Source organism: Gymnodraco acuticeps, unplaced genomic scaffold (genome assembly GCF_902827175.1).
Source record: "Gymnodraco acuticeps unplaced genomic scaffold, fGymAcu1.1, whole genome shotgun sequence".
Lineage (NCBI taxonomy): Eukaryota > Metazoa > Chordata > Actinopteri > Perciformes > Bathydraconidae > Gymnodraco > Gymnodraco acuticeps.
Window position 1 is genome coordinate 333,578 of NW_022992284.1, and position 237,998 is coordinate 571,575.

General features: G+C 41.1%; 9 protein-coding genes across 20 annotated transcripts; 4 read left to right on the forward strand and 5 right to left on the reverse strand.

The window, feature by feature from the left end:
- Positions 1 to 8,626: 8,626 nt before the first annotated feature.
- kcnd3 (potassium voltage-gated channel, Shal-related subfamily, member 3) lies at positions 8,627 to 125,795 on the forward strand. 2 transcript variants are annotated; one of them, XM_034207493.1, is made up of 9 exons: positions 8,627 to 8,719; positions 8,826 to 8,915; positions 9,906 to 11,085; positions 103,890 to 104,058; positions 114,575 to 114,676; positions 117,795 to 117,827; positions 117,931 to 118,023; positions 121,070 to 121,329; positions 122,476 to 125,795. In XM_034207493.1, exons 3-9 carry the CDS (start codon positions 9,983 to 9,985, stop codon positions 122,630 to 122,632), a joined length of 1,917 nt encoding a protein of 638 aa, XP_034063384.1. In that variant the 5' UTR covers positions 8,627 to 8,719; positions 8,826 to 8,915; positions 9,906 to 9,982; the 3' UTR covers positions 122,633 to 125,795. The 2 variants fall into 2 exon arrangements, with proteins under 2 accessions (XP_034063384.1, XP_034063385.1); XM_034207494.1 differs by having other exon boundaries at positions 8,646 to 8,915.
- A 101-nt stretch (positions 125,796 to 125,896) lies between these two features.
- Positions 125,897 to 128,954, reverse strand: LOC117540707 (D(2) dopamine receptor-like). Its single transcript, XM_034207495.1, has 2 exons — positions 127,920 to 128,954; positions 125,897 to 126,094 (listed from the first exon to the last, which is right to left on the reverse strand). The coding sequence occupies exons 1-2, from the start codon at positions 128,952 to 128,954 to the stop codon at positions 125,939 to 125,941; spliced, it is 1,191 nt and encodes a 396-aa protein (XP_034063386.1). The 3' UTR covers positions 125,897 to 125,938.
- Positions 128,955 to 129,421: 467 nt separating this feature from the next.
- ddx20 (DEAD (Asp-Glu-Ala-Asp) box polypeptide 20) lies at positions 129,422 to 140,727 on the reverse strand. The gene is made up of 11 exons (XM_034207492.1): positions 140,448 to 140,727; positions 135,218 to 135,312; positions 134,659 to 134,827; positions 134,457 to 134,571; positions 134,196 to 134,338; positions 132,310 to 132,448; positions 132,125 to 132,183; positions 131,833 to 131,915; positions 131,591 to 131,696; positions 130,892 to 130,993; positions 129,422 to 130,783 (listed from the first exon to the last, which is right to left on the reverse strand). Exons 1-11 carry the CDS (start codon positions 140,641 to 140,643, stop codon positions 129,642 to 129,644), a joined length of 2,349 nt encoding a protein of 782 aa, XP_034063383.1. The 5' UTR covers positions 140,644 to 140,727; the 3' UTR covers positions 129,422 to 129,641.
- A 2,196-nt stretch (positions 140,728 to 142,923) lies between these two features.
- On the forward strand, positions 142,924 to 146,243 carry parapinopsina (parapinopsin a). Of its 3 annotated transcripts, XM_034207511.1 has the most exons (6): positions 142,924 to 143,880; positions 143,998 to 144,358; positions 145,141 to 145,231; positions 145,329 to 145,566; positions 145,668 to 145,910; positions 146,006 to 146,243. In XM_034207511.1, exons 2-6 carry the CDS (start codon positions 144,034 to 144,036, stop codon positions 146,141 to 146,143), a joined length of 1,035 nt encoding a protein of 344 aa, XP_034063402.1. In that variant the 5' UTR covers positions 142,924 to 143,880; positions 143,998 to 144,033; the 3' UTR covers positions 146,144 to 146,243. The 3 variants fall into 3 exon arrangements, with proteins under 3 accessions (XP_034063402.1, XP_034063400.1, XP_034063401.1); XM_034207509.1 differs by having other exon boundaries at positions 145,668 to 146,243; XM_034207510.1 differs by lacking the exon at positions 142,924 to 143,880 and having other exon boundaries at positions 143,933 to 144,358; positions 145,668 to 146,243.
- Positions 146,244 to 147,072: 829 nt separating this feature from the next.
- On the reverse strand, positions 147,073 to 190,527 carry LOC117540721 (cyclin-dependent kinase 17-like). 9 transcript variants are annotated; one of them, XM_034207515.1, is made up of 18 exons: positions 190,070 to 190,527; positions 179,688 to 179,874; positions 176,147 to 176,311; positions 165,414 to 165,547; positions 162,132 to 162,257; positions 155,547 to 155,603; positions 155,341 to 155,455; positions 155,073 to 155,167; positions 154,903 to 154,965; positions 154,296 to 154,419; positions 153,715 to 153,835; positions 153,445 to 153,542; positions 153,225 to 153,330; positions 151,889 to 151,931; positions 151,680 to 151,770; positions 151,523 to 151,600; positions 150,737 to 150,858; positions 147,073 to 149,758 (listed from the first exon to the last, which is right to left on the reverse strand). In XM_034207515.1, exons 2-17 carry the CDS (start codon positions 179,842 to 179,844, stop codon positions 150,755 to 150,757), a joined length of 1,677 nt encoding a protein of 558 aa, XP_034063406.1. In that variant the 5' UTR covers positions 179,845 to 179,874; positions 190,070 to 190,527; the 3' UTR covers positions 147,073 to 149,758; positions 150,737 to 150,754. The 9 variants fall into 9 exon arrangements, with proteins under 9 accessions (XP_034063406.1, XP_034063405.1, XP_034063407.1 ...); XM_034207514.1 differs by lacking the exon at positions 190,070 to 190,527 and adding an exon at positions 186,421 to 186,812; XM_034207516.1 differs by lacking the exon at positions 190,070 to 190,527 and adding an exon at positions 186,421 to 186,811 and having other exon boundaries at positions 179,715 to 179,874.
- On the forward strand, positions 189,764 to 201,005 carry LOC117540722 (transmembrane prolyl 4-hydroxylase-like). Its single transcript, XM_034207524.1, is given in 10 exon segments — positions 189,764 to 190,472; positions 191,273 to 191,354; positions 196,169 to 196,326; positions 196,328 to 196,366; positions 196,513 to 196,603; positions 198,116 to 198,278; positions 198,378 to 198,563; positions 198,937 to 199,027; positions 199,233 to 199,356; positions 199,798 to 201,005. Coding segments are annotated over 10 exon segments (1,518 nt in total). The 5' UTR covers positions 189,764 to 190,103; the 3' UTR covers positions 200,013 to 201,005.
- On the reverse strand, positions 191,411 to 193,647 carry LOC117540723 (secreted frizzled-related protein 5). Its single transcript, XM_034207525.1, has 4 exons — positions 193,022 to 193,647; positions 192,401 to 192,576; positions 192,232 to 192,318; positions 191,411 to 192,104 (listed from the first exon to the last, which is right to left on the reverse strand). The coding sequence occupies exons 1-4, from the start codon at positions 193,579 to 193,581 to the stop codon at positions 191,785 to 191,787; spliced, it is 1,143 nt and encodes a 380-aa protein (XP_034063416.1). The 5' UTR covers positions 193,582 to 193,647; the 3' UTR covers positions 191,411 to 191,784.
- A 3,180-nt stretch (positions 201,006 to 204,185) lies between the features above and the next one.
- si:ch211-117c9.5 (sodium- and chloride-dependent creatine transporter 1) lies at positions 204,186 to 218,257 on the forward strand. The gene is made up of 14 exons (XM_034207459.1): positions 204,186 to 204,728; positions 205,977 to 206,273; positions 209,556 to 209,687; positions 209,794 to 210,121; positions 210,423 to 210,555; positions 211,850 to 211,984; positions 212,105 to 212,208; positions 214,930 to 215,054; positions 215,178 to 215,290; positions 215,983 to 216,123; positions 216,490 to 216,592; positions 216,681 to 216,781; positions 216,865 to 217,035; positions 217,250 to 218,257. Exons 1-14 carry the CDS (start codon positions 204,698 to 204,700, stop codon positions 217,376 to 217,378), a joined length of 2,043 nt encoding a protein of 680 aa, XP_034063350.1. The 5' UTR covers positions 204,186 to 204,697; the 3' UTR covers positions 217,379 to 218,257.
- Positions 218,251 to 231,286, reverse strand: si:ch211-117c9.2 (solute carrier family 26 member 6). The gene is made up of 19 exons (XM_034207458.1): positions 231,073 to 231,286; positions 230,148 to 230,287; positions 229,396 to 229,506; positions 229,145 to 229,308; positions 228,855 to 229,019; positions 225,184 to 225,336; positions 224,876 to 224,958; positions 224,134 to 224,281; positions 222,542 to 222,655; positions 222,355 to 222,432; positions 222,159 to 222,254; positions 221,948 to 222,054; positions 221,766 to 221,835; positions 220,823 to 220,915; positions 220,555 to 220,665; positions 220,103 to 220,453; positions 219,906 to 219,960; positions 219,562 to 219,692; positions 218,251 to 219,464 (listed from the first exon to the last, which is right to left on the reverse strand). Exons 1-19 carry the CDS (start codon positions 231,216 to 231,218, stop codon positions 219,438 to 219,440), a joined length of 2,343 nt encoding a protein of 780 aa, XP_034063349.1. The 5' UTR covers positions 231,219 to 231,286; the 3' UTR covers positions 218,251 to 219,437.
- Between the last annotated feature and the right edge of the window lie 6,712 nt (positions 231,287 to 237,998).

The following is a 237,998-nucleotide window of genomic DNA, read 5'->3' on the forward strand; positions in this document are numbered from 1 at the left end:
ATGGATGTGTGTGTGTGTTTGTGTGTTGCCTGAAATTGATACACTCGGGTGTGTGTCCCTTGGCTCTGTTTTCAACACTGACTCTGTCTAATTAATGCAATAGTGTGTCTGTTCAATGTAAATGCTGTGTTAGAGCTCTGACAGGTAAATTGCTTCTTGGTCTGATGACTATAATTCTCTGTCAGAAAGTTAGGATATCAGCTCCTAAGAAATATAGGGTTGAATTATTCAAAATTTGTGTTTCTGCAATAGCATACAGTATCCACGCATTTTTATTGTCATGACTAATTCTATCCCGCTGTCAATCATGCATCCTTTGATATCTTTAATTTCAAAGATCAGGAAATTCCTCTTAACAGAGTAGGTACTGGAATTAACAAAAAGTGCTCACAAGGAGGACAAACTATGCATAACAAAAAGAGAACTTAAGAAAGAAACTTAAGCCTACAAAATTAACACAATAAAACAGGAAATGACAGACAAAATACATAAACATAACTAACACATTTGACGAGTCACAACAAACTGGCTTATCGGGTAAATGGTTGCCTATTGGTTCGATCACCAGTACTGTCCTTGAGCAACCTTGAATTCCTCCAGACAGTCAGTACCCTTCATAGCTGTATTTGTGTATGCATGCGAGTGTTTGAATGTAATGTAAACTGTGCAAATGTGTGGATTAATAAAGATATTTACCCTTCTGCCGCATTTCTTCTGAGAGCACAGTTCTTCAGACACACTGATGACTTTTTAAATCCAGTTGATATGTGAACACCAAATATTTCTGGTATTTTATCTGCACCATATCGCATTTATGCAGTCAGTCTATGAGTTGTAAAAGTTGAGCCAAGGGTCCTTAGGAGGTCTTCACACCTTGGCATATTGCATGTGTGTGCCTTCCCTTTCATGGTCTATCAATCACAACTAAATGGGAAGAAACACTATTTAGACTTGGACATGCTGAGGGACCTATCTCCCGTTACAGGTCCCTCAGCAATTGAGGTCTGTTGAAAACAGACCTCAATTGTACTACTTGGCTTGTTGCCAATGCGGTCCTGATCAGAATTGGACAATTGATGGATTAAATAACTTTGTATAAGCTGATTAGTATTTGTAATTCATGATATAGGGATCAATCTCTTGCTTATGATTTTTAGTAAAAAATATGTGCGAGAAGAATTTTAGCCTGCAGACATAAGCTTAAGCCATGATTATAATGTATTTTAAATCATATTCTGATTTCATTATAATGCACTCATCACAACGTAATTGGATGGCAGATGATGTGAGTCAACGATGCGCTTCTGTTTCACAATGTCAGCAGTTATACACTACATTACAAAGTGTAAGACCTAGTGGAGATAAAATTAGCCCTTACAAGGAAGTATTATGCTACCGTTTAATCTTCTGCTCTGTTTATTAGAACTTGTTGTTTTAGGCCCAATTCATTGTACTGCATAACAGAACTTTTAAAGGTTATTAGATAGTCTGTTTAAATAGAGTCTCCTTGCCAGAAGGCCAGTTCATCAACATAACTTGCAAAATGTGATGCTTAAATGAATATGCAGCAATATAAGGTGCCATAAGCATTGAAAAGCTGTAGTTCTTTTTTTTACATTTTCCTAAGTGCCTTTGGAAGATGCTAGCACACAATACAACACCCATTCTGTGTAGAAAGAACTCAGACATTCTTTATTCAAAATAAAACAACAAGCTCTTGTCTGCATGTTTACAGGGAAGTCAGGCATGTGTTGGTGATACTTTTTCTGTGAGAGTCAGTATATGTCCAGAATATCAATGACCTCTTTACACCTCTGCTTGCTCTTCCCCAGGGTGCAGAGTGATGAAAGAGAAAATTGAGAGTCAGAGGTGAATTTCAGGGTTTTTCCCCCATCAGCATCCTGTCTGGGGGTTAAAATTATCCTCCAGCCTATTTGCTCATAGCAAGTGTATTGTTGGCTCTCGCATTACCTAAACATGAGCCCGGTGGAAATCAATCAATCAATCAATCAATCAATCAATCAATCAATCAATCAATCAATCAATCAATCAATCAATCAATCAATCAATGTTTATTTATATAGCCCAATATCACACATTTGCCTCAGTGGACTTCACAGTTTTTACAGAATATCAGTATGACAATACGACACCCTCTGTCCTTAAATCAGCCTTTATTGTTAGTTTCAGACATTCCTTACATTGGCAAAATCATATATTTTTCATTCGGTTTAGCCCTGTACCTTTGAGAAACAAACGTCCAACTCTGAGCCTTTTTATTTGATTGACAAGTGAAAATTCAACAGTGTTTTATTGCAACTTTCCAGCAAAGACCACAGGGATATAGTCATATCAAAAGTTGATTTGTGGTAATACGTAGAGTCTGCTCTGGCAACACTGCTCCCCAGGTCCTTTCGTAAGAGCCAACTCAGTTTGGCCAGCAGTACACAAAGCGTGACATTTTACAGGGTTGGAATGGGTGCAGGATCTGCTGTCTTAGTCTCTTTGTGTGCTGGAAGGTGACCAAGAGCACATCTATAACCCCCCCTGTGCTACTGCCTGCCTCCCTGAACAGTAGACAGAGGGGCTGCCAAGTCAGTGTTTGGCACACCAAGGATAAACTCTGCCACAGTCAGAGAGTAAATCCCCAAAGGAAGATTTCAGATACCTAATGGGGATTAGACAAACTAAGAAGGCAGGTTGTGGGAATTTATAAATAATTGAAAGCCAAGGAAGGCTAGCAAACAAACAAATGTACAAGAGAAATGTCAAAACAAAAGCCTTCGAGTTTATTCATGTGAAGAAAGTGCATACGGGGGAAATATGGGTTTTACATCTAAAGTTGTGTTTACTAAACTGTGTGTGTGTGTGTGTGTGTGTGTGTGTGTGTGTGTGTGTGTGTGTGTGTGTGTGTGTGTGTGTGTGTGTGTGTGTGTGTGTGTGTGTGTCAGCCTTGAGTTGTCCATCCGCCTTCTGCTGCAGAGGTATCAAGGTAACAGCAGTGAGCGTGCTAGAAGAGGGAAATTAGGTGTCACCCTTACTTCAGCATTTCTATCAGTAAACTGCTCATTACAACAGAGCTGTTTACTCTTTGGAGGTCACAAAAGAGCATTTAAGTTGCTTCTCTCACAGAGTAGTTTAAACGTTGCTAAAAGACAAATTCACACAAATCACATCACCTTGGGATCAGTATATTTCTTGGATTCCACAAGCATAACAGAGCAAGAGTAGGACTTCCCACTTCAAGATGTATGTCCAGTTTACATATATTCATTCTAAACAATCATTTAAAAACAGGCAGGTCACCATGGCCTGATATATGTAAAGATGAATGTATAATTCTCACTAAAGATTGCGAAATAAAACCGTAATCTATAACCAATAATTTAATATTTGTAAATCCCTTAGTCTCAAATTGCTTGTCAAAGCATTATTCAAACCCACAGAATTTGAAGTTGTTAGGTAAAACTTCTGAAAAGATGCACAAGCATTGGTTTTAAAGGGGACCTATCAGTGTCAGAAAACAAAACCCTCTCTTTTTCTCCGTACCCAAATCTCTAAAAACGGGGATACAACGGAGCTGATCCAGATTTGCCATCCAATATGACGTAAATTACGCCACCCACGGCCCTATCAGAAACGTTGCTATCAGAATCAATGCCTGACGTGTTTTGGACATAATATGGTCTTTGTTTACATTAGCAAGCATCGCTAACACTCGGAGCTAACTTGTACTGGAGAGAGTATGTGTAAGAAGCAGGATATAAAAAGGAACTCACCTTGTGGTAAACCCGCAAGAGAAAAAGCATTTGAGCTCCATACTGTTTCAGAAATAATCCTTGATGTGGTTTTGAACATGATATGGCGTTTCATCACCGCAGCATTTAGACAGTATCTGACGAATCAGCACTTTAGTAACAGGGCTGAAACGGAGGGATATGAGGCATGTCTAGAATGGGTGATCTGTTTGGTATTTTGAGCAAAACACTACATAGACATGTTTTTTATATATTTGTATATATATGAGACCTATGCTATTGCCTAAAAATAGCATGATAGGTGACCTTTGAAGTGGACCTATCATGCTATATTTGAATAATATATTGTAGGGCCATACCTATATAAAACGTTTTTTTTTCAAAATACCAAACAGATCATGCATTTTAGCCATGCCTCATTTCGCTCTATTTGCTATTTTCCAGCCCTGTTTTTGCAAGGGCTGATTCTGTGAGAAGTCTTCTTCGCTGCTTTTGTGGCAGACTACAGCGCCACTTACAGGCCTGGCATATGTACTACAGCGTCTCCAGCGCTTTCGAGCAGCAATGGCCAGCGGTGGCCCAATCCCCCATTCCCCTGATAGGTGGAGAGTTGCCCATATAGGCGGAGCACCACTTTTCTGACGTCAGAAAAATTCAAATCTGTATCAGCTCCGTTGCAGCCCCGTTTTTAGAGATTTGGGTATGGAGGAAAAGAGAGAGGGTTGTGTTTTCTGACACTTGGTGAGTTCCCTGACACACCGGGGACACATATTCATGTATTAAAGACATACAAAAGTGCATTTTGCATGATAGGTCCCCTTTAAATCTTGATTCAGTTTGACATATCTTACAGCTCAGTGAAGAGGTGAAACAACATTTTCACAACATAAACTGAGGGACATAAACTTGAATTTACAATCTCAAATATCTACATTTGGTGGCATCTATGGTGAAAAGCGATAATTGCAGGTGTGTCTTTAGGGCTCACTTGCCAGAGACAAACAGTGCTTGTGGTTTTTCCAGGAAATTATCCCACAGTCACATGGTTCATTATATTGCAAAAGGTATGGCTTTTATTAGTGGGGGATAGTGACCTCAGCATTTTGGCAAACTCACTCCAAGTGTTAGATGGACATCTCTATCATATCTGTACGATACCACACACATCATACATAATAGGCATACTATTTTTTAAGGTGATGGGCTCAGTGAGGATTCACTGCCGGATGATTTTCCACTAATATTGGCACTTGTCTCCCTCAGGACCACCGTTAAATAGACCTACTCACTCAACTAATCATCCAAGTTTTGTCACTGAAACTTAACTAGCTTTTGTTTCTCGAGGCACTGCAGGACAAAGAGGATTTAGAATGTTAATGTCAGTGAAGTGTCTTCAGGTAATTACGGAGGGCAGTTGACCATGAAATTCAACCCACCTTGTTGTTCAGTGACATTTAAATTATCGGAACCGCTCACAGACTCATCCTTTGAAAAGGTCTCTGTGCAGTTTGTGTCTCTTTGTTGTGTGTGTGTGTGTGTGTGTGTGTGTGTGTGTGTGTGTGTGTGTGTGTGTGTGTGTGTGTGTGTGTGTGTGTGTGTGTGTGTGTGTGTGTGTGTGTACATGTGTTATTCCATCTTCGTGACAGCACGTCCAGGTTTTAGAGCAGGGACATTTTTCACAAGGTGAGGTCAGTTTACAGTAAGGGAATTCATTAAGTGAAAGGTGCTTCTAAGGGTAGCTTTTCAAGGGTATAGAGGCGTAAATAAATATGTGTTTGTATGCGTGTAAATGTGTGTGGCTGAATGTCTAAATAACAATCACTACCAAGTTGACATTTTCAACCCATACTGTGAGTGAATTTATGGTAAGTAATATGGTGTGTGCAAAAGGGTTAATGGTTCACATTATGCACATACATATCCATAAAACCATAATGAGCTAGCCATATGTATTGTAGTGTGTGTGAGCTGTGTTCCCTGACCCTATTGATATTCCAACGGAATGTAAGTATTGTCGGAGTAGGATCCCTGTTGACTCAATTAGGGCTGCATATTGTCCTGCAAATCATTGAATAATGTGGGGACCGAGACATTGACACTGTCTGAGTTTGAATATAAATGACTGACTATACAATAATTATTCACCCCATAGTTATGAGCTTTATTATTGATGACCATGTCACATAATTCAAGCTTGAGTGACATGTTGGAGATCACTGACAAATTCAAACTGGATCATTTCCTGTATGTCCATCAGAATATTAACTAACCCAGCACTGTGTGTGCATACACTGCCTACCCAAAGGAATTATATAGTATATACACTAACTTATTTTGTCTTACGAGGTATAGTATTGGACATATGTAAGAGTGTTATATTTGTACCTATACTATACGTGCTGCATCTGCTATTTTTCAGTGCAGACATTGATTGCTCTGAGAGCTTTTCCACTGGAAGCCTATTGTTTTGTTTTGCTTTCACGAGTAAACTTACATGTAGTCTCCCAGGTCCAAGGAAAATAATGCAAACAGAAAATATCAAGGGCTGAAATGTACTGTTGCTGAGACTCAGCCAGCTAAAGAGACACAATACATAAAAAAAGCTTCCCTATTTTATTGTAGCTTTCTGTCTGTTCAGAAATATAGAAATATTGTCAGATGTGGTGAGGTTCATGCCCTCCATTAATGTTTTATGTTGGCTCTATACTATATAGTATTTCTTTGAAAGGTAGTGTCTCTAGACTAGAGCAGTGCTTCTCAAACTTTTTTCAGTAATGTACCCCCTTTGAAACATTTTCTCAGCCAAGTACCCCCTGACCGACCCCGAATATTGTTGATAGAAAAGGCCTATAAATAATTATAATATAGTGATGTTCCATCAGTGTGTGATGTATTAACTCTTTCATGCATGAATTACAACAAACTAAGCATATTTTCATCTTGATGCATGAGAACGAAAACAAATTAAAACAGATTTTTCAATTGAAGTAATATATGTTTAACAAACCAATGAACAAATTGATTATGCAAAAACTATAAAATACAATACACACATTTGACATGTTTATATGAGGACCCCCTTGGTGGTTCTAGGAATGTTTGATATACAATTGTGTTTTCTATTTAACTTATTGTACTAAGATTATTTTTGTAATCATGCGTGGTGTTTTTTAATTAACCTTTTTCTTTGGAATCTCACGTACCCCCTGCAGTACCCCCTGCAGTACCCCAACGTACCCCTAGGGGTCCGCGTACCCCCATTTGAGAATCACTGGACTAGAGTATAGAGATCCACTGGACCCTGACTGTGCAGCACATGGTTCTAAGAAACTGAGAGCAAGCAAGATCTGGTCGTATCGGGTGCAAAATTATACTAAGTCTAATGCGGTCAGGTAGGTTCTGCCTCTGATCACTTTGTGCATCATAATCAATTTCAAAATCAGAAGATCTATCGCAAAAAAATGACAATTATTACCATATTTTAGAATTTGCCAAACAAAAACTTAATTGGTTTAAAAATGACAATCTTGTATCTATCTTTCCCAGATGGCCACAGCATGTTTTATTGTTGGAGTAAGTGCTGAAAATACACTTTTTATTATTTCTATTATCCTCCAGAGCATAAAAACTAATTGATTTTGGAAATAGTTTCGCTCTTAGTAAATTATTATCAAACTGCAGATGTAGCCAGTATTCTCTCTTTGTTAGGACTGTTCGGGTCTAATTATCTTCGTCACTGTTTGGACTCGGTCTCTTTGATGAAAAATGATGTATCTAAGGAAACCTGACAGATATCCACATGTAAAGAGGATTCACAAAAAGCCTGCTCTAATAAAATGAATAATATCAAATGACAATGAAAGAATATGACAATGTTAAAGGGGAGTAAGGAACCTACGATAAAGAAAAACTGAACCCTCAGCTCTTCTTGGCTTTACAATTTTACCCTTTTTGTTCTCTCACTGCTCACAGCATTTTGGCCTCTTTTTTTAAACAAAAGCTCTAAAAACATACTGAACCTGCTCAACACCAAACAGCAGACAGACAATGAGCAACTTGTGGGTAAATAAAGTGAACCATGTAGCTCCCAACAGCCAATATTTTCCACACGAACCTAAAGGGTAAAAGAAAAAATAATTATGTTGTATATTACAATCTCTAAATGTATAATGTTGTTTCATAACTGCTGGATTTGGAAATCAGCAATGTTTGCTAACAAGTTTGCAATATCTAAAAGGTAATTGCAGTCGTTGTTCATAACTTATTTTTGCTGCCGCAGAGTGGCCCAAAACAATTAATCTGTTTTTACTACAATAGTTAAAGGTAAAGGTTCCAAGGTGATCCAGTTTCAGCCCTCTTGAATGATCAGCTACGCCCCTGCTGAGATGTATCCTGTTGTTAATTAACTCAGCTGGCAGTAATTGCCTTTGATAGGTGAATTGGAAATAAAATATGGTATGAAACAAACTGTATGAGTTGTTGAAGACGACAAAATTATGTTGTATATTTCTTTTAACTATTTCTGACCGACGACGAATGGGTACATCGTTTTTCAATCATTAGTGCACTTTCTGCGCATCGTTCTGTTCGAGTTTTCCCATAAATGCAGATTTGGTCCACAGTCCGCCCTGCAGGGAGAGAGAGGGATATAGAGAGAGCGAGGGAGAGTGAAAGAGAGAGAAAACAGAGAGAGAGAGAGAGAAAACAGAGAGAGAGAGAGAGAAAACAGAGAGAGAGAGAGAGAGAGAGAGAGAGAGAGAGAGAGAGAGAGAGAGAGAGAGAGAGAGAGAGAGAGAGAGAGAGAGAGAGAGAGAGAGAGAGAGCGAGCGAGCGCGCGCGCTCCTACTCCTCCTCCATTCTCTTCCCACCACTCATCCCGCAAAAGGCAAGACGGTCTGTACGGCGGAGTCCTCTCATCAAATCTCCTCTCGCATAATGGAAACTGAATTAAAACATCTGTGGTACGTCCGTCTCCGGTACTTTTCCGCTTTCACCTCAGCAGTAGCCCAATGTCGCTCTCCTGTTTGCTAAAATAACTTCTTCTTTCCTGGTTATGTTTTCTCCCAGACACGCTTTCAGAAAGACCAAAGCTACGATTTGTTACTAAACTGCTCTGGAACAAGGTCGTTTTTCTTTGGATGGATAATTTTTCAATCGGTGAGTTGTAATCGAAGATAAAGCTGTTGATACCTGCAGCTGTATTAAGTCATCAACCTGTTAGGCAAATCGGTTTTGCTTTTTCCGGGTTGAGGGGTAACATAAAAGCCAAAATGTCCTCAAGGGTCGTCAAAAACGCTGTTTTAGATTCGGCTCCATGCAACTAATTTCCATCGTGGATCAACTGCTTTCATACATTTAGAGGGAAATCAGTTTTGTAGTTGGAACTCAACAGGTTTTAAATCTCGTGCTGGTATCTCTATCAGGGATACTACAACCTTGAAAATGTGCCTGCTAATATATATTTTAAGCAAAAATGACCTATACATTAAGTACAATTATACCCAACGTTGTAATATTTACCATTTCACACATGCAACACAATGTGCTTTACATCAAGATGAAATGTGCAAAATAAAATGTAATGCATACACTCTTTCCCCTCCACAAACTGTACACACACATGCTATGAATATAGACAATGTTATGTAGCCTTGCTTGCTTGCCTAGTTTTTTTAACTACAAGATGCAGTGAGCTTTCATCCTCAGAAAGCTGCTTCCAAACTCTAACCTAATAGAGTTTCTTAGATTCTCAGAGAATCTAAGAAATATAGCCTGGAAATAGTTATTAGGATGATGATGCTTGGTGGAAAATGCATCGTATCCCTGTAATCGCAAAGGTTTTTCAGCTTGAATGTGATATTGAATATGCCATTGAATATAGTTTTTGCTGTCTCAGTAGATTGCCATTTAGGATAGTTTAGGATATAAGTTGCATTGTTTGTGTGTATCTTCATTATTACGTCCATTCCCTTTTTTTTACCGGCCTCACTAAATCTGTTCTTCAACAACATGTTCCTTTCTCTCACATCTGTAACATTAATTTATCTTTAGCTTTTTTCTAATAGTTTACTACCTCTCTCCTGTGATAATCAAACAGCTCTCCTGTCCTTCCTGGCCATACAAACTATCTTGCTCTCATCCCTTTAGATGGTGAATGAGCTGAAGTCAAGCTGGTTGTGAAGGTGCTGGACTTGTTCCCCTCTAAGCCCCAAGCCAGACACAGCATGGCGGCAGGAGTAGCGGCATGGCTTCCCTTTGCCAGGGCGGCAGCGATCGGCTGGATGCCTGTTGCCAATTTGCCCATGCCAGTCGCGCCCGCCGAGAAGAACAGGCGGCAGGATGAGCTCATCATTCTGAATGTCAGTGGACGCCGCTTTGAGACTTGGAAGAACACGCTGGACCGCTATCCAGACACCCTTCTGGGGAGCTCGGAGAAGGAGTTCTTCTACAACGAGGAGACCAAAGAGTACTTCTTCGACCGGGACCCTGATGTGTTTCGCAGCGTGCTCAACTTCTACCGCACAGGCAAGCTCCACTATCCACGCTACGAGTGCATATGCTCCTATGATGAGGAGCTGGCTTTCTTTGGCATCATCTCAGAGATCATCGGTGACTGCTGCTACGAAGAGTACAAGGATAGGAAGAGGGAGAATGCAGAACGTCTCATGGATGACCAGGAGGACAAGAAGGACGCTAAACTACCCAACATGACCTTCAGGGAGACCATGTGGAGGGCTTTTGAGAACCCCCACACCTCTACCATGGCTCTGGTCTTCTACTACGTCACTGGCTTCTTCATTGCTATTTCCGTCATTACCAACGTGGTAGAGACGGTGCCCTGCGGTACGGTGCCCAACCAAAAGGAAGTGCCGTGTGGTGAGCGCTACACTGTGGCCTTTTTCTGCATGGACACGGCCTGCGTCATGATCTTTACCGTGGAGTACCTGATGCGCTTGTTTGCTGCTCCGAGTCGCTACCGCTTCATGAGGTCAGTCATGAGCATCATCGATGTGGTGGCCATCTTGCCCTACTACATTGGCCTGGTGATGACTGACAATGAGGACGTGAGTGGTGCTTTCGTGACTCTCCGTGTTTTCCGCGTGTTCCGCATCTTTAAGTTCTCCCGTCACTCGCAGGGCCTGCGCATCCTGGGCTACACTTTGAAGAGCTGTGCCTCGGAGCTGGGCTTCCTGCTTTTCTCCCTCACTATGGCGATAATTATCTTTGCTACCGTCATGTTCTACGCAGAGAAGGGTTCAAGCTCCAGCAAATTCACCAGCATCCCAGCCTCCTTCTGGTACACCATCGTTACTATGACAACACTCGGGTAAGAGCAAAGCAGACACCTCTTTTATCTTTTGTGTGTGTGTGAGTGTGCACATGTGTATTGCAATTGGGCCTGTTATGTGTGAGTAAATGTTAGATTCGACTTGAAATCTGTTTCTGACAGCGTGGCCCAAAAACTGAACTGCTTAAAAAGTCAGCGCCACCCTTTGGAAGACATACTTTATAAACTTTTTGCATAATGATAACTGACTACAGAGAAATTGAACTTTTCTGTATTCACTGTTTTTGTAGCTGACGGTAATCTTCTGGGGAAAGAGAGGCCTTCAGGATATTTCCTTCTAGTAATGGCTGTGCCAATGCATGCCCTTTTCACTGACAAGAGGGATAGGGAGAAAAGAGAGATTGTAGAGGAAAGTGGAACGTGAAAGGAATGTTATTGAAACAAAAACATTGGATAGACGATGGAGGAATAGCTATTATACTATTACTTTGCTCTCCACCATTTACTTTGGTTAGCAGACATGCTCTCCCATTTCAGGATGAAAAGCCTTCCTTCTCCACCACTCACATTTCATGAGTGACACTAGTTGCTGGCCTTGAGGCTTTGATGCAGAATATCGAAATTCTCTCCATTTTAATAGTACAATGAGTGGTTTGCATTCGGGGTAAGGATCAGGGATCATCATTGTGATTTATTGTTAATCTGAAGCTTAGGTCTGTTGATATATTTTGGGTTTACAATGTCATTGGTTTGGGAGAGTTTTACAAGAAGAACATGAGGAGCATTTTGATGAATTGATTCCCAACCTGTTTATCTTCATTTTTATGTCATTTCCACAAGTTGTTTTATAGCAGTGAGGGGAACCACACATGCATCATTAGTTTTACACTGCATGCACGCACACAGAAACACACACATACATACTCCCGGTTCTGTGATGCAGCACTATTAGGCTTAATGGTAATGTTTCATAAGCATCCCCTGTTGTGGATGTGTGAGTCAGACTGAGAGGCTGACAAATTGCAGCTTCCTGCTAAATGTCAGACTCACGGAGCAGCTCATTGCTGTGACACACTTGGCCCCTGTCATTGTGCCCCCCCCCCCATTCACAACCTGCCCAAAATATCTGGTGTTGAGCAGGTGTTCATCTATGGATTGATTGTTTGCTATTTAAGGTAAGATAAGCAACTAAATTGTGGAGCATGGCATTCTCTGCACTGTTGTTCATTTCGTGAACTTGCAGCAACTTGCTTTGCTAGCTTTTAATCTCTAAATGTGACCCTAAAACAGTCTCATATTGCTTTACAGTAGGACTTTGAAAGAGGAGGGTGTGTGTGCGCATAACATGTAGGGGGGGGGGGGGGGGGGGGGGGGTGTTGATCTTGGCCTCATCAATAAAACTGAGTCCAGAAGTGGGTGTCAGAGTGACTAACGATGTGGCCCTCTGCATCTGCTGACTAATGTAAACCTGTCTGACATAATGGTCTCTGCTCTATGTTTACGTCATAAACACACACAATCTCAGCATACACACAGAGAAAGTGCTTGTCTTAGTGCATGTTTCAAGACATAAAGCATTGTGTGCATGTTAAAATACATTGTATGTGATTCTTTCTGGACATGGTGTAAGCATGTTTCCGTCTTACAGTGATTTCAAAGTAATATCTTTGTTTAAAGTTTTCCTGGCCTTTCCTTTTTTAACTTGAATTTATATAACAATCTTGAATGTCTGCTCTGTAGCAATTCTACTTATCTTACTAAAAAAGATGAAAGACAGTTCCCACAGACAGACAATGTTTTCTTGACTTCTTGTCATCATGTCTAGGTGCCTCAGGGTTTAGGGTTACGCTGTTGAGAGTGTCTTCTGCTTTGTTCTCCTTGTGGATTTACTCAAATCATCTGCACTTTAATACTTAATTTACTGCTGCCTTGTGAGCCTAAGCTTGAGGTGTTTCTGCTGCACTATGAGAAATGCAATCAGGAGAGACGGTTTTGATGTAAGAAATAATAAAAGGGATCCACAATTAATGTAATGGTGAGTTTGGCGATTAGGCCCCGTTGTGCAGGAGTATCATTCGGGAGGGGAGGACCGATCCGATGAAACCCCCCTGGGGTCTAGACACTGGTGGTGGTGAATGGATAGTTGGGTCGGTCTGAAGAGGAGTGGCTAAGCTTGACCCTGTATTCAGAGGGACAGGAGGTGAAAAGGGGTGGAGGATGATTGCGTCGAATCACCTGAAATGACAGCTGTCGGAGGGAGAGAGTAGATTTAAAAGGTTCAGCAGAGCGCTATGATAGGCTTGTGGGAATAGAGCAAAGTGATTGGTTAAGCTGGGGAGTGACGCCCCCGATCACTTATTGAGAGGAGAGAGAGTAGTAACATGGAAATAGTAAATGAAGAGTAAAGACGGTCTTCCTGGTTGAATTTACGCTGAGCTTCATTAGTGTGCTTCCATTTTCTCTAATGTTCCTGTAAATGTATGTGCGATTTGGTGTTGTTCACATGCAAACACATACTGTATTTCACACAGCAAGGGTGCCCTGTCTTTGCCTTATTTATGTGGCTTTTTCTTTATGTTTTGTTTATTCGACAATAATCCGGACTCAACTAGAATCCATAATCCCTTTTTCAACAACAAAAGACCAGGTGGAAAGCTTTTGGAATTGCAGCTCTTCTTTTTGTGATGGAAGTTGCTTCAATGGCAGCAGCATGTCAGAAAGGAAGGAAAATGGAGTAAGTGCTAAGAGGAGAGGGAGAACATTGAGGAAAGTGAGGCAAGGCAAGTTTATTTATATAGCACCTTTCAACACAAGGCAATTCAAGGTGCTTCACAAAAATGAAAGACATTCAGACAAAGGCATTTAAAAACAGTCATTAAAAAGAAAAGATAATAAAAGAAACATTAAAAGAAAAAATACATGAATAAAAAGTACATGAATAAAAAGTTACAGTGCAGTTTAAGATATGAATAGTTCACACAGAAGTTCCACTTTACTGATGAACACAACGGCTCAGTTTAAATTAAAAGCAGCAACAAAAAGAAAAGTCTTCAGCCTGGATTTAAAAGTAGTCAGAGTTGCAGCGGACCTGCAGGTTTCTGGGAGTTTGTTCCAGATATTTGGAGCATAATAACTGAACGCTGCTTTACCGTGTTTAGTTCTGACTCTGGGGACAGAAAGCTGACCAGTCCCTGAAGACCTGAGAGATCTGGATGGTTCATAATTTAGCAGGAGGTCAGAAATGTATTTTGGGCCTAAACCATTCAGTGCTTGTAGGCTTGTATGTATTGCTTCTTGTAGTCTTGTATTTATTGTGTCTATCTTATTCGTTATATTAGCTGCAATACTGAATTGCAGAGGACATGTAAATTAGTTTTGTTACAAACAAGAAGTCTAAAATCTTCAAAGGCAGAGCCTCGAGGCCATGCTGCTCCTTATGACCAACTGGACAAAAATAGGTTTAACCACCCTTGCAAGATGGCGAGCCACCAACAAACACTGCCATCCTTGGGGCCCTGTGCTCACTCTATTGCAGAGCTAAAAAGCTTAGCTTAAATCCGGCAAATGAGGGGCAGGGAGGCACACAGTGGTGAGGCTTTAGTTAAATCAGAGACATTAAGGCAAAAGGACCTGTGAGGGATTGTGTTCTCGAGGTTGTTAAACAAATTGATTTTGACCTTTTTTGAGTGATAATAACTTTTTGCATTTGTCATAATTGGTTGGTTTGTATTATAAACTGCTGTGTAGCATGGGAGGAGAGAGAGGGTTTATGTTCGTGAGAGATATGCTGCAACTAAACCTCAGTTTTTCATTATTTGTCCTTCTAGAATTCATGAGGTCCAGATCTTTATTTACACTAATGAGAGACAACTGTACATAATCCCAGTTTAGCACTTACGTTTGTGATGGTTACTAATAAGACTCTCAATGTTTTGTTCTTATTACCTTTATTCATCATGATCTGTTTAGAGATCATTTGTTTACACTTAGCACTGGGACCGAATTGCTTTAATGGCTTACATTTTAATGATATAATGTAAGTCTAAAACAATGTTCACAGTGGAACCACTAAATGCTGTATGAATGCAATATAGTAATATTCAAGAAGTGTACCATCTTACATATAATATAGTTTGCCTCTATCAATGAATCCTAATTAGTCATATGGAAAAAACATGTGCGTTTTGTAATAACATTATGCTCATTGAAATGCTAATTCTGCACTTTTGATATACTCCTTTACCTGTTTCTTATCAAACTTTTTCACTGACTGCACCATTTGAGAAACTCATTTACTCTATAGATAAATGACAAAGCGTCATCTTAATGATGGAAGGAAATAAACGGTCTCTTTCATTTGTCTTTTCAACTATAAATCTTATAGTTCTTTTTGCCAGTCTGTAAACAATGCAGTACAGAACAAAATATTGTATACAGTTTAATAGTATAATAATTTGAGCAATAACAAAACCTCTAGTTCTAGCACTGCAGTTAACATACCCAAACATGCATCCTGCTGTCTAGTTCATCTAAATTAATTTAAAACACCTTCGCAGACTCATCAGGCTGTTCCAATGGGCTGTAGCCTTTGGTTGTGTTGTAATCATTAGCATAGCCATGTCTTAGTATGATGAATGCCCCTATCAAAGGCCAGCTTCTTTTCATGACTGCTCCTCTGAGATCAATGCACTGCTCTCTGTCTCCCAGACAACCGCACAAGACCTTTCACGTACACTGACGCTGCCGTGGTGCAGGTAATACTCGTGCATTTGTCTGCTCCTGCTCACTTGTGCCCACAATGTGTTTGTATGTGTAGACATCTGTGTTTTCACCCTCTTTTACAACTCGTTGTCACCAAGATTTATAGAGCATTTATCCTGGAGCCCACAGCTTGTGAGAAACGATGATCAATGCAGATGAACGAATATTGATTTGGGCAGTAGAGAGAAATATGACTGCCATTGTTAGTGCTACTAATTAGATTGTGTGATGAGGGTATGAGTCAAAGATAGCACCCACATGTGATGTTACTGACCCCTTATCTTGGATTTATGAGAGTGGTTACGGAGATACTGTGTTCATTGTGAATTAAGTCTAGGTCTGTTTGCAATCTTACCTTTTTCAAGGGTCAGGGTAAGCAGTCGGTTGACCTGTAGTCACATTAATTTAAACGTATTTGTAATAATGACCGAGGATGAGGTCATGACACCCATACATTACATTGGAGTGTGAATTATTAATGGATGTTTTATCGCTACTGTATTTGCCATGTACTGTAGTTCACTTTTCCCATTTGTTTATCATCACATGACGACTAAAACCCTTTGGATTGAAGAAGTTACATTTGTAATACTAAAGTTTTCACATAAGTCTTTAGAGACAGATCTTTACAGCTTGCCGTGACTTTGTGCAACAACACCTGTTTAATGACTTGGGCTATGATTTGAGTTGTATTATTGTGTTTTTTGTGCATGTGGTTATAAGAAAATGGCAAACTAAAGGAATATTTGAGTAGAAACAGAAGGTCATTCATATTTGAAGACTAACCTACCTACCCATCATCTACTCGGACGTCTGCTGTTGCTCAACTGATCCTGGGCACTAACTACTCTGCGCCGTGAAAGATGGCCGCATTGTCTTTTGGCTCCTCTCCAACTTTGCCCTTTTTCGTATTTTGTTTGTGTTTATTTACTTTTTGCCGTTTGCTTTTAACATGCAAGCCGACCGCACCAACTCTGCTATACAATATAACAGAGAGGAACTTCTTCACATCTGAAACTTTGTTGACAATAACCCACCGACAGACAATGGAGATCCGCCATGGCTACCTGTTGCTGTCCTACCTGAGAGACGCAGGAGGAAGACAAAGCAGGGGTCCCGCGCCGGGCTGCTGGTCAGACTGAGGAAATGACAAAACAGACCCCCTCTTCCGAGTATTCTTCTGGCTAATGTTCAATCAATTGAACATAAGCTAGATGAACTCAGAAGTCGGATTGCTTTTCAACGGGACATTAAGAACTGTAACGTGTTAATTCTCACTGAGACTTGGCTCAACCCCGCTATCCCGGACTCCGCCTTTGTTCCTGACGGATTCACTATTTTTCGCCAGGACAGGACAGTTAACTCGGGGCAAAGTAAAGGTGGCGGTGTGTGTGTAATGACTAATAACAACTGGTGCACAGATGTGAGGATTATTTCTTCGGACTGTTCCGCTCATTTAGAGCAGCACTATTTCACTTTTTTAAACTATTTTTCTTTTGTATTTACTATATTACTATTTACTTGCACTATATGTTTCTGTTTATCTGTGTTATTGTGTTGCACAGTTGAGGAAGCCTGTGACCTAAGAATTTCATCGGCATAACTACACTGTAGCTATGCTCGTATGACAAAATAAAGAACCTTGAACCTTGAACCTAACTATGTTCGGGGTATGTAAAGAAGTGTCTATCTTAAAACATTTGAAAAAAAACTGAGTGATTGAACTCTGACAGAATGTCCCTGTGTATAGTCACAGCACTCCAGTGCAATTCTTAACAAAATGATTTATTTTCTTTCCCTTGTATAGTCTATATTAAATTGAGATACATTTTTAATGACTATAGTAAGAGTTGTTATTATCATGGGTTTTGAACGGATTTACTCATTGGGGTTGATATAACGCATGAGATACATTGTATACCTAAAGAACAAAGAGGTCATTGTTCTATAACTTGAAAATGTTGCATTACCAACCAATAACAGTCAAAAGTATGGGTCAAAGATTACACTTCTTACAATATTGTCCAGAGGCTTTTTTCTCTGTGGTTTGTATGCGTGCACAGCTTTTTTTCCACCTTTTTGTTTGTCTTCTTTTTCTTCTCTATGCAACATACATCTGCCAATAAAAGCTGTGCTACAATAGGCATTTGGCAGGATTCCAGCCAAGTCTGCAAACTGTAAATAACAGTTGGACTGGAAAGGCTTTGTAACCTAATGTTAATATATCAGGACTGGTCATGAATTATGGATGCATTTATTCTCCACACTGACAGTGGTGGGTGGAACAGCACATAGCAAAATTATAGAAATCCAAATTCATAATAAATCGTGGACTAAATAAGATCTCTTTACTCTACTCAAAATAAAAGCCACATTTATGTGAAAATATGTGTATACACACACACACACACACACACACACACACACACACACACACACACATTATATTTATATTGTTGTCCCCTCTTTGTCCCCTCTCTCTCTGACTGTAGTGAAACGTGTGGGAGTGCATTCAAAAGCTTCATTCATATCTACAGTCACCTTTGGCCTCACAATGGTTTCTATACATCACTGACCTCTAGCTGAACTAATACAGCAATTCATTGTGATGAAGATATACAATCACATACACATAAACAAAGCATGTACATAAAAACATCAATGTCAACCTTGACCTCCCAGCTGTTACTCTCCTTCAGTTTGTCTTTCACAACTATACTCTTCATTCTTCCTTTCAGAGTAAAGAGACATTAAGGCGATATTGTGCTCTGTGCTGCTGCCTTCCACCATCCTACTGAACACTATTCCACTTTCTTGCAGTCTGCTGTGCTCCAGACTTAACATTTGGTGCAGAATTTTTTTGTGGGGGCAATTCTATAATAAAGTGCATCTTAATCAAGGCAAGACAAGTTTATTTCTATAGCACCTTTCAAGACAAGGCAATTCAAAGTGCTTTACAAAAATGAAAGACATAAAGAAATAGTGAAGCAGAAACATATTATAAAATGGCATTTAAAAACACAGATTTAAACATGAATAAAAGTTACAGTGCAGTGTGAGATATGAATATATCAATTAAAAGCAGCGGCAAAAAGAAAAGTATTCAGCCTGGATTTGAAAGTAGTAAGAGTTGCAGCGGACCTGCAGGTTTCTGGGAGTTTGTTCCAGATATCTGGAGCATAATAACTGCTTCTCCATGTTTAGTTCTGACTCTGGGAACAGAAAGCAGACCAGTCCCAGAAGACCTGAGAGATCTGGACGGTTCATCAAATGTTATGCTAATATTGGTGGGTAATATAAGATCAAATCTTCCACTAGATTACGTAAGTCATTTTGAGTCATACTGTACATTTTCTGGAAGTGCAGTGAATTTTACATTCTGTTATTGTATCTATATATACAGTTGCAAGAAAAAGTATGTGAACCCTTTGGAATTACCTGGATTTCTGCATAAGTTGGTCATATTTGCTCCTGTGGGTAATGTCCGCAGTAATGACTCTTACATGTCTAATATGTGTAATGTGTACTTGTAAAGCGCTTTGAGCACCTGTAAAAGCGCTCTAATAAAAAATGTAATGCATTATTATTATTATTATTATAAAATGTGTTCTGATCTTCATCTAAATCACAACAATAGACAAACACAGTCTGCTTAAACTAATACCACACAAACAATTATATGTTTTCATGTTTTTATTGAACACACCATGTAAACATTCACAGTGCAGGGTGAACCCCTAGGCTAAAGACTTCTTCAAGAGCTAATTGGAGTCAGGAGTCAGCCAACCTGGAGTCCAATCAATGAGACGAGATTGGAGGTGTTGGTTAAAGCTGCCCTGCCCTATAAAAAATACACACCAGTTTTGAATTTGCTATTCTTAAGAAGCATTGCCAGATGTGAACCATGCCTCGCACAAAATAGCTCTCAGAAGACCTACGATTAAGAATTGTTGACTTGCATAAAGCTGGAAAGGGTTACAAAAGTATCTCTGAAAGCCTTGATGTTCATCAGTCCACGGTAAGACAAGTTGTCTCTAAATGGAGAAAGTTCAGCACTGTTGCTACTCTCCCTAGGAGTGGCCGTCCTGTAAAGATGACTGCAAGAGCACAGCGCAGAATGCTCAATGAGGTGAAGAAGAATCCTAGAGTGTCAGCTAGAGACTTAAAGAAATCTCTGGCACATGCTAACATCTCTGTTGACGAATCTACGATACGTAAAACACTGAACAAGAATGGAGTTCATGGGAGGACACCACGGAGGAAGCCACTGCTGTCCAGAAAAAACATTGCTGCACGTTTGAAGTTTGCAAAAGAGCACCTGGATGTTCCACAGCACTACTGGCAACATATTCTGTGGACAGATGAAACCAAAGTTGAGTTGTTTGGAAGGAACACACAACGCTATGTGTGGAGAATCCAAAGGGTTCACATACTTGTTCTTGCAACTGTATACATGTATATAGACTTCTTGCACTATTTTTTTATTTATTTTCAGATTTATTTGTATTGTTTATGTCTTATATAACGATGTTGCATTGTTGTAGGGGCTCGGGCATAAGACATACGATTTTCATTGCCATTTCTACACTGTAGCTTATGTGCATATGACATTGCTGCAAAACCTTTGAATCTTGAATCTTGAAAGAAGCATAAACAAATACAATCATTTCTTCTTCTGTATTTTTTAAAGCCCGACACAAATATGTTAATAGTGTTATCACTTACACTTCTAACAATGCAAGTGTAACCCACATTTCTTGGAAAAGACAACATGTGACCTATTGGATAAATACAGATCTGTGTCTAAGATCGCACAATCGCATTGATTTAAGAAAACCATCATTTTCTTCTTTCATCCGTCTACAAAATGTTGATGAATTACACATTAGAGACAAAAGGGGCTGGATGGTACTCGACTTTCATTGCTTTTTTTCTTTGACATTTTATTCCTGTGTCTGTACATTCTCTGCTTTTTTCGTGGTTGTTACTTAAAGTGGACCTATCATGCTATATTTGAATAATATATTGTTGGGCCATACCTATATAAAACATATCTGTGAAGTTTTTTTTTCTAAATACCAAACAGATCATGCATTGTAGCCATGCCTCATTTTGCTCTATTTGCTCTTTTTTAGCCCTGTTTTTGCAAGGGCTGAATCTGAGAAGTCTTCTTCGCTGCTTTTGTGGCAGACTACAGCGCCACCTACAGGCCTGGCATATGTACTACATCGTCTCCAGCGCTTTCGAACGGCAATGGCCGTGGCTGTCTCCTCCTGATAGGTGGAGAGTTGCCCATATAGGCGGAGATCCTCGTTTCTGACGTCAGATATAATTCAAATCTGTATCAGTCTATCAGATCAGTTGCAGCCCCGTTTTTAGAGATTTGGGTATGGAGGAAAAGAGAGAGGGTTGTGTTTTCTGACACTTGGTGAGTTCCCTGACACACCGGGGACACATATTCATGTATAAAAGACATACAAAAGTGCATTTTGCATGATAGGTCCCCTTTAACTAATGTGTTCCCTGTGTGTTCATCACTAAGTTCTAGTATTATTATTCAATGTGTCTGTGTCCCACTGCGAAGATATATGTTAGGATTTATTACATTATGTTCTGTCACTCAGTGTACCTTTCTCAAGTAATTATGTTCCCTCACATTTAGTTTGATTTCTGCTGCTGAATTGAGACTATGTAGGTTGGTATGAAGGCAGAAACATAGGTAATTTTCCTGGTCTGCGGTTTCTAGGTATACAGGAATCACTCACAGTCCCCTCATGCGTCTGCTCATACAGGTAACTTAGCACTGAATTTGTTACAGACTAGGACACTGGGTCTCAAGAAAGAAAATGGGCAGTTGTCACAAATCTAAACTGTATGCTTTTTTAATGCAGACTACACTGCCTCCCGAGGGGCACATGAATGTTCAAATTCAATGGCAGGCTTCCAAACAGCTGTCAAGATATTTCACTAAAAACCAGAGATGTTTTTCTCATCATAGTGGTTGAGGAAACGTGAAGTCAAGAGGACTCATTGATGACGATAGTACATAATGTCAATCCATCGCACTGAAATTAAGCGCTGGACCGACAGACTGACATTCTCCTCCACATTTTTGATATTGTCATCAGGTTGAATTGTTGGTCATATTTGGTTTTGTAGCAATCTCACAATATTAAAATATGATAATAAAATAATATGTATCACTTCTTAGTTAAAGCTCCTGCATTTTTATTTCTCAGCTGTTGCGAATTTATCAAAGAACCTCAAAAGAAATCAGCATTCATAACCCCTATATAAAGAATGAATAAGACCACATTACACATGTCAAAAGGAAGGTGCTATCTAGCTGTTACCTGCTGCTTTTGTTTTGTGTTTGAGGTCACATAAGTCAATACTGCAGCCCAGTCTGCCTTGCAAAATCTTCCACTGAAATAACTATTTTCAGCTTTGTTAGATGCTCGCTCAGCCCCCTCCGTGTTGTTGTTGGTATATATTTTACCCTCTTTTCATGCAGAATTCTGGATGATTGCCCAATTTTTGAAATAAAAGTGTCCTACATCTTTCAAGCTTTTGCAAAATGCATTTACCTGGCCACCTGTCAGCCAAGGGGAGGGTTTGTTGTTGCCAATGTGACTGTGAAGGGTAATTGACAGGGAGGGTCTTTCAGTGAGGTATTTTAAGCATGTGCTTTGTTTTGCCATCCCTTTTTTTCCTCATTGACGTGCCATGCATGAAAATGCTGCCCTGTCAAAGGACACTTTGTCCTGGCTAACTTCATTGCAACTGACTGAGCAAAAGTGATTGAAGTGATGCTCAAGATGCTGAAGCACAAAAACAAAACAGTACGTCAGACTTGTGAACATTTCATTATAAAAACTGTCTCTCTCTTCTTATCTCCTCCCTCCCTCGATGTCTCTCTCACACTGTCACAGCTGATTGCTTTCAGCTATGGTCCTTACTAGACCACTATACTTGTTCCCCCCCTCCAATTAAATTACTAGCAGGCTCTCAGCAAGGACCCTGAAAATGAGTCGGTGATTTTCAGCTTCCAGTGTTTTAAGCAGCATCCGGGATATGGTTAGACACTTGGTAAAACCAAATCCACCACACCAAACCCAGATCCCCTTCTTATCAGTTTATGCAGAATTCAGACTTTCATTGACGGGGCTTATTTGACTTTTTTCAAAAAGAAGCAATGATAGTGCGGTTAAGGAATGCAGTGTCGGTCTCTTTGTCATTCGTCTGCCACTTAGTCTAGATGGAAATATCTCAATGATTTTAGGATGAAGCCTACTGACCTGTCAAATACGTTGTTAATGACTTTCCTATCAGTCTCAGCTGTTTACTGCCAATAGTACTCATTAGCAAATGTTGGCTTGTAACATAGTAAACTCACATGGTGAACAAGCATGAATTTTCTTTGTGAGAAGGCCAGTTTGTTGACGGGTTTTAGTGCACAGCCTAAGGTGATGCTAGCATGGCTGTAGAGTCTTGGTCATGTTTAGTCGTGTTTCCTGTTGCAAAGAGACACTTTTCATTCCTGTAATCATAATTTACCCAGTTCAGTTCCAGCTGGGAACCATAGTTGCATAGGAGCCCTCTTGCTCCCATAAGATATCTCTAGTTTGTCACCTGTCGCTTTGCGAGTATCTCAGGATATGCTTTCAATTAAGTGCCTTTAGAGTGCTGAACATCACACATATACCTCAAAGTAATTACCTAAAACAACAAACATTAGATGAAGTTTAACTTTTCTTTTGATTAAAAAAGATAAATCAACAGTTTGAGCAGTACAAATGATAACTCCTCCTTGGTTTATTTTCACTGTATTGCTAAGAAAAGGCTGATTGATTGAAGAAGACAACCACTCCATCACTTTGTAATGTGTTGTTGGAGTCTTCTTATTGGAGTTGGCCCTTGATTGAGTTGGCTGAGCAAACACCACAATGTAAACAATTATGGATTAGACACTATTGTGTTCACTGGGCAGAAGCGCTCATTACAGAGTGGATAATGGGGGCTGAAGTAAATATGAATAATAGCTCCATATATGTAGGCCAAGTTATAGAAATAAATCGCCTCTCATTTCCCTGTAGAGAATGTGATAAACGCTGTTTGAATGACTCTGATTAATCTTTCCAGACTCACAGCCAAGGCTTTTGAACAGGTAGACGTCATTGTTCCATTTCTTTGTGCTCTCACTTTTCCACTGACATACATGCATTTTCTCTAACACACACACACACACACACACACACACACACACACACACACACACACACACACACACACACACACACACACACACACACACACACACACACACACACACACACACACACACACACACACACACACACACACACACACACACACACACACACACACACACACACACACTCTCTCTGCGTATGCATGTTTCTCAGTCTACCGTATTTATAAACTGTGTTCTGTACTGATTACCTAGGGTGACAAAAGCAATTGTTCTGCTACACTAAATCTGTGGGGATTAATGCTTGTCTCTGGAGCTGTTCCATCTTCTCTGCTCTTTAACACCCTGACAGGCTTCATTAAGGAGGATCGTTCTGTATTATTTTATGACATTTGATTTGCTTTAGTTAAAAAATTACTAATTTAACTGTAAAACATTCTGCCCAGTTCTTCATTATATTAGAGTTCCCTACTTTCAAATTTGTGTCAGGGAATGGAAATATCATATGACTTGTTCATCAGTCACAAAGCTAGGAATCAACTTTTTGTGATCCAGATGTCTTTGAGGGATTACTCACGCTGAGGGATTAATCCTGCCATGTGCCATCTGACAGCACCAAGCACTCGGAAGAGCATAAAAGTCAAGTCATGGACTAACACCATTAATAGATTTCAGTAAGCTCTTTTTCACTTCGAAGGTTGAATAGTGGCAATATAAATTATATTTCTAAACCCCTCTTGTTAGTAACCCGTCTTACCCCTGCGCCTTGTTAGGAGCGAGGGCATGGTCCATTGCCGCTCAATATGAAGTCTCCTCAAAGGATTTTCTTCTGCCTCATTTCACACGGGACAATATGTATTATGTTTTAATCTTATTAGCATGGAATTAACACCACATCAATGACCCCGCTCAACACAGAGAGCTTATAAATCCATCCAGTTTTCAGTTGATATGCAAAACAGATTTAGTAGCACATCTCAAAGCAAAGAAATCATTGAAGCCATCAGTTTACCTTGGGCAGCAAATCATGCTGAACCTACCATAAGGAAACCACTTTAGCTTTTGAAGGGAGACGGTCCATAACCTTGGTATAGTATACATGAGGAATCCACTTCAATCTTACACGTGATGGAAGATTGAGCAAATGGGCAGCATGAGCAAATTGATTTTGTTTCTCTGCGGAGCACTGGTGGATAGGACATAACCTCAATGTCCAGATGCAGTGTGGAATATAGAGTAGGTCCATCCATTAAATATGGTGCTGTCAAATGGACGTATCGCGCGAAGTTTGAGTAGGAGGAAAGAAATGGTGTTGTATAACATTCAGTCTCCATTTAAAAGTTGTATTTATTGGCTTCATTTTTGTTAAATGCTTTATTAAGTCATGGCATAAAATAAATCTGCCGTTTTTTGGAGAATCTAATATAGAAACTCATCACTGGATTTCTTTATTTTAGTATCTTTGAGAACAGAGTTGTTCGTTGTGTACATATTTAACTTTACTTTATAAGTAAGTAGGTAAGTAATTTTTGCAGGGAAATGCTAATTAGCTAATTTGCATATCTCAACTGCAATCTCTCTTTATCGGCCATCTCTCTTATCTCTTTCATTTCTCTGTTACCCTTAATAACACATTAAGTCTGATACTCAACCCATTACTCTTTCTGCATCTCATTTCTCTCCACCTGTAAGTTTTTGTTGTAGTGATACATTAAAAACAATGCTTTATTATCCAAGTTCAGTTTTGCAATGCGTCCACAAGTAAACATGTTTTTTCTCTCTCTCTCTCTCTCTCTCTCTCTCTCTCTCTCTCTCTCTCTCTCTCTCTCTCTCTCTCTCTCTCTCTCTCTCTCTCTCTCTCTCTCTCTCTCTCACTCACTCACTCACTCACTCACTCACTCACTCACTCACTCACTCACTCACTCACTCACTCACTCACTCACTCACTCACAAACAATGACTTTGAACCTGCGTAGCTGGCGGACACAGTCCCAACCCTCAAAGCGGGCTCTATTACAATTCATTTATCTCTACGTTCAATAGCCTTCAGCATGTGCAGACACACAGCGGGGGAATCTCATCTCGCAGCATGTTTGTGAGGTAAAAGAGAAACATGTCTGCTGTTCATTATTGAAATTGCAAAAGCAAGGAATACAGAGGAGAGGAATGAAGCGTAAGAACATTTAAAGCCAATTGGTCTGATGTTGGCTTCTATGAAATACATACAAAAATAAAAAGGAAAAACAGGTGCACAAACTAATTGCATTTCAGAGGATTGTCACATTTCAATGAGTGTTTTTGGTAATGAGTTGAAAAACACTCAGCAGAGCCTGCACCGCTGTAAAGTTAATTTAGAAATTCCCTGCTGCTTCTTTGGTAGAATGGTGTGTCTTTCTAAAAGCATTCACTGCTTCTTTAACGATCTGATGAGGAAAAGAAGACTTAAACTAGAGGTGTCAGAATTGGCTCTCTCAAATAATGTTCCCGAGACACACCAGAATGGAATGGGGTAATAGTATCCATGATAAAAATAAAAGCACAAATAACATTAGCGTATGATAGGAAAGATAGCCTTGGGAATATGGGAATACATATTGGGCATTATAACAAGCTGCCTTTTCTTCATGCAGATGACACTGCTTCTTTGAAATTACAGCAAGCAAAGTATTGACAATTCCTTGTTTTTGTTATTGTCGATAAAAACCTGCAAGCGATGTGGCTCATGATTTGAGATTTGAGAACCTGTTTGCATAGTTTCCTAACTTCTGAGAGACATTTAATCAGACATACACAAAACCTGTTGACCAATATAAAAAAATGTGCAATCCATTATCCCTTTTACTTTACTGCACTTCAATTTCCTCCTCTACAAACAGCACTTTGCATGCTGAGTGAGTTGCATGCATGACTAAAACACCAGCACCATCCTTGGGGATTTATCTATGCGATCCAGGCTCCTATCCACTCACCGAGGTGGCTAATCAGGGTTGGATGGAGATGATGGCAGCCTAATGGGTTGATATAGATCAGACAGCTGTGATTGATGATGTGGTCAAGTGCTTTGGACCACAATGAATGTTCCCATGCCAGGTGGAGCAGGTCAGCAGCAGGTTGCTGTAAGTGGAGCACCAGCTTTCCAACAGTTCCTCTTGGCAGGACGCACCTTAGCCACTCACCTCCATGGTCACTGAGCTGAACACTGTGTTCATACATGATTTTTTTATTTTTTTATTCCACACATGGCAGTTATTTTAAAACAAAACATGTACACTTTACAAACCATGTACGCTTATACTGGTTGTTGTTTTTATAGCACATGGTGGAAAGCTGCAGGGAGAAAAAAATCTTATTTTACCCGCCCCTTTAAAAAAAATTATAATAATAATAACAACCATAAAAAAGTAAAATAAAAGCTATATATATATAATATATTCTTTCAGTCACAGTTGCTTACAAATACTAAAACATAAAACCAGAATACAATCAAAAGTCAACTTTATACTGTCTAATTATGCTTTCTTTATACATTTTCTTAAACATAAACATTTTCTTACAGCCCTTTAAATCATTCGGCAAATAATTCCACTTCTTTACGCCAACTAGAGACACACATCTGCTTTAAAGTAGCAAACTGATGCTTGAAATTGTATTTCCTCCTATGATGATTTGATGAGTTGCATGTATGAATGAGAAGGAAAGTCATAAGCAGGGAGATCTCCACTCACTTGACATCACTTGACACAACTTATCAAGAGAGAGAAGCAGCTTAGAGACTGAGTGATGGACATAGCAAGACAACACACTTCTCCATAAGTGAGTTCAAACGGTCTTTCTGTTGTGGTTATGTTCTAGCTGTACCGCAGGGGAGCTGTGACTTTTAAACAGATGCAGGAGAGGCCAGGGCTGCAGAGGTTGGATATGTTACCTGTTTCACTCCCACATAACTTTCAAATAGCTTTAGCAGAGCTTATACTTTCCTCCAATACGTGTTTTAGATGTTAAATGTTAGATTTCTTGGACCTTCACATTGCTGTTCATCATTAGTGAGTTTGACCAATGTGCCAGGTTCTTTCATGACAGTTCAGAAACAAAAAAAAGCTGAGCTGAGGTTGACAAGTGCAGTCTGAGGCCATGAATGGAGAAAGAGATAAATGAGGAAGGAGAAAGAGGGTCAGGGACTACACTAACGTTTTTAGGGAAGACAGAGCAGGGATAGAAAAGCGGATGCCTTTGTGTTTATTTTTCCTCTTGCCATAGATCATTGGCCTGTGCTCCAGTCCCCAGCCGTGAGGTCATTGATGTGTGTTCTATACAGAAGGCATGCTGGGAAACAGCCATGGACAAGCAGACTGATACCAAAAACTTGGCCAAATGCTTTTAGAAATTCACAGATGGCTGCTATTGAGGGCTTTACAGTTCCAAATGTGTGTCCTGTATGTGCACGTTTGTGTATGTGTACCTGGACATTCGTATGTGTGTGTGTGCAAGCAAGATAAAGTGAGAGAAGCAGATTCAAAGACTCTACAGTAGGCTTTTGCCTAAAAGTGTTTGCAGACGATCAAAATAATAGTGTTTATTTTTTTTGCTTTACAGAACAGCTCACTTTTATTGTATTTGCTAACATCTTACCTTTACTCATAACTACAAGTAGTAAAGCAGTTTCTTATTCCTCCTTTCTTTTACCTGTGCTAGGTGTTAGTATAATTTGTTAAATATGCTAAACATGAGCATGCTGATCTACAGCCTCGCAGACCCAGTAGCCTGCTGAGGACCACTAGTGTTGTTTATTGATAATGTGCTTTGAGTATAGACAATTGCATTCGCTCATCACTTACAATGCATGGTGATATTTATTCTGAATGTTTCTATCCCTGCCAGTCAGGCTCTTGTTGTCTATAAATACCCCTCCAGAGAGACACAAAGGGACAAGAGACAGTCTCCAGTGGAGACGGATGCAATTACGATTAGACCAAAGTCAGAGGACAGTGCAATTCATCAGGCAATTTATGAGAGGATGATCAGATAAATGCTTTAGTAAGTGAAGGCCAGTCACAGCTCAGGGTGATTGATGGGATAGCCAGATAATCCAATAAGTGATTGTAGCCCTGCACTGCAGCGCTACAAACAAAGATGTATGGCAGAAAGGAAAGTCACATGTCAAATTGTGTGGTAATTTGCCCGCAGTTTATCTGATGATCACTGAGCTATCACTCATGGTAGGGACTGATTTATTGTGTTTAGCATGGCGTTTGAGAAATTGTCTGAATCTGTTACTGTTGGGATGTTTTGATATTGCTCCAAAACGATGTGATGTGACATTGTGTGTGTGTGCATATGTGTGTGTGTGCGCGTGCGTGCGGCTCTGCGTCTTTTTCTTCCAAAGCCCAATCATTTTGGGATTAACGAGTGATTGAATGGCTTTATGGATATAATCCTGATTTGATTTCATTGTGATACGATTTTTTTCTTTCTGCTGCTTCCATAATGCACTCAATTTAATTTCAGCACATTCAATTTAGTTGGTTTTATGGAGGCTTTTGGTGACTTTGCCTCCTAGCAGGGAAAGAACATATTGGGGGCAACAGTTATCTTAAATCACTCATCTGAAAACAGACTGTAAATATTTAAGTTATAGTAGTTTTATCTCTAAAGAAAAGCGATTTAATAATACAAGATAAAGTAAGTATTTCAATATGAGAATGCAAAGAATCATAGCCTGCCGAAGCCTCTCTTTACTCGGTGGTTTGAGCACCTATTGGCACATATCACACATGCAGGCTAAAAATAGAAACCATCCACACTTCCATCATCAGCCCCTCCTTCTCTACCACCTCCCCTCCCTTCTATTATCTCCCTTTTCTCAACACATCCCTCTCCTTCTGTCTCTTCCCCACCCCCTTCAAATGTATACTGCGATGCTCTCACACAACATCGTGCAGAAAATACACTGTGTACATGTTTAAATGCTTTGGCGCCGTACTAGTCGAAATAGCACATACTTAGGTGAAGTATGAACGTTTATTTTTTATCATGCGTTATATATTTAGATGTGTCGTCTGTTGCTTTGACGTTGTCTCTGTGTTAACTTTAAGCTGTACATGAGAACAATGTGTGGAGTTTATAATTAAAGCACAAACACAGACACACAAACATACATTCAGAGCTGCAGCAGGGTCTCACTTAAGAGGATCCTGTGATGCATTGTTAAGATTCTGTTTGAAAAATATCACTCGTCACCGGCTTGATCTTCAATATCAGGATACATGTATTTATTATCCTTGCAAGAATGGAAGTAGTCATCACATACAGAGCATATGGGACAATGAGTTCCTGAACAGTGTCCTTCACATGCCTTAAATACAAGAGTATCACAGTGACAAGATGGAAGAATACCGGTTCAAAGCAGTATTCTTTGCTTAGTTCAGATTACCTAAGGCCTGCATAAGCAATACACATGACAGTCATATGTCTATCTCCATAGAGGCTGAATCGTCATGTTAATCGTTGTCACATAGCTATCATATGCCTAAAACAGTGTGTCCTGACGCTCTTCTAGGTAATCATACTTCCTGTTATATACACAGCTACGTAGGGCCTTTGTTATCATGTGTACTCTGATATTAGAAGAGTACATTCAGTATTTTCCCAACAGATTCCTAACCTCAATTTTCAATGAATCTTTATCCCAATCTTGTTGAAAACTTTGTCTTACTTTCTTCTCTGCAGCCACAGTAGGCCTATGTGTTTAATCCAACCCGGTATCACGGCAAGACGTGAACATGTGACGATTTACCATGCTGGGAGACGTGAAGATGTCACGATTTCGTCCCTTCAAACGTGACAGTTACACGGTATTGTTAACCCATGTTAACCAGTGGAGAAATAACCGGAAATGCCAAGCAAATGCTACCCCGACGGTCGGTTGTTATTGTCAATATTAATATAATAATGATTTATTTCGTAATAGTCACACTCGATTACGCTGATTTTCTTGTTGCCCCAGCTGGTCGACATCTCTTTTAGCAGAAACAAAGGCTACATTAATGTATTAAATCGATGTTAATCCATGCGTGTGGATGTGGAATTAACGGACGTGACGTTGTGCGATTGCGTTGCAGGCAACAGCTTCGGTTCATGTTAATTTACAAACTCTTCAACTACAACCGTAGTTATATTTAAAAACATGTTAGAAGGCCTCACGAAAAACTTTAATGCAAATTAAAATGGAAATGTGAAGGAATGTGTGTATAACAAAATACATCCGTCATAAACAATACCGGAAACAGACGCAAGATCCTCAGCTCGATGATTGGATGGTTTAGCCGCAATGCATGCTGGGATTTGGTGTTTATGTGATGTGAAATCTGAAAACGTTTTTTAAAAAATAAAATAATTCTTTATTCCGAGTGTGCTTGCTTTACTCTTTGAAAGTCATCACATAACGGCATTGTAATACACGGTTCGGCTGCATTAAATATTACATATCTGCCGTAATTCTCTATAGAGCCCTGCTGAGAAGACTTCTAGACCAGTGGTTCTCAACCTTTTTACACCAAGTACCACCTGAGAAAATAGTTGTCTCTCCAAGTACCACCATATGACCAATGTTAAAATACAGTCTATGCACAGTTCATGCAGGACTCGGAGGCTAATGTATTCATAATAACATTATATATTGTCAGCCACAGTTACATGTACAAAGGGCAGTCTCTCTCTCTCTCTCTCTCTCTCTCTCTCTCTCCTCTCTCTCTCTCTCTCTCTCTCTCTCTCTCTCTCTCTCTCTCTCTCTCTCTCTCTCTCTCACACACACCACACACACACACACACACACACACACACACCCACACACACCACACACACACACCACACACCACACACACACACACACACACACACACACACACACACACCACAAGTGAGAATATAAAGAACAAAATAATAACTTATTCTCACAACAAATGACAACTGCATACATGTACCAAATACCAAAGTGTGAATGTCCTATTGGGAATTCAGTTCCACAATAATAATGAAAGCCTCCAGGAGCAGATGAGCCTAAGGGCTAATAGCTAATCTTCAGTCTGCTGATGTTTGCTATTGCTATTTCTGTGGTGGCAAAGTGAAAAAGAAAAGAAAAAAGATAACAATTAAGGACAAGTGTGTGTTTTTTCAGCGTATGACCTCGATCACAGCCTTCTCTCCATTCTTTGCGCAAATGCCTTCTTCCTGAGTCACTTCTCTCCTCCATCACAGCGTTGTGACTTTTGCGTTGCTGGCAGAGCCTGCGCTTGTGATCGGTTGATGACTGTCCTCCTCCTCATTCACTTGTTCACTTTCACTGGTAATATTCTCCTCAGTACCTCTCTTCTGAATACCTCCCGTTTTGAGCCACGTTTTTAACATCATTCAGCTTTCTTCTTTCTTTAGCTTGCTTGCAACGTTTGCTAATCGTTCGCGGGTAGTATGGTCGTCATTAGCAACGCCAGAAAAAAAAAGAAAATAATCAAATTCAATAATGTGCTTTAACCACCAAAGGTGTCCCTTTCTATCAGCTCTGCACCGTTATGGTGTAAATACAGCCTATCTACCAATTGGATCAAATATAAAAGTCAGCCGAATTAGTGTTGATACTGCAAGGAGACGTATTGTGTGAAAATAAATGTAAGATGTTGTTTAATTGCTTATATATTTATGATCCACGTCACGTTTTCAGTTTTCCTTTCAGTTCCTGTTTGTCTAGAAGTCTTCTCAGCAGGGCTCTATAAATAGAGACCTACAGCAGATATGTAATATTTAATGCAGCCGAACCGTGTATTACATGACTTTCAAAGAGTAAAGCAAACACACTCGGAATAAAGTATTATTTTATTTAAAAAAAACGTTTTCAGATTTCACATCACATAAACACCAAATCCCAGCATGCATTGCGGCTAAACCATCCAATCATCGAGCTGAGGATCTTGCGTCTGTTTCCGGTATCGTTTATGACGGATGTATTTTGTTATACACACATTCCTTCACATTTACATTTTAATTTACATTAAAGTATTTCGTGAGGCCTTCTAACATGTTTTTAAATATAACTACGGTTGTAGTTGAAGAGTTTGTAAATTAACATGAACCGAAGCTGTTGCCTGGCAACGCAATCGCACAATGTCACGTCCGTTAATTCCACATCCACACGCATGGATTAACATCGATTTAATACATTAATGTAGCCTTTGTTTTTGCTAAAAGAGGTGTCGACCAGCTGGGGCAACAAGAAAATCGGCGTAATCGAGTGTGACTATTAAAAAATAAATCATTATTATATTAATATTGACAATAACAACCGACCGTCGGGGTAGCATTTGTTTGGCATTTCCGGTTATTCCTCCACTGGTTAACATGGGTTAACAATACCGTGTAGCTGTCACGTTTGAAGGGACGAAATCGTGACATCTTCACGTCTCCCAGCATGGTAAATCGTCACATGTTCACGTCTTGCCGTGATACCGGGTTGGATTAATCACTGAGGTGACCTGATAAAACAATGATGCAAGTGTTTTTCTTTATTCTTCCTTTTCTTTTCTCTTCTAAAGCAGAGAAGAGAAAACATCGAACTCTTCACTCTGTACATAACATCTTTAGTTAATACACAGTGACTAACTTGGTAACACTGTCTACATCAGACACCTGTTGTGGCTTTAATTGAACAATGTGACTGTTTATCACGATCAGATTGTCACGCACATGGCTATATATATATATGAGGGTGTTATTGTGAAAAACCAGCTGTTACCTCAAATAGCTCTTGGCTTTCACAAGGTTTGGGTTGGTGTATATAAGACTCTTTGGGCCATTAGTTATTGTCTTTCTATTAGATTTTGTCATGTCTTTGTCTTGCACATCCTCTTCTCTGTGTCTTTATAAAGCGTATGTGTGTATTTGTGTGTGAATGCCTCCCTGCAGGCTCCTCTGCTGATTATTGCACTGGCCATTTCCCTCTGAGGCTCTCCCTGGATGACGAATTCACACTTTCGTTATCAGCGTCCTCTTTTCCACAAAATCAATAGTCTGTCCTTAGTTTTCGCTGCATATATAGGATAGTGATGCTGCAGTTTCTTCTGGTACATGCACAATGTTATGGATACACACTCCTTTCCGCACACACATATAGTTACATGTTAGGCTTGAATAGAGCTTACTTGAACACATGCCACTGTTGTGACATTGTGACAATATATTGTTCCCTTGTTGTCACAAGAAAGACTATTTTGAAGGCAAACGGACTCAGTAATGCCAGTAATGCAACAATATCTAACCCCTGTATGTTTGGAATCTAGGACTGGCTTGATTGCTTATGAATGCAACCTTTCTTCTTTGAGAAGCTACATCATCTTGCTTTAATGATAGCAACCATAAAGGTGATAGCGATTCAGCTGTCAGGGGTTGAGGAGTTCTTTACAGCATCTGTGTCAAGGACGTAGAGGCCAATATCTGACCATCACAACAGCTTAATAAAACACAATTTAGCATCATTATATTTATGCACTTTTATTATGAAGGTGTGGAGTGAAGGAGGGAGATTAGGATAAAGGCAAGGCTGGAAAAAGATACGTAGCTGGGTAAGGGGTAAGGTACAAGAACATGAAAGATGCACATGACGTTGACGGAGTGCCATTGTTGCTTAAAGCAATAGCCAGGCATGTTGATACCTCCTCCATTGATGGAAAAATGAATGGCAGCATGAAACATTCATCCATCATTACTGTCTTTGATTCGTACTGTACCTCCAGCATTTATTATTTATCAGCACAGAAGAAGGGGACTGACAGACGTGATGAGTTGACTGTTAGTGAGGAAAAGGATGCAATTTTCACACACACACACACACACACACACACACACACACACACACACACACACACACACACACACACACACACACACACACACACACACACACACACACACACACACACACGCACACACACACACACTGAAGTTGAAATAGGACTGATTAAACTGCATGAAAGAAAATATGTCTGATAGCTGGATATAGGTCTCCATGTGGCGAAATAGCTTGCCAACATTGATGTGTCAGATTTAGGTCTGTGAAATAGGCTCCATGTGAGTTTTGCTGTAGTTTTTTATTTATTATTTGCATATGATTGCTTGGCAGATGGTTGGGCTGTATGGGATATGATAACTTTCTGATCAGCTATCTTTCCATTTTTCAATTGTATTAAATGTAGCGCAGAATGCATTTTCTTCCTTTTCTGTAATGGCTATGAAGGCAAAGCATTCTTTTTGTTGAATTTCTTAAAATCTTGCGTGTAGAATTTCGTTTTCTTTTATAAATAAAAGAATGTCAATAAACATGCATACAGTAGGCCTATATATACCTGGCCCTTGATGTCAATCTCATTTCCCAGTGTGGCCCTTTGAGGGTAGAGTTTGACACATCACCATAGAGCATGAGCATATACAGTGAATAAGTATGTAAATAAATACATTATTGATATTTGTCTCACACTAACACAATGGATGTTTATTCTTTGATTTCCGCACTGCAGCGAATAATAGAACAAAGCACCATCATGAATAAAAACATTGCTACGTCTCATTAAATATGAGTCCAATTAAACTTTTCAACAGAATAAAGAAAAACTGCTGTTTTATTTTGATGTGTGTATTGTTGGTTGTGTGTGTGTGCATGCATGATGTTTCGTTGCCTTGAAAAAAATCAGCCCCTTGATCATTTTGCTTTGTCACCCTACTCTCACAGCAGGAGTTATTAATTTAACACCACTGTTCTTCAGGAAAATGGGGATAATGTTCCAAAGCTGACATTCTCAGTGTGAACATTCACTACATGGGACCAAACACTAATCTAATAATATTTACTAACTTTCCAGCAGATATAGTAACTGAAAGCCACACTGATCTCAGCAGTGTGCCACTGTGTGAAGCAATTACCCTCTGCCTTGATGTTGGCAAAGAATCTTAAAATAATAGAAAATAATGATCATGTGTGTATTTCACAGTATGTGTGCAGAATTCCAGGTCAGGGGCGACTATGTTCTAACAGCGGTAGATGGATAGATGGAGAAAGATACTGAGGAGAGCTCTCAAACTTCACCCACCCGATGCCACTACCAGTGCTGCTGCAACCTCATTACATATGTTTATATGCACTGGTGCCTCATTTTCCAATTCAAGGATACTCCATTTGCTTATCCTGAGGACCACTTTTGCAAATTGGCAGGAAGTGTTAGGGACCAAGCAGTAGGGCAGCAGGACACGAAACAAGGAACATATATAAAGTGGCTTCGCTAAACCAAATAGAAAAAACAAGGGGTAATTATGACGCAACCCAAATCCCCCCTTTTTGACATGGAAGCATGTGGTCCTCCGCCACACCTTTTGCTGAACCAGGAAGTAACCCCCCCCAACGACCACGGTAACTTAAAGACAACAAAAGTTAATGATACAGACAAATACTTGTGTTAGCTGTGCTGGCAAAATGTTTACCTTTTAAATCAAATGTATGGTGTTAATCGTTGGTGTGGTTTACTGCGACTGAAATTAGGTCAAACTAGTTGAGGTGAGGGTGCAGTGTAATTGCTTTACCCTGTGTGACTGTGGCCATCACTGGAGGCCAGTTAATAAACAAACATTAAAGGTGGGGTAGGTCATTTTGGAGAAACCAGCTCGAGTGCGCTAGAATTTGAAAATACACAGCCGGAAAAAATCTGCCACTTCCTTACAGAGCCCCTCCTCCAACACACACGAACGCGCACATGACCAATGAGGGCACAAGATAAGTTTGTGCACAGATGGAAGGCTGACAGGCAGGTAGGCCATCCAGATACTTTAGCCGGGCCGGCTAAAATGATTGTTCGTGCTTTTTACAGCGCTACGGCTTCCAGAGATGACATTTTTTTTATGGATTTTTTGTCAAAGCACTTAAGATATTCATTGCTATCGGGATGTTAAGAGCATTCCATGGAATATAACAAAAAGTGTATCTCGAGCCGGTTTCTCAAACTTACCTACCCCACCTTTAATAGTATTTATCAGATTATATGAATTAAAGTTAAAAGGCCAATAACTCATTTGACTTATTCAGTTTAACTGACTAATCAACTAAACATAAAAATACACTTATTTGGCATATGGATTGACATGTGCTAAATCTTTTTCTTGCATTTAATAGCTGCAACTGTATTTTAGGCGGGAATACATTTGTTGGATTAAAAAGCGTTTTTACAAGATTAAGCTGTTAACTCTTCCATCATGTAATCACTCCAATGTTGCTTTTATTCATAAACATAAACATATTACGAGTTAATTGCATATTTAAGCTCCTAAGTATGAAAAACAAATTCATTGATCAGAATTATCTTCTTCCCACCTAACTCTTGTTCCTTTTAAGCTACTAGTTGTTTTCACCTGCATATTTGATCATCTGGTCTTTTTGAATTTATTTATACTTTTCATTGAGAATTTGAAAATGTTTGTTGGGCAACCTGACACCAGGTGAGACCCATGGGCTTTCAGTTTACCAATCTCCTCCGTTAAATCCACCTGTCTGTTTTCTGCCACTCCATTCAGCCTTTGAGAGCATCTCTGTTAACTTCACACAACCCTTTTTTCCCTCAACACACTTTCATCCCTCTCTGCAATCACACATCTTTTCAAAGGGCTCCTGTGTTATTCACCAAAAATGTAATGGGGGTCGAAGGCCTTTCGGACAGGAAGGGGGTAAAGGAACAGACGAGCAGGAGAAAGATTAAGGGGTAGACAGGGTTAGACAAGGCTGTATAATGACATGGAGACAGGCTGTGTAATCAGTCTGTCTGTCTCATACCTTCTCTGGTGCTCCGGTGGCTTGTGGGGTCACAAGAACAGTGCTTTTGATTGGTACAGGGTTTTCATGTAGAGTCATTTGGAGGGTCTGTGCTGGCGGAGGTGTGGCTGCAGGCAACCCGCTGACAGAATCTTCCGGGTTGACGGAGGATGACTTTCACCCCCATGACCCCTCTCTATGAGCCCTTTTCGCCAAAGAACCAGATGGGAGGTGGAAATAACTATTTTTGGTATCCAGTTCCTCTTCATTGTTGGAAGTGAGGGAAAAAAAGAAGAATGGTCTGGCTTTTAATACTTCAGGAGAGCATTACAGTTCCAAATTTTTTCAGATTTGTTATGATATTTCCCACCTTACCACATTAATGGTATATTGCACTTTCCTCAGTGTGTAGTGTTTTACCTCAACAAACTGTTATGAACAGGCATGTGCATTTTTTACCTCAGTGAATTACTCATAAGCTCTGTACTTATTACTCATGAGTAGCAGACAGATATATATATATATTGGTCGCTAGAGTATTATAGCTCTGTTTCTCTCTCTTCTCTCTCTCGGCTCCATGACTCTTGGACATGAAAGATGCAGAGTGGTGTAGGTGGGAGAGTTGCGTATGTGAGGAGGCGCAGAAAGAAATGGGAGGTCAAGTAGCCGTGATTATGTAAAAAAAAAGAGTCATAGAGGGTTGGAAACACATGCTGCTGTACCTTTGGAGAGATTAGATTATGGGAAGATCACAAAGCGTGTGATACTTTTAATGATCGAGTAACTCAGACATGTCATTTGTATTACCTTCACTTAATATAATTTTTATAATTATGTCTCCAGCTACCTGAGTTCAAGTCCTCAACTTCTTTTTTTATTTTTTCAAAGCCATCCCACTCTGTAGGACTCCCAGCGCTTTCCACTTAACACACTCACACTTTTTCCAAAGCTCTGCTCCCATTTAATAAGCTCCAACATTAAGTTTCTCTTTTAGATGAGTTCAAGTGAATAAGATGGGGTCCTGAGGTGCAGTACTGACAGCAGTTCACCCCTCAGGGACCAGAAGACAGACATACAGACAAGCTGTCCTGCACACACACAGATACACTGCAGTTCTTCACCCTTTATCATTTCATCTTCCTTTTGACAATGACATATAGATTCATAGTTTGATTTAATTGACCCACATATCAATCACTGCCTCTGAAGATAAGGGTTCTAGCCAAGTCCAAAGAGACTCAAATTAACACATTATCCCAATAAAATGGAATGCAACCCACCTAGCCTTTCATACAGTAGAGACTGCAGTGAACTGAATTTTGGTTTCCATTCATTTTTAGGATGACTGACTACCTCGCTTCAGTGACAAATGAATGTTCCGGGTCTGCTGAAGTTAAACTGAGTCAGTAAACAGATGGACAGTGGCTTTTGGAACGACCTACTTAGGACGACAACTTTGGCCAAGACCTATACCAATTAATATCAAAGATGTTAATTGTAATACAAATTGTTTCTTTACTAAACACTTAACTCAACCATACCAATATGTGTATTTGTTGTGAAACAAGGCCATATTCACAGCCCACCGAGAGGTTGTGAATTTAGACATCTGTACTGTACAGAGTTTCCTTGGTCTAAGTGTGGATGCGGGGTTCCGGCACATATGTAGCTGCCACTTGTCATGACTACTTCCTTTTATTTATCGTTCCCCTGTGCTGTTCGGCCCTGCTGAGAGCACAGATATGGAGTATGAAGGAAATTGAATTACCACACTCACAAATCTGTGCTTTTATTTTCCTCCCACATCAATGAACACCAGACATCTGATCTGAGTGGGGAATTAGCCTATATAGGAAAATGGGGTTCTGTTTACAATAGGTGTGTGTGTGTGTGTGTGTGTGTGTGTGTGTGTGTGTGTGTGTGTGTGTGTGTGTGTGTGTGTGTGTGTGTGTGTGTGTGTGTGTGTGTGTGTGTGTGTGTGTGTGTGTGTGTGTGTGTGTGTGTGTGTGTGTGTGTGTGTGTGTGTGTGTGTGTGTGTGTGTGTGTGTGTGTGTGTGTGTGTGTGAGTAGGGGGCGGTGGGAGGAGAGTATAAGCCGTCAGCTTACATGCCTGTGGCTAACCCACATTATTCATGACTTTGATCCAGTGCTCCCTGGAATGGACAGAGGGAACTTAACAGAAGTCATTGGAGGAAAGACGGAATGAGAAACAAACTTTATAAATGTGGAAAAGATAAAGAGGGAGGGATGTAGAGAAGGACGAAATATTGAGAAATTTGCAGGAAAGGGAGCAGGTGGCTAGGACTGATCAGCAAAGACACATATGTTGATGGATACGTTTCTGATTGATTGTAAATGCTCCAGTCTCCCTCAGAAGGATAACGGGAATGGACAAATGGGGGAGCAGAGGAAAAGTGCGGGGATGTGATGAAAGAAGGGATCAAGTGTGATTTCCCAGAAGGGATAGAGATAGATGAATGAAGAATAGCTTGTGGGTGGAGCAGACGGTAGAGTCAAAGTGAGAGGACTTTATTAAATGCTTTTTGGTTGAAAGTATTATAGCTGGTTGCCTGGGGTGTAGCTAGTATAGAGTTTGTGTGGCTTTCGCCCCATTTAGAATGGCAATGAACCCATTACCCCACATTCTGACCTCTAAAATGTACATGTTGAATGGTTTCACAACACCACTAAAGTATGCTCTACACATTATATCTCAGTGTTTTTTTCGGCCAGAGAACAAAAAGACAAGTTTGGGTTTTACGGTGGGTTATGTGCCACAAAGATTTATTATTTTGTAATCCTTAGACAGAGCCCGGCTAGCTGTTTCCCTCTAAAGTCGTTGTGCTAAGCCACGGCTCTATATTCATATTGGTCTGCGTATGTCTCTTTCACAACACCTATTTACCTATTCTTGTAAATTGTGTTGGTGTTGTTGCTGAACCAACATTCTCAAATGTATTTAATTCACACCGATAGAAAACTGAGAAAATCTGCTCGAACCAGCAAATGTGTGCTATTTTGCTTATTTAATTCAGTGGTAAATCGCTTAACACAAACATTTAACTGACTAAATGTATCAGCGCTTATTAAAAATAATGTAAGACATAGATTAATGAATGCATCTCAGATAACCATTGACACAGTATTAAAATATCAAGAGTGATAACAGATGCGGAGAATCAATTAATATTGCAAGGATGCAGTAAAAAATAAGAAAAAGCCTTAAGCCTGATGCCACGCTTCAAAACAGTAATCACTGTGTCCTTTCCTCCCTGCCCTCTTGTCTCCAGATGGATGAATGGCATGCCTTGGGTTGAGAGTAGCAAGTTAGCTAGCAGCTGGGGCTTGTAATGATGATAGAAATAAGTTAGCCCCTGGAGCACGTTTGCCGAGGTCTGGCTAACCTTGAAGCAACTAGAAAATAGCCTCATTCATCTGCTAGGACCTCCAGCTTATCCCGACCCGCTGTGAATCTTTAATGGCAACTCATCTGACTCGCGTACCATCAACAGGAACTAAACATGTTCTTAAGGCTCCGCCAGGCGGATGTAGAATACCAAATACACTTACTTGGACTTGTATGAAGGCTGACACATCTGCAGTTCTCCAGGTACGCATCATAAGATTTAGTATTTCCTTTTGTGTTAGCTTGCTACATGTTCATAATGTCAATATAACGACTTTAGCCATATTTAAATTCATAGGTCTGTAATTCAGTGAGGTTCTAAAAGTGATGCCATTGATGATTTCATGTTGAGTCTTTCTACTGAAAAGGAGAACTAACAAGTACTGAAGTGATACGGTGGAAGTAGACGTGAGAGACAAGTGTTAGGAGGGAGGAAGGATACAACGAGCGATGTGGATGGATGGATTTGAGGTCCAGACTTGCATCCTGTTCCCAGTGGAAACAAGTGAGGAGGTATCCAAGGCTGCTTGATCTTAGATTAAATGACTGTGCTCTCTCAGTGGGCTTCCTGGCATAGCACGGCACTACACACATGCCGCCAACCCACTTTCTTTGATCACAAAAATACAAATGAACTGTTATTGAAGAAAATAACAGTTATTCTTTTAGCCACAAAATGGCACCTTTCTATTTCATTTCTTCTTTGGTACAGTAATAGTGTGGAAGGATTTAACACTTTGAATCATTTCAGAAGCTCATTTAATAAACTGCAATCCAGTAGCTTTTCTCTTGGTTATTAGAATACTTTCCAGGCACTAAAGTTGAGCAAATTCTCTTTCATCTGTTCTGTTTTTCAGTAGCATAGACTTGGTTGGTGTATTAGAGTCATGTATAAGAAGTTGGTTCAGTGGTCATTTGAGTCATCATAGTGTGATTCTGGCAAGCTTATCCATGACAGATGGACAGCAGACCTTATATTCTCCTGGGAGGCCTGAACCACTGACTGTTAGCGGTGAGGTGCAAAAGAGTGGAGGATTGGATCACCCCAGGAGGAAGTCAGAGCAAATCAGGAGAGGCTAGTCTCACGCTAAGACACAAAATGAACCGGGTGGAGGTGATTGTGTCTCATGTCAGAGGGATCAGAATGGGAGAAAGAGTATCTGTAGGGAGGGAAATGGAAAGGTGAAAAAAACAGGAGGAGGTTGAAGAGAAGTGATGAAAAGTAAAGGTGAAAACCAACATGGTTCATGATGTCATGAATAGAGATGACGGGGCAGAAGAGGATAAACTTGGTTGTAGCCCATATTAGCTGCATTTGTGTGACCCCATGTAACTGCTTTAGTCTCATCTGTTTACCCTCCTTTCATCATGTGCTATTGTTTCTAACTTAGGTGTGTCTAAAGGCTCTTGTGTTTGTGTCTTTTTTGTATGTAGGCAAGGGTGAAAACCGTATAAAAACAAAAGCTTTGACTCAGTGATATTTATAATGTTGTGCCCTAGGTGATGCTTCATCAACATATTTTATTTTATTTGAAAAGGCAGAGTACATCAGTTAGCCTGACATCACGTTGGATCCCTGTTGTTTACTGTTTACTTATTTATAGCTTGTAGCAGAGATGGAAAGGTTGTGTAAATCAAGACCTTTTCCATCATTGCACAATGCTTCACAACGTCTCTTTTCATCTTCAATAACTGTTTTCTTGTGTTCCCTGTCAAACCTGATGTTAAATCCTCCAGATTTAAATTTTGATGGAAAAATGAAACTGTTTGGATTCCCAGGGCGCCATTTAAAAAGGGAGAGAGGAAAGGGAGGGAGGGTTAAGCAGTGCGAAGCGCAGGCCGTCTGAGACTAATGTTGGGCCCAGTGATGTGGGGTAATCTGTCAGTGCTAACAGATTGTGTGATAGGGTAAATAGGGCTTGTTGTGATGGCTGGCTGGCCGTCTTCATCTTTCTCTCTCTCTTCTCCCTTTTTGGTATTCATGGCCCGAAGAATAATGAATATGACACATTATCCACAATCAGTTGCTTGTGGGACGGAGAGTAGCGGCCGGACAGGGACATCTCCTTCACTAGCTCTCTCTTGCACACAGACATAAGACAAATGTCCACACACATATTTGAAATAATTGAAACCTGCAGACACAGGCTTCCAGAGAGAGCTTTTGATCCATTTGGGAAGTTTTTTTCCTTTTGTCCAATGGTATGCACAATTGTGCCTCTGTGTGCATGTATGCACTCCTCCACTCATTTCATGGCCCCTACTTTGAGATAGAGAGAAAAAGCTGTGCGTCCTATCTTGTGTTTCATCAGTTGGGGATGTTTTGTTAAAGTGAGGAAAATGAATGAACATTAATAAGCTCATTTATTCGGCTCTGCGTGTCCTTGGCCTCCGATCTGTGATGTACAAATGTCATTTTAAACAGAATCATTTCCATTTGGAATAATTTGGTGTTCAAGCACTTTTGCACTATGCCGCAATTTGTATATGGTCATTTTGTGATGGAGAATGTCTCATCCTTTCTTTCATTATGTTGTTCACAAAGTGTTTCATGCCTGTAGAGAGAAGTCATTACTGTTCTTACTGATCAAATGGAAATGGTGGTATGTGAAGTGAAATGCTTTGGTTGCAGATAAGGTGATATTGCACAAATTGCTATTCTCATAACTCAGTGTTTTGTTGAATGAGAGGTACATTATGCGTCCTGGAAATGTGTGTTTTCATCAACTGAAAACACCCTTTTCATGTCCTAAAATAGCATATGTTTTATGAGGCAATAACCTGCTTTCAGTTTTCTTTCTGGTGTTACCATTAGCTTGTTTTCTTTATCCTAAATGAACATCATTTGTGCATTATGACATTCAAAAAAACATTTGCTGCAGGGCTTTATTCTTGCACTTTGATAGTCTATTCTGACTTTGTTCTTGTTTTTCTCAACTTTACACAAAGACTCAATGTGTAATGATATCAGAACGCCTCACAGTCAGCATTAATGATAGTGATGTGAAACTGAAAACAATGATGTCATAAACAAGTAATGGACAAAAGCTAATATAAAACATTTTTTAATACAATACCAAGTAAACTGGATCAACAAAAGTGGAAATGTGAAATGTGTTACATTGAGTGAGGGACTCAAGAGAAAGAAGAAGAAAAATGATCTCAGTGAAAGATCAACATTAACGTACACAGAAAGCAGGGAAAATATCGAGTTCAAATACACACAGGGAAAAAACGGTAAAACACAGTAACACATACAGTATAACAAATGAGTTGCCTCAAACCGCCAGTATAAGCTTGGCATTAAACTGATGGGAAAGAAAAAATAAATTACGAAAAACCGTACAATTATTATTATTATATGTTAAAAGGAGTATGTAGGTCTATGCGATAATAGTTTTTTTCTAGGAGCACATGCAAACATTTTGTTAGCCTCATAGTATAATGATAATAATAATACATTTAATTTCTATAGCGCTTTTCTTGAACCCAAAGACGCTTAGTATAATTGCCTAAGTCATTTTTTAAGGTTTTTAGAAATAGAACAAAAAAGAGACCTTTTTATTTTTTATAATTTGGCCAAAATATGACTTAGGCAATTATGCTATGAGGCTAACAATTTGCCATTTCTATCTCTATCCTATAGATACAATGACTTTTCATGATAGAATAGTTATACTCAAGTTGCCAAACAGTTCATGTTCCAGCCAGCTGAACATTAGAGAACCAGTCTGATGAACCTTATGCTCTTTGAAATGATGTATCTGTGCACTTTTACAATACACGTTATATTACTATTACTACCAAAGTAGGCCTACACTATAGAAAGACAGCTATAAACCATCGGACATTCTCACTTCCACGTGACACCTTTTTCTTATTATCTCATATAAATAAAGCTTTATTATCTTCTAATCCCTCTTCTGTACTTTTATATTTGTTCTTTGGTTTCATTTGTTGTGTTAATGTCATACAAAAAAACATATTTCTGTGCAATTTGATATCAAACGTAACTAAATCTGAATGCTCAGCTTTAGCATCTCTACTGTTATTCTGATTAAGCACTTGGTAAACTACAAATACGTTTTCAGGAAAATGTGTTTATTAAAGTGACCCACAGGTCAAACAACAAAATCATAATTGTAAATTTAAAAACAGCATCAATTTAATTTATTACCCATGCACAGACAATGATAAATGACTCTTGTTGTTGGTGCATGAGTATGAGACGGTGAAAGTATTTTTGTCTGGCTGATTTATTTACGAGCACTGAGCAGATTGCCTGTTTAATTGTGATTTAGCAGAAGTCACAGCTCAGCACTTTTAGCCAGGGAACATTGTTGGGTAAAAGTGTGTCATGTGGAGAGAATCAGGAACAGCCATCTCCCGTCATCCCAAGGCAATTTATCACTGTGTCTCCGCCTCTAATGTAAGTATAGTTAAACAGGAGGTCTTGATGGTGGCTGCACTTTTAATATTCGAGTTGATAGATAAAAAAGGCTGCTTTAGTTAATAGCTTTGGCCCTTGAGGCTGCTCGGCCTTGTTTAGGTTTCTTTCCGCTTTCCTGTGTAAACATAAATTAGCCGTAATTGAACAAACCGTCAAATTTGCATGGCTGAATGCGTGCTACTGTGTGCTGTACGCCGGTCCTCACTTGGAGATCGCTTCACTTTTTCCCCTCACTCTTAATCTCACTGTCATTTCCTCACTGAATGTCATCATTTAGCATTTCTGCCTCGTTTATTTGCACCTCTCTTTGATTGAAACTAATAAGGCATGTTAGTTAATTACCTGCCTAATGACAGCACCCCCATACAGTTGTTTTATGGAGGACAGCCGTCATTAACCTCAAGTCTCTTCTTGCATTCACTCTCTCTCTCTTTAAGTTATTCTCTTCTCACTTTCAACTCGTCATCAGCACTCTCCAGTCACCTTTAGTTTTCTTATTCAAATATTGGTTCTCTATCCCACATGACATATGTCCTAGGATCTCTTGTAACGACCATTCCTGAGCTGCTCCTCTACCAGATTCAAACCTTTAAAAATAATCCTTTGTATCGGTGCTGCTTCTCATTTACTCAAGAGGCTTATTTACATTTTATGAAGCAAATATGCTACCTCTATTATGCCTTATTAAAAGGCCTGAGAGAGATCCTGCTTCAGTGTGACCGTCACTCCAGGAACTTAAATCTGATTCTTCCAAAATACACCTTGATTGTCTGTGTATTTGTTTCTCTCTGCTTGCATCTCACTGTATGTGTCTGTTTACGTGCCCACTGTTGTCATTGTTACGCGGGGTTGGCAATACCCGGGTGTGTGTATGTGTAACTATCACTGAGCTTGTCTCCATTCATTTTTAATGAGCAATGAGGCTGTGTTGCCCCCATTAATAGAGAATTAGACCGTCCATCAGCCAGCACATAAAAGCCTTGTTCTCTGCATCTGGGGTGCAGACTGTACTGTGAGAGGCGGTTAATGATGCGGTGTGGTTCCCTGTCTGCGCTGACAATATCTCTGAGAGAGGGAGATGGACAGAAGCAAAAGAGGGAGTGGAGAATGGAGGGAAAGATAGAAGTAGGAAGACGCAAGGGAGCCACTCAGCACTCACAACACTGTCAGTGTGAGGCAATGAGGCTTAACTATAAGTGCTTGGGTTTCAGTGGGATTCATTAGCATGAGTCTTCAGTGTAGAACTTTATGATGTTTTAGTAACACATCTATGTGCGTGTGTGTCTGGTGTAAGTTTATTTTAAACCTGGATAGTTATTTTTATAGATTTGGCCGTAATTCCTTTTATTTATGAATACATTTTACTCAGTGAAATGTTGAGATCCGAAATTATGATCATACTGCTATGAGAGAGTTCAGCAGGTAAAAGGAAATGTCAGGCAATTCACACGTTGTAATGAACCCAGAGTTTGAAATATACCGCCCACCACCTCAGATAGTCTAAACATTGTTCTTCTTCTCTGAACCTCTCCTTAAACTTGTTGGAAGGGGCCAAATTAAAGTAGGTGGGTGTGCAGGGGCGTAGCACAAAACTACGAGCCCTATACATACAGTAAGCTGTCTCTGTGGGCCCCCTTCCTCTCTTGATCCATGTCTCTAATGCACCTTTTAAAATGTATTTACAAATGACTGAGCCAACAACTGTACTGAATCTGAAGGTCCTGAATCTGAAGCGGTTATTAGGGAAGTCACTAATGAACTAAAGTAGAACTAAAGTATAAATAGTAATAATATAAGTAATAATAATCTGTGCACATTTCAACCCTCTTTCCTCAACATGCTATAGTTTACAACTACTGTACTATGGTTAAATGAGGTTGCTTGGAGTATCATGCTTAAGAGAACATTCTTCATGTTTATTTAAGTATTTATCATTCCCACGGTATAAGACAAAACAAAAAAAAACACCATCTTAGTTTTCTAACCACTACATTGAGAGAGTGCTTACTATACTGCATAACAGACAACTGAACAACCCTTCACAAGTCATGATTATTTGCATAAACAATAACACACAAAAAATCAGAAAGCATATATGCCAAAAAGCTAAATAATTAAAACTTTAGAAAGCTGAAAAATCTTTACAAGTTATGCTTTGGATAATGATTGATCTTGCAGTTATTGAACAAATATGGAGGATCTAACTTCAAACTCTAATGTATCTTATGGAACTGATGATATTGGAGTTCATTCCCCAGTACATTTGACGGGTCTTCTTGTTAGCAAAATCATTAGCTGACACTCTACTTCTTCTTTGAATTACGTTTAGAGCAAGCCACTCAGGAAGTTCGCCAGGCGCTGAAGCAAATTATCATTGAATTACATTGGGACGTCCGTAAATCTTATAATGTTACTTTGAGGTAAATCCACTTTCCAGAATGAACAATTGAATAGCCCTTATTTATATCATTACATCCTAAATGTTTTAAAATGCACCTAAACCGAAAACAGGGAGTTATTTTCCCTCCTGCATTCATGTGACAGAGGCGGGGGGCTGGGAGGCGGGGTTTAAGGATAACTAGTGCGGGGAGGACTAAACCATGTTCCTTCTTTTGTGAGGGGCCAAAGGGTCCCTGGACAGCCTTCACCATTTGTTTTTGGATACAGAATTCAGTAATTCAACCAAGTGCCCTCCCCCCATTTGGGCCCTGGGTTGTCAGTCCCACTTGTCCCCCCACTACAACGCCCCTGTGTGTGTGTGTGTGTGTGTGTGTGTGTGTGTGTGTGTGTGTGTGTGTGTGTGGTGTGTGTGTGTGTGTGGTGTGTGTGTGTGTGTGTGTGTGTGTGTGTGTGTGTGTGTGGTGTGTGTGTGTGTGTGTGTGTGTGTGTGTGTGTGTGTGTGTGTGTGTGTGCGTGCGTGCGTGCGTGCGTGCGTGCGTGCGTGCGTGCGTGCGTGCGTGCGTGCGTGCGTGCGTGCGTGCGTGCGTGCGTGCGTGCGTGCGTGCGTGCGTGCGTGCGTGCGTGCGTGCGTGCGTGCGTGCGTGCGTGCGTGGGTGGGTGCGTGCGTGCGTGCGCGTGTGTCTCTGCGAGAGAGAGAGAGGCCGCGCGTGTGTGCGGCCATGGCTATTACCTGCTTGGACTATGTGGTGCTGTGGGCTGTTAAAGCTATCCAGCTCCCCTCGTTAGTGAGTGGTAAAAATGTATGAACATAATGTTGAATCATGTCACTTTCTTATGATCAGTTGTACACAATGAATCGTTTGTTCTGCATAGTGCCTGCAGGAGTTGGTGCCCCCTCAGCTGGCCATGCACTTGCAAAATTGCACACACTGTGTGTTTGCTGAGAGACTGGACCAACCTGCAGCTTGACCTCTGTTCATTTCTAAAAGAACGGAAAATCACATCAACAGACTAATTAGTCAAGCTCCCTTCTTTGTGATGATAATAATTTAACCTGCATTAACCCAACCTCGGGGCGTTCTCAATGATCAGTGTGATGAGGCTGACACCAAAGCTTTACCAGGAGCTTGCCCTGAAGTGCTTCTGTCTGTAACGGGTTCCTAGGGACCATTGAACCCTCACCTCAATTTCCAGGGAAATGACAAGGACAAAGATGGTATGTTGCTTTGGCAGGAGGAAGGAAAGCCGCTCAACACCTTTGTAATCTTCAATACTCACAATGGAACAGCTGTAGCGTGTGCCACATAGCTCTTCCTGTCATAGAAATAAACAAGGATTTATCATGAGCCGGTTGTAAGGCAGTAACACATCAGGAAGTGATTGTCCCTGTTGCCAAAGTTTCCGACTGTGCTTCGCGACATCGAGTCCCTGCCTTGTGCCCTCATGGTTCGTCTCTGGACTGTGTTTATTTGGTCTGCTTCGTCCAAATGTTTACACTCAAATGCCTCCCAAAAGACCCCTGTGTCAATACGTGACTAATATTGGCACGTGTAAGCCAGCAGGTATGCATGTTTGCATGAATGCGTGTATCTTTGTGATTGCAAGGGTCCTCTGTGTCAGTGTCATATAAGTCCCTGTGGGATCTCCATTGCTGCACTCTTTGCATACACACTAATTACAAACTGCCAGCTGAGACCTATGGGGACAAAACATGCTGATGCACTGGATTCAGATAATAAACACAAATAACACACACATACAGAAGTTACACAATAATTCGTCTTTACATAATACTTCGTATGGGACTAAAGCTTAGGGTCGAGACCTTCATCTCTGAAAACACTAAGTGACCTTCGCTTTCAAAAGCCTGTTTAAAGAATGAAAAACTCGAATTGATGTTGTGGTATTGACCTTGTGTCTTTTTCTCTTGAGGGATTTCTGGTCAAAGAAGATTTGGGGCTTAAATGTGCACAAATTCCATTTTGTTAAGTCATATTTTACATCTCATATCAGTGTGTTGCTCTTTCGTATGTTTATCATGCATGCAGGCACGATAACACTCCTGTCAACCACCCGGATATTTAGGCATTCACATGCAATCTCCTATGCTCATAGACAGATGGATCAATAACAGCTATTTCAAGAGCTCTATATAGAAACAAATCACTAACTCCAATGGCTCATTGCAGCCGCACCAAGTGCACTGCATTCAACCTAAGTACTAATGTGAATGGCATTGTGCTTCAGGATATGAATGCAACGTTTGGGTGAGTTGATGGAGTTCTGAGGCTCTGTGGTACAGAAGGAAGCATATCATGCCGGGACATCATTTCAGAATCGTCAGATAACATTGTTATACTCTTCACCCAAGGCTTCAGTGAGTACTAACGGGATAAGTTCTCAATATTTTACACTAGGTAGAGGTACTCGCCAGGGTTGCCCTCTAAGCCCGTTACTATTCGCTATGGCAATCGAACCCCTATCAATTGCGCTTAAATCGGCCAGCTTTACACAAGGAATTACCAGATATGGCTCTGAACACATACTCTCGTTATACGCTGACGATTTACTATTGTTCATTTCTAACCCTATATCTACCATTCCTCAGATAATAGATCTGTTAACCCGATTCGGAACCTTCTCAGGGTACAAGCTAAACTTTTCCAAGAGTGAGTGTTTCCCCGTAAATGACCTGGCCCTTCAGATCCCCGATAGACTCTTCACCTTCAAGATGTCTAGGAGTAATTTTAAGTATTTAGGCGTGAATATAAATGGAAAACTCTCAGACCTTTACAAAGATAACTTCCCACCACTAATTGACAAGCTCAAATATGATTTGGAAAGGTGGCATAATTTACATTTAACTATTGCTGGGAGGGTAAACTGTATCAAAATGAACGTCCTCCCTCGCTTTCTGTACCTCTTTCAATGTCTGCCAGTCTTCCTACCAAAATCACTTTTTCGTAAAATAGACAATCTAATCTCCTCTTTTTTATGGCAAGGGAAGACACCTAGAATTAGGAAAGAGCTTTTACAAAGGCATAGATCTACAGGAGGATTAGCGCTTCCAAATATAAGACACTACTATTGGGCAGCCAATATCCACAAAATAATTCTATGGACTAAGGAACCAACATTGAGTTGGTGTGAGCTTGAAGCCAAATCCTGTCCTAATACCTCACTCTTGGCTTTGCTTACATCTACATTAACCAGCCGGCCAACTCAATATTAGAATAACCCGATTGTTGTTTCCACCTTAAGAATTTGGTCCCAATTCAGAAAGGCTCATGGACTCTGTGGATCCTCTATACATAGTCCCATTCGCAACAACCATCTCTTTCTCCCCCCTTACACTGATGGGGCCTTCTCTATGTGGCAGGGATTAGGTCTTATCAGAGTAAGGGACCTTTACATTAACAATGTTTTCGGTAGCTTTAGCCAACTCTCTGACAAATGTTGCCTTCCAAGCACTCATCTATTTGGCTACTTCCAGGTCCGAAACTGGGTTAAACTAAACAACCCTTCCTTCCCCAATATCCCTCCGGATTCAATAATTGACTCAATTCTGGACACTTTAACAATCGAAAAAGGTCTGATTTCAAGAATTTACAATTCCGTCTCCCGTCTCACAGAAACATCGCTTGGTAAAATCAAACAACAATGGGAAGAGGAACTAGTCCAAGCTATAGATGATGAGGTCTGGGATGGCGCATTAGCGAGAGTGAACAACAGTACGTCCTGTGCCAGGCTCAATCTTATACAACTAAAAGTTGTCCATCGGTTGTGTGTATTACACCAACTCTAAACTCTCCAAAATATATCCAAATGTTACGGACACCTGTAACAGATGCCACATGTCACCAGCAAACATGACTCACATGTTTTGGTCTTGTCCTCGCCTACAAGGATACTGGACAAGCATTTTCAATCACCTTACTGAGGCCTTGGACGTGGTATTGACACCATGTGCAGAAACTGCAATTTTTGGAGTACTACCTGGCCACCGAATGTTGAAGAGGAAAACTAAAGACAGTATAGCCTTTGCATCAATCTTAGCACGTAGAAGAATACTCCTAGAATGGAAATCTTCTATACCACCTAAAGCATCTCTATGGCTTAAAGATTTAATGTTGTACCTGAACTTGGAGAAGATTAAATATAACCTGAGGGGCTCCTCAAAGCTATTTGAATCTGTCTGGGGCTCTACGATAGCCTACATAGCTGAACTTAAGACACTACATTAAGGAGAAAGAGGGGGAACTACGAATGTATGTGTATGTTTTTTTTCCTTGTGTCTCTTTTTATCTGTTTTTTTTTTTTTTTTTTTTTTTTAATATTAATTTTTTTTTTTTTTTTTTTTATTTGTTCTGTCTCTGTATACATGTATGTATGTAGGTACGTGTATGTATGTGCATGTGTACATGTGGGTATACATATGAGTATATGGGTACAAGTATTACTGATACTATTCTTTATTCCCTTATCTATACATTTTCTTTTAATATTATCTTCTATACTACTTTACTTTTACCTATACAGGTATCTATTTTATTTATTTTTATATAGGGAAAGGGGAAAAATAAATAAAAATATTGACTGTATAAATGTAAACTCATTGTGCCTGACTCAATAAAAAAAGTTAAAAAAAAAAAAGAATCGTCAGATGCTTTTCTGGGGGGAGTTTGGCGTATTGTATTACTCACTACTAACAATATTCTCCCTCACAGCTTTTACCCTGTCTTGGTCAATTAACTGCGTCACTCTGACCCAGAAAGTCTCTCTGCCCAAAGATGCTACGATTGCGAAAAAGTGTGTGTGTGTGTGTGTGTGTGTGTGTGTGTGTGTGTGTGTGTGTGTGTGTGTGTGTGTGTGTGTGTGTGTGTGTGTGTGTGTGTGTGTGTGTGTGTGTGTGTGTGTGTGTGTGTTGTGTGTGTGTGTGTGTGTGTGTGTGTGTGTGTGTGTGTGTGTGTGTGTGTGTGTGTGTGTGTGTGTGTGTGTGTGTGCGCGCGTTCTCCATGCTCCACTGACTTACTTTAGAGTCCAGTCTTGTTGAGTGCCTGCATTAGTGGACACAGAGAGCAATCTGGCTCTACTATAGTACCCAGTGTCTACCTGGGGGCCACAGAGGGCCCCAAGGAAGAGACCTCTGCTCTTCTATATTTTTAAAGAGAAGAGCTTGCTTTTTAATGCTCTGCCTGGAACTTGTTTATGTGTTGAGAGCTACAGAGAGGTTGAATAAGATAGAAAAAGATAAATCTGAGCCGAAGTATTACATACTGAATATATATAAGTCAAATATGTCTACACATATACCGTAGCAAATACAATAGTTGATATCCAAATGGTGTAATTGATTTCTACTTACTGTGTTGGTAGAGTAGCTTAATTGAATAACACCCCATAATGAGCAATGCTGTACAAAGGTATTGTAGTGCACTGTCCACCCACAGCCTTAATGCTGTTATTTTTCAAGAAATAATTACTCAAAGTTGATTGATTTTTTTTTTACATTTGTTTAAATCTCATCCACCTGCTTTGTTCCTGAAAGAAAACCGGTTAACATTGCTTGTGCTGGCTGCCTTCTTTGGCTGATAACAAAGGAGTAGCCGGAAAAGAACATATGTGTGTTTGAATTTGAGCTTACACAGACAGCGCGTCTTTGTAAGTAACTTATTGATCCTTTAGGTGGAAATTGACCTCTACTTGGTAAAGTAGTGCTTTCCTTCAGGGGATCTATAATCAAGTTAGTTGGTTTGAACTGTCCTTACCAGAAGATGGAAAATATCTTCTACAAAGACCCAAGGTTCACTCAGACTAGCTCTTTGGAAATGATGAGGTAAAATATCAATACATTTTATTTAGCTTCTCATGATGATGAGAAGTCTTCCATTTAGCCCCTGGTGTAGAAGGGGATGAAACCTAGAGTAAAACACAGATGTTTGCACATTCAGAGTCCTTAATGTGTAAACATTTGTTTTAAAGTGTTTATAAAGATTGCTTGCAATGTTCTGAGGAGCTTAAGTGTAGAATGCATGAAACATTATGGTGTGCTATCAGCAACAGAGTATCACATTGGTTTAAGTATACAATAGCTTAGAAAACGGTTTGTCGAGTGATGAAAAAATATTCAAATAAAATAAACTGCCTTGAAGAGGTGCAGAACACAACAAACACACAGTGTATACTTCAAAAGACATCATGTGTATGTGTATACACGCCATGTTATAAAACATAAATACACACATCATGTGAGAGTCAGTCATACCCATTTAATCTTTAGGAAATTACGACGACCTCTCCATGAAAATTCACAGTAGACGGCTCAATTTGATTTAAATAAAAAGGTCACAGGTGTCACACACACACACACACACACACACACACACACACACACACACACACACACCAGAGGACATATGACTCACACTAGGTTTATTCTGTCTCTGTTAGCTATGTATGTGCAAGTGTTCAAATACAAAAGATACATTTGCAGCTACGCAATAAAGCTTTTTTTTGTTTATCCATTTTGAGTAGGAATCTTGTTTTCCAAATAGTCTAACAAGTGTGTAAGTAAACAAGCCCAATACACACACACACACGCACGTGCACACACACACACACACACACACACACACACACACACACACACACACACACACACACACACACACACACATGCAGACATTTACACAAATTCTCTCATTCACCCGAGCCATTTCTGAAACCTGGGCTAATATTTGTATGGATTATTGGCCTTTGTGCTTATCGGCTGCACCATATTGGCAGAGTAAAACCTTATTGCCAGCCTATTGAATGAGAAAAAAGGATTTAAACAAGCACACACAGTCACGCACTCACAGGCCTGTTTCACAAAGAACCAAACATTTGTTCAACATGCAACAAAAGCACACATTTACGAGCTGAAATACACCGTGGCCTGGTAGCAAGCACCACGGTCTTAGCAGAGCTAGCCAAAAGTTTGAGTCAGGTTCCGCCTCATTCATTCTGAAGGCTGTTGCTTATTTTCTTCCTGTTCTCTAGGGAAAGTAAACAAATACTCTTATAAAATGTTAATGATTATAGATGGAAGCAGCTGTTCATTTTATTTCCCCCCTATATTTGTATGTGTAATAACCTTTATATATACAGTCTATGGTAATAACATTATGTGGAATATATTTTAAAGTTATGACACCGACAGCTTCACAACGACCTATTCCAAGTGAGGTTGCTTCCTCACTGTGTTGATCTCATCATGGTCACTGCTGCACTTCCTGTATTGATCCGCTGTCCTCTACTTTGTTGTATATCTGTCTACATGTGTCTGGGGCCGACCTCGATCCCTCACCTTTGCATGTTTTTAGCACCCTCTGCACACTCAACTGAGGGAGAGATGGATGTGTAGAAGTAGAGATGGAGGGAGGGAGGGTGGATGAAGGTGTAGAAGTGTTACCGCTGGGCTTTAGTGAGTAATAACTGGTCTTATTGCTGGCAATTCTTGCTGGCTCTCCTGAGACAGAGATGGACAACCTCTGTGTCCCTTTCTCACTTCAGCGCCTTTCTTTTTGCTGCTCTTTGTTTTTGACAGCGATGCAGAAGACTATTTTTCCTCTTCCTACTTAAACTTTAAAGCTCCCTCCTATATCCATATAATGTTGTTTCAGAGCCATCCCTCAAGTCGCAGCAGCGTGAGTCCCTAAAGCAACTATTCTAGAGATAGATGAAGGCTTCTGAGGGGACACCAGGACATGCTAAATTGCATAAAGGCATTACAATCGCCAAAGGCTAAACAACACAAGCACAGAGTGAATGAGAGAAAGAGAGATGTTTTTTTTGCATTGACCCAAAAGCCTCTGCTGGTGCAGTAATAGACCTGTCGCCGAATCTCCTGCAGTGTTTGTGTTTCAGTATCAAGTGGCAGATGTGTTTTTTGTGTGTCAGTGTGAGCTCAAAGTGTCTAGATATTGACATCATACTTGTTGCCAAGTCTGGTTTATTCCTTGTCCCGACAGCAAATAAGAAACTTGTTTGATATGTCAGTTTCACTCGCTCCTGGAACATATCCAGCAAGGATTAAAAGGAGACGTGACATACTGAGTGTATACAGGAGGGTCTGTGTGGGAGAGAGACACAATATTTGACATATGAGAGAGAGAGAGAGAGAGAGAGAGAGAGAGAGAGAGAGAGAGAGAGAGAGAGAGAGAGAGAGAGAGAGAGAGAGAGAGAGAGAACATTGGTGGCATATGTTCAAACACCAGGAACATCTAGCAGAAAACACAGAGAGACATTCACTAGGTCTCCACGTTCAAATGTCAGGCCCCGGGTTATTTATAGCCCCTCTAATTAAACCATTCAGCCTGCCTCTCTCCTGCTGTCTCTCTTTTTATTTCTCCCTCGGATTCTCACATGTGTCGGGAGCATTTTTCTCACCCTTTGGTCCTCTCTCTCTCTCTCCCTTTTCTTTCAACTAATTCTCTCTCATATACTCTCTTTCTTTTGCCCCTCTCTTTTTTTCCTATCTTGAGCTTCTTACCCCGCTATCCTCAACAGACCCGTCATTAGTGTGAAAACCCCATAAATCCTGTTTGATTGTTATTCCGCAATGCCTTTTATGGGAGTCATATGATATGATAATGACGCACTTAATCTGCTGAGATTAAACATTGTCTCGCCCCATCAACCGGATGACAGGAAAACACACGCAAACACACACGTATGCTTGATTGTCAGGTGGCTTGGGAAATGGTTACCATGGCGACTCCAGATGTAGCATCTGAGGGTCTTGCTTGTGTGTGTTTCCAGCTCCCTGCTTTCCTCCCTTGTGATACTCTTCCCCCTCTTTCCAACACGGCACATCGAGGGGCTTTAACCCAGATTTTTCATTCATACCTAATTATGCACCCATTATATTACATATTCCCTTGAAGACAATGCTTTATACAGGACGTGAAACTTCTCTTGTTTTCAAAGCCAAACTCTGCCTGACATTTTTTTTTTAATAGCCTTACAGTATTTCATTTCTGTGTAAGCATGACATGTTTTGCAGTGGATGTAGATGCATGCACCCTGTAAAAGTATATGCATGTGGAGTTCCACATTTGTCAGCACCAACAGGCCACATGAGCAGCATGTTTGTGATGATGAGGTGGTGGTCACTGGACTAATCACAGCAAGGGGTCCCAGCCTCTGGCCATAGCTGCCACCACTCACTGTTTGCCCTCCATAATCTCTTCCAGAAGCTTTGTACCAAACACCAGACTGCTCTGAGGTCAGATGTCCTTGACCTGCATGTGTTACCCCTAGTTATGAGCATCAGAATCCATTTGAATTGTAAGACCCATTCTCATCTGCTCACCACTAAATACCTTTAGGCTAGGTGTCTACGTTGTTGTTGTTTTGCTGCATAATGAATGCCCACAATAATACAAATGATGCAATATAAGATTACTCAAACTCTGGCCCTGGTTTATATTAATGAAGCCCATTATTCCTGTGCATCCAATTATAGCAAAATGTCTGCAACTAGATTTAAACTCATTTAATCAAGCAAATACAACAGGTACCTACTATATCACATCATTTACCTAACCTGATACACCTGCAGCTAAACAGTTAACGGTTTCGAGCTCTACTGATCTGATAAAAGCAAATCAAAAGCCTTCTGATTTAACTGTGAAACAGTTGAAGCATTTGGTTTACTGTACTGTACATCAAAGCTTTGTGTTATCCAGCAAATTGTGACTTGTTGCTCCGAAAATGTCAGTCTGTGTTTGGATTCGTTCATCTTTAAACACTTCTTTGTTCAGTGCATCTTATACTGCCCGTGTGATATAATAAACATCACGTTTGAATCATCATCATTAAGCTATGCTTAACAAACTGCCTGTTGACAGAGGGAACTGGCCTGCAACCAAGGCACTGTTTAAAATGACCATGTGAGTCATGGGTTGACGTAAAGAAAGCTGTGTTTTTGCCATGTTCTCCACCTCACTATCCGTATATGGCCAGTCGGTGGTAACATTGCCGTCATCCCACATTCGGCAGCTTTGTCTTATGCTTTACTTGTATATAGTAGCATCAGTTCTGCTATGCTAAATATTCATACTTCCTGTGTTTGTGTGGGCTGTTGTCTGCGTATGTCTATAATATGTGTTAACATTAAGGTGCAAATGTGTGTCTGTGTGAGTATGTGTAGCTGTGAGGCTATTTATATACTTCCTCTTCAGTAATTGGTTTGTCTTCTCCACATGGATAGACAGGAAAAGCTGTAATTAGGAAGCAGTGTGTAAAAATAGAACTGCTGACTGGAATGTGTACTACTGGCATGTGGGCTTTTGTGTGTGCATTTGTATGTATTTGTGAGCGTGCATGTGCTGTGACGGCACAGGGAGTGAGCCTGGGCATCAATGTGCTCGTCTATGTGTCTCCTGTGTCCAGTGTGTGAGTTCTTGCCCCTCAGACCAATTAAAACCTTGTTGCAGTGGCAGTTACACATCAGTCGAGGGAATTGTAAATCATATTCCTGTTGTCTTCTCATCTCTGAACTGCTCGCTGCGGCCTTGTTTGCAATGAAGTCTGTGGAGTAGCTTTCCACTCATGGTTTCTTTGTGCCTCGCTAGCACGTTACAATAACTTGATGGAACCACTGACAAATACTGCAATTAGCCCAATCCAGAGGGAGCGGCAGCACTTTATGCAGCGCCAAAAAGCCGAGTGGAGGCAGGAAATAGCCTGACTCCATTTTCTATTATTACTTTGCATACAAGGCAAGCTGGTAATGCTTTCTACAACTTGCTTCCTGTCCTAATCCAGCGTCTCATTGTACCTCATTATGGAACTCATATCCAGCAAGAGTCATGCTCTGTCATAGAGAAATGCATTTCAGTTTCACACCTTCGCAGACGTGAGCATTGCCCTCCAAGCCCCTGCTCTGGCTGTTAATAGTTGTTGCGGCTAGAGGCTGTTTGATATTCAGGGTCAGAGTCGATCAAAGGATCCGTAAATAAGTAATTATAAATGTGTGTGAATGGTTCAACACCCACTAGCAGTTATTAGCCACCAGTAGGCGGAGCGGGTCTGCTAAATTACTGGACCCTATTTGACAATACCCCTCTGAGTCAGGTTGTGCCAGCTGTGGCTTTCTTAAGGGGCATGGGAGAGGAGAGAAATTACATGAATGATGGGAAGGTGAAAAGAAATTGCTTTTTTTTGCTGAGGGGCAACATGTACTGAACTAATCCTAAATGTTCTTCTATTGAAATAGCGGATTATTTTAGAACATGGTTACCTTTTTACCCCTTAAGCAAATGTGTCTACCCGCTTACTCAGTGGAAAAAAGGCCAGTGCTGTAGCACCCTAATAACAATATGTGGACAGCCATCGTAATAGATTTCTTCAATTTGAACCCGAAACAATATATTTAATGTTCCATGTTGGCCACAATATGTTCAGCATCAATTGATACTGTTAGAAAGTACTATTATAATCTTTCTGTGTGCCTGCTTTAAGTCTCCCTCGCTTACTACAGCATTTATTGTCCTCTCTGTCCGCCTAAATTGAAGAGATGGCTGTGTTTTAATTATGTGCATGTTGACAAATAACCGTGTGAATCCAGGGCACATGGTGGAAGGCAGAAGACAGATTTATTGGGTCTCAGCCCCCACCCCAGCATTTAGGATTTATAAACTGGCATATTGGAAGATATAAAGGTAGTGGTGACGTAAGGAGCCTCCCAAGAGACACATTTAGTAAATTGGCATCAATCCGTCCCGACTATGACAATGACATTCATGGAAATTCAACGGCAGTATTAGATTCCAGATCAAGAAAGGGTGCTAAAGGAGATGGGCTGGTGACTCATGTGGGACACTACTAATCCCTATGTGGCTTTGAATACTGGTTAGGCGCCAGATTACACTTTAATGACAGCTACATCTTCTTGATGGTGATACACAGTCTTTTTACAAAGCCTAAATAGTGTTATTGCATTTCAATGTAGTACTGCATGTGTAGCAATATTGTGCAATGTTAAGCATGAAATATTTAGGTGCAAGCCCAAATGGAGCCAGCTGAGGCCTTTCTGTGCAGAGTTTGTATATTCCTAGTGGTGTCTTGTGGGTAATAACTGCCCAACCTCAGCTTCGATTGAGCGTCTATTTTCTCTTACTGCCATTATACTGATGCACAATGAAGCAGTTCACTTCCCGAGTGATATGTTTACATGTATCATTTTTACTCCACTAGTAGGTCATTTAAGGTGCATTATAGGCCATTAAAAAGCCATTGAATGCAACAAACGATCAGCTTGTTTGAAGTACTTTCATACAGCTGAGTAGAAACAACGGTCCTGCTCCTGTTTTCAGAAGGAAGCTAATCAGAGGCCATTGCTGTCTCCCCTTGTTGGTCCTGTGCATCACAGGCTAATGTATGACATGCATACACCCCCTGTAGCAGAATCTATTTTGCTGTGCCTGTGCCTTAGGCTTTTTTGCTGCCTTTCTGTGAAAAAGCATTTCCTCTTTTGAGTCAATAATGGTCTGAACCGGGAAGAACTACACTTTCAGGCACAGGCCCTGAAACCACAGTTAAACACATTGATCAACAAATAGATAAATGTAACGTCAAACACAGCCTGAATCCTGCTTTCGGCCTCAAATCCTGGATTAGATGGATTCAAGAGCTGTAGCATTTACTTTGAAACAGATCACTTTACCCTCTTCCACGCCTTCTCTTTCTGTCTTCTCCTCACCACAAGTGTTCTCATGGCGCATCACTTTATTGATTTATTGAACTGCATTTCATTTTTTAAGAATGTCCTCAGGGAAATTATTTTTGCTTTAGTAACTTTAGTACTTTTACCTTTTTGAAGTTTGTTTCTTATTTATTGTGTCTCACATAGCCATATTGCTTCGTCTTTATTATTATATTTGGATTGTATTTACCTCTTCCAATCTTTATATTCATATCCTTCACTCTTGCATTAATATAATAATAAATAAAATATATCGTGCCTTCACTTGAATAGGCATTGGCCCTGGCTAATAGCAGAGCGTGAGCAAGAGAGCAGAGACAGGGAGCGAGAGAAAGAGAAAAATAGAAGTGAGAGAAGAGAGAGAGTGGAGGAAAGCATTCACATTATACTCGGTTATGTAATCTCCAGAAGAGCACTTTTGTTTGTGTTGGTTTTGCATCCATGCAGTACCATGGATCAAACAGACAGACAGAGCCTAATTGGGTGTGTGGGGCAACTTATCCTCTCTCTCTCTTTCTCTTGCTCTCAGATTTAGCATACTCCCTAGTTGCATAATTCATGTCCTTTTCACAATCTATCATAGCATTGATTTTGATAATCAAAAGTGTCATAACAGTATATTAATCTTTTTATGTTGTTGTAAAGCATTCACAACAGATATAGTCATATTGAACTTGGAAGCTCAGATTGGTTAAACATTATTAGCCCTAGGACATCCAAAGCCACAGTGATATGAACAATGAAGGCCTGAAGATTATTTTGTAATTAACAAATGACATTTTCATCATTTATTGGACAAAGCTGGTCATTCTCTAATGCTCTAAGCTGCTCCTCTCACATTATCCCCGGCTGTTACTGCTTACAGCGGAGTTATAGATATACTGGCCTTTGTTTTTTAGAAGAAGCCATTAGTTGCCATTCATTTCTCACAGTATGACAACTTCATGAAACTGCCCAAGCCACAACATGTATCACTTAAATTGTGAGACTTTAATTAGCTAGTTGTTTTCCCCATCATTTTTTATTTGTTGGCAAACTAAATGTTGATATCAATAACTATTGTAGCCTATTGTTTGCCCTGCCTTCTGCCAGTTTGGCTTAATCCATGACTGGCAGCAGAGATGGATAAAAGGATAGATTATTCAGAATCTGAATCAGAATACTTAAAGGTGGGGTAGGTCATTTTGGAGAAACCAGCTGCGCTAGAATTTGAAAATACATCTGCTACTTCCTTACAGAGCCCCTCCTCCAACACACACGAACGCGCACATGACCAATGAGGGCACGAGATAAGTTTGTGCACAGATGGAAGACTGACAGGCAGGTAGGCCATCCAGTTACTTTAGCCGGGCCGGCTAAAATGATTGGTCGTGCTTTTTACAGTACTACGGCTTCCACAGATGACATTTTTGTATGTATTTTTTGTCAAAGCACTTAAGATATTCATTGCTATCGGGATGTTAAGAGCATGGAATATAACAAAAAGTGTATCTCGAGCCGGTTTCTCAAACTTACCTACCCCACCTTTAATTGTCATTGTACATCATAGGGTTCAGCAACAAATGCAGTTTCAGCTCCATTTTGTCACAAAGCAAAAAATCATTTTGTGATTTGTGGGGAGAATAAGTCCCATTCAACCCCAACAAACCCCCCCCCCCCCCATATCACTGATGCTCGTTGTGGGCGGTTTAATGTCCCACTGCAAAGCCCTTCCATCCTGCACCATGCACATATCCGGGCCAGTTTGTAATGGTTCCAGTCATGATGCTTTCCATGCATCTACACTTTTCATACACCACCCATTCTATTACAGTGGAAGCATTCATGAACACCTTCCCTAAAATCCACCCAAACCAAGGTTAGCTCTTCTCTTTCCCTTCTTGTGCGTGCAGTTTGGAAACATACAGTACAAACGGAATGAATTGGAGAGGAAAGGACTGACAGTGGTTCAGAGAAACAGAGTTGGGCAGCAATGTGGGACACGGAGCAGGGAGAGCAGTATGTGGCTGCAGGCTCTTGCCCTGCACGGGGCAGAATGATTGGAGGATAAAGGCAGGGCTGCGTTTGTCTTGGGAGGACACATGAATGCATTAATATACACAATTCTAACAGGAACACGACAAGCCTCTTAGCATCACTTTAATTGTTTGACGTCAAAAGTTTGTACAAGTAAATGAAACAAAAATATATAATTGAGTTGACAATAAATGAATATCAATATTTATAATTCCAGTGCAGTAATGTGCTTTGCCACAATGTATGCTCATCATACACTACTTGGCCATAATGATGTCCAAAAGTGACATTGTGGTGCTATGAACGTTTGGGGAAGACCCTCCCTGTTTCAACATATCAATGCACAAAGCAGGTTTAAGCAGGTTTAAGCAGGTACAGTATACATAGGTAAACTGTTTGACTGGCCTGCACCGAACCCTGATCTCAAACACATCAAACATCCATGGGATGAAAATGGAACGCCGAACTGTGAGCCCAGCCTTATCGCCTAACAGCAGTGTATGACCTCACTAATGCTTGTGGGACTAAATGGGAGCACAGCCAGTTTCCAAAATCTTGTGAGCAGGCATCCCAGAAGAGCAAAGGCTGTTATGGCAGCTTATGAACGCCCATGGCTTTGGAATGACACGTATTACGATCACATATTTGTTTAATGGTTGTGTTCACACTTACTTTGTGTGGATAACTGCGCACTTTTGGTCACTTATCCTTTCTATTGAGACACACACATATATACTTGTTAGCTATGTACTGTATACACAGAAACACACAGAAAGAAACACAAGTGCACAATCCATTTCCGTACATTCCTTGGCCTGAGACTGCAAACGTATCAATATTAGAGCACTATACCAACATTAAGTGTGGAACATGGCTGTGGGTTTAGCCTGAGATTAATACTGTCCCCACGCTGAAGATGTCCCACTAGGGGCAGACACAGTGTGAGATGTAAGGGCATTGTGGGTTAACTGCCTGAGGACTGAGAGGTTAAAAATAGCTCGGAGCACAGAGGTGTGACTCCACAGGCCTGAAAAGAGGTCAGTGTGTTTGCACCTTCCCTGGTGTGAGCATCTTGTGTATGCAAGGCTGTGTTAGGGCCGTTTTCTCTGCACCTGTTTGTTTTGCCGTGCGTGCACAGCATGCTACAGTATGCATCTGTGCGTTCAGGTTTGCATTTGTACAATTCAATTTGTAAGACAGACGCCATGTTTGACCTTGCTGTCTACCTGACATGTCTCAGCCTCTCGAATGAGAGAGTAACTAGAGTCAGAGCAAGTCACAAAGGAGGGATACAGTCAGACTTCCTTAGCTTCACAGTTTTGAACCCTCTCTTTACATTAGACAAGAGCTGAGTGAAATGCAAGGTGATGAGCTATGAAGTACCCTCCAGTGATTATTAGATGGCAAGTTAAAGGGAATAGGTGATTACAGGTGTTTTATTTAGGGGAAGAAAGAAAGGAAGGGCGGAGAGAACAACAAAACAAAGAACGAGAACAAAAGAGAAAGAAGAGGCATCAGCATGAGAAGGGCAGGGATTCTTTTTGTTCTTACTTCAAAGGCCACTGGCAGGCATCCAGTGCCTTTCAGTCAGGGCTCATTGGAGATATCATGCATGATATACAGTAGAGCACAGCTTTGCTCTGTGAATATAGTGTCTCGTATAGGAGCTGGGCTGTGACAGAAGATGTGAAGAAAGCAACACAGTTTAGGTGATAATGAATTATCAGCAAGGGAGAACTGAAGATGTGCGTGCGTGCGTGCGTGCGTGCATTTTTTAAATGGGTATAGGTAAAAGAGAAACACAGAGAAATGCACTGTAAATCTAAGCAGCAACCTCCTGGGAACAGAACTAATCCCCTAGGGTTTCAATTCTGCAATTCGTAAACACAAGACAATCTCCCCACCGGTAGATTCCCTTAAGTTCACATGTTATCTCATTATCTGCAGGGCCCCAGAGCTTTCCTGTGACTTTCTCAGTGGACTGTGTGGCTGTGGCTCCTAGAGAGAGAGACCTCTCCTCTCCACCTATCAGAGGCTCTCTCTCTCCTCTCTCTGTCTCATTCGTCTCTCTCTGCTCTCATGCGGGTCTCGTGTCTCCTCTCTTCTCTCTCTCTCTCTCTCTCTCTCTCTCTCTTTTAAAGTAGTTCCTACAGACCATGAAAATATAGCTGGGGCTAAAAGCAAGGCCTGTTTGGCTTTCACACTTACTATGTTTCCATTTTAAGTTCCACCTGGACTATCCACTGCTCAGTTTCCAGATAAAGCTGCTTATGTGTTATGGGTCACCTGGCACACAACACCAGACAACACAGGAGGTTTACTTTTGAGGGAGGAGATTGTTTACCGCATGAGCCCAGTAGGCTATCTTTGTTATTTCATAAACGCTGCAGAGACTTCTCTAATTGTGCCATCAGACCAAATCTCCAGCTGACTTAACGGGCTCGGTACGCACGTTTAGTTGGTTGAGGTGCATCGTGTAAGATTCTTATAATCTTGTGCATGACTTTTCTGGTTATGTAAATGCTTTTCTTTGAAGAGCTATGTTACCAGAGATCATTGTTATGTTGGCGGATTGTAATTTGTTTGGGAAAATTACTCTGGGCCCTTTTCATAAATGATGCAAACAGCTGGCAGAGCATTTATAGATTATTGTGCTGGTGTGAAAGGGGCTACACGATTGAACACTTACGCATTCAGGCAGTAAAACACAGATTTCTGCCAGCACAGTTACAACTTTTTAAAGCATTTTCCCCTTAGATTTCATCTTTTAGTTAAAGCATAAGGATAATACCCCAGACACTAAACAGGGCATAGGTCCAAGTTAAAGTTGAGCCCACATAAATGAGGGGCTTTGTTATCCTTAGCCTTTTGGAGATAAGGGACTTTCACACCATAGTGCTCCCCTTTGACTGTAAGCCACAACCCTGAGCCCTTGTTCTCAGTGGGATGAATTCAGTTTAAGGCTCTCTTTCACTTCTGTTTTATAAAATGTTAAACAATTGTTCCTAAAATCACTTGTGACCATGTTAAATTGTCCTTCTCTTCCCCTACTACTTCTTCTCCATTACTAAATACCTATGGGCATATGTACACATGCAATAATGTGTTGAAATTCATGGTGCACGATTCTGTTTCATTCAGTGCATTCCATGTTACATTCATGTTCTTCCATAACAGCTGTGAGGCAACACACAGAACTGTAGCTATAACAATAGAGAGCGGAGAGCGCCTCGGGCCATGATGTGGAGCGGTGCCACTCTTTCACCCAGGGGCGAGAAAAACTTGGATTAAATATTCAATGCATTTCATCTTTTCTGTGGCACTTCAGGGGCTACAAATGGTGTTGTAAGTGTTTAAGCCAAGGCAAGTGCATCATGTCAGATGCAGTATGATGGCATGCTGAGGAAATAGATCAGCACACAAGTTTCCTCATCCAGTCCTTTATCATTGAGATCTAGTGTCTTTTAGGAATAAGTCTTCTATAGCAAATAAGACTGCTCATGTGGAGTAAGTATTGAAATTGGGTTTTTCAAAGACAATTACTCAGGAATGTAGTAAGAAACAGAAAATATAAACATTTACAAGTTATTGTATACTGATGACTATTTGCTATTGAATAAATAGTCATTCTGACAGTTATTTTATTAGCTTGGCTTATCAAATCAAATCAGATCAAACTTTATTTGTATAGCCCAATATCACAAACACGTTTGTCTCAGTGGGCTTTACAGATTAAAAACAAACAACAACATTATACAGTATATGATGGAGTTACAGCAAAATGAGAAAACAAAATAAAATAAGATATAAAAAAAGACACTATGGCATACGCAATTCAGGAGTGTCTTAGACTAAATAAAATCTTAGCGGACTAACACTGCACATCCTGGTCCTGGCTGATCGCCTCACTCCCTCACCTGATGTGTTTTCCTTCCCTGTTAATCACCTGCCTGGCCTCAATGAGCCTCAGCTGTCCCTAATCATCCCTCCTCTCCTGTGTATTTAGTCTGTGCTGTTGCCTTGGTCAGTGCCAGTTCGTCTTGTCTGTCTTGTATGAAGTGCTCCAAGAGACTCTCCTAAAAGTAAGCTACAGACCTAGCTGTTAAGCGTTTTTACCAACTTAGTTGGTTGTTTTTTTGTTGCTCCAATAGTCTTTTTCCACCAACTTAGTTGGTTGTTTTTCATTGCTTCCAGTCTGTTCATTTTGGATCTTTGCCTGTATTTATTTTGCCTTTTTTCATTAAACGCTTGACTAAATCTTTTTGCCTGGTGTTTTTGAGTCCTATGTTTTGCTTGTGCCAGTGCTTGTGTCTGATAAACACTCAGTTTTGTCAATTTATAGATCTGTCAAACTAAGTATCCCCACAAGTGCTAAATAACCAGCTTAAGTATTGTGCTTGACATAAATGTGCTTATCTTCCTTTTGGAAATGAGACATCAGCATAAAGAATAAATCTCTCCCACGAAGACCAAAACAATTGATAAATTGATCCCTAAAGCCCTACAGCAATGAGCATATTGTGTGTATTTTTGGTTTTGCAAGCAACATAATGCAATACTGTTTTCGAGCCTAAACTGATTTTGATGTGCAAAATCAATGGTTTGGTATTATTCAACTTTTATACTCGTTATTAAACTGTATGACAGTTATGTTATTCCTACTACATTAAAAGCTCAGCCAACTAATTATCTATACAGCAGATACTTTATGTAAGGTTTGCTCATGTGTGATGTGCAAATGTGTAGCCCTCAGGGTTCCTTCTACTCGCTGTTGTACTCACAGGTGATGTCATCCTCATTAAGACGCATGCTCCTGCTCCCACACACACTACACACACCACTACGCTCTAATAGAATAATGGAAGAATACTCTCAGTTGTATTTTTAGAGGCTTTGCTCATCTAGGCACAATGACGTGCTTTATTCTCTACCTTCAATTCAAATGCCCTTAAACCAAAACTGTGTTATGGTTATGAAGATGTCTTGATGTAAAAGATTTCTGAAACAAATGTTGGCATAATACAACTATAGGTTCACTATTCAGTGTGTTCACATTCTCCTGCTGCAGTTGAGCCATCCTGCATCCCCCTCTCTTGATGTTATTGTGCTTCCTCCCCCTTAATTTCCTGCTTTGTCTGTTTATGTTCACTCTGCTACCAGCCTACATACACCCTACACACACCTCCCATCAGCCCCTTGAGCTCCACATGAAACACCACACTGTTGCTCTGCAGCCATTCAGCGCCTGCTGCTTTAGAGTCTAGCAGCGGGCCGACACTTTTGCAGAGCCTTACAAGGCTATTCTCAGCTGCTGCTGCTGCTGCCGATGACCCGGTAGCCCTGTTCCATGGCAAACTGATGTGGTTCGATATACAGCGTGGGCCGTGTAGGAGTCACAACACTTGTTTTAACACACTCTTCCTCTCTCTCCTGTCTTACTTGAGCTCAACCTGCATGCTGAATTTAGCTTCCCAGATCTGTCTTTTACTGCATTCTCTGTGCGTTACTTTTACTCCATTTCTTGCTGCGTTGCAACATTCAGTCTTGCTATGTCACCTCACTTTATCTTTTTTTGATTTATATATGACTTTGTACTTAGGCTTCTTATTTGTTCTGTACTTGTTGTCCTCTTTGCACCTTCTTCTGTAGTCCCTTGTTTATCTTAATTAGTGTATCACAAAGATTCATTATAATGTCCTTGCTAGGGTGCTTTGGCTGTCTAGACTCTTCATCCATTTGAAGGTACTTGCAATGTACATCTTGCAAAATCTGTTCTCATGTCAATGCTATTCTAGGATATGTTAACACTAGTTGAACCTGGCGTTTTGTATCTTTATAAGATTAGTAGTCACATATCCTTAATGAGTCACCTAGTAATTTCCAGAGCATTAATTAATCCTTATTTCTCATGCTTTAATATCGAGACAGCCTATGTTTAACATAGAAACATAAAGATATGTTTACAGCCACACACGGTGGTTTTAGCCGTAGACTAGATCCTTAGTGCCTTGTGTTTTTTACTCTTTTGTTTAAGTCCACAGCAAAAGATAACCTGATTATCAAAAACCCTTGTGGGGATTAATTTTGGAAAACTTATTCTCAGATGTATGTGTGTTCTCAGCCTGCAAAACACTTAACAGTTCTGAGGAGAGTTCGGCCACTGCATCCCTGAGGCCAGCCATCGCCTAAAACCATGCTGGAGGGAGATACAGGTTGAAGGCAGAACAGATTAAATGAGCCGGGAGTCATTGGAGCCCCAAGGGCAACACATTTTGCCCCAATTAATTGTGTTTGTCAGAGTGTGAAACTCCAAGGTCCTCTCACTGGCAGTAAGAAAAGATAACCGAAAGGTCTGGTTGTGACTTCTCTTCCTGAGTTGTCTCAACAGTTGGCCCGGGGCTCTAGGTACACACAGCTGGTGAGTTTTAGCTAGTTTAATTTTGCACCACTTGCTGATTTAGCGGTTAATTTAAAAACAAACTTTAATGGCCTCGGTAAGGTGATTACATTTCAGCCAATTATGAGAGTTTTGGAACGGTGCTTGAATGTTCTGTAATGCAACACAGCTTTTGGCTGCAAGCGACCTTTGGGGCTCTGGGTTATTCTGAATGTAATTGTGTGGAACTAAACAAAGGAGCATCAGCCACACAGACAGCCTGTGGTTAGCCCCACACAACCCTCACTGATGTGCTTGAGAGTCTGTGTGTGTACTTATGCCCGTTTGGCATGTTCTGATTACGTGTACATGAGGTTCGCCTTTCAGAAAAAATCACTTTCAAGGGAGTCATCAGGTTACAAGTGGGGTGGGGGGGTAGGCTCGTGCTCCTTTGCGGTCTACTGGCTGACTGACAGAAGAAGTATCTGCCATGCTTTGGCTAAGGTCAATGTTTTGAATAAGATGAACTGAAGTGTATCATTTCATGTGTTTCCTGTAAAGGTCAGTGTGCAGAATTTCACTCTGTTGACCATCTGTGCTGTGAGCTCCTGGTCTTTTTTTGGGGGACATGCTTTGCCAAACTTTGTCAAAAAGAATTTAAAGTGTGGTTAAATATCAGTCATGTCATTTCTATAATTAGCTCTTTTTCACAGTAAGTGAGTAAGTGTTTACCTTGTGTTTAGTGTATGCAAGAATGCAAATTGCAGCTATAAGGCAACCCTCCTAGATCACCCCCCAGCCACGGAGCAAAGAGGCTAATTTAGCTTAAGTAGTTGGCCGAAGGCTGTTTCTGTACTTACACACATACATTATTGCACATGCTGCAGTTATGCATGAAGTATATGCACTCTCTCTCACACATAAACACATATACACACACTCAAAAAACAACAACGCAGGAGCAGCCTTCTGCTTCAATCAAAGTAATTTATGACACTGATATGGTAATGGGATAATAGTCATGCACAGTTACACACTCACATGTTCACACTCTGCTCTCTTGTATTATTCAGTCTCTAAAATGGAAAAGCTTTCAGCTCAACTCCAAATGTTTACCAAGGAGATTGGAGTGATCATCTGTACTTTTTCCATAGCCCTGTAACTTGGTTGTTTTGAAGCTGGTGACCAAATTAATAGGTTTCATAGCACATCATTACAAACACTTGTTTGGCCTTGGCTGCTGCAGCATTTCAAAATGATTTAATAGTTTCTTCATGGAGACTGTAACAGTGATATTTGTAATATAAATGTTGCGCAAAATAAATCCAGTTTATCTGTAAAAATAAGATTTGTGTCCATGAAGGCCTTGCTTTGCCTCCTATTTTCCAAGTAAATCTATCTTAAACTGTTTTGCCTGCTCGGGAGAGAGTGACTAAAAACAGGATTTTAAATGAATATCTTTGTAGTAAGCCGAACATTCAGTAAGTGAAGGGTGAGAAATAATTTATTTGATCCGGGTCTCATTCGGTTAGCTGGAAATCTCTTCAGAACTTCTAGAGGTTCACAAGGAGGGCCCTTAGGAATGGCTGCCAGGCAAACACTGAATAGTAAGCACAGGCAGAGCAGAGAGTAAAATAAAGTAGAGTTTTTACGAGTTGGCTCGAAAGCTACAAACACACACACTTCCAGCAGCAGCATATTCGGTGTGCTTTTCAGCACCGTACGTTTTTTTTGTCTTTTGACAGGCACAATTTAGAGGCACAGATGTGTCTTGAGTTTTTGCATGTGGCTTGAGGTGTATTTAATGCAAGTGATAGACCTTTCACAGTCAGGTCTCGTTGTTGTATACTCCTTCCCCAGCACTGTTGAAATGTTTTGACAGAGGGATTGGCTGCAGCATACACAGCTCAGTGGAAGGAATGTCAGTGTTTGACTCTCTACTGCGTGTGTGTGTGTGTGTGTGTGTGTGTGTGTGTGTGTGCGTGTGTGTGTGTGTGTGTGTGGTGTGTGTGTGTGTGTGTGTGTGTGTGTGTGTGTGTGTGTGTGGTGTGTGTGTGTGTGTGTGTGTGTGTGTGTGTGTGTGTGTGTGTGTTGGACTGACTGACTGACTGACTGACTGACTGACTGACTGACTGACTGACTGACTGACTGACTGACTGAACTGACTGACTGACTGACTGACTGACTGACTGACTGACTGGAACTGCAAATATATATACAGTATGTTAGCAGCTAGTGAGTGTCACCGCCACATGCACACACTCTCTCAAGTGTGGAATGTTCTGTTTGTGCGTCTTTCTCCAGCACTGAGCATGTGCTTACACAGAGGGAGCAGGCCTGCTGCAACCATTACCAGCACTATAAATACCATGCAGATTTCCCTCTCTGCTCTCCATATTAGTGTTAATGAGGGTTTAATTTGTGCTAGAGTCTGACTCTCTCAGTCTGGAAGGGCGCTAGAGCGGATGCGGGAAACAAAGATGAAGTCTTGTTTCTGTCCAGGGTCTGGAGCATGGTCATGATTGTCTCGTTGTGGATGCTGTTGTCTCCACAAGTATACACTTTATTTATGCTCTATGTAGGCGCAGACATTAACTGCTGCATCTATAGATTCTAATGCTGCCTTTGTTTAACTTGTGTGACCTCTCTGAGGTGAAATCACACTTGTGTGGATGGATTGAAGGTATAGACATGTGTTCATTCCAAGCTGGTTAAGGGCAGAGCGGGCTGAGAAGAAGGGCATGGATTGGCTGGCAGCTGCTTCGATGCAGAGAGGGCATTCAGGGGAGCAGGAGGCTTGAACAGCCAGCTGGATAGGGCAGAGAGCAGCGCAGAATGAGCGGTAAAGTGGACCATGGCATGGCGACTGCCAGGCAATCTGGACAATCCTCAGATACAGGTGGGCTACCAGATTAAATTATTCTGGGAGAACTTGAGCTAGCGTGAGAGCACACAAGAGAGACATGGCTGAGAAGAAGCTGAGCATATCTGTGTACACATGTCGCTGTCAACATCTGTTAAGTAGTATATTGCAGGTGTAAGAGTATGTGTGCAAATGTGTATCATTTCATATTTTGATGTGAAACGGAGCAAAACGTGCATGCAGCCTTTCCAAGGCACCTGCACCATTTTATGTTTTCAATAACACGGCCTAAGGTAGATGACACAATCCCTTTCTCTTTCTTTGCTCTTCACCCTCAGCCCAAATTCCTATGTCACGTCATAGAAGCTACCCCTCTAAAAAGCGCTTGTCATGTGGAGGCAGAACAAGGTGGACCCAAATGCAAGACGATTTAATTAGGTAGGTAGGGCAAAACTGAACAGGACTTTCACAGCCGACAAACAAGGATCTGACAGACACTAACAGAAAACAACAACTCTCAAATACATGCAGAACTAATCACAAAGACAAGGCACAGCTGGGCTGGGCAGGAAAAAAACAAGGGCATCAGGTGAACAGAATCAGTCAATCAAAGAGGGAAGACACAGGAAGTTTAAACAGACCACCATAGGGGATGAAGACTTGAACAGCAAACGGGCATATCGGACATTGCTCAATGGCAAATGCCTTTAAAGAAGCTGTAAACTCTAACCTGTCCATAGATCCTACATTGTGTGTGTGCATGTTGTCTTTGTATATCTGGTCAGGAGCCAGACAGGGATCCCAGCCTGAGAAGGAAGACTTTAACACAGAGCACATCTTAAAGGCAGGGTGAAGGAGCGGCTCATTTGCCCACAGAGAGTGGCAGAGGTTAATGCAAATCCTTTAAGTGGACATATAGCCATAAGAGAGCATGAGACTTAATCTGTCCGCTACCGATGCCCTTCTTTTTGTTTATTTCTCAATAAACTGACAAATATTCTGCATTAACATTTTTTACAATCAAACATGCCCTGTTGTGGAGTGATCTAATAAGAGGTGTGATGTTAAAGTTAAATAAGTCTTTATGGCTTTTCTTCCTTTAAACCTCACAGATAAAATGCCTTTGAACACTGTGAGTCAGAGTTTCCTAACATCGTTATTTTTAGTGATCACTCAGGTTAGCCTAGAAGACATCACAGTGTACATTTTTGTTAGGATGTTATTGAACAATGCTTTTGGTTGCTTTGAAGGATAATAGTTGTTTTCTGTCTCATCACTACCCAGCTTTGAAGTGCATTTTATATGTACATGTGTGGAAGGGAGCCAGGGGGAGGGAGGTTTTGTGGAGCACAGACAGATTGGCTATATGCAGCATTAGAGATGGCTGTCTGATGGATTAGTATCAGTGGCATTAGCAGTGATGTGTGATGGAAATGATTTGTAATGCCTGGATTCCCCGATCTTCCATCCATCTTAGCTGATCCCATTACAACACAGAGGTGTGTGTGTGTGTGTGTGTGTGTGTGTGTGTGTGTGTGTGTGTGTGGGTGTGTGTGTGTGTGTGTGTGTGTGTGTGTGTGTGTGTGTGTGTGTGTGTGTGTGTGTGTGGTGTGTGTGTGTGTGTGTGTGTGTGTGTGTGTGTGTGTGTGTGTGTGTTGTGGTGTGTGTGTGTGTGTGTGTGAAGCATAGTTACCTTGACAACTCATCTGTATTCAAACATTAACTTTCAGCTTGCCATACGAGCTAAGCACCTTACATGTTTGCTAATTACTTGTCAGATGAGTTGGGTCACCAAGATTGACAGCGTTGTGTTGAGAGCAAATATTTCAATATCAGAATAAACTTGCAGACAGAGGCGTTTGTGATACTAACCATTGGTGAACTTCAGATTAATTATATTCAGGAAGTTGGAGCCTACTCTTCTTTGTGTTTCTGTATGGAGCATGCACGATTATTGGTAGACCTTTCTTGCACTAACTAACAGGTACAGGACGCTCTAAAGCCTTGGTAGTTTCTCCACTAGTTGAAGGCAGTTTCAGTCATTTTCTCGTAAGGATAAAACCATTAAAAGCCTAAATGGGTCACCAAATGTACTTTAGCATCCTTTAATTCACCAAGGTAGCACGCCTAATAGAAGTCTGTGTGTGGGAAACACAGATATGTGAGTATGTATAATGTGCTACAGAGTGCTGAAGCGTATTGCTGTTAAAGACAGCATGTGTCCTTTCTCCTTCTTTCATCACCATGGTTTATTGGCTTATACTGCATGTTAGCAAGTTGTCTTTTAAGTTTGGCCCATGCTCCCAATGTGGAATATTTGCTTTTTTCATGCTTTGAGTTAATCCCCTGCAGTCCTACAGAGAGCCACTTTTGTTGCCAGCGGCTCTTCCTTTGAATGTTATTTTTACGTTTGACCTTGAGGAAAACCTGAACCCTATGAGATTAGAATGTAATAGCGCCTCTCTATAAGCCTGCCCTCTTTTCTGCACTTTCACCCACCCACTGACCTCCTCTCTCTCTCACACTCCAAGATCAGTCAAGACAGAGTCAGAGAGAGAATCAATACATGAATTGTAAGAGTAGGTCAGTTGGAACACACTCTCTGAGCTACACTACACCTGAAGACTTCATAGAAAGGCTGGTCACCTTTTTGGACAGGCAGAAGAGTGCCGCAGGGATGATGTATTTGTGTTGACTAACCCTGAAGTTAGGATGGCACAGATTACCCCAACTAAATAGTCAAAAGGTTTTTTTTTTCATTGAATTTTGGATAATTTCAGGAAATAAACTCTGTGGCTAATAGTCATTTGTTTATCTGATATGTTATCCACACCTGAGAACATGTTTAATCTTTTCAAAAAGGAAAGTTTTTCCAGAAGTTTAAAGCTCATGTTTAGTCACTTGTGAGGAACTGTCCTTGAAACACAAAATAATGAACCACTCATTTTAATATGGAAATAACTTTAATTTGTTTTTAGACATCGAACCAGAAGGAAACAAAAAAATTCTAAAAACCCATTGACCTCAAACTATTTTTGAAAATAACTTTATTCCAAAAGATATTTAATTGTCTGGTTGGTATTTTTAAATGTGTTTCCCTGCAGAATAGCTCCTCAACAGGTGCTATAGTTCCTGCTTTGACTTTTCTTTAGTTAAGTCTGCAGTGTTCTCTTTGCTTGCGTTGCTGTAACACAAACCCAGTCCTCATTACATGTCAGATTACATAACTAACTCTCCCATTAAAACCTAACCAGGCAACATGACACTAAACCCACACCCCCCACACTGCGTGTTCTTAATGACAGTGCTGCAAGACGGCTCTGTCAAAGATCAAATAGCTTTTCAAGGAGTCATTGAAGGGTAGAGTTGTAGTGTGCGATGAACACCGCCAGGATATACTGTAGGCTTACAGAAGAGGCACTGAGCTGTAACTCGGCCTTGCACTAAAGGGCCTGCATGTCAGTTCAAAGGTTGCCCTTATTTAGGTGGAAGAAAAAGCCATGTAGTGAATCAGTGATTTGTTGGAAAGCTCAAGAGAAGTTGGGAGCAGAGACTAGTAGATCAATAATGTCATAGTACAATAAACTGTGTGTGTGTGTGTGTGTGTGTGTGTGTGTGTGTGTGTGTGTCTGTGTGTGTGTGTGTGTGTGTGTGTGTGTGTGTGTGTGTGTGTGTGGTGTGTGTGTGTGTGTGTGTGTGTGTGTGTGTGTGTGTGTGTGTGTGTGTGTGGCTTTATGCCTGAGTGGGGGTGTGGGAACACAATTGATGGTTTGCTATATAGCAGGGGTGGGGAACCTTTTTCCTCTCAAGGGCCAATTCAATTTTTACAATATCCTCAGAGGGCCGTACAAATTATTGACCTCTGCTTAAAAAAACTAAAATCACAGCCCACTCATTTCATGCTGTGCAAAGAAAAAGCAACCTCTTAATCCAGTTATCTCACCATGACTCGCGTATGCATGCACGTGCACGTTGTGGCATGAACACCAAAACAGAAAGATATGGACACAAGATGTGTGCAAATGTATTTAGTTTCCTATCCATGTGAACATGATTTAAGTGGGGGGGGGGGACCTAACCTCCTCTAGGGTGGTCCGGGGGGCATGCTCCCTAGGGAAGATTTTTTTTTAAATGTTGAAGTTAAAAGCAACAATCTGGTGCACTTTGTTAGCATATCTAGCTAACCAGATGCTAATAACAACAAAGTTATTGAATGTATGATCAGTATAGGGTTACCAACCGTCCCGTATTAGCCGGGACGTCCCGTATTTGAGCCGAAAGGGGCGTGTCCCGTACGGGACTTTGTTTGTCCCGGACTCCCGTGTAAAGGGAAAAATAAAAAATATTTTTCTGTTTGCGCGCAATGCAGTGTGTCTGGCTGCGTGCCTGTGTGTTTGTGTGCTGTATGAGAAGGGCACTAGGACCGCTCAGTTGACAGGGCAGGCACAATGCTCGCACGTATGTGTGTGAGATTTTCTCGGGTGGGCCTCGGGCGCGGCATCATTGTTTGTGTGGCATGTCAGCCTGTTCAGTCATGTGGGAAAATGAGCGCTGACGGTGGAGGAGGTGATAATGAAAGAGGAGAAGAGAGAGAGGAAGTGGTTCTGGGCCCTGGCCCTTCTAAAAAGAAAATACTTGTGTCTTACAACCAGTGGTGGGACTAACGCGTTACACAGTAACGCGTTACTGTAACGCCGTTATTTTTGACAGTAACTAGTACTCTAACGCATTACTTTTTTAATTCAGTAACTCAGTTACCGTTACTACATGGTGCGTTACTCCGTTAGTTTTTTTATATAGTCAACAGCCAGGCGAACAGAGATGAGTAGCCTACTGTACTTAAGTACAGTACTTGAGTAAATGTACTTAGATACTTCCTGTGTCGTATGCGGAGACGCGCTGTGGGCGTGTTTGTGTTGTTTACTAACAAGACTATCATGGCGGCGGCGTGTGTGTGTGTGTGTGTGTGTGTGTGTGTGTGTGTGTGTGTGTGTGTGTGTGTGTGTGTGTGTGTGTGTGTGTGTGTGTGTGTGTGTGTGTGTGTGTGTGAGTCAGTCAGTTGATTGATGGGAAAATGGTTGGTTGAAGGATAACATTAAGTCTAATAATGATGTACCGTGCATGTTCACATCATGTATACTTTGCATTACTTAATACCATTTTTCAAATATTTATTTTTTAACATTTTGGACAAAATACAGTACATCGAGGTGCCCAGATGTCCCTAGTGCCCACCTATCCGATTTGAACATGCTGATGTACAATGTGATGTAGTAGCCTAATGCAGGTGTAAGATCATTGTGTTTGTATTGTGTTATAGGTAGCATAGTTTTCTATGCATTTTGAGGGTTTTGGGGGGTTTGACCCCTCGAACCCTAGGGGGCTGGCTCCCCCAAAAGAATTAAATAACATAACCCTAACCCCGAAATAAAGTAACAAAAAAAAGTAACTAAATCCGCCAGAAACCCGAAAATCTTCGCGCGCGCGGGGGACACATGCATGTGTCCCGTTTCTCCATTTCTGGAAGTTGGCAACCCTAGATCAGTATGACAGATGAACAGATCGCCACTGGGCTTTCAACTAAAGACACAGACACGCAAAAACTGCTCCTTATGGTTACTGCAATTTCTGAAGTGCTGGAGCGACGTTCTGGTGCTCTCCGTCAGAACTACACCCCTGTCAGTCGAGACCATAGAGTCTGTATATATAAAGAAGGTCGAAGACATATACCACGTGATGACACGTTAGGCTCGTGTTGTGTTCAAGGACCCTGACCTTGGCCAGGAAAAACAGGCACTCGCTTGTTTAATTTTTTTGCGGTCTAGCTTTCTTAAATGTTTTTCTTCTTTGCGTGTGTTTATAAATTACCTCGAGGGCCGTACAAAATAGTCTCGCGGGCCGTATACGGCCCGGAGGCCGGAGGTTCCCCACCCCTGCTATATAGTGAATACTTCTAAAACTGTAGAGCATATATTTACAGTGACACTCAACAGCTTATTTCTTGCACCCACACAGCCAAACAAAAACACCTACATACACACTTCCCCCACCTGTCGTGTGCGGCCTATTCGGCTCTCGTTGCAGTAATGAGTCATCTTCCCAGTTAAAGCACACACACACACACACACACACACACACACACACACACACACACACACACACACACACACATTTGGGCAAGTGCACACATACACACACAAACACAGGTGACAAATTCCAATAAAGCTCAGAGCAGTTTTCCACCATATGTGCACCGACTGTCTGACATTTGGTCTATGCCCTGGGGCTTCTGCGCATCCATTCCAGCCCAGCAAAGAGCCCTGTCACTGGGCCGCCTCTCTCCCACAGGTAGCCTCCCTGGAGCTCACCTGTTATCTCTCGGCCTCCTGTGCTTGAAGCTTTCCCCTGACTGCCCAGGGTGCTCCCCGTTGAATCACACACACACACGCGCGCGCAACAAACATGGAAGTCTCGCCAGGCAGTAAAATAGGACAGGAGGCTGGGCTGAAGACACATCTCCTGAGTCTCGGTGATGCCCTAGTTTCTTCTTCAGCCTACTTTTCTCCACTAACACGCACATCCTGACAGCTACCTTCATTAAATAAAACTGACCCATGTTGACAGGTTGGCTGTTAACTATAAACTATTGCCAAGGTTGGTTTGTGGAAATATTGTATTAAATATGAATGACAGTATTTTCACTGCCGCCCGTACAAGCCACCATCTTTTACCCTGTCCACTTTTCATGGATGAACATGTCAACGTGATATGACATGTGTTTATCTCCGACAATGCCCAGACAGTACATTGAGCGTCCTAAAGCGGATTTAGAGGCACTAGCCAGCTCTTGTTAGCTGTATTGACTGCCTCTCCATCAGACTTGGTCATAGATCACTACAGTCGATGCTGCCGTTGTGCAGGACACTGATGAGAAGAGCCATGTTGTCCTTGCTCGCAGTCAATAAGTCAGCCAGCGTAAAACAGTGTGTGATAAGCTCAGCCTACAACAAGCCAATATTCTCGGCCACAGATAAACAATCTGACAGAGACATCTTTGATCCAAGGAGAGATGAGCAGCAAATTGTGTGTTTGAACCCATCTCCCCTAGTTTAGCTTTCAGTCACGGCATGAGATGGACCCTTGTTGGATATTCTTCTGCTTTATGTGGTGAAATAGATTTGTTTTACTATGTTTTAAACTTGATGTGTGCACAGCGCCAACAAGAAAAGTGCCTCTGAAGTTGCAGCTACAGTATGAGTAGGAATGACACTTAAACCGGATGGGCAGAGTATTTACCTTTGATTACATAGATTAGCATTAATTGCTAACAGTGCTGGCCCCGCTACCACAAATGTGTTTTGCTACCACTAATGGGTAATGTAGCCCTGCTCTAATGTAACCTGCCGCTAATGTTAATGTAACCCTTTTAACCGCAGTGACATGTCACTCTGTATGCTGCTCAGCTTTGCAGCACTCCAGAGGTCCCCATGACAACAGGCAACATCAAAGAACTGAGAATAAGAGCCGGCTTTAATGTTGAAATGCAGGATGGATAAGAGAGTACTTTATTTTTTGGATGAGGCTCCCCGAAAATGTAAAAATAATACTTGGCAGTATCTAAAAGACGATTTTACTGACACAAAAAGACAGTGAAAAAGACACAGACAAGCCCTCATATGTGCAATTTATTTATTTCCCTAACCGTCACACCGTTTAGGCTGATGGAAGTTTGTATTGATCTGTTCATCTAATAGCAAACATCAGCCGAGTCCACCTGGATCAGGATATGGGCGAAGCAAATGTCTTTACCTGTGGAGTCACAAGGGAGCGTAGACGGGAACCGTGACCCAGAGATTAATTAATTTCCATCTCCTTTTGGGAATAAGTTCAATAGTTCAATACTTGAGTCAAGTCAATCATTCTCAAGGGCCTTTGAGAGGGTTTCTTATATTGACTTTGGTATAACATTTGGTTCCTTATCGACTCACTGACATAGAGCTGTGCTGCGGAAATCCCAAATGTATCTTGCAGATGGATACTAAGAAGTATTGAAATGTCTGAAGAAAATCACTGTTGAGTTTAATGTTATTGCCTTGAGAAAAGGAGAAATGGCATCACAAAGGGACTGTAACTAAATGTGGTGACTGCAGGCACACACACTCACACAGAAGCACACAAACATGTTTCACAAACACACACGTCCAGACTCTACGACAGGAGGGAATGGTCTGGCCAAGTTATACAAATGCAATCACTGTGACCTGAATGGGAGGCAGAGTAAATCTGACGTCCTGAATTGTGCTTCACTGTTCTCTCTCCCTTTTTCTATTAATTTATCTCTCCTCCCTCCGTCTCATTTGATGTCTTTCTCTGCCGGGGTCACCCTCGAATCCCACAGCGCTACCCCTCCTCCCTTTTGTTTCCTCCTCACTACAGTCTCTTTTTCCACATTTCCATTTCTCTCTCTTCCTCTATCTTTAATGCATTTCTCTCTCTTCTTTTTTTGCCCCTTCTTCTCTTTGATCTCTCTGCGAAGTCAGTGCTGGTAACCTTGGTGTTATTTGACCGGAGGCTAGCTGGAGCATGAAGATGACCCCTGACCTCTATGACCTTCCTCTTTCTCTCTTCTCTCTCTGTTCAGCCATATCTCTCCACACAGCCTCACTTATTTTCATCTATCAACATCAGTTACTGCAAGGGTCAAGCACAGGCAGGATATCGAACGGCTGTATTGAACTATAGGAACAAAAGAACAATCTGAAAGAAACCCATATATGATACATCAAAGAAGCACACAATGCATCTATAACACTATATAATGCTTGTGTATTCTGTTTTAGACATATTATGGTTGAATAGTGTGGACCTTCTGAAAGAGGTTTGTATAAAAGTCTGTTTCTAATAGTTCTAACAAAGTACTGCGATCATAGACCTCCCGTTGAGATAGATAAAAGGCCACAGTTATAACTAAAGATTAAAGCAAGAGAAAGTAGGAACATGGGGTTGAAAGCAGCACAAAATACATCATAATGCAGCATGTAAGAATATCCTATGTCTCACCAAACATTAAGTACCGCTGATAGGAATATTTATTAGTTTTTCAGGTAATTGGCAGTCGTATTGGACACATTTAAAATGTTAACCTGATGGTGGCTGTACAAAAGTGAATAGTTCTTAAGGGTGCACTAATGTCTGCACCATATTTCACCTCATACAATATTCATGATTCATTGCCCTAGACTAAAACTCAGGGCATCACCAAATCTGTAACATTTATGATTTGGGGAGCATAAGTAATTTTACAAAATGACATGGCACCACACGATAGATCAGATATTCTAGTCTAAAATGTGAAGGTGATGGACCCACCAATGAAAACACTGACATCCTTTAAGCATCGGCACTATACTGAGAACTGTTTATGTAATTTGAGAGTTTAATTCAGTGGCAGACATTGAAATAGCTGTCTCTTTTCTCCTCTCTCCATGTGTCTTTTGCTACCGCTGACTGTAATGCAGTGGTTCTCAAACTTTTTCTGTCAGGCCCCCCCATTGGAGAAAAAAAAAAGTCGGGCCCCCCCCAACACAAATAGTCAGGCTCAGTAGCTCAGGTAGCTTGACGTTTCATAGAGGGTGCTCAAACATTTAGGGTTTCCCATTAATGTACCGGTCGCTACAGTGGAATTTTCTACTGCAACATTCCCCACGCATACACACAGTGTACCCGCGACTGTTACAATGAAGGCTCGATAATCAGCTTAGCAGGGGTAAAGTGCTATTTTTATAGGTGGTGTGTGGACCTCACATAGGGGGGTCCGGGGGCAAGCTCCCCCGGGAAGATTTCATTTTTAAATATTGAAGTTAAATGCATCAATCTGGTGCACTTTGAGAGCAAAATGAAGAGATCTATGGATACATCTCTCAACACGTAATAATACTGTACTGCATCATATTATTTTCGAATCAATAATTTTTAAAATTATGATTTTTTTTTTTTTTTTAAATCTTTTTTTTTTTTAACCATTTTTCCTCCTGGTCTCTCGCGCCCCCCCTGGCATGCCTCTGCGCCCCCCTGGGGGGGGGGGGCGCCCCCCACTTTGAGAACCACTGCTGTAATGTCACACACTATTGGAGACGAATAACACTAAAGTTGTGTAGCTTGAGTTATCCACCCAGTTAAGTTGTATTTGCTGGTGAAGGACATGTTATGTATATACCTACAGTACATGGTAACACCATTTTGTTGTTGTCTTGCATCGAACAAAAGAGATAGATCAATCTCGTTTCTCCAGGGATTCCTGTTTCAAACTGAGTGCAGTTAGTTCTCATTAGCAGTTTAATTGAACCACATGTCAAGGTTATTGTGCCAAAGCTCCTCACCCTCTCTCCTCTCATTTGCCACACAGCTCAATTCACTCAGGCTCACAGAAATAGATGGAATCCTGTTTCAATTACCAACAGCTTGATCCATACATCCACTGGTATTAGCCCTCTGAGGCTTGGAAGTACTTTAGCACTTGTTGAGATATGACTATTATCATAAGTATGCACATTACCACGGTTACACACATACAAAATGACCATTTGTACATATAAATGCACATAGGCAGATGTACTAATGTGTTAATTGCTACTATTTTTTGTGAATTAGGTAGTATGCAGGCAGTCAGTAGTGCATGCTTTGGGGACTTGTTCTATCTCAGATGTAATTCATATTTAACTGTTGTTATGCTCCTTCTCTTCTGGTAATTGTGTTTGCACTTCCTGGTTACTCTTGGAAGTGGATTCACTGGAGCGTTGTGTTGATAGCAGTCTGGTAATCGCTAATTACAGAGGCACACACCCATTCGCGGTCACACACACATGCTCTCTCACAAATGAGCAGAGCTTGTAACAGGGTCCCTGGCTATTATTCACTGACATCCTGGCAAGTAAGTGTTCTCCCACAGCTTAATGGGACTCTGGTGGAAAACAGCCTATGTATCATCCGATGTAGGTCTCTGAAAAGATGTTTAAAAGCTTGTATTTGGGTTTTCCACTCAATGCCATGGGTTGGTAGAGCATGAAAATATATATTTGAGCAAACGGCAGGTGCCTGGATGGAGCACATGGAATGAGGAAGTGATAAGCACCAGTTGATAAGTTACACAGCTACATATTTATTTTTACAAACTTTATCCCTGTATTAACACAGGAGAGGTTATTATGGCAAAAACAGTTGACTAATTACGCATCCAGTGAGTAGCTAACTTATAGCAACAGCCTGCCAGCAACAACCAGCTGTATTGCAGTTGGCGCTGGGCAGGTAGGGGGTTGGTGAGAGCTGTGAGTGGAGCAAACATTAAAGTTGTGAAGCGTAAAACTGCATTTTTGTGCGCATGGATGTACAACATGTTCCTTTGTATTCAAACATTAAAGGTCCCCTATTATACTATTTTTCATCAATATATTATAGGTCTCAGATATATACAAAACATGTCTCTTAAGTGTTTTGCTCAGATCATGCATTGTAGCATCCCATAATCCCCTCTGTTTCAGGCCTGTTTCAAAAGTGCTGATTCTCTTTAGATGAAAATAAGGAGCCCCTCCCCACACCCCTCTGAGAGATATTTGGTTAAAAAGAACACAATGGTGCTCTAGGAGGAGATTCAGATGCTAAGGTGGGGGGGGGGTACCTTGGTTGGTTATTGGCTAATGGTTACACAAGCCAAAAAAACGTTATGACATCATAAAATGGCCAAAATCTGATCAGCTGGATCAGGAGAAAAAGTGAGCAAATATTTTTCCCTGAAACTTTCAGAATCTCTTTACACAGAGAGGACACATGTTGATGTATAAAAGTGGATTTTGCATAATAGGCAGTGGCGGCGCCAGGGTATGGCTGGGGTAGGCTACAGCCATACCAAGAAATGGCTTAGCCCTACCTTAGCCCGACCATGACACATTATGTTAAAGTAAGTAAGCATGTTGAGAACACGGATTGCGAAAATCTACAGGTCGTGTCCATAACACACAAACTGATCCTGCTGTAACAACAAGTGCACGTTACTGACGCAATATGGTTGAGACCATTCGGGCTTATGCTAGAGGGGTGCAAGGAATAGTCTAAGTAGTGGGGGAGTTTTATACACTAAAGGTGTGGACATTCTCTCGCGTTATAATATCAGCGCGGCCACGGTCAGATCAAAATGCCTCCGAATGCAATTTGAACAGACCTACAGCCAATCAGAGCAACGAAACGTTGGGTCTGCTGCGTCATATATTACTGATACGTCGATACGTCACGTTCACAGTGAAAAGTCCCCAAACTCGACAGACAGCAGAACTTCTAGGATTAATTGTATATTTCGCATGGATAGATTTGTTCTTAAACACCCTCGCATTGAGGTACAAGTCGAACAGGTGCCAGAGTCACACGACCCACCTGAAGAGTGAATAGTGAGTTTTGAATATATTTTGTAATAGTCATTTGAAAAAGTGTTTTGTATGACAATAGAGATACAGGCCATCTGTGTCTCTCTCTCTGTCTATCTCTCTGTCTCTCTCCCTCTCTCTCTCCCTCTCCGTGTCAATTATATATGCCAACTTTTCTTGTTTCTGCCGCTGCGTAGCATGTTGTAACAACGTGGAATTAGCAGAATAGGCTATTGTATTGTTTAACTCACACCTGTTGCTCTCGATGTAATTTAGCTGATAAAAAGAGACTAATAAAAGCCTCACGCGTGCGTTTCACTGTCAATGGGGGCGATATAGCGTGTATGTAATTACATTACAAATACTGACTTGAGCCCCACCACTGTATGGGTTAGCCCTACCATAGATTACCCAACAAAAATACTCTGGCGCCGCCACTGATAATAGGTGACCTTTAACTTATAGCTAACCTTACCAGCTAAGCTCCCACCTGCTCGCTGACAACTTATTTTTGAAGTATTGGACTCATTTGTGCCAAGGTGTCCATGATACCTAACGGAAAGCGTGCACAGAGATGAGGCTGTAGAGGGGATTGGAAAATGAATACACTGTACGCAAATCTATTCTCGGTTAAGAATTGTGAAACACTTTAAAGCATAAAAAGCTATGAAAAATCAATGCGGGAATGAAACTCTCCAAAGTGTCCAAGTCATAATGTAGCAAACTGGATGTGTGTCACAAAGAAATGATGGCCATCCCTCAGTGTGATTCCCTGTAAGATTGGTTGTGATGTGAGTGATGGTAATGACCTTTCTTATCCATGCAGTGCGGTATAAGAGTAATGCCCTTCACTTTATCAACTTATCTGTGTGTTTCTTTCTCCCATTCCCCTCTCGACTTGACAAATGTAAATGAGAAAATATCCGTTATGCAGCGTCTCAATGCGCCCTGGGAGGCGAAGAAACTGGGTGGTGTTATAGTCTTGGAGCTGTGGTGTTTTTTGTGTGCGAATGGAAAAAAAACTAAACAATGCAGCATGTATGTATGTGAAGATGCTTTTGTAGATTGATTATTCTAATGCACAAGAGCTAGCTATATTAATGAAGTGGTTCTTGTTATTTTATAGCTTTTTACGGTGAGACACATACAGTATAGTCATTTTATACAGTATATATTTAACCCTCTGAGACCCCCGGGGCCGTATACGATCCCAAATATCACGTTGCGTTCACTGCGCCATATCTTCTCAGCTGTTTGAGCCAGAGACATGCCGTATTTTTCCTCTTAAACTACAGAAACAGCAATAAACAACTCTATTACGTTTTTCATTGAGAGGCGTTTACTTATTTCGGTGAAACGGATGTGCGTAAAGTTTTAAAATATGAGGATAGTCTCACCTTGATTCTGGCACATTGCTTATCGTTTTCTGTATGTTTTATAGGTCTATTCTCATCCACCATCTTTGTTTGTGACGCAGAGAGTGTAAGAGTCACGTTTCTGAATCGGACACTCTGAGTGGATGCAGTCACAGCCAATCGGATTCAGAGTCAGTTCCGTTACTGAAACGAGAGCCGGTATAATTCCATGCGCGAAAACAAAATAACATTTGGAATACGTTATTTTAGTGTTTTGAAAGTAGACTGAGGTATAGCAAGGAAGTTTACTACAGCTGAGGCTTTGGAGCTGATTTTTCAAGGTGACGATGTTGATGAAAATTCAGACGAATCTGCTCAGCATGCCATGTGTGATTATGGAAAGGAACTACCATGATATATATCATGTAGTCTTGACAAATAAAAAGAAGACAATTCCTGGCAAAAGAACGCCCATGGACACTGCCCAAAAGAATGGGCATAACTAATGAACAGAAGAAGTTAGAATCTTCTAATCAGTTCTGATACAATGATAATAAATGTGTGCAAATGTCTGTGTTGACATTTTTTTTCAATGTTATGGTTAGCAGTTATTTTTTATGAAATAAGCACAAAATGCAAGCTCCGTTTAGAAAATAAAAAATGTTTATGGGCAAATATCCCATATTATATTGTATATAAGTCTCTAATGAGTGACATATCCATTAGCTGAGGTTGTGCTGATTTCTGGGATGACAACTGTATCATACTGTAAAGAAATGACCCAGTGTTTCCCCTACCATTGTCTTGGAGGGGCGCTGTGCCCCGCCAACGGAGCCCCGCGCCCCCCCCCCCCCTGAAATTCAAGGTGTTTAAAACAAAAAAAATTATAATTGTTTTTCTTTATCTACTGTCACTTTTCACATTGAACATGTGCTCTTTTATTAAATAAACTAAACGCTTTCATTTTAAGTTGTGAGTTTAGTGTTTTTGACCCTAGGAAACACTGATGCACTAATCGATAACAATAATCCAGAGCTCCTCTCTCTGCTCCAGAGGATTTAAAAAAAAAAATATCACAATGCCAATGCCAATTCACCCATTCACACCTCATTCATGAAGAGCCGTAGCACTTGCATGTAAGCTAAATGTAAATGGTCAATATACTTCGATAGCGCTTTATCAGGTTTTTTCGGCCCCTCAAAGCGCTTTACGAGTCATTCACCCATTCACACCTCATTCATACAGAGCATTACCAATTGCTATAGGGAAGCTAACATTCATACACATTCACACACTTCTCACCATGCCAGCAGGAGCAACTCAAGGATTGCCCAAGGATACATGGACATGTTGACTGCACAGGCTGGGATCCAACCCACAACCTTATGGTTGAAAGACAGCCGCACTCAATTGCAGCCACAGTCAAATTGCTCCAGAAATACACGAATAGCATACATAAAAACGTTGGCACCTGTATAAGATAAAACAGTATCATAGTGCAATGTAAGCATTCAGCTGGGTCAAAAATAGCAATGCACACATAGCAATTGCAAAGTTGTTATCTCCGCCTTATGAAATGCCCCACATTTGAAGTTGTATGTGAGCGATTAGCATTGGAGCTGAAATGCAGCCTCAGCTCTTTTTAAAGGCTGTTGTTCTCATAGTTATTGTGGAAGTTAGTCCTTAATATAGCAATACAATGGTTCATTTCAGCCTGAACATATCTCCAAAGCTCTTTTGATCCGTCTCCAGTGCAATGAGCCTCCAGCTGTAGTAAGTGGTGGTTAGCTGAAGCATGGCATGGAGGTAAATGATGGTACATGTAATAAAGGATTGAAAAAAGTTGCCATAAACGCTGCTGACAGGAACATCTTTCTTTGGTTTTCACAATTCAAGTTTTTAACAGTTTTGCTTGCCATTGTTGCCACCGTTCACAATACTAAGGTTTTTATTGTTTGCTTGTTTCAAACAAGGCCATTTGATTGAATTGGAATGCCTTTCCAAGAGCAGCTATTCACTCAGACGCTGCATACTATGAATACTCTGGGGCTTTTTGCTATGAAAACCACATTCATGATTTGTATTCAATTTCTTCGGCCTTGGCTTGCGAATGGGTTGTTTGATTGGTGTGTGGCGGGGTGTGTTTTGTGCAGTCATTAGCAAATTGGTGCTTTTTGTACAGAATAGTTTATGCAACAAAGATCCTTGTTGCTTACACTCAACATTACCCAGCTGAACTGCATTTTGTTTGGAAAGTTAATGAAATCTTGTTTAGAATAAACTCTACAATATTTTTCTTATGATGATAAGTGTCTTGAACATGCCATCACACTTTGTCACAATGCAAATTCTTACTGCAAACTTTAAGAGGTGATAACATTTTACAACTCCTAATTATTTTATAACATCTCAACTACACGTTTTGAATCTTCCTTTTCTAATAGGGCTCATGAAGCAGCAATCTCCAGATGAGACCATTTGTCCTCAGGCAAAAACACTATTTTTGGGACTTGTGGACTAAAAAAGAAAAAACACTTAATAAGCAATCAGTTTTCTGAGTTGAGTCCTAGTGGAGCCCCACAGGATCACAATCAGGGTTCATGTCTGTGTTGAGCTGTTAAGACAGAGCCGAGATTACTGAAGCTCCTGTGAATTTTATTTAATCCATATTAAGACTTCTTTAAAGGCGTATTTAACCAAGCATATCGGACCCCTATAGCGCAGCAGTTCCCAACCTGTGGTCCACGGCCCCCTAGTGGTCCGCAACGGCATTGCAAGTGGGCCGCCAAACAATTTGCAAAATATTATGATTTGTGTGGAAACATTTCAGAATTAAGATTTTTTTTTATTTTAACCTTTTTTCCTTTTTCTGTCTTGATCCTCCTTAGCAACGGTCATTACAGTCCTTGACAGCGGTTACTGGATTAACAACGTGTCACATGTTCTGAATTGACCAATCAGAATCGAGTATTTAACTAAACCGTGTATTAAACATGTCTGTTTGTTACTCCCTTTCTAATTAAAATAAAAAGTACTCTGATAACTTTATTTAGCCTCCGTATTGTTTATGGATGAATGTGGGCCGCGGACATTTTTTAGATTCTTAAGTGGGCCCTGAGTTGAAAAAGGTTGGGGACCGCTGCCCTAGCGTATTAGCTTTGACGCTATCTAGATCTTGATCTGTTTTGTCAAATGATTTCATTCGCATATGCTCTCTTGTGCTGACTTGTACCTGGTGTTCCTCCAATTCCATATGTCCTTGCTTTTCTGCAGGGACTTGTGTGGGGTAGATTTGATATGGTTATCCCATCCCTGAAAATCCATGTATAATTACAGTAACTTCCATCTGGGTGACTGGCCATGAAATGTGGGATGAGACTACAGATGGATGGATGGATGAGGGTTAAAGGCCTGGAGAGACAATCTTTCACTCTGCTGGAGCCCAAAGAGCTAAGCTCCGTCGGCCTGTGACAGGGTTCCCAATGAAAAAAGGAGTCGACTTCAACTGATGGGTACTTTTAAAAGGTATCCTCATTTATGTCCACTGTAACACGTGTATTTTTTAAAAGTGAATCCCAAAAATGTGTAGTTATTAACTACTATGATAAAATTACCTTTCTGTTCTTTATTAATGCAGCGGTCTTTGCTGTTTTAGAGGGAGAAGCACAGCATTATTATCGCAGTAATGTCCATCTTGATTTCCGTTTTGCTTCAGTTGAGGGATTATTCATTATCGTCATAACAGTATAATTAGCACTTTTGTAAAATTATGTCTTTTGAATTAGCACACCATTTGAACTCACACAAATAATTGTTGCAGTTTTGTTTCTCATAAATCTTCCTGATTAAATGTATTATGATCTAACAAGATTAAAGCAATTGGAGCATTCTATTTTTGATTTTGCATTAATTTCTTATGACCTGATATGTTCTATTTATATTTCAACTAGTTAAGCTTGAACTTTAAAAAATACATACTGTATGTTTTTAACATTTAACATTAAATATGGAACATCCAAATTTAAAATACATATTACTTGTGATTCATAACGATTATAACTGCTACGATAGCTCATGGAGGAACTACATTTTAGGGCTTTTAGGCTTTAACTATCGTCTAGAATAATAACAATAATCATACTAATGCATTTTATTTATAGCACTTTTCCAGAAATTCAAAGACACGTAATAATGATAATTATGATTATAATATATGAATGAATGCATATGAGTTGTGTGTCTACCCCCTTTTTCAACAAAAAACAAGGATCTGAAGACCATGGTGCCCAGCTGAGTGCAGGCCCTCTAAATAGAAACTGTCGTAGCTGTCCGTGGTGCTGAAGGCTCGCAGCGTGCTCAGCAAACCTGCTTTCAACTGCAAACCTTAATTAAAAAATGTAATCCAGGATTAAGGGCACACACACACAAAAGCCAAACTCCATTCAGAAATAAATAACAATAAACAAATGGTACATTTAATTAAAATGTTTGTTCTGTAAATTCTGGCTAAATTAACTGTTGTGAGATACTTTGTCAAATGTGTAATAATGATTGATTGTTATACATTGAGTACAAGATGATAGAAACGTTACAAAATCTTCAGGGTTAATCTGTTGCTCATTGTTCATATTGAATATATTAGTGTTTTAAACCCCACTGACTTATTTACACAGACACAAACTAACAGAGATGGCAAAAGTACACACATCCTTTACTGTTTGTACTCCACTACTTCCCAACTCTGCAAACTAAAACATGCTGTCACACATACAATAGACACCAAGGTAGGAATTGGCCGTCGTTGCCCCTCTGTCTGGCCGTTATGCCCCACAAATAATTGTACGTTCTACGGCCACCATGGCCTTTGTGCCCCTCACACTGTTAAAATCTCGAAGTTGCTTTAAAAACGTCAGAGCAGCGGTCTGGTTTCTGAACTGCATTATGCTGCGTTCACACCGGACACAATGCGAATATTCGCATTGCTCTAATTGCTGGAGTTTCACCGCGGCTTTCAGCTGTGTTTACTCCTGTCATTCAAACGGGACGCGCTGGAGCCCCGGACAATTCTCCCTCAATAATATAATACATTAACCGTGCTTTACCTGAACCTCATCATGAGAGGACGGCAGAAATGTAATTTCCCGTGTTCAGTGAATGCAACAGAGGCAAGACACCAGACCAACCTGAGAGTTGAATGGAAATAAACATCTGTCTTATTGGCTGCCTGACAGGTACCAACTGTGAGCTGTGACAATGTTTAAACTGTCAGTCGGACTCAGAGTTTCTGAAGATGGACATAAGAAAAAATGTTCTTAAAAAAGACGACAATTCTCAAGTGGTGGCTCACACAACAACCCCAGAGCCACCACTTGAGCCAGGTAAACAATGTATATGTCAGTAAACTTCCAAGTTATGCGAACATGTAAGCAAAGCATAAATTACAGCTACGTTGACGTTACTTTGAATCGCGGGGGTAAGCTAAACCGTTAGCAAGTAGCTATAGCTAGCCTGGTGATTTCAAAGAAAGCTCTCTGGAAAATGTTGACTTACTGTTCGACATGAAGCTAGAAGCTACCTTACAGTACACAGTTGATCCGGAGTCCTGTCAGTTAAAGTGTTTCATAGTTAGCTTAGCTAAGCATCAAACTAGCACTGAAATATATGGATGTTATGTGACAGTAATTCTGAGAAAAAGTCAGCTGAAATGGTGGCATAGTTGCCACTGCTTTACGTGTCAACAGCATGTTTGAACGTATTTGCAGCAGTAAATGTGGCTGTTTGGCCACTGACGTTGCCATAACAACAACACCTGAATTTAAATGTGCAACCTCTTTTTGTGACAGATTTGTGCAAGAAATTATAATTCCTCTGAATGATATTCCTATTGACAGCTAGTTTCTATGTGAGCATTTAAATGGACAGCCAGAGAGAATAAATGAAAAACAGTTATGAAATACTATATGACAAAGGAAGAATACAGTTTAAAAGGGGAGTCATTTGTAAAATATAAGAAAAATAAAATCTGTTTACAGTTCTGTTTCATATGGGTGTTGAGAGATGTATCCATAGATCTCTTAATTTTAGAGCAGGTGAGGACCCCCCTAGAGGAGGTGAAGTCCGCCCCCTCCCCCCCACTTGTAAAAAATAGCACTTTACCCCTGCTTACACCTATATGCCCTGAGCTGATTATTGAGCCTTCATTGTAAGAGTCGCGGGTGTACTGTGTGGGGAGTGTTGCAGTAGAAAATTACACTGTAGTGCCGCGGCCGCCGCCACTGTGGGCTAAGCCCCGAATGTTTCCAGGTCCAGGCGACGCCCCTGGCTTATATCCATGTAAATACTGTGTGATTAGGGCTCCATTTACAAGGAGACGAAACGGAAAACGAACCGAATTTGATACCAAAAAAGTCTTCCGTCCACACAGTATTGGCTCAAGAAACGTGTCCGTCCACACTAGACCGCTCGAACCGCTGGAGACGCTGTAGTACATATGCCGGGCCTGTAAGTGGCGCTGTACTTCCACCACAAAATACACCAAAAGCAGCGAAGAAGACCCCCCGAGCATGGTTGCCATGGTTGCCTGGTTGCCCTTCTGTCTATTCTCCGTGGTGGATTTAGCAACATGTAGTTCTCCATGTCCACTTGTTGCTGATGGTTGTGGTAGAGGAGCTGTTGATTTTGCATTATCATCTGCTCACTGCAATGAGCAGCAGAGGTGGGGAGAGGCGGAGCTATGGCTTCATCATTATCAGGAAATTATCGTATAGGCCTCGTGTGGACGAACCGTCCATACGATAGAGAACTGTAGCGGATACAACCCGTTTCGTCTCCGTGTAAACGTAGCCTAAATTGTAATACACGTTTCTACACTGAACAAAAAAAAAACCGAAAACCAGTCAGTATCTGGTGTGACCACCATTTGCCTCACGCAGTGCAACACATCTCCTTCGCATAGAGTTGATCAGGTTGTTGATTGTGGCCTGTGGAATGTTGGTCCACTGCTCTTCAATGGCTGTGCGAAGTTTCTGGATATTGGCAGGAACTGGAACACGCTGTCGTATACGCCGATCCAGAGCATCCCAAACATGCTCAATGGGTGACATGTCCGGTGAGTATGCTGGCCATGCAAGAACTGGGATGTTTTCAGCCTCCAGGAATTGTGTACAGATCCTTGCAACATGGGGCCGTGCATTATCATGCTGCAACATGAGGTGATGGTCGTGGATGAATGGCACAACAATGGGCCTCAGGATCTCGTCACGGTATCTCTGTGCATTCACAATGCCATCAATAAAATGCACCTGTGTTCGTCGTCCATAACATACGCCTGCCCATACCATAACCCCACCACCACCATGGGCCACTCGATTCACAACATTGACATCAGAAAACCGCTCACCCACACGACGCCACACACGCTGTCTGCCATCTGCCCTGAACAGTGAAAACCGGGATTCATCCGTGAAGAGAACACCTCTCCAACGTGCCAGACGCCATCGAATGTGAGCATTTGCCCACTCAAGTCGGTTACGACGACGAACCGGAGTCAGGTCGAGACCCCGATGAGGACGACGAGCATGCAGATGAGCTTCCCTGAGACAGTTTCTGACAGTTTGTGCAGACATTCTTTGGTTATGCAAACCGATTGTTGCAGCAGCTGTCCGAGTGGCTGATCTCAGACGATCTTGGAGGTGAACATGCTGGATGTGGAGGTCCTGGGCTGGTGTGGTTACACGTGGTCTGCGGTTGTGAGGCCGGTTGGATGTACTGCCAAATTCTCTGAAACGCCTTTGGAGACAGCTTATGGTAGAGAAATGAACATTCAATTCACGGGCAACAGCTCTGGTGGACATTCCTGCTGTCAGCATGCCAATTGCACGCTCCCTCAAAACTTGCGACATCTGTGGCATTGTGCTGTGTGATAAAACTGAACATTTTAGAGTGGCCTTTTATTGTGGCCAGCCTAAGGCACACCTGTGCAATAATCATGCTGTCTAATCAGCATCTTGATATGCCACACCTGTGAGGTGGGATGGATTATCTCGGCAAAGGAGAAGTGCTCACTATCACAGATTTTTTCAGATTTGTCAACAATATTTGAGATAAATGGTTATTTTGTGTATATAGAAAATGTTTTAGATCTTTGAGTTCATCTCATGAAAAATGGGAGCAAAAACAAAAGTGTTGCATTTATATTTTTGTTCAGTGTAAATGATGCCGAAGTAACAAAATACTGATAACTGTTAGTAAAAACCATGCTTTAATGCTTTTAAGTGGGCAGACAAGACGGCAGGCGAAAAACCTTTTAAAATGCGTGTTTTCTGAATGGAGATTGGATCGATCAGGATAAACTAACCTGTATATACTCTGTCCACAATCACAACAACGTCCTAAAGAAAGAAATAAAGCAGCAGGGGAAGGTCCCAAGCCGGAGCCCTCTGGGTGCTAGGGGGACGCTGGCGTAAAGCCCCTCTCATAAAGAGGGACACCGACCTGTGGTACCCCGCCGTGGCGCCGTCGACCCGAACATGTTTTTTTACGGCAGCGTCCCCCTAGCACCCCGAGGGCTCCGGCTTGGGACCTGCCCCTGCTGCAGCCGGATGCCCTATCACAGGGGTATTCAACTAAAATTCAACGAGGTCCAGTTAGAGAAAATGTCCCCATGCAAAGGTCCGGAACATCAAAATGTCTAACTTGCTTTATGAATTAGTGTGATATATATTGAAGTGACATGTAGCTTTATCAACGTCTGCATGTAATCAACAACTGACTGCCAATCAAATAAAGAAAGTACAATTCAAAAACAACAATATTGTATTGTCTATTAACATTGAACTATACAGTAAATACTGTGGATATGTGTAATGTTCCTCTCGGGCTGCATTTACAAATAAAATAGAGAAAATAAATAAAATAGCTTTTGAAAATATGTGCATCTTAAAAGTGCTTAATTTTAGATAAATAAAATAAAGTGTAGCAGCAGCTTGAGTGTCCCTTTTTCTTTGTTAACCGTTTCACAGCATGACTTGACAGTTTCAGCCGATTATAGAACAATTTCAGTCTTTACACATCATAACAATTGAACAGTTTTAAAGTGTATCTTTCTTTCCTTCTTATATTGCAGTCCTTCACTCACTTTTTTTTTATTCAGTGCGAGAATTGAGCTTGAGCTTGTCCTGCCAGGAGTTTGTAAATCTGGGCTGAAATGGTGTCAGGGCTGTATTCTCATACACACATGCAGGTGCTCATTGGTTACAGTGATGCAAACACAGGTATGGTGAAAAAAGAGATAACTATTCGAAGCAGAAAAAAAACTGCGTAATACCATCTGACAAAGGCCTGCGCTATAATGCTTCAATTAACTGGCTTTTCTTTATAATATACTCAGATCAATAGGAGACAGAGATGTTAAGTTATAAATCAAGGGTTTTTATAATTATTTACAGCAGGGGTGGGGAAACTTTTTCCTTTCAATTTTTACAACATCCTCCGAGGGCCGTACAAATGATTGAACTCAACCTCTGCTTAAAAAAACTAAAACCACAGCCCATTCATTTGGCCTTTCTTTCATGCTGTGCAAAGAAAAAGCAACCTCTTAATCCAGATATCTCACCATGACTCGCGCATGCATGCATGTGCACGGTTGTGGCATGACCACCAAAACAGAAAGATATGGACACAAGATGTGTGTAAATGTATTTAGTATCCTATCCATGATGTGAACATGACTTAAGTGGGGGGGGACCTAACCTCCTCTAGGGGGGTCCGGGGGAATGCTCCCCCGGGAATATTAAATATTGAAGTTAAAAGCATCAATCTGGTGCACTTTGAGAGCAACATGAAGAGATGTATGGATACATCTCTCAACACCCATATGAAACAGAACTGTAAGCAGATTTTTGTTTTTGGATATTTTACAAATCACTCCCCTTTTAAACTCTATTCTTGTTATTTTTAACAACTTTTTTGTTACTGTCAGATAGTATTTTATACCTGTTTTTCATTTAGTCTCATTCATAACTATAATGATCATATCAATGTGTGCCTTAACCTCACTGAGTTGAGGTTATTTGAGCCTCTCATGAGAGAGCTCTTCCACCTGGTTGTAGAAAAGCTCTTTAAATTCGTTAGCATAGCTAGCTAACCAGATGCTAATAACCAGGGTCGGCTCTAGAACAAATCGAATGGGGGGGCAATCATTTACCAAGGGGGGGCACACACTGCCGTCAACAACCAACACACAAACACCAACGCAACTTCAATTTAAAAAAACATGCTGTAAAGTCTATTGTCTTTCACACACATTGCAGGGGTGTAGTGCTATTTCCTAGCGCACCTATGACTTGTGCATACATGCACGGTTGTGGCACGACCACCAAAACAGAAACATATAAGGACAGAGGGTGTCGTTTTCTCATACTGATATTCTGCACAAACTGTGCTGTTGTATTTACTGTAAAGTGTCTTTACTGTAGGTTATTTTTTATTATATGTACAGCACTTTGGCTCCACCAAAAATCGTTGAAAAATGTGTTATATAAATAAAACTTGATTTGATTTGATATGGACATAGGCCACCATATAAAAAGTGTCCAAATGTATTTAGTATCCTATCCATGTGAACATGTTTTAGGTGGGGGTGGACCTAACCTCCTCTAGGAGGGTCTGGGGGCATGCTCCCCGGGGAAGATTATTTTTAAAATATTGAAGTTAAATGCATCAATCTGGTGCACTTTGAGAGCAAAATGAAGAGATCTATGGATAGCCTACATCTCTCAGCATCCATATGAAACAGAACTGTACACAGATTTACTTTTTCTTTATGGATATTTTACTAATCATTCCCCTTTTAAACTGTATTCTTGTGTTACTGTCCTATAGTATTTCATACCCGTTTTTAATTTATTCTCTCTTTAATAACTATAATGATCATATAAAGGTATTCCTCGAAAATACTTACATAAATGGTGACCAAACCGTTTGAGACCCACTGAGATAACCTACACTAAAGTGAACTATCTAAACACTGAGAGAGTCCTTACCTCACTGAGCTGACGTTATAAGATCCTCACAGTCTGACAGGAGAGGACTCTCCTCCACCTTGGTGTAGAAACAGCCCTTTATATCCGTTAGCATAGCTAGCTAACCAGAAGCTAACAACAACATTCCACGTTACCGCTCGCGCACTCACAAAATGCGCTCGTGCCACACACAGAGAGCCGAGCTTGAATGAAACACAGAGACCCATGTACTTGTACTGTATTGTATATCATATTATTTTCGATGGCTTTACTGTATAATCAGTGTAACAGATGAACAGATCGCCACTGAGCTTTCATCTAAACACACAGCCAAGTAATGATAACAAAAAAAAGGTCGGGGGTCATTGGTCAAGCAACACACCAATCAGAGAGCAGCAGTGAGCACACCTCAGGCTGTGTTTTATATTTGTATTCTTTATTTCTGATGTATTTCACACAAAAAACCTTTAGTTGAAACGTTTTCACTTATATGATTACAAAAAGAAAAAAAACGGCAAAGTGGCAAGGCTTGCCAACCCTGCGTTGGGGGGGCACAGTGACTCATTTGGGGGGGGCATGGCCCGCAAATGACCCCCCATGACGCCGACCCTGCTAATAACAACAGATCGCCACTGTGCTTACAACTAAAGACACAGCCACGTAAACACTGTGGCATGTGTACGGCTCCTTATGTGTATTGCAATATTTGAAGGGCCTGAGCGGCGTTCCGGTGCTCTGTCAGCACTCCTTTCAGACGAGACATACCACGTGAAGACACGTTACGCTCGTGTTGTGTTCAAGGAACCTGTCCTTGGCCAGGAAAAACAGGTACTCGCTTGTTTAATTATTTTTGCGGTCTAGATTTCTTCTTCTTTTTTGAAGTGAGAAGTTGTCCATCAGTCGGACTGACGGACGGACTCCCCACCCCCCACCCCCAAAACGAAAACTCTTCTGTTCTCCACGAATTACACAAGTTACCCAAATCAGCATTAAAAAAGCGGGAGGCGCCGAAAAATCCCCTATTAATGTATTGATTATAGCTCCGGGTCCGTATAGGTCGGCGTCTGGGTCCGGATCCGGACCGCGGTCCGCCTGTTGCCGACCCCTGCCCTATCATCTCCTCCCTTCGAGCCCCTGGCCCAGGTGGGGCTTAGGTGGCTGCCCACGAAGGCAGCATTTCTGCTTGCCATAGCCTCAGGGAAGCGAGTTGGGGAGTTGCATGTCCTCTCCATAAACGATACATGCCCGAGGTGGGACTCTCAGGCGTTGCCCTTTGGGAAAATGTGGCATTCCTGCCCGGGGTCCTTCCACAAACCCACTTCAATCAGCCTGCCCAGCTGGCACGCTTTGACATTCAGGATTACGGCACGTCGAAGTTGCTGTGCCCTGGGGGTGCCCAAAGGGCGTATATCAAGGCTACTGCCTGTATACGGCAGTAGGAGCAACTCTTGATCTTGCCCTTGCGGCACTAAAGGAGGTTATGCCCTCTAACCAGTGGCTGCGCCACTGGGTTGTCGATACCATCTCACAGGCTTACGGGGCCAGTGGCCGCCCCCTGCCATCGGGCTGAGATGCCACTCTACAAGGAGCATCTCAACATCTTGGGCTACCCTGAGGGTGGTGCCCCTGGAGACCATCTGCGCCGCGGCGTCGTGGGCGTCTTCTGGCACATTCTCCAGTTGTCATCAGGTCAATGTCGCCACTCCCCATTCTTTGGGCGTGGTCCTTTTGCCGAGCTCCGCTGCTTCCAGTGGTGAGCAAGGGCTTGGATTCTTCATGACATTGTTGGTATAAGTCATCCAGTGCTTAAAGCACCGCCTCTGGCGGTCAGTAGGGAAGAAATAGAATGATAGTTACGGCTGTAACTACGGTTCTATGAGTCCCGGATGACCGCCAGAGTTTCCTGTCACTCAGAATTCTTGTGTGCTGGCGAGAAGATTCTGGGAACAGATCCTCTGACGACACCGGCTGATATAGCCGGTATCACGTGGGTCACAGGTGACTTTGTTGTTATTGGTACTCGAGCTGCGCATGCGCGCGATGGACATATCCAGTGCTTAAAGCACCGCCTCTGGCGGTCATCCGGGACTCATAGAACCGTAGTTAGAGCCGTAACTATCGTTTGTACTTGTTTCACTTTTGTCCAGTTTCTGAACAGATATATGAGGAGCTGTGAGCTCTGTGTGCTAACGTCAGTGGCTGAGATCCTCACTGCTGATTGGCTACCGCAAGAACGCGTCATGCGAATTTGACGCTCGAGTTGAAATGTTTTATTAAAGAGACTCTCGTACACACAAGCACACAGACTTTTGCATTTCAAAGTATTGCTTATTCATACGGGAGACCAAAGGCCAAATGGCCTTGGCCCTAAAATCGCGAAATTCCAAGCCTGGTAGACAAACAACCCGCTCACTAACACAACACACTCTGCCTCTTCCAGTAGGTGAAGGGATTGTGGTCCAGACAGAAGCACTTAGGCTGAATCTGAAGGGAACTGGGAAAATTGCACAGAGATCACATGGGATTTGGTCTGTAAATGGAACCCCAACACTCAACACTTTATAAGGCTGTTTCCTGCCTACCTCTCTCTTTTATTAACAGAAGCTCTTGTTCAGAAGATGGAAATACAATGGCATTATGATGTTGCAGCACATGCATAAAAGTGGTTTGTGCTCCACAAAGTGAACACAATTGCCATCAATAAATATTTAATTTGTGATCAGATCAGTTAATGTACACTTTATCATGCAGGTTTTTCATAGTATACCCAAACAATACAATTACTGTAAGAATCATATATTTTACAAACCATGTATATATATTTGTACAAACACTATATGTGAATGCAGTCTCTTGATTATTTCCACCTTCAGACTTGTTGTTTTCTATGATACTTGTATGCTGGTCAGGTTTTTCACAGCAGGTATTTAAGAGAGTGACCTGACACGACATGACATGACCTGCCATCATCACAAATGTGTGTGCCTGTCATCCCTCAGACCATCTTGGACAAGCCAATCCCTCACACATACCTTCACAAGAGCACTTAGTCCTGCTCAATAACCCCCATCTATCCTCGCTAGGCTTTATTAATGTAACCCGCAGAGACCCGGCCCTCCAACAATGGGATGTGACAACCTTGACCGAGGACTGACGTGTGTGTGTGTGTGTGTGTGTGTGTGTGTGTGTGTGTGTGTGTGTGTGTGTGTGTGTGTGTGTGTGTGTGTGTGTGTGTGTGTGTGTGTGTGTGTGTGTGTGTGTGTGTGTGTGTGTGTGCATTTGCATGTGAGGGTGTACATTTAATATACAGCAAACTCATACGGTGTGTATATGTGCATGACAGGGAGCACAAGGGCTGACACCTCGGGGGTGCACTGCATCTGCTGAGCAAATATTTCTCCCTTCATGCCAACATTTACACCAATTTACTTTTTCTTTAACGTGTGCAAGCCTGGTTTTTATCTCTATGCCATGTATAATGTCTCAGAGATGGTATCATCAGAGCAGAGACAGGCCAGCTTGACTAAATGGAAACAGCAAATTGACTGTAGGATTAAGAGAGGAGGGCCTATATCAGGCGATCTGATAGGATCCCATTAAAGAAGGCATGCAGATGAATATGATTTAGCTTTTCATTCCTCCTAATGGAAACATCTTCAGAGGAGAGGAGCAGATAAATGTTTTGTAGTGATAGAGCCTTTGCACTGATGGGATTGTTATTGCCTAATTTGGGTAGAAAGACCATTAAAGTTCTGGGAAGGGACAATGAATGTGGTCTGTGAGTATAGTCTCAGTTATGGCTCCGGACCAGTGGTTCACCGTGTGTGGGCAGTGCTTTGCTTTGTTGATGCGAAAAAGCTATATCCTCCATTTAAAAGGCTTCATATTGGGATTGTTTTTGCCAAAATATGCGACTAATGAGTATGAGGTTTCGTGTGTGTGTGTGTGTGTGTGTGTGTGTGTGTGTGTGTGTGTGTGTTGTGTGTGTGTGTGTGTGTGTGTGTGTGTGTGTGTGTGTGTGTGTGTGTGTGTGTGTGTGTGTGTGTGTGTGTGTGTGTGTGTGTGTGTGTGTGTGTGTGTGTGTGTCTGTGTTTTTGCAGTACAGTGGTGCTTCATTAGGTTATGAAAAGACTATCAAGAGCACAACTTCCTAAGCAGATTTGTGTTCATTTATGGAGAGCCCCTCTGGTACTGTTTGCCAAGTCCTCAAATAACCAGCACTATTCTCTAAGATCTGTCAAAGTAGATGAATTTCATGAGTGCTATTTAAAAACATGTATCTGGAACACTTGAAAAAACGATTGTTAGGGTTGTTCTTACTGGTTAATATCATTTCTACACATCTTCGCCTCTTTCTCATTTCGTCAGGTCTCTGTGACACAGAGTAACACAGCAGTAACCATTCATCAAGTTTCTGTTTTAGAATAATTTTTAATATAGAATGTTTTTGCCTGTGCACGATTGTGTAAAATAGTTGCCTTTTTCTTTATATGCATGCCATATTACTGCAGCAGTAACAGATTGATTATATATGTGCACTCTTTAATTCTACATAGCCTTTTCATATATATTACAAATGTGTCAGGGGACCTTTGCAAAAGCTGTTCCATCCTAATGTTGTGAGCATTCATGTGAAAATATATCCATCTGTCACACAGAAGCTTACAGTGGTGATGAAAGATCAGTGCGAAGAGGAATGTACATGTGGGTTTTTTATGTTTATGTACATATACTTTGTTGTATTAGGTCCAACTTGCTTTAACTAATTCAGTATTATACAACATTCCTGCAATGAATGCTACATTTACCAGAGGTATAATGTTCATTTTGTGTTGATATACTGTAGATTAAAAAAGGTGTAGGTGATGATAACCTATTTCAATTCAACAGCAACTATAACTGCAGCCTCGAGAATGATGTTGAATCAACGTGTCTGTAAAGCAGTTTCACAAAAACAAAACATTACAACCTTCTGGAAAGTCCGTTTTATAGCAGGATTCTTCACATTGACTGCATTCGTTTTTATCAAGATGTGGTGGAAGAGGGATTCAGATATTCACTCAAAGGACCTTTACCAATTTTATAATGTTGGGTAGTTTAATGTACTTGCATAGTATTTGATATGCTCATAAAAGGTTCTAAAATGTACATCTGTGTATATATAGTACCAATGCCTGCCATATAAATGTAGTTGAGTTCAATGTAAAATATGTCTCCCTGAATTGAAGTGGAGTTGCATACTAAATACATAAATGACTCAAGTAAAAAACAACAATTTCAGGATACAATACATACAGACATTTACAGTACTCTAAATTATACCACTGATACTGTATACAAATATATACATTTGGCATTAAATGTGCACTTCCTTAATAGTAATATATCAACTGGTATTTTAGGAGGTGTCCTGTGTAGAGTGTGTGTGATTCCATAAGTGCATGACGGTAGCGTAACATCCCTGTAACTCCACCTTTCCGGGGTTTATTCACACTACAGCTCCCTGAAAGCAGCATATCTCTGTGAATTTTCACTGTTTCTGACACGCCACATTGCTTTCTACAAGGATGAGTGTGACGAGCCGGAGAAGAGACATATTCCCTTGCAACATTTAGTTTCTGTCTGTCTGGCTTTGCTTCTGCTGCAACTTTGCCTGTCAGCCTCTCCGGCACATTTGCAAAAGATATGTTAACAGTTTAGGTGTGTCCATGAATCATGTATAATTTGCCAGTTTACTTAAGAGAAGTTGTTATATGCACACTGCAACATGTACAGCACTTTGAAGTAATTGTTCAATTAGATTTTAGTTTGAAATAATAATTTTCGTCAACAAAAACGACGTCCTAATTATTCGCGCCAAGCCTGACTGCAGCAAGGTGGTTTTTCATACGATTAAATAGATTTTATGAATACAAAGGGACAGTTATTGTTTGCAATAACTGAGGAGGTAATTATTTTAACTGTGAGTTAGAGGTTTATACGACTCACTATGAAGGAGAACAGATTTGTGTTCGAAATGCTAACTTATTAATGTTAGCATAAAGATCTTTCCACGATCACTCTTTACCTAATCATATGTAACGCTTAAAGGCTTTTTGTTTAAGGTTTATTTGTAGTGGTACTTGGAGTCAGTTCTAATAAATTCAGTCGAACTTCTTGTTTAGCTGGAAAACAAGAACAAATCACCTGCACTTTTTACTCATGAATAAGAAATGAAGACCATTCGAAATAAAGGTTGCTTTTCCAACCTAAGTCGTGCTCTTTTAGCTTTTGAATTTCTTTAGTTACACTGTTTATTCCCGCAGTCGGGCTTCCACCTTTTAAAAAAAACAGGGGGGCGGGGGTAATATAGTTATTGTGTTCTCTGTCTTTGAAGTCAATGCAAGATTGCTTTTGACTTGCAAATATTTCAAATTGAATTGGGCTAAATCACCCCTGGCATTCACGGTGTCCTCTTCTTTCTCTTCTCTAAAGGTTAATAGTGTCTGCTCTCAGTCTCTTCGCTGGGCTGTTCAGAGACAGAGGGGCGTTTGGTGGGAGCCTCTCGTTCTCTCCTGGGGTGGGATAGTGTCGGCAGGTCAAGCTTTAAACTCGGTAGGGGATGGACACGTGCAGCATAGAGAAGCCTTTTATCAGAGAAATGAATGGGCTGCTAGTTGAGCTCTTTGTGTGTGTGTGTGTGTGTGTGTGTGTGTGGTGTGTGTGTGTGTGTGTGTGTGTGTGTGTGTGTGTGTGTGTGTGTGTGTGTGTGTGTGTGTGTGTGTGTGTGTGTGTGTGTGTGTGTGTGTGTGTGTGTGTGTGTGTGTGTGGGTGTGTGTGTGTGTGGGTGTGGGTGTGTGTGTGTGTGTGTGTGTGTCTTCCTGTATGATGTGAATGACCTACAGTCGACTGTGCATGAATCAAAGGTTGAGCTACCACATATAGACTTACATTATGAGACGTTCTGGTTAGTTGATTCTCTCTTTCTCCCTTTCACCTCTCACAGGTATGGAGACATGGTTCCTAAGACGATTGCAGGGAAGATCTTTGGCTCGATCTGCTCGCTGAGTGGGGTGCTGGTAATTGCGCTGCCCGTCCCTGTCATCGTGTCCAACTTCAGCCGCATTTATCACCAGAACCAGAGACAAGACAAACGACGGGCGCAGAAAGTTCAGGTGAACACAATTTAATTTCCTTTTAACCTGGCCTCAGAGGGTTGGACCTCCAGACATCCAGCCCTCAGAGGGGGGAGGGGGGGACTCTGAGGTCTCTCTCCCGTCTGGGCTAGGTTGAAAAAAGGTTTATTCAAAGCTTGATTCAAAAGGTTGTTGGTTGTTTGGTCACTGTCAATCAAATCTGGTCAGTTCTTCCCACTGAGTCTTTAAGGAACAGATTGTCTGAGTCAGTTATCCAACAAAAAAGACTAGATTTAAAATCTATTTCCAAAGTCTTTGCATTATACAACATTGAAACTAATGACCTGCGCTGACCTTGAAAAAACTTGAATTATGTTATGTAAAATAACCAACCCCCCTCCGAAACAAAATATCCCCTTTAACTCCAAAAGCTAAATGTTATTATAACTCCAATCTCATCAAAAAACCTGAGCGTAAAACCTAGCTGTCAAAGAAGTGAATATCAGCAACTTTTCATCTTTGCATGATGTTGTCCTTGTGAGGAGAATGTAACCTTGTAAGTGTAGCAATAAAACATGTGGGCATGTAATTCTAAATGGATTCTATGAAGGTGTGTTTGAACTGTGGAAGATTTAAAGATACTATCTTCTTGTGGGTTAATATCCCAGCCTTTAGACCAGGGGTCTCAAACTCAAGGCCCGGGGGCCAAATCCGGCCAGCGACTTCATTTTATGTGGCCCCGCAAGAGCTTGCAAAGATTATAATATGTTTATTAGACGGTTACATGCCACTTTACAGAAGCAGGTTGCCCATAAACTATAAATTATAAACTTGCCCATGTCCCATAATGCATCTCGTTTTGTGACATGAAGAGACTTGCAATTATGCCCTGGACTTCTGCTTTCAGACGTAGTTAATTACGAAGTTATTACCCTATCCGATAATAATCCAATTCAGAGGCAATAATGTAATATAATACATTATTTTATATATATTATATATTTATATATGTATAATTATATAGTTACAACCGGCCCTTTGAGTGCAACCATGATGCTAATGTGGCCTGCGATGAAATTGAGTTTGACACCCCTGCTTTAGACCTTTAAAGAATGTGTTGGTGTGTCCATGAGCAAACCAAGGTAAAGCATCAGCTGGCTTGCATACAAAACTGGGCTGCTAATCACAGCTTGAAGGCAAGGCTGACACTTTCTTTTTCTCCTAAGATAGATAGTAGTGTTTGGAGATGGCAGACAAGTACACACTGACACATATCTTCAGAGTCCATTCCTCTTTCTCATCACCCTCGTTCACACCTCTCTTAGCAAAGCTTTTTTACTCCCTTTGTTTATTTCTCATTTCTGCTCCATCCATCCTCCCTCCCTCTCCCTGCACTCTGTGATTAATGCCATCCATCTCGGCACATGCTCCCTGGCTGTAGTTTAAATCTGTTTAAAGTCCTGTAGTTCGACCGTGGCCTGACCGCTGCCTAGTCTTAACTAACCGTAACCTTGTCAGGACTCCTGAGCAGCCAAGAGTGAGAGGACGAAAAGACACAGAGCGGAAGGAGAGGAGGGTTGAAAGGTCGGGGAAATGATCTAGATTGAAAACAGGTTGGAGCCGACGAGATGTATAGTGTTGACGCAGAAAAGAGACAGAGGAGAGGAGGAAGGCCAGAGGAAAAGAGGGAGCAGAGGGGTAGAGAAAGGGGGATAGCTGGAGGCGAAGCATGTCCTAATGCTGTGCGCTTTCCTGAAATAGCTGTCACCCAGATGCAGGCTGGAAGGAAGGTGTGTGTTTGTCTGCTTGTATATGCAAGTGCATCTGTTTAAGTGCATGAATCCATGTGTGTGTGCATGCACCTTACTTCCTGTCAATTGTAGACCTTGGTCCGAACCCACCTTTCAGAGTGTTATTAAATCAGCTGCAGTGCGCTGCAACGGTCAAAACATGTCTCGGAACAATGTCTCGTACACGTCCAAAAGTACCTTCCAACTGACCAGCGTAGTCTGGCACTGCTGTCGTCATTAACCACTACTAAATGACTCTCTAAGGCACTTGTATGTCTTCCTGGCTTGCCCGCAGTGAGGTCAGCAATTTGCTCAAGTACCCATAAATCCAACAGATAGGCTTCTCTATTTCATAACAGCATGACTCAAACGCCTTATCATTGCCTTCATAATAATATCCCACCTGGATGCCTTGATCCTTGAGAGCGTTATTACTACGGCAAATCAAGGTCTTAAGTGCCAAGGATGATGATTGGTTTGCAAATGTGATATTTTAGAGCATTGAGGAGATGCAATCTGTTCACCATCTCTGTCTTTAATTAGCTCACAGGATTAAGTGTTATTTAGCATTTAAGCTCATTTGCTTAAGATCAGTGGAGGATGTCTTGTATTACATATTGTGCTAGCTCTGAGTGGATGATGCTTTGGAAATTATTTGATTTCACGTCCCTACTGGTTGGTAACTTAAAGGGCCTTTGCTCCCCGCCTTTTAAGCCATGCCAGCTGTGTTGCTATGTACTGTATTATAACGTGTCTATCACTTTAGTCCAGACTCACATATCTCAAAAACTATTATGGTTTGGCTTGGAATTTAATTCATACATCCATTGTTCCCAGAAGAGGATTCCTAATTACTTTTTTGACCCCCTGACTTTTCATCTGGTGCCACCATAAGGGTCATCTTTAATTGAAATATTCACAGTTTTTGGTTAGATTGCCATGTAATTTGGTTCAGATAATAAATTATACTGATTAAATGTTTCAGATCCTTTAATGGATCCTAGCTCCATAATGAGATATATGCCTCATTTTTCACTGCATGATTTGACTAGCCTTGACTAAACTGCTTTTTTATACCAAGGTATTTTCTCTATTTTATTTTCCACTATGCATATTCCCCCCTCAGAGTTTGGTGGATTCTAAGCTGACTGTCGTAGTGACGCCAGTAACTGTGCTGTCATATAATCTTCAATGAGACTCTTGCTAAATCCTTTCATCTGTAACCAAACAGAGGTATGTCTACACTCGATTGTGAGGCGTGGTTTTAAGGGCTGCCATATCTTAAAAGTCTTGGTTGGATTGAGAAAGAAAATGATGGTCAAAAAAAATCTCCTTTTACTAATACTGAACCAAAAAAGAGCGAGGCAAAAGAGTGGAGTTGAGCCACACTAGGGCTGCACGATATTGGAAAAAACTGACATTGCGATTTTCTTTCCCCCTGCGATATATATTGCGATATGAAAACATACAGGAATTGAAGAAAATACCGTTTTTTCCCCCTAAACCATCCTTTCTTGAACTTTAATGCTATACAATTGGTATTTTTTTAACCATATTTAACCAGATGAAGGATTTTAGTCACGGACGTCTGGATCTTAAGTTATCAGAGCAACAAGCTGAGCTAGCTCGGTTAGCAGCGCCAAACTGCCCTGGAGAAACACATGAAACTACTTTATTCAGTGTTTTTACCTTTAATCACCGGGTCCGTTTGCTTTGGAGATTTGATTGTGGTTTGCTGTGCATGCAGAGTGTGCATGTCACTCACTCAAGTACCCCTGACATGAGAGCCGCGCAAGTTTTCCTTTTGTAGCAAGCAGCAAAATAATCGTAACATGACGTGTTTGAGTTAATTTGCCTACTTAATATCGCAAGTCCTAAAAAAAAAATTACTTTTTTTTTTTTTTTAATCGCATGCGCATATCACGATTATCGTCACAACGCGATATATCGTGCAGCCCTAAGCCATACCTCCCGTTCCGTGTAGCGGAAATGTTGCGTTATACTATGGTCTGTAGCAACTGCAATGTATTTTATTGCCTTTTCTAACAAATGCTGCCGACATGTGTTCAGCTCTTAACACGGTACAGAACATCTCATTAATGTAATGTTCATTGACTCTTGCTTGGCAGACAATGATCTCTTACACTATAAAATATGGCAATGCGTGTGCAGAGGGTTTATGATAGAGCCATTACCATTGTATATGCAGCTCTTTTATTGCTAATGGCAACTGTGATCTTTTATGTCCCATCTGATCCATGAATTACTCAGGCATGACATATCCTTCAATACCCCATTACTACCGTCTGCATAACATATATTGTTCTTTAATGTTCCGTAACCTTAATGACATATGACCTCAGCCATTATGCCACCCGCTTAGCAAGTGTCACTGGTCATTTAGCATAGCAAAACGTCATTTCCTCATCTTTTAAAAACCGGCACATTGTTTTATTTCACAGAAAAATCCATTCTTCCTCAGATAATTTCTTTGAATAAGGCTATGTTTAATTGAGAGTAAAATTGAATAGCCAATCAAGATTTCCTTTCACAGTACTTAAAGGACCGAAGTAAAGCAGACAGGAGGAAAAAGAAGGGGGAATTATTGTTGAGGAGAGGAAGCAGCATTAGTCCCTCAGCCTTTTCCAGCCTCCTCTCTTCTCTTTTTTTCTCTCTATTCCCAACCCCCCCAATCACATCCATCTTCATCCAGGTCTAATTGTTAGCTGTTCTGGGCTCCCATTACAATTAACCATCTGGGTGGTGGTAGACAGACAGCCCCTGATCTCTGCACTGCACAAAGGGAAGATACATGAGAATGCCACTAGTTGCTGTGTGGAAAGGAGGAACAAACAGCTGACACTGTCATATATTCTCTATTCTGCCTCCCTATAGTCTTCAGTGTCACTACTTTTGATTTCGACAATGAATTGAAGACTCAGTTTAAATCCTTACCTGTTTCTAGTCTACGCATAATCAGGAACAAAGTGCTCAATCTGCAGGGGTTACTCTTTATTGCTCCTCTGAGCATATTTACATAAAGGTAATAATATCCGCAGGTGGGCCAATTACAAATTCTGACTTGTACACCTGAAAGAGGGCAAGATTTAAATGGAAATTCACAAAAGGGCGAGTGATACAGAAGGATTAAAAAAGATGGTGGCATGAATTTAAATGAGCTTAAGTTATAAGAGTACCGAGGGTATTCTCATTGATCTGGTTCCCGGGTTCTGCGAATGATATGCCTCTTGGTTTTCTCAGACTTGTACAGCTATATCTAATATTTTAGAATGGTTTCTGGTCAATTAATACAACCACAGCACTGACAGCTAGATTTGTTAGGTTCTGGTCTGCTGATTTTTCAAGCAGTACTTGAATTTCCACTGTATTATGTCCTTCTTTTCCCTCCTGGTGTGATGGAGGGCAATGAAATATTAACAGAAATGGAGCATTTAAGTAGCCTTATATAATGGGCAGGGAATGATCAAATACGCACCGACTAAAGAACAGGTGGCACTCAAAAAGATTCATCAAAGATTTACTAGAAGTCATTTCAGTTTAAATGGTTTGATAAGTCAGACATTGAACACTTGGAGGAGCTTACCCTGCATGAAAAAGTCAGACAAATGTATCATGGGAATAATATTTTTTTAGTGGCTAATTGCTTTTTTTTATCTTTCACAAGTTAGTTCTCTCTCTGAGTAAAGTCATATTCTGTAACTTAAAGTATTTCGTTCTGATTTAAGCAAACCTGTGATTGTCTATAATAGAGGGGTTATTAGTTAAATGCATTCAGTTCATAAATACGTTTCTCAGGGTCATGGGGAAATATGTTTACAGTACTATCTCTCATTGTTTCCCGTTATAGTTCCTGCTTCTGTGAGAATTCACGTTATATTCCTGCTTTGTCTTTTTCCCACTTGCACTGGAACTCATTCTCTGGCTCGACCATTTGTTGCCCTCAAACTTTGTGAAAAGTGAAATGACTGTCTGGTGCATTTCTTGAGCATTACATTGGCTCGGGGCTGCCATTGCAGAAACAAAACAAAACAAAAACAAGTCCTCCTCACTTTGTCCCTTCCTCTCAGTTTCACTCTGTTTGCTTTATATCATCTCGTGATTGTTTTCAGCCCTTCCTCAGAAGGGAGTCAAAAGGTGGAGATAACTTCTGGCTGAGAGTCTTTTTCCTTTCTAGACAATCAATAAAGTTGTCTTCACTTTGGAAGAAAACCAAAAGAGAGTTGACGGGATGTTGACAGGGGACCTCACAGAGAGGGAGTCTAAAGCTCTGTTATAAATTATCCATAGTAAAAATAAAGAATAAACATCCTAAACACACACAGAGAGCAGAGTTAACCTTTATTTTCTCTATAAAGAGGACGTAATCCAGGCTTTGCTAAGGTACTTCCGTGTCTCTGAATGGTGTTAGTCCCAGGTTAAGCTGTTTTTGCTACAGAGGAAGATATCTATGGAACAGAGGTGTCGGAGGACTTTGATTTCAACTGAATCAATTCTTGCCAAAGTGGAGTGTTCTGCCTTCTCCGACTCCCAGATGGATTGCTTCCCCCAAATACCTCTCTCTGACCCTCATTTGGTGTGTGTGTGTGTGTGTGTGTGTGTGTGTGTGTGTGTGTGTGTGTGTGTGTGTGTGTGTGTGTGTGTGTGTTGTGTGTGTGTGTGTGTGTGTGTGTGTGTGTCTGTGTGTGTGTGTGTGTGTGTGTGTGTGTGTGGTGTGTGTGTGTGTGTGTGTTGTGTGTGTGTGTGTGTGTGTGTGTGTGTGTGTGTGTGTGTGTGTGTGTGTGTGTGTGTGTGTGTGTGTGTGTGTGTGTGTGTGTCCTCATCCACTTGTATGCTTCCAAACGAGCCCGAGGCAGAACCTAATCTGGTCTCACAGCTCGATTGCTCCACTTTTCACTCAGCCAGATCCTTCACAGGCAGCCTTGTGAAGCTGAAACTCAAGGTGGCATGAATATTTTAACTTTCACTTTTAACTAAGAAATGAGCTTCTAACAAAACTTTCAATGCTCAGCAGATTAAGGCGTGGGAGCTAAGTAGTTACTTCAACTTTTTTTGAGGAGATGGTTTTTATTCCTGAACTGGCAGCAAAAGTGTTAAAATTAAGCGTTTGTGCTGGCTTGCACACTCCATAGCTATAATCTTTAAAGTCTGATTGATACTAAATCATGGTTCCATGGCAGGAAGAAGGACAGTTTTCATCGTTTGGTGTGTGCATTATCTTTATCAGTGATAATGAGTATCACTGTTCTCATTGGTTGGCAGGTGTTTTAAGGATTCAGGATAAAAGGTATATTTTCCAAGTTATTTGCTTTAAAGTCCATCTGGAATTAGTTTGCATGATAGCCCCCCATGTTTTGTATCAATTATTTGGTTCTTCATATATGTAGAATGGGAACTTCTTACCAGCCAATCAAATTGCTTCATTTGAGACCTTGGTGAACAGAGTATTTCCATGAAGGATCAGCAGTAGGCAAACAGTGACATTTCTGAAAAGCAAAACAGCAGCCTCCCACAAATAACTGTCCATGAATTAACAAGACCCTATAAAAAGTTCTTGCCATTGTCATTTGGAGCGACCACAGACAGATTTTCATAGAAAGTATATTTAACTAACAAACACCTCATGCTGAATCGTCTGTTTTATGGCAGCTTATTGTGAACCTATGACTACTAAAGTAGACGATGTTCAACGTTCAAGGTTCTTTGTTTAGTCATACGAACATAGCTACAGTGTAGTTATGCCGAAGAAAATACATCATAGGTCACAGGCTTCTCCAACAGTGCAACACAGAACACAGATAAACAGAAAAATATAGTGCAAGTAAATAGTAAATACAAAAAGAAAAATAGTTTAAAAAGGGAAATAGTGCAATAAGAGTCTATATGTAAGTTATTGGAATATGATATATTAGGTAAATAGATAAATAATTTCTAATTAGCAGCCAGATGAATATTAAGGATGTTGTTTCAACAGTTCAGGTGTTTAGCAGTCTTATGGCCTGTGGGATGAAACTGTCCCTGAGTCTGGTGGTTTTAGTCCGGATGCTGCGGTAGCGCCTGCCAGACAGAACAGTTTGTGGCTGGGGTGATGGGGGTCTTTTATAATGATGTAAGGTGGAAATACTGTCCTTGTTCTGAGAAAGCATTTATTTTCTTATTACAATCTCTTCATACAAGAGCAAAGCACTCTGATGTTCACACTGTGTGAATGTGTGCCAGGATATATGGTGTTAGTGTCACTCTGAAGGAATGTGCAGCAGATACTCGTTATGGCCATGGTTCCTCATTGTATTCTGAGTATGTGTGTATGTGTTGAGGTAAGCCCCTTGTCCATGGTTTCCTTACACTCCTGTGTGCTCTCAATGATGCTTCCGCTACAATCCAGGCTCAATCTGTCGTGCCGTGGCTCTGCCTGAAAGCACAGATGGGCCTTAGACACAAGCTATCGGATCCCAAAGGCCCCGGGAATCTATCAGAGAACTGCAGGAGTAGATTCAATCTTGCGGGACATGTTCGTAACATCTCCTTCATTACCCCCGCACTGCCTGGCAACCATCGCCACAGTCACGGGCTGCTGTTTACATGGTGACCCCGGAGAAACAATCCCATTGGCTAAGCAAAATGCCAGAACTTAGAAAGCGGTTATCCCAAAGGATTGTGGGAATGCTGTGCCAGCGATAAAAAGGTACAGGGATGTTAGAGTGTGAGGGCACAAAGACAGCGAGCTGGAGGGGGGGTGAAAGAGACACAAAGATAAAGGTGCAGGAAGAGGTAAACACTTTGAAGGTAGTTGGGATTTTGCAATAGATGCTACATTTTAGATTGGCTGCTGTGCATGTGTGTGTGTCCACAGGCTGCTGTGTATCTCGAAATCACAGCATGAGCTACCTGCAGGTCAACAAACATTACTATGTTTTAAATGAAACTCAAGTGAGGGGTGAGCTTAAATTACCATACATTACTATACTCGTACTGAGCTAGGTATTTCTGCTGTTATTCTATAGGCCTCTTAAGAAAATGTATGGAAATTCCTCTATGAAGACGAGGCGTGCATAAGCACCCATAGAGATATGCAAACACAAATCCACACACTCTATTAACCCCCGCTAGCTGTGTATGGGCCCCCTACTAAAGAGCTCTCTCTTTGCTCATCATTTAAACAGCTCACATTATCCTTCTTCCAATTTCCCCTCAATGAATCCCTCATTCGATTTTAAAATGCAGGAAGTGAAGCAAGAGAAACACACACACTTTGTAACTGAAGCCAGTGTGACACCCAGCGCTCAACTTTGACAGGAAAATGGCGGGCCTTTGAGGACCGAGTGACTCAGATTACACTATCCTGTAAAAGCAGTTGTTCTGGTTACTGAGAGATTGATTGAGACCCACATGTATCACACACAGGCCTGTGTACACAATGAATGTGCACTCACTCAGACATGTTTTCACACACACATTTAGTAAGGCACAGTGCACTTCGGGAAGAGCTAAAACCAGGACGTTGGAGTACAATCCTTCCACGGTTTCAAAGCTACTGATGCATAAAGAAATCACTCCAAGGACCAGACTGTATCTGTTCTCCTTCCTATTCCTTTTCTTCTTCGTGTTCATCTCTGTTGCTGACTGCGTCAAAGGAGAGATTTGACAGCGTGAGAGAGAGAGATAAGGAGAGAAAAGCGTCTGGACTCTGCACTAACCGAGCTGCACGGGTCTTATGACAAAAGATGCATTCAAAACGACACTACCAATACACTATCTTGATTTATTTTTGATAAACGAAGGCGCTGTCAAGGCAGCACACAAACTCCAAATAAATGTAATATTTAAATGCAGAATGAAACATAGCTGCTTAATTCAGTCCGAGATTCCTCTCTAACTGTTTTTCAACCCAAGGACTGTGTTATCGTGTAGTCACCATAAATCATTCATTGCTATCCGAGGAGATCAGAGTGAATTTATCACAGGAGATCAGAGCGAATGCTTTAGTAGCACATGTTTGATTTGATCTATAAGACACAACTAAGACATTAAGCATGTAAAAGTGCTGTAGCTCAGTCACACGGATGGAGAGAATCTCTGTGGAAAAAACTAATTTGTCTCTTTTACACACCCAAAATCAGTAGGAAACAAACAAACACTCGACAATCAAGCTGGAGACTTGGTAAACATCTGGAACCTCACCATACACATGTGTTTCGGAGCTGCAGTAAAATGCAACCTTTCTGGGACTGTGTACACTCTGTTATATGCAAGGTATTAGGCTATAGAATCCCTTTGATATTACACCTGGGACATATGGAAGGATCTGTACATGTCAATATCAATACCTGATCAAGATCCTCCTAGCTGCTGGAAAGAAGGCTATCACTAAAAACTGGCTAAAGGCGGAAACACAGACACAGACACAGACAATGGGTTAATATTATTGGTGATATCCTAATAATGGAGAAAATCACATACAAGTTGAAAGTAACGGAAGACCCATTTCTTAAGGGCTGGGAAAAATGGTTACGGTAAATAACAAAGGAGTCGTAAAAAACCAAGCAATATGTGATTATTATGTAGATCGTCTCCGTACAGGCACTGTTCTCTCTGTTTGTGTGTCATTTGACCTTTTAAGTTAAAAAAAAAGTGCTGTAGCTCAAGTTAGTGGGAGGATGTGTCAGGTTATACCCAATCCTTCTCACATAGGATGTTGTCGAGGCACTGACTAACATGTGATTCTTTTGGTCTCTTGCTCTTTGCAGAAAGCACGTTTGGCGAGGATACGAATAGCCAAGACAGGAACCTCCAATGCCTTCCTCCATAGCAAACGCAATGGCCTGTTCAACGAAGCTCTGGAGTTCACGGTAAGACCAGCCCCTGCATCTCAGACACCATGCTTCACCTGTTTCTCATAGCAGTTTTCCTCAGTATTAACACATTTGACATTAATTTAAAAAAAAATGTATTTCCGATTCAGATAGCTTGCCCACTGCGACTCCTTGGAACAACAGTTCTGAGGATTTCTGAGCGGGCAATAACTAAGTCATTGGGTGCAGGCCTGGGTTGCCCGTCCTTTAGTCAGGGATTCTTAGAAAGCAGCCAGCTTCCCATCTGAGCAGCTAACTGTGATCTTATTCAATAAGCAGAGCTTCTGATGTGAACATCTCTGAGCCCAGCTGCCCAGCTGAGGAACATGCTTCAGGCGATGCAGCAGGAAATGTAAACACAACTCAATGATGTTCTTTGCCTCACCAAAATGTTGTGGTTCACAAGCACCGTAGTGGCGGCTGACAGCGCAACAACAAAAACAAGTGCTTCCATCTCCTTCTACCTCTATGTAAATGTGTCTCTGTCTTCCAAAGCATAAGTTAGGACAACATCTGAATGGCACTGGTGCTTGAACCTAAGATAGGGTTAAGTATTGCAATCCTATTGATTTCCTTAAAAGACAATATGCTGCAGAGGCTGGAAGCTAATTGTAGAGCTTGCCTACAAAGTATCTAATAAATGTTGCTGTATTGAATGTTTTATTTAAGTGTGACTTACTTCTTTACACAACAATTATAAGGTAAACTGTTAGGAAAGACTCGATTAAGTTCCATATATGTATTATGTTACGAGAATTCTTTTTAAAGGTTTATTTCTTGTAGAGTGCACACTTCATTATAGGGATGCCAATTTCACAAATGAATGATCAGATAATATGGGGAACTTCATTACTCTATAGAGCAATGCATGAACCTCTTCAGTGTGTTCTTGTTGAAGTAGTTTCATCACACTAACAAGCATAGCTTTTTCTTTAGCAACATGCAAGTGCAACATTATGAGTACTTCAAGACCTTTACTTACTTTAATAGATAGTTATTTATTCAATATATTATGTGTCTTTCCATCACATTCATTGCGTTGGTGTCGACTGGAGTTCCAGTGCTGCTAGGGACTGCAAGACTGGCTGCCAAATGTCAACAGTTAACAACTAATTTAAATATTAATGCCTGCTCAATAAAATATGAACTGTTGTCCAAGTTAAGTATAATTCTGAGGCAGCTATTTACCAGCAACATGTACAGCACCATGCAGAGTGACACAGTGTGTTTTGTCGCTCAGCAGATCAAGCTGTTTCCAGCCTCTACAGTATGGTGGCCACCTGGGTGGTGAGCCATCGCCGCCTCCAGACAGACTGCTGATCTGGGCTAGGTCGCATGTTTAGAGAAAGACAGGAATAACTCAGGGTAAACACCTGTGTTTTACTGCTGTGTTAGGTACAGATAAACAGCGTGAAAACAGGTGAGCATCTTGGCAAAGACAAACCGAGACATCAGCTCTGAAATCAGCAGAAGAAGCTTCTGCTTGCAACGCCGGCCGCCCCTCTTAACAAACAGAAAATTGCTACTACCAATCTTCCAAACATGGCATTTTACTTTCCTTACGGGAATGCTGTGGAGCATGCAGGATCAGGGCAGTATTTTGTATATAAACAGCTCAACCACAGGTTCTGCTTGGGAAGACTGATGCAACATATTGAAAGTCTGTATATGTGAAACATTGCTTTACTTCTGACAAGAACAATGATGGCATTCTGCAGTATACTGGGGAGAAATATTCCTAGGCTCAAACTAAGGCTACCGTGGCTAGTGTTTGTAACATCATGCAGAATCATCTATGTTCTCAAGGTATTAGCTCTTCCCAAAACCATACTTAGATGTTATTAGAATATTTACAAATGTTATTTTCTTAATAAATAATCTGAGGGGAATTTCTTGTTGTTTGTTTTTAACTTGTGATGTGTCATTTTGTAAAGCACTTTCAGTTGCATGTATAAATAAAGCTTTATTATTATTATTTACCACAAATCCCCGGTGCAAATATTTTGTGTAATATCAATTAAAAAGGAATTTGATCAAAGCATTACTTAACAAACAGCACATAAGATAAAAGCCTTAAATCATATTTCTTCAATATGATCTTTATTTTGGGCACAGAGCAAGCATTTTTTTCAAAGTCCTAAAGAATTGACAGTCAAAGTATTTGTGATGGAAACTTCTGTGCAGAAAGGATGGAAGCTGGAACGTCTTTAGTCAAACACCGATATTTATTGAGAGAGAAATACAGCCGGAGAGTTCACAAGGCATTTCACACTGTCATGGAAGCAGCCAAATCAACTCTGGAGACAAAGAGGAAATAGCGCCGATACACTCCTTCGAAAGGGGAGGAACCAGAAAACCCGCGCTTTTACTTAATGATTGCCAGACGTCGGAACAAAGGACTGTTTGTCTCGCAAATGCATAGAAGCAGAAAACCCCTCCCCCACAGGAAGGCAGAGGACCTCTTGACCTGTTGCAATTTAAGAGGTTTCTCAGAAAAGCTGAGGACACAAAGGGATTGGATTAAAATATTCTCTTACAGTATTAACTAATATAACAATAAAATAAATACTGTACTGACAAAAAAAGCAATGAACCGCAGAGTTTTCAATCAAATGTTATGTTTGTTGTTTTGTCTTTTTCTTTACTTTCTTAAATGATCCCAGCAGTCCACTTATTCCCTTTATTCCTCAGCTCACCGCTGAAATGAGCTTCGTATCCAAACCCCCACAGAACTAGGAAAAGGCGCCCACTTCACGCCCAGATACCCAAACAAATAAATACAGGCCACGGCATGAATATGGAAAACAAGTCATTACGGAGCTGCCTGTAGCCCGCCCTTGCAATAACAGGAATGAAGGCGAAATGTCACGATGGAATGTTTTATATGTACTGTATATGCACACAGAGTGAGCTGTGCGAGATGTCTCACTTGCAGCACAGATCAATGCACTGGCTCCACTAATGTTAGCAGACAAGCCTCTGGGGCCCAGAATAGTAATGTTTCCTGTGTCTCACTGGCAGCACTGCGGCCTGACCGCTGTCTTTTCTCAGTGCTAACTGTGACCATCAGTAAAACTCTACCTGTGTGTTTCTTTTGTCTCCTTTTCCAATGAAGCAACTTCCATACAAGATGAACCTTTCAGAACAGGTACTTAAGACAGCAGCCAGCCGTGCATCCCCCCCACATCTGATACAAAATAAAACAGTTGTATTACACTTATTTTATGTGTGTGTGGGTGTGTTTGCTGCAGAGTTCCACTGAGGAGGAGCAGCTGTTAACCAAGTCCACCTCTCTACTAGAGAGCCAGCACCACCACCTGCTGCACTGTCTGGAGAAAACCACCGTGAGTGTACACACACCGTACACACACTCACACACAGACACACATTCAACCTTTTATTGTAAAAAAGATCTCCATTAGCAATAAATCTAAAGTAATTATACAACCTTTGTTTTTGTTTTAGCATCAAACACATGAACTAAAAATGTTCCTAGATTGTGCAATAATCACATTTTGTATTGCATAGCGCTGGCTCATTAGTTGCATACTGTATAACTGACAGCCATGCTTAATGTTGTTTATTATGTGTACGTGCACGGGCGACTGCAGCCCACTGTAGCGTGATGTCCGGTACACTGCCTTTATGATACACATCTGTGTATGTGGTACGGACACACTGTCTGTTTCAGCCGGGCAAAACTCAGAGCTTAGCAAACAAAATAATCAATCATATTCTGCTTTACACACACACACACACACACACACACACACACACACACACACACACACACACACACACACACACACACACACACACACACACACACACACACACACACACACACACACACACACACACACACAAACTCTCATTCCTCACATGGTATATTTTATTAAAATGGAGCATGAGAGTAAAGTTAAACCTGGAATAAATGATTTATTTTGTACACTTGAGGGCAGCTGAGAGGAGCTGTCAACACAATGCTGGAGTAATATTATCTGCTTATTTAATCATTGAGCAGAGGAGCAACATCAATTCTTAAAAGTCGTGTTTGTGTCCATCAATTTTTATTTAGTTTTTCTCGATTGCTAACACACATTTCTTTTTCAATTGCTCAGTTTCTCAGAACACTAAACACAATTCACAAAACCACTCACCCAAAGTGCAAAACACCTCATTTCTCCTGCTAAGTGAAGAACTGCACTTAAAACTACATAAACACTTTCCAAATGCAAACTTTAGCACCAAATATAACACACTTCATTCATAATACTAGATTGTTTGACCACCCAACTACACACTGCTGAGCATACTCTAAAGCACTCTCATCTGTTATGGGCTATGCTCTGTACATAGAGGGTTCTGCAGAGAAAGATTGCTTGAATTTACAGAAATACAGTAAAGGAAGAAATACAAATGAGTTGATGAAAAAAATCACATTTTATTCAAAAATAACATTGTGCAACATGCATCTCAGCACATAGCTACTATGCTTCGGATCTCTCTAAGTGTGATGGCATTGTTTTCCAAAACCAAGTTTTTACAGTTTTTCTCGATTGCTAACACACAAAAATTCTACATAAAGCACAATTATTTTAACTGACACTCAAAGAGCAAAACAGCGGCTCAAATCTCCAAAACTCTAAACACGTTTCCAGCTTTTCACACAATTTGCAAATGAACATGGCACTTTGTGCAAACCACTGCACACGTTTCTCCACGTAAGACACAGGAATCTGACATAAAGTCATGTATGAGCAGGTTTAAAACACTGATATTCAAAAGGCCTCACACATGGACCAATGATCAAGAAACACGTTCCACCTGACCAAACACCTGATAGCATAATTGTTGGCTCATCAATCAGGATGTTGGCACCATAAAAAGACCACAGGTGAGTACTTTCTTACAGCAACAATGGAAGCCAACATGGAAGCAAGAGCCAGAGCAAGAGAAAGAGGAAGAGGTAGAGGAAGAGCTGGAGGGAGAGGACGTGGACAAAGAAGAATAATCTCTAATGAAATGAAATGTTATCAACCATGGTTTGACGATGAGAGGCTGGACACAGGGTTCAGCCTAATCTAAGCTGATTTACTGTCGCCTCTGTAATCCGGACACTTAGACTTGAAAACAGGTTAGTTACCAGTTTTCAGCTCTGCATAATTCATGATATATCGGTGCTTATATCTGTTGTGTGAAACGTATTTACTTCATTACTGTAATTGAATTGTTGGCATGTTGCATACTATAACTGTACAAACATCCTGCACAATGTACTGTGGTAAACTTACTTTGATGCAACACAGACACTGACCGACCACTATGTCTTTGTTGTTTATCTGAAGGACTGAGAAACAAGGAGGTGGAAGGCTAAGGATGTTCAATGAGGCACAGGAAGCAGCCGTTACAAACTGGGTTTTGGAAAACAATGCCATCACACTTAGAGAGATCCGAAGCATAGTAGCTATGAGATGCATGTTGCACAATGTTATTTTTGAATAAAATGTGATTTTTTTCAACAACTCATTTGTATTTCTTCCTTTACTGTATTTCTGTAAACTCAAGCAATCTTTCTCTGCAGAAACCTCTATGTACAGAGCACAGCCCATAACAGATGAGAGTGCTTTAGAGTATGCTCAGCAGTGTGTAGTTGGGTGGTCAAACAATCTAGTATTATGAATGAAGTGTGTTATATTTGGTGCTAAAGTTTGCATTTGGAAAGTGTTTATGTAGTTTTAAGTGCAGTTCTTCACTTAGCAGGAGAAATGAGGTGTTTTGCACTTTGGGTGAGTGGTTTTGTGAATTGTGTTTAGTGTTCTGAGAAACTGAGCAATTTAAAAAGAAATTTGTGTTAGCAATCGAGAAAAACTGTAACTGCTGCTTGCCATGCCTCATCCAGCCTCTCTGTCAGATTCCTGTGGTTTGCAAAAAGTGCCATGTTGATTTGCAAATTGTGTGAAAAGCTGAAAACGTGTTTTGGAGATTTGAGCCGATGTTTTGCTCTTTGAGTGTCAGTTAAAAATAATTGTGCTTTGTGTATAATTTTAGTGTGTTAGCAATTGAGAAAAACTGTAATAGTCAATAATTATTTGTTGGTTCATTGCTAGGAGTAACACATGTCTCCTTCAAGTAGTCATGATCCATTGTTGATATTAAAGTAGAGATTGTAGCTGCTTTGAGAAACTGGAAAATAGATTCTGAGCTCCAGTACACAAAAATATATTTGATTTGGTCCAACCACATATGCCTTTATAAGAAATAATCACACATTCTCAGAAGAGTTTTTGACCCATGCTTTGAAGCAGAAAGGCTTTGAAGCAAGTCATATACACTACATGGTCATAAAATGTCACGTCTCTTTTATGACTCTCTCTCTTCCTTCGTCAGAACCATGAGTTTGTGGACGAGCAGTATTACCAGCAGAGCTACCTGGAGGCGGGGCTTCAGAACTATCCTTCTCGAAGCCCCTCCCTCTCCAGCCAAGATGGCATGACGGGCACCTGCTGCAGCCGCCGAAGCAAGAAGCACCACACCCCTTTACAGAACACCAGTGCCCCTGCGCTCATGCAGCCTCTGACACACAAACACACACACCAACAAGGCCTGCAAGAGCTCAGCACCATCCACATCCGGCCCCTCAGCACCAGGTGAGCCCGGCCATCAGGGGACAGGGCAAGCACTACTACCTTTTCCTACTTTAACTTTTGACTTTAACTACTTCAACTCAATGATGTTCAAGTGATCTATGACATGAAATATGTTACTCAGATATATACTGTAAATCACAATTGTGCCAATAAAGAGTTGTTCACTCTCTAGTGTGCCCATGAAGATAATCTGGAAACTAAATAGGATTTTAAAAAATGTGTTTACTAAGAAGCAAATGAAGAGTGGATGACATGCTATCCTTACTACTATAAAAAAAAAAAGATACCCAAAATTCCAGAATAGTGTATTTTACCATTTTGACTCGGCATCCATTTGTTCAGCTGTTTTTCTTTTCAGAGAATGGGAATATTAATTACCTTGAAATATTATTCCGCTCCTCCTCCCACTGTAGAAAAATGTTCTTCTCCCTACTTCACTTTTTAGAAGGGGTTGTTTCAGGTTAGATACACCAGCCATGAGATCCCAAACAATCTGAATATACCCAGGGAAATAATTTGCACAAAGACCTTGTAAACTATTGAAGACCATTATTAGTTTTTAATGTGGTACTTTACCTTCAACAGGAAGCCAATTTCATTTTCAAAATGTGATTTGCTAATAAGCGTTTGTGGATTAGACAACCTCATTAGTTTGTCCTTTGCTTTTTGAAGCTTATATTTTGTTCTTCTTAGTTGTCTCCTGAAGATAAGAAACAGAACAAGTTCCCCTTAATCTTAGTTTGAATTCAAGAGAAAACTGGTTATGTCCCTTACTTAAAAGAATACATTCAGATTTGTCCAAGTGCAAGGATAATTGTTGCTAAGGCTCTCCGTTGTTTCTAGCTTATTTAAAGAACACAACTGGTCAGAGTTTCATTAGCAGCTAAGAGCTATGAAGAGCAGAGTGAGGTGTTGATTCTGAATTGGTTTAACACTACAATCACCATTAACACCTGGGTTTATTTAAAGCTCCATAAAACATGAGGACCCATTCACTGCAGTGGCAAATTAAGAGTTGTGCTTTCAGTTAAAAAGGGGTAACAGAAGGGTTTCTATTGTCCTTTTTTCCTACTTATCTCGGACATGAACCAATGGGTTTCAACATAGAGAAACTATCCCAAGCCTTTCTTTTTCATCCTCCTGTAGCCGCTCCAGTCTGAACATGCGAGTAGACGAGCCAGCCTCCCTGAACTGCCAGAGCAACCAGATCACCACAGCCATAATCAGCATTCCCACACCGCCAGTGACGACTCCTGATGGCGATCTGACCCACCAGAACGTTGTGAAGGTGTCCACACTGTGAAGACTAGAGTGCAGGAGCCTCACATAGAAAGACATTAAAAAGACTCATTGAGACAGACTGAGGGACAGAGGAGGACTGGATGGAGGAAAGGCATTCAGAGTCCAAGTTTGGCCGTGGTGGAGCCTGCCCTCTGCTGGTCATGTACTGTAACGACATGGACTGCCTGAACACACAGAGGACGGCTTTTAGATACAGTGTATTCATGTCATTGATTGGCACACATGTGTGTGTGCGTGTATGTGTGGGTGAAAGAGAGGTGAAAATGTGTATGGATACGTTTTGGATGAGGAGACGTGTGAGAGCGTGTCTCCCAAGTGTCGGAGGTGGGCACACTGTGCACACAGCACCTTTTTATGATTTCTGCTTCAGTTTGACTCATGGTCTATTTTTAGCAGGAGATATATATATATATATATATATATATATATATATATAAGAAAAAATTATACTTTATCAAAGCCTTTTTCCACAGATTTAACCTTGCCCTATTTTCTTTATTCATTTTTGGTCCACTCACCTGTTCGATAGATAAGATAAATATTCCTTTTCAGGTCCGAAATTATTCCACCTGAGTAAAAATCCTTTAAAAGAAGAAATATGGTAGGTGGTGGTCTGTGATGGCGTTACCAATGAGTTTCATATTTGTGAATGAGTGTATGTGACTTTTTGCTAGATAGAGGAATTGTGATGTTTTGGATAGAAGGCACATGTGCCTGTGTGTGTGTGTGTGTGTGTGTGTGTGTGTGTGTGTGTGTGTGTGTGTGTGTGTGTGTGTGTGTGTGTGTGTGTGTGTGTGTGTGTGTGTGTGTGTGTGTGTGTGTGTGTGTGCGTGCGTGCGTGCGTGCGTGCGTGCGTGCGTGCGTGCGTGCGTGCGTGCGTGCGTGCGTGTGAGACTGTGTTTGTCTCAGTTGATTGAACTTGTGTTTCAATTCTTCTGAAAATCTCTATGGCTCAGTATATGGTATATTTGATTAGCTGCCATTCTGAAGGGTCCATTGTACACATTTATTTCCGAAATTCTCAGCTACAAGCCTTTTACACAAAATGTGCCTGTTGCTGGAGTAAAAAGAGATGTATTTGTTTTATAGTTTTGTGAATTCCCCCCTCCTTCCCCATTATTTACGTTCTCCATGTTGGCTGCTACAGCCCTACAGACCTCAACTAACTAAATTCTCTAACAAAGAAACCAAAAACAAAGTACATTTTGAATTAAAATCACTTCTAATAAAAGCACAAGGCGTTTGCTGAGAATTTCTGATACGAATGTGTCCTGTGCCCAGGTTCTTTGTGAATATTGTTAATAGAATATTTTGTAATATTTGACCATTGTTTGGCAGAACCAGTGAAGCTGTCTTCTTGTTCTCTTTCTCCCTCAGTCTGTCTTTCTCTTTTCCTCACTCTCCTCTCTCACTCTTTCTCGTTGTTGTCCTGTTGTATCCTTACCTCCTGTGTGAACAACAGTATGCTTTCAATAGTCTTTATAGCTGTCAACGTTCTTTCTTCCCTAAACTCAGCAGGCATTTTTAAAAGTTGTTGAGTATGTGTACTCTATGTGGTTAGGAAACTTGGTGTTTGTACTTTTTGTCCTCCTTGGTGTTTCAAAGGATTTTATTTACTTTCTCTTCTGGATAACTGAAAACAGGAAAGCCTGTTGTAACAGAGACACAGAGGACACAGGATGAGCCATCCACAGATCTCTGCCACCAAAAACATTTGCTATTCTGTCTGTCCTCTTGACTCACAGCCCAAACATTTAACTTTAGAATTACCCGTCATCAAATCCTATCAAAGTTGATCTTTGTAAATATGGACGGTGACGTTTTTTTCTGCTAACCTGCTATCTGGTACCTTCCTGTTGGCTTTTTTTTTATCTTGAATGTCATTCAGAAGCTACACAGACAGATAGGTCTGGTTTTACGTGGATGATATCACTGGTGTGGTTTCTCCAAGACCGGGTGGAGCAGCTTCAGTCACAGCAGACTAAGCCCCCACTGCTCCGCATAGATGAAATAAAATGTTAACCAAGAGCACAGACAGGGCTAGAAATGCGTAAGAGCGTATTTTTCATAACAGCCAAGAGCATATTTCAAAAAGCAATACAGGAATTGGTCCAATATTATGTCTGCCCACATGTAGCTGTTGTCAAACATTTGTTTGTTTTTTCTGTTTAAGTAGACAAAAAACTGTCAAACTAGCAGCAAAATGTATAATGATCTTTTGAAAAATGTATTTAATCATCTTAATATGAAGCCATCTCAAAAGCTTAACCAATTTAATACATGCATTTGTGCTAAGACTTACAAAAAATACATTTAGTTATATAAATATTAGACAATATGGGTGAAATTATATAGCATAATTGGTAGCCTATCAGTGCATAACTACACAAGACCCTGAGGTCCCTTAGACTCCTGTTGTGCTTTGGTTCCCTCTGATCCAGATGTTAGTACCCCCCCAAAAGAAGCCAAACATATTCTACATCAACCTCTGATATTCCTATGAGAGAACTAGTACTATTGCTGGTCATTTTATTACTGAAACAGTGACACCAGCTGCCTAGATCCATTTATAGAGTGTAGTCAATCTGTCCACAAATTTACCTTGGGAAAAAAAGAAGACAAGCACAGACACACAGAGCTTTTTCACTGTAATTGTAAAAGAGGGGTTCAAGACATTGACTTCATATTCACAGCATCAAGTCTGACATTTAGAAAATATCAAAAACGACACCAAGGGTATGACATAGGGAATAGCAGAAATGAGGTTCCCTGTATTGTTTGTTGTTAGGACAGTGATACGATGTGTTATTTACTGCTTCCAGGTACAAAACAGGCTATTTTGTGTCGGCTGCACTTTCAAATGACACCGTTTGAATTATTATGTTAGCATATTTCCGCTCTAAATGTCAAGTGATTGCATTTTGATTTACAAACAACAAAAACAGAGGTCTTTGATTGTGTTTGTCTCTCTTTCGCTGTTATGTACTCTTTTTTTTCTGGGCTCAGTCAGTTTTCCTCTTTGCTTTGCCCTCCTATGCCACATGTCGTTGTTGAGACTACTGCTGTGCGTATCTTGTCAGGTGTTGGATATTATTTATGACCTTGTCTTGTGTCTCGACTGTGAAACGCCTGATAAAACATCTATATCTGCCACAAATACAAAATCTGTGGGCTCTCTTCTTCACCTGCCTCCAAATCAGTGTGTGTGTAAAAAAGGTAGCAGGTTGTGCATATTTAGCTGTCTTTGTGTTTTTATGTCCCAAAAGTGCAATACATGTGACCACAATGTTCACAAAGGATTACATCTTCAGGCCCTCTGTTTTTGGGGACACCGTGGGATGGAGGAGAGGAGCTTGCTGAGTTCAGAGCGAAACTGTCTGGTGACTAAAGTGTAGATGAGGGGATCCACTGCAGCCTGCACACAGGTCAGCACCATCGCTGATGTCTCCAGCTCCATCATCAACTGCGGAAAAACAGGAGAGCTTAAGATAATATCAAATAGAATACCATTCCAAAATGTACCAGCAGGACAACTCCAGTATGATCCAGAGCCCAAATATTATTTGAATGAATGTTCAATGGGTTTTTTTTGTATGCGACCACGCCCGCAGTATTCGTGTTTGGAGAGTTTTTGTTTTCATCAGGTTTCCTGTCTGGCCCTTTTGAATGCAATATCTCAGACTCCTTGAGTAAATGTCTTCACATTTAGCAGCATCTTCAACTTGGACTCAAGGATGAATTGATTAGAATTTGGTGTTCCAAAATGATATATCATTTCCATAAGGTAAAGGTTAACTTCACGCTTTACAATTTGTACTTCTTTGAGACAACATCCATATGTGAAGCACTATCTACTGTCAATGCTACACATGTGTGTTCAATCAAAATCACCCCTCATTTGCCAAACATGGATAACCAGAAGTGTCTAGTATAACTTATTTTTCTTAAACGGTATGGTATGGTATGGTAGGTCGAAAGTTCAAAATGTCATAGAATATTGAGCCTTAAAACAAATGTAAAATACACAGTATCACAACAGGTCAGAGTATAATATGTTATGAGACATTTAACTTAAAATGTTTACATTTTCAAATTATAGTGTGCCATAAGAGGTTCATTAAAAAAGTCATAGTATAGTTTGCCATAAGAAATATCAAAAAGTCTTATTCCCTATACCCACTGAGCTATCAGAGGATGTGGGTCAGGCTGAGTCTCAAACAAACAGTCAGACTTTTGAATATTAATTAATTGGTTTCATTGTAAATCTCTTTCAATTTGACCATGTTTCAGTATCAAGTGTGAAATTTGTGTTTCTCTGCACATTAATAAAGTTTCCTAGCTTCAGTTGTATGTTCTTCATCTGTCTGGTATATTGAAGATGGTCCAGTGGGGGAAGGATGCTGACTGACATCATGGAGACAGGGGGTTCAAACCCCACTTGAGGTACGTGTGTGTGTGTGTGTGTGTGTGTGTGTGTGTGTGTGTGTGGTGTGTGTGTGTGTGTGTGTGTGTGTGTGTGTGTGTGTGTGTGTGTGTGTGTGTGTGTGTGTGTGTGTGTGTGTGTGTGTGTGATGGTAACATTATCCGCTCAAAACTTGCGTTGCATTTGCTCACCCATTAACACATGCGAATTTCCAAAATGACAACATTGTCCACTAAGGAGGGAACAGAAGACACGTAAGTCCATTTCAACCCAATAGATCTGGATGAAAATGTTTCAAACGTGTTCTTTTATGCATTTTGTTGTAACTATAAATATATGTTGAAGTCTCCCTGTTGTGTGTCTACTGTGTCATCAATGAAAATAGCATAGTATGTCACTAAGTTTAATTTAAGTTGAAAAAGTTATTTTACTATTATTATTTATATTATAAAATAATAGGAAAAAAAGCCATAGAATAGCATGTCAAAAGTATTGTACAAAGGGCATGGTATAGTATGTAAAATAAGTCTAACAAATTTAAAATGTCTAAAAAATTCATAGCACAGTATGTGGAAATTATAATACAATTATATTATAGTATTTAGTAGTATTTATATATAGTACAAAAAATATAGAAAAGTATTTAAAACATTTGAACAAAAAGTCTCTCTAAAATATCTTGAAAAAATGCATCATATAGTATGTCGAAGATATTGGGGGAAAGTCATTATTTAGTATGTCAAAAAATGATGAAAAGAAAAGTCCCAGTAAAGTATGTCAAACACATAATTGCTTGCGTCACACTGAACATGAATTGTGTTGTAGAATGGAGAAATGCAGTAATGAGAAAATCTACTACACTCACTTTGTCCGCATCCTGCCACGAGACGACGTTCATAAGCAAAATAACCAGCATGGGCATCCAGAAAAGTGTGAACGCAATGATTATGTATCCAAAACGCTGAGCCAGTTTCCCCTCCATCTTTTTCTTCCTACGCTCCCTGGCCCCGGGTGTCAGGAGACACACTGCCCCCACGATCTCCGGAAGTCTCCCTGGGGCGCCTTCTGTGGACGAGCCCGCACGGGGAGCCCTTGCTTCGGCCACCAGGAGCACCGTGCGGCGGGAGGGCAGAGGGCTGAAGAAGCCCGGCGGAGCTGTCCGTGGTACCGGGGCCGGGACATCCAGCCACACGTGTTTTGACACTGTTGGCCTCAGCTGGATTCCCTGACTGAACACTTTCTTTCGGTGCTGCCTTACAACTTTGAATATCCGGATGTAGTGGATAACAATCACAGTAAGAGACAACCCCCATACCGGAACCAGCACGTAGGGGCCAAATGGATCCGCATTTTGAAGCCACTCGTCCCCATTATCCCCGTTGTTCTGACGGCACAGCATGCAAAAAAGCGCATTTTTGGAAAGGATCAGAGAGATTATAGCCAGCAGGAGGCCGCATGCCCAGATGGACAGGATCCACAGCCGGACCCTGGCTTTCCTCCTCTCGGTTTGGAAAGGATACGCGATGGCTTGGTAGCGCTCAACGCTGATGCTGACCAGCGTGAGCAGCTGGACGCAGCTGCACAGGGCATAGGTGAACTGCTGCAGGGTGCACACCGACACAGACACCTGGCTGCTCTTTCCGTACTGCAGACAAAAGAGCAGCAGAGGGGTGTCCACTGAGCATTTCAGGAGGTCACTGACCGCCAAGCTGACCAGCAGCGCATTATTAATAGTCTGTAGGCTCTTGGTCCTGTAAACTACCCAACAAACCCACAGGTTTCCGGGTGTTCCCAAAACCAAAGTTAAAGTTAAGACTATGCAGTTAAAAATAAAAAACATTGTATGCACGTCAGTCTCATTGTGCGCAGTTGTTTCGTTCCAGAAATTGTGTAAATCCATATTTTCATCTCCGTTTGACGCTCCCTCTGATGGAGTCTATAAACATCTCTTTGGTTCATCCTAACCACATCCTGGTTGAAGTCCACATCAGTGGCCTGCAGCTCAGAGTAAAACAGCTATCCACCTTGCTCTACAATGAAGATTCATAAACACTACAGATGGCAAAATGGAGTTAGGCAAACACCCTTAAAAGTATTTAAGGGTGTTTGCCATTTATTTTGCCCAGCACTGATTGGTCAGTTGATTAGTCTGTAATCAGGAGCAAGTGGAGTGGTCCAACCTTGCCATGCTCTGCTGAAGAGCCTGGCAAGTAGATTGCAGTTTTTAGCCTCTCCTTGACCTTCCTCTTTAAACACCAAGTTTGATTAGGGCAGGTGATGCGGATGCTCTTTGTAGTCTAAAGTCAGAAGAAAATAAATCATACTATATCGTAATAAGCATAGCATGTAAACATGAAGAAGAGGATATTGCAATACATGATCCATACTGGTAGTTTATTTAGTATTTAGTATTTGGAGCATACAGTTTAGGGTATGGATTTAATAAAAAAAAGTCAACAATTTTATGTGCAACTTGTTGGAACAGAAGAGCAAACATTTAAATAATTATTCTACAGGGGACATTCAGACACATTTTTACAATTTGAAAACGGTACGATTAAATGTCCTGATAAGCAGAATATAAATGTCAGTCTTTTAGGAGTTCCTCCATGTAGACAGCATTCATACGATAGGCTGCCATCCAGTTGTGGGCTACACTGTAGTAGCTTTGGTAACCTTGCTTTTGGACAGGAGACATGGAGGCGTAGTAATCATTCCAGGCTCTGTAGCTGGCTCTCCAGTAAGATTCAGCACTCCAATCCCCCTCCTCTTCCTCCTCTTCATTATCCTCATCAACATGTTCCTCTTCATCCCTTTCCCTCTGTTGCTCTCTGCGCATCTTCTCTGAAACCCTTTTTCTCTGTTTCGCATTCTTTTCTGTAACCTTACTGGATTCATTTCTTCCATGTTGCGTTGGAGCCGTCTGCCTGAGATGCCCGCTCGGTCTAACAGTGGGTACAGATTCAGAGTTCTTGGGCTGAGACCAAGCACTTGCATTTGATGCAGGCTGGGGATATGTTTTGGGTGTAGAAATGTATGATGATGATGTAGTGGACCCTGCCTTTTCTTTGGACACAATGGGTGTTGGTCTAGCTTCAGGCTGAGGCTCAGAGATTGCTCTGTGTTCCCCTTCTCTCATCTGATCTGGCTCATCATCTTCCTCAGATTGCGAGCTTGAAGAACTGGGAACTGCCTTTGGAGGTGGAAGATCAGATTTCCACCTTTTTTGTTTGAAACATTGAGCTCCATCATCATTTAGGATGGTAGACTCTCTATGTCCATCACCATCCTCTCCGCCTCTGAAATCCTTGATGACCTCCACTGATCTACCCAACCCTGTGGTGATGAAGCTGTGGAAGTCCAGATCAGCTTCCTCCAGGGTCATAAACCTTGACCTACATTTCTTGAATGAGCTGAGGGGAGGGATCTTCGGCAGAGCATCCTGTTGCTCTTTTCGAGTGGGCACCACCCGAGGAGGAGGTTGTGGGAGAGAGACCTCTGGAGGAGGTGCTCTTCTTGTATTCCCTTCACTGTGGGGTCCCGGTGCTAGATGGGTCTTCTCTGGCTTTCTTTGAATGCTTGAGTGCTCCATAGCTTCATCAGTGACTTGCTTGGTACGCTTCTTCTTCTCTGTCCTGGTGGAGGGCACGGGTAAATGGCCTGGAGTAGAAGCTTCAGTGCAGACATCCCAGTCACATGACTCGTCCATCAAACTAGGCTCAATAGTGGCTAAAAGTGAAGGAGATAGACTTTAATTAGGTTCCACTCAATCACATTCATTGAAAGGTTCTGTTTTAAAAAGGAGAACGTGGAACTCTTCTTAGACATGTGACTTACATGGCAACATAGACAAGGTCAGGGCACACTTTTGAGCGATGGCCATCATCTTGTTCTCCTCCTCACCATGGCAACAGTAGGTCACAGCCAGTCCTTGAGTGCCTACAAACAAAACCATGATGAGAACCCATTTAAATCCTACGAAGGGATAAAGGAGGGCGAGTGATTTCTGTGCCCAAGAACGGCAGGTGTAAAAAAAAGAAAACTGTATTGCCTTCTGTTTCCAAGACAGCACACAGGTTAAGCCAAAATTATGATAAATGCAGATGATGAGGAACCTGGAACTAGGTGGGTCATAGTCTTTATAACTACAGAGACTCAAGCTAATCCTCCAAAATGTTCAGCTGTTATGTTGCTTTGAGTTAGCGATGTCAGTGGATAATCAATTATCAGTTAATTACCATTGATCATTTAACTGATTAAACATATTTCAAAATGAGAAAGTGGCAGATAAGAGACGTGTAGTGTTACTGTCAGGAAACGGTAGATTTGCTGTAGTAGTGGAGATTGAATTATTGGTGTTTAGTGACCTATTAGACTAAAACAAAACGTTGACCTTAGTGTGGCGAAAGCATAAATCTGGAAACTTTTTGCTGAACTGCTTTCATCAAAATGTGAACTATTTTAGTCTCACAAAATCACTTGCCGTGTATTGTAAATACCCATTACTGCTTTAAACTAACACTATTAGAGACTAACCGAAGCGCCCAGCACGTCCAATTCGATGCATATACGTCTCCCAGTCCTGTGGCACGTCCAGATTAATCACCAGGTTAACCTTCTCTGCATCTATACCTCTGGAAGTCTGACAGGAAGGACAGAGAAAACATACAGGATTAAAGAACAGGAGCTTATTGTAAAACTCAAGACTTGTATAACTTAAGATACATGAAGGAAAAAACACAGAAAAAAAAGCAGCAGACGGGACAGGTGTGTCTCACCAGGTCAGTGGAGATGAGCACCCTGCACTGGTACTGCTTCAGTTTGGACATGGCCTCCAGTCTCTGGTCTTGAGTCAGACCACCTGTAAACGCCATCACACAAAGACATATCAAGTTAGATTTTCAGAATTTGTTTTGTCCTCGCTTTTGCAAAAGGTAAAACTAGCCCTTTTTTATAATAAATGCTTAAAGATGGTTTGTAATCAACTTTTCTACATATGAATCAATCAATATCAAAGAGATCTCAACAACATGTCATCACAGAATAATGCCGCTCAAAGTGTGCTCTCACCTGAGATACAAACAGCAGGTAAGCCTTTGGAGGACAGGATGTCTGCCAGGTGTTGAGCCCTGTGGGAGCATTCCACATCATTTCTCAGAAAACACATTTTCAGATCTTATTTTTGAAAATAATATGTAGGTAAAAGAAATATATTCAAAAAAACCTATGTTAAGTGATACTTGGCATGAAAATACCTTGTGTGTAGATTGGAGAACACCAGCGCCTGGTTGAATGGGATTTTACTGAAAAGCTCCAGCAAATGCTGCACCTTTTCCTGGAAAACCATGTGAGGTAAAGGATGGGACTGCACCAGCTTGTAGTACTGCTTCAGGCCTGGCAGGGGGCACACGAGGACAACATGCAAAGGGGAATATAAAGTCAAGCATTGCCTAAAAAGCATAACACATATGGCCTGACTTTGTTACAAGCACATTTTCTGTCCGGAAATAACCCCTTAGAACAGGGGTGGGGAACCTTTTTCCTCTCAAGGGCCATTTCAATGTTTTCAACATCCTCCGAGGGCCGTACAAATTATTGACCTCTGCTTAAAAATACTAAAATCACAGCCCACTCATTTCACCTTTCTTTCATGCTGTGCAAAGAAAAAGCAACCTCTTAATCCAGATATCTTGCCATGACTCACGCATGCACGTTCACGGTTGTGGCATGACCACCCAAACAGAAAGATATGGACACAAGATGTGTGCAAAATGTATTTAGACTCCTATCCATGTGAACATGATTTAAGTGGGGGGGACCTAACCTCCTCTAGGGGGGTCCGGGGGGCATGCTCCCCCGGGAAGATTTGTTTTTAAATGTTGAAGTTAAAAGCATCAATCTGGTGCACTTTGAGAGCAAAATTAGGAGATCTATGGAAACATCTCTCAACACCCATATGAAACAGAACTGTAAGCAGATTTATTTTTCTTTATGGATATTTTACAAATCACTCCCCTTTCAAACTGTATTCTTGTTTATTAATAACAACTTTTTTTTACTCTCATATAGTATTTTATACCTGTTTACTTTATTACAACTGCTAGGGGAAGACCGCTTTTAGATGCGCAGCTCCTCTGTCTTGGAATAGTCTGCAAATTAAATGGAAACTGAACAATCTGGTGCCACTAAATGTTTTTAAAGCTCGGTTGGATGCTAGTCAATCGGAAGCTATTGGTACCTGTTTATGTGGATAGTTATGTAAATGATGCTGTATGATGTCCTTTAGTTGTTCTATTTATGTTTTTATGTTTCATGTGGAACTACTTGAGCAGGTCTCCCTTGAAAAAGAGATCAATGATCTCAATGGGATTTATCTGTATAAATAAAGGTTTGAAATGAAATGAAATCTCTTATTTTTTATAACTATAATGATCATATAAAGATGTGCCTTTACCTCACTGGTTGTAGAAAAAGCTTCTTATATTCGTTAGCATAGCTAGCTAACCAGATGCTAATAACAACAAAGTTATTGACTGTATGATCAGTATGACAGATCGCCACTGGGTTTACAACTAAGACAGCCACGCAAAAACTGCAGCATGTGTACGGCTCCTTATGGGTAGCCTACTGCAATTTTTGGAAGTGCCGGAGCGGAGCTGCGTTCTGGTGCTCCCCGTCAGAACTACACCCCTGTCAGACGAGACATATACCAGTGATGACAAGTTAGGCTCGTGTTGTGTTCAAGGACCCTGACCTTGGCCAGGAAAAACAGGCACTCACTTGTTTAATTATTTTGCAGTCTAGATTTCTTTAATTTTTTTCTTTTTTGCGTGTGTTTATAAATTACCTCGAGGGCCACACCAAATGGTCTCGCGGGCCGTATACGGCCCGGGGGCCGGAGGTTCCCCACCCCTGCCTTAGAGGAACACCTCACATTATAAACAATCCTGTAACTGGTGTTAGGAGAAGCCTCTGTTAGCCAGGACAACAGGTAATTGCTGTCACTTTACAGATAAATGTGCCAACTAAAAACAGCTGCAAGGTCAAGTAATTTGAGATGCTTTAACCCTTTAAATTAAATAACGTTTTTCTAAGCTTTGTTTGGTAATAATGACAGCAGCACAGCTGACACATGTCTTACCTTTAAGGCCCAGATCACTGGGATTGAGTCTGACAAAAGTAGGCTCTCTCATGTAGCGGGTCAGGTGCTGAGCGAGGGATTCTGGGTAGGTGGCAGAGAGTGCGAGCATCTGTTTGTTCACAGGCAGAGAGGAAAAGATCCAGCTGAAGAGACAAGCAGAGGGGGCGGGTGAATTCCAGCGTGTGGGTTTTATGAATGAACATGCGAGTTATGTAATTTATTTTATTTGTTATAAAAAGGTTCCTGTCAGATGTTACTTACTTTATCTGTTCCTGAAAGCTGCCTTCCTCCAGCAGCTTGTCTGCCTCATCCAGAACAAATAGTCTGATGCTGGCGGTGGACAACATTTCCAACTCGATGAGCTGTTTGATTCGACCTGGGTATATAACCAAAAGCAAAGTTTTAAAAAATAACAGCTTCACAGCTACATGTTATGCCCTCTATTTATCCATTGTCCTCTTACCGGGCGAGCCCACAGCTATATGGCACTTCTTCAGATTGGTTTTGTCCTGACTCACAGGCCTGCCCCCGATAAATACATGGCACTCGAGACCTTCCACGGCACAGCCTATAGCCATCACCACTGAGTGAATCTGCACCGCGATCTCACGTGTAGGAGCCAGGACAAGAACCTGCAGGAGGAAGGAAAGGTTGTTTGTGGAGAAAGTTAAATGTCAACAAGCACTTACATCTGATTGCATGCAGATTAACAGACAAGTGTTGGGTAGTTCCCAATCAGTAGACCCTGCAGCTAATAAGATTTCACTAGAATGCAGCCAGTTCACCAACAAGACCAGATGTACCTCCGCTTTATCAATTATTGCCCTTTTTCATTTTACACTTTGAACACTGATCAACTTTAACTCATCAGATTAAGACCCTCAAAACTAAAGGGATTAGTTATCATGACCATCTGTTGTTGGTGAAATTGAGCAGTGTTCATTTTCAAATTAAAAGTGTTATGGGAAGGATACATTTCTCCATATTCTATTGATCTTATGATCTCGAATGAATCCGCTCACCTGAGTCGCAGGATTCTCCAGGACAAGGGAGTCCAGGGCGATGGTGCAGAAGACGCATGTCTTCCCTGTGCCAGATTTGGCCTGTACAATCAAATCTGAAACAATAGATCAGTCTGTAAAATCACAATCACAATGCTGGCATTCACAGTTAAATGTACTTGATTGCATGCAATATTGATGCTTCACTGTCTATAGTGCCCAATCCGCTTGATCATTCCTGTGCTCCCCATCCACAGTTAAACAGTACGACCAATCAGAGGTCTTTTCTCTAAGTGCACTGTGATTAACCGCTAGGGATGCCAGCGATTATTCGTTACACTCTCCATAATCGAATATTATTTTTAAAAATCAATTTTATTTATATATTCTTTTATTATTATTTATGTTTTTTTTTTTTTTTCTGGCTTAGTTTCAACCAAAATATAGACTAATGCTAATAATAGTAATAGTATTAACAATTGTAAATGGCCATTGGTCACACCACCAGTTTGTTTTACTGTAAACTTGGAGGAAGCCTGCGTGCAGAGCAGACTGCTGCTGCAGCACGCTACACACCGCCCCCGCCCCCACCCTCCCTCACACGTGCGACTAAAGATGAACAAAGCGGCAGGTAAAAAGAGTTCCTCCTCGTGGAACAATAGGCTAATTATTGAATGTATTTCAATGCTGCTATTATTAATACAGGCTACATGATGGTGGTTTATTTTTTGTTATTGTCTAAAGTGCCTGCCATTGCCTTTATTTGAAGATGCGCGCACAATTTATTTATTGCAATGCTGCTATTATTAATAATACAGGCTACAGCCTGTATTATTAATAATAGCATTGCAATAAATAAATTGCTATAATAATATTTATTGCAATGCTGCTATTATTAATACAAGCTGTATCAATCAATCAATCAATGTTTATTTATATAGCCCAATATCACAAATGTTACATTTGTCTCAGTGGTCTTCACAGTTTGTACAGAATATCAGTATGACAATACGACACCCTCTGTCCTTAGACCCTCACATCGTACAAGGAAAAACTTCCGAAGAAAACCCACAGTTTAAAGGGAACAATGAGATAAACCTCAGGGAGAGCAACAGAGGAGGGATCCCTCTCCCAGGACGGACAGACGTGCAATAGATGCCGTGTGGAAAATTGAAAAGATAATACATTTGCAACATAGGTAGTCCAAATGTTTGGAAATGCATGTGTGTATAATAGGAAGATGAATCCACGAGGATATCCATCCAGGACCTATAGCCTGTATTTAATAATGGCAGCATTGCAATAAATACATTGTGCGCGCATAGCGCATCTCCAAATAAAGGCAATGGCAGGCACTTTAGAAAATAACAAAAAATAAAACAAAAATCATGTTGATGTTGGTTTATTTGTCGTTTATTTTGTTTGTACTGTTAAACATGTTCCAGTAAAGAAAACATATATATATACATACACATACATATATATATATACACATATACATACATATATACACACATACATATATATATATATACACATATACATACATATATACATACACACATATATATATATATATATATATGTATGTATATATATATGTATGTATATGTATATGTATATGTATATGTATATATATATATATATATATATATATATACGTATATACATATATATATATATATACATATATATCTACATATACATATACATATATATATATAAGATATACATGTATATAGGTATACATATAATGATATACAATAGATACAATATATATACATATATATATATATACACACATAGAGAGACATATTAAATATAGAGATAATATATTACACACACACACACCACAGATATAATATAGAGAGATATAATATATACACACACAGATATATATATATATATATAGAGATATACACACACAGATAGAGAGATAGATATAGACACACACACACATATATATATATACACACAATATTAGAATATAGAGCTAAATCACATACAGAGAGACACATATATATAGACAATAGATATATACATAGAGACAGATACATAGAATATACATATATATATACAGATATGACATATATAGAGATACAGATATATAATACATATAAGATATATAGACTATATATATACACAGATATATAATAGTACAATATATATATATATATATATATACATATATATATACATATATACATATATATATACATATATATATATATATATATATATATATATATCTACACATATATATATATATACATATATACATATATATATACACATATATATATATATACATATATATATATACACATACAGTGGGGCAAAAAAGTATTTAGTCAGCCACCAATTGTGCAAGTTCTCCTACTTAAAAAGATGAGAGAGACCTGTAATTTTCATCCTAGGTACACTTCAACTATGAGAGACAGAATGGGGGGAAAGAATCCAGGAAATCACATTGTAGGATTTGTAATGAATTAATTGGTAAATTCCTCGGTAAAATAAGTATTTGGTCACCTACAAACAAACAAGATTTCTAGCTCTCACAGACCTGTAACTTCTTCTTTAAGAGCCTCCTCTGTCCTCCACTTGGTAACTGTATTAATGGCACCTGTTTGAACTCGTTATCAGTATAAAAGACACCTGTCCACAACCTCAAACAGTCACACTCCACTATGGCCAAGACCAAAGAGCTGTCAAAGGACACCAGAAACAAAATTGTAGACCTGCACCAGGCTGGGAAGACTGAATCTGCAATAGGTACGCAGCTTGGTGTGAAGAAAAACTGTGGGAGCAATTATTAGAAAATGGAAGACATACAAGACCACTGATAATCTCCCTCGATCTGGGGCTCCACGCAAGATCTCACCCCGTGGGGTCAAAATGATCACAAGAACGGTGAGCAAAAATCCCAGAACCACACGGGGGGGCCTAGTCAATGACCTGCAGAGAGCTGGGACCAAAGTAACAAAGGCTACCATCAGTAACACACTACGCCGCCAGGGACTCAAATCCTGCAGTGCCAGACGTGTCCCCCTGCTTAAGCCAGTACATGTCCAGGCCCGTCTGAAGTTTGCTAGAGAGCAGATGATCCAGAAGAGGATTGGGAGAATGTCATATGGTCAGATGAAACCAAAATAGAACTTTTTGGTAAAAACTCAACTAGACGTGTTTGGAGGAGAAAGAATGCTGAGTTGCATCCAAAGAACACCATACCTACTGTGAAACATGGGGGTGGAAACATCATGCTTTGGGGCTGTGTTTCTGCAAAGGGACCAGGACGACTGATCCGTGTAAAGCAGGGGTGGGGAACCTTTTTCCTCTCAAGGGCCATTTCAATTTTTACAACATCCTTCGAGGGCCGTACAAACTATTGAACTCAACGTCTGCTTAAAAAACTAAAATCACAGCCCATTGATTTCACCTTTCTTTCATGCTGTGCAAAGAAAAAGCAACCTCTTAATCCAGATATTTGACCATGACCCGCGCATGACCACCAAAACAGAAATATATGGACACAAGATGTGTGCAAATGTATTTAGTTTCATATCCATGTGGACATGATTTAAGTGGGGGGGGGGGGAATCTAACCTCCTCTAGGGGGGTCCGGGGGCATGCACCACCAGGAAGTTAAAAGCATCAATCTGGTGCACTTTGAGAGTAAAATTAATAGATCTATGGAAACATCTCTAAACACCCAGATGAAACAGAACTGTAAGCAGATTTTTTTCTTTATGGATATTTTACAAATCACTATCCTTTCAAAATGTATCCTTGTTTAATAATAACTTCTTTTACTTTATTCTCTTATTGTTTTATAACTATAATGATCATATAAAGATGTGCCTTTACCTCACTGGTTGGAGAAAAAGCTTCTTATATTCGTTAGCATAGCTAGCTAACCAGATGCTAATAACAACAAAGCTACTGACTGTATGATCGGTATGACAGATGAACAGATCGCCACTGGGCTTACAACTAAGACACAGCCATGCAGAAACTGCGGCATGAAGGCTCCTTATCGGTACTGCAATTTGTGAAGTCCCGGCCCGGAGCGGCGTTCTGGTGCTCTCTTTCAGCACGTGTCAGACGAGACATATACCACGCGATGACATGTTAGGCTCGTGTTGTGTTCAAGGACCCTGACCTTGGCCAGGAAAAACAGGCACTCGCTTGTTTAATTATTCTGCGGTCTAGATTTATTTGATTTTGTATGTGTGTTTATAAAATTACCTCGAGGGCCGTACCAAATGGTCTCGTGGGCCGTATACGGCCCGGAGGCCGGAGGTTCCCCACCCCTGGTGTAAAGGAAAGAATGAATGGGGCCATGTATCGTGAGATTTTGAGTGACATCCTCCTTCCATCAGCAAGGGCATTGAAGATGAAACGTGGCTGGGTCTTTCAGCATGACAATGATCCCAAACACACTGCCCGGGCAACGAAGGAGTGGCTTCGTAAGAAGCATTTCAAGGTCCTGGAGTGGCCTAGCCAGTCTCCAGATCTCATCCCCATAGAAAATCTTTGGAGGGAGTTGAAAGTCTGTGTTGCCCAGCGACAGCCCCAAAACATCACTGCTCTAGAAAAGATCTGCATGGAGGAATGGGCCAAAATACCAGCAAGTGTGTGAAAACCTTGTGAAGACTTACAGAAAACGTTTGACCTCTGTCATTGCCAACAAACGGTATATAACAAAGTATTGAGATGAACTTTTGTTATTGACAAAATACTTATTTTCCACCATCATTTGTAAATAAATTCTTTAAAAATGTGATTTTCTGGATTTTTTTTCTTCTCATTCTGTCTCTCATAGTTGAGGTATACATAGGATGAAAATTACAGGCCTCTCTCGTTTTTTTAAGTGGGAGAACTTGCATAATTGGTGGCTGACTAAATACTTTTTTGCCCCACTGTATATATATATATATATAAAATATATTGTATATATCTTTTTTCACCAAGTTGCAACTAATCTATATCTACTGTTATTTTTCACATTGAACATGTGCTCTTTCATTAAATAAATAAACTAAACGCTTTCATTTGAAGTTGTGAGTTTAGTGTTTTTGACCCTAAGAAACAATGATGCATTAATCAATAACAATAATCCACAGCTCCTCTCTCTCGCTCCATCTTTAGATGGCAGATCCAGTCAGCTGAAGTGTTTCTCTATCCAAACAGACATAAATAAACTATGAAACAGTAAACATGTGGGGCGGCCCACGCAGTTAAATGCACCCACCAAGTCCGCAGCGGCCCAGCGGGATCGCCTTCAGCTGGATCGGGGAGGGTTTCTGGAAGCCTGCGGAGGACAGTCCCTCCAACACGGGCTGAGAGAGCAGCAGGGAGCTGAAGTCTATTCCCTCCGATAAAAGCACATCATCGGTCCGCTTTCGTGTTTCTATGTCGTGCGCTGCTCTCCTCACGGAGGCCGCCATGTTGACTGTAGTTGTTTACCGCCAGTGATCAAACTCAGCAGCTTTAATGCGCTCGAGCTCGGCTTCAGTCTTCATCGCCCTCTGGTGAATGGGAGGAGAATTAACATCCACATTTCTGACCTATGAATAAAACCAGTGGTGTAGTGGGCGTTGGACGCGGGGGTACGCCGTACCCCCACTTATTTGGAGCACAATCTTTTTTTTAATAGTCTAATAAATATAAAATCATTGCCAGTGTTATCAGTTGCAAGTGTGTATTTGTTGTAATAATGACAAAAACATAATACATTTCACAGTAATTATAATACAAAATAAAAACGATTTCCTTAAAGAATTATGATTCATCATCACGCTCATGACCCCGCGGCGAGCTGGGGGTGTGTCCCACTCACTGCCCGCCGATTTTGCGGTAGCTCTTTCCCTCAAGAATGCTAACGAAAAAGCTCTATAATGGCAGGCAAACATTTTTTACTTGACTTCTTTTCTAAAAAGAATATAATTCACAAGAAGAAAAAGGCTAGCAGCAAGTGAAGTTGCTACTAGCACTACATCATCAGAAGAGCCGCCTAAAGACGTGGATAATGCTCGCACTAACGTCAACGTTAGCTGCGCTAGCAACGTTCCGCTAGCTAGCTCAAGCTCACCTTTCCCAGAGGTATGGACGGAGGAGATGTGGCGGAGGAAACAAGAGGAATACCCGTGGAGACTGCAAAGCTGGGAAACTGGGCTGCAAAATTTGTTCATCCAATTCGGATTTATCAGTCTTCAAAACGCAAGGTGTGTGTGTGTGTGTGTGTGTGTGTGTGTGTGTGTGTGTGTGTGTGTGTGTGTGTGTGTGTGTGTGTGTGTGTGTGTGTGTGTGTGTGTGTGTGTGTGTGTGTGTGTGTGTGTGTGTGTGTGTGTGTGTGTGTGTGTGTGTGTGTGTGTGTGTGTGAAAAGCAGCGTTGTCTGCTTATTTGCAATGTAGGCTAGGCCTAATCAGAATCATTTCAAGTCCAGATCATCGTCTGCTTAGTTGCAATACTGTAGTTTATGCAATTTAGGCCTATACATTGTTTATGTAATTTATATGCCAGTGTGGTTTTGAGTCTGTGTGTGTGTTGAGCGCAGCGCCGTCTACTTTTTGCCGTACAGCAACTATAGGACTAAGCATGCCGGTAGTTTATTTGGGCCTGTCTGCCCGTGTTGTGAGTGCACTTCGCGCGTGCGCACTTGTGTGGCATTGTTTGGGATTACCTAATTAAAATAGCGTCCCCCCAGTAAAAAAATCCCCACTACACCACTGAATAAAACCCACGATAAAACCACATAGAGAGAATAAAAGACTTCCTTTGGCTGAACCAAAAAAAGGATAAACCTGGTTTTAAAAATGTACCTTGTCTAACTGTTAAATACAGGATGAAGGACAAGCTGTGTTCACATTAAATCAATAAAGACAAATAGCCCAGCCACTGCGTTATGGGTGGGCCTACTGGGCCAATTCTTTCACACACAGTGACGTCACGTGCTACCCACAATGCAACGCGTGCCATATATAAATACGCCATTTTTCTGGAGGTGCAAATATCCTGGAAGTGCTAATATAAACAGCTAGCATACTTGCCAACCTTGAGAATTCCGAAATCGGGAGCATTTCAAAACCACCGCGGGGGGGGGGAGCTGTATTAGATTAACATTAACATGCTTATTGTAGTTGTAAGTGCAATGTCTTGCAGCCTGTAGCACCATCCTTGATGGAGCATATGTGGGCTGGACCTGTATTTTACAGGAGAGGAGTGAGCAGAGGGTCGTGTTGTCGATTCTTGTTCTGTTTTATGTGACTATCTGCCTCCCCCTCTCAGACTTTCAGTTGCGCACGCTACTAAAGAGACGCGCTACCATGGAAACCAAACAATGGTGTAGCTGTATTAAAGTCCGAGTGGAAACAGTCCTGAGTAAATCTGATTTTGTCAGAAATCGGGAGAAATATGACCCCGGGAGGAAACCGGGAGAGGGCAATGAAATCGGGAGTCTCCCGCGAAAATCGGGAGGGTTGGCAAGTATGAGCCAGGCAGAGCGCACTCGGTTTTTTTTCTGAATTAACGACCGAAGAAATCGCTGCATGTCTTCGGATTACATCTCTGGACTTGAGGGGTGTGCTCTAGGTCGTTACCAGCGTAAACTAGAGCTGTGTGGGTTGTCCGATTGCCCTTACAGACTGCCTGCAGATGTATGGAAAAACGACTCGAAAGTGGCCTTCGTTCGATTTTGGCTGCATCTACGTCTATCTTCTGGAAACACCAGGTGAATACCCCACTTGTCACAATAATATTATCATGCCAATGCATATATGTGGTATTTTAGAGTTGACTAGATATTGATTAAGGCAATAGACTATGATATTCTGCTTGCACCTTGCGTGAAATGGTGGATACCGGAAGTACGGTGTCGCCCTCGGCCCAAAACCCGTATGTGTGTGTGAAAGACTAGATTATATTAGATTTCTTTTTTTAGATTAGATTCAACTACTAGGACGACGACAACTATACATCCTAACCAAGCATAGTAGTAATCGGTCGGAGGGGAATAATGCTGGTGGCCTACACATGTTGAAAATATTTTTGATACATTTTTCTTGAAACTTTAATGCCAAGAAAGCCCCTTTAGATGTAATTGAGTTGAATAGAGAAGCTGAGCCTGAATTGATGGTTATATACCCTGCTATAGTGTTCTTGAGCCAAGCAATCCATCTTAAACACTCCTGGTGTAACACTCTTTTCTAAAGCTTACTCTGACATCATGACCTCTTTAAAAAGGGGCTTAATTCATTGGTAGATTTAAAATAAATAGTTTAAATATTTAGTTATTTTGTCTGAAAAATGTTAATCACCCCAAAATAAGTGCATGTGCAAATCCTGCTGTCACTAAAATGTGCGACATTAACATAATGCTCTTTCTATGCATTTCACAAGCAGGCTTGCATTTAACTCTGATCCTAAAACAGACATTGTGCCACTGAATCCCTGTTTCATTACTCAGGAGCAGCTGTAAACCCAGCAATCATGGAAAGTGCAGTCTTATAGGAAATCAGATTGAATTATTGTCATCTCAATCTGGATCTGCGGATTTGTTTTTTAAAGAATTAGATGGTGTAAAGCCTACCACCTCTCATTGGGCTTATTAAAAGTGTCACATCTTCCTCTTCTCTTCAGCTGCACCAGAGCAGCCACCGCTGCAGCTGAAGAAACATATAAATTGGTAATACTGTTGGAATTATGTTGGATTGTTATATAGTTTTGGTTTAAGCTTTGTGAGACTGCTATTTTTTAACCTGTGGATATTCTGGACTTCATTTGGATTTGTTTTTATCTCAAGAAGGACCAGTGGTCCTCTTCATTGTCACTGATCAAGATGGTGCACATTTCCTTACATGATGGAAACTCTCACAGTTCAGTCAACGAGGAGCTCCTGTCTCGGACTGGCTACACAATACTGGCCGTTATCATGGGTGTGTTTTCCGTGTGTGGGATCTTCCTCAACGTCCTGGTGATTGTGGTGACTGTGAGACACAGACAGCTGAGGCAGCCACTCAGCTACGCCTTAGTAAATCTGGCCATATGTGACCTGGGCTGTGCTGTATTTGGAGGTCTGCCCACCACAGTAACCAGTGCCATGGGATACTTCAGCCTGGGACGCGCAGGCTGTGTTTTAGAGGGCTTTGCTGTCTCCATGTTTGGTGAGTCAATCAAAAGCCAAGCAGTATGCCTACTTTTGTATACGGATACAAAGCATAACCTACAACTTACAAAAAGCCTCAGTAAAAGAACAGAAGATGTATCAACAGATTGTGCAATTGTTAAAGAAGTTACAGGCTCTGCAGGGGCAACACATGTTTTACATATTACATTATAAGATTGTCATAGCTGACACATATCATCATTCGTAGCCTGATGAGGTTGAGCTTATTTTAACAACTTAATAAGCACCTCGGTATTTCAGTCCAATTGTCCCCTCTAAAAGAGCCCTACAAATCTGGATGCTTTGGGAGATGATAAAGGATTCAAACAGAGAAAACAGAGTTCTGTTTTAAAATAATTGAACACTTTCTTGTAAAACATGTTCTACTTTCTGTGTGAAATATTTGATCATTTTCTCTCAAAGTTACTAAGAGACAGACCATGTGACATGAGAGCCACCAAACAATGATTTTTTGCAGGTGTGGAAACTCTGCCTTATCTTTTATTTCATCGTCATATATTGTATAATTAATGTGTTTTATTTAAAAATGTATAAAAAAGTAATGAGTAAATATAGCAGTCATGCTAATATAATAAACATTTCATATTACTATATAACCCTTTGAGTGTATTAAGTGGCATCAAATGTAAACACTCCAAAGTTTAGTACTAAAATAAATGTTCTTACTTCTAAATGTACATATTCATTAATTGGTGTAAAGCTGAGCAGGAATCTGTTCTACGAAAAAGTCATTTTGTTTTCACACATTTCTTTTTTTAGGTATATCAAGTCTGTGTACCATCGCGATAATCTCTGTAGAACGCTACATAGTGGTGTGCTATCCCCAGGGGGCTGTCCTGTTCCAGACAAGGTATACATCACATTCAATATTTCTCTTGGCAGCATCACCCAGATTACAACACTTTGAACACTCCTCCGGCATGTGACACCACATCTATTTTCCTCAGACATGCTGTTTCCGGAGTGGTGCTGTCCTGGCTGTGGTCGTTTTTGTGGAACACTCCACCTCTGTTTGGTTGGGGTAGTTTTGAGCTGGAGGGCGTCAAAACCTCCTGTGCGCCTAACTGGTACAGCCGGGACATCGGGAACATGTCCTACATCATCTTATACTTTATGCTGTGCTTTACTGTGCCCTTCACGGTCATCGTAGTATCTTACTCAAAACTTTTATGGACCCTCCGGCAGGTGAGCTATCTAAATGTTGGGAATATGAGTACACTAAATGACTACTGGTTGCCTGTACCCACATTACAATAAGTTGTTTTGCTTGTATTTGGGTGTCATAGGTGACCAAGCTGCAGATATGTGAGGCTGGCAGCACACATCGTGTGGAGATGCAGGTAGCACGTATGATAGTGGTGATGGTGTTGGCCTTCCTAGTGACCTGGCTGCCATATGCTGGCATGGCCCTCGCTGTCATCATGGACTCCAGTTTATATATTAACCCCATCATCGCTACCATACCAGTTTACTTGGCTAAGAGCAGCACTGTCTACAACCCTATGATATACATTTTCATGAACAGACAGGTTAACCCTCCATCATGCACATTCATATTTGCACACACAAAGGAAAGGGATATATGCATACTATTATTTACCCTTTGCTATGTGTGTGTTTCCAGTTTCGGGGATACGCTGTTTCCACTATCCTGTGTGGAAGGAACCCGTGGGCAACCGAATCACAAGTTACTGAGGATGAGACCACAGTTTCTGCTCTCAACAAGCTCCCAAGAGTCTCACCCAAACAATCTTTGAAATAATAAAAGTGGTCATGAATCCCAAGTGTCGAAGCAATGTAAAAAGGAAGAAGCAATGGAAATGTATTCTTACAATAAATACAACCCCTTTGTCTTAATCTCTGTCATGGCCAATAATGTTCAGGTTTCATTCTTTTTTTAATTTACCACGTTGTGTGAAATTCACAGTGTGTACAAATGTTGAGGTTTTCAAAGATAAAGACTCATAGGAGCCATTAAACGTACAAAGTGATACATTTTGTTTTATTACGAATTAGGTTTGCACTAGTTTATATTTCCTTTGTATGAGTAATGGTTTATATTATAAAATGTGGGATCGCAATTGGTTAGTGTGTATGGGTCATATGGATATGGGCTGCACTCAGGAATTATAATCACCTGTTCACCTGCGTGAGGTGTGTGTGTGGAAAAGAGGGTGCTTCTTGTTGACCACAATTGTTTCGATTTTTTGTTCACATTGTGCTAAATTGATCATCTCATTTTTCACTAAATTACATTTTCACAGCATTTTTTATGTCAGCAATTAATTTGGAAGCGCGTCAGATATATGCAACCAGGCCCGACCTCAGCGACTTTGTTTCCGGAAGTCGCTACATCTACAACCTTGTATGTGTGTACAGCTGAAACAACATACATGGCTTGCTAAAATTAATAATAAGCACAATTTCCTTCTTATAGATGTTGTTTAAAACCTATAGTGCCAGCAAAGACTTAAAGGCCGCATTTAAGTGAGTGACTGAATTACATTTTACACATCTTAGTAAGCATTTGCTTAATTGGTACTGCAAGACTGAGAAGCCGGATTAATAATTCTTTAAATACAGATTTGCAGCAAACTGCCAAAGCCCTGTAAATGTAATTGTAGGTTATGATGTAATCCAACAAAAAAGATGGCAATATATTTTAAAAATATTTATGACAAGGAAAAAAAAGGTAATTACATTATTTTATTTATTAGGTGTACACGTCATCCAGCTTTGGTCTGTGCTCAAACATGGTTCACACCCCTCATACACAGACCATTGTCACCTTTATGGCTTTCATTGATTAAAATAAAAACAAACAGTGTGTTATACTCCTTTGCAACATGATACTTCAGTCCAGCCTTTTGGATCCAGCATGTTAAACAGCAAGAAAAAAAACCCTCAAGTCAAGTCTCACAGTTTGATCATTCACAGTCATTTCTCCTTCGCTAAAATAACACAAATGCAATCACACTCTTCCTATTACCTTGGCTTTTTATTGATTACAGAAATATTGCTATGACTTTCATAAAGGAAAAGCAAAAAAAAAGCCAGAGTGTGAACAGCTGTTTCAAACCTGTACACTTTTATATATATATACAGAGCAAGGGATCAACTATGTACATGCTACATACTGTCACACTCTGGGTTAATAGGTAGTCCTTCTTACAGGCAAAGACATGGGATCAATTCACCCTTTTTGAATCCATTTTCAAAAAAGATGCAGAAATGACCCAAGGTCAGTGCCTGAAGAACAGGCAACTCCAATCTACACTCACAAGCCATCTCGTAGGATACAGTACACGTTGACATTTCAACTGATTGGTGTGTGAAACAGTTGTGTGCTTGAACACCTGGTGCTTGGAGGATTGACTTGGTCCTGTAGTTTGTGGCAGCCTGTAAAGTTATCAGCGGGAAACAACAGTGTGTCTGAGTCCTTCAAGTCCTATTAAACGCTCAAAGATTGAGATCGAGGCAAATTTGTCCTACAAACTATCTGGTCCCAATGCCGGCAGCACATGCCATTGTTGCTGACTACTGTGTTGTCATTGTCTTCGTTTTATTAAAGAGAACAGTCTTCAGACTCAATGAGGAGCCATTACAGTTGAATGTGTGTTTTGATGTAAAAACAATAATCATGTAATGTCATGTCCCATGCACTAAACCGACTGACGGTATTTTCCAGCAGAAGCTATTTCACATACCAACTCAGTGTTTAATACACAAACATGCTCGAAGAAGATGACAAGTATACTACAGACGTGGGTAAGGTAGTCACTGGACAGCAATCATTTGGTGAAATTAACTAAGTATGACACAGACAAATGAAAGGATGAAAATACTCCTTCACATAGTCTGAACCAGCTTTGCAAAAGGGTTTTAGGCCATGTTTGACATTCTCTGCCACACATGGGGAGACATACAAGACCAGCTGCACCTCACAGCATCCACAAAACAACACTAGCGTTAAGTCCTGAGCTCAAGGAATGTGCAACACGTCCCCAGCCAGTCGACACACTGTTCCGGTGGGAACACAGTAAAGACTGAGAACAGCATCCTGGAAGTATCATTGCTTCTGACAAGTAAAAAGTATGATATATACAGATTGAAAAATAAGAAGAGTAAAAATAAATGCAAATAGAGATTAGAGGGAGATGTTTGGGATGATCTAAAGAGGTAAAAGCAGGTGCAAAGAGAACGTTTTAACATCAACACCTGTACATCACACAGCACATCAAGACAACTTCTGAGTCAAGGCAAAAGAGGAAAGGGTGTGTCTAGGAATAAGCAGTTGAGGATTTGTAAACCTCTCTATCCGTAAAGGTTTTCCTTCTTGTCTACTAAGAACAGGAGTGTCTTGCAGCGTAGTGTTCTTTACAGCATGTGAGCAAATGCAATAATTGTCGACGACTGGTTTGTGAGTGTCTTTAGTGTTTTATTTTAGTGTAGTATTGTTGTTGTTTTTTTGGTTTGTTATTTGATTCTTCTTCATTCTAAATCTAGCATGTACTTTACATCCTACTCTGCTTGAGTGATGAGGTAACGTAATGACAGCCACCCTGACTTCTACTGGACAATAAGGTGCTAAAGTTTATCTGTAAACTCCACTTTTCTACAGACTCTTAACTTTCAAGTGAATCATAAGTGTGTGTGTGTCTGTGTGTGTGTGTGTGTGTGTTTATGTGTGTTTATTCAAGAGAGCTAGAGAATGAGAGAAAGAAAGAGATTGTGTATTTCTATGTGTTGTTTTAAAGATTGCGTAATAAAGGGCCAAGAGGTCAGGCGAGGGTTTAGGGTTCAGGTGCAATATTCTGAGTTTGGATTCAGGCCGAGGCGTGTTATGAAAAAAGCAGAGTTCTACAGCTCAGTCTATTTATGTACAACAACAGTCCGAACAAAAAAGAAAAGGAGCACAAGAAAGTTCCTTCTCTTTCTTCGCCTTAGACTTCTTCCTCACGGCTCACTGATGCAGCAAGTTCTGTTCAGAAACCGAGCCAGCCCACTCCTTAAACGCTGCCCTCTTCTGGACAGCAGCGGTAGTAGCAGCAAGGAGAATCTTGTACTCTCCCACTTTTCTAACGGCATTTCCCCGCTTCTCTCATCCTTAAATTTAACTGAGTCTTTATTTATTTTTATTGTCAAGTACAAATTCTTCAGCCTAAATTCTGGGTGGTTTTGTTTCAAGTATGTGTGTGTGTATTTTTTTCAGTGTGTGTGTTTCTGTGGCAGGGTGTGTGTCGCTCCTTCAGTGTGTGTGTGGCAGGGTCAGTGAACGTATGTCTGACAGGACAGCTCCACGTGTCTCTGTCCTCCTCACCTCAGCGCCCCGGCCAGCACTAAAACAACACACTCTGCCTCCTGCTCTTCCCCTGGGCTGAGAGAGAGAGAGAGAAACAGAGAAAGAACGGGGAGCGAGAGAGATATATTAAAATAGGTTCGGATTTCATTTAGACAAAAACAAACACACCACCACACATTTCACTCCATGCCTGCAAAAACACATAATCAAAGATTGTTCTACATCTAATTTAAGGTTTGATAAATAAAGGTAACCACGGCTCTGTGCGTCCAAAACATTGTCCTGATTATGGATTTGTGCACAAACTGGGAGCCTTCACATATAGCATGGCCATATAGTGTAGTGGTGGTGTTATCAGTGCCAATACTTTGGCAACCAATTGGATCATATAGTTCTATAATCTGTAATTGTGTGTGTAATCTTTTGCATCTAAAGCTCAAACATACCTACCAGTCAGTATAACACACTGCAGTTAGAAGAACAGACCATATCCATGCTGATAGAAAATTCATTTTTAGAACCAAACCAAGCAAAAGCACACTTCACCAAACCCTCACTTACAGACTCAACAAAAAGGCTACATCTGTCTCTGTAGAAACCTAAACAGGACTGCAAAGGAAAACAATCAAAGGACTGTTCTCTGATCACATGATTTTTCTTTAACGTATATATGTTGTCACCCTTTATCCCTGACATAAATGCTGGGAGTGGCTCACTCTGATAAAAAGAGGGTTAGGTAAGTGAAAGCTGAGATGATGCAGGTGGGCAGAGGCAAGAACAGAGAAAGGGAGAGGAATAAACAACAAATAGAGACATAGAAATGTTAAAAATTAAAAAGGGATGTGAGTTTGAAGTGGTACCAACACCAAGTGTTGTTTTGGTTGATGGAATGCAAGGAGGGAAGTGAAATGTACCCGCATTGAGCCGAGTTTAGCAACCCGAGAGCCATATATTAAGTGGGACAAAGAGCGAATGGACAGAAGAAAGGAGGCCAGGTAACAGCCAGAGGGGAACAGAACAGAAAACAGACAGATTCAAAGAGACCGTATTTACCGGAACGGTAGGGGCCACTCAGCCTGTGGAAGTGGAGGAGAGATTTTGACTCTGAGCCCTGGGATTGGCTGCTTCTCTCTGGAAGTACTGCGAGGGTGCAGAGCCTAGCTTATGGGCCATCGCTTTTTAGGGTCAGGGAAAAGGGGGAAGGTTGGGAATATTAAGGCGTTACGGAGGAGTAGGAGCAGGTCACACAAGGGAGATTATTAATAATAATTAAGGAGTAGTTGAGGATTAGGAAAGGAGAGGGCATGGGCAGCAAGAAAGAGAAGGGACAGTTTATCAAAACATGACATAGAGGCCGAAGCAGGAAGCAGAAAGAAAGAGACACACAGACTGAGACTCTGACAGAGACAGAAACATGAAGTAAATCTAAACAAATTTCAAAAGACATTCATGCAAATGTAATGTACAGTGGTTTAGATAAGGGTAACTGTCGTAGTAATGTACCAATTACATTTTTGGGTGTGCTTCTTACTTCGTGTTTTTTTGTCTGTGAGCATGTTAACATTTGCTAATTAGAACTAACACAAGTTATAGTCATAGGTTGTATATGTATTTAGCCATTAAGTACGAATAAGCATTGAAGAGATTACAGTTATGAACAGATGATGGCAGTAGATACAAGTTTAAAGAATAACCAAATGATAGACGACATAAAGCAAACCGAGGAAAGAGAAAGAAAAGGGAGAGGACAGGAGGCACCTATTGTTTTTCATATTCCCGTGGAGAATGTACCTTTTCTTTTTTACTTTTACCACTATGTTTCTATCATGGAGAACTTACTTGACTCTGGGAAGACTGAGGATCTCTTCCCTGGATCCTTCTGAAGCTGAATGCCTTTTACAGAGAAGATGGATGTGACTGAAAACAACAAAGAGTTGATGAGACGGGATTGTACAGTAAATGTGCAAATTCTACATGTCAGACTGTGTGTACTCACTGTCAGACAGCGTTTGAACCTCCTCCCCAAAACATTTGAAATACGAGTGTTTCAGAGCGTCTTCAGCTGATACCCGCTTCTTAGCCTCAAACTAGAGACACAGAGACAAAGAAGGGAGATAAAGAGAGGTGCATTAGTGTTGTAGTCTAATGTAATGGTAGTACATACGTATACTAAGAGTATTCATCATTTTATGCAATGTTTCTTACCTGAAGAAGCAGTGAGAGGAGGTCGTGACCATCATTGTCTATCCTGTGTCAAAGAAAGCAAGAGGAAAAGTCAGAGAGAAAGGAAAGGTGACGGAGAGGGATTTGAGTGCATTTGTAGTCAAATGCTGAGCTCAGCCATACAGAGCCTTAGAGGGTTCCTGCGATTTCAACAGAGGAGGAAACCCTTGACAACAGATACAACTTAAAATCAATCCTTATCTTATCACATCTTACACATCAGTCACTTAAAGGAAAGGTTCAAAATACGCAGGTCCCAATATGAATATTGCAGTTTTGCCTGATGTAATCATTCCTCCTGTCCATAATGACCATTAAAAGATCTGCTCGAAAGTAATCTGGTACAACATCCACAGTCTTTGATCAGGGTTCATACACTTTTTCACCAATGATTTTCAATGACTTTTACCTAATTTTCCATGACCAAAACAATTACTCTTTCTCAGCGGTACCACTGAAAATGGTTTATTTTAACATGGAACAGGAAAATAAGGTCTGCATATGAAACATGTTGTGTCTAAAACAAATCAAATAGTAGGCTTACTAGCTTCTACAGGCTAAAGCAACTAAAATATCTCATCAGCAAAATACCTCGTCAGAAAATTCCATTTTACGTTTCATTACTATACGATACAGTATTTATTATCATTTTAGTATTACTATTTCGGCAATTAGATAAAATATAAATTATATTTGATGCAACTTTAGTTACATTTCTATGACTTTTCCAAAAAAAATATATATAAATATTGTTTTCCATAATTTTTCCAGGGCCTGGAATTAGCATTTTGAATTTCCATGACTTTTCCAGGTTTTTAATGACCATAAGAACCCTGTTTGTTATGTGAAGATTATATGAAGCTTCAGCTTGCTGAGTCTAACCAAGTCTTTTTAAAACAACGTTTCCTCTTTATGTTACTATCCTAATAACCTAGCTCTGCAGGGAGAGTAGACCAGTGAGACAACAAAGAACGAATTTGAACAACTTAAAGTCAATGCGACTATGAAAGATAACCCTTATAGATTTATTTTCCCTTTGATGTCACAGTTAAGTTAAAGTATGTGTTTTGGGGAGCCATAATAATAATCCTAGCAGTTGATTCTGCTAGGAAAACAACAAAAGCAAAAAACACAAGATTGTCCTGGACATTTTAATTTCTCAGATTTTTCTTGTGTTTTGAGTTCCTGGAAAATCGGTCAAATACTTTCTAGGCTTTCCTGTACGTTTTGGAATTCTGAAACCTGCTCTTGTTTTGAGACACACATTTAAACACACGTGGAGCCATGGCTGTGTGTGCCTACATTCACACCTACACACCTGGGTGCGTGGTTGACGAGGGGCTCTGCGTTGTATCGAGGAAATTTGTACGTCTTAAACTCTTCACTGGTGGTGATTCCAGTCCAAGTCTCTTCTGTAGGAGTACCTGTTCCAGATAAAGAGCATTAGTTATTATTGTACAGACGCAGACAAACAAACTAAATAAGGATGCATGTCACATAAGCATATGATCATCTGAATTACGCTGATGTTGTCTCACCTAGGATGCGGAATATGAGATGTAGCTCATCTTCCACAGTGGATCCAGGGAAGAGAGGTCTGCCAGTGATCATCTCATAAAAGATGCAGCCCACACCCCTGGAAAAAGATAAAGAAACAATGGAATAACAAATGTTGTTTTTTGAGGAAAGCTCAGAGAATAAACAGAGGCCCTTAATGTGAGAACAGAAAGAAACGGACAGACAAACAGGGGTAGTTTTATGTTCTTCTCTGAAAGTGTGTGTATTTGCTTGAATCTGTGTTTGCTCACCACATATCAATGGGTGTAGAGTACTCAGTGGAGCCCAGAAGCACATCTGGTGGCCGGTACCATAATGTCACAACTTCATTGGAGTAGGTCTTCGTAGGAACAGATTTAGCTCTCGCCAAACCTTAATTCAAACAGAAAATGACATTGATTTATGTTAATATGCCTCATTAGGATTTGTATGTTTTAGTTCAACTCAAAACATCTCATACCAGCAGGAAACCTCCTGGAAAATTATGCAACACAGGAGTATGCACATTATTATGTCATGTTTTGATGTTCACCTACCGAGGGCAATGTTGAGTGTTAAGTCAAAGTACTCTACTCCTGTTGGGTCTAGGAGCAGTATCCTTTAGGGGGCGCTAGTGGGGCGTTTTTCAGACTTTTTCCATTAAATACATTACAAACTCTCAGTAAATGACTAGCTAATTGTATTTTAACAAAGTAAAAATAGTTCCCTATGAGTTTAGTTCATTTTAAAGCCTGTAAATTCATTTTTTATAGAAAATATAATGACAGGTCAAACCGAAAAGAAAATATATGAGACTGATCTTGTGCTTTTAGTAAGTCATATGATGATATACCGAAATCTGCCAGTTTGAGCTCTCCTTTCTCATTGATGAGCAGGTTCTGGGGTTTGAGGTCTCTGTGGAGGACCTTTCTTCTGTGGCAGTACGCCAGACCTCGCAACAGCTGGAAAAGGAATATCTGAAAAGGAGTTGACATTCGTATAAGTTATTGTTACATACTTGTCATTACATTAAATATAATCATTTAACCAAGTAATTTATTGTAACAGGTTACATTATGTGGCATTCTTTTGATGTACTGATCAAACAACTTTCAACATTATAATTGAGAAGCCAAGCTGCATGCCAATGTTTTGCTGCTATTGAAAGAAAATAAAACACAAAATGGACGCTTTTTTTTTCAATTGCAACAGTGAAAATATGATTACATTCAGGAGCAACTCTAAAGATGTCTCCTCACACTTTATCTTTAATTTTATCAGCACCATGTCACTATTATTTATTTATATGTACAATTTTAGCAAGTTTTTATATTGTCCTGTTCCTGTAAGCCAGTACAACGAAATTTCGTTTTAATAGTACACTCTGTGTCTTGTTGAAATGACAATAAAGTATGTCTATGTCTATGTCAGTAGTGAACATGTGTATTGCTTTGCATTACCTTGACATTGTGAACACTCATTATGCTCCCACAGTCGTCCATGTACTGCTTCAGATCTTTTTCCTGAGAGGAGATAAAGAAAGAATTAAATAAGTGCAGATATTCAGATTAGTATTATTTGCTATCTCACACACAATAAACCTACACACATGCACAGTACAGACACTCACCAGGTACTCAAACACGAGTGTCAGGCACTTCTCAGTGTGGATGATGTCATGGAGAGTGACAATATTGGCGTGCTTCAAGTCCTTCAGTAGAGACACTAGAAGGGGGAGACATATTGGAGACTGTCAGTCAAACACAGAGAACCTGTGAGGAAGCAGCTCATAGTTCATAGCACTGTCAAAACCTTACAAGCTTCTTGACAACATGGTGCTGTGTTTGCCTGTGAGTTGTTTACTTCCGAATTGCATGATTTAGACAACATGTCAGTACCTTCCCGGATAGCCGTGCAGGGCGCGCCCTCCTCGTGCTCCAGCCGGATCTCCTTCAGAGCTACTAAGTTGTCTGTTAACTTGCTTCGCCCCTTAAACACTGTAGCATAGGTCCCCTGCGGAGATAGAAAGCATGCAAGTGTGAGTATTTTGAGGAGTTTGTATCTACTTAGTGTCACTTTCAAGGATTTTCTTTATTGATCTTACCTCCCCTAGTTTGTCCAGTTTGATGTAGGTCTCAAGTTTCCCAAAGCCGATTTCAGACTGGAGAACACAGAAAGAAGACAGTTGAGGAAGTTATATCTCTATCAATGTACAATATTGTCAAGACATTGAGGAGTCTTTGTGGTTTTGGTAGCTAAGCCCCTCCACTATGTTTAGTCTAACTATCTTGAGAAACAAATCCTGAGGGCCACGGCTGTTAGTTCAGATTTCAGTTTCATTGTTGATGACACCTGGCCTACAACTGCAAGGGTTTGAGTCACCAAATCTTATTATTCTGTGTGTGTCTGTCAGTTGGTGTGCTTATGCTAAAGCTTTAGCTTATCCAACATTAACAGTATGTAACTGAGCATCTCTTATTTTTCTAATTCTAGATTATATCTTCGTGATTGCATATATCATCTGTTTCTCTACTGTATTTCACCTTATGATCTAAACGTACATTTGGTCAGATCTTCTGACATGGTCCAGTTCATGGAACATCATTCAGAATCATATACATTGCATTGGGCACAAACATATACAGGCACATTTGAAAGCCTGTGTGGTATAGTGGGAAATTAAATGATAACTTGAACTTCCATGAACAAAAGTATTTTAATGCTATTCTTCAGCCGCAGGAATGCAGTATAACAAAGACAATGAAATGAGGCTCTGCAGATAGCTTCATGGGGATATTTACATCTAAACATGTCTATAAATACCCAGCGTGCATACTTCTAATTGGTGAGTTGGATAAACTTTTAATTAATCCTGAATTCAGATAATAAAGGTTAAGCTGCATAATGTATATGGCCCCCAGAACCGGGTCATGAATTATAGATGAATGTAGCTATGTCAAGCTGTGATACCCACACGCCTGTCAGTGTTTATCCCTTTCTCTGTCACTTTCCCCCACTTATTTGTCTATCTCCGTCAGGGTTGTTCCAGCCATGTTTTATCTGTGCTCATCTCTCTGAACCCACCCATCTCTCTCAATCTTGCACTGGCCCGTCCTGTAATGATGCTGATATGAATGCCAAGCCGATGCTCGTCTATGCGTATGGGGGGGGAGGGTCTCTAGTGACCAAGTTAGCTAATGAAGCATGTGATCTCTTTAAAGGCATGCCCAAAAGGCAACATCAGAACGAGATGGGACATACAAGATGACACACTTGTTATAGTGTGTATGTGTATTGGTATGCACAAAATCACATTTGCGTAATTAATTATTGGCATTATTTAATTTCAGAATCAATATCTGTGTTGTATCTGGTAGTTTGCAATGCCAAAATACTATATAAATACAAACTGTAGTGTGTAATTATTATGTACTTTGTAATATTTGTAGGGGCCTGCACTGTATTTATATGCTGTGTGTGTGCGCTTTTGTGTGTGTGTTTGCAAGAGAATATTTGTTATGAGACAGGCAGCCTATGCTCAAATGTAAACACACTCCCCTCTGCACACACACACACAGACACACTGTTCCCATCTCTGCTCTTGTGACAGCGGCTGTCAAGGAGCTGTTGCTGAGCTGTGCTGCTCTTTCGGCAGGGGAACCAGTCACATGAGAAAAACACACACACGAACACACACACGCCCTGAGTGACACACACAAAGAAATAATCAGTGGCCTTGCTCCATGTTAGTGTCTCTAAACCAAATGAGGGCACAGCTCCTTATCTTCTGCCCACTCTCTGCTTACAGCCAGCAACTGCACTCTCTGTCTATGTACCTGATGATCCTTTTTGAGAGTGTGCGTGCGTGTGTGTGTGCGTGTGTGCGTGCGTGTGTGCCTGCGTATGCTTTCGATGGCAATGGGTTCATTTAATTCCCAACGCTTCACTGAGATTACTCAGCAGACCAAGTTTTTGTGACAAAATAAAGCAACATAAAACCAAACAAGATGTGTTCTGTCTGAGCCTGAACAAGAGTCAAAAAGACATACAGAGAGGACTGACAGCTGAAGTACCAAGTGTTTAAAGAGAGCAGTTTGGCTTTAATGTGTATTGAAAAGAAAGTCCATTTCATTTTGAATAGGGTATCTCCTTCTGATACTTGTGAGCAGGTTTGATGGGGAGTAGAATGGATTGAGACTAGTTTTTAGTGATAGAGGGGATATGACTGCTAAGAAAAGAGGTGGCAGGTGAGTGGAGGTGCAAAGACGAAGAGAGCCGTTTCATTAACATGATATAGCCAGTCCTTAGAGTTTCAATCAATCAACCAATAAACATCCTGCACTGTCACCTTTCTCATTTAAACATGCCAGTAGCAATAGACCAGGTCTGAGTGAACCTGCGCTAACACAGATCACTGCTTTTATATTCATGTTGTGCTACATTCCTCCTGATGAGCAGAGATTTTTATCAAATGACTTAAACATATTTTTCTTCACCTGAATACTGTACATTCCTTTTTTCTGTCTGCAGCCGCAACATTAAAAGATAGTTTTCCATGAGTCAAGCACGCATTTTTGTTGTCAATATTGTGGTCGATAAGGTTCATTTAACTGTGAGAAGCCAAAAACGTGACTGGGATTTATATTCAATTAACTGCACAGACTTGGTATGCTTTAACAAAAGAATAAAACCATCAATAGGAGACTCTTTGTTGTATTTTGCCACTGCATGGTTGAATGGATGCAGAGAAAAGGGAGCTTTGCACACAGCTAAGTGTTGTAGTTTGAGATAAAATGACATCTCTTTCCTCAGCACAATGGAACACTGAATCTCATTGGTTCGCAGTGAATAATTGATTTCAACAGCCATTAGAGAAAATTGATACCAACTAACTTCACTCACATTACATTGGAAGCGATTCAAAGATCAAAATACACGGTTTCAAGTGTGAGCTTCTGTAATGGGACACCCGACGCATGGTCATGTGACAGTAACAAATGAAAGCTAAACTGATAACCCAGAAGCCATAACATCTAAGTGCAGAGAAACATATTGCTATTCTAAAGCTTGCAGTAATTCAGGGTTGCTGTGACACACTTAGGCACACTTGTTCTGTTGGGAGAATAAAATCAATACTTTTGGGGAGACATTTATTTTCCATGCCAGCATGTTTCAAACTGGTTTTTTAAACTGACGTAAGAGGCAGAGGCCAACTCATTAAGGCCAAGTCTCCAGCTGAGCATGTCGAAACTAGGTCTGTAAAATACTGAGTGCAAAGTGTGTCCTGTAGAATACACACATACATTCAAACTAACTCCAAGCACACACTGGTTTGAAATGTAATCTCAGCTGCCATCTAACTTCTCTAAAACTACAGCTCCTTTTCACACATTTCTTCATCCTCATTTTTAACCGCATCTCACTTTAAAATCACATCTTGTCCTTTATTCCATTACAGGGGCGGTTCTAGGGGGGGGCATGAGGGGCCAGTGCCCCCCTAACACTGACCTCTGACCCCCCTGTGGCCCTCCTAACAATGAAAAGTTTTTTTTAATTTTTTAAAAAAAATGTATATTTTCTGGTACTCGGTTTGCCAAAAACCGCAGGATTTTGTTTCTGTAATGTGAGATTGTGCAGACACCCTTATGTAAAGTAGAGATGTAACTGTTCATTGCCTTTATTTTTATATAAATATGGTGTTAGTGCAAACATTGCACTATAACTTAAGCTGAAGCTAACAGTAATAACTATACGATCTATCTGAAATAAATAAGTGTACTGAAACAAATACCAATAACTGTATTGCATTGTTTTCTTATGCGCAATTACTTCATACTGTCTAGTTCTCTTTTTCGTCCTGCATTTATTGTGCCCCCCTCAGAAAATAACTGGCCCCCCAGTGGCCCCCCCAGTCAAATTGGTCTAGAACCGCCACTGTTCCATTACAATTCTCTAGTCATCCCTCCTTGCATTTCTCCCTCCCTATGCCTTGTTCTCTGGCTTATTTCAAGGTGTCCCTGTGTGTAATCCTTGTCAGGAGAGGAGCTGCAGCAGATGAGTCTGACAGTGCTGCTGAATTATTGATTGAGCTATTACATCACATGCATAAAAATACACAGCAACACACAAGTGGACAAACCCAAGCATGTTAGAAAATGTCCACCACTCATTAATATTGTAAAGACACAATAACCTGAAAGTCTATCCTCTTTTTTCTCGTCCACTCTTGCTACATAAACCTCTCTTCTGCCTTGCAAACCTCTCTTCAAAGATGATTTCCTTTCATCTCTGTGAGACTCCTGTAGAAAAGCTGAGTCATTAAATTGCTTCAAGCTGAGAGCCAAAGGCAGAGTACCAGCCCTGTTCAATAATTACAGCAGAAGTGGTTGATGGAGGGCAAATCCTTTAAGGCCCTGTCACACTGTCCCGAAATTGACACCCGATGGACACACGATAAAGGAAATGTTCAAATTCGGCTGTGATCGTAGCAACATCGGGCCATTCGTGAGGGCATCTAAGCCATCGTATGACCGCCGGTGGAGTTTCTCAGGCTCCGGCAGCAACTTCGTGAGCGGCAACTTCGTAAGGCACTCGTGAGGGCATCTTGTCAAATCGTGTCATCTTCGTATTATCATCGGTGCATTCACCCTCACTCTGATCGGGGCGAATGCCCGATGGCACCGATGATAACAAGATGCCCTCACGATGGCCTTACGAAGGGCACAATTGACACACGAATTCAACACGAAAATTAACCTTCGCAAGGTCCTTCGGCAATTTTTTGGCATGCCAAAGATTTTGCCACCGCTCACGAAGTTGCTGCCGGAGCCTGAGAAACTCCACCGGCGGTCATACGAAGGCTTAAGATGCCCTCACGAATGGCCCGATGTAGCTACGATCACAGCCGAATTTGAACATTTCCTTTATCGTGTGTCCATCGGGTTGTTTTATTGCACAACAAAATCATGTAAATATATTATGTAAATAACCCAATTTGTGTTCTGTGAAACTAAAAAGGATATAATATATTATTTTGAAGGACAGTTGACAGGAAGTTGTTGTTGTTATGGAAACAACATTACGGAGAAAACGTAATATTTTCTACATATAACGACGGATAAAGTAAAGAACAAAGTCTGAAGATATCAGTACAGTATCATAGTACTGTAACACAATTGTTTTTGGTACTTTCATTGCAGTTGTATGTCTTAAATGTAATGTAAATGTTGCCTTCGTGTGTGGTTCAGGGCCATCTTCGTGCGAAATTCACAATTCCATATTCGTGTGTCCATCGGGTGTACATTTCGGGACAGTGTGACAGGGGCTTTATGCTTTCCCACAGTATACCAATGCTTTTGGTAAACATGATTTAAGATAACTGTATCAGTAAGGCAGATCATTCAAAAAAAAGGGCAAAGGATGTAAGAGGAGTGCATTGGAACAAAAAAAGAGAAACATAAAATCAGCCTTGCAATGGAATACCTCCGCCCACTGATAAATGTTACGTTTATATCCATGTCTATCCAAAATGTCATTACATCATTGTATTATCCTATAATCTAAGGATAGAGGGTGTCGTTTTTCTCATACTGATATTCTGAACAATCTGTACTGTTGTATTTGCTGTAAAGTGTCTCTACTGTAGGCTATTTTTATTATATGTACAGCACTTTGGCTCGACCAAAAATCGTTTATAAATGTGCTATATAAATAAAACTTGATTTGATTTGATATGTATGTATGGTCAAAAACAGTTAAGGTAAGGTGGGTGTGTTTAGCCTAATTCAAAGAAATACCGTCAGAGTGTTCCTGATACATACCCTTGTACAAGAATGGGAGGAATGTGCGGTCACGGTGAACTTGACCTTTGATCACCAAAATCTAATAACATTACATTACATTGCATTTAGCTGACGCTTTTACAATAAGTACATTCGACCAGGAAGACACAACCTTGAAGAAAACAGAATCATATAAGTACATCAGGTTTCATAGAGCCAAACATTTCAAGTGCTACTCAACTGGCTTTAGGTAAGCCAGTCCTTTATTAGTAATAAGGTAATCCTACAGTTCAAGGGGATGTTTGTGCCGATTTGAAGAAAATCTAATTCTACCAGATAGATGTAGGGACAAAATTAAACACAATGCTTCCGTCCCCGTCTAGACTAATGTGGAATATGTGACTAAATTAAATTAAATTAATTCAAACAGCAGATGTACAAAGGCGTTTTAACTGACATACTGCATATTCATGAATAACTGCCTATTCCTACCAATCCGCCCCCTTTCTATCTATCCAGTAGTCCCTCCTCTCCTCTCTCTCCCACCCCCAGATTCATACACATAATGCGCTTGTTCTGGATACATAATACTGCCTACTGAGCCATTGGAAGCTATATAGCATAACAAGTAACAAAAGGGTTTGAAATGCATCTATGTTTGTGAGTTTCCAGTGTGTCAGAGGGCATAATGGCCTTCCATTTTAGTTGGCACAATGGCTTTGAAATACATTACTTTTGTTTCAAAACAAAGCAGCAGTAAAAGAGAAGCACCAGCATGAAGTACTCCAAAGACTACACATGGAGATGCTAAGTAGCAACCAACACATTAGCTGATTGACGTCAGTTTCAGCTGCTTTGCAAATGTATACCCAAATGCAAATATACACACAGACAAAATGAGCACTTACCAATGAAGCACGCCGTAGCCTGCGGCTCATGGGTTTGTCAAAGGGGGGGCTGTTCATGGCAAACTTCTCCAAGTAGCCCTCCGGTAGCCTGATATCAGCTGGGAGAGACAAGCGCTTGTTGATGTCCTGAAACATAGAGATGGGAGAGGGGACAAAGAAAATAAGTTAGAAACATAAATCACAAATAATAGGTTCAGAATTCAACAATCATTGCTTTTCCCTAAATTGATACCTGTAACCGTATGACCGTGATGGCAAGTATGAAGGAGGGGCTTCCATACTTACACATTGAAAACAACCATCCATTTATAATTATACATACTCAAGCTCAGTAAATATTTTATTTAGAATATCGTCCAGATCTGTAACATAAACGGAATTATTGAAAATCGAATGAATGAAGCAACATAGTCACAGTTGATTAAAACAGACTCATCATTAATCAACTTCTATTCATCTGAAATTATGACAACATATTTTGTGTCCATCTCTGATGACTTTGACTAAATTGATCACCATGATCTGGCATCAAAAGTCTCCTTAAAGCCTTGATAACTTGGCTTACGCTTATGCATCGTAAAAAAAAAAAACAGTGTTCTCCATCTGTCACTCCTGGCAATGAGTTTGTCAAGTGACTGTAGCTCAATTACTCAATATTGGTCTACAGGTGCCATCTGCTGTTGTGTATGACTGATGACTGATGGTGTGAATGAAATGCTGTCTAATATAACTAAAGAAAAGCCCACTGCAAGGCCACTATGTGATGGCACTACTTTTGGGAAAGTTCCTGGTAAGTTTCAGACTCATTGTAAATATATCAGCACATTCTAAACTAAAGCTCCCAAATTCATCTGGAACTAATCTGAAAATACCTTTTTATGATGATGATAAATATTTTTAGTGTACACGCTTTATTTATTTTTCTCTTCTGCCTAGTGTTGCTGAAATGTTTGAGTCATTTTCTGCGTAGTACAGGGGGGACCCCATTTTTGTATGTAAAATTACAGATTATACTTACTTAACACATGTAGCATGAATACCTCTGAACTACCCACTCTACATCAACTAAAATCACTTCATTGGCTTCAATACAATTTGTGTGATGCACAATGCATTGGCCCTACGTGTTATCCATGTAGGACATGTTCACTGGAAAGGTGCCAATCACACGTTGTTTCCATGGCAGCGGGGGCTGGCTGGCCCAGTCCCAGCAGCCCCACGGTATGTGTCCTGGATGTAAGTGTGTGAAATGATATGTGTGTTTACATGTGAGCGTTAGTGGGAGGGTAGGAAGTGTATGTAAGCCTGAAGATGAAAGGCACAGGGATTTTACGCCTATCATGGCTTTAAGCTCATTGGTTAACATACCAACATGCAGTATTACATACAAGTCATCACCCAAAGGACCAGGTTACACCGCACAGTTTTCGACATACACTCACATGGAAAATGATAAGCAATGCTCTGCAGACCTCATAAAATCATTATGTAAAAATCAGCCTTGAACACATGCACTACCAATGACCTACGGACTTTGACCCTGAGTAATTCACATGTAAGCTGCTCCGCTGAATGTTTGAATCACAAAAGAGTGAAATACATGGAAGGCAAGCACTGCAACCCCGTATAGAGTGAGAAAACACAATACATCTTATTACCTCCAGAAAAATGCACATTTTCTTCTGCTTTCTACAAATACTCTTCATAATCATGCAAATAATAAAGCCAGCGACTCCACCACAACAAACGTAAACTATGCATACTCTATTTCAAAAGGGAAACAATTGACAATGACAATCCCACACAAAAACACATGTGTCCCCATACTCACAATGCAAAACAGCTCTAGTAGCTCCCTCATTGTCCTCCTTAAACGTGTCTTTCTATACACTCACACACATGCGTTTTCCACGATGCATGTCTCTGACCTGCCACATGACTGCACATACGCTGACAGAGAAAGAGGGAGAGAGGGAGAGAGGCTGGCATTGTGGTAGAGTGCCATCCAAATGCTCAGAGGAGAGGAGAAAAGAGAGGAGGAGGAGGGGTTGAGTATGAGCGGAGAAGAGAGGAATAGACAGATTCCTGAGGGAAGAAAGGCAGATGGGGGGAAGGGGTGAACGGAAGGGGGTGGCTGAGAGGAAACATTGTTTTTTGGTTCTCACCCCCCATTATTTTGTCCTCCAATCTCTCCTTCTCCCCTCTTCTATCTTATCATCTCATGAGCCCGGTTCCTCTGGATCTCCTCTTTCTTTGTCATACCAATAATTACTCCTACTTCCATAATTACTCTCTCACCCCTTGCATTTCCTCTCATTTGCTTCCCCCCCCTACTCTCTTTTTCTCTCTTTGGTAAAAATGGTCTCAATTAGTCCCTTCCACTGTGCTCGGCAGTCAGAGGCAGCAGCCTGCGTGTCCAGAGGCATTTCCCGTTATACTGCTGCACTCATTGCTCTGCAACTCCTTTAAAACAGACACACAAACACACTCGGGCAGGGACATGGGCACATACTCAGGGATGTGGCACAATAAAGCATCAAATAGCATGTTACCTGTCCACAGATAGTATAGGTGCCCTTGTATAGAAGAGGTGACTAACTGCATGTTAAAGAAGATAACGAAAAACCCAGGTCCGGTTCCCGAAATAGTTTTTTTTAATGACTCACACACATTTCACAACAGAAAAATGTAGAAACTCAATAATTGTAAATGGATATTCAGTAACTTAGAGCTAACTACCATGATGCAATGCACGGACAGGAAAGGAATAAGAACATTTAGTATTGAAATGTTCCGCTTCTTGCCATCACATATAGCCAAAATTATACTGGAATTTTTGATGCAATACTGACATCAATATTATGGAATTTGATATAATATTCTTAAACCATATACATGTCATTTAATCAGTTGGGGTATATACCAATACTGTTGCATCTGCAGTAACCTAATATTGGCCAATACATTGGCATCAAACACACTGTATTGTCCTCTGCAAATAATTCCCATCGTTTGTAGTTGATGATGCATAAATGAGTGAAACACCCAAACATTTAGGCAGTTTTGATGTTATATATTGTATTTTATATTGCGTTATTGCAACTATTACTGATTTTTTGGCGTATTTTATCAATATTACAAAAATAATATCAATATGTACTTTTAAAATGTAAATGTTTCAGAAACGTTCACGCCAATGAAGCCATTAAATTGAAGCTACATTGAATGTTTGCGAACAAAGCCAAAGAGTAGTGTGTGAAATGGTCTTAAACCTTCCATTACCTCATTAGAGATGCGCCGATGGTGGTTGTTCCTCATCCGGACCCGGACTGGACTCTGGACCTCGTCAGAAGACGTCCCAGAGGCCTGGTCGCTCTCCCCGTCTGATCCCATCTTCACATTCTCATGGACGATACCTACAACACACACAGACACAAACAGACTGTTATTGTCAGAAATTGTTATTGTCTTTTTATCAACACTAGTCTTTGGTACTGCTATTTTGCTTTGGCACTATGCCTCTTTAGCCCTAATCTCCTCTTCAATCATCTCCATGCACCCATCAGAGGACACAGCCTTTTGTTTCTCTAATATCTCATTCACCGGTATGAGAAAGCCATAGCAGGGTCCCAATGCTAAGATGATGGATTGTACCACCAGCCATGCAGGGGTGTTTGCTGATTGTGTATAAAATACCATTTGTAAGATGAGGAGGTCAGAGATCAATATCACCCTGCATGCAATGAGAGCTTTCCCGTCTTTGCCTGCCACCCCCCACACCTCCATTTGCCCCAGACTCATCTGATTAATGAGTCACGGTGCACAAGACAGGACTACTTCCATCAATGGTGTGCGGGTGAATGTGGGGGAAGGGTCTCTCTTTGGGTTTCAGTGTGCGGTGCCTGATAACTCTCAAGTACAGTGCATACAGTGTGTGTGTGTGTGTGTGTGTGGTGTGTGTGTGTTGTGTCGTTGTGTGTGTGTGTGTGTGTGTGTGTGTGTGTGTGTGTGTGTGTGTGTGTGTGTGTGTGTGTGTGTGTGTGTGTGTGTGCATTTCCTTATGTTCGGTAGAGAAAATTGCTTTATGAGAAGAACCGCAGATGTAAAAGCTCAACCCAAATGCTTCCAACATCTTACCTTACGTTTTCATTCTAAAACAGCCACCATAGGCAGAGTGACAGATAGAGGAAGATTATGGGATTGAGGGCAGCATGATTGTGTTGGGTAGAAGAAAAAGAGGAATAAGCGTGAAGAAAAATAAGTCCCTTGAGTGATTGTGACATGTCATCCGTGAGATTGGGCGATAGAGAGCCAAATGGGTAGAGCTATTTATCATATTGTCAGCTATAGAGTGGTGCAACACCACCTGAGGCCAATTCTAGGTCATTTGAGTGTGTCTCTCTCATGTAGTCAAGGTTCGGAATAGAGAAAGGCAAACTGGTTTACGGATGTCCCTTTTGGGCATTGTACAGCTTTCTATTTACTAACTACTAATATGTTTGGTATTGCTGAAATGTATGGATTCATGGACACAATTAAATACTTACAAATGTAAAAAAAGGAATAAATGAACACAAATATAAATGTATAATGTTCGAAAGTCTGTTATTATGGCATTTACCAAATTATACTTTATTTCATTACACTTAAAATACTCAAAATAACTGTGGTAAGGTCATAGTGCTCTTATTATTGTTTGGTTAATCACATGTCCCCTGCCTCTTGAGCCTGCAAGCAGTGAACTACCTGTGCAGATCCAATCTGCTTATATCAGCCTACATCCTGTCCATCGCCATAACTATCTGTTGACGAAAGCAGCATATGCTCCTTAGCTAAACACAAGTCTGATGTACTGCCTGTGGCCTTGTAAGCCAGACACAAGAATACACGATATGCATACAGAATAGCTTGGTAAGAAAACTGAGAAGTAGGTATTCCTATCAGGAATCAACCCTGATGGTGAAACATTAAACTCTAGGAAACAAACACCGGAGTAAAGGTAAATTGATCCAGGATATCTACATACTGACAGACGCACACATATGACCACATGCTCACGAGGAGGGAGTATCCAGTACTGCCATTATGGGACAGTTCTGTCTCACTTTCAGAGAGGTCTTGATCCTGCCTGTTTGCGTAAACAGTGGAGGAGATGCGGGTGAATCAGACAAGGTGAGTGACAGAGGAGGAAAATTCCTTCACCTTGGCCTTGAAAAAGTATTATACAATAATGTTCTGCTAGTCGCTTTGGATAAAAGCGTCAGCTAAATGTAATGTAATGCTAGTAATTACAGCATGAGGATCTGTCTCTCAAAATAGCTTCCCTAACACACTTTTTTCTTAAAAGAACACAAACAAGTACACTTGCATGTACTTCCTAATCGCACAGGGCATTCTTTTCCATTCGCCTGCAGGTTCTTTCTGCTCCATTTCCACAGCAGCAGACTAGGGGCAGACAGTAAATGTCATGAGTTACCACTGCCTCCCTATGTGGAGTCCAGCTGGCCGAGGTCAGGTTGCTGACTCCCTAGCATGCCTGGAAAATTGAGTGGGATGCTTTTAGGACTATCCCAACTCCACTTAGCTAGAAGCCCATCTCCGGAACATGTTGGCAGTGCCTCAGAAAATTGAAAAGAGCAGCATGTTGAAGGAAGTAAAGTAAGTGTAAGCTGAAGCCTTCAAAGAGCAATGGAAATATTTTTTTTACGTCAGAAACCCTCCCTCGGCAGGGCATCGAGTTCAGTGGGTTTTTTCAAAAGGGTACTGGTAGATGTATTAGTTACTGTCCACATCCAATGCATTACCCACACTGAGCTTTGAACTGAACATTTAACTTCTTCTTTTTGCTCTTAGGCCAGAGGTTGTCATAACAGTTTTTGAATAAAAGACACCATACGCTCCGATTTTGGCATGAGCAGCAAGAATAGAGATACCACAGCCATTGTGCTGACAAGCAAATAGATACAAAATTCAAACGATGTTCTTGCAGTCAGCGTGTTCCCTCAAGATCCAAACAGACACTGCCCAGGGCCACCCACTGCATCTCAATTCTTTAGACCAGCAACATAAAGGAAATTATGTTTAGAAATGAATACATTATTATTAATAACATTTTCAAAGTTGTAGGATCAGCAGATTCTGAGAGAAATCTACTTTACATAAACCCATGTCTTTGTATCTAATAAATCCTCAGGACATGTGTTTGATCTTAATGTAATGTCCCAGTCTGGAATCGGTATATGTGTTAAAGCCATAACAATACAACTATAATGGGCCTTTATAATGTCTCATAGGTGAGGAGTTATGTACAATATAATTTATTATAAAATGTTACCTCTGAAAATAATCTATAAAACTCATAGAGTTATAAAAATGCCTCTGTCATCAGTATGGAGGGAACCAAATGTGATGTAAGGAAGTTGATAATGAGGATGACAGTGAAGAGACTCACCAATACGGCTTCCAGGAGGACGGCATGAGTCCAGCATTCGTAGCATACGGAAAGGTGACAGCCTAAGTGGGGTCTCTCTTTCCCCCATTCTTATCCCCTCTCCCATCCTAGCCTCCCCCAACCTTGAGTCTCCTACACCGGTAGCACGTGCAGGGCACCCTTGGTGGTTGCCTGACGTATCCATTGTTCCAGAGGATTCAAAAACACTACAGTTGGAGGTGTGATTAAAAATTCAAAGAGACATTTTAGAAAGAGCCAGGGCCTAGTCGAGGAGATGGAAATCACTTCAGTCCAGTCTGGGTGGGACCGGGGGCTTCAGAGATGGTTGCTGTTTGAGGGTAAACGGGGTCTGTATCTCCATAGAGTCCCAGGCAGAACTAAACCGTCTTACGTCGGGAGGACAGTGCAGGCTGCACAGGCACACTAATCAAAATGCAACAACTCCCTCGGCTACTACTCCACTTTAACACACTCTGTTTTTCTGTAGACACTCCCTCTCTCCACCTCTCTTTCTTACTCGCTCTTTTTCTCTCTGCAGTCTCACTCTGCCTGCTGACTAAGGAAGGTCAAACTCCGTGCAGGTAGACAAAATGCTGCAGAGACAGTGCAACAGAACCAGCTGAAAACTGTTACACCCCTTCATTCAGGAATAACAGGTGTTATGTGTCCATCTCTATAATTCACGCCGAAGCTCACACACCTAGACACCTACAGCTCCTTTTACGAAGAAAAACACCTTCTTTCGGTTTTCAACTATCCGAGTTATTTCCTTCACGTTCACTTTTCCATGTTCAGTCCAGTGTCTTCTTCTTTTTCCTGATGTTTTGTTCCTTCTGTTCTTCCACTGTTATTCAGCACACCACTCTATTCATCCTCTCTCGATTGCTCCCTCCTTGCCTCTGGCGCCCCTATCAGTGCTTTCAGTGCCGTTAGTCCTACCTTGCTCTCATGTGATACCAATCTTTCTCTCTCTACCACCCTCCGTCTGTCTCCATCTCTCCCTCCCTCCCTCGCTCTTCTCTTCTCCATCTGGGTCCAGAGATGGTGTTAAATATACAGTACTCTCCTCTTTCTATTCAGGAGCCGACGACAACATTTTCTGCCCGACCAGCCTCTTTCTTTCACTCCGTCTCTATCGCCCCATCTTATTTGCCTGCTCTCTCTCCTGCTCCACCTGCGTCCTCGTCCTTATCACTCTCTAGCGCAGACATTAAAACCCTGAAGCTTTTGAGTGACGCCTCTAGCATCCTAGCTCACATCTCCCCCCTCTCATGCATTTTCTCCACCTTCCTGTTTCTCTTTCCGTCCTTCCTCGTGGAACTGAATCATCGGCCATTATCATTCTCATCTCGTGCCCACATACACACACTATCCCTCCTACATACCATTGCACACACGTAACGGTGCATGCCTTTCGCTACTACACACATAAATGGCTCTAGGTGACACACCTGCATAGCAAACAGCATATGAACAAACAAACATTGCTTTTCAAAATATAAAACAAGGAACTATCCAGCAGGATGTAGAGATGTTATCCTGGTGAGTGTGTCGCTGCATTTGAAAACATTTTAGTTTTTCTTTGCAGAGATCCGAGTGTTTCTTCTTAATAAAATGTGCAAAATGGACTGAGGGGGGCAGCAGCACAAGCATTACAAGCGTTAAGGTCCTATTACATCCTTGCAATACAACACTGAGGGATTAACCATAGTTGTAATGGCAAAGGCCTGTGAGTCTTTGAGATAATTTATTAGATAGGAAAAACATAAAGGTGGGATATTGGAATCTTTTGTAAGCTCTTTATTGGTTGGTGTAGGTTCCAGGAAATACCCTTTGACACAAAGTAACTGAGTAACCCTAACACTGTGTTTGAGTACAGGTTTGAGGAGCTTGACATTTGCTTTTGTAATTTTTGTTGTTGGTTACATTTAGGATATTACATAAGAAACATATAATCACTTTAGAAAATATGATGCCTTGTCATAGATAAAACAACCACAAAAATACAGCTTGTGAAGCATATAAGGTTAGCTTCACATTTAGGTTAACATTAAATTCATGCATACTTAATGGGTAATAATTGGCCATTGATACAATAATATAATGACAATAGCTATTATGTGTGTGTGTATATATATATACACACTCAGTACTTTTATTACACTGTTCATTGAGACTGTGAATATTGTAGTATAGTATAGTAAGGTATAGTATAGTAGCATAATATAGTATGTCATAGCATAGCATCTTAGTAGTTTTAACAATTTTAAAAAAGTGTTTATAAAAAAATGATTGTGTTGAAAATGTCAGCAGGATAAAGTTAACATGCAGCAGGGTTAACACTTCAAAAACTGTTCCTCAAATGTGTGCCACAACTATAAAGAGAGAAAAGATCACCCTCCCTTCATGTCAATAATCAAGATGTCGTGTAAGCCTTAAATGACAAAACACACTTCAGTAGAAAACCACTCACACTCTAGATGTCAATAATGATGCATTTAATCATAGGACAAACACCACTTGACACATCTAACATGTAATGGCATAAATGGCTTGGATGAGCAAATATATTAGATAATCGGCGAACTGTATACTTAACTAATCTTGAACATATGTTAAAGCTAGCTATGTGCGCAGCTGTCTAAAAATTAATATTTTAGAGGACTGTAAAGTGTGCACTTTAATGTCTCCACATGAGGCATACTTAGGAATATTTAGTTTGGTCCATTAGTCTATACTTCAAATTAGATCCAGGTAAAGAGTAATGGCCATTTACAGGGCATTGACAGACATATATTGATGTAGAGTGCTGCATCCCTGAGCTTAAAAAACGCTGGAGGGAGGGAACATTTAGACTGCAGTAATTACCTATAAACCTTTTATCTGCATCTAAGGAATCTTATTATTCAATTACTGGGACTGGAGTGCCCACTGTCAGCTACCGGCCCCCTATGTGCCAGTCCCCAATGCCTCACCCACCCCTTCCCTTTGCTATATTACCACATAGAATCACCTACATTCTTTAGAAATATCTTTCCTTTGCCTCAAGCATAAGCTACTGTAACAGCAAGCCCTAACACACACAAAAGGCTTACAAGACCAACTACGTAAAAAGACTGCACTCCATTGTTCTTACTAAATCCAATCTGTGAGTGAGCAAAGAGGGTTAGAGTGAGCAAATGGCCGAGAGTGTAGGGAGACAGGGAGAGGGCTACTGCGATTAATGCATTACATTAAATCCCTGGCACAGACAAGGTCTCTCGTGGTGGTGTACAATACACAGAGGGAGATAAGGGTGGTCTGAAAAGCTTTCCATCTTTTATACTTTGCCCCCTTCTGCTTTTATCTGGAGGTTAAATATAGTATTTGATGTATGCAGAGAGAAAGTGAGAAAGAAAAAAAAGGAGACATCTGTGACAGAATCAGAAATAGCAGACTGCGGCGGGAGAGAAGGCAGCTTTCAGCCGAGTCCCTACTCTCAGTAAAACAGACGGGAGGGCCGGGTAATCCTCAACAGTGTAACTACAGATCTCCACTGAGACAAAGAAATTAGGTAGCGGTGAAAGCAAAAACGAAAAGTGCAGTGCTCGTCGTTCCTCACTGTAAGCACTGTGTGGTGGGATGGGTGTTGGCCCCAGTTAGCAACAGATGAATCACAAACCTGTACAAGCTCCCTGGCTCTGGCAACTGGCCAAACTCTAACACACAAATATAAACCAGCAGTCAGGTCCACTTACACAGATGAAAAGTGAATTTAATTGAATACTACTATAAATGGATAGAGCAACTTAAAGAAATGCAGAGAAAGACAGAGGGAGAGAAAAGAAGAGGAGGGGTGGGCAATGTCTTTAGTGCAGCGGAAAGAGAGATTGCATCATCATGTTGCTTTATTAACGGGTGTGACGTGATCTGACTGCTGAGTGGTACACAGTGAGTCAGCGAGACCAACCAGTGGGACACACACACACACACACACCCACACCTCTTAACATTTCCAACTACACCTTATCATGATTTTAATAATAGAGTAGCATCTATTCTAGGTTCTTAGGCAAGCTACGTCCATTTCAGAGCTTTTTCTGAGCTCAGAGACAGCTGTGGGTCTTACAGGATGAAGTCACTCTGCCAGACAGCCTGTGGGCTTAAGGGTAGTGCATTCACATATTCCAACATATTACTGGTATTTATACATATTGCCGACTTTCTAATCCCCTCAAACCGATAATCTGCAGCAATGACAGTGATGTTGATTTGATGATATTCAAAGATTTTGACCTTGTCATGCATATAGTTTGGATACATCTTGTGTTCTGACATGTGTCAAGTAGGTGTTTAAAGATATAGTTGGACATTTCTGGGAAATGTACTTATTTGTTTTTCTTGCCAAGTGTAACATGAGGAGATTAACACCAGTCTTACACTGTAAATGGTCATGACAGACAGGAGACGGTTAGCTTAGATCATCACAAATACTCAAAGCGGGGAGAATACCATAGAAGCATTTCTTAACCTGTTAAACCCTGTTTTTCAGGTTTCAGGCTCGAAAATGACATTCCCAGAAAAAATGACCATATCTTCCCTTCTAAAAGGGTTAAATTAATAACCTTGTTTCTCAAAGTAATGATAAACCTGTGAGTTGGATGTAGAAAAGTCATAATCAATATAGATGTTTTTTATTTTAAAGAAAATTCAGATTGAACATGGTAAAAAACTGTAAATCATAGTGTCCGTCCAAAAAATATGTTGTACTTATAGTGAAAACTAACCTTGGATGATGGGTTAGTAGACTAACAGCTTTAGGAATCCAAAGTACAACATATAATAAGTACCCTGTATCAAGATTGATGCAAAACAAGTGATATTTGACCTTTTTAGACAGATTTAGCTAAAATAAAACCCTCTTTTGGGGCCATTTGGGTGGATTTTTCATATCTCTGGCCCCCCTTGCTGGATTTTGACATGTGACATCTCTTTCTGACCGTCAGAGCCATTGGAATCGAGGGGAACTCCCACATAGTCCTTATTTGGTAATGTGTGTGTGTTAGACTGCCGCATTGCCGAGACCGGAAGCAGCAGCCACTCTGGTGGCTACCATTAGCAGCTAACTTTTGCTCTGCGACTTTTACATAAAAATGGAATTATGGATTATAAATGAAATAATTTTGTTATACAGATACGTTAAAAACCTATGGATTAACCGATTCAGCCGCGTTTTTTCTCGTTTTAATGCCATTGAACACGTATTTTGATCAGATTGACAGCTACGGTGAGACGATCTCTCTAGAAGCTCCGTAAAGGTACGTGTTGTGATGTCTGTGTTTGCTTCCCCTGTCGCGAGTTCGGATCACTCAGTGATGATACTATATACCTAAATAATCTGTGGAACCTCAGCTTTAATCGGATATCTTGTATGTGCAGCGACGATAAGTAATAAGGGTACTTTTATCTTGAGTTATGTGCCAATGACCGTTAGCATTTTTCGCTAAGGGGTCATTTAGATGCTTCTTATGAGACTTGTGTTTTGTCTTGGTAAAAATGGTTTGTATCGTCAGTTAGCTGATATTATTCCCGTTAATCTGGTATAACACATTAATAGGTTCTTAAATATTAAAATCCCCTGAGACACAGTGTCGTGAGAAAAAAAAACAGGGTCCCCTCCGGCACAGGACTGTCAAACTATTCCTTTTACACCCCTCTACATTTCCTGGCATCAAATGTGTTGGTGGAACATATGATTTGTAAATTAGTTATTAGAATATTGAAAAGCATCTAGCGTCAATTGTCTGGTTAAAATGTGTAATCCAGTTTACTTCTTAATATATGAGAGGCTATTTTATTTGGAGCAAATTTATTTGTACAGCTTCTCGTTTGGACAGCATTTAACATTTGAGGACTTTGAAAAAAAAGGTTTACATTTGTCAAAGTAAAGTCAACTTTGGGTATTAATTTAGCGATCATTTTCAAACTAGCCCTATGCTGTGTAACCTATTTTGTTACAGTGATCATCTAAATATCATCCATCCTTGATTATCTCATTCCCAGCTCGCAGGATGGAGCCATCCTGTAAGCTCCTGATATAAGACTAGATACCTTGTCAGTCAGAGTTCAATGGATGCAAGGAATCCCGTTCTGGTCTATCTGCAGTTCACTCAGCCATGGACACAGGAGATAAACAGCACAAATCAAATATGACTCCTGAAGGAGCCATTGTGAAACTAACGCTCCCCCACCACTCTTTCCATCCCTCCCTCCTTTCCCATTTACTTTTCTTTCTCTTTATCACCTAGTCTCTCGTTATCAATCCTGTTGCATTCTCTAAGCTCTATTTCTTTCTAAACCAAACCAGTCTCCAGCCTCCAAGGGTTCAGCCCCTTCTGTTGGCTCCATCCTTGACTCTCCCTTCCCCACTCTATCCCACTGCTCCTGATATAAGCCGTTCTGCCACAGTGGGAAATTAGATTACTGGGATCCATATAGCATCAGACCACAAGTTCCATTACATAATGCAGACAGACAGAAGGAAAAGTGATTGTGGGTGCACGTGCATTTCTGTGTGTGATTATGTGTATGTTGGATTAAGGTCATTAGAGTTTTAGCCATCCAGATTTGTAGTAAATGTTGGGAGGATAGCCACGTTGTGTCAGTTAATACCGATTAACACCGAAGACCCACATACATACACACATACCACAAACAGTGGTAAGCAGCATTGACATTTAGATGACATCAGTGTGAGTGTGCGTGCGTTATCAAACCACAGCGGCAGAATTGCTCAAGCTTGCTATTGCTCTGGTAAAACCCTTATAAAATTACACAAAATAATGCGGAATATTATTTATATGCATGCTAAAACAAATGATAAAGAAGAACACTCTTTACTTAACTTCTGACGCTAAGTTGAAATAGGGGGGAATGTTGAAAAGAAAAAAACAGGGAAACTTTGACTTTAAGTACGAAGTAAAAGCACTTAGTTATTAGGCAGCAACATTGCTCCTGTAAATGTGATATTATTTGCCTATATATAATAATCCATTACTTTATATGTAGATAAATAAATCTGTAACAATGCTTCAAACATTAGAAATCGTAGATCTTCAAGGTAATACTGCAACTGGTTCCTGCAGTATGTGACCTGACTACGGATAAGCAGTTGACGATGGATGTACAGTATGTTTAAACTAAGTAACCAGTATATATAGCTATCAATCAATGTTCAGCATATTCATTTAACAATGTGGCTTCTTATATAAATGAGCATAACAAATTACATTTTATTTAGCTGACGCTTTTATCCAAAGCGACTTACAATGACCAATTACAGGGACATTCTCCCTGGAGTAACTAAGGGCTAAGTGCCTTACTCAAGGGCACACTAGTGGTGGTGTTCCAGGCGGGATTTGAACTCACAACCTTCCGATCTTCAGCCCACCTCACTATCCATTTAGACCACCACTACCCCCAAATAAATTGTCTAGTACAACAAACACCTAAAAACTTGTACTGAATATAGTTGCTTTACAGTTTACAGTTGTGCATGCATGCATATGTGTGTGTGTGTGTGTACCCAGAGATCCAGTCCTGTGCAGGCTCAGGTAGGCTCTGTCTCTCTCCAGCCCCCCACCCGGCTCTCTGCGCAGAGCGGTGCGGCCCAGATGACTGGCATATTGACGCAGGAAGGAGGGAGCACTGTGTGAGGCCGGGGGGTGCACGGCGCACACAACCATGGGCTCTGAGACACGCGATGCAGATGGAAACGAAGGGAGACAAGAAGAGAGTGCGAGAGAAGGCAAGAAAGTGAGGGCAAAGCTCAGAAGAGAAGCAGGTTGGCAGAAAACAACAGATAAGAAAAATACAAATAGAAAGGAAAATAGCATAAGGGCAAGAAGAGAAGCGGCAAAATAGAGACAGGCAGATAACAGGAATTGAAATAATAAACAGGAGAAAAAGACAACACAGGGTCACACAGAGACCAACTACAGACAGATAGCAGAACATGTACAGTAGGCACAGTGAAATGTGTAGTCGTGATAGATAGAATAGTGAGAAATGATACCGCTGCTGTACTCATGTCAGAAGAGAAAGCAGTTGTGACACAGTATCAGAAATAGCCATGGAAGGCATGCATAGGGGAAAACATGTTGATTTATGGACAGAAACAAATGAGAGTTGAGGAAAAAGAGAGTAATGCACACAGAAAACTAGCAGATGAAATGTAGAGAGCAGGCAACAGAGGAAAGGGAGTAACTGAATACTGATGGAAGGACTAGAGAAGATATTCGTATAACTGCTGGGGGTAAAATCTAACCCAATAATAAACAACTGACCTAGTACCTCACTCCTCTCCAGTATGTGTGCATACATTGACATTAATGAATAATTTGTGCAGAATGTGGGTGGAAGCCCACTTGTCGCGTCTCCTATGTTTCAAATAATTCCCTAATTTCCGCCACATTGCACTGCAAATTCCACTGTGATCCCTGAGCATTAGGGTTTGATGTTTCTCTAAAGTCCTCACATGACGCCCTCACAGTCTCACCTCGAAACACAGTTCCTCAAAGATCACAGTGGTAGAACAGCTCTGCGGTTAGCACCATCTAATTAGCACTTTGAAGAAAGTGGGGAGTTGTCCTTTTGCACAGTCTGACTAAGATATAGGGATGTGGGGGTCGGAAGAATGATGCAGCTAGGGAAAGGGCAAGAGGAGATGTTGAATACAAGATGTAGTGCAGTTGTTAAAGTTCACTTCCTCTATCCAACCAGAGTGAGATGTAAAAAACTAGGAGGAGGATGAAAGCGGTGGCAGGGAGTGAAATTAATCAGGCATATGTATGGTTGTTGCTGCCAACAAAAACCAGTAACAAAGAACAAACATTTATTTTTCTTGTATGAAAACTGCAAATCTGCCTACATCTCCGTTTTTCTTCTGTCTGTCCTTCCTTTCGCTTTGTTTTTGAGACAAAGCATCTTTTGAAACAGAGGCAACCTTTTGGGCTATGTTCTGACTTCATTTCTGTATAGAGCCTGAACATGAGGAGAACACACACACACACATACCATGTATACATCACTTCAGGGGACATTACATTGACTTACATGCATTTCCTGGAGACTTATCCTAACCTTAACCATAACCAACACGTGCCTAACCCTAATCCTAACCAAGTCTTCACCCTAAAATTAATGATTGCCCTCATGGGGACCTCCATTATGTCCCCATAAGGGAGGCGAGTCCCCACATGTGACCGTGTAAACAGATTTAGGTCCCCACAAGTATAGTAATGCTAGGCCACACACACACACACACTTTATGTCAGCTAAGGGCTCAGATTTGTTTGAATAGGGGTCCTGCAATCCTTGAGGGTGCCCAGCAGATGGCACCCACAGTTGAGTCAAGAATGACATTGCTTTTTTAGCACTTCTATTTAGGAGCTAAGACATTCTCTTTTGCTCACGTGAATACACAAATTACTGTATCTGAATCTCAACATAGCTTTGTGAATTCAGATACAATTCAAGTCCTTTCAGTCCTGATGAATACCACGTTATAAAGTGAAGCGAAGGTGATGAGGTTGATGATGAGGTGAAGATGATAAAGGTGGGTTGAAAGTTAAGTTTTGTTATGCATGTAAGTTGTGTATTTGCAATGTATGCTTTCATTAGAGAAGCGCACATTAAAGATATTAAAACACAAACATTATTGAAACACGGGCACATGCTGCTTATAAGATACTAACATTAACAAACACATTATTTCGGGGAGAGGCTCATAGTAAATAAAAGACATACAAAAACGAAGGCAATAAAATATATTCTGTCATGATTTTGAAAAACCTTCCAGCATCGATCAGTTATGAGCTCTATTTTGACTCTCTCTCCCTACGCCACCATTTGAGGACCACAACATGAGATACTGCTTCTTCGTGTACTTAAAAAGCTAAAAATTAAGAATTACTGTCTTAAACTGTTGTAGCACATGAGAAATGACTCTTTAATAAGAAGTCAGGTCTCCTGTACGCTAAGACGCTAACCATAACAGATGCTGGAGTCAAACTAATCACTGTGTGTCTCCTAAGAGGGTCATGGAGGTGACACAATTACTCTTCGTAATGACAAAACAAGCTGCATGACTTTTTAAGCTTTTTATTCCGTTATGAACAGTGATGCCGTATTGACATCCAGTAAACAGAAGGTTGTTATTTTGAAGGTTGAAGCCAGCTGCAAAGTTTGATAGTTCCCTTAATGCAGGGGTGTCCCAACCTTTTTCACCAAGGGCCACATACAGAAAAATATACGAAGGTCTGGGCCACTGACTAGAGGTATATTGCCTCATAAGGTCAATTATGCTTGTGAGTGTTGGCAGCTCATCCCTTAAAACAGAAGCCTCAGATTGATTATAATAAGGAGAAATAGGAAGGGTGTATTTCAAGCTTTTTATGTAAATAAGTCATTGGTCTTTTCTCTTATCAACTAAGATATGTAAGAAAATGTTTCCAACTTTAAAGGTGGGGTAGGTAAGTTTGAGAAACCGGTTCGAGATACACTTTTTGTTATATTCCATGGAATGCTCTTAACGTCCCGACAGCAATGAATATCTTAAGTGCTTTGACAAAAAATCCATAAAAATATTTCATCGTCGTAGTACTGTAAAAAGCATGACCAATCATGACCAATCATTTTAGCCGGCCCAGCTAAAATAACTGGAAGGCCTACCTGCCTGTCAGCCTTCCATCGGTGCACAAACTCATTTGTAAGGAAGTGGCAGATTTTTTCCGGTTGTGTATTTTCAAATTCTAGCACACTCGAGCCGGTTTCTCAAACTTACCTACCACACCTTTAATTGACTGAATTTATTTGAAAAGTGGTTTTATTAACACATGAATACTACTGTGTAATATATTTTTACATATATATTTAAGAAGTACAATATAAGACAAGCACACATTTCATTTGTGGTCCATATTCCATTATACTTTTTGAATTTGATGAGGGCCGATTCAAAATGGTCCACGGGCCGCATTTAGCCCACGGGCCATAGTTTGGACACCCCTGCCTTAATGCATCTTGTATGCCTGTGTGATGGTGTCTGCATAGAAGCTTGTGGATACCTGTGTTTGCGTTCACTTGAGCCTCACCATTGTCCCTGGCTGCGGACGGCTCATCCAAGGCCATCTGTTCAGCCAGTTCGGACAGAGACTCGTCGACGGGCCGAGCGCTGCGTAAAGACATGGACAGCCTTCGCTTGATTATCTTCATCCTGTCCATCTTCCCACCACACCACCAGGGCCCACAGGCCTGAGAGGAAAGGGGGAAAAAAACAACATTATCAATATCGTCATAGCGCCCCCATCATTATAATCATTGCCGTCATTTAAACCATCAATAGCTATATCCACACTGCACTGTTAATCTACATTGTACGGTGAAACGACTGCATTGCAGCCTCTGCGCATTTTCTACAGTTCTTTGGGCTCCCGATGATTGTGTTTGCTCACGCAGCGTGTGTTCTCATTGTTATGTTTTCCAAGAGCAAACATTGCAGAATAAAAGACACAGAATGAGAGTGCAGACCTAGAGAGAATGGGAGAAAAAGTGAGCAACAATCAAATGTAAAAAAAAAAGCATGTCAATGGCTGACTATGCAGTTCCCTGGAGGCTTCAGACAAGAGCAGCTTTCCATGATGAGCTGTGATTGACATATTTTTCACTAGCTCCAACATGAACTATCCAAGATGACGTCATGGTATCATACAGTATACATCCACATTATTTCAATGCAAAAATGACAGTATTTTTACTTGAACTGATTTTACAGTAGTCCAAACTAAGCTGGAGTTCATGTGGCGCCGACCAAACAACTGATTTCGCTGGTTTCAAATACTGTGTGTAGTCATAGGAGATAAAAGCATACCATTATAAAAATAAAAGAGGGAGGCAATATTGTTTTTCCAGCAAAGTGCTATTCATTTTCACTGGTGGCTTGCATATGTATATTGTGTTTGTAAGGGTAACGTCAGTAAGCGTTCAAAGTTATATATTCTTTAGAATGCCCCTCAGCAGACATTTGAGATCTGGCCTAAGTGTTTATGTACAGTATGTGCATAAGTACAGTACATTTTGCATGAGTCTATATTTGAGTGCTGATGTCACTCTGTGTTCGTTATGTTCCTCTATGCTTTCCTGGCCCGAAGGTAGAGGCAGCTAAAGCAGAGTACTTCTGTCCCTTTCCACTTCCTGCTACTTCCAACACAGAACGGCTCCAGAGCTAACATGCACAAATGTCCACATGCACAAATGTCCACACACACACACACACACACACACACACACACACACACACACACACACACACACACACACACACACACACACACACACACACACACACACACACACACACCACACACACACACCACACACACACACACACACCACACACACACACACACACACACACACACACACACACACACACACACACACACACCACACACACACACCACACACATCACACACACACACACACACACACACACACACACACACACACACACACACACACACACACACACACACACACACACACACACACACACACACACACACACACACACCACACACACACACACACACTTTCTCTTTGTGTCCAACCTTGGAGGCTTCAACAAAAGCCATTCATCCTTTCAGGCTCTCAGTCTTTCAGGCCTATTAGAGACAGCCAGTGCTCTGAGGGAATTCAAACGCAGCAATCTTCACTCAGGACGACTTGCTTTTTTCCTAGAGAAGATGCGCTCAGGCGAGGATCCATTGCTAACAACATTGCCTCTGCCAATTTACATGAGCCCAGTTGGCTAAGGTTTTCACCTCAGCCAGAGGCGTTTTTCCAAGACGGAAAAAAGTTTTAAAATGGGACAAAAGAACCGAAGGAGAGCGACTCGCATTCATTTCATATCATCCGTCACCCATGGATTATCAGTATGAAGCCAATGTCCCTCCCCCCTCATTTGCATGCTTTCCCATCCTTCACTAGAGAAGAAGCCTGCCCAGACAAGGCGATTGGGTTCCCCTCATGCCACCTTGCACCCATGATCCAGATTTTCAGTAAAAAAATTACTCGCATTATGTGGGAACAGCCGATATTATGCACCGCTTATTATGCAGATAATTACATACTAGTGTTATCATTAACACACACTCAAACTCAGATCCGGGTATGCCCACACACACAATAATGACTAATTTCACAGTCTTCATCTTATCTCTGTTGAATTTGCTGGGAACAGTAATGCAGTGGGAAACTCATTACCCAGCGGCTCATAGAGGGAAACACTTCAGGGTTCCACTTTATGATATGTACTATAGTTGAGATTTCCAATATATTTTTAATATGTTAGAATAATGTGTAGTCTGTATTTTTAACATACATTAAGAAAACAACATCCATGTAATTGGAATATTCAACAAAAAATCTACTTCTACTTCTATAACTCGGTTTGTTAACTCTTCCCACACAGCTCTAAAGAATATATTGTGAAATACCAGACATACTCCTCTGAAAAGTCCCAGTAGAAATGAGGTGTTGGACGTGCGGTGGATGTTGAGACTTGTGTGGTGCAGATGGACGTGGCAGTGTGAAGAGTTTGGCAGAGGAACAACAGTGAGTGGGACGAGACATGTGGCTCCAGGCTGCAGCATGTGCAGGCCACACTCACCAGACACCCAGCAAACCATGAACAACTCTGATACACAACTCCTACTAAACAGAGGGCCACATTCCAGATGACGAAGGCTGCTGTCACTCCTCTAAAGACACAACAAGCCCTTCTGCTGTTTTTGTTCTGTTTGAACGCAATACAACGCACTGTTGATGAATGTGCAAGCTGTATAGCATGGCCTGTGCAATACAAAAACACAAAAGTGTAAAGGCCAATAGGGTCACTCATATAAAGGTTAAAGAATAACACTTAGTAAGAAGTTATTTGTGTAACAGTGTGTGAGCATGTGCACATGTGTTCCCACATGCGTGTGGGCGGTTGCATTGAAGTGGTAGCATGCAGCTGAGGTGAACTGACACACCCCTGAGGAGGACAGAGGAGGAAGAAAGTCTGGGTTATTCAAGACACACACCATTTAGGTTGCTTGGTTACAGGCCCGGGCTGGAACCACAGTTTCTCTCTCTGGGGTGAGAAAGGAGAAGAAGAAAGGAGACAGCGAGAGGCTAAAAGCTGAGGATTCACAATTTATATTTCTCTATCATCCCTGTCATATGAGAACACACACACACACACACACACACACACACACACACACACACACACCACACACACACACACACACACACCACACACACACACACACACACACACACACACACACACACACACACACACACACACACACACACACACACACACACACACACACACACACACACACACACACACACACACACACACACACACACACACACACACACACACACACACCAGCTACAAGAATTTACAGCCCTCTAGTGCTTGGGACGTCACACAGTGATGTAGCACTTGCTCTGGGATTCCTCCTTCAAATATATGCCTCTATAGGATAGGGCTGTGCAATTAATCGTATTTTAATCGCGATTACGATTATGGTTTGCGACGATTATGAAAACAGCATAATTGACAAAATACGATTATTTTTGCTGGGTGCGCTTTCGCCCCTCCCTAAAAGCCCACTCGGCCACGTGGGAGTGACATGTGTTGTGAGTGTTCAGCGCGAGCGAAGATGTCAGAACAAGAGCAGCAACTCGTTAAAAAGAAGGGTAAAACTATTTCCACTATTTGCAAGTACTTTTCCATTACATTTCAGATCTCTAAAGATATGTGCCCAGTTAGCACTGTTAGCAACCAGGGCTTTAAGCAACTTGTCAACACGTTGGACAAGCGTTACGCGATGCCGTCTCGGGTCTGCGCTGCCTGCACTATATGACAAATACCGTGGGGAAGTTGAGAGAGATGTGGCTTCAGCTGACTACTTTGCTACCACAACAGACCTATGGTCTAGCCCAGGGGTGCCCAACCAGTCGATCGCGAGATGTGTCTAAAAATAGAACAACAATATTCTGTTTTATCGTTAATGTCCTGTAACATAATCTTCCTGTGCCAGAATAATGCACTTGAACGCATCAAAGCTTTGTGATTGGCCGGCGTCACCCCATGTGTCGGAGCGTGGCTGAGGGTCTTCAGTACAGGTGGCAATATTGTCACCTGCCTGCGCTCATCTCTGAAACCAGACCATGTAAACAGGCTGTTGTTTCTTGCAACAAATCTTTAAGAGATTAATTGAGCAGCCCTACCAGCATTTGCCATGGTGGCCTAAACATTTTTATTTGGTCTTAAATTGTAGTTCAACATTTATTTCCTGTTACTTCTGGACCATGACGGTTGGCCAGCCTTCAACGTTTAACTGAGTGGAATATGTTGAATATGTTTTACCAAAATGTTGGCTATATGTTAAGGAGTTTTCAGTAGGTTGTGACAGTGCACTGCATCATATTTGATTTAATTTATTTTGGTCTAATTTATTTTTATTTATCATATTAATAATATATGTTTAGTATGGTTTTGGAAGTGCGCTCCAACATATTTGTTGATCTTGTTTATTGGTAAAATATTATTTGTTTTAAAGTTCAATAAATGGTCAATGAATAATCGTCAAAATAATCGTGATATCAATTATTGACCCAAATAATCGTGATTATGATTTTTGCCATAATCGCACAGCCCTACTATAGGAGTTAAAAGATTGAATGGACCTGAGGACCTAAGTCTGGAATACACACAAACACAAGCTAACTGCAAGTTTGACATTCACACATGTAGAAACAAACAATAACATAAATTACTTTTATCAGTACAGAAGGGACATTTTCAACAGCTTGGCCAAGACTGAGGCCAAGATCTAATGTTGCTTCTGCCTTTCTTTCCTTGTTTCATAAAAACAAATGAGCATTCTGCTGTAATTCATTGGCACATGAATCATACGCATGCATACACTCATATACAATGTACAGAGTGGAATGGACACTCAGTGGCATTCCAAACATAGCTTTGCATGGCGGCCTGCCTGAGGATGCATGACTAATGCACAAATCTGCCCAACTACAGAATCCAACACACATCCACACAATCACAAGCGTAAACCAAAAAAGTTGATCATCAGCTCTTCTGCCACTTAACCTAAATCTCCAGAGTTAGATGAGAAGAAGGAATTGTGGAAAGAAGATAACTGAAAGAGCCAAAGCACAAGATGGAAAAAAAGACAAGGCAAAATATCTAAAATGCCATTCTCAGCCACGAGAGGAGGAAGGAAATAAGTGTCCCCCTCAAATTTGTTTGGGGAGGTCTGGCTTAAACCAGTCTCATTCAATTAAATTAAATATGCTGCTATCTATAGCAGATGTATGCAAAAATACACGTAGTCATTACATCCCTGTTAAGTGTTGTGTACACCAGACCAAACTTTTCACATATTACATTTTTAGCGTTAATTATTTAATTTGGAGGACAGCAAGCCAATTTGTAGAAACAATCCAAAATACACAGATACAGGTGCATCATTTGCCACTGGTAACACAGAAGGCCTAATTGGTTTCAGGACATTACAGCGAACATTAACTCATGCAGGAAGCCTCGCTTGGCATACAAATAGTTTTGTTTTTTTAAAAGTCATACATTCGTAGTGTTTTTAGATACTCTTGTCGAGGCCCTTACCAAAACTGTAATCCAATTGCCATTATAAAAGACTGTTATACATTACAAATATAATGAGAGTAATAACTCGGGGCTGAAAGTGCAGAATGATAAGAGATGGTTCAATCGTGTTGTATCGGAAAGGCAAAGGCATTGACGGATGCGCATGATTTTCGACCCGGACATCCCACACGGAGTGTTTTTATCTGAATAATTTAGAGCTAAATGTCATTCCAAACACTCCGCTGAGAAATTATGTGTTCGCCTACATTATTTTTTATTAAGGCACTAACTGTTCATCCTATGTTGGTGTTACACGGATTGCAATCGGCGATCATCCACGAGGAAATCGACTACAGTGCGTGACCGCAGGACTGTACTGTCACATTTGCGGACGAGCTAGTGTCCTGACAATATCCCGTGTAACTAGACATGACTGCAGGCTGAGTGCACATAAGTGGGCAAAGAGCACGACAAATGTCACGGGACTATATCCAAAATCGTAGTTCGTGTCGGGCCTGCCTGCCTGGCAGAGATTCCTCTACCTTTCAGGCCTTTTGTGTTTTCGGTCAGATTCTCTCGCCGTGTTTTCCTGACGCTAGTATCCGGCAGGAGGAGAGTCAGGCAGGGCAAAGAAAAGTTACCCAGCCACCGACCGGCTAACAAACTCAATGTGTATAGCACTGGAATCACCTCTGAGAGTATCCCGATGTTATGCTTGGGTATACACATCGGTTAGGAACACGAAATCATTGTAATATATTAAATACATTTCACTCGGTCTATGGTGTCCTTATCTCTATTTAACACGGTTTGTCTGCTGTGGTGTCACTTTCCTACAGCAATTCGGGGTTTGCAGTGATATGTGTAGCCTATCACGGGTCCCCAGTACCCACCCCCAGTTCCACATAGAGGCACATCCATGCAGTATAACCCCGTCAAAATCATCAAAATACCTTTGTTTTGTTAAATCAGACGGAAAATAAGTCCACCTGCAATGTCAGGTTGATAGGAAAATCGGGCTATGACTGCTTGCTGTCCCAACATTGTGGTAACACGATCAAAACGTGGAGTTAAGACATAAACAAACACAAATGCCGCTTCCACTGACCTGCTAGTGTTTCTGCAGCAAGGGACTATTGTTCCACTTCAGTATGGTAATCCAGGCAGCACGCTGGGATGAATCCACTGCGACAAGTTCCTCCAACTACTTTGCTGTAAAACACACCAGATTACCTACTACCACTCGGGTAAATATGATCCCTAGGTGATACGGTGTATTGCAGTGTCCCGTCGCCCTGAGAAGTGCATCGTTGAACCGTAATAATGCACTATTTGTCTTAACTTTCGCTTATAAACAGCACCGTCCCGTCCGGTGATGATCAGCCATATCGCTGCTGCTGTGTGGATCCCAAGTGGAAGCAGTGGCGTGATCCCGGAAAACACCGCAAGGGGTGTGTGAGAGCGTGTGTGTGTATGTGTGCGAGACTTTTAATTTGTGTACTCTCTAACCTCCACCCCCAACTCTCTTTCTCTCTCTTTGTAAAACAAAAAAGGTGGGTCAAACCATAAACTGATTAATTTGAGGGGCGATGTCACCGGGGAAATTAGCCTGAATTATCCAAGCCCCATTCCCATTTTAAAAACCTCAGAGAAATTCCTGGTGAATAATGCATCTGAAAATTATGGAAATTCAACATTGATCCTCCACTGCTTAGTTGGTATCAGTGAGTCAAAATATAAAGGAATATTGCCAAGTTTAGTGAAAATACATTTCCTAAGGTCCCGGAATTGAGAAAAAAAGGATGTACACATTAGATAAATTAATGGCCACCAGCATATAAAACACAAGATGAGTTGGGTGGGTCAACTGCATTACATTTAATTAGAGCCTATTTACATGAATTAACATGCGTAGGTATTCTCCCTTTGATATAAAATGGCTACTACCTTATTGGGTACTCTGAGTACTGATAATACAATTTTTCAATAACGTGCTTCAAATGTATTTTTGAATTAAATAAAAGTGATATAACATAAAGTGAACACTTTTTTCCCGGGAAACACCAAGATCCATAACAATTACGTCAGGAATCACAGATGACACAGCAAACGCAGTTGATGAAGAACAATCTGCCTGCTGGTCTGGACTTTACTGCCACCGTGTGGTTCATTTAAACACTGTTGCAGAATGTTTTCATTGATAGCAGGACAGATTAATACATTTATCCTGTGAAAATCCTATGGTGACAGTTTCAACTAAACCATGTAAATTGCTATAGAAATGCAAGGTAGATCATATTGTTAAAGAACTAGGTTGCAGTAAAGTTTTAAGTGTGGAGGTGTTAATCTACACAAAAGTGAAACATTGTAGGTTTTGTATGGACTCCTGGGGCCTCATGTATAACGCCGTGCGTAGGATTCACGTGGGAAGGTTGCTTACGTAGTAGAAATCCGAAAAATAGGTCCATACATTTTCCGCCACTTCCCGATTCACCAAACATTGCACACCGGCGAGGAAAGTGCGTACAGCACTTCCTACGCCGGTTTCCCTTTATAAATCACAACGGACTCGAAATGCGGTGCAGCTTTTGCGGGCTTCACGTAACGCCCATATTTGCCTATAAATAGTCAAAGAAACGCCCATTCATTCATTCATTCTGACCTATGATTCTGACTGACTTTATGAAGAAGATCGCAGGAAATGACGACAGAACAGCTAAAAAAGACATCTCACACCGTGTCAGATTCTGGTTATTTTGGGGAGGTCGAGATAAATCATATTGTTTGGTGGATGCAGTTTGAACAGAGTAGCAGCATGGAGGTCGGATCGTCACCAAAATAAATAAATAAATGGCCCGAAAAAGGTTCATGACAAAAACAATACACATCCTTCCTCAGGCAGTGTGTTTGTCCCGGGGACAGGAGACCCCCCCCCCCCCCTTGATGAGAAACTGTAAGAAGTGAACGGGGAATCCCCCCGGTGTGGAGTCATGACGACTGGATCTGAATTATTTGTTTGTATTTGGTGGTTTGTGTCCCAGCTGTCGATCAGCTGTGCGCAGCCTCTCCACTGCAGCCTGTGCGTCTCAACCCCCCCGCAGCAACCCTATATCCACCAGTTAAAGGAAATACAACTAATGTGTTGTGTTAGGCCTATATTAGATGTACAATTTACCACATATGGTGTTCTTAGCTTCCATACCTCCTGTGTTTTACGAGCGATTTATCAAGTCTTAGCAAACGGCATAAAACACGATTAAACGTGATAGTATATAAAACCATGCTCGTATCTACAACCTATAGAAATGCAACACGGCGTCAGTTTAGACGTAATTCTGTCCTCCTGCTTATCGCATCATTTATGAGAAAACATTTCATAACATTAACACAACATATTCGAGGTGGTTTTAAATAACATATCCGTATTTATTTATTTCTCCAAGTTATGTTTTTGTGTGCACTGGGGAGTCGCAAACAGGCGTTTGTTTAATCATTTTAAGATTGGCTTTAATCAATGTTTGAAAATGAATTCTTCATCTATATGATAAATGAGAGGTAACATTTTATTTATGGTATTATTTCCACATATTTCTCTCCATTCTTCCTTCTGCCAACGGTGTCGCAGTTTCTCGTCTCTCCCGTTGTTGTGCTTAGTGCGTACGCATGGGTTAGAGTTTGCGTGGAGGACCGCACGTTTTCCCGTCAAGTTAGTATTTTATAAATCGCAAACATTGCGTAGAAACTGGCGTACGCCATTTTTTGAGCGTATATCGCTTTATAAATGAGGCCCCTGGTATTTTTGATTTTAGATCATGTCACATTTCATTTGAATATAATTAGTAGATTAGGTGGGCCCTCCACATATTTTACATATGAAGAATGCAGCCTGTAAAAACGTTTATTTGCTGTGGTTTCCCATGACCAAAAAAATTATCTGACATATTTAAGATTATTGAAACAAATTAGGGGTGCAGGGTCCAAGAACATATTTAGGATTAAGGGGTGGCCTTTTAAAAAAAAAAGCTCTACTCTACTTCCCCCAATTTAAACATTAATGGACAATACTGAACAATTTCCCTCTAGAATCACATCCTGTAATTGTTTTATTTAAAAAAAAATTAGGTACTTGTACTTATTTCTATTTGTTACTTCAAAATTATATTTCACATAAGGAACAAAATGCATACTACTCCACTACCAGGCCCATTGGTTATACAAATCGAAACATTGTACAAATACACCAATGTTATATGACTCAACTACAAGGAAAACGTACGTAATAACATTTGACTTTGGTAAAAGTACAGAAAATACACCTTTATGAAGGATATTATTATTTGACTCCCTCTTCTGTGCATGTCCATATTGTTGCTCTGGCGTTGACCGTTAGAGGGCGCTAACCGTTTACTGAAAGAGCTAAGTGACGGTGCTGTCGTTTGTTTGCCCGTTGTTGTTAGGCAGGTTGTCAGGGGCAGCGCTCCATTCTGTTAAACTAGCAACACAGGATTAGGGAATGATGACACATTTATGCATCAACGAAAACGACTGTCGCCATACATGCATATTCACTCTGAAGTGCCCTGTTTGTTTGTGTAAAAGAAGCAGAGAAGACAGCGACGTTTTTTAATCGAAAACGCCAGGAGTTTGCAGAGTGGTTGTCCCCGTAGCTAGCTAGCATTGCTATCGTCAAGCAGCCAGCTAATGCTACCAAACAGCTGTAAAGTGATAGGCAGTAACGCTACCCTGTAAATAAATACCTCCAGTGTGCCAGTGCGGTCCTTTGGTGCGAAAATGGAAGACTCTCTGGAAGATTTACTGGAGCAGCATGGTGGCGACTGCGGCGACGAGGATCAACCATCGGCCCCCGAAGCCAAGTTTCGCTCAAGTCGGATGAACATCCAGAGAAGTAGCGTGTGCTCTCGGGCTTATTTCGTGGTAGTCATGGTCTTCTTCCATGTGTACATCCTGAATGTGATCGGCCTGCTGCTGTATGTGCACTATAACAACGGGCCCGGGGAACTTGTTAGTGGAGACGGAGCCCCCTCAGCCTCAGTCAGCGACAGAGGAGCCGCTTTGTCCCATCCTGACCCCGCTGCAAGCGATCTGCACGTGGAGGACTACAGTCAGGGTCTCGGTCTCCCTCGCATTGAGGGGATACGGGTAAGAAAACTGTCATCATAACACTACGATGAAATATACAATTTCAACTCACTGGGGGAAATCCTACAGTGACTACAGTCAATAGGGTTTTTTTCCATCAGAAGGACCCCTCCCCTCACATGATCCTATTCATGATCATCAGCCCTAACACTGGCTGTCCCTCTATTCTTTTACACACTGATACCCATCCTGTTACATGTATATTTATATTGTTATATCTCTCTATTTTAATGCTTATGTATACACCGTACTCTGCTGTTTATATATCTTATTTATTTTTGTATCATGCACGCACATTGTGCACTTTTATTCTGGAACAGGATTTTTTTTGTCAGTTTATTTTTTTAGATGTTCTTATATGTATTTATAGTTTCTTTATATTTAGGTGCTGACATCTGAACATACTCATTTTATTGTACAGTGCAACTGCCTGTATGTACTGTATGACAATAAAATATCTGGAATCTTAAAAAACAATATGGTTACTCATAGTTTGCATTAAAAGTATATTAAGTTGTAGGACTAATATAATTAAAACAACAAAACAAAAACATCTGTGACAGTGTCAGGAATTATGTTCTACTCCCACTCTGGCTAATAATCACACATAATCACCAACCGCTGTAATCCCCAGCCCTGTCAATCACATCTGAAATGTAAAGGACGGTCATTGATTGACTGTAGTTTTGCAGTTTAGATTCATCAGTGCAATGTAATATTGAGCTGCTATAGCAATTTATTTTTTGCATTTATTCCCGCTGATTATGAGTGTGTTGACAATGCTTCTTGTCCATCTGCAGGTGGGTCATGTTCAGCAGGTGTCCCTCCTGCCAGACCGAACACATGAGATGAGGACGATGAGCCTGAAACCTCTGCTGTTTGGTAAGAGCAAAGTGGTCTAAAAGTTTGATCTGCTGTTCATAAATAAATTGCATTTCTTTAGGATTTAGAACACAACATTTATTTTTTTCTCAAAGCCATACAAATATAAACTAGCAATATATACTTAAAATTCACAGATATGTACAATTTTCTATTTAACATATTTATTTCTTTGAATGCTACTGCCTTAGAGACAGTGTTGGTACTTTATGGGCTCCTTTGTGACCATATGACTGCATATTATCTCCTCCATAACCAGACAGGTTAACAATGGATTTTTAAATGATTGACCAAGCATAATTGACCATCACAGGTATTCAGTTGAAATGTAAATGCTGTCCTTTCATTCAATTTCTGTCATTTCTGCATTTCTGTTTAATGCTATCTCCACAGCTTATTTGAATCATAATTCTAACCATGCACATAAAACCTAGCTCCTGCATCTGTGATGTTTCCATTTGCGCGCAGCTGCCTTCAGGTTCTTGTGTCGTCTATGCCAGGCGAAAGCCTTAATGACCACCAGGCGCTCCCCCTGCACTGTGCCTGTCACCAGGAAGGTCCCGCCCCGTGGGTGGTGTCGCGTCATGTTCCTTAAACAGGTGGCATCCCTCTCCAGCCACAGCTCGATGCGGGACCGGATCTCCCCTCCTAACAGTGGTCCATGCTTTAGAACATCCAGCTTTGCAGCCAGCGAGAACTGAGACAGGCTAACTAGGCTGTCCTTGAGACGTTTTAGACGCAGTTTCAGAACTGGGAGGAAAGAAGATAAATAAAAACAAGATTGGCATCAACTTAATAATGGTTAGTATGTCAATGAATTGTCCAAAAATTAATGTAAAACTTCGGAGACAGGACATATAAGAAGATTATTACTCACCAAAATCACTTCTACAAAATGTCTCCAGTACGTCTTTTGAAGAGGAGGCCTCTTCCAGCTCGCAATCCCGACAGCTTGCCTGAGGTGCTGAAAGGGTTAAAACACTAATTGAATCAACAACTAAATAAAGTCAACTCTACCAAATGTCTCTATTAAGCCAGCTGCTTACCTCTTCGCCCCCCTGTGTGAACAGTGCTGTTGGTGATAGAGGAGATACACATGAGGTGGTCTGCAGGATACTGGTCACAGCGCAGTATTTCTGGCCAGGGGTAGCCATAACAACTCATGATTGGTGCACAGCTGTCCCGTACAGATTCGCACAAACTTTTACAAGGCGATATAAACCTAATAAAGAAAAGATGCAGAGAAGAACATCGTCAGCTTTGAATAGATAAAAGGATTTGAAACAATCGTGAACTGGTGGGGAGCAAACAAGATGAGATTAAATCAAATTTGGTTTCTTGTTTTTGTAAACAGAGAGGTGCTAATGTGACATAAGGAGATTGAAGTCCTTTGATGGCTTAGTTTCTGTCTGAAATCAGGGCCTCTCCTCAGATACTAGCCCCAATTTGCATAGCTTTAAATGTGTTAACTGTTGATACTAGTCATTACTGATCATGCTCAGCCTACTGTAAGTGTGGTTTTAACTTTAATCCTGGCTAGCACACCACAACAATGGCAAACGTTTCCATATAATACCTTGTGAGCACTGCCATGTGTACTTGACAGTTCCCATCAAAAGTAGAATTGACAATACATTTCACAGAATAAAGATTTTTTGTGTACTTACCTGTCGAGGCAGATGGGTGCAAAGAGAGAGCAGAGGAATATGCGGGCATCGGGGTGGCACTCTCTGGCCAGTAGTGGCAACCAGCTGGCGCTCTGTTGTACAGCTTCAGCTGGAGACTCGTGTCCCAGAAGGTTGGGCATCCTCATAGTGTCATATCCAATGTTTTGGCACAAGGCCATGCCTGATAGGATAGGGACACAGCGAGAGGAACTGCGGGGCTCCCATAGTCCACCCTCACCTATAGAAAGCATGGACCTGTAGCCAGTAGTAGTATCAGGCTCCCCCCACTCCTCAACATCCTCTCCTGCTGCAGCTCTTGGTCTAGAAACACGAATATCTCCAAATCCAGTTTCGGTGTTGCCCTCAATACTTGCCCTGTCCCCGCTTTTGTTTTTTACTCCAGATCTAACCCTTCCCTCAGCCCTCGCTCGTCCCTCCAGCCCTGCCCTTACTCTACCAAGCACTATTGTGCTGCTTAGCCCGGCGAGCAGAAAGAGAAATAGTAGGGAGGCTGGAGGAGAAGACTTTCTGATTAAATAAGGGCAGAGCACTGCAGGCATCCTGGGGCAGAGGTTAGAAAAAAAGGAGATATCCTGAAGTGTTCTCTTGAGCGAATCACTGTGTGACAATGCAGGACAGGGCAGCAGAATAGGTGTATTTATAGTGGGCGGTGATTTGCATAGGAATGGGTAAGGGGAGGCGGAGGGAGAAGGGGTGGGGTGCGAATAAATATGTTATAAGAGATGTGGATCCACTTGCAGATTTAAGTGTGTTTTGACAGGGCTTAGATCAGTAAGGTGGAGGATTTGGGATTTGAATCCTCACAGCTTGTATTGAGGAAGTTCCTGGCTCTCGTGGAGTAAAAATTCCTCCCATCCATTCCATCCTGCATTTTGCTCCAACTCGCACTTAACCACCTTCTCCCAGCCTGACCTCTTTGCCCTGCACTTTCCTGTTTAGAGTACAAACAATGTATGTATGTATTATTGCTCATGAGAGACAGAATATGCCCATAATAGGTAGGGAAAAATAAGACTAAACTCCAGAGCTACAACCCTTCAAGAGAAAATAATCAACATACATATTATTTTTCCTCATCCTCAATTCAACTAAACTGAACACTTTGGCCTTTTTGTTGTTGGTCATAAAAAACTAGATATTTGTTTTTTTACCAGATGAAAAATTAACTAGTAGGAGAAGAATCTGCAAATTGAACAATACTGAAAATAATCAGTACTTTCAGCTCTAGTGTGTTTTTTGTGTGTGTTCACACACACAAACGTGTTTAGGACACAAACACAATTTGTGTTGTCGTGCTGTGTAGCCATGGCCTGAATACTGTTCAGACAAGCAGGTCACTTCCTTTCCGGGGGAGGAAGAGACAGTGGTGGGAGGGAGAAGAGGAACGTTCAGGCCCCCTTCATTCATATCAGTTATCCACATTAATGAGGCTTGACTGGACAATAGGGATTAACCAAGTTGGTACAATGTCAAAGACACTGGTGACAAACAAGGTCTCTACTGTACAGCAGCCAACCTGCCGGAAGCCTTTTATTAAGAGGGGAGAATGACTGACAGGCATGAACGGATCGCTGAAAGAGAACAACAGACAACCATGACACAGTAATTTGTACATTCACACTTGGATCACAATAACTCAAAAATGTATATAATAGAATACATAAAATAGGACGTTTTGCTTTTAGGAATTTAGAAAAATAGATAGATGTTGAGATTGATTACCTGTTTTGATGTGAATTGTCACAGAACACAATAACTCATAAGAATAGAAGATTTAATTGGAAACAAAATACACAAAATATATATTTTCTTACTGATTTTAACAAATTAATATCAGCAATTACTGACTCCTAGAAGCTTGCTCTGTTTCCACCCTCCTCTGGGAGAAGTCTGGTGTTATCACTCATTAAACGTTCCCCTTAGATAACCTATACCACAAATGGCTCACTGGGAATGACAGAGGGGAATAGATTGTACTTACTACATACACGGTTTATATATACATCCACTTAAGAGTTTCTGAGCTTAAAGCGTCCTTGGGTTTCGTGAAAGGCGCTATATAAATTGAAATTATTATTATTATTATTAAACACCTACTAAAACATGCAAGAAGAAAAGCTATAATGAATTGGCATCAAGCTGTTTCTCCCAATAAAGTGTTTTTTCCCTCACATTGAACTGTTACAGTATATCACATAAAGGACCTATGTTTCCCTTCCCCTGCTTCCCTCTAGTCTGTTTTACTACAGCATGTATATTCAATTTAATTTAGCATCCGGGCATGATCTTTATTTTCTAAACACAGATTAAATGAGAGGTGCTTAACCTATTTGCTTTTTATGAGTCTGTGTTTCAATGAGAACGTGTTTAATAATTAACTTTGATAAGTAGTATAAGGGATTTGTCTTGCTTTTTAGGGCCTACACATCCTGATCATACTGTTAGATTACACTGGTCAAACATAATAGCCCCTTCCCACTGAAAGGTTTTGTTAAGCAATCTAAAGTAATCCATTTAGTCTGACAGATCAAGCCTGCACTTTGAAGATTTTCTAATCCACTTAAAAAAGTCTCACTGTCTCAGGTGTGCAGTAAAAGTTCCATGTTTGTGTGCACAGGTTTTAGTGGGACAGACTTGAGAAATGCTTAAATTGTTTTAAATTGATATCATAGACAACAATATCAAAGTGTGGAAAAAAGTTGGTCTTCATTTGATCAATTAATTTTATCACGACTGCCTAATCTTCACGTGTGAATCTCTGCACAAAAGGTGAAACTGCATTCTTTTGATCAGGGCAGCATACTCCCCAGGACACTCTCTTTGATAGATTATATATCCTTGATCCTCACTCTTAATCTTGGGTAGACAAAAGGCCTGCTGGTAATATGATAATGCAAGCCTTTCATTTCCGTAATTGGGAATTTGGCTACATAGCGTTGCAATAATTTATGCTTTTAAGAATCTCTGACAAAATAAATGTCACCGGGAAAAACATTTTCTTCACAGATTCCACATAATGTGTAATGGAAAGATATGTGTCTCCATTTCACATTAGAATCATCTTTGAAATGTATTGGCAGCATATAACCTAAAATGTGCCTCTTTTCTTCTTCCTGTTCCTGTCAGAGATCCCTGGCTTCCTGTCAGAGGAGGAATGCCGTGTAGTGGTGCAGCTGGCTCAGCTCAAGGGTCTGATGGAGAGCCAGACAACAACACCCAGCAAAGAACAAGAGGAGTCCAACCAGCCTCTACTTTCTCTCAGCACAGACGAGGTCTTTAGTCTGTTTGGACCTAAACCAGGATGGGCTGCTGCAGCATGAGGAGGTAACGACAGAGAGAGAGAGAGAGATTGATTGATTGTGTATGCCACAGAGCTGTAGGAGGGAAATAGATTTCCAGGAAAATATATTCTAAGTAATACAAAATGAGATGACATTGAAATGAGATAAATATTTCGCTCCTTCCCCCAGATTGTGAGTCACTCGCGCTCTCAAGATGGAACTTGGTTGAACCCAGACAATTTACGGCAGATACTCACCGGACTGGAAGCCTGCCCAACAGGTTAGTGCTTCTGTGGCTTGTATGTGTTTCCCCCGAGTGTGTTTCAGTACATGTATGACTGATCTGACTCTATCCATATAGAGCACTGCATCAGTAAAGGTTACGTTTTGGGGCAATATGAGTTTGTAAAAGACTGAATGTGCCCTGAAATGAAACGTATGAGGAATTATTTTTGGTATAAGTGGTGCATACAGAGACATGCAAATTAGAATATGTAAGCAAAAAAAAAGTAGAATTTAAAAAGCTAAGACTTTTGACAAATAAAAAATAAAGACAATATTTAAAGAAAAAAAAGTTATGAACTGAATTAACGCATAAAACAAGACAAAACCGAGCGCACCACAACACTGAGGCAGCCAACCGCGGCGCCATTTTAGTTGATGCTAAGTTGAGACACAGATAAACAAAAAAAATGCCTCAGTTAATAACCAGGAAGGATTTCTGTGACATACAGTACAGCAACTATTCACTTTGAATAGGAAGTTGAATGTGATGTCTTGGTTACCAGGAGAACTTAATGGCACTTTTATTCAGTGTTTTTGCGGTGGTTGTGTATTGGCAAGTGTCTGACGGGTGGCTGTGCTTGCGTGCGATTGTTGTGAGTGGCAGTTCCCGGAAGAGGGTTGACATCGTTTTGACCTGATGCCATTGTGTCAGGCGTAGTACACATCCCAGTCCGGATGTGCCTCATCCTATCTCATTAAAAACGGATTATTCCCCAACCCCTTTTCTTAATTTTCCCCCGGATCCCCTGTACCCCTCCACTACTCTTTCGTTAACCCACCCCCCTACCAGGCCACCTCTCCTCTGGCAACCCAGGGCTATTGTTGCGACTGGGGCGCGGTCTCCCAGGGGAACAGACATTCATTCAGCTGAGAGCAACAGAATACGGTTGGACAATAGGGAAGGAATGAAGGAAAAGAGAGAACTGAGGCTGTTACAGTCAATTCTCAAATGAAATGCACTGTTAAATCCCAGGTCAAATGTACATTAGAGGGTCTTGAGCATGATGATATTGTTATGTTAAATGCCTCCTACTTTCTGGTCTTAATATTTCTCCATGTTGATGTTCCAAGGGGAGCTGCTGTGATGCAAGAACATTTTCAGACTTGATCTGACAATAAAGTAAAAATAAATGATCATATATTCAGATCAAAAATCTTTTTATTGTTTTTCGACAATGCATAACCAGTGTTTGTCATTTAGAAATGGAAAGTAAAATATATACATATACAAATGAGACAGTGGTTTTAACTGATTGTATGTACAAAGAGAAAAATAAATAACAAACAAACAATAAATTATCATATTTGATCTATTGTTAAATTAAACTGAACTGGAACCATGATACTGCAGAAATGAAAAAACTGGTTAAAAAATGTCCCAAGGCTCCAGTCATGTCTTTAGCAATGAAATTATATTTGAACTATACTTATTGTATGTCTCAGGGTCCAATGAAATCATAAAAGAAGGAATGGTCTACTAAAATGTGGGTATGTGTGTTCCTGATAGGCACGCTGACCTTGGAGGACTTTAGGCATGTTTATGATGTGTCCCAGCGCCCGGGGCAACAGCAAAGCGTGAAGCCCCGGAGTCAGTTCAAACAGAGAAACAAAAATACATGGCTTTACCAAGGCCCGGGTTCCCACCATGTGCTGCAGAGCCTCAGGAACAGGTAACTGCACACACTTTTTGTCAAGCTCCTCTGATAGTAGCCCACACACTCATGGATTCTTATTTACTTTAATTTTGCTCTCTTGTGTCTTTTTCTCAGACTAATCAGTCTGACACGGCTGCCTTCCACATTGGTCGAGCTGAGTGAACCTCTGCAGGTGATTCGCTATGAGAACGGAGACTTCAGTAATGCCCACCATGACAGCAGCCCTCCTCAATCAGAGACCACCTGCACACACACACGGATGGCGGGGAACAAATCTGCTCTCACAGAGGTCTCTTGCCGGTATGACATGTATTTCCTATACAGTTTATACTGAGTTACTTTGCCAGTTTTGATAGCTTTCCAGATACACTCTTTATCATGCTGACGTATACACACAATTATTTAAATTTTTTTATTTTTCTCAGTTGATTTATTCGAGGGTTTATATTTTGGTGTAATGGTTGGATAATTGTTTTACTTTATAAACACAACTGTAATACATTTTAAATACAAATTGTTTTAAGTTTGGTGAAAAAACTAAGAAATGAATGCCTGTATTGAAAGTAGGATTTTTGTATTTTCTTATGTATTGTCATGGATTTCAAATGTATTCCTGGTGCTGCTGATAACAATAACTGTTTCTCTTCTTCTTCCCCCTCTTGTTTTATCCCAGGTATCTTACCATGTTGTTCTACCTCAGCTCTGTAGAGGAAGGTGGGGAAACCACCTTTCCTGTGGCAGACAACCGTACCTATGAAGAGCAGGTGGGTTTGCTTTCACAAATCACTCATTAACCTGCATCGTCTCTTTTCCTTTCACCACTGGAAAATGATGAAAACAGTACATGTCTGATTGCTGCTGAGAACACACAGACAGTGCTGACCCGTGACAAGGAATCTGAAACCTAAATTAACACAATGTGCCAAAATATATGATAAAACACTGGCTGTTTACTGTTTTGTGTCCCAGGCACTGGTACAAGATGGAGTTGATTTGACTGACACTAAGGAGACATGTGGCAGAGGGAACATAAGAATGAAGCCTTCTGTCGGCACGGCTCTCCTCTGGTACAACCATCTCTCTGACGGCAGAGGTAAGAACAGACGCTTTTAGCTGTATCATTTGCACACACTTTACAGAGGTGACAGACTTTCATAAAAAATGTTCTCCGTTTTAATACCTAAATGTATCACCAACATCAATTATGGAAACCAATTACAAAAAAATCCTAGGGGAAGAAGGATCTGTTTCAGAATTTACAAAGAAAAATCGGCCATTGATGGACTGAAGGTTATGTTTTTACTTTTTTCTTCCACCTCTTTTTCCATGTATTCTGTCCTCATTATTATAATATTAACTATCCAATAGTGCTTATATATTTCTGTATGTCACCTCATTTAATCGGGTTGCACAAGACTGGGTGACTCCTATTACAAGGGATAACCAATTTCAACGTACTTTAGCTAATAAAGTCCTCTTGTCCTTAAATCACCCATTGTTTAAATGTGGAGATCTTCTCCCCTGTCTTCTCTAGGTTGGATGGGAGAGCTGGATGAGTATTCCCTGCATGGCGAATGCCCAGTCAGGCGTGGTGTGAAGTGGACGGCCAACAGCTGGGTAAATGTGGACCCAGATCACCAGCAGCAGGCCCGTTACCAGAGACTAGTTGCTAAAAGACAACGAGCTAAGTCAGGCATGGAGGAGCATTACCAACCTCTCTCACACAGTGACCTCCACCAGGATCTATAGCCTGGCCTTTTAATGACCAAACAAAGCAACAATAATTTTAAAATGGAGTCGGTTTTGCATCTTTGAAGCCAGTGAGGCCTGACAGATCTTTTTATAATGTCAGATGCTGTAGTCAAAATGGAAATTGCACAAAATTGCATCCCAGATATCTTCTCCTTCCAGTGAATCTGTCTTGCTTTAGATCATGTCTCTCAACCCACCACTTGAATATCCACATCACCTTACACATAAGCAAATTCCATGACATTATTAAGTTTGGTGAATTTATATATATATACAATATAGATTTGATACAGAATTGTGGTATGCAGAAAAGACTGTTTTGCACAATTCATTTAAAATACAAAAGGGACAACACACTTCTTCTTTTTTGTACTGCCATCCTCTCAAATATCACTAATTCACAATAGCGTATATATGGGTACCGTGACATGGTATCATTCATGTCTAAGAGATAAGCCTGATTACCTGCCTTCCTTTTAGGTTTATTAGGCAAACTGCCCCTGTTGCAGGTCAGTTTGATGTACTATTAACGAATGGAAGCCTATTGTTAAAAGCCATATCAAACATTTATTTGTGAATGTGTTCCTGAGGAAAATCTTTGTGAGATAATTTACGTCTGTTCTGTTCTTCAGTTTCCAGAGTAAATGATCTTCTATCGTGAATGTTATTTATGAGAGTTTGCCACATAGACTGCAAATGACTGTTTTTGACTGGACATTGCTTGTCACACTGGCTGTGGGAGGCAAGTCTTTCCGGTGTAATTTAAACTTAAGGTCTTTCATATTCAGACTATTGTTTTTCTTATCCACATAACTAAAAAATATTTATTTATTTGTGATTATTTATTTGAGTTTTATTTATTAACGCCATTTGGTGGTTTAAGTTAAAGAATGCATATTTATTACAGCTTGATGTTGCACTGAGTCTTTGACTGTATTTGACTGTATTTGTTCTACATTATCAAACATATAAAGCAATGTTTTATTAGTGGTGCTGTGAGTGTGATCATAATTTCTTTAAAACTGTTTATATAGACATTGTCCACTAGATGCTGCCCAAAGCCAAATACAGCACTGCAATTTCAGTGAATGAATATGAGTTAGCAAAAATGGTGTGGTATAATTGACAAGTGCTGCATACTGTAGGCGCAGTTCCTATTGGTCTGCTCCGCTGGTCTGCTCCATCTGGAAGCTTATGGGGGATTGACATATTGGTGGCTCATCATTAGTTGTGTCCTCCTGTCACTTATAATTAGTGAGTAATCCACAAATATGTTATTTAATGTGCCAGTGATGGCACCAGAAGACTCACTTTAAGCCAAAAGAAAAAGCTCTTGTAAGTTATTACTCCCCTCACCAACAGTCCTAGTGGGCTTGATTAAGGCAACCGTCATTACTGGGGAGGTTTTTGGTCTGATTTGGTCTGAGGTCACCAACATCAAATCAAATCAAGTTTTATTTATATAGCACATTTATAAACGATTTTTGGTCGAGTCAAAGTGCTGTACATATAATAAAAATAGCCTACAGTAGAGACACTTACAGCAAATACAACAGCACAGATTGTTCCGAATATCAGTATAGAAAAACGACACCCTCTATCCTTAGACCCTCACACTCGTACACGGAAAAACTTCCAGAGAAAACCCACAGTTTAAGGGGGGGAAATGGGAGAAACCTCAGGGAGAGCAACAGAGGAGGGATCCCTCTCCCAGGACGGACAGACGTGCAATAGATGCCGTGTGTAAATCGAAGAAATAATACATTTTACAGCATATAGACCGAATGTTAGGAAATGCATGTGTCTGTAATAAGAAGATGAATCCACGAGGATGTCAGCTACAATCCTGTGGAAGCCATCAGGGAAGCAGCATGACTAGACCCAAAGCAGGACCGCAGAGACAGGTTCAGCCACGACCCGAAGTCCACGACTTAATCCAGAACTCAGGATAGAGGATCCAAGACACAGGACTACAGCAAGAGGATCAGCCTCGACTCCGGATCCCGGCGTAGATATAGATACAAAACAAGAAAAAAGATTTGGCTGGGTTAATCGGAACAAGAGAATACACAGACAGAGAGGGAAAAGGTCATTGGATAAAAGTTATTCTTGATAACCCTCTAGAAAGATCTCATGAACTTCCCCACTCAATCTATCAAGACCCGAGCAGTTCTATTAGAAGTCCAAGGTAAAGGCACAGGCCGGTGCATACCGCTCATGGAATCCCTCACCATATGAACTCTGACCCCTCAAGTGTACAAGTGAAGAGACACCATGTGTCAACTCCTTTTTAGAATAGTATTTCTTCTCTTCTCAGAGAAACAAGGGTATGAAAAGAACAGCCAGAAACAGAGGAAGAGAGGCACAACGTGACTACGTAAATGCACTCTCCTAAATATTAAACGAGTAAGAGGTGAAGAAACACAAAGCCATACATTGAAATGAAAAGGCACCATCATGCTTCCCCTTAGAATAGGGTGGAAATTATGAAGACCCAAATTATGAAGAGGGGACATGGATACTAGTGAAGAGGGACAACAGTGAAAAGGCCCAACGTATCCAACGTACTAGCACTCTCCAAAGAGACAGAAAGTCAAAGTATAACGCCGAGAGGCACAACGTGACTACGTAAATGCACTCTCCTGTATAAATTAGTTCAAGGGAAAGGGGGTGAAAACTAAACTAATCAAAAGAAGGAAGTAGAGAGGCCTAAATGCCCTCTCCTAGATTCAGTTAAAGGAAAGAACTGGGGAACAAACAAGTACAGGAGGAAAGGCCCAACGAGTCAACGTCAACACACTCTCCTAGAATAGTTCAAGGTAAACGGGGTAGGAAGAATATAGTAAGAAACAGAGCTGAAAAGGCGTCCAAGAACGCTTTCCCTCTAGTCCAGGGTGAAAATGTAGGATAAGAAACAGAGATAGAGAGCACAACAACCTATCTCTTCGTCAGATGCACTCCCCCGCTTGGATAAGCGACTCTGTGCCCCATCCCCCCTCAACCGAACCTTAGATCCGCAGAGGGAGAGGGGGGGAACAACACCAAGGGGGTGGTTTAGGGTGATTAAAAGAAAACCCCGCAGAGATCCAAAAATGGATGAAGAAGTAATTACAAACGGTTTATAAACCAAGAGGTTATTCCTCATATTTCTAAAATGTTCTATCTAATTCAGGGTTATACCAACTCAGCTCCAAGCAACCAGACGTAGCAACCAGTCAGTCCAGTCAGAACCTTCTCTAAGGTCTCCCCGCCCCCAACTACTAATCATAAAAAACTGAAACCCCAATAATATAATACATTTAATAATATTAAAAATAGTATCAATTCTGTGGATACTACAATAAATAATAATTAAACAAAAGCCAGAGAGAAAAAGTGAGTTTTAAGTGTTGATTTAAAAAACATCCAAAAGGCCACTCTCTTTCCTTTCTTATACAGTAGTAGCAGAACACCAACTTTGTGGTGTTGAGTCTCTTAGTTATCCTCTGTAGATATGTAGTCTTTTTTTCCTCTTTGTATTAATTTTGTGTTTCTTTGTCTCCCTTTTTGTGGTAATTGTGTTTCTCCATTGTTTCGACTTTTTGGTTGTTTTGTGTCTCTGTATGGCATTTTTGTGTGACTTTCTGGTTCGCATATGTTATTGGTAGTCTATGTGTCTCTTTAGATTTACATTTAGAAGGTTAATGCAAAAGGGTCCCCCTTACACTTAGAGACCTTGTGGCTATGCAAGCTCATCTATCCAGCTCATTTAAGTGAAGATTATAGCTACATAGTTCCAGGAGATCGGCCTAACTGTTAACTACGTGATAAGAGGTGAAGAAAATAGGCCTATAACATGTTTGCTAAAGTTACAGTTTATGTGTTTGCGGTCCATCTTGAACCCCTGATTGCACCTTGGGCTCCTACCCCAAGTTGCAAAACATCCTTGCGACGCCGTCACGAGCTATGGAGAAAATAAGCAGTGCAAAACCACTCCAGACGGTGCTTGTAAGGGGCGTGTATGTGCAGTTATTTGTGTGATTTCAGGTCAAGGACCTATGCAGTGTAATAAACCCATCCTTGTGACTCCTCTCATTCTGACGGAGTGCTGCTGCTGATGCTGTGCGCACCGCACTCTGCTGGCTTCAGCCAATCACGTCAGCCGGCGGCGCGGGGCGCGGGGGGTGGGGGGAGCGTCCGTCACAGCTAACTGACCGGGGAACAGATCGCATTCTTCCTCCGTCGAAACAGCCGCATCATGAACAGGTTCATGGACATCTGACTGGACCGTTCAATCCAAGAAAGCGTCAACTCAAGGCCCGGTATCATTTTCATTTAACCGTTATCCATGAGATTCTTCAGGCTTACCTTCAAGTGCTTCGTCGACTGCTTTTGAATCTCCTTGTCAACGGCTGAACTGACCGCGGCGCCTTGTGAAATTTTCCATCTCTCAGCTGAGGGGTCCTAACCTGTGTTGATCACAAAAACTGCGATTTTTGATGTTCAATAAGGTGAAATAACAAACCCAGTAAATCAAAAAGACAACCAGGGCACTGCGTACCAAGGCTGCATCTCCCTGTGCCTCTGTGACACCACCGGGGTCCCTGTTAGCCAGGCGCATTTATCAAACTTCACCAGCCCCTGGCTCTAACATCAGTTTTAAAAAGAAGAAGAGATCTATTTTTGTGTCGATACCGAATAACATGTCACCAGAGTTAGAGGAGAACAGCCAAGGTGAGTATGATGTGTGACCTCCACTGCCTAATAATGACTGATTATTTGCCGTATGATTCAACCACTAGCTAGAACAGCACCACATGCTGATGAATAGGAGCATGCTTGCCTCAGTTGCTGTTTAGTGGATGAGAGCAGACCCACACACCAAACTGCGCCTAACCTGCCTCTGTCTGGATTCATCACAGCACACATACACTTCATCTCAAAATAAACTTTCCACCACAGCTGACTCAACTGCACAGAAGTCCTTTCAAAGCTAAATATGGTGTTGCACAGGTGTCAGTCATGGTGAAGCAGAAGATTGTTATTCTTCAAACTAATCATTGACACGTTTTACATCAGTATCATGAGAGCATCTTCATTTAGTCAAATGAGGTGACCCAAGTACACAAAGCAGTCTGCTTCCAAGGAGAAGTGAGTATTTATTTAGGGTTTATCATCTTTATATAAACTTATAAATGCCCAAGAACTAAATGTGTATTTTTAACCTTAACTAGGCATTTGTTTTGATTTAAATAATGACATACTGTGTGAAGGTATACCTCACACAAGTGATGTTAAACCACAGGTATCTTCTTATGAAGTTGCTCTATAAATGCTGACGTCTCTTACCTTCCCCACTATTTTCCCCTCCTCTGTTCATACACCCCCTCAAACTGCTCTGATCTGGATTCAGCTGCCTTGCTTTGCATCCAGCACAGAGCAGCTGATGATGATGTTCAGAATGGCACTAATGAAGGACACATTGCTTTTGTTTGTGTTGGCATGTGGAATAGATACAATAACAGTGACAGAGGATCTTAAAATCTACCTTGAACCGGCTCTGCTGTGTTGTACTGCAGCACACCAATCACTCTGTAAGACATGCACATCAGGGGAAGGCTCAATGATGACAATACACGTCAGTGCAACACGACTTTAGCCCAAATGCTAATTGTGTGGAGGCAGTTAACAAAATACATGATACATTAGATCCTAATGAAGGTTGTACACTCAGCATGGCTATGGTTGTAGTGCAGCTTTATTACAATGAATGAAAAGCGTGCAGTCTCACTCTTCCATTCAGTGCAAGTCTAGCATAGGAGACTGTGGTTGATCTGGCATGTGATGTGAATTTATGAATGTGTATATTTAACACTCAGTCATACTGAATTCTGTATCTGTTTTAAGTTATTCTCCTTCATTGCTGTCCTTCTATTGGCAATCTGTTTTATCTGACCATTGTATATCTTTTTTTCTGTCCAGGTGAAATAAGTCTCCCCCAATTGGAGGCAGGGACCCTCTCCGAGGAGGAGGGCGGGGGGTCAGCTCGCCCCCTGGTGTCTGTGTCCGGAGCTGACCCAGGGTGTGGTGAGGGCGGAGGAGCTGGCCCATTGCATACGCAGGATGGGTCTGGGACTGGAAATGGGGCTGTAGCAGTACCATTTCCGGAGAGAGAAACATGGACCAGACAGATGGACTTCATCATGTCCTGCGTGGGTTTTGCCGTCGGCTTGGGCAACGTGTGGCGGTTCCCTTACCTCTGCTACAAGAACGGAGGAGGTAAGCTTCAAGAGCACAGTGTATTTAATACAGGCATCTGCTTTATGCACGCACACACACATGAACACACTAGAATGGCTATCAGAGAGATTCTCAGCACACCTCTGCCAAGTTCAATGGTGCATTCACGTGTTGAGAGGTCGTACTATGGTAACAACATGGATGCCAAAGAAAATAAGTTGTGTACTTTCTGGCTTAGAGCAAATGCCCAACCTCGCAACCAGTTTTCTTGATTTTTTTGCTATCCCTTATTTACCCTTCCAGCAAATGTTCTGAACATCTGCTCATGATCACCTAAGGACTATCCCTTTCAAATGTCTTGTATGTAATTATGAATGATTCATTCTGAAACTACTGAGGGGTTTAAAATGCTAATGTGAAAGAAAAAGGTCATGGAGTACTTCATATTAAATTGTGAGCTTTTCTTGCATAGCAGTTCTTTTGAACTTGTCGTTCAAAATATTCATACATCTTACCACTCTGCAAGGTTCATAACCTTTAGGGTGAACAAAAGTGGGCTACGCCAACACCACTGAAAATCACCTGGAGGAGGCATTTTATTTTTTAAGCTAGCAAATCACCTTTTCCTATGGTGTTCTCAACAGGGTCTCTTGGTGTTGAATTCCCCTATCCACAAAGAGAGGGTCTGGAACTGAGTGCTGAACTTGTCTTCTAGTTTTAAATGCAGTGTCATTCAGATTCCTTCAGTACTCTTGAAATATAATCAAAAACCTGTTAAAAAGGGAACAAGTTTAGTTCATTTTTCTAGAAATAATAATATAATACATTCAAATGTCAAGCATTTAAAATAAGCTTCCCTATTTGAAGAATCGTTTTGATATCAGTTTGAAACAGTTTTGATCAACTCAAATACTGTTGAACACAGAAGACTTTCACTAGCTCAAGTGAAATAAAGGTAAGAGGCAGTTGAGGCCAGGTCTGCGTGTAGTTGAGCACGTAGCTGCAGAGCACCGCCTACCCACGTGGTTTCACTTTATGCTTTACATTTGCTTAACAGCGGACTTAGTACAAGTGTCTTTACAGTGTTCCTGCCGCTCTCTCTCTGGCATACGTGCTATTCATGCTGTTGCATACCTTTCCCCACACCCTCTCCTTTTTCATGTATGCCAGCTTGTCCAAAAGTAACCTGCACTGACTGCAGATATTAGCCTTGAATTCTCTTATCTCTGCCGGCCCTGCCCACTTTCCTACTTTTTTACAACGTGATTTGTTGAAATCAAATCCAAAGTGCTGCTGTGTTAGTGTGTTAGTCCAGCCCTCCCTCTCTCTAATGTGAGTTAGTCTTGTGACCCGTTGCTCTGATACCCACCTTCTGGTATCGTATAACAATGGCCTGCCTCACACAGTCCACCCCCTGTGCTCCTGCCCAGCACTCATATTGCATACAAAGGTGCTCTCTCCCACTCTTATTCTGATAAGGAGGCTAATGGATGTGTCACACAATAACCGTCCTGTGACCGTGCACGTCCTTTCCTCCCCTCTTAGCGTCAGCACCCGCGTTATCCGCTTCAGCGCTACATTTATGCCTGCGACCAACCCTGGGTACACCTAACACATCAACAATATGAGATAAGCGCCAGGTGTCTTAGCCCGAGCTACTTGTTACTGAAACAAGGACACCGTCTATTGGAGAAAGTAATAGTTGAATGCACTGTAAATGCGTGGAATTCATCTCATGTATTTCTAACTAAGTTGTTAGGCCTGATGTGTCGGCTCCATTTATGATTAGGTGATTTACTTAAGCCTATTAAGGTTGCAGTTCCTCTGTGATTTGGGCCGATATATTGGGGTATGTCAGCACAAGCTTTTTTCCCCAGTCATTCCATTCTCGCCTCCTATTGGATCTCTTTTTCTCTCTCTCACTCTCCCACCCCTTCGCTCCTCACACACTCATGAATGTTTCCTTATATGGCTGCAGCCCTCTGCTCTCAGAGAAGGACATAAAGAAAATGATGGACGGAATGAGGCTCAAATAGTCAATCAATAGCACTGTTGTTGCCAACCAGGTGGATGCCTTGGTGTATCATTTTTGTATTTGTTGCTAACACAGCGTTGTTTCAGCTTTTCTCCCTGTCTTGTGATGTATCTATCTTTCCCTCCATTCTTCCTAGCCTCTTTCTGCTCTGCGTCATAGCTGGTCATGTGACTCACTCCCATCTGCGCACTGTTGTGGCATCACCCAGAGTATATTACTATTCAGACCAAATTATTGAGATTGGATTTTGTGAATGAAATGTCTTATGTTGCCCTTTTTCATATATTTTCTTCTGCCGTGTCTTCCTGATCAGAGCAAGCTTCTCCTACAGAATGAGAATTCAAAATGAGATTATTTATAGAAAACACTGCCCTTGGCATCTACTTCTAATCGAAATGAAGTTCTAGATGCCTCAATCAGGGCTAATAACCCGAGCTGGAGTCTATTTTCATTTCCCCATGTCCATTTGATAGTACTTGATCTGCCTGCTCTCCATGCATCTTTCAAGTTCAAGGGCAGCACGTACCAAACATTTCTGTGGAATAGGAGACAGTTATCTGACTCATGCACTTCCAATGTATCTCTTATCTGTGGCCTTGTGTGTCCTCTTCTCTGACTTTTGCACTTTTTCATTTATTGCTTCCTCCTGCTCTCAACTGTTCCTTGTTGTGTCGAGTGCTTGGTTTGTTAGAGCCGTGCCGATGTTTGTGCAGCCTGTGTCCTTAAAAACATAACTTTTACCTCAGATTTCTGGCTGTTAAAGCTCTGCTAGTATATTTTTCTTCCAGAGCTGGACATATTTAATGAGCCTGGTTCTTATAGTTAAACAATACAAGACTCAGTATTGATTTTAATATGAAAACTTAAAGTAATGTTAATGAAATGATTATCTCAATCCCAAAGGTTTTCATTACTACTACTTCTTTATTTACATTAACAAACCTCTTTCTCATAATGATGCTCTCTGTGTCTGCCTTTCTGCCTTTTCATTTCACACGTTTTAAATTTGTAAAGGAACAGCAACACATTTGAATCTAATGTCAGACAAATTTAATTGACATCAACATCAAATCTAAAGGGGACTGATTTAACAAGATCAATCACCCAAAAAACACTTGTAATGCATCGCTTGTAGTACATGACAATTAACCGTCAGATCAAACCGAGCCATTTAACCCTCAGTAAACAATTGCAGTTTGTAGTGTACATAAACACAGATATGTCATATGGTAAAGTGGTCTATTATTTTGATGGCATGTAATACAAATGTGTTTTGTGTGTTGCAGGGGTTTTCCTGATCCCTTACTTGCTGATTGTGTTCATCGGAGGGATCCCAGTCTTCTTCCTGGAGATAGCACTGGGACAATTCATGAAGCAGGGAGGGGTCTCCGCCTGGAACATCGCACCCCTCTTCAAAGGTACCTGTGTATGTTAGCATGTCTGACGCACCAAAAACACATTTAATTTCCTCTGACTCATCACAACCTCCTAACAAACCTTCCTCTCTCTCTCTCTCACTGTCAGGTTTGGGCTTGGCCTCGATGGTGATCGTGTTCTTCTGTAACACCTACTACATCATGATTCTCGTGTGGGGCCTCTACTTTCTCTTCCACTCCTTTACCAACGAGCTGCCTTGGGCCACTTGTGGACACCCCTGGAACACCCCCAACTGTACACAGGACTTTCGCCGCTCCTGCTACAACCGCAGTGTCGCGCAGCAGGCTCTGTCCTCGTCTTCTGCCAACCTCCTCTCCTCCACCCCCCTGGTGAACCTGTCCACAGCCCAGCTCCTCCTCAGTGGAAACTGCACGGATACTGAGGGCATGCGCTCGCCAGTCATCGAGTTCTGGGAGTATGTTATACCTTGTCTGGGAATTTTCATGGGGTTGAGCAGCAAGTACGCAGTCTTGACTCGAAGCCATTAAGATTGGAATACACTCATCTACTGCCAAATTTAATTTGAGGGGTGTTGACAATGTGTTCATGTGGTTCGCACCCAGCTTCCAGACATCTGATGCTTTTATGTCAGTTACAAAATTGGTCTTCTATTCAAATGTTCTGGCCTCTATCTGGCATTTATAAAATCCTAATAGGACGATATGTAATTGAACTTGCTGTCACCCTTTTTTATATCTTTGTTTTATTTTTCTTAGACGTAAAGTGCTCCGTCTTTCTGGTGGGCTGGACGAGCCTGGTGACATCAGCTATGAATTGGTGCTTTGTCTCATAGTCACCTGGATCATTGTTTACTTCTGCATGTGGAAAGGAGTTAAATCTACTGGCAAGGTAAAGTGTTTTCTGGCTGTACAATTATATGACATGTCACTGTTAGGCTTTATGGAGTGCAGATTATTCATTGCTTAATACGTTTACTGTATATGAAACATTACTTGCCACTTTAAGGGGTTATTGAGTGCAGAATGATATTTGCAAGGGCTTTATGTCGAGGTTTAAATAACTGCAGCATTTTGCCCTTTGGCCACAAATCAGCTTTGGTATAGTGAGAGGATCAGTGTCTAGACTGAAAGGCCCGACAACAGTATAACATAAGCACATGTGCATTCTTGAAGGTTGCTAATTCGTGTTGTAGCTTTTTTCCAGTTTGGTGTTGTGCAATATCCAGTGTGATATTTAGGTCAGGCTATAATAATCTTACTGTCTTTTTTTTGTTCTTTTATACTCTTCATACATAATGTTTAAAATGATAGTAGTATAAAAGAGATTATCTCTCGTACTTTTTTACATGTGTGCTCTGAAACATTGTGATAATGAATGCATCTTTATTTAGGAGCATATGGAGACGTCTGTTTGCATACTTGTGTCTCCAGAGTAGCCAAAGCTCATAGAGCGAGGGGAAAAATAATGAAGGCGATTGAGCCAGCCAGCTGTAAGCCGATTAGTAACTTTCCATGTAGATGTTTGAGAACTGGAAAGGGGCTTTTTTTCTGTGCATGTTCACCGTAGATCAAGGCAAATATGTGCTTTCTCACTACTTTGCTCCTACCATACTGATTTAGCTGGGATTTAATGCTTCTATTAGGTATCAGGGGGCGGCTTTCTCAGCATATTTTGACAAAGAATATCTTCTGGAAAGGTCTGCCAAAAACCCCTGCTATTGCAGGAGGTTTACAAATTGTCTGGCTTTCCATTTACAGGCTACCTTTTCTTCAAAGTAACATGACAGGGCCCATTACACATCTACAGGAAGGACCTAATGGGCTTCTACTTAAGACTTGAGTATTTGCAAAGCAGGTAATTGCTTAATCAAAGTGATAAAACATACTTAGGTGCAGTTACATTGAAACATTTGACCATAGCTGATGAACCATGTTGATAAGCACTAAACTTTTCCAAATAGCCTGTTAAATTCACCATTTAACTGCATCTTGCTATGTACTTGCTTGTAATGTGAGGGGTTTAAATGTTTTATTGGTTAACTGTGGAGTTTCTACTTTCACTTAATTCAAGTTTTAATGCATAGCACTCAAACTTCACCTCCCCAATCCCAAGTAAACTTTACACATTGGTCCTACAGTATCTAGAAGTGTACTTCACAGCTCTCTTTTTCCATCTCCTCTAGGTTGTTTACTTCACAGCTCTGTTCCCCTACCTGGTTCTGGTCGTACTTTTGGCCCACGGAGTCACTCTACCTGGAGCTTTAGATGGGATTGTTTACTACCTTAAACCAGACTGGTCCAAACTTGGAGAAGCCCAGGTATACCCCTCTTTGTACACTTGTATTTTAGTTTTCCTATACAATTGTCTGGAGCAGTATGTTAACATCTAAGAAATATAGTAAACAGACTGAAGTATTCTGGTTATTTTCTTGTGACAGGTGTGGATTGATGCAGGCACTCAGATTTTCTTCTCCTATGCCATCGGCCTGGGTGCCCTGACTGCGCTGGGCAGCTACAATCGCTTCCATAACAACTGTTACCAGTGAGTTTATACACAACATAAAATCAGATGCGCATGTCACTGGAAGGAGGCCCCACATCAGCATCAGACAGTGTCCTGCAGAAAACTACTTAATGTGCTCTACATTTCTTTCATAACAGACATTCTTCTGTCTATCTTTACTTACAATCTCATGAAGTATAAAAACATTGGTTCCTTTACTCCTAAAAAGTACTTTCCCTTCATGATCAAAATAGAAGTGATTACACAGCCAGGAAGAATAATAGCAGTGTCTTTATAATAATAATAATACATTTAATTGATATAGCGCTTCTCATCTGCCAAGACAAATCTCGAAGTGCTTCACAACAAAGGACACTGATAACATTTGAGAGATAGATTACAAATAAAAATAAATAAAAGTCGGTGATAGCGATAAAAATGGCAGTACTCCAGGTGTACCATGCTCAAAGTTTATTGGAAGGCCTGCCGAAAGAAGAGGGTCTTAAGGCCGGTTTTGAAGACCTCGGTGGAAGGGGCTGATCTGGGAGGGAGTTCCAGAGGCGCGGGGCGAATGAGCAGAAGGCTCGGTCTCCCATTGTCCGGAGACGTGTGCGGGGGATGTAAAGATGCTTTGAATGTGTAACAAGCTCAGATATGTAAACATATCATGGCTGTTAGGAGGTCTTGAGCCCCGTAGCAGAATTAGGGATCTTTTCTGTAGATCAGCACTTGCTTGCTTATGTGGAATGTCCATAATAGGAGGAGCCTCATGAATATCCTACCATCTCACATTTGCTCAACCCTGACCTTAATTGGAAGTCAAAAGATGAGTTCAGATTCTGAGGCATGTTTGCTCAGCTCAGTTTCTCACAGACACATGGAGTAGCCCAGGAATAGCTGGTGAGAGTATATAAAGTACATTTACTTGGTTTCAGTACAACATTTTTTGACTTTTTGACTTTCTTTAAAACCACATAGTTTGATTACATGCGGGTATTTTTAGCCATGCTACCAATTTGGATGCCGGGGTAATAATGTCAATCAGCTAGTCCAAGACTTTGGTTCAGGGTGAAATATCTTGAAGCACTGGATAGATTGACATTAATATTGATACATTAGCAGTCTTAACATGACTAATGTTAGTGAAGCATGCTAAACTATGAGACAATGTTTATCTTGGTGTTACATGCTTAACTTCAAATATTCATGTTGCATGCCAGAATGTTAAATGACATACATAACATGCTAAACATCACATAATAATAATAATAAATTATATTTATATAGTGCTTTTCTGGAACTCAAAAACGCTTTACAGTATGAGGGAGAGTAGACAAACAAGGACAGGCAAAAACAACAAAAATAAATAAATAAAAATAGTTGTTGACACAGTTGGTAATATGTGCACAATACAACAAGTACCCTGTACTTTAATGAAATAGTACCTCCACATGGAGCATTCAGATCAAAGTCGAGGTGACCTTAAAGGGCTTAAAGTGTGCTGCTTCAGAATTGCTTGGCGGATTGTCAAATAGTTTTGGAAACCCTCTATTCACATCAGAGGTTGCGCTAGACTTTTTCGCTGCCCGTCATTTTGACGGACAGGATCGTAAAACTTCCGTCAAAATCCAGAATTACCCGTCGGCCTTTACACAACTCTGACGGGGGGGGGGGAGAGGCATGCTCGTGAACTGTCAACGGGGGGAGGGACAGTTCACATGCGCCGTGTTATGCATGGCTGCTGCACCTCGCGGGAGCGTGCACAGCGTAAAGCCAAAACTCACAGACATTTCAATGATTTGTACGGCACAGTTAGGTTTGGAAACGGTATCATTTCCTTTTTGGAGGGCATGCATAACACGGCATAACACCGGAGCCTCGCTGCGGGGAAACTTTGGCGCTGTTCCGAGTTTGTTCTAATCTGTCAAAATGACGGACTGCTTTCAGATTTTTCCGTCATTGTTAAAAAAAATCCGTCATAGACGGAAAATATTCGGTTAACGCGACCTCTGATTCACATACCTTTGATTAAAAGCTTTAACTCCAACTTGTGTTCCTGGTGGTGTGTAATGAGCATTGGGCTCCTCGTGGGGCTATTGACTTTAATCTTGTTTAATTGTTGTGCTTATAAACACAAACACTCACTCTCCCTTGTTTTGATTATTCACATTGGAGCACTGTTTCAGATTGAGAGGCTGTATTGAGCGTAGACTGAGTGGAGGTTGTTCCCCACACAGCTGCTACAGCATCATAATAACAATCGTGGTGCAACTGTTGTTTATACATTCTTCATATCAGAAAGGATTCTTGGCCGGTGTTGCTAGATAAACTTCACTTGTCAGGATAAACAGAAGGTCATTCCTCGCTATGTACACCGGATAAGAGGGATGCTGTTCACTTTGTAGAATTACATCTCCAACATAATTGAATTATACATGCAAGCATTATCATAATGTTAGACATATGTAGCAAGAAGTGCAAAGGGGTTTCCATGTACTCTCTCCCCCCTTTAGAGACAGACTCATTGACTTCTTTGCTTCTTTCTGCTCTCTACCTACCTTCCACAAAGACAACAGTAGCTTTTAGAGGAATTGCTATTGTTCACCTCTCAGCCCATCTCATCTGTTGCCAATATTTGTCTTGAGTATGTTATGCGAGTCTCTGGTTACAGCATATTATAATTCTTTGCTCACAATGTCTGTCTCTCTGTTCTGTTTCCCGTCTTCCTTTATCTTTCGTACTCTCCATATTTCTCTGTAGGGATGCCTTCTTGCTGGCCATGATAAATAGTGGTACGAGTTTCTTTGCTGGCTTTGTGGTGTTTTCTGTGCTGGGCTTCATGGCCGCAGAGCAAGGAGTGGACATCAGTAAAGTAGCTGAAAGTGGTAAGAATACCGTTTCCCTGTGATCTTGCTGCCTAATAACCCAATTCAATGAGCTGAGTATTGACAGTTCGAGCTATATGCCCTTGACACCTTATGCTTCTGACTCTCTCTGTTAACGTGCAGGTCCAGGCCTGGCGTTTATAGCCTACCCCAAGGCTGTGACTCTAATGCCTCTGGCGCCAGTTTGGGCAGCACTTTTCTTCTTTATGTTGCTAGTACTGGGCTTGGACAGCCAGGTAATAACGATTTCTGATTGTTCAAATACACTTTAGAAGGATTGGGATAACCTATAAACTGTAAGTGATTCTTTATTTTGCTGTCTTTTTAAATCCCTCGCACATTAGTACGAATAGATAGCTCATCTACATTTCTTTCACTTCCCCTCACTGACTCTTACAAGTGCAACACAAGCAGTCTAGACCCATCACGTCCAGTTTGAGCATTGCATTTCTTAGCAGCCTGTGTGTGTGCCTACATCCATTGTTTTACAGCCCAGGGATTTGTCAATGAGCTTCTGTATGATTCACACAGAGAGCGTCTGTCTACTCTCCCATCCATCCATCCATTTACTCCTAGTTTCCATTCTCTCTTTCCATTCCATCCATCGCTCTGCCTTTCCTGCCATAGCCACGTTAGCCATGCACATGCTGCTGTTTCAAGTAAATGATGTAAAACAATAGCCAAGTGGCCGTCTTACTCTAATTCTAAGGGTTTGAAAATATGTTTCAGCAAAGATACAAGTAAGCGATTTGTGCATAAGGGGACTGAGGAGGGGTGTCTGGGTTTTTCCAAAAGTATCACCTAAAGAACACACAAAGATTATGTTCACATCCCCCACTAACTTCCCTCTTTTATCTTTGTGTCTCTCTTTCTCTCACTCAAAATGTCCCTGTCTTGTTCTCTCTGCCCTCTATGTACTCTATTTCAGTTTGTAGGGGTAGAGGGTTTGATAACGGGAATTATGGACATGCTACCACCTAAATCTGCCATGGGTTCCCTGCGGCGAGAGGTGGTAGCGGCCATCTGCTGCGTCATCTGCTTCTTGATCGACATATCCATGGTCACTGAGGTACGGTTGGGATTTCCTTGACTTCTTGACCTTAGATATTTCATTCTTTAGCATTAGGCAGGTTGTCATTTTGAGTTTGTCATATTAATATACATATCAGATTATTATAACACAACATCCTTCTAGGCAAAATACAATCCAATGTAGAAACTAAATGAAAGTCCAGTCTCTTGCCTGATCTTGAGATTATTTTTGCTACTGTACCAAAAGATTATTTAAATGTTTCTGTAAAAAAAAACGAATGCTCGGCACAGGAGCCATTCCCAGGAATGAACATGGATGAAAGCCTAAACAGTGGAGACAAGGCTAGAAATAGGTCATAAAGTATTAACAAGATGCCTTGACTGCGCTCTTTGTTTCTGGCAGGGAGGGATGTATGTCTTCCAGCTGTTTGATTACTACTCTGCCAGTGGCATCACTCTGCTGTGGCAGGCCTTCTGGGAGTGTGTGGTGATTGCTTGGGTCTATGGTGAGATAGTGCCACACAATTACAATACAAGAACGCAAACCACTCAAACCAACAAACTATCACAACATCCTGATGTCATTTCTGTCAGGCGCGGACCGTTTCATGGATGACGTGGCTCGTATGATCGGCTATCAGCCCCTCCCCTACATGAAGTGGTGCTGGTCCTACATCACACCTTTAGTCTGTGTGGTAAGTGCTTCTCTGTTGGTTTTTATACACATTGTACCTTGTCTGTTGCAAACCACTGATATTTCTGCCTTTTTTGATTACAGTCAGTGTTCTTTTTCCATGTGGTGAACTACAAACCCCTTACCTACAACACAGTGTACACCTACCCCCTGTGGGGCGAAGTGCTTGGCTGGATATTGGCCCTTTCCTCAATGCTCTGTATCCCGGTCACCGTTCTCTACAAACTACTGCGCTGCAAAGGATCTTTTCGGGAGGTCAGTATGCCTGGGTGCAGGCGTGTACACTCTCACACATTCTCTTGTGCATGCGTTACTGTTTGTAATGAACAGAAATGTCTCCTTGGATACCGCCCATGCTCGCCTGTCTGTTATTTGCTCTGTTGATTTCACCATTGCTCATTAGAGAAGGCTGAAGCATCTGCCCCATAAACAGCTCACTGTCTGTATGCTCTTGTCTTACTCCATGTAGCGCTGGAAGCACCTAACTACACCCGTTTGGGGCCGACATCACATGGAGTACATGGCCCCAGAGAGCGGGGCCAAACTGTTGCCCCCTGCAGGAACAAAGAGCACGCTTCTCTTTGAAAGTGTCATCTGATGAGCTGAGCCCCGCTGAACACAGAGCCAAGCGTTGACGTCAGCACACACCATCTACACAAAATACATGCACCACACAGGCCTGGTAAGAGCTAAGTGCAGATTGGTTACACATCCTCCACAGTTTGAAACCTGAATGGAGAAGCCCTGGACAAATGGACCAAAGATTAGATGGGAGAAGAACCGAAACACACCCACACCCATACAGTCATCACCACTGAAACACACCCTGCTCTGCTTTCTGACTCTACCTCGCTGACTCTCCCCGCTCTTTCTGCTCCTGCCTCTGTGCTGTCCCGTCTCGTCTTGTTCTGTAAGTGTGATGTGTCCAGTGTAGCTGCGATATCTTCCCTGTCTGTCCCTGTCTGTCATCCGTCCCCGTGTCATGCCATTTTGTGATGAGCAGAGACCTAAAAATACTTTTAAAATATTCTAATCGAAAGATCTACTGCTGATGTGCCATGGTCTGTATGTGTGTGTGTCTGTGTGTGTTCAGGCGTGTGCATGTATCTCTAAGGGGTGTGTGTTGGACCGTGGCAGGGGTGTCTTGATTTACATTGGACATTGTCTTTGGCCAAAGTTTGCTGCAACAGCTTTCATTTGTAAAAAAGAAAAGAAAATTATAGTTATCAAAAAGAGACCATCACCACTTCCAGCTATGTGTTTTGAGCTAACTTAAGTATCCAGTGTATTGTAGGGTCTGTGAATCAGTGTTAACAATATTTCGAGGGGATGATTATCAGTATTTCCACCTTAAGAGAAGGAGAGAAATTGAAACCTGAATTGTGCAGAGAGCAGAAGAATGTGTTGTGGGGAGGGGAAAGAGCCTTGATGTGAGGAAGGGAGCAATAAATGACCAGATAAAGACGGATGTAATGTGTTTTTTCTGACTTTTTATTTACAGTCTCATTCATACTTTGTATAACTCTAGAAATGTACCAAAACTATTCTGGTTGAATCACATTTAATATGTTACACCGCCGGTATAAAAACTAGTCAAACATTTCACAGATAACTTGACGTGTCAGGTAGAACAAAGGTGAACCGTAAGCACTCTTAAGGAGAGTGTTCTGTAGTTTACAACACTCAACATTGTTTGCATTGGAGTGGTTCATCCAAGGAACCAATATTTAAGGATCCCTGACACACATTTACGTGTTTTCTGCTGGTTGATCATTGATTAGTCCCATCCCACATCCTACAAATTGAGACATAATAAACACAGGAGTAAATGTGATTATCAAATGTATTTCTTTTAAATTCCACCTTTTTGCAGACCTTTCAAACACAGAAACATGGCCTTGAGCAAATATATTTTGGTGGGCTATTCAAATAATTATTTCCAATTATTTATGTCAATAATTGACACTGGATCCCAAAAATAGAAAAGATGTAAGAGGATTCAGACTTGTGAATACTAACCATAAAAACACCCACATTGTGTTTAAAAGCTGCTACGCCTACTACTGAAATGCCTATTACACCTTAACTGCTATTCAGTTCATTCTTCAATGTTTTGAATTGTAATTAAAGGATTGATAAAGTGTTTCTGAGGCAATGGCCCGGCCATATCTCTTCTGAATATTCACATGTTATTTTCTGGAATATATTGTTGATTCAACAATATAAATTGATAGACAGACATATGCTCACACATCGTGGCCCGTTTTTCACAACAACACCTCTCACATATGAGTTTCCCCTTACAGTCAACCTTTCACTCACTCTCTCACACAGGCTATAAATACAGTCTCCTATTCGTCCACTGTTACATTCTCCACTCAACCCCCGCCCCTTCTCTGTCCCTCACACACGCCACGGAGCGGGAGAGCTGCAATGACGTATTGCCGGCTATCTCATTAGACGATATCATAAAAAGTCTGTTGCCACAGCAACGGCTCCCTGTATTGCCATGGCAACCAGCCGCCATGTCAAGGTGGTGCATTCTCCCCCACTGAAGGAGGAGGAGACAATGACGACCAATAGTGAGCAATGATACGTGCAGCAGCCTAAGAAGAGGAGGAGGATGGAGAGAGCTGGAGCGGTCTGACCCCTGATGGTTACATCTGAGTGCTGCACGACACATCCTGAAAAAAGATCAACATTTAGGGCTAGGGGTGAGAACATTTCAAAAGTATATCACAGCAATGACACGTGAAGTCATTTTGAAAGTGATGAACTCACAAGAACGAAGTCAGTGTCGCCCAGTTTCTTGAGAATGTGAAGCACTGCATCATGAACTGTGACAAACAGCCGGCTCTTTGGGATGGACTCTGAGAAGAAGCCTGCCGCCTCCAGCTGCTCCACGACACATGCTGATATTTGACCACACAGAGGCATGCATGACAATGAGGTCTGAACGCATTAGACGTAAAGTATTTGATCATAGAAATAAATATTTATGTCTGACTGATGTGTCGGAACAATGTGGCACCACTAAAGCCGAGACCTTGACACATTCATTGTATAAGCTCCATTGCCTTGACTCTAGGACATTAGGTTTGTCTTGTTGTGTCTAGTTTGCTCACCTTGGCAGCCTGCTAGATAGACGTCCAAATCAATCTCTCCAAAGTCCCTGAAAATCTGATTAAGAAAAGACAGGTATCACTTTATGTATTTTTGTGGGACATTCATTATTTTAACAATGCATATAAGAATGGCCTCCCCCTTCCCTCATGTGTTCACTTAGTTAAACATATGATGGTTAAATGAAATTAACACACACATTTTTCAAGGTCTTCACAGAGACGGTGTCCACAAAGCTGGTGGTTGAGATGTCCAAGATAATGCTGTGCGTGCCTGACCTGACAGCCCTTTCCTTTTCCTCATTTCCGCGCTGCGATACCTTGTTGATGCTGTTATCACCGTGGTAACCTGTTTCTGAATCTGAGTCGGACATGGTTGTGTCATGCTGGTAAGCCTCGTTTACCTGGCCTATACTAAGGCCATTTGTGGAGGTTTCTGTCAGGCCTAAGGCTACAACATCACCCTGACTTTGCTCCTTCAGTCCTGTAGAGACTCTCCTCTCATTCATCTCTGAGAAAGTGTCCTTGGAGACTCGGCGGACTGCTTCTCTCTGCCAAAAGGTAGAAACATTGGAAATAACATTTAGTGACTTATCAGTTTTATATAAAATATGTGATTTTTGAAACTAGACTGTCATTTAGGATATCATACTTGTTTCTTTGCCTCCTTTTTGGCCTTATTTTTCTCTTTATCTTGTTTACGCTTTAGTTTCCTTTCTTGCTTCTTCTTTGCCGTCAGCAGCTTCCCGATTTCTATTCCACTCTGCACAAAAAGCCAAGCTTTGCATTAAAGAGAGAAAAAGGGAAAGTGAGACAAGTGAGAGCGATAATGAAAGCAATTAAGGGAGCTGTAGGAAGCGGACAGGGATTTCAAATGCAAGCCTGCACCCAAACACACTTCCACATTCATGGACACACACCTTCTCTTGCAGGGCCTCCAAGTACATCTCAGCATTTGTGTAGTAGATGGTTGTAGATGAACGGAAGATTTTAATTCCTGGAATCTCTTTAGCCTGTAGGGACACAACATGAAGCAGAAGAGTTTTAAAGTGCTGTTCTGCTTTCCGTTCATCTTGTACCTCCTTCAGCTATTGTTTGGCTAAATAGAGTTCTACCACCATTTAATGGGCACATTTCAGGGGGAAAATAAGGTTTTACATTTATATTTAGTTGTATATTAAAATGCAGATAAAGACATTGATGGTAAGATTACCGGAGTACCCAAAAATCAAATCTGTAAAATGATTTTTTTGTGTTACTCATAGCATTGGCAAAATGACCTTTTAACAAGACGTAAATCTATGCTAGAAGCTTTGTAAGGCTGTATCTCAGCTAAATGCTCAAATCAGCATGCTAACACTCGTAAAGCAGGTGTAATGTTGACCTTGGGCACCACCTTCTCATAGTGTGTTTTTTTGTTATATTTGCTAATTAGCACTCAACCAAATAGTACAGCTAATCTTGATTAGTATGTCTTTAAGTTTAGTTCTTCCAATACTTTGGTCATCATTGGAAACAATGTATGTCCCAATTGTGTGCCAATCATTCTGGTGATTGTTGAGATATCTGTTAGGATAACTTAAATGTTTGGAATGACTGACGTTGGCATCTCTCAGGCAACTCCGCTAAAATGAAACAACAATGTAGAATAACTATTTTCTTAAGAAATATATGAACTGTTGACAGTGAACTCTGTAGATAATGAATCAGATATCTTATAATCTAAAATAATGTAAAGCTATCTATATGGGTAAATACCAAAAGATTGGTGAGAGTGTTTACATCCTATTTGGTTGACCTTTTACTTTTCTGTGGATGATTATTATACTGTGAAACTTGTATTTGTCACAAAACCATTACTACCTCCTTGTAGGTATCTGTGTCCAGATACAGGTCAGTGCCTGACACGTGGCCCAAGATAGAGTAACGGGGTCTGAAAGGTATTTAAAATGACATTGTTATTGCAGTTCTGTGAAATTGTCATCAAAATATGATATTGTGTTTACATATACATCTTTAATTAATAATAAGTAGCGTGTAGTTACAGTTGTGTCCTGAAGATGACAGTTAGCATGGAAAAGCCAATGGAGACAGCCAAACCCAGGTCCAGGTTGAGCAGGATGGTGCTTGTGAATGTGACCAGCCACACCATCTAAAGGTTAGCAGAAACACTGACAGTCAGCGGGGTCAAAGGGCTATTCGGTTAAAAAAAGGATAAACTGAGCAAAATGAGTCTTAGAGAGGATTTAGTCGTACCAGGTCAACCTTGTTGGTCTTCCACAGCAGAGACACATCCAGGAATTGCTTAAACATGCCTTTCAAATTCACAAACACTATTGTGGATAAGACAGCCTAAGGAACAAAAACACATACAGTTATATCGGTATGAACCCACAGCCTTATAGGGCATTACAAAATATCTGCAAAGAGAGATTCTGATCAAGAGGGTTACCTTGGGGAGATCTGAAAAAAGAGAACCTATTTTCAAAACCGTGATGAGCACGATGACAGACGAAATCAATCCTGCAACCTGACAAAACACACACAAAAGTATTTAACATAAAAAAGCCCCAAGTAGGACATAATAATTAAATATAATCAGTGGTATTTGGGCCTTTTTCCCCCATATGTGTGTTTACTTGTGTCTTGCCCCCTGTGCTCTCCTGCACGAGGCTGCGAGACAAGGAGGAAGTCACAGAGTAACACTGAAAGAATCCGCCGACAGTGTTACTGAGACCCAAAGCAACCAGCTCCTGAATAAAAGAGGAAGAGCAAAAAACACCACATTTAGTTTGAGAAACTGTAACAATTGTAACACTATTCATATCCTAGACATTAGTATACTGGTTTATAATAGGCTGTAACCTGGGGTCAACAACAACGTTTAGTTTGTATTAACTTTGTGGCCGTGTCAACACATTTCTGCCAGGCTGAGAGCATTGCCAAGCTTATTTAAGACACACTTGATTGCATAAAGCTTGTTGAACATTAATTATTTAGGAGGCCAGCTCTTAGAGGCTGTGAGTGCTCCCAGACTGCCTCGCTCCAAAACAGAATGATCGCAGTCACATGCCTCCGCAAGTGTGAATAAGTCTGTGTGCTATAGACAAGAATAAGCTATTTTTCAATACTGACTGTAGAGAAAGCACAGGTTGTTAAAGGTTCTTCCTTTGTATGACTATTTCCTGGAGTAGACCTGATGTTCTAGCTAACGGAAGACCATGCAGTTCAATCTCAGGTCATGGTTTGGCATAAATAATAAATAATCAGAAGAGAAAGCCAAAGATAGCATCTTCATTATACATACAGTACTCTTCTACAGTACCCGTGATCACATTTATACACACTCTGTATCTACATTTTTCCAGATGTGAGTACACACAAGCAACACTTTATAGATAAACTGCAAAATGAACTTAGTGAAACTGCAACTATGTGTTATGCATGTATGTGTTCGGCTTTGGAGGGCTTTGTAACATGACGTTATGCCATGTGAGATGTTTGAGGCATTTAGAAATGGACTTATATTACTGGCTTAAATGGCCAACTCCTTTAGCCAACTTCTTAAAAGGTTTAGGCGATCAAATTTCAGTGCGTCATTACTATTAGGATATAATTAAGAAATTGATGTTGCCTAATATGAGTTGTAGATGGAGACTATGGGGAAACAAAAGAAACCTCTTTTCTAAAATTGCACATAAATGCAATATGTAATCATTTCTTGAATGTAAAATCCAATTTGTAGAAAGTGCTTTTGAAAAACAAAGGCACACTTACATTCAAATTAATAATCTGCTCTTTACAGCTTTGAATCAATTGTGTTGTGCTCAGCATTAATATGACATACAGGCAGTTCTGTTGTCGCTCCTGTCACACTTTTATTGTTGCAATCGGAATCTTTGATAAAAACATTTATGTATTGACGTAGCTAATAAAATATCCACATTATATATATTAAATTAACCAAGCATCAGAAAAAATCTGTACAGTTTGTAATTGCTCTGTTGTTGGGGTGGGGCTTGATCCAGGACATTTGTCCATCAATGTGCCAGTGAGTCATGACCAACTGTGAGCGAGCAGAAGTCTAATATTAGGCCAATGTTAGACTATTCACTGTTAGCGCTGAGTCAGAGAGGAACAATTCAAACTCTCACAGATGTTTAATAGTACCACAGTGTGTGTGTGTGTGTGTTTGTGTGTGTGTGTTTGTGTGTGTATATGTATTCCTTACCTGGTTGCTGTCCACCTTGTAGCCATGTTTGAGGGCAAATGTTTTGCCCAGAGAAATGTTGATGGCGTAGCCCACAATTGCTATTGCAAAAGCATCACCTATCACATCTGTGAATAATGTGGCATCTGGGGCACGAGGGGCCTTAAGCCTGGGGCAGGAGGCAAAGATGAGTGGTTTAGGTTTTTATCCCTTTTGTCTCGTTTGCACACAGAATCCAGATAAACGAGTAGCTCTACAAACGGAAATGTCCCCTCTGTGGGACGGATGTAAGTATTCTGAAACAACTCAGGACATTTTCGCAGAGGTGGTTAAATCTCTTGACATTAAGCATCATTATGTAATTACTGAACCATAAAATAACAGCTTCAAAACATTGTACATTAACTTGTACAAGGGAGAATGGCGTCTCTGTTATTGCCACACTGCTTCCTGAACGGCTGTATACTAAGTAACTTTGGTGGGTCATACAATCTCCCAGGAGAAGAGCACACACTTTACAGTGTTTTGGAGAAAATTGATCACATTTTATTGAATACCATGATTATGAAAAGCTACTGGCTCACTCACTTAAAAACTCACTCATACTAAGACACTGACGCCCTGTTTCTATGCAGGCTGTGTCACTGTTAACAGCTTGATATTATCTTCACAGCATGTGGTAATGTTGTGGTTGTGATCTTGTGAATAACCTTGAATAGCTGTCCTGAATCTGACCTCTCTAAACACACAAAGTTAAACTTACCCACTTGGAATCTCTCCAACAACATCAATGTTATATTTACTTGTAAGGTCGGCAAAGTGGATAATGATTGTTGCTGCTATGATCTGTTAAAAACAGGAACAAGCAATTATTGTCGTATGTAGGGTAAATCATTATTTTCAGCACATGCAAGCCTTATTTTTTAAACAAGGACATCATTGCCTCCATTGTGATTAAGATGCCCCCTGCTGGACCATTACATTAATACAACTAAGTAAAAAAAGAAAAGAGAGAAAACCTCTAAGCATCTCTGCTTAGATGTTTCCTCTATTCTTCTCTCTTTTACTTACTGCTATGATTTCTATTGGGATGGGCATAGGCAACTTCTGTCTGTAGCAGTCATTGATTTCTTTGACAACAATGAGAACAGAAAGCGCAACCAAGCTGACCACCAGCTCTGGCACTTTGGTCTCAGGCAGCAGCCGGCATATATCCACCAGAGTCTGTAAGAAAAGAGTTGGAGAGAGAAGGGGAAAAAAGGGAGGAAGTTGAAATCTCATGTCACCTTGTGAAAAAGGACGGTCAAAAATAGAAATGTTTAACAATACAATACCACTTTTTATGATAAGAGACTGTCAAAAGTGTTTGTCTTTTTAACTCAAGCCCCTGATATTATATTTGTTGGTACTTTAATTTGTAGTATTGTGAGCTGCTAATGCTGCTTCTCCCCACCAGAAAAATAACCCATTTACACCTCAAGCAGGGAAAATAAAAAAAAGATGATATCAGTAGACAGTAGACAGAAAATGTTCCTCTTTTTTTGGTTTTGTTTCACTGATTAAACAAAACAGGATATAATGTGTTAATAAGTCAACTTTAGAGGTGTTAGAGAAGGAATTTGTAACCTTTGGACAGGGCAAGGCTAGCTGTTTCTAAGCTAACCTTTCCGTTAATTATTTGATTTGTTGACAGACAAACTATTAGTAACCTGCCTTTCAAGTATGTAACGGTAGCATACCCACCAGGCATTGTTGAATCTCTAGAAAGGTATTATATTTAACGATTATAGATTGTTGTGGTTTCTTCACAATTCATTAGCACCTACAGTATACACCTACACTATAAACATCTCGCATCTATAATGAAGTCTTTAGTCAGTGATTTAGTTGGTTAGTCAGTTAGTTAGTTAGTTAGTTAGTTAGTTAGTGAGTGAGTGAGTTAGTGAGTTAGTGAGTTAGTGAGTTAGTGAGTTAGTGAGTGAGTGAGTTAGTGAGTGAGTGAGTGAGTGAGTGAGTGAGTGAGTTAGTTAGTGAGTTAGTGAGTTAGTGAGTTAGTTAGTTAGTTAGTGAGTTAGTGAGTTAGTGAGTTCCCCTATGACACGTATCATTCTTTTTTAGTTTGCTTGTTTGTGTTCCGTTGTAACTCCTGTCATGTCAGACTCCCATTTTGCTGGCCTTGTGTCAGTAGATCCTATACTGTATACTGGTTAGTGGCGGTTCTAGAACATTTTACATGGGGGGGCAAAGGGGAGGCAAGAGGTCATGCCAGGGTGACATAGGAGGACGGACAGTACGTGGTATTGTATACTGTATATAACCTATTTATTGTTAATTCATGCCCTAACACAAGTGTTCTTAATGCACAAGAGAAACAAGGTGTTCAGACAAACAATCGGGTGCCCTTTGAGTCCCCCAAGCTTACCTCAACCATTTTAAATGAAAGGAAACTACAAAATGTATTTTAAAGCAATGTAAAATTAAATATATATTTTGTTTAAAAATGTTTTTGTTGTCTTAGAGTAGACAGACATATTTGCATGTCCTCACTAAGCATTATTACATATTAATTTAATATTAAACAAATCAAAATGGCCAATTATCCCAAAATGTTGCTGCTAATATAATCATATGATTGTCAACTTTAACTGATCAAAAATCAATTCTGAAAAAATACTTGAATTATCTATGAAATTGCAATATTGTCCCTCAGTTTGTTTCAACCCCGTCACGCCATACCATTTACCCTCCTATTAAAATAATGGATCAGTCCACGTGTGATCTGCATTGAGGGAATTACATCACAAAAGTGTCAGTTTCTTCTCTTACCCTATATTTCAGTTTTTGTATTTTCAGATTAAGATTGACAAGCTCAACATTTCAACTCTGTTATATGAATGAATAATAGTAAATAATTGTTTATTACAAAAATAAACAATAGTTTTGCAAAATATTACAATTTTGTAATGTCCTTGACTTCCATGTGGTGCCATATCTTAGCTAAACAAGGTCTCATGCCTACTTTTTGTCAAAAACTTCAACCCTGTTACATTTTTTCAAGGAAATTCCTAGTAATTATTTATATTTTGTGCCTGGGGTGGGAAAATGTAAGTAGTCCACTACCAGATGTTATGACCAAACATTTTGGTTTCATTTTTCAAAGATATAAAGACCCAAAAGGCACCCGATTCAGAGAATACTCAGAATTCTGCATACTGTAAGTACTTAATTATAATTAAGTACACAAATGACATCACCCATCTCTTCAGAGAGCTACAGGTGACCTGTGCAGCAACACATTTCAATACATATTTGTCAATACTAAGAGCTGCTAGATTGAGCTGCTGTAATGGAATATGTAAGGAGAATAAGAACATACCATGTGGTCCAGCTGGAGTTTCATCTGCCTCCTGATCCCTGCCTCTGGCCCTCTTTCTGATACTTCATCTTTATTCCTCACATACATTTCTTCTTCTTCACTAATGTCTTCATCTCCTCCTCTTCCTCCTGCTCTGACCCTCCTGGTCTCTTCATCTCCTCCTCTTCCTCCTGCTCTGACCCTCCTGGTCTCTTCATCTCTCTTTTCCTTTTCCTCTTTCTGTTCGTCCTGATCACTTCTCATATGTCTTTTTGTTGTTGTTGAATCACTCCAGCTACTCTGGCCTGCAAGAGTCTACTTGTGAAAAGCACTGGTACAAATGCTTGTATAACTTTACACGTTAGGGCCATGTAGCTAATAAGTAGCATATCATCAGAAAGTATTTATCAAACGCACACAGGCAGCTGTGTTTAGATCCAGTTTTTACGGTAAAGGATGTATCCTGGTTTCATTGATCTTGCCTCATGGCTGTGATGTGTAGTTTACGTGGATTTAATAGGAGGCTACCGCGTAGTTTAGCAAAGTGATCGATCTCCCAGCTAACGCTGTCTGCGTAGTATTTTGAAACGTAACGCCCCAAACAGCGCCCGTCTGTTAAACGCTATCGATTCAAACGGCAGCGTTTTATTAATATTTAGTTTCAAGCTCTCGTCCTTAGTAAAAACAAAACTAGTGGAAAGGGAAATGCTCCCAGGGGAAGCTGATCCACCCTCAGGTGCTGGGACAGCTCGCTCCCTCTCTGCATCGGTGTGAGCCCCGGTCTGTGTGAACGCCGCTCCGCAGTTTAATGCAGGGCCGTAGCTGCGTTTTTAACGGGCCTAAAATGATATTTAAAATGATTCACTTTTAACTAATGTAATGCTTGTTTTGTTGCTTGAGAAGCTTGCGGAAATAGTGTAGGTTTGTTTTAGTACAGTTTTAGGGAAACAAAAATTAGGGGGGCAGCTGGGGGGGCAAGGCTCTACAGTGGGGGGGGAAGCTGCCCCCCCCCCTCCCCCCCCCCCCCGTAGATCCGCCCCTGATACTGGTCCACTTCCACTTGTTTGCTGCAAGATTGTCTTTTGCCATGTGCCTAAGCTTTCTAGCGTTTTTGTATCTTAGCCTGCCAGTACCTGTGTTCGACCCGTGTTATGACCTTTTCCCCCGGACTCTGATTTTGCCTAGCGATACCTTGCCTTTTAAGTAATTCAAGACTTCAGCTTTTGTTTGAATCATGCTTTTGGGTTTTTATCCTTGAGTTGTGCCAAACTTGTATTTACTGCTGAGGGTTAATAACATGATCTGAACCTTGCCTACCCTCTGTTAGTCTATCAGTCAATCTCTTGTCAGTATCCGTATCCTGATTGTTAATGTCTTACATACTCACATAAATAAGGGAGAGTGGACCAGTGAAGCGAGCTGGCTTGACTCCAAAAAGGTACTTGAGCTGGGACACACAGACATGGCATGCTGACCCAGTGGTGTAGCCTCGAATCAGTGGTTCAGACAGGTAGGTGACAACGAAACCAAACCTCACCACACCTAACAGGATCTAAGTATGGAGAGAAAGAGAGAAATTATCAAAATGTGTAAAAATATTACATAAAAGGGTTGCTCAGTACTGTGATACAGTCATAAACAGTTTTATATTTGGTCAGAATTGAAACACAATCACACCTGAAAGATTCCCGTCAAGACCGTGAGGGAACATGCTATTTCTACTCTGTGTGCATCTCGCGCATCAAGGTCTGTCCCGTTAGTGCCGTTTGCAGGAAAGTCAATGTCTGGTGCCAGCCTCTCCGTCACACTCCCAATCATGATGCTGATCACAGCAAATGTTCCTGAACATACAAAACGTCAGCATTTTTGTTAAAGTTCTTTCAGTATTTTTTTATTTCTGCCACTTTCACACATGTTTTCTTAGTCACCTATGGAGATGTGTCTGGAAGTGCCAAAGATGAAGTAGACCAGAACCGGGTAAAGGGAGGTGTAAAGGCCAAACACTGGGCGTAAGGAGGCCAGAAGGGCATATGCCATGCCTGATTCAAAGAAAAAAAGCAATGATGTTACATATTTGGCCGTCAAAACACTCAGAAAAGTAAGACATGTTGGGTAATGGGCTAACTTTATTTCTCTCTGAGAGTAAGGAAAGATCCATACAGTACCACTATCATAGCTGTTTATTGTAGAAAGCCTCAACCTGGAGACGGTTAGCTTAGCAAAGAGAGTGGAAGCAGGTTAAAAAGCTACCCTGGGTTTCTGAAAAGGTAAAAAATAAGCTACTAGTACCTTTAAAGTTTACTGAATAATATCTTGTTTGATTATCCATGCAAAGATTTTTGTATTAAAGGGGAACAAATAAACACTTGTTGATATTTACTGGCTAGGAGCAGTGAGTTCCTGGGATATGGGGAAACAATAATTGGTCATTTTTACATTCAATTTGATTTCTAGAACAAAAAAAAGCTTTGGAGGGCAGACTTTGTTACATTTGTAAAGCACCATGCTGGCATTTTGTTTGCAGTCTTAATGCTAAGCTAAACTCAAACTCTCCTGGATTGAGCTTCAAATGTACACCTGTGGGTTATTTTCCAAAATGACAAACTATTTATTTAAAGTGACAAGTTTGCTTTTGAATGTGGATAAGCCCCCTTCAGTGTTCACATTCACACATACAAACCCTGCGGCAGATGCATGATGCCCACACTGCAGCCAGAGATCAGGTCCCCGATGAAGTTTTCTCTGATGGAGTAGTGAGGCAGCCAGCTGAGCACGGGGATCCAGCTCAGCAAGGTGTGCTTCAGTCTGGGCACCGAACATCTGCAACAGTCATACATTTATTCATATTAAAATGTGACTGTTTTTACACTAGGGTTTCTGCCTAAAAAGTCACATAATAATGTATATTGTAGTCCTTGGTTTTGTTCTTCATTCACATTTCAGTGTGAGCACATTTTAATTAGTTTCCCTGAAGAGCTTGTTTAGAAAAAAAAACAGATGTGCTAACAAATTCAAATATTTTGTGTCTTGAGAATTGGAACACCTGCTACATGTTTATCTTTATCTGCTGGCCTTGTAAAAAACGGACACATTGGATTGTTATCCAATGTGTCCGTTTTTTACAAGGCCAGCAGATAGGCAACTTCGAACATCAAACCTGAGGTTTGTCCTTGTCTGCAAAAATGTAACTACATTTTAATAATCATTATCATAATTGAATAGTATATATGTAATCTTAGAAGAACGTGCCCTGTTTATATGATTGCTTGATATTTGCTTTAAGAGTATGTTGTGTCACAGGTTATCGTTCAACAATAAAAAAAAAACAGCTCAATAAAACTGTGAACTTTGCTCATCCAATTACATATAACGGTTGTTCAGCGTTTTCTTTTTTCACCAGCATTGTACTTTGAGATAGCAAAACAGTTACATGCACAAACTCATTCATAACAGATTCACTCATTCATGAGTGTCACGTTTAAAAGGTTGAGTGAGCAGTGAGAGGTACAGGTAAGCCTTACAGAGACATTTATAAGCATGCAAATAAACATCAAGTTAATCCAGTTTTTGCACACCTCCATCCCCTGCAGCTTCTCTTTCTTTACCTCAGAGACTCTTTCAGCCGTTCTCCCAGGGTTGGTTTGGTGGACCAAGTCCCTTTTTGTGCCACTTCATCCAGACGTAACTCATCCAGAACCCTCCTCTTCACAAAATACTCCCCAACGGAGCAGTCCTTCTTCTCCGTGTCCATGTCTAGACCAAATTCACCAGACCCCCTAAAGCCGGTGTCCTCCTCTACTGCCTGAGGATGTTTGTTGTTACAACACCACACATTGTATAGCAAGAGTCAAGCCTCCTCACCTCCTATACTGATTGACAGTGCTTGTTTTTGGATTGTGGGAGTGACTGTTCCTTTCCTTGCAGGAGAAGAACCACCAGCCCACCCACACACACACACACACACACACACACACACACACACACACACACACACACACACACACACACACACACACACACCACACACACACACACACACACACACACACACACACACACACACACACACACACACACACACACACACACACACACACACACACACACACACACACACACACACACACACACACACACACACACACACACACACACACACACACACAATAGTGAATGTCACCCTTTAGTTATTAACTTGGTGAACAACACTTCAAACTGTAAGATAGAAAAAAAAAGACCTCTTGTATTATCTTTGCACGAGGTCAATGACAATAAACAGCAATAGCTGATGGTGCATACAGACATAACTGTATGTAACATTCATTAATGCATGTGAAAAATCCCACTGTGACTATTATTTTTTCATAATATGAAAAAGAATAAAGTTTGTATGGTTTTAATTGTATAAAACATCTCACCCGCAGACAGCTTGTGAGCCATTGAGCTACTGGCATTGTCCAATATGCTTTATGTGATTTGTCAAAAACGAAACAACCCTTTTTCTAACATAAACCCAAAATAAAAAAGCACTCAAAATTAGCTAGAAATGTTCTACATTTAACCTATAATGTAATGTTATGTAATGGGGTCCATTTCTCTTTCACATAATACGCGTCAGATCACATCAAATTACTAGTACAAACTAAAACTTTATGGATGATGTACAATACGCAATATGTCTCTATATATACACTGTACATTCTATATCCATACAAAATATTTTACATCCATCATTTTAAATATTTATATATAATAATATTTATATTTGTTATAGAAGTGGTGTCCAATTAATCTGTGTATGTCTGTCTAAGATATCTGACCTGTTGTTGCCGCTATATCTGACCTGTTGTTGCCGCTAACAAAGCTTGTGAGCCAGTATATTAACGTTTGTACCAAGACATATCATAAAAATACTAAACGTTCACTCCAGAAAATATATTTTTCTGAAAGCATGTAGTCCTTTTTGTCTGAAACACAGTCACCAGGCAGTGGTGTTGGCAGGGTTTTTAAGCTGGAAAATAAAAAATATCCATTTTACTCTTTTTCAATGTTATGTTATGTTTCAATGTTTCTTTTTCAATGTTTGTTACCTAGGTGTAAAGTGAACAATTCATTTATAAAATAAGGTTTTGCAATAAAGAAATATTGGAAATAGTTGAATTAAAACGATGTAATACGCATGCTCAAACAAGCTACTTCATTACATTACATTACATTGCATTTAGCTGACGCTTTTATCCAAAGCGACTTACAATAAGTACATTCGACCAGGAAGACACAACCTTGAAGAAAACAGAATCATATAAGTACATCAGGTTTCATAGAGCCAAACATTTCAAGTGCTACTCAACTGGCTTTAGGTAAGCCAGCCCTTTATTAGTATAAAAGTGCTTCGTTAATAGTTCTAACGCTCGAAGTAGAGTCGAAAGAGATGAGTTTTCAGTTTGCGCCGGAAGATGTGCAAGCTATCTGCCGTCCTGATGTCAATGGGGAGCTCATTCCACCATCTTGGAGCCAGGACAGCAAACCCACGTGTTTCAACATGGTAACAGCAAGCCAGGACACATGCAGACACATCTTACTAATATAAGTAATGTTTTACATTAACATACTTTTAGGTAATAATTTTCCAACCTCTACTGTTTTTTGTGTTTTCCAACAATCACATGGCTAAACAAGCATTTTACGTTGAGGAACAAATGGCTCATAGGAAAAGATTTCCGTTTTGTGCCTGAAATAACTAACAGTCATGGATGTGTGTTAGATGAAATTGTAAAAGCTCTTGCACATATTAACCCTGGACCCTCACACCCATGTAAATGTGTGCTGTTAAAGCTTGAGGCTAACTTAATGACGAGGCACAGCTGAAAAGATAACTGGAATAATCCTTGAGAAAATTCCACAACCACACTCAGCTCATTCACAGATTACACATTATAAGATCCTATGTTAAAAATATGTAATTAAAGACACAGCTTGTTTTAGTCAAATCAAAGGTGTTTGATAATGATGCCAATGATAATTGTTTCAGTTAATTTGGTCATGATTTGTGCTCTTAAAATTATTTCTATGTGTTTCGACACCTCTGCTTGCTTGCTAACTGAGGTTTTCCTTATGGTTATCCTGAATTCTCTTAACAGTATGTTGAAGTGATAAGTGAGGTGTGTTTTGTCCCAAGTGTAGCTTGCTGTTTTGTTGGTGTTAAGGTGTAAATACTTCATAAAATACCATCACACACGGTTTATTATTTTGCTGCTGAAAACAGTTCCTAAGAAATTTGCTTACATTTTTGTTGTTGTTAGTTTTTGTATTTGTGGCCTCATATTCTGCATTGTTTTGCTATTAATGTATTGATTTACGACTCAAATCAAACTAACCTAAACTTAGCACAGTGAGGTAAGAAGAGATAAAGACAGAGAGACTAAAAGGAACAGAGAGGGGCACAGTGTAAACCTGAGTGTTATTTGCAAATGCCTCCCCATTGGTGCTCTCAGAGGACAGGAGAGTCTAAATCTCACTACAGTTTAATTATTATTTGAGAACACCTCCTGAAGCTGACAACAATAAAAGGCAGCAGGAAAATAAATCTAAAAATGTAAGTGCTGCACAGAATAAGTAAGTAATAAATAAATGAAGTGGCTGTTATCTTGTTTGCTGCGCAATAAACTATTTGAGAGGGATTGTGTTGCCCACATCATGTATTAACTCTTATCAATTGGTAAATAGCCAGATAAATCATTTAACTGCCGGGATTACTAGGTAAAGTGATTGTTAACTTGTTAGAGTGACTTGTTTATGTTTCCTCAAAGCCAGTAAGAAAAGGTAAATTCCTTCCCGACCTAGTTTCTAAATAAGGTTTTTAATGTAAGAACAATCTTTGTTCATAACAAGTTACACAGTGATATGCACTTGGCCAAAGGTCCTGATGATGAGCTGAGAACAGAGCTTGCAGCATTACAGAAAATGTCCCTGACACGTGTAAGAAAGCACGTTTCCCATGTAGAGACAAGCTCATGCACATCCTGTGTCACTCATTAATCTGCACTGCCTATACAGTAGACTGCAGGGCCACATTATTTTGCTCATATTGCTGGTAATGAAGTATGCTCAACTCTGCTTGGAAATATTGTTAGAAAACAATTAGCCTGACAAACACTGTTGTGAAATGTAACCAGTCGTATAACATGGCCAGTAAACAGACACATCTACTGTCACCTGTTAGACCAGGGGTGCCCAATCTTTTTTGAACCGAGAGCTACTTTTAAAGTTGCCAGTCTGCCGAGATCTACCATGCCAAATAGAGAGGCGTAGCCATTACTGACAGCCTACTACCAGGTAAATACACACTTCTACTTGTATAAAACTGACCTTCATACGATTAATACTGTCACGGTGTGTGAAGCAGGTAGGACCCAAATGCAGATTAAAGTGAGAATCACTAGACCACCAGGGTGGGTGGAGGGGGTCAGGAGGACGGGACTGAGCTGACCGCCCAGAGGTACAGCAGAGGACCAGGAAGGGATCTCGGGCGGACGGCCCGGGGGCAAGGCAGAGTTCAAAAAGGGGGATTCGGGCGGACGGCCCGGGGGCAAGGAAGAGTCTAAGGTGGGGGACTCGGGCGGCCGAGCATGAGGTCGAAGGCAGCGGCAGGAAGAGTCAGGGGGCCGAGCATGAGGGCGAGAACCGCGGCCGGAAGAGTCAGGGGGCCGGGCCCGAGGGCGAGGACCGCGGCAGGAAGAGTCAGGGGCCGTGCTCGAGGGCGAAGACCGCGGCTCTCAGGGGGCCGGGCTCGAGGGCGAAGACCAGACAGCTCCGGATTCCGGGCAGGAAGGCGCTGACGGGACAGTGCCGGAGGCCGGGCAGAACCCGGTGTCGGAGCTGGTGGGACAGGCCTCGGCAGGAACCCCCACGGAAGAGGACCAGGACACAGGATTTGCAGGACCCCCGGCAGGAGAGCAGTCGGCGGGGCCTCCAACGGCACAGGACATAGGATTGGCAGGACCCCCGGCAGGAGAGTAGACGGCGGGACCTCCAACGAGACAGGACAAAGAGTTGTCAGGACCCCCGGCAGGAGAGTAGTCGGCGGGGCCTCCAACGGCACAGGACATAGGATTGGCAGGACCCCCGGCAGGAGAGTAGACGGCGGGACCTCCAACGGCACAGGACAAAGGGTTGGCAGGACCCCCGGCAGGAGAGTAGACAGCGGGACCTCCAACGAGACAGGACAAAGGGTTGGCAGGACCCCCGGCAGGAGAGTAGTCGGCGGGGTCTCCAACGGCACAGGACATAGGATTGGCAGGACCCCCGGCAGGAGAGTAGACGGCGGGACCTCCAAGGGGACAGGACAAAGGGTTGGCAGGACCCCCGGCAGGAGAGTAGTCGGCGGAGCCTCCAACGGCAAAGGACAAAGGGTTGGCAGGACCCCTGGCAGGAGAGTAGTCGGCGGGACCTCCAACGAGACAGGACAAGGAGCTGGCAGGACCCCCGGCAGGAGAGTAGACGGCGGGACCTCCAAGGGGACAGGATAAAGGGTTGGCAGGACCCCCGGCAGGAGAGTAGTCGGCGGGGCCTCCAACGGCACAGGACAAAGGGTTGGCAGGACCCCCAGCAGGAGAGTAGACAGCGGGACCTCCAACGAGACAGGACAAAGTGTTGGTAGGACCCCCGGCAGGAGAGTAGACGGCGGGCCCTCCAACGGGACAGGACAAAGGGTTGGCAGGACCCCCGGCAGGAGAGTAGTCGGCGGGACCTCCAAGGGGACAGGACAAAGGGTTGGCAGGACCCCCGGCAGGAGAGTAGTCGGCGGGGCCTCCAACGGCACAGGACAAAGGGTTGGCAGGACCCCCGGCAGGAGAGTAGACAGCGGGACCTCCAACGAGACAGGACAAAGTGTTGGTAGGACCCCCGGCAGGAGAGTAGACGGCGGGCCCTCCAACGGGACAGGACAAAGGGTTGGCAGGACCCCCGGCAGGAGAGTAGTCGGCGGGACCTCCAACGAGACAGGACAAGGAGCTGGCAGGACCCCCGGCGGGAGAGTAGACGGCGGGACCTCCAACGGGACAGACATACGATTGGTAGGACCCCCGGCAGAGGAGTAGTCAACGGGGCCTCCAACGGGACAGGACATGGAGATGGAGTTGGCAGGACCCCCAACGGAACCTCCAACGGACCAGGACATTGGGTAGGGACTTGAGACGTGACTCGAGAGGGGACTCGAGAGGGGAACCAAGGGGGAACTCGAGACGTGACTCGAGAGGGGACTCGAGAGGAGACTCGAGAGGGGAACTAGAGGAGGGACTAGAGGAGGGACTAGAGGAGGAACTAGAGAAGGGAACTCGAGAGGGGACTCGCGAGGGGAACTAGAGAGGGGACTCGAGCAGGGACTAAAGGAGGGAACTGGAGAGGGAACTCGAGAGGGGACTCGGGTAGAAACTTGAGAGGTGACTAGAGAGGGGACTCGAGAAGGGACTCGAGAGGGGACTGGAGAGGGAACTGGAGAGGGAACTCGAGAAGGGATTTGAGAGGAGACTGGAGAGGGGACCCGAGAGGGAACTCGAGAGGGGACCCGAGAGGAGACTCGGGTAGGAACTGGAGAGGGGACTCGGGTAGGAACTGGAGAGGGGACTCGGGTAGGAACTTGAGAGGGAACTTGTGTCGGTCGGTACGCCGACAGGACACGGGGAGCTGGCGTCGTCTGGGGAGCCAGCAGGAGACGAGGTGCTGGAGTCGGCCGGTACGCCGACAAGACTCGAGGAGCTTGTGTCGGCTGGGGAGCCAGCAGAAGACGATGTGCTGGAGTTGGCCTGTACGCCGACAAGACTCGGGGAGCTGGCGTCGGCTGGGGAGCCAGCCCTGTAGCCGAAACTGGAGTCGAGCCCATGGCTTCCGGGGCCGGTACTGAAGCCGGAACCATGGCTGCTGGGGCCGGAACCATGGCTGCGGGGGCCGGAATTGAAGCCAGAATCATGGCTGTAAGGTCCGGTTCTGGAGCCGGAAACATGGCTGTAAGGGCCGGTTCTGGAGCCAGAAACATGGCTGAATGGGCCGGCTCTGGAGCCGGAATTGAAGCCAGAATCATGGCTGCTGGGTCCAGCGCGGAAGCCTGGACCCTGGCTGTATAAGCCAGGTAATCCAGACAGAATCCAGACTCCTCTTAGCAGCCTCCTGAATACTCCGTGGACCTCCATAAGCCAGACGAGTTCCGGAATACAACTCCTGGACAGGAGCAGGAACTGGGGTAGAAGCACGGGTTGACTTCAGGCGGAACCCACCAAGGCGTATGGTGCCAGGTTGGGAATTGGGGAACATGGAGTTAGCATGCCTGGGGCTAGCAGGCCGGGAATCACATGTTTCAAGGAAGTCCAAAATCCAGTCAGGTAAGAACTCCACAAAACATAGTTTCTCTGCTGCCAACCGGTGCGCCTCTACCAGAGCGGCCCTCTTCTGCCGAACACTGGACGCTCCCTTCCACCAATCGAAGCAGCAAGCCAGATAGAAGGTTAAATGCTGTAATTCAACCTCCCATGGATCA

Excerpts from the sequence above, each read along its gene's own strand:
- kcnd3 (XM_034207493.1), top strand. The coding sequence starts at position 9,983 with ATGGCGGCAGGAGTAGCGGCATGGCTTCCCTTTGCCAGGGCGGCAGCG. Across the intron at positions 11,086-103,889 it reads GTTACTATGACAACACTCGG|GTATGGAGACATGGTTCCTA; the intron begins GTAAGAGCAAAG and ends CACCTCTCACAG. Across the intron at positions 121,330-122,475 it reads ATCCGGCCCCTCAGCACCAG|CCGCTCCAGTCTGAACATGC; the intron begins GTGAGCCCGGCC and ends ATCCTCCTGTAG.
- LOC117540707 (XM_034207495.1), bottom strand. The coding sequence starts at position 128,954 with ATGGATTTACACAATTTCTGGAACGAAACAACTGCGCACAATGAGACT. Across the intron at positions 126,095-127,919 it reads CGTGGCAGGATGCGGACAAA|TTGATGATGGAGCTGGAGAC; the intron begins GTGAGTGTAGTA and ends GTTTTTCCGCAG.
- ddx20 (XM_034207492.1), bottom strand. The coding sequence starts at position 140,643 with ATGGCGGCCTCCGTGAGGAGAGCAGCGCACGACATAGAAACACGAAAG. Across the intron at positions 130,994-131,590 it reads TGGACGTGCTGGGCGCTTCG|GCACTCAAGGACTGGCTGTG; the intron begins GTTAGTCTCTAA and ends TTTTGTTTGTAG. Across the intron at positions 130,784-130,891 it reads GACCTTGTCTATGTTGCCAT|CCACTATTGAGCCTAGTTTG; the intron begins GTAAGTCACATG and ends CTTCACTTTTAG.
- parapinopsina (XM_034207509.1), top strand. The coding sequence starts at position 144,034 with ATGGTGCACATTTCCTTACATGATGGAAACTCTCACAGTTCAGTCAAC. Across the intron at positions 144,359-145,140 it reads CTTTGCTGTCTCCATGTTTG|GTATATCAAGTCTGTGTACC; the intron begins GTGAGTCAATCA and ends TTCTTTTTTTAG. Across the intron at positions 145,567-145,667 it reads TTTTATGGACCCTCCGGCAG|GTGACCAAGCTGCAGATATG; the intron begins GTGAGCTATCTA and ends TGGGTGTCATAG.
- LOC117540721 (XM_034207515.1), bottom strand. The coding sequence starts at position 179,844 with ATGGACAGGATGAAGATAATCAAGCGAAGGCTGTCCATGTCTTTACGC. Across the intron at positions 176,312-179,687 it reads TCAAGTGAACGCAAACACAG|AGCCCATGGTTGTGTGCGCC; the intron begins GTATCCACAAGC and ends CGCGTGTCTCAG. Across the intron at positions 150,859-151,522 it reads CTCAGTCTTCCCAGAGTCAA|CGATGGCCCATAAGCTAGGC; the intron begins GTAAGTTCTCCA and ends GACCCTAAAAAG.
- LOC117540723 (XM_034207525.1), bottom strand. The coding sequence starts at position 193,581 with ATGCCTGCAGTGCTCTGCCCTTATTTAATCAGAAAGTCTTCTCCTCCA. Across the intron at positions 192,577-193,021 it reads GCACCCATCTGCCTCGACAG|GTTTATATCGCCTTGTAAAA; the intron begins GTAAGTACACAA and ends TTTCTTTATTAG. Across the intron at positions 192,105-192,231 it reads ATTTTGTAGAAGTGATTTTG|TTCTGAAACTGCGTCTAAAA; the intron begins GTGAGTAATAAT and ends CTTTCCTCCCAG.
- si:ch211-117c9.5 (XM_034207459.1), top strand. The coding sequence starts at position 204,698 with ATGTCACCAGAGTTAGAGGAGAACAGCCAAG. Across the intron at positions 215,291-215,982 it reads TACTGGGCTTGGACAGCCAG|TTTGTAGGGGTAGAGGGTTT; the intron begins GTAATAACGATT and ends ACTCTATTTCAG. Across the intron at positions 216,124-216,489 it reads ACATATCCATGGTCACTGAG|GGAGGGATGTATGTCTTCCA; the intron begins GTACGGTTGGGA and ends TGTTTCTGGCAG.
- si:ch211-117c9.2 (XM_034207458.1), bottom strand. The coding sequence starts at position 231,218 with ATGGACACGGAGAAGAAGGACTGCTCCGTTGGGGAGTATTTTGTGAAG. Across the intron at positions 229,507-230,147 it reads CATCATGCATCTGCCGCAGG|GCATGGCATATGCCCTTCTG; the intron begins GTTTGTATGTGT and ends TCTTTGAATCAG. Across the intron at positions 219,465-219,561 it reads GCGACACTGACTTCGTTCTT|GATGTGTCGTGCAGCACTCA; the intron begins GTGAGTTCATCA and ends ATCTTTTTTCAG.